The 288358-nt window shown below is 38.0% G+C and overlaps 1 protein-coding gene and 1 long non-coding RNA gene across 4 annotated transcripts; one reads left to right on the top strand and one right to left on the bottom strand.

The window, feature by feature from the left end:
* Nucleotides 1-342: 342 nt before the first annotated feature.
* On the bottom strand, nucleotides 343-193408 carry slc8a1b (solute carrier family 8 member 1b). Of its 3 annotated transcripts, none has more exons than XM_030155608.1 (11): nucleotides 192908-193408; nucleotides 175587-176502; nucleotides 174400-174567; nucleotides 171617-172407; nucleotides 60418-60527; nucleotides 40456-40601; nucleotides 30293-30392; nucleotides 14372-14557; nucleotides 13801-13890; nucleotides 7638-7741; nucleotides 343-6674 (listed from the first exon to the last, which is right to left on the bottom strand). In XM_030155608.1, exons 2-11 carry the CDS (start codon nucleotides 176460-176462, stop codon nucleotides 6402-6404), a joined length of 2844 nt encoding a protein of 947 aa, XP_030011468.1. In that variant the 5' UTR covers nucleotides 176463-176502; nucleotides 192908-193408; the 3' UTR covers nucleotides 343-6401. The 3 variants fall into 3 exon arrangements, with proteins under 3 accessions (XP_030011468.1, XP_030011467.1, XP_030011469.1); XM_030155607.1 differs by having other exon boundaries at nucleotides 175587-176498; nucleotides 192900-193407; XM_030155609.1 differs by having other exon boundaries at nucleotides 174400-174564; nucleotides 175587-176498; nucleotides 192900-193403.
* Nucleotides 193409-211736: 18328 nt separating this feature from the next.
* LOC115434478 (uncharacterized) lies at nucleotides 211737-226637 on the top strand. The gene is made up of 3 exons (XR_003937542.1): nucleotides 211737-211907; nucleotides 212067-212074; nucleotides 226627-226637. It is a non-coding gene; the product is annotated as an uncharacterized LOC115434478 (long non-coding RNA).
* The last annotated feature ends 61721 nt before the right edge of the window (nucleotides 226638-288358 follow it).

The raw sequence follows: 288358 nt of genomic DNA on the forward strand, positions 1-288358 counted from the left end.
AATGAAAAGCTTTGCTGCAGCCAGTGCTTCTAAGACTGACACAATGACAGACCCAGTCTGATGACTGTTAATGAGATGTCAGCCATTCACACAAATGTCATTTTCATCAGCGACAGTCTGAACATATAAAAGACAACCAATGTTTGTTGGTACTAGAGACTGAGAGAGAACACGACACACACAGCAGTTGGCTGTGTTTCCCATTTACATGCACTCAGTGAAACTGTACAGCTTAATGAAAATTTGCATAATAACTAGGCTTTTATAATGAAAGCTTGTCATTATGGATGTATAACACATACACTACACTAGAAAGGCAGAAGACTCGTGGGGTCTCTGAAACAGGGTATCCCAAACTTTATTTTATTTGTTTTTATCAGAAGTACCATGTACCATGGAGAGCAGTCACAGTTAGTGGCAACACACATACAACAACTTTCCTCCTATCAGTTGGTGATAAACAAAAAAGAAAAGAAAAAAAAAGAAAAATTAACACAGGCACACACGCACACACACAAAAAGACATCAGTTAAAAGAAAAAAATTAGAAAATTATCTTCATTATTACCAACATTATAATCATTTGTTATTGTGTCAATTAAAAAAGTCACACACACACCAAATAAAGTTGACAAACAATATATGTCCAAATACACCCTGTGAGAGTCGAGAGAAACAAAGGAAAGATGAATGTGCAGAAGAGGGAAGGATGTGACAGGGCATCCAGAGGTGAAAAAAAGACAAGATGGAGCAAAGAGATTAAAAAAGAGAAAAAAAAAACACTGAGGGATTTGGCAAGGAAGAAAAATGACAGATGCTCAGGTTCTGAATCAGGCAGATGGTGACTCATTTAGAGACAAATAATCATTTGAGAGATGTGTAGCCTACACAGAAGAATATCAACACACGGGAATGTGAACATGTATGGATAAGATGCAGATGTAAAGATAAATACCGTTAAATCGGCGCGATACACAGCCAGATGCACTTCAGACAGACAGACAGAAAGAATGACACCATCTGAGTCAGATTCCAACGGATGAAGGATGCACAACAAATCAATGCAGGAGGGAAGAGAAATGGAAAAAAAAAAACAACCACAGGCAGAGAAAAAGGATGATGGAGAAGAAAAGAGAAAGGCCAAGATAGAGAAACAAGCTTTAAGCAAACTACAACTTCTCCAAAAAGGCAATATATGTCATTCTTGAGTGTAGTGAGTGCTTTTGTTTCCTTTAAATAAATATGTTGGATTAATTCTCTATGGTTAGCGTGATGGCCATATAGTCCATCACACTTATAACACTGTACACTATATACACAATATTTTCATTCTTTCTTTAATGACAAAATAACCTTTAGATGTACATACAGTATTCCTCGCCCTCTGTCAGAGAATACAGCCACGGTATTAGAAGTAGCAAGCAGTGTCTTTTTTTGTACAAATAACCCATGCAAATCCCATATAGAATATTTATTTAAGATACATAGCTCCTTAGGATCTCATCTCTCATTCAATAACAGCAGATATTGCCTTTTTAAAAAAAAAAAAAAAAAAAAAAAGAAAGAAAGAAAGAAAACAAAATCTTCAGTTAATTAATCAGTAATGTGCAAGTTACTCCGGAACAAAAGACACTGTCTTTGTTTAAATTAAAAACATAATGTAGTTAAGCTCTACATACATAAAAATGTAACTAAAAGATAAACAGAAAACCTGAATCTGTACAACATTCAAACCATTTTTCATCAACACTAGGGAAATGGGATACAATTCTCTATAACTATATACAGACATGTTATCATTCATGCACAGTGTCAACAAGTAGCACATTGACATTCCAAAATATGGAAAACATGGCATAGGGAGACAGAGGGAAAAAAGGGACTGGAGAGGAGGGAGGGAAAGACCGGGAACAAAACGATTACTGCCTATTTTGGTTACTTTGGCAGCAGAGAAAGAGAAAGAGAGAGAGCGAGAGAGAGAAAGAAATATAGAGGAAGAGAGGGAGAGACATAGAGGGACAGATAGACACCATAACAATACACATGCTGGGCAGGAGAAGTCCATTTGAGTCTCACTGACCCAGAAATCAACGTATGGCTGTAACTTCATGTTTTTTTTTCTTTCATTTTTAATCCTGTTGCTCCTCGTCTTCCTTCTCCTCCTTCCTTTATTTATCATCATCCTTTTACATTGTACTTGTTTAATGTTATGTTAAGGGTACTGAATAACTCTGGTACTGCCCGTTTTCCAGCAGTACTTTAATTGCTGCAGCAGTGTCTCAGTGTCCGTCCTTTTGTTTGTTTGTTTGTTTGTCTGTTTGGTGTTGTGTTCATGTACTTCCCAGTCTCTTACACAGTCAGGAGGCGAATGAGGCAACAAATGCACGTCATTGACCTTTTACATCAGAAGCAACCTCATTAATGGTTCACAACTGATTTAACCCCACTGTTTTTTTTTTTTGTTTTTTTTTGTTTTTTTTTACTTTTTACATCAGGTACGACATTATTTTGTTTACATCTGTGTAAAAAAAATCTGTTGTTTACATCAGAAGCAACTTGCGAAACATCGTAGCTGTTCCACATCAACGACAGGACCAGTGCAGTGCTTTTCCTTCATTTAAAACCCTGGCCACTTTTCAGTCTGCACCAAAACTAATAAAAAAAGTTGTATTCTACAGCTCATTTTCTACTCCTTTGTTGCTCTGTGTGTTATATTTACAGCGCTGCCCTGGTAAAACCTTGACTCTCCGTATGTCAGGAGTCCAAACCAGGGCAGGAAGTTAAATTCTGTAAATATTCTGTCCTTTTACCAGGACGAGATGCTTAAGAGAAGAAAGCGGCAAACCAAATCAAGCATACCTGGTAGCTACAACTAACATTTCAGGCTATGTTAACTTCCCACCGTGGTCCAGCTCCAGAAGGACAATCGCACTCTGTTGTAATCTGTAATTTATTAAACATAACACTAACTCGAATCAAGGTACACTGAGGGAAGTGATGCAGATAAGCCGGTGGAGCAAAAGAGCATACTTCCCTTCAAATTAAAATGTTAGCTTCAGGAAATGTGTAGCAAACTTGATGCAAACAACTACATTATTGCAAGCTTTTCACCCATCAGTTAGGCAGCAGTACAGGCACATTTTCAGTAAATTCAACATTACTGAGGAGTAATAACCTGGTGAACTTACTCAAAAAGTGACATAACTGCTTTGACAATGTAGTTTCTTTTTTTTTTTGTTGCACAAGCTAGCATAACTTTTTTTTTTTTTTTTTTTTTTACAGTGTATAAACCTTCAGCGCCATGCCAGTGAAGAGACAAAAGCATACAAATGTAAATAGAAAGATCCTTACTACATTTAAAACATCAAGTTTTTTTGTCTCTCTTTAGAGTGTCGATGAAATATGAACAATATTTGGTGTTTTAAGAAAGAACGGTTGTTTAGAAAACCCTTTATAGGTTGGACTGCAAATAGTTTCTGATAGAAAGATTTCCCTTTGGCAAAACAGGGGTAAACTGCCACTCCAAGGCCTTCATATGAGAACAGCTACTCTAACAGAGAGCCGCAGCCTATATTGTGCAGAGTTTGGCAAAAACAAGCAACGCAACAACTTAAGGTTCCATTAAATCACTCTGAAGTTATTCTCCATTTTGGGTGTATTACTTGGAAAATTAGAAATAGATTTTATGTTACAAACTCCAGGATATTTGTTTTGTTACTCTCATGATACTATGGATTTGCCAAACTCGTCCAATCCAGGGCTCTCTTCTCTCTCGTAGGGGTTGAGACACGATTGTTGCCAAGTTTTAAATGGATTACATCTAGCCCAGACTACTTACTTTACAGATGATGTTTAAATACTACTTATTATATTATACATCAAGTAGAAAACACAACATCAGCAGGAAAACTCTGGCCAATTGAGCTGCATACAGTATAGTGCCATTTTACAAACTATGGACTTTTCCAATGCCTACATTTACAGTAAGTTTTATAGAAGTCGTGACCTGGCTAAACAATAATAGTTAGTAGTTAACAGTCTGAAGTGTAAACGTCTTTGACACTCAACATAGGCTTAAAGACTTTTATTTTACACATCTTCCAGGAGAGGCTAGATTGATTTGTTTAATTTCATCATCCTATTGGTTTGGTTGCATTGTTTCTTGTATGTTCTTGACTATTAACTGTCTAATAAGGTCTGGATTTGACTGCTAAGTGTACAATAATTTCACTTTAGTTTTCATTATCGTTATGCTCCGAAACATAAGGATTAATACATATTTACTTACTAACCCAGCACTTCACAAAACCGCCATCAGGAGAAGTCACGTTTCAGTGCCATCAGTTGTCTTTTAAGCCACTACTCATCATCAGATCTACTTCTAAGTCTGTAAATATCTCCTGTCATCTGATGGTTCCATGTTAAGACTGAAACCTGGTTATTGACATCAGGGACCAGGATCCATGACTGACTTTTAAGCACATCAAATAGAAGTGACTAACACACATTGAATTCTTATTGTCAATTTGAGGACTATAACACTTGTGCCTAAATAAATAAGTAATGTGAAGTCAAAATTTCACTGCGTTCTTTGGGTTAAAGCCTTCACAGTCCAGTCATTTAGTGCTTCAAGGTTAATTGAAGAAGTATTTCAGAAACACAATGATGAGTGGAGGTGGCCTGGGAAAGGACATTGCATGGATTAGTTTGGCTGGCCACAATGGATAAGGCTCACTGGACCAAATACTAAATGGATCACTTCATTTAATATTTTTAGGATGTCATAAATTGGAGAAATTGTTCATTAAGTCATGTAAATATTACTTCATAAAATCTTTTGTCTTTATTTGTTAGAGCCAAGACAAATCCATCTATTTAGTTGGTGTAGGGTTCATTTTAGGAATAAAAGCTCCTTATACAGTGCCCTATAGTCCAATCTGTGTGAAGAAATATAACTCAGAGGTCAGGGGATTAGTGGTTGTTTCTTACAAAGCCCTTGAGGATTTTGATTGGTCCACTGACCAGCCAGGGGGAGGTCCTTAAGACACAAAAATAGAAGGAAAGAAGCTGCTGAGTGAACCAATGGAAAGTGGCATTGACGTCAGATACACATTGTCAGAAGCAGACAGCCTATGAGATTTCACAGACGGCGGTAACTACTGTTTTCAAAGTCTATTGCAAAGTTATGATTGACACATGATGGTGGCAATCCCACTGGTGGAAAACCAGGTAACAGAATTCCACAGTTTACAAAAAAAAAAAAAAAACCCCACAAAAGATTCATCTAGATATTTATGCAGTGATAATAGTTTCTCTAACAGTTTTTAACGGTAAAGTGGCCAGTTTGTCTGGTCAGACATGGCCTTATTAAAGGTAAATGCACACAAACCTCTTTCTTGATTGAAATTAGACCTTAAATCATTTACATCTACAGAATAAAGCAAAAGAGGGCCCGTTCCGGAGCGCATGGCATAACCAAGACATTCAGAAGAAGCTGCAATGTATGTCCAGCTCTTTGTATTTACATTTTCATTTCTTTCATTGGTTCGCTTCGTTGAGCATGCCCTCCAACAAAAGTCTTACTCAGCATTTCTACAGGCTGGGAGAGCTTGAGTCGAAGAGACTTTGAATACAAAAGCATATTCTGTCTCACGCAGCAACAGCATAACGAGATGCATTTTTCACAGTACTTGACCATCTTCCACAACACACAAGCACATAAACACACAGTCACACGCCGGCATACACACAGTTTGTTGTCATTAAACAGTTGTGGTGAATATCTGATTTCTTCTTTCACTTTTTCTGTATTGTCTGGCTTCTACAGTTATTCTGTCTTTCTGTGTTAAGTTACTGAAACTGGATGCAGGAGTAGCACTGCTATGGTATGAGGAGGATGGACAGGAGTGTTGTCTTCAATGGTACGTTATTCCTTTTTCACCTACGGATGACTTCATTAATATTAAACCAGCCATGACACATTGAATCATGTATATTTGTGAGTGAGTGTGCATTTCTATTTTTCTAATTTGACATTTGGTTCTGTGTTTTAAAGATGGTTTTAAAACAAAGATTGACTGATTTAGATTCATAGATTGACAAATTATTCCAGCTGTTCTTGTTTATTCGTTTTTCCTTCTTCAGAGCCATTTCTTCAGCTCTTATGATGCTTGTTGAAGTCTTTTAATGTATCTACTCTTCCCTCCATCCTATTTTTGCTTAATTGCGTCCTTCACTCCTTCATCTGTACATTATCCATTCATCCATCATTCAATCTACTTCATAAAGAGAGGGAGTGATAGATCAAAGAGGCAGCCTTCATTTCCAAATCCTTCCGCTCATCCACCTCTTCTTGATTTCTTCTGCTTCCTGATGTCCCACCCTTTCCTTTCATCAGATCCCTTAGAAGCCCTGGATATGGCAGTAAGCCTCCAGTGAAGAGAAGAGGATGTAGAGGAGCCACAGGCTGATAAACAGCATGGTGGTCAGGACCTTCGCAGTCCGGGGCCCACCCAGCTCACCACCGATCTCCGGCCGCCGTCGGTACATCAGCGTGGCGACGCATATAAAGGCAAAGATGGTAAAGAGCGTGACAGAGAAGGCCAGTGTACCGGGATTCACCCTGAACTCCTCTCCTTTGCTGTTGTGGTAGATTGCAGCGATGGACCATGCAACCTGTCAAACATCACCAGAATGGAAAAGGAGATCAAAATATGTAACAGAGTAATAGTTGTAAACAAAAAGGCAATGGTTACTGCCACAGTACTGTGGCACAAAATATTGACCAATCAAATGTTAGCATTTGTACTAGAGCCAATCAGGGATACTGTTACATGAACTCATTCACCTCTTGTTTTTTTTTTTTTTTACTCATTATCCTCTTGTTGCCACAGTACTGTGGTGATATATGACGTATACTTCAGTGCATTCTTTTGTGTATTTTGCTACCACAGTACTGTGGCAATTGATGGAAGAAATGACAAATTGGTGTAAGTATATAGTATAGAATAGGAATTATTGTTCTAAATCCTCTATATGTTGTTTTATGGTGTTCTTTGCTCTGGAGGCTGGAGAAGGTGGGCGGAGCTACATGTTAGATGCAGTTGTGTGCTGTGTGACTTCAGTTCTGTGTCAGTTCAGTGTACTGAGTGCCGTGCTCCAAATTCTGCACTCTGAACATTGTCCCAGTGGCTGATTTATATTAATGTTGGATTTACTTACCCCCCCATCTGAAAATGTTTAGAAAAAAAAAGAAATGATATTCCAACTGGGAATTGAACCCCAGTCTTCCACATTGCAGTCTGATGTATTACTGAGTGAGCTAAATGTTGCTGTGTCTCAAGTTAACCTATTCGCTATATGATTGTCTTGATACTTTTTCAGGATGTAAGTTACCAGTCTAGACATGATATAAGTTGGGTGCTGATTGGCTCTGTGGTAACAGACAAACTGATATTTTGCACCACAGTACTGTATCAGTAGCCACTGAAATAAAAATGCACATACAGACTATGATTATAATTATGACAGTGTACTCCTACTAACACTGCTGCTGTTATTACTGCAGTATCCAAAACACAACTGCACTGACTCCAGCAACCAATGAATCAATCCATTTTTAAATGAGCATGGACTCACCCCGATGCCCAGGAACACATTGACAGCATTGGAGCCTGTCACATTACCGATGGAGGCGTCTGCATACTGATCCTGGATAGCAGCTACCTTGCTGGCAAAGGTATCTGGATAGAGACAGAGTGGGAGATAGATCAAGTTTGTGCACAGTCAGCATTTTCTTTGACAGATGCTTCTTAGTGGATGTTTATTAATTGTGAATTGGAGCACTGCATGGATATGCATTATAAACCTATCATTTTAAGGGAATCCTCTCAACCCTCACAGTGGATTCTGGTGATTCTAATAATTGTTTCTAGCCTCTCATAAAAACCATTCTGTTATCTAACAGCTGCAGTGTTGACTAAGTAATTAAAGTTGTTGGCTGTTAAATGATTAGGTTTGGGCATGGGACCAGTGGTGCAGAGAAAAATATAAGAAAACTAGGGAAGGATTTACACTTGAACCCTTGACCTCACCTGTGTTTTTTAAGGCCAGACTGACAGAGGATGTTGCTCTTGATGAATGCACATTTCTTACAATTATTAAAACATAACACTGTGCAAATCCTGTTTTCCCCATTTAGACAGGGAACCTTAAATTAGAAACCACAATCTTTAATCCTGTTACTGTGTTTTGTCACTGGCAGCCAGCTTGGCCCAGATTTGGTCCAAGATCAATTATTTCCAAGGCTCAGTCTCAGTTTGCAGGGGCAAACAAATCTTGGCCTGACAATTAATCAGTGTTGTGTCGCTAAGTTGCTTAGTCCCAAAAATGTCCTCTGGTTTCATGTCTGCCAAACTACGGTAGCTCCAAAGAGACACTATTTCCTGTACTGAAAGGAGCCATGAGACCCTGCCAATCTTAACAATAGGCTCTTCAATGAGAGTATAGGGGACTGAACAAACAGCCAACTGGTCAGTTACCACCTTTTTTCCTCTGTTTAATTTTCTAGCCACATTCTGTTCATTAGTGATTCATGTAGTCTTGCCAGATAAAAACAAAGAAAGGAAGCAGGGAAGTGAAGGAGAGATGCTTCACTTCCCTGTGTGAAGTGCCAGCCAATCTGGCAGAGGAATATAGGAGGATGATGGGAGGAGTGGAAGAGGCTTGAGAGAAAGAAGGAAAGAGAGCAGGGAAAAGGCAATGGGCCAAAGAGGGAGTATGGTAAAGATAAATCTTGTCATACACCTTAAAGCTTCAAGGACAGACCTGCTGGGCTGAAATGTTGGTGTGCCCGGAGTCTGTTCATCTGAGTCCATGTCCTCCCTGTGTGTTTGTGTTTTTGAATGTACAGTATATGTGCATGTACGCTCTTGTGTGTTTTGATGAATGATGCCACCTGGGTCCAATCTGATGCCACGTCTCCACCAGCTGGCAAAGCCCTATGCATGTGTGTGTGTGTGTGTATCAATTGGTTTTTAAGCGCTTGACAGAGTGGGTGAGCATGTGGGTGCTTGTATGTTCAGTAGCTGCACATAGATGTGTGTGTGTGTGTGTGTGTGTGAACAGGTTCCACTTAGCAGCTCTTTCTGTGTGAGTATGCCTCCCAGGAGAGTTTTCTGCCCTTTTCCTCTCCCCCTCCGTCAATCAACCCTCCCCTCTCTCCTCTTTGTGCCTCATCTCTCCTCTATGTGCCTCCACCTCTACTTCCCCTCTCGCCTGCTCCCTTTCTCCTCGCCTCTTAAAATCGAAGGATTCACTGAAGAGCGCTGATGTGCTCATGGTAATCCTTCTTCACATGGAAACTGGTGGCAGAGACAGAGCACATCCTTTGAGGACCTGAATATCCACAGCAGTGCTGCTGTTCCAATACCCATGCTACCATACCATTTAATATGCCAGAAAAGGATTCTATATGTTCCAATACACACTATATCAAAAGCAGTATTTTAAAAATGATCCTTGACAAGTTGAATTTTGCGGTATGAAGGGCAGCATGCTTTTCTGCTTACCCACAATCCTCTGTACAGCACAAGATATAACACATTGCCTGAGCTGCAGAGTATGTGGCTGCATTCCAAATCACATAGTTTGTCTTTTAACTTAATGTTTTGAGCTACAGACTAGAATGGATGCAAGAGTGAGAGGGTCATAGGTGAAGGTGCTATGAAAATGTCCCAACTGTGCACACTACACGCCTTAACTGCACTACAAGTAAAAAGAAAAAAGTATGTAATTTAGAATGCAGCCTCAGTATCAGTCACATCATTCCCTTTTTCAGCATTTTCTACAGGAACAGCCTCAAAAAACAGGTTTTATATTCCATCAGTTGTGTTCTAAACTGAAACACATCTGTTCGGATTTTTCGTGTTCGTTGATTGGAAGCTCCAAAGACAAGTTCAGGACGCACTTGGTCTCAGTTCAAGAATTTATTGAGCACTTGAGGAATATAATAGCCAGCGCCCTAAATTCTGGGTCCGATTGACAATTCTCTTCTTGGGCGACTACCCCCCGACCAGTGGGTTGGACTTGGCAACATCATCTGACTCTGTCTTCTAATTGGACCTCACCTACTGACGTGACTTACCAACCGTCAGTTCACGTCTTGTTACTGGAATGTGCTACATAAAGTGTCATGACTGTTGTTTCAGACGTGTATCTACTGGAGTCCAAGTTCCCAGCCCCTGTAGCCACAATATCTTCTCCTGTGAGCAGAACTGACCCTGAATTTATCAGTAGTGGCGTCCATGAGTTTACTGTGAGGCGAGTTCATCAGCAGAGAAGCACATGAGGTTACTGCGAGACACTGTAATTATTCTTCAGTATCTATTAGTTATGATATTTTGTACAGATAGTCATAGAACCCACATGTATCTTGGTTAGTTCATATACCAACTAACTTCATCCCGTAGTGCTACTGTTGTCTTGATATTTGTGGTGTGGGAAATTAAAAGCCTTTTATCTTTTATTGTATGGATGCCTACAGACATTATAGATATTGATGTTATATTTCATGATTAAATAGCTGCAAAATAATTATATTCATATCGCATTAGCCTCAGCTGCACTTTATGGTTAGTGTTAATTAATTATATAGTGTTAATTAAATTAAGGCAACCGTGGTCAATATTATCCATTAAACTTCAGCGTATTAGCATTTTCAGTGAGCATGGGAATAAGTCACTGCATAGTCTCACACAGCCACTCCCATGTCTGTGGGGTCTGTTCTCAACATAGAATTATAGTTCTTTTTTTTTTTGACCTGTCTTGTCCAGTATCATAACAGCAGAACGGTAGTCTGGCTGCCATGTTGTGCTGAACAAATTTGCTTTGCCAAGGGGAACTTCATAAAGTATATAAGGCTCCCCTTGATATTCCACTGTCCTTATTTTGGGTTTTGTTGAACCACATCTTGATGCTGGACCTGACAGGAAGAAACAGGGGGAGAGAGAAGAAAGGGGGAAGAGAGAAGGAGCGAGAGAAGGGGAGGAGGGGGGGTAGTTCTTTTTTTTTGACCTGAACCTGGTGTTAGGTTATAAGTATGAACAAATCTGCTAGAATGTTTTACTCTCTACCAATTTCCAAACTATAATCTTAGCGTTTGTCTGCTAAACACTATTTTTTTTTTCCAGTTTAATTTTTATCTCTTCTCATGAAAAGACTGTTACAATGTGATTTATTCATCATCATTAAAGTGTAACTGGGACTCAGTATGTAATCACTGAACTTGATCAAAGGTGATTATTGATATAGATAAATAGGAATAAAAAGAAGAATGTGTATGAAAACACAATTATTCCAACTTTATGGACAATAGTGTATTTATTATCTTTCTGAAGTATAAGCTTTACTTAAACTGATGTTATGTCTTACTACTGAATTTCCACCAAATTTATTTATTTTTTTTGTACTTTATTTTTTATTGTTTTAGTATAAGGTACAAAACAAACATAGAAATGGTCACAGGTACATTCAGACATTTAAATATTTACTGTTTACTGCTCACAGATTAAATGAAAAAGTCCCATTTTTTCCAATACTTTACACCCTTGTGTTGTTGTAGGTGGAGACTGTAGGTCATCATTTCCATTAAATGGATATGACAATTTTTATCACCAAGGAGACTTAAGGGAGGGTCCTTTTTTAGACAATATTTGGTGATGCCTTTTTTTGCCAGCAGCAAGCAGTATTCTAAATAGATATACGTCACTTTTACATAATTCCTCTGGGGGAATGCTAAAAAAAAACACCAATTTTTTTTTTTTTTTGTCGACTTTATTTATCTGTTTTAACAGCTCCAGTCATGTAGTCTTCTTCCAAAGCTTTGCTGTCGGTGTGTTTGTGCATATGTTTGCGTGTGCATGTGTGTGGTATCCAGGCTAACTGTGATAAATGGCGTTAATCATCATGGAACCACAGCACAGGGTGGCTTTTATTAACTGTAATAGCTGCACAGAACTGGAGGCCTTTTCTTTTGTGTAAGTGAGCGCGGGCCACAGGAGGCTGTGTTAATAAGGCCGAGACCATCAACAAGGCTGAGACTCTTTGTTTCCATTCTGCACCTCTATGCTCTGTGTGCATAAGCCTCCAAAAGTGTTGTGATTGGGTTTGTGTTCAAATATTACATTTCTATATGTGTCCATATGTTTGTGTATGTGTGTAATAAATACTGCGTCATATATCATTTTTATCCCAGAGCTCCCTAAGACCACCAAAGCCTGACATGACAAATAGACCTATGCTAATAACACACGGTGGGCAGAGTGCAGGTATGTGTGTATGCGAGATGGATAGTCAGTGTGCACACATGGGAATGTACAACATGTGTGCAAGTGCATGAATCTGTTTGTGCAGAGTGATGCATGTGTCTACTGGGCCTTGATAATACATCGACATAATAAGGTGCTATATGTCTGCAAGTGTGCTCTTTGTGTGTTTGTATTTAAGGAGGGAGGTGGAAGACGGGGGCCAAGGTTAAAACATATTTAGCCGATCGTCACTGGTCATTCTTCACACTTAGAGAATGATCCATGATGCTGTCACGGACCTTTTCTACGCTCTCTAACAGGCTCTTACATCTAAAAATACACCAGAGATCAGGGGTCAGTAAAGGTAAAATAAGAGATAAAAAAACAGTTGTTTATAGATGTTAAATCAACGTGTTCTTGTGATTCATGTATTGGTCATGATATAAATCTGGAAATATTGTCTTAATCAAAGTGGCATCATATTTCACCACATGTCATGAATATAAGGGATGATCTGGTGTTATTTTAGCCACTATACCCTTATGTATCCATATACAGAGACAGAAATGATATGAATACACACTTATCAATCCATTTCACTGTTAGTAACTAAATAGCAAGTTTGTTTTCCTTCTTTGCCACATTTCTGAATTTGTGGAATGTAGATATGATGTTAACATAACCATATAACATGGAACCTAAAAGGAGTAGCAACCATAGTAGATTGATTATGTTCATTTTGTCGTTTTTCTTACATTAGATTAGCAATACTTTTTTTCGACAAAGTTAGTCAGGATGAGTGTTTTACCTTGCTGACATGTTTCAACTATGTCAGATGACACTCTGAGGAAGACTGCAGATGTAGTTGAAACATGTCAGCGAGGTAAAACACTCACCCCTACTAACTGTCGAAAAAAAAAGAATTACTAATCTAGTAGCAACCATGTATTATACGTGTTTGTACATCTCAACACACATTACCAGCTAACACTTATGAATGGAAAGTCGTATGGATTTGCTCAGTTGTGTGTAAGGTTTCTGTAGACCCAAGTTTCTATCTCTCAGTCCATTCTTCTTTCTTTTGCCTGTTAACGCTGCTTTTGTTTCATCCTAAGAGAGCGGAATGTTTTATGTCAATTTATATAATTTATGAAACAGTAGTCTGAGGGGTGAGGGACTTGGTCTCTTATTCTGCAGGCTGCACAGAAAAAAACCCAACAAATACAGGTTTAAGTGATAAAAACAGAGGAAAGGAAGTGAAAATGTCAAAGTACTCTGTAAAGTACTTCACTGATGAACACATAATGGGACGAGTATTATACTCATAAAGTTAAATGTCAAATCCGAAGACTAAAAGGTCTGTGATTAATGTTGGCAGAATGTCCAATAATAACACATTTTAGATGATTAAGACAAAAGGCAGTTAGGAATGATTATGGGAGGTTATTTATTTGAATATAGACAGATGTATGGGATGTGCTTAAACACACACTTACCTGGAACAGAGGTTCCCAATGCAACAAATACCACTGCTGTGACTGAGTCTTTCAGGCCAACTGTGCAACCAAAATGGGAGGCCAGGTCCCCTGTAATTAGGAAAAAAAACAAAACATCTTCACTGTATTAAAAATTACAGGACAGGAAGCCAATATTTTAGTGCTTAAATAAGATGGCGGCACCCGTGCTGGCTGCGGCTGCTTTGGCTCAGAATAGTTTCACCAAACAGACAGATACTGCGGCATCAAAACCTGTAGATTACAGTATTTTAGGCTACTTTTATATTTTACGAGGTGTGTTTTTATTTATTTTTTTATAAACTGACACTGTGGTGAGCCAAGCACCGATATTTCGTTTAATAAGGAACTGATGGTGCATTTATTGAATGATAATAAAGTAAGTCTGATGTCTGAAGTCTGAGGAGAAATGTTCTTTTAGATGTGACAGAGGCTGTAGTTAGCGCCAGTCAATTTCACTAAAATCAAAATATAACATTTAATCTATGCTAAACGCCACATTTTTTTTGCATCTAATTGCATATTTCTTGTGCCTCTGCTGCCGTGGTCATACCTATGATGGCGGTGAGCAGTCCGATCATGCAGATGGAAACAACAAAGCAGGCCCAGCCGTTCCAGTACTCAGTGGGTGGGACGAAGGCGAACAGAACCTTCCAGAAGACAGTGAGGAAGTGCATGACGTAGTCGAAACATGACGGGAGCTTTTCCTCTCCGCACTCCTCGTCATCATCATCCTCACCTGGTTAAAGAAGGGAAAAAATAGGTTTAAAGACAAGACAGTCGCTCTCTTATTTTGATTATTAGTTGATTTATTTCTGATACTTGCAACAAAGGTCCATTTAACAAACACTAATTGTTTACATGCATAAAATGAGAGCATTATGACCTTATTCATGTTATGCTGTTTGCAGGAACCTTTGATGTCATACAACTAAGTGTCCTTGTGTTAATGAATAAACCAGTTTACTATATATTCCTGTCGGGAATGGATAGCATTGAAGTGGAACAACACTTGGTGATTCTAGGTTAATTAGATTGAAAGGTTAAGAATTATTGATCTGAGGAGTAAGTAGTGCTCAAGTCAAATCCAATCAAATCTCTCGGCTCTTTATGGAACCACACTGCAGCTACGAAATGTCATGATTACATCTGCCATACACCAGCATCCATCTGACAGACTTGTGTGACTGACTCTGTACACATAAAATGTCATCTTGTAAACTGGCTGATAACAGAAATGACGGCAATCTGCAAAAATCTGTAATTACATAGTGAATGCCTGGAATCATAGTGCAGCTGTTGCCATGGGAACTATACAGTGCATTTTATTGTAAATCTACAAAAATAATTTTAAGCTGCAAACACGCTGAATCTTGACTGAAACAAGATGTATAAGCAAACATAAAGATGTGACTGGAGAATATTTTACTCTTTAACTGTCCCAAACATTAAGTCAGTCCAACACAACACACACTGGTCAGTAACAACTGGACAAACAATCCAACAAATGCATCAGAGCCAAAAACAAGCACAGATATCATACAATGGCTTATTTGTAGAGCAATTTCTGTTAAAAGTGAAGATGTCTTTAATCTAAGGCAGGAGTGTCAAACATACGGCCCGCAGATCAAAACTGGCCCAACAAAGTGTCCAATCTGGCTCATGGGATGAATTTGTAAAATGCAAAAATGACACTGAAGATATTAACAGTCAATAACTCTAGTCCAGAGGCCACATGAAGCCCTATTTTGGTCTCAAGCAGATCAGATCAGTAAACTACTATCATAATAACCTATAAGTAATGACAAATACAAATAGTTTCTCTTTGTTTTAGTGTAAAAAAGTAAAATTAGATGAAAATGTTTACATTATCCCGTCACACAAAATGTGAATAACCTAAATAACTATGAACAACCTGAAATGTCTTAAGAGAAATAAGTGTAATTTTACCAATATTCTGCCTGTAACTAAATGTTTCGTGCATTTATAAATCCAGTGCGATCTATAAGTTGTAATGCACTTGTGTAAATGATAAACCGAAGCATAATATCATTGAAATTATTATTTTAAAAGATACTTTGTAGATGTAAACATTTATAATTCATAATGTAATTGTACTTTTTTTCATTGTTATCATTTTCATTATCATCTGATTTGGCCCACTTGAGATCATACTGGACTGAATGTGACCCAAGGCAATATTTAGGTAAAGCCTTTAAACAACAGATCCTGTATGATGCTTTGCCAACAATATTTGATGTAGGTTTGTGTTTGTGAATCTGTGAAACACAAAGATTAGTCTAATCACTGCCTCAGGACTGGTACAGGAGTTAAAGGTGTACACGTGTTCTGTTACTTTTGTGAAATCTGATAAACATGGGCGATTACACATGCACGCACGCATGCACGCACACACACACACACACACACACACACACACACACACACACACACACACTAGTCTATCCTGGCTGACGTTTGTTCTGCATCATGTGAATGAGTGAAACAAATTCATAAGCTGGACTCCCTGCTGTTTCCTTGAAATGCACTAACAGGATAAATAGCAGCAGAAGTCATGCTCTCTTATTGATTTTACCTGCTTCACTTACTCACTTGATACTTTTAACTTTCGACAAGATGGCGAATTGTAATGTTTAAAACACCAGAGAAACAGCCTGCAGCCTCAGAGGACCCCGATAAGACACAGGAGGAGCCGTCATTGATCATATTTAGACTTTTGCTTACATGTAATATTCATATATTTCAGATAATTTAAGTCCATAAGGATCCGGTTTCAAGGGTTTAGAATTTTGCTTGTTGTGCATTTCTGGAAAAAAGTATATAAAAACAAACCAGTAATTTCTAAATCTACTTTGACTTATTCCAGTAGGATGACAGCATATTTAATATTTGATCTGGCTAACATTATTTCATTTATTAAATACACATACATTATGTATTATATATGCTTTGCAAATACTGGTTACATCCATTCCTGTCATTCAGACCTTCAGAGCATTCCGGCAAAAGCTATTTCGGACTAGTAATGAGGTAAAAACCATGAATAATGATGTGATCTGAAACAGCTGATGTCAGCAGGTGACTTAAATCACAATTTGGTACAAAAGCAGCATCCGAAAGGCCTAGTGCCTCAGAAGGACAGATGGACCAATGATTGCCAATTTACTTTGCGAGAGAAAATCATTGAACGGTTTAAAAACAGTGTTCCTAAGAGGAAGATGGAAGTTAGATATTTTACCCTCAATGGTGCAAAGTATAATTAAAAGTTTCACAGAATCTAGAGGAATTTTCAGTGTGTAAACAGCAAGGTATGCAAACCTGAACAGATAAACTGTGATTTCAGATCAGTCAGAGGTAAAACCATATGGGCCCAGGATTACTTTGGAAAACCTTATAATATGTAGTTACATTTACAAATTCCAGCAGAAACAAGTGCCATCAGGCTTCGACTCTTTGTCTCTGTGATGGAGCATGTTTTTTTAAGAACAGTGTCAAACTATCTCAACCTAATTCCATAATGGCAGCGGATTCATTATAAATGGGTAATCAAGGGAGATATGCTTTAAAAAAAAAACCTTCTGTCAGCTTAAGCCCATGACCACTTATGACAATAATGGTCAGATGTTTTCCCAAAAGACAGCTCAGCTGTTGAGCCTTGACCTGGAGTAATAAAGTAGATGGCCTGATATCTAAATCATTTAATATTAGTCACGAATCAAGATCAAGGTTTAATTAAGTAACAGCCCATTTAGATCGCTGAGATACAGACTAATGTGGTCTAATAGGGCTAAAGGGGGCAGATTTGGGAAAAAAATAAAAATTAAAAAATTAAAAATATGGGAAGTTACATATGGGCTTTCATTTGGTGCCATGACCTTTGACCTTGCGTGACCTTGAAAGGTCAAATGAATGTCTTTTAATGTCATTAAATATGCCGTTGGACTATAGGACCCTTGGCCCAATTTTTATTTTTCACATCTCTTTTTTTGCATCCATCCCTGTCTCTGTCTATATATATATATATATATATATATATATATATATATATATATATATATATACATACATATATATTATTCCTGCTTTTCCCCTGTCTTTTTTCTTCGTTTCCCTTTTTCCATGTTCACATGCATGTTGCACAGATAAAGTGGTTATCCAAAAGTAATTCCTGCACCCTCCTTCTCTATCCGTCTCAGTCTTTTCATCCTTGGTCACATTTTGCTGATATGGCTTTTATGTAATTGAATATTCTCCATCACTTCCTCTTCTCCATCCCTCTAAATCTCTTTTTATACCTTCTGTCACACCCTAAATGCCATTGTCAATCTCTTTGCTTCATTTTATGCAAGAATGTGATCAGTGAGCGAATGTCTTCCTGCTGGCCACATAATAAATGAAGACATAATATAATGTCATGATCAGTTTAAAATCACAGTTTTGAAGAAATACAGAGACAGAAATACACAACACAAAAAGAGTGAACTTTCAAACTTTATATAGTTTAAAAGCATTATGGATGCAGCTGTGAGAGCCTCAGACCACACATTAGATATAAATGACATATGGTCACGCCACCTGGTCTTGCCAGCCAGTTCTTTCATTTTGGATAACAGTCACAGAAACACTCTCGTGTATCTTGGGCTGCAGAATCCCAGCATCCCCAACGCTCTGTTTGCTGGGGGACTTGACACACATTACAATTCCAACTAAACACAATAACCCATTACTAATTTCTCTGACCATCGCCAAGAAAATCATTTTTCAAAACTGGAAATCAAAACACTCCTGCCATATCACCCACTGGACAAATTTACTCTCAGAACACATATCAATAGAAAAAATAACAGCCTACAAAACAAACAGTATATCAGCCTTTGAGGAAACATGGAACCCCTTCACAAATTATCTAAAGTCCACCCAGAACTCGTACCAAAGCAGTAACCAAAACCACAGCCATGTACAGGACCACATATCAGACCACATCCAACCCATAACAAACATTTTTTAATTGACATCATCCACATTAACTTCATTCTCTCTCTCTACCTCCATATACAGACAAACCAGGATCCCTGCTCCCCTTCATTCCCACCTACTCTTCTTTCTCCCCCTTTCTCTCCCCTCCCCTCTTTCTCTCTTCAACCAAGCCCCACCACCCCCTTGCCTTTTTCCTTTTTTTTGGATTAGAAAGTAATATTTTTATTGTTATCATTATCATCATGTTAACATTATTATTATCATATTGCTATTTACATTTCTGATCTTTTTCATTGTAATATGACGTTGTTTGTCAATACTCTGTCATTGTTGTTGTTTTTTGTTTGTTTATTTGTTTGAGTTTCCTTTTGTTTATGTGTTGTTGTTTTTCTGTCCACATTGTCTTGTTAACAAAAAAAAAAAAAAAAAAAAAAGATATAAATGACATATAAGGTTATGATGTATTTGCATCATTTGCCTGATTTATAAATGGAAATGCTCATCAGAAAACAGTTAAGGTTTGTGATGAAGCCACATAAATCTGACCGACATGGCAGGTTATTTGTCATCCATTGGATGTTCTAAGATTCCACCAGGCATAAAAACTATGTTTTACTTTAGACTGAAAACACATCCAACTGTATTAGGAGATATGACTATTCAGCTCAGTGCAGCATCACCTAGCAACCAAATGAACTTAAGGGATGAGTCCGTACAGCAGTGTGGATGTAATTACAACAAGCAGTTACTGAGATATGATTTCACTTCCTGTGTGAATTCTCCATATGCTGTGATTGGCTGATCAATCTACTTTTTGTGGGAATTCTGCAGCAAATTTGGTTAAAAAATGCACACACATCTAGAAAGTCAATCGCTGGTGTTTGGAGTTATGAAGGATACCAAGCAAATTTTTACAGCAATAACAGTTCTAATCCTGCCATCCCATAATTCAGGATACACCTGAAAGTCTTTATTTTTGACTAATCAAATATTTTATTTCCCTACAGTACCTCAAATATTTAACATTTGTTACAAGATAACTGCATAATGTCTTCTTTCGTGGACTGAAAACAGATGACATTCATCGTTTAAATGCCTCGGAATATTCCTCAACTGTGGTATGGCCGTTCTGTGTGTGTGTGTGTGTGTGTATATATCTGTCTGTCAGAACTCATGCTGACATACTCATGTTTATATTCATGTTCTGCTGGTCCTGTCAGCCTGTCCATCTCAAACACACACACACACCCACAGACGCTAACACACACACATCAGACGGGTAGACAGGCACTAGAGTCATCAGAGATCTCACGTAGACTGCTGACACTTAAACCGGCTGAATCTTTTCCCACCATATAACAGAGGAAAAATAATCATCAATAAATCTTTAAGACACTTGGATGGAGCAACTGTTTTGACAAAACGTGCACTCGAACTTGCAAGAAAATGATCTAAAATCGACTAGTTAAATTCCATTGATAGTTTGCCACCTGTCTGCCCCAAGGTTATAATAGTCTTAGATTTTTCATTATTGTTTAGTTTAATTTAGTTTTGGCTTTTTTTCCTCTAATTTAGTTAGTTTTAATTTGTTTTTAGAGCAGCTTTGCTAGTTTTTATTAGTTTTCATTTTTTTCTAAATGCTTAGTTTTAGTTTTTTCATATCTTTTATCTTCCTCGCTGTCATAATCAAAGAAATCCCATACAGGACTCTGCTGCTTTCTCCCAACTTAGTCTCCATGTTTCCAGGTAGAGTGGGGACCAGAAGCTGACTCTAAACAAGTGTCGAGAAGTGACGGACTGTGAAGTGTCGTATGGTGCTATAATTTCTTGAGGAAAATAAATTCATATCAATCCGACATCGACAAAGACGAAAATAAAGGGAATTTTATCCATAATTTTTATATGTTTTTGTTAGTTTTGTAAGCACACAACACAGTTTCAGTTAGTTATCATTTTTTCTTTTAATTGTAGTATTTATTTATTTCAGTAAATGTTTTTCTCAATTCAAGTTCTCGTCATTTCGTTAGTTTTCATTAACGATAATAACCTTGGTCTGCCCATTAATGACAGTCAACAAATTAACACAAATATCCTACTTTGTTAACGGTTACACAATGGTTTAAACTATTTATTTTGTCCAAGAATTGTTTGAAGTACCTGAATATAAAGTTGAGTAAAAAAGCTATTATAACCTTAACAAAGATCTCTGATGCTGTTTTTTTCTAGGTTTACCCAATAAACTGACAAGTGAGGAAAAGTGAGTCAGCTGTTAAAATAATATACACCTGCCACAAAGTCCCTCAGTAAAAATGACAAAAACTGATGATTTACGCTCATTCTGCATGGACCATTTCTTCTTCCCTTCTCCTCTATATATATTCAGGTGGTTTTTATCGACAAGAACTCCTCCAGTAAACTCAATTAATGTCAACAACAGCTTTCACACTGTGTGGCTCTTTATTTGTCTTTTCCTGCTGTTGTTCTCTCAGGGGAGGAAACACATGAACACACATGGACACATGTCCATAAATAACACACATACACACACACAGGATGAACAGCACAATGTGGACGTAGTAATTAGAGAGCAGTGGAGTGGTTAGACATCCATCTCTTTGCTTCTGTTAACATTCACGTTTCTTTGTCCTTCTCTGAGTCTCTCTTTACTCTCTACTCTTTCTTGATTTCTTTTCCATCGATCTTTTCTCCCTCCACTCTGTTTTACTTACTTGGTGCTTTCAATTTTAGCCAAATGGTGTAGGTAGTTCAACAATGATAAATACTTTTAATACTTTTAAACAAGAACATGTTGTGTGGCATCCCTTTTGTTTAAAAGATACTAAGACTTAGATCAGAATTCCTGAAACATCGTTTTTAGTAGTTAAACACATTTGTCAAATTTGTGTTGTTGTAACTAAACTTGTTGCTTAAAATACAGGGTCATTAAAAAAGAATGAGCCAATTTCTTGACGCATTGCTTCAATTCTCAAGCATCGTCATGGAATGAGTCAGTGACCATTTGAAAGAGGAGTTTTCTAAGTTTTGAATGGCTGCCTCGATGACCTTAAACATCGAATAACAACAGCGATCAATTTAGTGGATTTTGATATGCTGATACGCGACTGGGGGGAATTCTACAGTATTATCGCGTTGATGTTGCCCGTGCTGCAGGTGGTGGCCATATTGAACACTTGTAAGACAGGAAATTAAAGTTGACTGTGAGTAGAATACTTGTGACTTGGCTGGAGTTTTCGATTGCTTTTCCTTATTAAAATATTGCGTAATGAAATCGGTTCATTCTTTTTGAATAACCTTGTATTATAGGTAAATCTATCTGTATTTTGTCTCTGCAGCATTGAGAAGAAATAAAATGGGTGTGGATGATAAAAATATCACGGATTAACTCTTTCATGCATAATGGTCACTACAGTGGACAGCTATTCTACAGCTGTTCTCTTGTGTATACATGTGTTTTGTTGTTTTAGTTTGGTATCATCCAACACAACACCATCACATACACTGCAATTCATACCATTACTGTAACTTTGCTGTTCTTTATAAACCTGATCTACAGAAATATGTCTTAGTTTAAATCAAAAGCTAATTGTTATTAGACTGTAATTTAAAAGTTTTCGTAATAAAAAAGGTTTTTTTTGCATATTATCTCCATGAAGTGAGTAATAACTAGTATTAGAGTATGTTAAAATGTTAGAAAACATCAGATTAGCTGCATGAAAAATGGTTTTATTTCATAGTTTTCACTTTCTGATGATGGGTTTTAAATACATGTGTGTTTTTGCTTCAAAAATTAAATGCATGGTGTCCAGCTGAGTGGACATTTTTGTAAGTCCATGAAAAACAGGTTCATACAAAAAAAAAAAAAAAAAAAAAAAAAAATCAATGGCATTGTTTTTTCATGCCTAAAGAGGAAGAAAAGCACTCAGAAAAAACAATCTCGACTGAGGTTCTCATAATTCATGCATGAAAGGGTTAAAAAATGTTTGAATATTTGATTTGATCTATTTGATGTAGTTTGACCAAGAGGTGTCACACTTTCATGTGAGCAGGTCAATGTCAACAGCCTTAATGACTGATTAAACAGATTCTAAAGAGGAGCTCACAGACACAGCTTTGCCTCTCCGTCTGTTGACTCAGTCTGGGGTTGAGGCAAAGCTTATAACTCCCCTGAACCAATCAACCGGAGTAAACCCAGAAGTGAGAAAACACTTTCGGCATATGCGCTGACGGGGCAGCTCTTACTGGAATGAACAAGCCATGATGTTAGATCATCTGTGCAGCCTGGCAAATAAAGGCCAGTGTTTTCTGGTGCTGATTTCTCAGTTTTGTCATGTAAATGAACAGCAGTGACCAAGCAATCAAGATATGTAATAACATTCAAAAGAACATTAACATGTAAGTAACAAATTATCCTAGAGGATGGATTCAGGATTACCACTGAACAAGATCTTAGCAGGCTTCTTACATTTTTTTTTGTTCACTTAAACATATTCCAAAATGCACTCTTAATCTCCCTCTCCCTATTAGATTATCTACAGAGTTTTTTTTTTAGCCATGATGCAACAAACACAAAAACTCAAGCAAGAGAAAACATCCAAGCGCACACATACACAGAGACATTTCAGAGGGCTGTCATATTGCAGTTTTCTTGCTTGAAGATCCAGTAAATGTCACGTCATGGTCTCTGGCAGCTTTTTCTCAGCATGTGTGTGCACATACTGCATGTGCTGATTGCAAAACTGGTGTTATTATGTGCTGACCTGTGGGTTAAGCCTTGGCAAATTCTAAATGTCTTCAATGCTGTTGGTGAAAAGCCTGTGGTGGTCCAAATCTTCTGCTCATTTAACTGATAAACTGATAAGCAACAAAAGATTTGGGCTGTAGACGAGGCTGAAATAATTTATTGAGAGCCTTTTTAACATCGCAGTTATAATCTGACACTTGAGTGGAAGAAAGATGAACGAGAGAGACATAGAGAAATGCTTTGGTCAAGATGAAGGAAAATTTGAGGCCCTTTTAAAGCAATTTTAATCTAGATTTCAATCTAATACTGCGTGTTCAGGAAGAGATAAGGGTGAGTGAGCCAGGACGATTGGAAAAGAGAGTGTGAGAGACAGACAGAGAGAGACTGGGAGATGAGATTAGACGGAGTTCTCTTATCAGCGTGCATTAAATCCACAACCGTATCAGTGACAGCAGCTCTGGACTTGTTCAAACCCTTGAACAAGCAGGAGTCTTTAAGGGATGAGCTGCCAACTTTACACCATGTCTCCATTTAGGCTTAGTATACACTTGTGTTGTCTGTAAGAGTAAAGTATGTGTGTCAACTCCAATGATGCTCACAGAAAAACAGGTGTCCAGGTTTATTAGTGGTTTTTCCTTTAAAAGATTTGAATGTGTCTTTCTTTGTGCCCTTTCTATACCCTCTTGTTTCTCCCATATTTTCCTTCCTTTCCTTACTTTGATAGGTCTCTATCTAATATATTCTGAGATGAAGAAAGGAAGCAAAAAAGAGATTTCTCCCCTTATTCCTTCTAGTCTTTCTTAAAAGCTGTTGGCTATTGAACAAGCAACAAATTGATCCTGCAGGATCTTATCTTACTTCAACATTACCCCATCCAATTTTTCTTCCCTGCTTTTTCCTGCTCAGCCACAGGTGTTCTTACTGTATCTATGAGCCCACCCATCCATCTGTTCTTTTATCCATGTCTTTATCCATCTATAGCCATTTATCCATCTCCATCCACCTATTTAAGAGGGCGAATCGAGCAAAACCAAGACCAGGAGTTAACCTGGCCATAGCCTGGCCATTCCTGCTCATATCACCATCATGGGTTTTCTGTTGAATTGACAGAGTAATTAATCTTTGACCTTTGTCCAAGGAAGCAGATTGAGGGGAGTTTATTGGAGAGAAAAAGGCAGTGAAGTACATGAGGTGGAAAAAAGCACAAAGGAAGTGAGGAAATGAATGAAAAGTGAACCTCATCTATGCAACTTTTATTCATTAACCCATAAGGACCCAGTGTTACTTTTGTGGCACTTCCCCAATGAATTTTTCTCTATATTTACCTTTCCTTAAGTGATTTATCACCATTTATTGTAATACTATCTTCTTTATTTTGTGTTTTTCAGTCAAACTGTGGTATTTTCCGATATTTAATTTACTAATCATGTAGATGTTCATTAAAGCCAGAATAAAGTTGAGGGTTATTATATCAAAACCAGAGAAGACTAAAGAAAAAGTGACTTTTTCAGCAAATATATTATTAACTAAACATATATCAAGTGTCTCCATCCACTGTCATTGAACCAACTCCATGGGTTTTACTGGTGAATCAATGTTGTAGAAGATGACGGTGTTTCCACGTTCACTACGGAGCCTCTGAATGTCCAAATGGGTCATATTTGATGACCATAAAAAGATGAAAAACTGTATTTTACACCAGTCATTTACATTTATTGATAGAATTAGTGGATCAACAGGTATTAAACATTTGAGATCAGTAGATGGTTTTGGTCGACTGTAGATGTTTGGGTCTTTATGGGTAAATAAGTGATGTTCAGCTTAAACAGTTGTAATTATATTTTTTTCTGTTGAATTAGGCAAAATATAAAATCTATTCCCTCTCTCAGCACTGTCTATGGATGTCTAACATGTAATATTCTGCAAATGCAATGCGAAACCCCCCCCCCAAAAAAAAACACAAAACAGCAGAGAGCAAGCAAAACAGCAGCTCTTGGGATAAACATAACTGTTGTTTCGATGAAGCGTCTCGGTGGTGATTGTTTGGAAGCCTGTAAGTTCATCTGGTGTTCCTCTTACGTTGCCAAATTAACTGAGCCAAAAGAAGAAACGCTGGTTCAAATAAGCATTTAAATACACGCTGGGTGTAAATGATGCTTGGTTCAGCCTCCACAGTGGTGGTTATCGCAGATGTAATTGAGTTCAGGCTGATCTCAGCTGCCTGTCGGTCTTTATCTTTCTTTGCACATGCTGTCATTTTAGTTCTGTCAGTTCAAGGGTTTCTTTTTTATTCTATCAACATGTTCCATCTTTGTTTTTCTCTTTGAACCTGCACTAATGATCTCCTTGTTTAATCTCTCATAGTAACCTCTCATATGTTCCTCTACTTTCAGAACAATCCATCTCTCCAATCAGCTGGATTCGCCCATTATAATCAGCTTCAGGTTTACCCCCCCTTTCACTCGCTCTCTCTCCAGAAAGACAGAAAAGAGAGTGAGAGAGCACTCTGTCAGCCTCGACAAGCTAATCCCAGATAAGAGAATGAAGACAGGCCTTTTCATTAATGGCATCAGCTCGCCAACAAAGGCTGGCTGTCAGGCTGGCTAACTAAAGCACAAGCAAACACAGCACACACCCCCACATGCAGGATAAAGTTATTTGAAGCCACTAAAGTGATTGAGCAGGCTGGAGACAAACAATACACCGACAGAAATCCAGTTTCAGAACAGCAAATACTGCAGCAAATTGGGTGTTCCACCACAGTGATTATCTGCAGCATTTTTTGTATAAATAAGCAGCAAACAAACGTCAAACGGTTTGGTTCTTTATGAAAGTCATTTGCTCCTTTTTAATAGTTATTCAAACTACAAAACCAGCTCATGAAAGCTTAATGCTTTTGAAGTAAAAAACTATGTCTGGCAGCTTTTGTGCAGGTAAAAACTACACACACACATGCTTTTGAAGGTTTTGGGAACAATTAAAAGAAGAATCACATCACTACTGCTTACGCACCCTGCCTGCACAGACAGAGGAAAAGAAAATCCAGGTTTATGTTACAAAAGGGGCATCATAAAATGGTGGTTATTTGACTAAAAGTTAATGTCTATGAAGTTAACAGCAGATGTTTTCACAGCAGAAGTAATTACAGCATTTAAAGTATTGTTTCCTCTGTGCTGCAGTGATGTTGTTTTGCCTCCAGAGGGCAAGTTACCACTAGCAACCAGTGAGCTGTGGAGATTCTGCAGTGACAATAAAAAAAAGACAAAATGCCCTTATACTTTTCTCAGTTTTCTCGGCTTTAACATTCTCCCTATTTCTTATGCAATATAGACTGAAATCTCTTTTATTTCTATTGTCATGACATGGAAGGACAAGTGAGACTCCAAGACAAGGGAATGTGAAGAAAATACACATTTAATGTTCAAGTAATAACCAGTCACTAAAAAGTGAATATAATATAAGGAAAGTCATATTTCATATCTCTGTTTATTAAAAACAGCACAATGTGTTGAGATGCATGTAGAGAGTCATATGTCTCTCAAAATCAGGAGTAAGTTTGTCACTATCATACGGGATCAACCAAAGTTTATTAGGTGTGATTTGATGTTCTTATATTTTAGACACAGGTGAAGAAAAAATGAGCTTTAAGGGCACTCATTCCTCTGACTGAAAGATTTTATTCATGCAGTATCAGTTTCAGTGCATTCTACTGTAGGAGGCTGAACATGTTACATGCATAATCCCTGTCCTCTACCAGAGAGCTTGTGTTCTCTCTGCATGCTTTATTTCTTTGTATCTGCATTTGCATGAATTGTCTCTAAGCAGATTTCCTTATCTTTAGTTGTTTGCATGTTTGCTGCCTCTGTCTGTGTTCAAGGGATATCAGCATCAAAGCACAGAACAATCTTGTACCATGACATTAGTGTGAATTTCTCTGTCTCATACAATAGCAAACCATTTTTTAACATATGAGGTCCGAACTAGAGCCCTATAAAGAGAGTTACAACATGCTTTGATGTCGCTGCTCTAGTGATCACGTGGTTCATGTCAGCCTGAGGAAGAAAAAAAAAACCAAAAAAATGTCAGCCTGAGGAGTTCCAAATGAACTAAGCACTCTCATGTTATTCAATGCGACAGACAGCTGTGAACATGGTAAATCTCAAAATAAACCACACACAACCGTTGTGTCACTACCGTATGTACTGTTGTATATGTGATACTTTTGAGTAGTGGGGTTGACCACTGAAAGGACTGACTTTATTACTTTGAAAACTGAAATTTTGGGGGGAAGGGCTGATGTTAGCTTGGGTATGCTACTTAATGTGAGCGGTGCTAACTTTACAAGTTCATTCATTCTGAAATTGTACGGTACTTGCAAGGAGATGGATAATTTACCATTTTAAGTTTTACTATTACAGGACTGAGGTACAAGCAGAAAACAGTGGTTAGCTGTGAACACTGTGTGTCTGCCAAGCTCTGCTCTGATAACACACACAATAATGGCATTAACCAGCAGATAGCATAGTGGCTAACTTAGCATGTTAGCATTAGCATGGATGCTAAACTCATTAAAAGCTCAACATTAGCGAACTCAATACTCGACAGAATTCTTATAGGGTGAGTTGAATATTACAAATGCCAAGTCACAGAAGTTTTGCTTTCTTTAAATCATGAATAATTTTACTAAACTTTTATTGGCAGAGCTCAGCTCTACAGCAATTCTCCTCCTAATTAGCACATGACCTCAGCTGACAAACTTAACCGAACACCACCAGGTTCAGCAAAACAACTAAAGTAAAACCCACTGATTACAACATTTGTACTAACGTTACCTTATCTTAAAAATAGGAGCAATGGCCCTGTAGCTTACTAGCCTAATTAAAAGCTTTGGGAAATGTATCCAGATGCCATTTATTATCACCCAGTTATGTGTATTTATTATATTACAGAAATAGCCCTTGTTTTGGTCATATTCCAATCATATCTGTAAAAAATTCAAATTCCAACTTGATATCATTGATACTTACTGATTTATTGTATCAATCCACTTCCTATCTCTTATAATGGGAAAATTTTTCAAAGTCACAGCAAATCCAGAATCAGATCCAGATCAAAATAATTTCAATACCTTGTGTTGACATCATCATAAAGAAGCTGTATACCAAGTTTGAAGTCAATCAGAACTGTAGTTTCGGAGAAGATGATTGAAATTTTTTCCCCATAAGAGCCCATGTTAAATTTTCTGTAAGTTCCCGGATCCAGAAGAAGATCCTGATCAGCATGTGGCCATTATGTTTTGGTCATCTCCACATCAGGGCTGGACTGTAGAAATTTCAACTTGATATCATTTATATTTACTGAGTTATTGCATCAATCCACTTCCTATCTCTTATAATGGGGGAATTTTTCAAAGTGGCACCAAATCCAGAATCAGATCCGGATCCAAATAATTTCACTAACTTTTGTTGACATCATCATAAAGAAGCTGTATACCAAGTTTGAAGTCAATCAGAATTGTAGTTTTGGAGAAGAAGATGATTGAATGTTTTGTAACGGATGACAGACGACGACAGACGCCGCCGCCGGACGCCACATGATGACAATAGCTTATGGCCTCTCGGCCGGTAAGCTAAAAACTCTATAATTTGTGGTTATAGTAGTTAAATCTTGACAGCTGGACAGGTCAAGCTAGCAAACTATAGGACTACAGCTGAAAATCCAATGTAACAGTTGTTTAAGATATAAATTTATACAAACGCTAACACAAAGAAAACAGAATTTACAACATAAATGTCTGCTAATACAGGAAATACACTCGAAAATTTGAAAGACGATGAAATCTTATTACTCGGCACTGGAATTGCTAGATCGCCTGCAATAGAAATGAATGTGTTCTGATGGCGTTCCACTCAGTCTTGGAACTATCCAAATCTGGAAACCTGGAAGTAGGTCCATATTTCCACCATTTTTTACAGCGGGAGTCTACGGAAGTGTCGCTACTCCGATATATATTGAAGACGCTGGGCTGAACACTCCTGTCTCAGATATCTAATATGACTAAATCACAGCTCCAATTATGCACTGTAATTAGAAGCAGATTATGTTCTTCAAAATTCCATCAACTGACAAAATAATCCTACAATGTTGATACAAAAATACAGTGCAGCTTTGGTCTTACATTCTCAAGTTGTGGGTGTACAAAAAAAAGAGAATTATATGAGTGTGTTTCAGGGTCAGTTTAAACACACAGATGCCCCCACAAATGTTCCCAACATAATCTCCCATCTGGTGAGAGTTTATCTGTCCAAATGATCAAACTAGACCAGATCACTTCCCAGTAACCAATTAAAACTATAAGTACATGCATAAATTAACAACCAGCACACACACTTGACTTGACATGACATGAAACCCCACTACAGTTTATGCACAATCCGTTATTATTCAGCACAACCAGCACAGTTAAAACGACCTTTGTCTTCCTCACACATTTGCACTCTCATTTCATAACATAAGAGTTCAGATATTTTGTGGTTATACTGATCCTGTGCAATCCCCAGGATGCAACAGACTATAAAACTGCAGCTGTTCACACTAAACGGAATTCAAATCACACTAAACTACTGCAGATGACTCCAGTTTATTCATTGGCCTGAACTATTAAAATGACAAACAAACATGCAGCCGACCCACCCTGCTCTGCCATGACCTTACCTGCACTCACGGTGATGGCTTCTATGAACTGGTCTCTCCAGCTGTTGGTTCCGACCAAAAGAGCCAGGTTGGTTTTCTTTATCAGCTTGTCCACTGTGTTCTGTCATGGGAGAGAGGAATGACGGTGTTTAACGCATAAAGATCCAAACAACCACTGATGAACAAATCATCTACCAATATAAAATGTTTGATAACTTCTGATCCATTAAACCCATCAATCCATGTACATAATTGGTGTAAAATACAGTTTCTCATCTTTTCATGGTCATGAGATATGACGCATTTGAACGTGGAAGCACTGTCATCTTCTACAACACTGACTCACCCGTAAACCCATGGAGTTTGACAAATGACATTGAATGGACACACTTGGTTTATGTTCAGTTAAACATAAATTTCGTTGAAAAAGTCAGATTTTCTACATTTTTCTCTGCTTCTGATATTATGACAATTAACTTTAATTTGAGTTTTTATGAACATCTACAAGATCAGTAAATTAAATATGGGAAAATAACAGATTTTTATTGAAGAAACGCAAAGTACAGAGGATAAAATTATAATAAATTGTGATAAATTGCTTAAGAAAGGTTAAATAGTGACAAAAATTCATTTGGGAACAGCTGGAAAAGTAACACTGGATCTTTTTGGGTTAAATGGGAAACACCAGCCTGCCCGCTGACTGTTTGAAGTGCTACAGAACATCATAAAATCAGTCATTTCAGGATATTAGGGGGATCAAATGGGGCCATTAAGAAAATTAGCCATTTGTCGTTTGTTAGGGCGGAGAAAACTGCTGAATAGTTTAACAGCAGAAAACATGAAGAGGGTTCTGTTCTGTAGCGATCCGACTGACAGATTTTAGAGCTTTCACTTATTAGGACTAAGAATGTTCATTCGTTTCACACAGGGTGGATGTAAATCTATGCTACACTTTCAAGTATTCTCTGAATTTATACAGATGTGATGAGAGCTGACCTTGACTCCATTCAGTATTATTCTCTGTAAACACATTATCTGGTATTATACGCCATATTTATGCATCATTGAAAGTCACAGTGTTATGACAACCTTTCTCAGTAACATTATGGTAATGTGGCTGTTTTCTGAATAAAATAGCTTTTCAGTAGCAGAGCCCATTTATTGATCAAGTCGTGTGGTTGCATCCACACAAACTACATTTTCATGAGGATTTCTGGGGCTCAAAGTACAGCGTACTTTCTATTGCTGTCTCAAATAAAATTCAAAGTAAATATGTGATATCACCAACATACACAGATATATGGAAAAAATTATTAGACCATCAAAAGTCATCAAAAACATTGGTTAAGCAATCAAGTACTAACTCCTGTGCATATCATGTGACTAAAAAAGACAGAAAAGAAAACATGCAATGCCTAAAACCACTGTTTTTGTCAGTACAATGCCATAGCTATTGATGTTATTGTGGTTATTATCAATTAAACATAGAAAATGGCTAGATATCAGCTATGAAATTAAACTTTTACGAGCTATTTTTGTTGTTATCATTATATTTGTCCAAACAAATGTACTTTTAGTTGTACCAGGCATTAAAATGAACAAGAAATTGAAGAAAACAAGGGTGGTCTAATAATTTTTTCTGCGACTGTATGTGTAGCTGAAACACTTCCATATGAAGGTGACATCATGTACCAATCCTGGTTGTGATTCCTACAATACAAGACTAACACTGAGAATGTAACGGAAACAACAGGAGAAAATTAAGTGTCGAGGAGCTTATTGTGCGAGTCCCAGAAGCAGCAATCAACTTCCAAGATATAAATAAGGCAAAACTAATTTAAGAACACATCCCCGATTATCTATCTCCAGTTTAGATCATCAATGGCAATTTATCAGCAGCTAACTATGACCAACTTTGTCACGGACTGTGGAATTAAGTATAGCTGGGAAATTAGATGGAGGAAGTGAGTAAATAGAGGACAAGATGACTTAGTCAATTAGGTATTATAGGTTTGTAATTTCTAGACTCTACCAGTAAAGGATACAGCAGAATACAAATGACAAAATGGTTTCTAACACAAACAAAACACAGTGACTAGCTGAAAAGAAAAAGTCACAACTGGATTTATTAATGAAGCAAATAGGTATGAGTCTTTAGAGAGATAATTACTGCAGTGATTAATATGTTGGAATTTCTTTAACCCTTTAACGGATACAGTGAGTAGCTTTTTATTTCTAAAACAACCATCAGTTAGATGCAGAGTACAATGGATGGACTGTGTTTCAATGGGAACATGTCACATAGTCTGATGAGTCCAGACTAACCCTGTTCCAGAGTGATTACCCATCATGCCTAGTGTCTGCAGAACAAGTCTGTGGGGGCAATGTTATAATCTGGGGTTGCTTCAGTTGGTCAGGTCAATGTTCAGCAATGTCATATTCCCCCAAAATTGATGCAAATAACTGCTGCGACATTGCATAGACCAGTGTTTTTCAACCTTGGGGTCACAACCCCACGTGGGGTCGCCTGGAATTCAAATGGGGTTGCCTGACATTTCTAGTAACTGATGAAATTAATTTAAAAAATACTAATAACAAATATTTTTTAAGGATTCAGTATATATGTCATTATAAATAAAACACCACACACTTTTCCTAATAAAAATTAGGTTCAAATAGGATATAATATCTGAGAGGGAATATCTTGATTAACCTGATCATGTGACCGCATGCGTTACTTCAACCTGCCTGGACACAGTCACAGTCAGAAAACCAGACCAAACAGAGAATGGACAGTTTTCTTCACCTGTCTAGCCCTGCTAAGACCCAGAGAAAAATGTCTCTGTTTTGAATGTCTGGAGTCACCAGAAAATTGTGATGATAAAATGGGGTCATGAGCCAAAAAAGGTTGGGAACCACTGGCACAGACTTAGACGATGACACAGTGAATGGATGCTATCATCGAAGGCTAAATATTAGTGTGTGAGATATTTTTTTTGGCCACGCTGTGAACAATTGTGTCGAAAGATTTGCTTGTAATTGGGTTTCAGTTACTACCTACTAGCACAGATATGATAAAAGCCTGATAAAAGTAAAAGACAGCACATATTATTAATCCTAAGGATGAACTGATTCTTTACATAAATGCAGGAGAATACAGTAAAAAGGAAACACAAACTGTTAAAGGCTAAATGATCTAAAAAACACCAATTTCTACACATAAAAATGTAGAATAGTGACTACAGATGTAACAGAACATAAAAGAAATAACAGGTTGTTCTAATGTTAATGTAAAGAATTTGTCTTGAAGTTGATTCAGTTTCAGATTCTGTTGCTTCTCTTTAGAATAAATCTACTAACTAGAAGCACTCGGAGAGCGCAGACCTCCGCCAAGGCTGATCAGTGGCCCCCCCCGTGGGCCCCCCCACCCCCGATCACCACCAAAATTTAATCATTTCTTCCTTATCCCATTTCCAACAAACCCTGAAAATTTCATCCAAATCTGTCCATAACTTTTTGAGTTATGTTGCACACTAACGGACAGACAAACAAACAAACAAACAAACAGACAAACAAACAAACCCTGGCAAAAACATAACCTCCTTGGCGGAGGTAATTAAAAGATTTGCACAACCTTCTATAGATTTCTTTCTGTTCTTTCATTTTATTTCCCATTTTCTTCCCTCTTCCTTCCTCAGTTCTTGCTTTTAAACTTTTTTTTGTGTTTAAAAACATTAGACTCTGTCAGACTGCAAAAACCCACCCAGACACTCTTGTATGTGCAGACGTTCACATTACACACTAATTAGCAGCCCACTCTGGGTTGCTCTCTCCCTTTCTCTACACTTCAGAGGGAAACTGAGATGCTAATTGTGTTGAATGATGGTTAGGGGTGTAAACAGTACCCCGCTGCTGCTGTGGACACACATATACACACTTATACTCACAGGTTTAACTGTGTGAAAGGTGTTTACTTAGTTTGTCCTCAAATAGGTTTGTATAACACCCGTCACGTCTGTCTATATGTCTAACTGATCACTACATGTGCTCTTCCACTCTAATGATCAAAATTATTAAAGATAATGAGGTTTATTTACATGGTAGTTAGTGCTGCCACTAATGACTAATTTTCTAACCATTAAAATCTTTCGACAAATTTTTTGATTAGTCGACTAATCTAAATGTCTAATTAAAAAAAAAAAAGTGTTTGTTATTTTGTTGTGTCCATTTTATTTTGAATACAACTCAAGGGCCAAAACATAAAATGTCACCTGGACCATGACAAATGTAAACAATATAAATAACTTAAATATTACCAAGGGCTGGGGAAGGATGAGATGAAAAGGTGATCCGTGGACCGGGGGAGGGACGGGGGATGAACGGGTGCGCACAGATCTGCGGACTGGGGTGGGGTGAGCTGTAGAGCGGGGAATGCTTAACTTAAGACGCTTATAAGATGGGGGTCTCTCTCTTTCTCTGCGGTACCACAGGCACCAATGCAGCATAGTCAATAGTAGAACGAGTCGTTGACTAAAAAAATTGCCGTCGACTAATTTTCATGGTCAATAACGGTGACTAAGTTGACTACTTGCGGCAGCACTAGTGGTGGTGGTAATATTTTACAATTGTGGGAAATTCTTGATGTCTCCAACAGGCCGTGGAAACTTTTAAATTGCCCTCTCAGACCCTCTCTGCCCATTATTCTCCCTTTTCACTCGCCAAGGGCCTGCTCAAGGGTGCATTATGTACCTGGGTATTATTAATCCACTTGACGAGATGGCTTCCACTACAGGTACATTCCCTGGGCCCCTTAGTGATGACAGGTAGTGATGGAGACTAGAAACTGTTTCTTGTTGTTTCAGTGGACCCAAAGTATAGCCTGAGGAACGCCAAGTTCCACTGATGTTGCATTGTTTTGGCTCATTTTTGGCAATTTTCCCAAAAGCTTTGAGGTCTCAGGTATCACAGGACAAACCAATCACTGAACAGACTGACTGAGTATGATGAGCAAAAGCTTTAAACAGCATTTGGATAGGAGTGATTCTGTTTTGTGTCTATACAAGCAGTTATCTTTGTCATTCTGCTCTACACAGTTATTTTTACCTTCTTTGTTTTCCCTTTCTCTGCAGATTATTTTGGTGCCTCTGTACTAAGATGCACATATACATACAGAATGTGCGTATGTGTATCTACAGCGCACATGAATAAATGCATTTAAATTCTGCAATTTACACATCATAACCCAACAAAAGGGATGATATTTGTGACTTTTCTCCTTCTCATTTATACAGGCATTTGAAGGTCTCCTTTCTCTCCCTGCAGACTGGATTATAATCAGATAATTGAACAGGAGTGATCAAAACTAAATGCAGATATATAAATACACTGCTGCCCATAAAGTCAAGATAAAATATTTTTACCTCTTCTCCTGAAATTGACAGATTTATTCTTGATAGATAAAGTCTGACTCATTGTCCCTGGTCAAAGGTGATTCCTGATGTCTTTAAATAGGAATAAAAAGAGGAATGTGTCTGAAAACAAAAATATTCCAAATATATGGGCAACAGTGTATATATTTGTTACTGCCTGTTTCATGCCTGCATCATGGAACTAATGCAAATCTGGGTACGAAGCTGAGAAACTACTACTTGTGTGTGAGAGGCAGCCACATCAAATGCTCTTGAAGAGAAAGCTCTACTCAAAGACTCTCAGGATGCTTTCAAGCACTTTGTTTGGTAACTGCTGCATCTGATGCCAGGCTAAAGCAGGGCTCTGCATTTTGAATGTCCGGCGCAACACTGCGACTGTCACTACAGGTCACTTCAAATCAAACTGACAACATACACGGCAGGTTCTTGCTCTGTAACCACATGCGTTACCTGACAAAAACACTGTAAACCAGCCCAAATGAACCACAGTTCAAAGTTTATGTTTCTCTCTGAGACAGATTTGATTGGCTGACTTCCTCTCCGCTGATGAAGAGGTGTGTAATTTGGGAACTACAAATACAAATCAAATTAGCTCCTGAATCGTGCTTCTCAGCCAGGTTTCTGTGGTTGCCATGGTTACACAGTAAGCGGTAACAAGCTGGGAACAGTTTATCCATCAACTCAGAGAAGAACAGCAGGATGTTCACTGTAGCTCTTCTCTCAGCTGCTGCTGTTTACACAGTTAACATGCCTCTTCCATGTCTCATCATGCTTATTTGTCATGCAATCACTCATGAAATCAACATCTGTCACTTTGATTTCAGATAATAACACCAGCCCAAAACACACCCTTTTTAACCTTCAAAGACCTGAACAACTGCTGACAACCACAAGCATCAACTGATCTAAAATGTTCAACAACTTTTAAATAACTGATCTTATCAATACATTTAATTAATCTGGGAAAAATGCAGTTTATCAGCTTTTCAGCAACATCAGTTGTGTCTTTTTTGGTTATTCAGAGGCTTCATAGTGAACATGGAATCACAGTCATCTTTTCCAACTCTGATTCACAGAGAATGATCATATTTTATCAAATGACAGTTGTTGATGCTTGTTTTTATGTTTAGTTAATGACATATTTTGCTGGAAAAGACACTCAGTTTTCACTATTTTATCTCATAATTCTTGAATTACTTCAAATTTTTATGAAAATCTACACGGTCAGTGAATTAAGTATGGGAACATACCTGAATTTCACAGGAAAATGCACAATGGTGATGAATAAAGAAAATTACATTTGGAAATCACCACAAAAATAGGGCCAATCTAGGTTAAAGCTGCAGTGCTCCATAGCTTGTAAGCACCAAGTAGCAAAAAATCCATTATTACCTTTCAACACAGTGATTCAAGAGATCTGAAAGGACATCTGCATCTGCTCTTTGTCTACATAAAATCTTCCCCCATGATGCAGATTTGGCCTGATCATAAGAGTTTTCATACAAGCATATGGATGTTAACCATGTGCTTTGAACTGAGAGTAGAGGTCTGCAAAAGCAAGGTTTGTGTTTATAAATTCTTGTGTTTTTTCAGCCCCTGTAACTTTGACTGTATCTACTACATATAAAGACAGCCACACCATTTAGGATCTGAACTGTTTATAGTTTTATACTTTTGTTAACTGATTTTTACTGTGTATATAAAATTCACTTAGACATGAATCTCCCCCATATTTCTAAATTTTGAGTCTATTTCTATGTTATGGCAGACACTCACACTGTTGTTTTCCACTATCTGCCATTGGATCATACTTCAGACAACTATAGGATACAGTCACACACACACACACACACACACACACACACACACACACACACACACACACACACACACACACAATAAAGTACAAAACTACTTGTCAAAGTGTAGCGTCCTGTCAAGTGGTGAGCTGTTACTGGGTGTTATTAACTGTCTGTCTGTGTGGAGGGGGGGTGTAGGGGAACATGAGAGTGAAGAACATGCATTTGTCACTCACACATAGAAATATAAAAAGCTACATGTATTGTAATTTCATCTATACTTTTCTTAAGTGTCTGCGTGGGAGATGAAGAGCAAGGAAAGGAAGCACACACAAAGATTACAGTTAAAGCTTTTATATGTGAGGTTATTAACTGTGAAAGAGGAGATCTAGGTGTTATGTATTAGATCATACAGGGGTTTCAGCTTAATTAGAAAAACATATATTTATGCAACTTTGGCGATGGCACTATACATGAATATGATAAATATTTGGTAAAGGTGATGTTGATAGCTGCAAAACAATGTATAAGAAGGAATTGGGGGAAGATGAACGTACCATCAAAGGATCAATGGATAACTATGATCGAGGACATATTTCTAATGGAAAAACTAACACACAGATTGAGACTACAAGAACCGCAAATGAACAAAAAGTGGAAAAAATGGACATTATATAAGCAAAATAATTGATAAGACTGTGCTACCCAGACTTATTTATGTTGTTGTGTTTTCTTTTTGTTGTTGTTCTTTTAAAACTAATAAAATATAAGTTACAAAAAAAAAAAAAAAGAAAAAAAAGAAAAAACATATATTATATTGGGTATGCACTGGTGTTATATAGTCTGTTGTAGGACCTGGATGTGTGATGAAAGTTAATGAAGTATGTTTCTACTACAATGTTTTATAGATTTTATATTTAAAGCTACGTATGACTTTCGTCACCAATTTTTCATCAAACCTGTAAAACCCGAGTCATAGCCTAAGTCTTACGAATCCATAAGTCTTTCTGTGATTACACACCTGAATCTCTTCCCTCACGGTGAACAATTTCGAAGTGTCATCCACCATAAACACTGTATGTGTTTACAAACAGAGCTAGTAGGTCACTCAGGAATTTTCGGAAATTTGTCGCTAAAGTGTTCATGGTGGAGTACACTTTGAAATTGTTCACCGTAAGGGAAGAGATTCAGGTGTGCAATCATGGAAAGACTTATGGATTTGTGATACTTAGGCTATGACTCAGATTTTACAGATTTAATAAAAAATTTATGAAGTCATACGCAGCTTTAAGTTTTTCACGTCTATATACAGAATGCATTTACTTTTTTGATTATTTATCATAGTTAAATGTCATCATAGCAAAAGGTCACACACTAAACCCTTTAGGCGCCACTTTTTTTTGGGTTTTTTTTAAATATTCAATTTTGATAACACGATTTCAAAAAGCTGCCTGTTTCTGTTGGTGCTTAAATGTTAATATGGCAGGACATCAGAGCACAGGACATCAGAGCAGATGTACAAGGCAGTGTGACACTAGAGGAGTTTGAGTTTTTTGGTTTAATGTATTTAAAGTGGAAGTCAGTCACACTTGAAGTCTCAAGTCTGAACAAACATGAAAAGTTGAGCTATCTATTACAATCCTCAAAAGTAAACAATGGAGAGTAAACTTTGAATAGTTTACTGAAATCCTCATTCCTTCTATGTCTTTTATTTCAGTTGGAGGCTTTACTATAATTAACACACATTGCATTAGAAATCACCATCAATGTATCTGACCAGGATGACATGTCATATCTGTCACAAGTTTAAATCAAGTCTTTCCTCAATGTGCATTAAGTCTCAAGTCCTAAAAGTGAAGTCTGACATTGTCACTTCCCCCATCTCTGCTATGAAACAACCTTGAATCAAACCATAACTTATCCAGTAAAAGTCACATGCACTGTCCTTAGACACTTAACTATTACTATATATGGACTGCCACTGGCACTTCGCTGAAGACCTTCTTGTTTAGACAGGCTTTTAGTTAGGGGTGGGTTTTATGACCATCTGCTTTTATATTGTTATGCCTGTGTCTCTGTATGTTGCTCTATGTTTTTTTTTTATTTTTCAACTTCTGATTTTATTGTAAAGCCCTTTATGAAATGAAATCTTTCTGCAAAAAGGGCTATATAAATAAACTTTATTATTATTATTATTATTATTATTATTTGTTATGACCCTGGGTCATAATTTGGCCATTTATATGTATATGCATATGTGTTTTCTGTTTAGTGTGTGTGTTCTCCCCCCGTCCTGTAGGTGTGCTGTGCCCTTTTTGTGTCTGTCTTGTTTTTTGTGGGAAGCTGATTTACATTTACATTTATGCATTTGGCAGACGCTTTTTTCCAAAGCGACTTACAGGGGAAAAATTGATTGATTGGTGGAGCGTGATTGCCCGGCCCCTTTAAATGGCCCTAGATCCAGCTGTTCGCTCTCTCTCTTGCCTCCTGCCAGCTTCCAACCATGCTCCTGTGTGTGTGACTGTCAGTCTTTGTGTGTTCGTGTGTTTATTTGAGATTGTATATAGCTGTAAATAGTATTTTTGTAACTTTGATCCTTTTTCTGGTAGGGGAGGTCAGCTCTTTTATTTTCACCTTTTCTCCTGTTTTTAGTTAGGGAGTTTAGGTTAGTTTTCTGTATTTTATTATTTGAATTTATTTTGGATTAGGTAATTTAGTTTTGAACAGTGAAGAAGATATTTTGTTTGTTGTTTTAGCCGCGCCCTCCCCTAACCCTTCTTTAGTTGTAAAAAAAAAATCTTGTGAACTTTAGTTTTTGACTGACGTGTGTGCTTGGGAGCTGGGAGGGGACAAAAGTAGAGCATATCATGTTCGCCCCGGTAAACCCCTAGGCCGAGGCGTAACATATTATTATTATTATTATTATTATATGACATGCATGACTCCCATATCTCACCTTAAACTCATATGATTCCTCTATGATGACTTCCAGTTTGACGTGGTCTCCCAGCATGGGACGTCCCATCTCTGCGATGCGCCGCTCTTCCTCGTCTTTTCCTGTCAGAGCTTCCTCTTCCTCCTCCTCTTCCTTTTGCTTTTCCTCTGAAAACAGCACAACAGAACACAACATTATTACTGGAGAAAAAAAACAACCAGGTGCATGTGGTTGTAATCAACAACTGTTCCAGTGGGGGAGGAAAACTGGTTAGAATATTTAGATGTTTAAGTCATTTTCAATGTTAAATAAAATAACCTAACCAAAAAGAAATAGTGTGTGCTAGAATATAAACAGAAAGACAGGCTGGCAGCTGAAAATATAGATTCTATGTATCTGGACTGATGCAGTGAGAAAAAAAAAATCATTTATTTATTCATTCCAATCTAAACGATTGGAAAGGGGTAGGATGAAGAAAACTTATAATACCTGCCCCTTTCTTAAAACATCTGCAGTTTGCGTGACAGTCAATGAAAATAAACAAATCCAACATCCATAAGTAAAAGTATTTCATTACATATTTTTATAAAGCTTCTCTATTCTGTCCTTATACAACCTCTTAAACTGAAAAATACTTGTACAGCTCTTCTCTTCCATTGCCAAAGAATTGCTAAAATCGATCTGAGACAGATTCATGTTAGAAGGGCACATACATTTATGTTCTATTCAAATAAAACCACATCAGTTTGAAATAAAATAATTGTCTTGACAGGGTATATTCAGTGGTTACTAAATGATCATATATAGTCAGTGCCAATGCAGCCTTTGTCCCTTATCTTTCTCTAACACACTCCTCTGTCCTCCCTTTGCTTCTTTTCTTCTCTTTCTTTATGGTGTGTGTCAGTAATTGAGATTCACTGTTGGACCTGAAGTCACCGCTGGGATCAAAGAGGGAAAGAAAAGAGAAAAAGAGAGCCGATGATCAAATTTTCCACGTGGGAATTGTTATCCATGCTATTGCCTTCCATTAAAGCGCGGTAGATTGTGGGTCAGCACTTGCTCGATTGTCATTTGTTCCCCTCAGTTGACTTACAGCACGGAGCTTAGAGTTCACACACACTCATACGTCCATGCAAATTTCTGACAGGACCACTTTTGTCAAAGTTAGTTCCATCACCAGCGTCTAGCACAGTTTTGTCTGGCTGCGTGGTTTGTTTTTGGGTCCACACAGACATGACAACAGCGACTAAAGAGCCTGGGTTGGAATGAAAACCTACTCCTAAATGCTGCGATGCTTAATCAGGAGTTAAAGATCACTGATGTGACATTTACTGATTGGTCTGATAAGCTGCTGCGGCTACAGAAACGTTTGTTCAAAAAGGTCACATTTTGAGATAAACACAGTGTTTATAGTTTTATATAATCTGTAATTTACAGAACAGCAGCAAGAAGGTCGTGAGTTTCTGTGAGGACTTTTTTTTAGTTAGTTAGTTTGTAAGTTCTCCCGGTACTCCAGCTTCCTTACACTGTCCAAAATCATGCGCATTAATATTAACCTATTAGCCATGATAGATTAACTGGTCAATCTAATGCCGCGTTTCCACTACGTGGTACCGGCTCGACTCGACTCGACCTTTTTACGTTTCCATTACGAAAAAGGACCTGGAATCTGGTACCCGGTACTATTTTTTTGGTATCACCTCCGCCGAGGTTCCAAGACTGGGGAACAGATACTAAAACGTGACGTGTAAACACTGCAGACCACTGATTGGTCAGAGAGTTGTCTCTGTGACCCGCCGTTATACATAAAAAACAGATGCAGAAGTTGACAGTAAATACAGCAGTAGGTTAATCCACATGATGACAGACCGCAAAACTACACCATGGTCGGTCGAGGAGATTCAGATATAAAAATTCAGCATGAGCTTGACGAGACAACACGCAATGAGCGAGTTTATCAGCAACTCTGAGCAAACAACACAGAAGTAATGTACCCCACCGCTATGACGTCCAGGCACTGTAAAGTCGGTAGTATCCTGTAATGGAAACGGTCTCCAGGTATAGTACCTGGTACCCGAGTCGAGTCAAGCCGGTTCCGTTTAGTGGAAATGCAGCATAAATCACCTGCTGGTCTAAATGTGTATGTGTAATGCCTGTTTTACTTACTTACTTACTCATTCATTATTTATTTCTTTGTTCATTCATTCATTTCTTTGTTCATTCATTCATTTGTTCATTTGTTCATTCATTCACTTGTTCATTATTACCCTCCCCGGGAACCAGTTTTTTTTTTTTTTTTTTTGCTTAATTCAAGCAAAAAATCTGCCAATGGAAGAAGTGAAAATTATCTTGGTAAGATTTCTTGAAATATGATTTTCAAGATCTATTGTCTAAAAATAAGTTCTTATATCTCATTGAAAAGTTACTCTTTAGGCGATTATGTCTTATTTTAAGTGTGATGAGATATTTTGACTAGAAATGAGAAAAATACACTTGGTAAGATTTTGATTTTTTCCAGTGCAAGAAAGGTGCCTATAAAAAAAAAAGAAAAAATCAAATAAATAAAAATGTATTATGAATGTATTTTTTTCCTTTTTGCATTGCAGATTGAACCATTTGGCAGTACCCCCCCCACAGGCTGTAAAAATGTGCTCAACTTACCTAAAAGTTACTCAAAACTTTTTAAAACCGTCACGTAACGTATAATATGAGAAAAAAGTCTTCAGTTTCTCTTTTACTTTAGCATCGCTTCCACGCACACACACATCACATACATTCAGTAATGGTGATTTAATGAACCCAATTAACTCCCCACCCTCACATGGGATGAACATGACCTGGCAGTATCCTTGTTAGAGACTGTGCCTGGCTGCCTGTATGTGTGCGTGTTTGTGTAAATGGACCTGACAGAGGTTGAATGTTGGAGGGTAAAATGCTGCTTCTTGTCAAAAGTGCTTTCCGTACCATTTATCATCTTGATGTTTTTTTTCTCCTCTGGTGTCCTTCTCTCAGCTGAACTGAAGCAAATTGAAGTTAATGTGCCTCTTGTTGAAGTATTTAATTAAAATGAGGATTCAGCGCAAAGAGGTAGAGAAATGTTTTTTTCCAACTGAGCCGTGCATTTTCATTTCTGTGCATAATAACTGCACTTAAAGCCTTAAAGAAATGAAAACAAAGAGAACACAATCAACATTTACAAAATCCCTAAATGTCAGTTACATAAGCATCTCTAACCTCTTTTGCTTTTTTTTCTTAATCTTAGTTTTCTTTTGATCTACCTTATGTCATCTTCTCCTCTCGTCTCTGTTCACTTCTCTGAATTAAATCGCGTCTTTTCCTGTCTCTCCGAAATGTCTTGTCTTTTGATGTAAGGTGCAAAATTAACACTTTACGCAACACGACTTTAGCTGTCAAATTAAAACTGCCACCTTCAAATACATGAACATAACTGTCCAATTGGCACCCAAGGAAATGATGCGAATACCTATGGGTAAGAGATGATAAAAAGTTTCAGGTTTCTGTGTATTTCTGTGTCTGCATGAGATGTGGGTCGATATGTGCTGACAGGAGCTGTGTATGTGGCGCTTTTGCACCTTGTCATGCTTTGATAGAGTCCCTGATCCGAAGCAATGATTGAGGAAGACAGGGAAGAGGGGAAAGGGGACAGAGCAGCTGAGAGGAGGACAGGTGTAGGGGAAAACATTTTACATTTTATCTGTCATGGGGCTGGTTCATAGGAGGAGGAAGACGAATAAAGAGGGAGAGGAGAGGAGAGATTTTCACACCTTGTCATGCTTGACGTTTACAGGTTTCACCAGCGGAATAAAAAAAAGAAAAAAAAAAAAAAAAAACTAGGAGAAGTGAGTGAAGAGGGTAGGTATCATTATCTTGCAACAAATTTTAAGTGGAGGAGCATAAGACAAAATAGTATGTTGAATATTATAATATCTATGTCTAATGTAACATTCTAAACTCTATGTCCTGAACTTGATGATGATGATGATGAAATTCTTTAGTCAGTCATTACATAATACAACCACTGTCAACGCTACAAACATTACCAACAAGTAAGTGACTATATTTATGTGACTTATATTAATGCCTGTCCTACATAACAAATTAAGCTACCCCGCGTTCAATATAGGAAAAAGAGAAAACAAAAATACAAACAATCAACCAACCAAACAAAAACATAAAGAAGTGAAACTAAACCAGAAAACCAGAAAACATAACCAACCAAATTAATGGTAATTTAATGTAGAGTAGAAAATAAATTATTTACTAATTAATTATTCAATCTTAACAATTGTAACCTTCAAAAATTGCCCTACATACCATTTCTTTAAAAACCAAAAATTCAACTTCAATCAGCATCTTCTTTAAAAAGCATCTGAAAAGGACTCTAATTTACAAAAAATTGTACAGCTTCATATAATTTGATTTGCAGTTTTTACTTTTTACTTCTAATTATTATTTCAGTAATATTGTATTTTTATTCTTTATTTCTTTTTTTGTGTGTTGTTTATTTCCGGGGAGGTATTTATATAAGCCTTTTTTGGCTTCTATCCTCTCCTGCACAATCGTATTACTTACATGATAATTTCTTTGATTTATTTTTTATGTTGTTTGTGACGTGCAAGTAAATAAATACAAATACAAACATCTAAGCATTTACCCATAAATTATTGTACATATGGGTTATTAAAGATGGTAAATAAGTAGATAAACACAGAGAAACTACAAATAAAATGCTGAGAAGTGCAGCGAGGTTAGAATAGATTTAGGTCGTTAATGATTCTATGACATCATCACATAGGAAAGAACTCCAATTCCCAAAACATTGGGATGCTGCGTAAAATGTCAATAAAAACCCATAATTTATTCACAATACAACACAGAAACATATCGAATGTTTAAACTGAGTAAACATGCCAGAGAGCAATGTCTGTCGTTCTTGTCTGATATAGGATTCCATTTGCTTAACAGCGTCCTGGGTCTTATTTATTGTATTTTTTGTCAATTTTTTTTTTTCTTTTTTTTTGCACTTGGGGTTATAGGAAAGTAGCACTGATCCACTGATCTAAACAGATGGATTAGACATAGATGAAAATGGCTCAAATCCATAGGACAGATTCCAACAATAATAAATTCCAAGCTCTTTGTGTATTTATTTGTTACATTGTGTTTTCCAAAGGTACAAAGCAATGTTTCCCAATCCAAAATCTCTTGGGAAAAAGACTGATGCATAACTATCAATTCAAGTCCCTACTGTTATTAACCAAGGTTGATAAGTAAGAGTTTTTCTTAGTATTTCAGCTGTAGTTTCTCAGCATTTACCTACTTATTTATAGAATGACGTACAATAATTTACTATAGATTCACTGAGAAATACTTGATGAGCTCTTAAAGGAAAGATTACCAAAGCTTAAAGCTCACATTGTAGGAGGATTAGTGGATGATTGATGATATAGGGACGAGTGAATGTGAATAAAATGATTTGTTTATCAATGTTGTCTTCCATTTGCTTATTTACTCTATGAAATGACTAGTATAATAAAAGTTATGAGATAAAATAAACAAGGACATTAATTTCCAATCAGCATGAATCAATGCTAATGTGAATGCTACTTATATTTGTTCACTAATAGAGATATTACGTTATTTTACATTGTTTGGTGATTTGTGTTGATTAATGAGTCAATGATACTGTTTCAGACTATCTCATTAAAATATGTCACTAATGTTGTTTAACGTTACACCCAAAGCAGATGGCTAATTCAGTTTGCACATAAAGGACATAGGCTTTAAATGCACTGCACTAATTAACCAATAGATAAAGTGAGACAACACCTTAGTGGACCTTGACTGGCATAAGAGCATTATGTCTCCAATTTATTTGTGCTGTTTTAGCACATGCACAGCTTTAATTAACAGGGCTAATGATAATGTTATGTGTGTTATATAACATAGCACACGCTTACAAACAAACACACAGATGCAGAGAAAGAAAGACAGTAAAGCTGGACTAGGACATGGCTGTGAGACAAACTGTCACATACTATATTCACACGACAACATTTTGGTGCAGTTGCATGGTGAAATGTATATTCAGCTCTGAGTGCATGTTGTGTGTGTCCATGCGTGTTTGATTTTGTGAATGTGTATTGGGACATGGGGTCGTCACCCTCTGCAGGGCGTGTGTTTTCAGCTGTTTTCCCTCTCAGCAGCGTTTCTTTCCTCATGCTACACTTTTTCGTCCTCATGACTGACGGAAGCTCACGATCTGCCGCGAACTCTCGGCTGCCCCACTCTGTCCCAAGGCTCCTTTGGACCAAATCTAAACCCTGCAATATCACAGAGTCCTTTAAATGCTACTTCAGCCTCAAGAGAACATAGTTCTACTTTGAGAAAGAAGAAAATTCTCCTGCCCATGAATTTATTTTATAGAAAGCAATTCCACATTATTATTCACATTAATACCCAAACATTTGACCAGGACTAAAGCTGCGTCTCTAAAAGCAGGAGCTGAGGCTTTTACATATTTTCAAATGCAGGCAGAGAAGCTTCAAGGTCTAGATCAAATTCAGATAAAACAGACACCCATTAAATATGCAAACTATATTATAATAGTGTGACCTTCAGTATTAGGGGCTACTTTTTCTGTTACATAAGTGTTTACGGAGTGTATCAGGAGAGTACATGATTCACAAATAAATAACAGTTTAAAGGAGCTACCCATAGAATTTATTTATTTTTTTTAAATATTGAAAAGATTACCTAACAGTATCATTGAAGTTATGCCAAAGACACGAATGTATTGGGTTGTAAAGATATGCATTGAATTTATTTCCATAGATGGGCTGAGTTTTATGTGGCCACTAGGGGGAGTAAGGAGTCACCCTGTGTCTGCAATCCTGAATATGAACAACTTAGAATTAAGTTTTATAGTCAAAGAAAGTGACAAAAAATAGAAGCATTGCTGTTGTTTTCAAATGAATGAAGTTTGATGCTGAAACCACAGTGCTTCATCTACACGGCTGAATTTGATTATGAGGCTTATGAAAGTATAAAGTTATTATTATTTGACGTTTTTATCTTTGCTAAGTTCACCATTCACCATTGAGCCATGGTTTGGACTAAACTGACAGTTCTGACCTTGTTTGGATGATTGCAAACAGATCTTTACTGCAGCTACTGACAATACTTAAACTACAGAAAACAGGTGATTTGTGGTTTTAATGTGTTTGTTTCCTGTCAAAAAGCAGAGCTATGCTAACAGAGACATAATGTAAACTATCAGCTGATGCAACAGTGTTATTGTCACCGTATGTGAGTTTTTGTTTGATGATTACATGATACTACACAGTGGTGTAGTCCAGGGTATACGCCGGTATATGCATTGCATATACCCACTTCTAAATCCCCCCCAATGTGCACCATTCAGTAGTATCGGAGCCAAATTGCTCATTTTTCCTCCTCGGATGGTGAAGCCATGACCCGCCCTACTCTGCCTCTAATTGGCTGGTACTCGCTGCCTTCACTGATTAGATTGGTTAACTTTAGGCATGAGGACTGATGAACCAATCAGAGGTAGAGTAGGGCGGGTCATGCCGAGTAAAATATTGCTAAGTAGCACCTCTGGAACCTGATTGGACACCTCAGGGGCCAGTGCCACCCCAGTTGATTGACAGGTCACTGCACATCTCGTTGAAAGATGCTCGATTATTGGAAATGCGAACAAGAAAGGCAGAATAAATGTCTTGCAAGTGAGGGGCACGTATTGAGAGAAGCTACTTTCAGGGAATGCATAATTTTGCATATTTTTTTCTGGACTACTAAAAAAAAAAAAAAAAAAGGCATAAATTGATAGTATACCCACTTCTCTAGGGACCACTACACCACTGGATACAGATGTACATAAATAATGAGCTTCCTGCTATACTGTTATAAAACGATTTAATTGGGCTTATGAACATTATTTCAACACTGGAGCTGGTTCTGGATTGTGGGAAAAAAATGGTTGTTTGGGTAGTTACAATTTCTTTAAATAAATCAGAAAACAAGCAGGCTGCAGTGACAAATTTCAACTTCAGGGTTGAATTTGTTTTGGTGAAACAGGAAGGCAAGGTGTGGTATTAACTCAAATCCTGTCAAACAAAAGTGCAATGTCTAAATTTTCTATTTTATGTGTACAGACAAAGTAGAAGAAGAGTAGCAGAAAGTTAGCAAATACATCCATAACTTTATGTATAAAATACTGCTGAGGAAGTAACATTTAGCAATATGTGCTGTTCAGTGCCGCAACCTGTGAAAAGCCATGATACTCATCCCCTCTACTATCATTCTAATCAGTTACAACAAGAACATGTATCTCCATCCTCATGTCAAATTCTTTGCGATAAATAACCTAGTCATAAATCAAATGTCAGATGCTTGATTAGTCCATTAGCTACAGAGAAACAACCAAAAAACCCTCAGTCTTTTATCTTTGGCTCAAAGGCAGTTCACAAATAGAAGTAGAAGAGTAGTTTCACAGAATTTGATAAGAAAATCTCAGTTCTCTTCTCAAGTTATATTCACATCTTAAAGCACAATTATGCATAAATCAACAATAAAGAGTAAAGCTTTCCTTGTTTGTGTTATCAGCTGCTTTTACAGGCTGCTCAGAGCTTGTTTGGAATGTGTCAGATTGTGTGTATTACGAATAATCTAAACTGCTGTGCTGGAAGATTAATTTAGTAAGGCGAAGCCCTGACAAAGAAAATATGATCAATCAATAATCAGTCAATGACTTTTACTTGTCCCCAGTGGGTGTTGTTAGATATGCGACAGCGGGATGCATGTATATAGCACACATAAAACACAGGGCACGTAAATATGACATTAAAGGCTTAAAAAAAGACACTGTAAAAAACAAAAACACAAACTGACAAAAACATTATGCAAATAGTTGCCTTTTCTTCCTGGAGCTCTGGATGGAAATGTGTAGGAAAGAGTATAAAGGAGTGTTTTAATCATGTGGTTTCAGTCTGAGGAGAGCACAGATGGCAGAAACTGTAACTGTTGATTTAAAGCATTGGCGAAATCCTATCATCTTATATCACTATTTGCTTTATAGATCCTGCAGTTTCCTGTGCAGTGCAAGGTTGTTGTTTTTTTTTCCTGTGGACATTAACCGACTTATTGAGCACATTTTTATGTTCGACCATAAAAGATTGAAACCATCGAAAACAAGAGGAAGTGGGCACAGACTGAATAAAAGATCCGCAAAAGATAATCATCATAAGGGAACTTACAGTTTACAGAGAAAATACCTAATATCCCATCAGTATTAGGCTGAAAATGTACTTGTGTGCTGCCTCATGTGTCCTGCATTTGTTTGGAGTGTCGGTTTTGCACGTCCTCGGAAATGATATGAATAATAAGGGCAGTGTAGGGGCAATATGGGACTTATTACATTATTATACCATTATTATTGGAGCCAAGGGTGATGGCAAGCTGCTCTGCTCAACTGATTTATTGTGTGAGTTTCACTGTATCAGCAACATCCTGGCTGACTTTCAAACACACTGGTGGCATTCCTCATCATCAGTTTCTTGCACTGCTAAAATGAGAGAAACATGTTGGAGATTTCGGTGCTATCTACAGTAGCACTGCTGTTTCCATCCATACTAGAGACTAGGGTTAGGGTTAGGGTTAGTCTCGATTCACACATGTACGCAATCTCATTTCTAAACACGGATGATTTTTAAGCATTTTATTTCACAGGCTGCATTACAAACAAATGCCCACAAATGCAGAACCACCGCCGCCTCCTGCCTCAACCAATGGTAAAGCATCTTTACAACATGTAAACCTGCTGCTATTGAGTGAGGAAAGAGTGAATCACAGCGGAGGAACGTCTGCGGTAAAGACAGTGAAATGGATGAAAACCCTAGCGGTAGTGGCGAGTCACCCACCCAAACTCCTGCCCAATAAAGGTTTACATTCGGCGGTGTTACTCTCATGCCGCTTGTCTTTTCTGTCATCCAGATCCAAGTGTCTTTTCACTTTCACTTCTCTGACTTCTGCACTGTTCTTCTTCTCCTTTTCCTTTCTTTGCCGGTGAGGATAACTCGGCCTTTAACCAAGAATCAAAAGTCTCGCCCTCTCCAAAAATTTTATGCTTAAAAAATTCCATTGTGCTGGCTGGGAAGTTTCTTTGCACTACAAACTTTCACAGATCAGCTGACGTCGCTTAGCAACTGGGACCATAAGTGACCGGACTACTTGCGGAGCGATATGAAAGACACAAATCAGAGGTAAAAGATCCCATTTTTCTTGACAGTGGTGCAATAAACATTTTGTGAAAAAAAATCATGCCAGAGAATCGTGATCTTAATTCTAAGCAAAAAAATCACGATTGACATTTTTGCCAGAATCATGCAGCCCAACTAGAGACACTATAAGTTACACAACCTTGAAGTTTTGAAACTAAAACCGATGTCAGCAGGTCAAAACTCTCCATTTTCAGGAGGTTAAAATGCTTAAGTACAGGGGATGCTGGGTAAGTTGGATGTCTTAGAACAGAAACACATTTGTGAAGTAGGGGACATTTAATCCTACTGCAGTGGGCTACCGCTGAAGGCACCTAGGGATCAGCTCCAGATCTATGTCAGCACCTTGGTCAAAAGCACTGACAGGAAAATTATACAGACATGTTTCTGAAACCAGACGACCCAGAGGAAACCGGCATGGTACTGGTAAACATGCAAACTCCACACAGACGGTCCAACTGGGACTTGAACTTGGACCCTAGTTGCTGAACCAAGCCGAGTGTAAAAAGTGTGTTCTTGTGCACCTTGTAGTGGAATCCGACAGTAACACATGAAGGTGAATATATGAAACAAATCCATTTGTCTATGAGAAGATGTATTTAAATACAGTTGTGGAAAAAATTATTAGACCATAAAAAAATCATCAAAAACAATAGTTATGCAATCAAGTACTAACTCCTGTGTGTATCATGTGACTAAAACAGACAGAAAAGAAAACCTGGAATGCCTAAAAGCACTGTTTTTGTCAGTACAATGCTATAGCTATTGACATAAGAACTTAAAGAAGTGGTATTTTGCTTTTTTACATGCAATTATGCATTTTAAAACATTTCCCTGTGGTCTACATGAACTGTAAATGCTATGCTTGGGTCTGAATTGTTCATTAATTAAACTCAGCAGGTTCATCTTCAACCCTATTTTTGAGTAATAACTTGAGAAAGGTTGTTTTGAGCACTGGCCCTTTAAATACTCTGTCCCGTTCAGCCACTTGTGTTCGTTAATACAACCAACAACTGAACATTTTAGGTAATCAGCTCAAAGTTTGGACATATTTTTAGTATGGACTACAACTGCTGCTGCTGACAAACAATTATGGAGAAATGCTCATTAGAAGTCTTGACCTTATATGTGCAAATGTTGTGACGTAACTAGTTATAAAATGTAACAAATTAAGAAGGAATTAAAACAGGCTGTAGAAATCCACTCGATTTTTACCTGAATCAACATAAAGATAGCTTTGCAGCACCTGGAGGGTTCAAATTCAAACTTTTTGAACTATTAGGGTCCAAATACACAAATAAATGTACCACAGACTTATAAAAGTGGGTTTAGCAAAATATGACCCCTTTAAGTGATTTTGGTTATTATCAAGAAAAACATGGAAAATGGCTAGATATCAGCTCTGAAATTAAACTCTTATGAGCTATTTTTGTTGTTATCATTATATTTGTCCAAACAAATGTTCCTTTAGTTGTACCAGGCATTAAAATCGAAGAAAACAAGGGTGGTCTAATAATTTTTTCCACAACTATATATTGCCATAACCCTCAAACCCCCTCAGTTAATTGATGTGTCCAAGTTGCAACAAGTTATTTAAGCCTAACTGATGCCGGGAGTAGCTTCTCATTTCTTAAACAACTATTATTTTGCATTGGAGTACAAAGATTGGACAATGCCAGGATTCATCAGGTTCATTTGGCTGGTGAAATATTGGTTCAGGGAGCATGAGACATCATTTTCACACATGGATTGGCCAGACCACAGTCCAGACATGAGCCCCGTTGAGTGGATGTGATGGACTTCACACACTGGTCCCACTCTCCCATTATCAGTTGAAGATCTTGGCCAAAAATTTAACTCATACAGAGCCACTACTATTTCTGACCCAACTTCCAAATGATTCTTTGTTTTGTATTTGCCAGGCAATTTACATTTACATTTATGCGTTTGGCAGACACTTTTTTCCAAAACAACTTACTAGGGGAAGATTAACAATTAAGCTTTCCCCTCTCTCTCTCTTTATTATAATACTATCTTCTGCATTTGACATTTTTGGTGAAAATCAGGTATTTTCCTATATTCAATTTACTGATCATGTAGATGTCCATGCTGAGCAAATTCAAAGGTTATTATATTAAATCACAAAAAAAATGAAGAAAAATGACTTTTTCAACAAAGTATATCATTGAATGAACATAAAAACAAGCGTCAACATTCACTGTCATTGATCAAACTCCATGGGTTTTACTGGTGAATCAATGTTGTAGATGACGACTGTGCTTCTACGTTCACTATCGGAGCCTCTGAATGCCCAAATGGGTCATATCTGATGACCATGAAAAGATGACAAACTGCATTTTACACCAGTTATTTACATCTATTGATAGGATGAATGGATCGTTATTAAACATTTTAGGTAAATAGATGCTTTTGGTCGGCAGTGGATGTTTGGATCTTTAAGGGTTAATGCAACTATGGACAAAAATACACGAGGTGACATTGCATAAGTGTTGAATATCCTAATCAATACCATAGCAAATGTTTCCTGTAATCAAAACCAGATGCGTATATGGTGTGTGTGGGACTTTTTTTTTTTGCAAATGCACGTATTATATTACATTCATTTACTTTCAATAGATGAAATTCATCCATCATTGGTAGAACATAAATTATGCATCCAAATTTAGTTCTGTATTTTGATTTCAAGCTGTTTCCCCCCAAAAGTAAATGATAAAAGCAGATGGTTTGAGAAAAAAAAAAAAAAAAAAAAACACTAACTGTAATGACCATACTCAAGATTTTGCTCAAACATACAGGGTGGGGAAGCAAAATTTACAATGAACATTTGGTTGTTTTTTCTCAGCAGGCACTACGTCAATTGTTTTGAAACCAAACATATATTGATGTCATAATCATACCTAACACTATTATCCATACCTTTTCAGACACTTTTGCCCATATGAGTAATCAGGAAAGCAAACGTCAAAGAGTGTGTGATTTGCTGAATGCACCCGTCACACCAAAGGAGATTTCAAAAATAGTTGGAGTGTCCATAAAGACTGTTCATAATGGAAAGAAGAGAATGACTATGAGCAAAACTATTATGAGAACGTCTGGAAGATACAATTAAAGAAGAATGGGAGAAGTTGTCACCCGAATATTTGAGGAACACTTAGTTTCAGGAAGAGTGTGAAGGCAGTTATTGAGAAAGAAGGAGGACACATAGAATAAAAACATTTTCTATTATGTCAACTTTCTTGTGGCAAATAAATTCTCCTGACTTTCAATAAACTAATTGGTCATACACTGTCTTTCAATCCCTGCCTCAAAGTATTGTAAATTTTGCTTCCCCACCCTGTATATCCATAAGGACAAATACATGCATATGCAGATAAGTATGAACAAGCACAACTCATCTACACAAACAGCGTTATGGGGTACGGCAATAAAAAAATCTGTGCAAGGCTAATGTAGCACAGAGACAACCACCGCGTCGGTTCATAAAGTACCCTCATTAAGCACACACCCTCTGCAGCTCCAAAACTCCGTGTCTATGTGTGTGTGTCCCTGTCCCGGAGGTGTGTTTGATCTTCTGACTGTGATAATGTGATATCCAGCCCTTGTCTTTGATCCCCTCATCACTATAAACACTGCTGATGCCTGGTAAACACACACTGCCATTAACACGCTCATGATAGCACCATTCTGCTTGTGTGTGTGAGGGAAGAAGACCACTCATGGAGCTAGTTTCAATCACTGTTTTCAACACATTTTCGGTTGTATTAGGTTATGTATGATTCCTGCTTTATGAAAAATGTGAGGTGTGTGAGAGTAGTCGACTTGTATTAATATCTAAATCAGTTCTGTCTGTTTGATTTGACAGTGTTTATACCACATTTTAACCCATAAAGACCCACACATCCACTGGCTACAAAAAACATCTACTGATCTAAACTATTAAATATCTGTTGATCCACTAATCCTATCAATAAGTGTAAATAATTGGTGTAAAATGCAGTTTGTCATCATTTTATGGTCATCAGATGTGACCCATTTGGACGTTAAGAGGCTCTGTAGTCAACATGGAAACACTGTCATCTTCTACAACATTGATTCACCAGTAAAACCCATAGAGTTGATCAATGACAGAGGATGGAGCCACTTGTTTTTATGTTCAGTTATTGATATATTTACTGAAAAAAGTCACTTTTTCTTCAGTTTTCTCTGTTTCTGATATAATAACCCTCAATTTTAATCTGAGCTTTCATGAACATCTACATGATCAGTGAATTAAATATAGGGAAATACCTGATTTTCATTGAAAAAAAAAAGAAGCAAAATACAGAGGATAATATTATAATAAATGGTGATAAAACACTTAAAAAGGTTAACTAGAGAGAAAAAAAACATTTGGGAACTGCCATAAAAGCAGCACTTTATGGGTTAAAACCTCAGCATATTCCAAACTATTTCCATAAGCTTGTTTACTTGCATGTCTGTTTGGATTTAACATTGAATTCTATCGGAAAAATTGAGGTTCTATGAGTTTTATATTACATTACATTTAATAGAAGAGAAGGTGATGCTGCTCCGTTGTGGTAATGGGTTAACAGTGGGAAACAGAGTCACAGATGCAGCTCTGACTGATAACACATGCACACATTTGCATACACACACACACACACTGGGGAAAACACTTATTACAGAGCAGCTTTCGAAACGAACCCCACATCACTTCAAATCTCATTCAGATTCTCTCTTTGTAGCATTTTACCATAAATAAATCATTATCTCATTAAAGAAGTGGTATGAAGATGGTGGTGAAGGCTTGAGAGCATCTGTTAACCTCTACACTCTATCAACAAGCGTCTGCAAACACTGTCATTTATCAAACTACGTGTTTTTATTGTGAATTATTGTGATAGAATTAGAGGATGATGGTGTTTCCATGATCACTGTGACGCCTCTGAACATCCAAATGGCTCATATCTCATGCTGCTGAAAAGCTGAGAAGCTGCATTTTACCTGAATTATTTAAACACATTGATAGGATTCATGGATCCAAAGTTTCTAGAAATTATAAATCAATTTATTTTCTTTCTTGGTCAGCAGCTGTTTGAAGGTTACTTTAAGGTGAATTGCTGCTTTGCTTTATAGTAGAAGACGTAGCTTGTTAAATGATGGAAGACCTTAAATAAATAAAAACTATACTTTAACATGTTGATTCTATTGTAAGTTGAAAGGCATCTTCTGCAAAGCATGATGGTTCATTATCACACTGTCAGGATTACTAGGCTACTAAACATATGCAGCGTTATTGTTATTAGCATTACCTGTACTTGATATTATGAAAAAATGTAAAATATTCAGAGCATTCCACCCCCTATAGCCATATTAATTTAAATAAATTAATATAAACTCAAACTGATGTGCACTGATATAAATTATTATTATAAATATTAAATTTTTTAACCCATTATACTGTTATTGTGGCTGTCTCCTCTGCTGCTGCTGCTACAGCAATACTAACAAATTAGACTATTAGTATTATTACTATATATTATGTTGTTTTTATTATCATTATTATAATTATTTGCCCTCTCACTTTCTCCTTTCTCCCTCTCTCACTTTCATTCACTCTCCCCCTTTCCCTTTTCCCTATCACCCCTAAACAATCCATATTGTTTAGTTGCTCTTTACATTTATTATCCTTTTCATTGTAATATGATGATGTCATTGTTGTTGTTTGTCATTATCTGGCTTGATTTGTCTTTTGTTTATTTGTTGTTGTTCTTTTGTTTTTTTTCTTTCCACTATGTCTCGTAAACTGTATCACTAAAAAAAATTAAAAATTAAAAAAGTAAAATAAAATATTCAGAGCAGAATGCTATTTTTATAGGTAAACCCTTTTGTCATTCAGCGTTTACAGCATGTCCTTGCCTTTAAACTGCATAAAAACAGATAAATACCTGAATGTAGGTATGAAAAATGCCTCGGAATTCTAACTCTACAGTCATTCCTATTGTTTTCTCTGCTTTTGGTGGCAATAATACAGGCATTCTCAGCATCAGCTATGAACACAAATCAAAGCTGAGAGGATGAAGAGAAATAAACAATCAGGGAAGAGGAAGTGAAAGGAGAAAAAAGGAGGGGACAGGTGTGATTCCCACTGAGTTTTTTTTTGTGTAAATCTCTGAAGAGAAACAGAAAGAAGAAGAAAAAAAAAGACAGGAAAGAAGAACAGAAGAGCAGCAGAGTTCACTCCAGACTGGCTTGAACCTGGATCCCAAATCAACAGGCCTGTTAAAGCATGAGTGACCCTGTGTTTTGTTACTTTAGAAATATGATAAAACATGACGTGTAACTGATGTGTTGGTTTATTCCCCACGGTGCTCCTAGTCTGAAAGTGCTTGTTGCTCGGCCAACTATAAAGTGCTCCTGGCTACACTATTTGTATGAAGTAAATATTATTTAAGATATCTGAGCGCACTAAGACAAACATTACATCTGGTGTGTGATGTCCTCTAATCAGAAATGTCCTACAACTGGTTATTTAAAGCAACTGTTTGTCTTCTTACACATTCTTACATGATGTATGGTATGTCTGTGCTACTCTTTTCTGATACTGAACAGTGTGGGAAGTTCTGTTTTCCTTGACGTGTCTGTTTTTGTGGCTGTAGTCACGTTGGATGTAAACTGAGCAAAATAAAACCATAAGCATCCTGATTTCTTGGTCACGTAGCAGGTCTTGTGGTGCTCGTTGCATCTTCAGTTTGGCTGCATTTTTATAGCCCAGGCTGTGAGTGTACATACAAATATGAGCCATGGCTCCATTCCTTGTCATTTAGCCATAAAACAACCAACTGCCCATATCATTACTGTTGTCATCGATATGTTTTTCCATATGAATACGTTTGTTTTGGTAAAGTATTCCTCATTTACCTGGTTAGTATACTTCAATTAACAATGTAGAGGATGTCAAAATTATGTATTTTTATATTGCTCAATATATTTATTCTTGTTCATTGTGATATCCTGCGGTCTGTATCATGAAGCAAAATTAAGGGGTTGTATGGTAGCACTAGATTTTCTGTGTTTACTTCTTATCAGCGTCAATTATTATTGTACTTTATCCTGAAACTTGACAGATCCACACTTTCAGAGATGTGGGCCTTGGTGTGCAGATTAATTCAGACAAAATACAATCATCTAAACTATTTAACTTCACATGGGGATATAATCCTCAAAGATCTAAACAACCACTGGACACCAAAAACATCTACTGATCTAAAAAGTTTAAAAACTTTTAAGCCAACCCTTCTGGGGGAAGGTTCACTCAGCTCGCTGTGATGTGTTGGAATATGCAATCCCAAATTCTTGTCTTGTCCTTTAACACAGACATTTGGAAGAAACGGTGCATAAAGAAGACAGATATCTTGTCAAGATCCTCCTGGTGGCCGGGAAGAAGGCCATAACAAAGAACTGGCTTAAGACTGATGCTCCATCTAACAAACAATGTCTTTCAATCATAGCTGATAGACTTGTCATCAAACATCTTATATATAAACTGAATCTCTTTATAAAAAACTGGGGAAAATGGCTGACATTCAGGGAAAAATGTGTCTATTAAGGGACCTAAACATATTCTGACACAAATACAGGCTGTTCTTTTCATTTGTTTGTTTTCTGTTCTTTTGTTTCTTTTCCTGCTCCTCAACATGAGGAGATTGGATTGTACTGATAAAAATGAGAAATAAATAAAAATTGTAAAAAAAAAACAACAAAAAAACCCCCCAAAAAACCTTTAAGCCACTAATCCTATCAATACATTTTAATAATTCAGGGAAAGTGTATTTTCCCAGATTTCGAGCTGCATCTTTTATGATATTCATGTAGTGAACATGGAAACACTACCATCTTCTGCAACATCAATTCACCAATAACAAACATGTCAAGTGCATGTTTGATAAATGACACTGGGGACAATGGAAGCTTGTTTTTATAGTCAGTTAATACATTTTGCTGAAAAAGTCACTCTGAGCCAAGGCTAATATGTGTTCTTAAGACAGAGAGTAATTATTACACTAGAGCAATAATATAATACTTGACAGTAGTGATGTTCGATACCATGGGTTTCCTTTCCAATCCTATACCGAGTAAAAAATCAGGCTGGTGTCAGCGATACCGATCCAATACTTTGTACAAATACACGTAATGTCTGGAAAATCGAAAAAAAAAAAATAATAATAATAAAAATAGTGCATTTCAAATCATAACAAGAATACAGGACATGAGAATAATTATTGTTTAATTATTAAGAACTATTATTAAAAATGAAAACTTGCATGTTAATCATCTTCGTGGCTGTTTGTGGAGCTAAAATAGGTCCACACATGACTCCTTTTCCATTCTGCCATTTTTTTCTACAGACTGAGTCAGAGTTGACTGACTGAGCAGCATGACACACTTACCCAGGCGGAGGAAGAAGTAGTTCCCACCAATCGTGTATCATTTGGACAAGATCCCAATAGTTTAGTTACTTTCCACTGTGTTCCTGATATACATTACCTCAAATGACCAAAGTATCAAAAGTGTCAGTATTTTGAATCTGTGAATCGATTCTAGAGGGTAAAGATCTGGTCTCGGCGATATCAATATTTCAGTATCGATCCGCACATCACTACTTGACAGTGAGTCGACTGTATGGTTTTAATTTTGTTTTATTTGTTCTTTTCTTCCTTTCAGTCTGTTAAACAGTGTCAAAAAGCAACCTTAACACACACAAGAATGAATCTAAATGGAATAAACAACTCTAATTATGTGACTTCCGAATGATTTCTTATTTTATTTTCTTATTTATTCTAATATTACATGTATTTATATTGATTTATTTTCTATTAAATTTCATTATAATGATATATTATTATATTATATATTTTATTTTACTATGATATTATTCTCTACTTTTAGCATTTTTCAGTGAAAACAAGGTATTTTCTTACCAATTATCAAGATGTTCATAAAAGCTCAGTGTAAATTAAAACGTTATATTGAAACAGAGAAAACTGAAGGATAAGTGACTTTTTTTTTTTAAATCAAACCACATGTTTTTTAATGGTGAATTAATGTTGCAGAAGATGAAGACGTCTCTGTGTTTAGAGCCTCTGAATGTTATATAGTGAAAGGCTGAGAAACTGCACTTTACCTGAATTATTTACATGCATTGATAAGATTAGTGGTTCAGAAGTTATTAAACATAATAGATCAATAGATGCTTTTGGTCGCTAATAGATGTTTAGGTGTGGGCGGTTAATTCATATTCACATGGTAGAGTGTCTTTTACTCTTTCCTTCATTGGCTTTAGCTGCGGTACATGTGTTACTTTTCTCTTATTATACATTTCTTGTTATATGTGATCTTGACATGTTTGGGCTAAACTCTACTTTTATACTTATATCAGAGTCGGGAACCAGAGTCTGACAGCGCTACCTTCGACTCACTCTCTCAACATAATCGTGGGTATGTAGATATGTCGATGCAGATATTGTGGGTGTGTTTATTTTGCGTCATGGTACAGGTCCCTGTTGTTTAGTTTTGTGTTTGGCCTAATGAGTTGGATCCATTCAAAGCTGCTTAGAGTGCACTCTCAGCTGATTGGCTGTCACACCTGTCCGTTCCTTCCCGCTCCGTCTCCACTCGGGCGTGTCAAGCAGAACGTAGAATGAAGACTGCTTATTGTACTCCTCCCGGTCTAAGATCCTAATGGTTATGGTCTTCCTGTATGGGACACATACACACGTACACACACATACAAAGGGACGTGGTAAACATGCATGGCAAACAAACAACATGGCAATGTATGGACATGAAAAAAAAACACACACACACACGCGCACACACACTCATGCACTTGCTTAGTGGTGAGGTGGATGTGGTGAGATGAGGTGATCCACAACAGGCTGCATGTTCATGGTCATGTGACAGACAACAGGACGAGAAGCTACTAATAATAATAGAGAAGGAGGGAGATCATAAAGCAGAAAGATATGAGTGAAAATCTAAATCTCTGGTCCTGTGTGTCTGTTTTCATGAACATGCATCCTTTTCAGTGCAGTGGACACTCAGGGGTCAAAGCCTCAAAGTTCACAATGTCACATGACCGACCCCCTTCCTGACCTTTAGTGTCGTTACTCTCCACCAGTCGAGGCTCTCCAATCTCTATGTAAAAGGTTTTGTTCTTCTCGTACTCTTCATCGTCGATTACTCTCACCTTGATGGTTTTACTGAGGAGGAGGAGGAGGAAGGGTGGGAGGAGGAAAAGGAAAAAGAGAAGGAAGAAAAGTGAGGAAAGGACAGACTGGAAACTGGAATATCAGGAAGAAACAGAAGACCAGCAGTGTGTTTCCAACAAGTATTTTAGGCTGAGGACACTTTCACTTTGTAAACACAGGTAAAAGTACTAAATATGTGCAGTATTCTACCTGAAATATGGGCCAGTCAGGTACAATAACCATATTTCAGGCATTAAAGCACAAAACAAAAGTTTCATGCAGCAACAGATGATATTTTGGCTTGACAATTTGATGATTTTCTGCCTCATCTTACCATAAAATCTGATGTCAGATTTGTTTTGATGCTATCAAAGCAGCTCTTTTATGATTAAAGTGTTAAACTGGATCTCAGAGCTTGTGATTTTGATTAACACTGTGCTCCGGTTGTCAGGTTGGACAACACTAGCCTGATATCCACCTTTTGTAAAAGACTTTGTCACCGAGATCATTAAATTTAGCAGCCTGCAGCCACTGGCTAAATGCTGAAGTCTGAAAGTGTCTGAAGGGTTTATCTGCATGATTAGTCATTTTGGCAGGTGTTCAGTCATAAATCAAAATGACAAAGTTGGCTCTTACAGCAGAGACGTTTAATTGATGTTGAGCAGCTTTTTAGATTTTAAGGATCTATTTCAATTTTGCGTAAAGTTCCCATTGCATAGTATTTTATTATACTACGGTGTTTGGTGGAAATTCTTAAAATATAAATATAATATAAATGTATAAGATGTCCTTCAGCCTGTGATACCTGTGGGAAACTATGACAGTTCACTTTCACTCCAGCCAAATTTGCATAAAATGTTCAGCAAAGAAAAGCCCTCAAAGTGGATAACTTGACAAATGGACCATAAGCCGTGACAATTTTGACGGATTTAAAATGAACTGACACATAGTCTTAAAAGTTGCATTCATATATAGTTTAAAGACAAGGCATTGGAAGAGGAAGAAAATCAGCTAAAACCACACCAGCTTAAAAAGAGTGAGCATGAAAAGAAATATGAAGAAGAAGGAATGATTAAACCAAAACAGTGTTTGCTGCTGCTATTATGACCTCCGACACCACATTTCACTTAAACACACTATATACTAGGTGCTCTGTTATATGACTACAGCTACGAGACACCACACAACATCCAGAACACATGCTGCTGACCGGCAGAACAGAATCAGTGTAGAAAGCAATGCAATTCTTTTTCAAGTTCTTTACAATAAAACACACTCTACATTTGTATTTATTTATCTTCCTATCAGCTGCTACACTGGTCCAACAGAAAACAGACAACGCTTCACACTGATGCCGATGTAGACGCAGCTAAAATACACTGTACAAACTGTTAAAATTACAAATACAAAATAAGGAATGCATTTGTCAGTCTTTGAAAGTCTCTGAGGCTAATGCCAGGAAATAGACAGGTGCCAACATGCTAACACAACAGCAGATGCATCCAACGAACATCCGATAAAGTGTCCGAAATGTATCACAGAGTATCCACATGAAGAAGTATTACATACAGCACAAACAACAAACATTCTTTACCGAACCGTGTGCAGAATTAACATCATCTTGGAGTTGTTGGCTTTCTGATCATATTAATTTTGGCTCTTACCCATAATGCATTAGTGATGTCTGTTTCTGTCATGTGATGGACTCTATGCACAGCCTCATTACTTCCTGAACTTCAGGTGGCTCCTTTGTTTCCTGTCTTTCATTATTGGACACACTGATTAATCCAGGTGTGTCTGCTGCTTCTTGTTGTGACTACTGATTAATTAGGCACACCTGGATTAATCAGTGTGTCCAATAATGAAAGACAGGATATGTGCCCTTTTATAGCGATATTTGGGCTCCCTTTTGACACCTGTTTTAACCAAATAGAGTCTGATATAATAGCTTTTACATCCCTCCTTGCAAGACGACGTATCTTATTTTTGTGGAAGTCTCCTAAACCCCCGTCTATTTCATTTTGGCTTAGAGATGTTATGTTTTTTCTTAAATTAGAAAAGATTAGACTCTCACTACAAGGCTCCTCAACTAAATTCTTTAATAAATGGCAATCTTTTTTAGATTACTTTCAGTCTTTACAAACACTGCCTTCAGATTGATCTCTCACACCTCCACCCTACTCTATTTTATTATTGTTTAGGTATTGTTGTTTTTTTGTTGTAATTTGTTCTGTCTACCAATTATTGTCACATTTGATACATCTAGGTAATGTCTAAGATTTAAAAGTAAACACAAGTATCTACAAGCTATGACTTTTTTTTAAATTTTCTTCTATTTCCATTAGCTCAGTTAATATTCTTGTACACCACAGATTTGATACTGCTTATACTTATTTGATTTTCTACTGCTCAGAGACATTTGTGATGTTCTTATTTCTGCTGTTGCCCCTTCTTGGAGGGCCTTGGGGTTGGATTGGGAATGGGGAAAAATGATATAAAAAGGCAATGTATAATGAATGCATTGTAATTCTGCTCCTTTGTATGTTCTGTTACATTGCTCATAAAAAGATAAATAAAAAAAAAAAAAAGTAAGACAGGAAATAACAGACCCACCTGAAGTTCAGGAAGTAGAGAGTCCATTCAAACATATGATAAACTTAATAAATTGAAAACATTCATTTTAAGAAATACAGATAATGCTTTTAACTCATTTTTTACCACTTTAATTTTTATTTTTTTTTATGAAGGTACATGTGATTTTGTTTTTAATCAATTTTTGAATGACTTTACCCCCCCCCCCCCCCACCACCACCACACTCTCTTCCAGGTCTGTTCTGTTTCCCTGTCCAAACCCATTCTGAATCTTTTAATCTCATGAATTACATCAAAAGTCCAACGACTACAAACTGGAGCCATGTTCTCCTAATAAAGCCAATACTTTGTGTCTGTGAAGCTGGATTCTCACCACTACTTAAACACAAATGTCGCTCCCATTGTTAACCAGATGAACTGCAGTTAAGACCGGGTGTGGAGGGAGGTGGTGGCTGACGCTGTGTATTTATTGTGGCAGTTGGTCTTCGTCACACTTGGCAGGAAAGCTAATATCTGAGGTCGCAGAGCTATGGAGCAGGACACAGTTTGTATGGTCCTGAATGTGTGAGTGTTTATGCCCGCAGGCATATCTGTGTGTGTGTGTGTGTGTGTGTTTATCTTTGTTCCCAGTCTGCATCAAAACCCATATTCTGATCTAAATCCACTTCAGGCAATAACAAAGACAGCTGAGCGAATACTCATAATCTGGCCTATAGGGTGGGAGATGGGAACACACACAAAACAGGCTTATGTAATTTGTTATCTGTGATCACAGGCCTGTAACCTGTTTGGAATCATCTGCCAACGTTACACTGGATGTGTTATTTTTAGCAGCGTCACATCTGAAACCACTTACTTAATTGAGCTGTCATTCGACAAGTAAAGGTCACATGACTAGTAAAGATGGTACATGTCATTGTTTACAACACACATATCTGGAAATCTACAGACCTTTTATTTAATGTTCAGAAATGTGTATGTATATGTCACCAGTGCACTCTTTTTAAAGATAAACTGCTGTAGGAGTAATAATTTGAAGTGTCCTTTAGGGAACAAATGATGTAGGACATGTACCCAGTTTATAAATAATGTTTGATTACTTAATTTTTTTGCATTTTATGCCTTTATTTGACAGTGGCAGTGGAGAGAGCTGGGTATAGGGGAAAGACATGCAGCAAATGTCCCACTCGATGGTCCCACTTAGTGATCAAGCCACTCACATAAATTACCATAAAGATTGACCATTTCACTCTATATCGTTTACATATATATGCTAATATTATAATGTGATTTATGTCATGTTATTAATTTTTAGAAAGTAACTGTTTTAGAGTGGCCACTAGAGTCATTACCGTCAGCTCTTCCCTTAATGAATACAAAAATATATTTGTGCTAAATAAGAATTATCACGTTAATCTATCAGTTACACACATTGTCAGGTTAATAACATGCATGTGCAAACACAGGCACAAATGTGTCATTACACTACAGACATTAGCTCATTTATCACTGTCCTATAATAGCAGATGGAGAGCAGTTTTCACCTTCTGGGCAGCAGAAGCTCATGTCCAACAGGCTGTGAGTGCACACATGTAGCAGCTGGAGGGATGAGGGTGAACAACACTCCCCAGCCTCCAGGTGGAGCCCTTGAGCAAAACACTTAACCTGTTGACTGATGAAGTGGTGGTGGTATCAGTCATGTAGGTATCAACAGCATAAGTACTGGTTGTAATTACAGCCAATACTTAAGCTTCCTCAAGTGTTTTTGTATCATTATATTTACTTAGCCATCATTCAGTTCATTTTCTTTTTTTAACTAATGATTCATGTTTACCATATCTGCCATGTGTTCAGGATGAAAAATAAATAAATATATATTCAATTTCCAGTTCTGTCCAAAATGGTAATGACTCATTCATCAGATTGTGTTTTTTCTTATTCTCATTCCCAAACCTTTGGGAACGGTGACTCTTCTGCTGAAGCTGGCAAACATCACATATGACCAGCTTACTGGAAACACACTAATACACACACAAACACACACACTTCCTCACGCAGTCAAATAATGACTGACTGAGCCTGGACGTGCTGTATGTAGTTATCTATAACAAACTTCATGTGTCATCTCTGTCTGTAACACTTTGCCTCATTTTTCAAACACACACTCATATACATCTCTGACAAACTCTGACAAACATGCTGGCTGTACAACGCTATCCCGTTGTCATAGCAACACACTGTTTGGCTAACCAACAGGGGTGGAGAAGATTGTTTCCAGACCAGTGATGGGTGTGTGTGTGTTTCTGTGCAGACCAGTGTGTGTGTGTGTTTGACAGATGAGGAGGTCACATAGAGTGTACACTTTGCACATATCATGTTTGTGCATCTAAACAGCAGTCAATATTTGTGGCTCATCACATGTCAGTCTTTTCTACATATATAAGTAAATATATATAAACAAGTGACTGTGTGTGACAGACATTGGACATAAACTAAAATGTAAAATATATCAAGAATGATGTATTTGCTCCACATCACATGGTATTTTTGATTTTAGGTCCCATTTGTTCTTGACAATCACAGGGTTGTTTTCAGTTCAGGGCTGCTCTAGCCTGATGTTCAGCCCAGATTATTTGGTAATTTGACAGGGTTTACTGATTGAACTTTGAATACACTGATTGTGGCTGCCTCAGAAATTTTCATTTATTCATTTGTTCAATTTTCAGAACTGCTAAATCCTCAAGGGGGTCGTGGGAGTGCTGCTGTTGCCAGTCCCACCTACCAACGGGTGAAGGTGGGGTACACCCTGGACATGTGACCAGTTCACAACAGGTCTGGCATATACAGACACACAACCATCCACTCTCACATTCACACCTATGGGTGATTTAGATTGAATAGTAGGGGCGTAGCAGTACAGAAAAAGTTTGGTTCAGTGTGTTTTCGGTACAGGGGTCTTCGGTTCGAGACATTTTCGAGACATTTTTGGTACAGTGAAGGAGACCAGTACTGGGGAAGTATGGGGGGGGTGCGCTCTGTAACTACCGAAAACTGAAAGTGAAACTTAACACACTTCGAATGTCCAACCTGGCTTCTGTGCCTCTGTTATACTCACTGTCGTCATGTCTACCCCCTCCCCTTATCGGCACCTCAGCCTCAAAATAAAGTGTTTTGTTTTTTTTGCAGTGGTGCTGTAAATAGGGAAAACCCTCCACACGGAATCTGTTTGTGGCCACCCTGCTCATACTGTGTGTGTTCCGCTTCATGGTTCGTGTGGAAACTTAAGGCACATGTTTACGTTCTTCACATAGGCTACATGTATTTGTTCGGTATACCTCTGTATTCTATCGAAGGCCCAACAAGTGCACCTTTACACCCCTATTGAACAGTTAACCTGTTCAGTGCATGTCTTTGCAATAATTTTTGGGATATTCATCACTGATTTAAGAGCTGACCACAGCAGCCAATGAGAGTCAGCACTGGTGTTACCAATCAATAGTAAACATTCTAGAGCTTCAGGCTGAGACCCACATCCTGCTGCTTTTGACAGATATTAAGCCGGGCCGTTGCACTTTCCCCACAGTTTCTTGTTTCTCCTCTTTTAGTCTTGTTTTCACTGTAAACCACTGCTGCAAGTGTTTATTTACTTCTGCATCACTATGAGATCATGTGACAAGAGATCACAGTGGTGTGATGAGAGAAAAGATTATCTGTGAAGATTCTCCAAAGGTGTGTGTGATACAGTTGGGATTTTAAACTCCTCTAGTGTGTGCCAGGTTTAATGACACTAAATACAGTTTTGGGACTTTTTAACTTTGCAGCACTGACATATATATACTGTATGCCAGTTCGATGTGTTAAGTATTACTCCAGTTACACATATGCATAAATGCCTTCAGTGTTATATAACCCACATATGAAATAATTCTACTACTGACCCCAAACCAAGTCCCAGAATCTTGATAGTCCTCTTAAGAAGTGGCTTAATGTCCTAAAAAAATGTCCTAATTTTCAAGGTTTGAAACTGAAAACGGTCCTCACAAGAATAGAAAGACGAGCACACACACACAGAGACAGAAGTGGCATCACACTTGCATGGCAGCGTTCACAGATTTATCACACTAACATGCTTTCACACCCACACAAACACACACAAAAAGACATTTTATCTGCAGGAATTGAGAAAGGAAAGACACAGACACACTCTGGGGAACAAAATGTGTGTACATGATGTTTCCAGAGAGATATCCTCCAGTTGACTTTGCTAAAAAGCATAAAAAATAAGTGAACATCTGAGCAGCTGTGGCAGATCTCCACTTCATCTTATCTGTATCACACACACACACACCGCACATCTTTCTCTCCATGTTTCATCATTTGTTTCTCTCTTTGGTCTCCCATAAACAAGATTCCTGCAGCACTTTTAACACTTGGCCTTGGTGAGGGTTTATAAAACATCTTAACAAAACTCAAATAGGAAAAAAGTTGGTATAAGCAACAAAGCAACGTACCCCAGATCCCAGTCAACATTTGTCTATTTCTGTGATCTTTATCATTCCTCTTCACTGATGAGGTTTGCTCACATAGTAAAAAAGTCAGTAAAACATTTTAGAAATTAAATTGAGCCAAGGCACATTTACATATGAAGCTACAAGGCAGCGAAGTATAAAACATATGTGGCTGCATCTGGATGTTTGTTCTTCAGACTGAGAAAACACACTAAATATAGCTGAAAAGTGACAGTTGGTAGTTTACAGCTAAACCCCCCTGCAGGGAATAAATGTGCAATTGCTTAGCAGGAAAGAGTCCACTGTGAATGGCACTTCAAAATTATACAAGTAACATAATACAAAACTTCTGACAGAGAGGAGAGAATTACTGTAATAGTATATCACTGAATAACATATAAATATTTTCCCTAAATCTTTAACCTCCTAAGACCCAGGTATGGGTTTTCTGTCCACATTTGTGGACAAGAGTTTCACAACTTTATACAAAAAAAAAAAAAAAAAGAAAAGAAAACTATCCAACACAAAGGACATTCCATAAAATTTTTAAAAACTGCATCTGAAAAAACTGTTGCATCATGATGTTTCCAATATAGGCACTTATTTAATAAAAACCAAAAAAGCTTGTACTTTGCTGACATTTCCTGGGTCTCAGGAGGTTAAATAACTGAAATATGTTGTCAACACAGGTAAGATACTCACATGGCTTATTTTTTATCCTTGAACAATACCTATTTTTGCAGCAAAACATGATCAAATATTGAGGAAAATATTGTTTTTGACTGGAGCTGGGCCAGTGTAAAAAAAAGAAAAATGATCTTAAACTAGCTCATCAAACCAGATTTTACTAGTAGGCGTTGTGCTTCCACTCAGCAGATGCTCCCAAGTGGAACGTGATGAAACACCCATGAATGAGTGTGGAGACTCCAGTCTACTTGGTGGCAGCAATGAACATCTAAGCTTGTTTGACAACTCTCAATGAACAATAAATAAAAAGAAAAAGCAGGGAGTGAAGTGTACTGCCTTGTCTATGTTTTTAGCTCACTTTGGTCAGTTTTATACCCAAACACTTTAGACACAACTGACTGAGTAAATAAACTGTACATGGTTTGCACTTTTGCCTGTAAAGTTGGAATAGTTTTGTTTTAGACACATTACTCTTTTTATTCCTCTTTACATACATCAATAATCACCTTTGACCAGGTACAATAATTCCATACTGAACCCCAGTTACACTTTATCAAAAATAAATCACACTGTCACAATTATTTCATGAGAAGAGGTAAAAATATTTTATTCCAACTGACAGTGTATTATGTGAATTAAACTGTCTTGTTGCATTTTACTAATGCAAGCTGGGTTCAGCCCCATGATGATGTAGGCCACTTTTAAATTTTCCAGACCTGATCACAATAACAGATGCTGAGATGATTCAGCTGGTTTGTGTAAACTGGGTTAAGCTCATACACTAGACTGGACTGATGTGAAATGACCCAATTGTATTTAACACTATGCATCTAAGTAGCAATTTGGCCATAAAATTGGAACGAAGCCCCTCAGTCTTTTTTTTTTTTTTTGGCATGGTGAAATGATCCAAAACGGCAATTAGTGCCATACTTTGACCTTTACACTTTGTCTATTTTCTATGTAAATGTTTGTTTATTTGCACATGAGGTTGGGGACAATGAAGCCGGCAGTGTGTTGAGAGCTTTTCTGCTGTATGGCACATACTTGACACTAACAAAGCACTTTCCACTGCCTCAGCCACCACACACACACACACACACACACACACACACACACACACACACACACACACACACACACACACACACAGGAAGTTGTAAAGCACAACAGGCAACAGCACTGGTCACTCCCTGCTTCTCAGCAACCTGCCTTAGCGACGTATTTGGATCGGAAAATTTTTGTTTGGGAACTACCGCTTTATTTTAAGTTTGGAGTAAAAAAAAAAAAAACAAACGCCCTGTCAGCCGTGTGGTGTTTATGTAAATGGAGGGGGATGGAGTAAGTTAGTACTGAACTTATAATGACAGTGACATGAAAGTGATGGAGGCAGGACTGTAAGTGCATCTCTAGATAAATACACAGTCGCAGAAAAAATTATTAGACCATCAAATCAAAAGTCATCAAAAACAATGTTTATGCAATCAAGTACTAACTTCTGTGTGTATCGTGACTAAAACAGACAGAAAAGAAAACACGGAATGCCTAAAAGCACTGTTTTTGTCACTACAATGCCATAGCTATTGATGTAAGAACTTCAATGATTTTGGTTATTATTAAGAAATAATTGAAAATGGATAGATATCAGCTCTGAAATTAAAATCTTAAGAGCTATTTTTTGTTATTATCATTATTTTTGTCCAAACTAATGTACCTTTAGTTGTACCAGGCATTAAAATGAACAAGAAATTGAAGAAAACAAGGATGGTCTAATAATTTTTTCTACGACTGTATCTCTATTTATTCATGTTAGCTGTGAAGAAAAATCCTTAAGATACTTGAAAAAAGTAGATTTTTTTTGTGTGCTGTCATAAGCGTTACCTTATTTCTATGGATGCGATGTGATGTGAGGATTTAAAAAAAAAACAACAACATATATTTGATGAGGTGGGTGTGTGTTTGTGTGTCCATTACTGGCCTTTTAGACTGTGAACTGTTTCGCTTGTGTGGAACAGATTGCTAGTGGGTGGACTTCGGTCTCAGACTAAACAAAAGGAGTGTGTGTGTGTGTGTGTTCATATGTGTGTGTTCATATATGTGTGTGTGTGTGTGGATTGATGGAGTAGTGGGAGTACGAATGCCGGGTTCTAACTCATACATTTGTGTGCACATTCACATTGAATTAAGATGTGTTCTGTCAGCTTCTGTCAATGTTTAAGGTGCCGAGACTAGTGTGTTGGCATGTTTATTTGCCTATTCAGTGAGTGTGATAGCGGGAACCGAATGCGATTGTGTGTCTATTAGCAAGAGTTAATAAACGCCTGTGACAGACCTTAATACAGGGAGCGGTGTGAGTGTTGTGTGGGTGGGTATGGGCTGTTTACATGCAGTGGTTTTATAAGACAAAGCTGATAATGATGTTGGCCACAGTGTGAAACCACAACAATAGCCCAGCAGCGCTCAGCCAGGCCTCCCCTAATAAGCTCCAGTCTGCTCACTAATACACATAATCCTGACTTTATGGAGGATAATGAAAGTACAAAAGGTTACACACACACACACACGTGCACACACTGATGATAGGACTGCTGTGGATGCAAGTTTACCAGTTATAGTTAAGCATCTTTGTTTCGTTTGAGGTGTCAATTTGCACTGTTATACAGTATATGGACAAAAAAGTATTGAGGTACAACAAATTCAGATGTTTCATTGCATAACAAATAAATATATTATATTCTGTGTTGCAATATATATTACAATAAATCACACTTACATTTTTATTTAGCATTTAGAAATAATTTTGCATACAATATCATCTAAACCTTTCCTTTTTTTTTTTATTTCAGTCAATACTGATTTTGTTTTACTACTACATTTGTGAAATTCGTGCCACATTCGGACACCATATAATAATTTTAATCTACAAGTAATCATCTAGTTTCTTCAAATGTCATTCAACATGAAAAATCCGCCTTAGTGATTTATCACGGTAATTATCAGCAACAACTGGCATGAACATATTTATCAGAATATTTCAGATCGATGGGAAGTCCTGCAAGTTGTAAATCCGAATCCCATTAATTTGTCCATATAATAGCATATACCGGTAATATACTGTGTGTAACCTTAATTTTTGGATTAATAGTGTAGGTGTGAATACCAACAGACCTTATTGTGTACCTGTGGTGGTATCAGATGCATGCTGATCATCCAGAACTTTTTTTTTTTTTTGTGGTGGGGTATTCTCATATAGTCAGACATTTCTACACATTGTTAGCATTATGCCTGTGTTGTGGACAGGTTTGACCCCCTCCATTATTAATCTGGACCAGAGGTAAAAGATATACGGGTGCAGAATGCTGTGACAGTGCATTTGCAAAATAGTGTTGGGAGAAAAGTTGTTTGTGCATGAGGAAGCATGTTATGGCATTAAAATGACTGAAACCAGGATAACGAAAACAACACACAAATGTACTGCATGTGTGTATTTGTAGAAACTTGCCATTGTCGGGCTGTAGCTGCTGCTCGGAGGTAACTGATAATCGTGAAAGGATGGGTATTATATTGTGTTTCCAGTGACTAGTGGAGGGGTACAACCTGCCTGCATAGATCCATCTTAGAAACAATCAGAGTTTGACTCAATAATCTTCAGCCATGAAGTCGCTAAGAAACTGCAGTCAAATCCTTTTAGCTTATTTTCTTAGCTTTTGGCAGCACTTAATCAATCTGATATTAAAAAGAGCCATAAAAATAATGTTTATGGTAACAGTCATTTTTATTGGACAGCAGTATGCAAAACTGTTGACAAAGCCATAAACAGCAGCCACTCTGCATTTATGCCTCAACTGTGTACAACTGTGTGTGTGTGTGTGTGTGTGTGTGTGTGTCAGCCCTCCCTCTGTGTCATTTTAGACTGTTGTTGTTTCATCACAGGAGTCTCCCTATCTTCTCCCTCTTTGCCTCTCTCTCTGTCTATATTGCCTCATTCTTATCTCTAGTAAATTTTGTTAACCTAATAAGGAGTTAGGAAAATCCTGGGGACTCCCTCACACACACACACGCACGCACGCACACACACACACACACGCGCACACACACGTGCACACACACACACACACACACACACACACACACATACACAGAGGGAGGCTAAAATATGTGCTTTCAATCAGATTTACAAGCTCCCTAAAGACATTTCCTGTAAGAGTGTGTGATTGTGTTTGTGTGTGAGTGTATGTGCTCACCATATTACACCATAATAACCTCAACTTTCCAGGAATTTATAAAAGCTACTGGGGTTTCTCAGTGGCATCCTTTTTTGGTAACCTAACTTTTGGGGAGCAGTCCTTTTTTCACTGTACATGAGAAAGAATACAGAAACAAGATAGTGTCCGTTTTGGTCTAAAATGAGTCTTTTTGCTGCACACACTAATAGTGTGTTAGTTATTCCAGTCAGAGCTTAATGAGAGTGCTGGTCTCAGCAGTTCAGAAATAGTGGTCAAACTCAAACCTGCACATACACACCAGTAAACTGTAAGGTATAATTGCAATTAGTGCAAGGAAAGAGTCAGAGAGCAATGAAGAAGTGACACATGGAGAGCCCATTTAAAAAGTGCCCATAACATGTGCCACATTATGTTTAAGAACCCACATGTACATAATAGAGGGTGATAGAGATAGTGAGAGAGAATGGCATGAGACGATAGGAATGCTAATGAGCTGAGGCTGCCAAACCAGCTGCAGCGCTCCATCATTTCCAGGCCATTTATGAGCTCTGCGTTGGGATCAGCACTGATGCAGAGTGAAGCACAGTCAAGTGGGCTGAAGAGCCTCTGGAGCCACATGCAAAAAACCCTGAAAGTGCAAACACCTCCTTTTAAAAACTGCTCCCTGATATGTTCTGGACTACCTAAATTAAGTCAGATAAAACTCAATATGCCTCTGAAAGCTGTGCTCAGTGCCGTAATCCTGACACCCAGACGTTTATAAGAAAAAAGAAAAACTGACATACTTATAAAACAAGGTGGTTTGGGCTGATATGTGTACTCTTCTAGTTTTGACTGATCACTAAACATCACTTCATCTATTCCTTCATTGCATGTCAACACATTGATGCAAAGTCATAGTTTAGGGAGCTGTGTGGCACTGCATATTTTAAGAGCATTTTCTTCGAGTGTCAAACATAAGCATGACAGATCACTGCACTGCACGTACGTGATAAACAACATTTTTCTGTTCTGATATTTACAGTCTCCAGGCTAGAGAAACAATCTTTGTGGCAAAACAAAAATGAAATAAAAAAAAAAAATCCCAGGTGATTAGAAATCTTTTATGTAGATGTTGAGCCCCACAGTTTAAGAAGTTATACCTTCCTTGGAGAGCAACATTAGGTATGTATATTTTTTTGTTATTCGTGCTTTTTTTGTCTAAAGCCTCGACTTACTCAGTCTGTCAAAATAAGCATCAGTCAAACGTCTTTTCATTCTTCTTTCTCCATCTCTCAAACTCACAAAAAATGTCAAAGTGAAATATAAGGAAAGGTTTTTGGGCTGGTTTCCATCAGGAAAGACCACCAAGTTGAAGTTTCACAGTTTTTTATATAAACACCTTTAGGGCGGTCGTCATTCCTCAGCGAAAACAGCCAACAGTGGTGTCAGAATGTAGGATACACTATTCACTGGAGATCACTTTAAAGTGAAGGTGCTCATCCAGACAATGTGCAGAATTTAACTTTGAGCTTAGCCTCAAGTAAAAAAAAATTATAAGGTAAGATAAGATAAGATAAGATAAGATAAGATAAGATGCTTTTTTAGCCTAATAATGGAGAAATTTGTATAAAAAGTATAAAACACTACAAATATGTCAATAATTTAAAAAAAAAAAAAAAAAAAGTTAGCACGAAAAACATTAATAACAAGTGGTGCCAGGCAAAACAAACCCCGCCCCTCACACATATTGTAGCTTATTTTGGCATCAATCCAGCTGATGTCATCATGTCTATGCGTGTGCTGATGTCAGCATATCAATTGCCTCTATATATGTGCCAAGTTTGAAGTAAATTGAAACAAAATTGATGTTTTATAGACATTTGAAATTTTGCCCATTATAAGTAAATGGGAGAAAAAAAAGATTTAAAAAAATTCATAAAAAATTTTACTTTGACCTACTTTTCCCAAAATGTAACCACATCTATTCTGGGTCACTGGCAATCTATAAACCCAATTTGGTATGAATTCAACAAATAGTTTTGCTGCTACAGACATTTGAAATTTCTCCCATTATAAGTAAATGGGAGAAAACATTTTTTTAAAAATTCAAAAAAATTTTTTAACTTTGACCTACTGCTCCCAAAATGTTATCAGATCTATTCTGTGTCACTGGCAATCTATAAACCCAGTTTGGTATACATTCAGCCAATAGTTTTGCTGCTAGAGTGTTACAAACGAAAGGAAGAAAGAAAGAAAGAAATGAAAGAAAGAAAGAAAGAAAGAAAGAAAGAAAGAAAGAAAGAAAGAAAGAAAGAAAGAAAGAAAGAAAGAAAGAAACAAACAAACAAACAAACAAACAAAACCAAAAACCATACCCCTTGCCTCCTCTTTGGGGGGGGGGGGGTAAGAATTAATTATAGAAAAGTATATGTAAAGGAGCAAAGTATGAACTGGATTTCCAAGTCTTAGACAATGCTAAGGGCTAAATTACCCCAAATTAAAAAAGTTAAATAAGCTAATATAATCACAAATCTGAATCTGCACTGATGCATAAAATAAGCCTCCCACTGACAGTCATTTCTTTTCAAATCAAGTTGATGATTTCTATTTCACTCCAACTGATAGCGGTACCCTTGAAATACACTGAAATGTAATTTGTCTGGTGCATTACCCCTCTCTAGAACTACTAACTCTGCTTTGAAGAACAATTAGAAAATAATATTTATGCTGATGGCCATGATGATCCTCATACGAGTGAGAGAGGATATGAAGAACTCAGCTGTCATGATCAGATCTTAATGCAAATACTGGAGAGGTGTTATATTTAGCACATTACCCATAACATAAAAATACATGTAAATAGCCTATGTTTCCTGGTAAATATTCAATACATGGAATTAGGGACATATTACGGTTATTGTGACCAAAATGATCACGATTATCATTATTATTGTTGTAATGTTGAAATTGTGCTCAAAATGTTCAAAAAGTACTTATACACACACTGAAATAATTTAACCAAGTTGTATTTTGAAAAACAAACAAACAAAAAAACCCCAAATAAAATAATTGGCACAATGTACTTTCTGTTGGCAGAAACATTCAAATATTAACCCTTAGTGGTCTGAGCCTATATTGGCCGTTTTTCAGTAGTTCTGATTTTGCCTTTATGTATTATATAAAGAAATGTTTACTGTACCCATGTTTGGTATCTTTTTTTTCAGTAAAACTTCATCTATATAATCTGCCTATTATTTTTTCACTCTAACCTACTATATCAACATAAAAGGACAAAAACACCAAAAAATATATAAAATCCGATTTGAAAAATGTATATAATTTATTGCATAAAAAACACAAAGATGCTTTATGAACCTTTTTAAAGACTTTAAAAGTGAATATTGGTTCCAAATATAAGGTATATACTATTAAAATTGTAATAAATTAAAACTATACTCAAATATTTGACATAAAAGCATATCTTTACACAGGCGTTTTTCCCTAAAAGTGCGGTAATCAAACACGGTTATCATGGTAATTAGAATTTAAACGGTAATACTAACCATCTGCAAATTTACTGCGGTTTATCATTATACCGGTAATCGTTACATCCCTTCATGGAATGAAAGCTGAAGAGTTACCACACAGACTATTAAGGAAAGACAGGGTTAAACTAATTCCATACTAATCGTCGTTCCCATGTATTGATCCACATCTACTCCCTTAGAAATACGAGACATTTTAAGACACCATCTTATTTCAGAACACTTCAATCTCCATTTCTCTTTAGCTATGAGTGTGTGTGTGTTTGTGCCATTCCAGTATCTTCATATGAGTGTTGGTAGGAGTTGATGTTTTTCCCATCACCTTCAATTTTCTCCCACTCTTTCTTTGATTACATGCTCAATCAGTCTCTTTGAGCCGCTGCGCAGATGTGTGTGTGTGTAGAGGGAAGGAAAGGGGTTTATAGTGTGTAAAGTGTAAAAAGGCCATGTGGTAAACCTGGGCTAGAAACTCTAACAGATTACTTTGATATAGATCATGACAAGTGGACTAACTGCATCCTGTAAAATGGAAAACCCTGTCAGATTGACTAAATACTTTACTGATTTCTGAAGCCAACTTAGAGATAAGTAAAGTAATAACCTTTAAGTTCAGGTTATTTGTTTCTAGTTTAAATTGATCTTTGGTACTTTTTCCGCACTTTGGAGAATCAATGAAACTGCTGACAAAGTGATTTGGTTCATTTGATACTTCTAAGATGTTATAATTAACAATGGAAGCTATTATCAACCTCTGTACAGTGTTGTTGTGGCGTGAATAGTCTTTAAAGGGGCACATAGCTCCTCAAACTGCTCACTGGGGCTGAAATACACCAAAGAAACATCACACCATCAATCATCAGTGCATATTGCAGTGGTTCCCAACCTTTTTTGGCACATGACCCAAATTTAACATCACAAATTTCTGGCGACCCCAGACATTCAAAACAGAGACAGTGTTTTGCTAAAATTAATAAGTCAGTTCAGAAGCCCCTATGAATAACAAACATCTTAAGAACGTGACGTCGCCCGGTACGGCGCAGCCGGGGCCCCACCCTGGAGCCAGGCCCGGGGTTGGGGCTCGCATGCGAGCGCCTGGTGGTCGGGCCTATGCCCACGGGGTCCGGCCGGGCCCAGCCCGAAAGAGCGACGTGGGCCCACCCTCCGACGGACTCACCACCCATCGAGGGAATCATAGGGGCCGGGTGCAGTGTGGATTGGGTGACAGTCGAAGGCAGGGAGCCCGACAACCCGATCCCCGGACACGGAGTCTAGCTCTTGGGACATGGAATGTCACTTCGCTGGGGGGGAAGGAGCCAGAGCTTGTGAGGGAGGTTGAGAGATACCGTCTAGATATAGTCGGGCTCACCTCCACACATAGCTTGGGCTCTGGAACCCAACCCCTCGAAAGGGGCTGGACTCTCCACTTATCTGGCGTTGCCCGCGGTGAGAGGCGGCGGGCTGGTGTGGGCTTACTCATAGCCCCTCAGCTCAGCCGCCATGTGTTGGAGTTCACCCCGGTGAACGAGAGGGTCGTGTCCCTACGCCTTCGGGTCGGGGACAGGTGCCTCACTGTTGTTTCGGCCTACGGGCTGAACAGCAGTGCAGAGTACCCGGCCTTCTTGGAGTCTCTGGGAGGGGTGCTGGATGGTGCTCCGACTGGGGACTCCATTGTTCTCCTGGGCGACTTCAATGCCCACGTGGGCAACGACAGTGAGACCTGGAGGGGGGTGATGGGGAGGAACGGCCTCCCTGATCTGAACCCGAGTGGTGTTCTGTTACTGGACTTCTGTGCTAGTCACAGTTTGTCCATAACAAACACCATGTTCCAACACAGGGATGTCCATAAGTGCACTTGGCACCAGGACACCCTAGGCCGGAGGTCGATGATCGACTTCATTGTTGTATCATCAGACCTCCGGCCGCGTGTTTTGGACACTCGGGTGAAGAGAGGGGCAGAGCTGTCAACCGATCACCACCTGGGGGTGAGTTGGATCCGCTGGCGAAGGAGGAAGCCGGACCGACTCGGCAGGCCCAAACGTGTTGTGAGGGTCTGTTGGGAACGTCTGGCGGAACCCGATGTCAGTGTGGTCTTCAACTCCCACCTCCGGGAGAGCTTCTCCCAGATCCCGGGGGAGGCTGGGGACATTGAGTCCGAGTGGACCATGTTCTCCACCTCAAGCTGTCAAAGCGGCTGCTCGGAGCTGTGGTCGCAAGGTCTCCGGTGCCTGTCGTGGCGGCAATCCCCGAACCTGGTGGTGGACCCCGGAAGTAAGGGATGCCGTCAAGCTGAAGAAGGAGTCTTATCGGGCCTTGTTGGCCCGTGGGACTCCCGAGGCAGCTGATGGGTACCGGAAGGCCAAGCGTGCTGCAGCCCAGGCGGTTGTGGAGGCAAAAACTCGGGTCTGGGTGGAGTTTGGGGAGGCCATGGAGGAGGACTATCGGTCGGCCTCGAGGAAATTCTGGCAAACCATCCGGCGCCTCAGGAGGGGAAAGCAGTGCGCCACCAACACTGTTTACAGTGGAAGTGGGGAGCTGCTGACCTCGACTGGTGATGTTGTCGGGCGGTGGAAGGAATACTTCGAGGATCTCCTCAATCCCACTGCCACGTCTTCCATAGAAGAAGCAGAGGCTGAGGTCTCAGAGGTGGACTCGTCCATCACCCAAGCTGAAGTCACCGAGGTGGTTGGACAGCTCCTCGGTGGCAGGGCACCGGGGGTGGATGAGATTCGCCCTGAGTACCTTAAGTCTCTGGATGTGCAGGGACTGTCTTGGTTGACACGTCTCTGTAACATCGCGTGGCGGTCGGGGACAGTACCTCTGGATTGGCAGACCGGGGTGGTGGTTCCCCTTTTTAAGAAAGGGGACCAGAGGATATGCTCCAACTATAGGGGGATCACACTCCTCAACCTCCCGGGGAAAGTCTATTCCAGGGTACTGGAGAGGAGGATCCGACCGATAGTCGAACCTCGGATCCAGGAGGAACAATGCGGTTTTCGTCCTGGTCGTGGAACGCTGGACCAGCTCTATACTCTCCATCGGGTGCTCGAGGGTTCATGGGAGTTCGCCCAACCAGTCCACATGTGTTTTGTGGATCTGGAGAAGGCGTTCGACCGTGTCCCTCGTGGTATCTTGTGGGAGGTGCTTCGGGAGTATGGGGTCCGGGGCCCTTTGCTAAGGGCAGTCCGGTCCTTGTATGACCGAAGCAGGAGCCTGGTTCGCATTGCCGGCAGTAAGTCAGACCTGTTCCAGGTGCATGTTGGACTCCGGCAGGGCTGCCCTTTGTCACCGGTTCTGTTCATAATTTTTATGGACAGAATTTCTAGGTGCAGCCAAGGGCCGGAGGGGGTCCGGTTTGGGGACCACAGGATTTCATCTCTGCTTTTTGCAGATGATGTTGTCCTGTTGGCCTCATCGAACCTGGACCTTCAGCGTGCCCTGGGCCGGTTTGCAGCCGAGTGTGAAACGAGCGGGATGAGGATCAGCACCTCCAAATCCGAGGCCATGGTTCTCGACCGGAAAAAGGTGGTTTGCCCTCTCCGGGTCGGTGGGGAGTCTTTGCCCCAAGTGGAGGAGTTTAAGTATCTCGGGGTCTTGTTCACGAGTGAGGGAAGGATGGAGCGTGAGATTGACAGACGGATCGGTGCAGCGTCTGCAGTGATGCAGTCGCTGTACCGGTCGGTTGTGGTAAAGAAGGAGCTGAGCCGAGAGGCGAAGCTCTCAATTTACCGGTCAATCTACGTTCCTACCCTCACCTATGGTCATGAGCTTTGGGTCATGACCGAAAGGACAAGATCCCGGATACAAGCGGTCGAAATGAGTTTCCTCCGCAGGGTGGCTGGGCGCACCCTTAGGGATAGGAGCTCAGTCACCAGGGAGGAGCTCGGAGTAGAGCCGCTGCTCCTCCGCGTCGAGAGGGGCCAGCTGAGGTGGCTCGGGCATCTGTTTCGGATGCCTCCTGGACGCCTCCCTGGGGAGGTGTTCCGGGCATGTCCCACCGGGGGGAGACCTCGGGGAAGACCAAGGACACGTTGGAGAGACTATGTCTCTCGGCTGGCCTGGGAACGCCTTGGGATCCCTCCGGAAGAGCTGGAGGAGGTGTCTGGGGAGAGGGAAGTCTGGGCATCCCTGCTTAGACTGTTACCCCCGCGACCCGGCCCCGGATAAGCGGAAGAGAATGGATGGATGGATAATAAGTTTGTGATCATGTAATAGTTTGCTATGCTATGTTGCAAACAAACATTCATTTTAGATGACATTTAGGCCACATAATGTACTGTATATAATGCACCTTTTTGGTGTCTGCTTCTCAGTTTCTCTTGGAGATGTCTTATCGGGGCCAGGCGGGCAAAGAAATCTGTCCATTCTCTGTTCGGTCCGGTTTTGAGACTGCGACTGTGTCCGAGAAGGTTGAAGCGTAGTAACACACACAGTCACACGATCGGATCAAGATATGCCCTGTCAGATATTATCTCCTGCATTTTAATTGAACTGGATTTTTATTGGGAAAAGTGTGTGATGTTTCAATTATAATTAAATATATACTGAATCATTAAAAAATATTTTTTATTAGTTTTTTTTTTTTTTTTTAATCAATTACTAGAAATTTCAGGTGACCTCATTTGAATTCCAGGCGACCCCACGGTTGAAAAATACTGGCATATTGTGTCAATTTGCCACATTTGGGTTTTACCTCCTGGAGCATACTGTTTACTTAATATGAATAATTAGATTAAAGGGGAACTATGGAGGATTTGCACAGGTTTTTGTGCTTAGTGGTGATGGGTCATGATTTTGGAAGATTCAACAGTAGTTATACCATATACCAAAACTGTTAGCAAAGTTTATGCTAGGTGTGCATGCATGGTTTGTCGATAAGTCAAAGCAGAAAGCATGATTTTTGGAGAACTGACTGATTTAGTGGAACTAATGTTTATGGATGTGAACAAGCAAGAACTGGAGCAGATGTCAGCAAAGAAACAAAGTGGTTTTACTACTGACATCTGTTCAATGACCTCAGTTTTATCATTATTACTATTATTATTATTATTATTATTATTATTATTATTATTATTATATTATTATTATTATTATTATTATTATTATTATTATTATATTATTATTATTTAGGTGGTGGCTTAGTTAATTATTTGTCTTCTGAAAGTAATTAAAATGTCCATTCTCAGTTGCGACTAGGGATGTAATGATTACAGGTATAATGATAAACTGCAGTAAATTTGCAGACGGTTAGTATTACCGTTTAAATTCTAATTATCATGATGACCGTGTTTGATTACCGCATTTTTCCAGAGAAAACACCAACATAAAGATCTGCTTTTATGTCAAATATGTGAGTATAGTTTCAATTTATTACAATTTTAATTGTATATACCTAATATTTGGAACCAGTATTCACTTTTAAAGTCTTTGAAAAGGTTTGTTGAGCATCTTTGTGTTATTTATGCAATAAAGTATATACATTTTTCAAATCGGATTTTATATATTTTTTTATGTTTTTTGTCCTTTTGTGTTGATATAGTAGCTTAAAGCGAAAAAAAAAATAATAGGCAGTTGATATAAATGAAGTTTTGCTGAAAAAAAAGATCCCAAACATGGGTATAGTAAACATTTGTTTATATAGTATATAAAGGCAAAATCAAAAGTACTGAAAAACAGACAAAATAGGCTCAGAAGGTACATTGTAGCTATTATTTTATGTTTTTTGTTGTTGGTGGTGGGTTTTGTTTTTTTTTTCAAAATAAAACTTGGTTAAATTATTTCAGTGTGTGTATAAGTACTTTTTGAACATTTTGAGCACAATTTCAACAATACCTCGGTAATAATGATAACTATGATAATTTTGGTCACAATAACCGTGATATGAAATTTTCATATCATTAGATCCCTAGTTGTGACTATCATTTTCTCTCTTCAATTCAGTTTTCCTTGTTTTTACTGGCGCCTGGTATCGGGTCCATCAGGCATATCAGGGGCAGCTGTTGGTGTCTGTGTGTGTTTGTCATGTGGTGAAAATATGATGTAAATGTGACCCATGACTGGATTCACTGTAAAACCACAACTAAGGTAATTAAGGCTTGTTAATGTTCTAGGTTAATGTAATAGTAAGGTACATTAATTTTTCACTCTTGCTTTCTTTTTTTTATACAAGCAAATCCATTTTCAGGACTGCATATTTAATGTGAAACAGAGGAACATCCCAGGTAACAAACTTTAGCCTTGTTTAGTGCTTTCACTGTCAAACAGGCTGCAGACAGTCAGTCGCTGTCCAGTGTTTATGTGTGTTACACCTCCAGTTGTCCAGTCTACTTCCGTTGTAGAATATGGACTTACATGTTATTACTGACTTCTTTTCTGTGTTGTTAAACAGCTCAATCATTTCCAGATTGTGATTTATTTTTCTTTTGCTTAAAACCCCCATAGCCACTGCTTTATGTTGGGATCTGTTTTATGCTGTGATCCAGTTGATTGCTAACATAAGTAACTCCACTAGTTTCCACAACTATGCCTAAAACATCCATAATACACTGATTTCTATGTGGAGTTTTTGAGTTGAACGCCCACTCTCACATTCGAGGCTTCTCTTCATCTCCTTTACAGCTGCAACACTAGATACTGTTAGCTCAGAAATGCAGACACCTAATGTCAACAGACATCTGGCCGCCAGCACAACGCAGACTCCAACACAAACTTCATGTTAGCAAACACCAGTGAATCTTACATAGAGAACATTTCAATCATGTCTCCTTACTTTGAAACAGTAAAGAGCATGAAATGTATCAGCATTCAGCAATATAGAGGAGTAATTCTTCCTATGTCTGTGTATCTGATTACATTTCCTGTACGAACTACAGCGCACTACATCCCTGTGTAACCTGCGGCAGAGGGCTTCCCTCAAGTAGCAGGAAACAGCAGTTCCAACCAGTCACCGGTGTTGTGTCCAACCGCACAAAAGACAGTGGGGGAAAAGCAAATGGCAGCACTATTCACAAGGCTGGAAGCCATACAATAAACCTCACTGTCCTTCTGTTGGCTGCTTTTTGCCATTTTCCTTTACAAACTTGTAAGGGGGGAAAACTTTTTTTAATGCCCTTTCTCCCTCTCTTTCCTCCCGCTGACATTTTCTCTCAATCTACAGATTGAGTTGCCCACTCCAGCCCACTCTCTTTATTCTCTCCCTCTTCTTCGTGCTCCTGGTCCTCCTCTTCCTACCCTCATTGGCTGATTGAGTTTAACAGTGGCACACTATTCCAGTTGGCAACGCCGCCGTCTTTTTCTGCCACTCACACACACACACACACACACACACACACACACACACACACGCACAAACAAATCTCTTTCATTTCCCCTCCAATTTTCAAATGAATTTTACTGGCATGAAATGAAGACGTCTATTCACCTCCCTCTCTTTTTCTGTTTGCAGAACAGAACTTCAGAAAGCATGATTCAGTGACAATGACTCTTTTCTTTCTCCCCTGTTGCACTTTTTTTTTTCTCTATGTTTTTGTCTGTCTGTTAATTCGAATGGCTGACTTGGCGCACCTCTGCATAACAATGGCAAACATTTTAATTCTAATCGACCTGAGTGTGTACACCTCACTAAATAAATAGGTTTCTTTGTGTTTTCTTGCCTTTTAATTCACTGTTTTCCACTATCCCTCTATCTTTCCCTCCCCCAAATTGACACCTTGTTGTTCCATCTGCTTTTAATTCCCCTACCTTCACCATTTTTCCTCTTTCTCGTCTCCACATCTTTTTATTAAAACCAACACAAAGGACAGAAGATCATGCATCTGGTCCATGAAACAGCCATACAAAGAGAAACACTTTGGCATTCATCAAAAAATGTACAGTACATCAAGTATAGTGGAATATATATAGTGGGAATGAGAAGAGAAAGGGGTTGAATTGTTACCACGGTAACAACTGACCAGCATGTTATCGTTTCCAGGGTGGTTCTATGGCTCTGCTTCTGGTTACTCTTAATTGGGTTAAACACCAGACAGTGAGATGTTAGATAGCAGCATGTCCACTAAAGGAAAATACCTTCTATTGGCTGCCATGGTACAAATCACTGCAGTTATGTTCTTATACTAAAGGCTAAATATCTGTTATAAAGATAGTAAATTGAGGCAGCCAAATAACCTAAATGGAAAGTGATCAGTGGTTGTTTTATCCCCATATAAAAGAGACATTCTTTCAGATTCTAGCCTGTTTTGTAAGCATTAGTTGGACCAAAGTGCTGACTTTATACATATATTAACCTAAAAAGACCTACATCTACTTTTGTGGTGACTTCCAAATGAATTAATTCTCCATATTTAACCTTTCATAAGCAATCTGTCATCATTAATTATAATACTATCCATTGCATTTTACATTTTTCAGTGAAAATAAGGTGTTTCCCTATATATAATTTACTGATCATGTAGATGTTCATAAAAGCTTAGACTAAATTCAAAGATTATTGTATCAAGTGACTTTTTCAGCAGAATATATCATTAACTGAACATAAAAACAAGCATCTGCTGCTGTCACTGAATAGCTGAGAAAGTGCATTTTACATGAATTAAGTAAATGTATTGATAGAACGAGTGAATCAAAACATTTTAGATGTTCTTGGTCGCTAACGGTTGTTTAGGTCTTTGAGGGTTAATATGATGATAACAGGACAACTCACTGTGCAGAAACGTACATTATGGGTAATTCTTCTTCTATCTTCAACATAATAGTAAAAAAGAATAGTAGAAAAGAACCTTTGACTATGACTTTATATGGTCAATGCATTCAGACAAATGGCTTTTTGACCCCATTCCTTATAAGGTGGTGTGTGCACAGATGAATGTATACAGCATGACAGCTGCAGGTTTAGGGCACAGAGTGGACAGTCACACAAGATAAACAGCAGTTTTTCTCTCCTGATCCATCCGCCTCCATCTTTTTCTTTTCCTTTTCATTTCACACAAACACATAGGAGTATTTAGTTGGCAGCTAGAGCTAGTGTTAGTGGAGGATTTGTATAAGGAAATGTACGGTGCATGTTGAAGTTAAAGTCTTTGTTTTGTCATTTTTTTTAAGGAAGAAAATTTTGTGTATCTGTACAATATATAAATCTATAAATAGAAAGAAATTAACCCTTAAAGACCTAGAACTATTTTTTGCGGCAACTTCCAAATGACTATTCTCCACATTTAACGTAATTTATCATGATTTATTATAATCTTCTGCAGTTTGTATTTTTGAGTGAAAATCAAGTATTTTCCTACACTTAATTTACTAAAAATATACAGTATATGTTCATAAAAGCTCAGGGTAAATTCTAAGGTTATTATATTAAAACACAGAAAACAGAAGAGGAGGTGACTTTTTTTTTTGTAATTTTTTCAACATTTACCATTACTTCAGTGTTGCAGACAGTCACAGTGTTTCCACGCTCAGCACAAAGCCTCTAAATGTACAAAAAAGACACATGTGATGCCATTGAAAAACTGAGAATCTCCATTTTACCTGAATTATTAAACTTTATTGATAGAGTTAATAGTTCAAAAGTTATCATACATTTTAGATCAGAAGATGCTTTTGGTTTGGCTGTTTAGGTCTTATTTATACAATCATAGTGTAGTGGTTTTATTCCTATTAAAAACTATAAAAAAAAAAATATTTATAGTAAATAATCACAATTAAGGACTGAGACCTCTGTTGCCCCTCTTTGATAGTAAAAAGCACATAATGACATAGAAAATAGAAAAAAAATGCTCTGTATTTTAATGTCATCTTAAAGTACAGTACATCTTTTGCGTCACTGTCCACTGTCTCATTCCACTAACGTCAGTCTAATCTTAGTCTGGAGAACAGATAGTTCTGAGGTCAGGGATCTGCTGGGTCTGACAGAAATGTTGCCTGAATGTTTTCGGCTCTTTGATGCTGTCAGACGAGGTGAGATATATCGTTTCCGTTGCAGAAGCATAGCTGACCGACCACAGTTGGCACACTTTGACAAACACACACACGCACACACACACACAAATACACACCAACACATCCACAAAAGAAATGCAAACACATTCAACAGTAGGCCCTCACCTATTTGTAAGTAACGTTACTCCAACGGTTTGATATAAATATTTTTCTATGTATTATGCTCTTTTTATTATATAGAAAAAAGGAATGACATCTGACACAAAGGCCATGTCACACACTTGGCAGAACAGAAAAATAAATGCACGCATATGTTGCTACGTTTTCCATACATAGAAACTGAAAACTGATCCTAATACACCGCGACGCACACACAGACACACACCTCAGGATACAATCAAGCCTGTGACATTGTTAAAGGAAGGACAACATTTTGACAAGTCCAAAAGGTCAAGAGTGTGAAACATAGGGAGGAAACTATGAGGCTGAGTAAGACAAAATGATAAAACTATTTGATATAATGCATCGATACATAAAGGAAACATTGTAATTTGCAGTGACTTTGAGGTAAATCTACAAAGACAACACAGACGCTCAACTGACAAAAGAGTCAAAGAGACCACAGACTCAATAAACATGAAGGAAAAACTATAACAGAGACAAATATAGAAATGACTGAGGTGAACAGACGTCTGCTAAAACAGTCCCTGAGGGAACCACCTGACTGGCTGAGAGGTCAGGAGGAGGTCAACCAATCGCAGACAGGCTTTCTGACAAACGTATATTTAGCTTTGTCGTTCCTACATGTTCTTGTGGAAGAAACAAACTGTTTTGTTAGACAATAGGAAACATATGAACAGAGCTTCAATGAACACTTCTGAGATCAGATTTAGAAATGTACCTTTTTAAGATAAATACAAGCAGTTGGTTTTTTTTTAACACTGTGATTTCAAATATGTGGTTAACCCTTTCATGCATGAATTATGAGAACCTTAGTCAAGATTTTTTCTTGAGTGTTTTTTTCCTCCTCAGGCATGAAAAAAACTATGCGATCGACATTTAGATTTTTTTTTCATGGAGTTACAAAAATGTACACTCAGCAACACCATGGATTTAATTTTTGAAGCAAAGAAACATGTATTTAAAACCCAATATCAGAAAGTGAAATAAAAACAATGGAATAAAACCATTTTTAATGCTGCTAATCTGATGTTTTCTCATATTTTAACATATTCTAATGCTAGTTATTACTCACTTCATGGAGATAATATACTGGAGTGCCGTAAGGGGTGGGGGGGTGGGGGGGGGGGGGTGAACATGACAAATTCATGGGGCCCAGCGTTCCCAGTGGATATGGGTTAGAGGTTGTGAAAATTTCATGTAAGCTCCAAAGTAAAAGAGAGGTACAGAAGGTGGGAGACGGACGTCCAAAGTTAAGTTTCACTTTCGGTTTCACGCCAGTTATGGTGGAATGCACCCCCATGTATATACCTGCAACCTCTACACCATGTACAAAACCACCCGCTCCAACAACAAATTTACGGATACTTTATTTTATGTAGGGCCCACAACGTTCACCTTTCATGGGGCCCACATTTGCTAGCCGCACCCCAGATAATACATATTTATAAAAAACCTTTTGGTTAAAAAAACCCTGTTAATTCCAGTCTAATAACAATTAACAACTGATTTACACTGAAACGTGTTATTGCATGTTACTGGTTTATCAAGAACAGCAAAGTTACAGTAATTGTATGAACTGCAGTGTATGGGATGATGCATTATTGTCTACTGTGTTGGCTGATATGGAACTAAGACAACAAAATATATGAATATACAAGAGAAAAGCTTTGAACAACTGTCCACTGTATTGACCACTATGCATGAAAGGGTTAAACAGCGAGTAAAATCTCAAAATGCCATTAAAATCCTCATGTGAGATGAGCAAAGGGTTAAAACATAGTGGTGTAGTCGTATTATGCCAATGATCAGGCTTAGCATCCATGAATCAGTATGTGGGAATGTGATTAATGCATGCTGCCAAAGCTGGCGTGCAGAATACCGAAAGCTTATCCATCACTGATCAGGAGGGAGGAATCTAAGAGTGAGGGAGAAGGAGGAAGATGAGATCAGGCATTCAGCAGTTTACAAGGTCTGAAGTAATCACCCCCTTTAGCATTTGAGTTGAGAAATTTGAGAGAAACTTAGATGGGGAGGAGTTAGATAAGAATGGTTGATAGCGAAGGATGTCAGTGTCAAGTGGAAAATCAGCTGTGGTAAAAACACACACAACAGCAGTTTGTTCTGAGGTTTATCTGTTGAGCCTGCGTCCAGTTCTGAATTTATTTTTATATTTCTGACAGGGAGCCATGCTCAGTGGGTTTGGCATTTAAGAAATCGAAGCATGTCATCAGTCAGAAGTATCGCAGGTTGAAAGAGTTTGCTGTAGAGCATATGCCTAATCTCCAGTTCTACAGGCATGAGGTCCATTTCAGTCCTACAGGAAACACTTGGCATCGGCAGAGGAGACAAAATGGGACAGAGATTTATCTTTTTTTGTATGTCTGCAGACACTAACTGTGGGTGAGAGTGCTATGTTTATGTGGTTCAAGCTATTGGAACATATGTATTTAACCCATAAAGACCCAAACACCCTCTGGTGACAAAAATCTATCCACTGATCTAAACTGTTCAACACCTGTCGATCCACTAATCCTATCAATCCATGTCAATAATTGGTGTAAAATGCAGTTTGTCATCTTTTCATGGTCATCAGATATGACCCATTTAGACGTTCAGAGGCTCTGTAGTGAACGTGGAAACACTGTCATCTTCTACAACATTGATTCACTAGTAAAACCCATGGAGTTGTATCATTTATGTCTAGTTATTGATATCTTTGCAGAAAAAGTCACTTTTTTCAGTTTTCTCTGTTTCTGATATAATAATTTTAATTATTCAATTTTAGTTTTTACGATCATCTACATGATCAGTGAATTAAATATAGGAAAATACATGATTTACACTGAAAAAATGCAAATAAGGAGGATAATATTACAGTCCATGGTGATGAATCACTTAAGAAAGGTTAAATATAGAGAAAAATGCATTTGAGAACTGCCACAAACAAAGCACTGGGTCTTTATGAGTTAAAACCAATTGCTGGTGTTAAATGTGAGACAGCAACAGATCTAGACATTCTGAAATCTGACTGAAATGGTAATCACAGAGTGGATTTAACCCTAGAAAGACCTAGAACTATTTTTTTGTCTGCATTTAACTTTTCCTAAATTAATTACTACTGTTTATTACAAAATTATCCTTTGCGTTTTACATTTTTCATTGGGTATTTTCCTATTTTTAATTTAGTGATTATGTTGATGTACATAAAAGCTCAGTTAATTCAGAGGTTTTTATATTGAAACAGAAATAATGAGGAAAAAGTGACTATTTCTGCTACATACTGTATATCATTAACAGAACATAAAAGAAGCGTTTATAATCACTGTCATTTGTCAAACTTCATGGGTTTTATTAATAAATCAATGTTGCAGAAACTTACTCGCATAACTGAAAAGCTGACAAACTTCATTTTTCCTGAATTATTTAAATGTATTGATAAGATTAATGCTTCTAAAGCTATTAAACCTTTTAGATCAGTAGGTGCTTCTGTTCACTGGTGTCTGTTTGGGGTTTTTAGGGTTAAATAACCATCCCATTCTACTGCACAACATCAAATCCATATAGTAGTTCTGAATTCTGACTGGACCGGTAATCACAGAGTGGATTTAATGTTTGGCTGTCACATCTTACATCTTACCTGAAACAGAAGAACGAACTGAAAAGCAATCACAGTGGTAACAGTAATGCAGATTACAATCACCTCTGATACAGAGCTTTCAATTCTCTGCTTTTGCCTCTGGCTGAAGAAAGTGACGGCAGGGAAATGACTGGGCCTATCATTATCATCAGATGGATGGATATTAGAGAGGAAAGCTCAGTATGTACAGCTTTTCCTCCTCTCTCTTTTGCAGCTCTCCTCTGCTCTGTCCATTTTTTCCCCTTTGAATGAATGAATGATTTTTTTTCTAACGAACTTGTCTAAAATTTAGAAGAAAAAAAAAATACAGTACAAAAAAATGAATAATTTTTTTCTCCGAATGAACATGTCTAAAATTGAGGGGGAAAAAAAAAAAAAAAAAAAAAAAAAAAATATATATATATATATATAAAAAACAAACAAAAAGGAATAATATAAGCATCATCAAATCACAATATGAACAAATTCGAAAAAGGAGTTGGCAGAAGTATGCACTTTTTAAAAAATTCCCACCCTTTTCTACTCACCATGGTTTATATATCTATCTATTTACTACATAAATATCCATATACTACATAATTAGTCATATTGATATATATACTACATAAATATCCATATTAATACACAAATACACTACATCCATACAAATATATCAAACATATATACTACATAAATATCCATATTAATACACAAATACACCACACCCATACAAATATATCAAACATATGTACTACATAAATATCCATATTAATACTGCTCATTTTTCCAACTTCTATAAAGCCACACTTTGCAAAAATAGTAAAATATTAATAATGATTCTCTAGCTCACAATCGTACCAAAAACTGCCCCTACGTTTTCAATAGGAATGAATATACTTGTTGCCCTTTTGCGCCCCATCTATTGTCAGTTTTGCTATTTTCCTGTTATTTGTTGTTAACATTATGAGCAGAATGCCAACCTCCCGTTTTCACACCGCAGTGGATGTCGTTGTCATGGAAACAATATATACAAATTTGGAGAAGGGCTGAAAATGTCACCGCATTATTCTGTAGGTAATTCAGAGCAAATCGCACTTCATTCAATCGAAACCAATCCAAAAAGGTTGACATGTTTTTGATTTAAACGTTTTACATGCTGAAGACACATAGTTGATGCCACTCATCTTCCGACACGATCATGAAAACACGACCAAGACTTGCACTCCCTAAGGCTACAGATGACCTCCACAGTTAATGTGCCATAAATAATAGAATACATGAGAAGCTTTTTGTGTCGACCCTGACAGAGTGCTGAAGCTGCTGAATAGAACACACTTTACAATTTAGTCTAAACTAAACGAAACAGTAGTTTATTGGATCAATATGATGCAAATTCAGAATTAAGGTGGATTTCCTTTTTGCCGGCTTTATCTTCCAGCATTAACAGTCCTCTAGGGTGTGAGGTGGGGTTCAGAGTTCATGGGGTCAGTAATGAAACATTGATTGAGTGTTTTCCAGACTCCGTCTCACCTGCTCATTAGTCACAGCACAAGGGTCAGTGTGTGTGTGAGTGGGAAAGCGGTTTTAAATACAAGCCCGTCTCCTCATGCATCACTGTGTATTAACTCTGCACACTCAGCACATGAACCATGACATAGTGGGTCGATAAATAAGCACATTTCAGCCGGAGGATTCAGCTTATTCTTCTTCACTTAAATGTCACTAGTAACAATCACCTCATTCCAGATAAGGCTAATGGAGGAGCTTTGGTATCGATCTGAAATAGACTCTTGTTCCATTGCCCAGAACCTACATCTACATTAATTTAGAAAAAAATGGCAATTTCGCACGTTTTTGGTCCAAAAGTCCATTAAAGGTATCTCAGAGGATATTACAAAAATAAACTGATGGTTAATGGAGCATTTTTTTTTTCAGGTTTGAGCTCATGTAGCCTACATATTTGGTCTGTTTGATCTAATTTAATTTAATCTAATCTATTTTTTTTATTATCCTTATTATTCTTATTATTTTAAGACTTTTATATCTTGTATTTTGGCACCAGAGACTGTGTCCAATTTCGTTGCAATATTCTCTTCTCTTCTCTTCTCTTCTCTTCTCTTCTCTTCTCTTCTCTTCTCTTCTCTTCTCTTCTATCCCGTTCTATTCTATTCTATTCTTTTCTATTCTTTTCTATTCTATTCTATTCTATTCTATTCTATTCTATTCTATTCTATTCTATTCTATTCTGTTCTATTCTGTTTGATTCTATTCTATTCTATTCTATTCTATTCTATTCTATTCTATTCTATTCTATTCTATTCTATTCAGTTGTCTTTGGTTTCTACTTTCTGGAAGGTAATCTATTCCAAGTTGCTTTTCATTTGCCTCTCATTGCATTTTCTTCCCTATTTAAAACCTTCTACACCTTTCTGTGTTGATGCTATGACTCATTTAAAGACCCCCAGTTAAAGCTGCAGTGCTTGAGCCAAATCCAATAATTACTGTTCTGCATATTCTGACTTAACTATCAGGGAGCAGGATTTCGACCCCCTTCTGTGGACGTATGGGCTGTAAACGGTCTACCCCGTGACGCTCACTTTGGTTAATTGCAGGTGTTTTCAGACAGGTAGGGGGTTAAATATATAACTGAGTGATATAATTACTAATCGCTGTTCATATTCGACTCTACTGCTCTTCTATATTTCTTGACATTGAGGTTTGACGTTTGCACGACATCGAACATCATCATGTCATCTATATTCATATCTTATCTTTTGATTTGGACCAATCACGGAGTTGCAGAAGGAAAGTGTGTATTTTCAAGCTCATTTTTTACCTCCTGCAGCTGTAAACTTTCAGTTTGTCAAAGTAGGTTTACCTGTTTTTTTTCCTTACACAGTCATTTCCTCAGGGTTTCTCAGTGACTGTTGTACTGTTGGGTTTCCAAATGTGTAGGACATTTTCACACCACAGCGCGGGAGAAACTTGTCAGCACACCTACCACACACTCTTGGTTGTCTCACTCAAACATCATTATTATGTGACACTGATGGTGGCATGTTGTGACAAAGTGCTCGCTTTCCAACTGATGTCATCAGACACCTGTCAATCACACTCCAACACCAACCTGGCATACAGGGTCACACTGTTTCCCACACACAGTAACGGTTAACGCCGGTTACCGGGGTGAACTGTCTCTCACAATAACAGGCATGGAAGTTAAGATTGATGTATAATGCAGTGCAAACCATGTGACACGCCAACTTCATACACATAATCCTATTACATGTGAAGTGACATGAGCACCTCATCGTTAGATCTAATCTCAGAATCTGACATGTGAATGTGAATGTGTACGTTAACTGTATTGAATAAAACCAATACACTGTAGCATATGATTCAAGGTTAGAAGAGTTTGAGATTGTCATTATAGTTTAGTTTTATTTAGTTTTGACTTTTTTTTCTCTAATTCAATTAGTTTTAATGAGTTTTTAGAGCAGGTTTGGTAGTTTTTATTAGTTTTTCTTTTTTTCTAAATGCTTAGTCTTAGTTTAGTCTTTTATCTTTGTTGCTGTCGTATTCAAATAAATCCCATACAGGACTCTGCTGCTTTCTCCCAACTTTAGTCTCCATGTTACCAGGTAGAGTGGGGACAAGAAGCTAAACTCTAAACGACAAGTGTCGAGAAGTGACAGTCCGTGAAGTGCCGTATGGTGCCGCTAGCTAAAATTGTTTGAGCAAAATAAATCAATTTCATATCAATCTGACATTAACAAAAACAAAAACAAAGGGAATTTTATCCATAATTTTTATACGTTTTAGTTAGTTTTGTAAGCACACAACACAGTTTCGTCATTTTGTTGGTTTTCATTAATGATAATAACCTTGTTATGATTAAACCTGTGGGTATTTCCAACTCTGACCATCAGTAAATACTGTACATGAAGAATGTATAGTCAAGGGTTGTCAAACTCACTGTAGTTCAGGACCACATTCAGCCCAATATAATCTCAAATGGGCCGCATGTGTGAAAAAAAAATAACATAATAACCTGTAAATAATGTCATCTTAAAATAGAAAAAGCAATAGTTTTGTAAATCTTTACTTTGTATTGTAAACTGGATCTGCTTTTTCAATAAAAATATTAATATTTAAAATTAAACAAAGGGGAAAATTGTTTTGATTTTACTGCTCTAACCCACTTGAAATTGAATTGGTCTGCATTCAGCTCCTAAACTACACTCCTGATTATTAATATCTCAGTGTAATTTTCACATTTCACAAATTCATCCTACGGGCCAGATTGGATCCTTTGGTGGGCCAGTTTTGGCCCACGGGCCACATGTTTGACACCCCTGGTATAGTGGTTTTCATACATCTGTGAATATTTTACAATCTAAGCAATTCGTTGTTCAGCTGACACTTATGTTTAAGTTGGAAAAAGTATAGCACATTAGACTGAGCTGGAGTTTATTTGGTTTTACATACAACTAAACCTAAGCCGTGCTTTGCATCCACTCTAGTCTGTAACTGTCTCATCTGTGATGGATTACAGAGACAGGAGATGGAACTCTTATGAGAATGTGTAGGATGTTTATATGCTGTAATTATATAAGTTTTTTTTTTTTTTTTTGTTTATATATTTGTTACTGTGTAAGAAGGAGGGACAGGGAAAACAACAAATAGAGATTGAATCTCTTTGACCTTGCTTAGTAGGTAAACAACTCGTGACTTGGCAACTTCTCTGAGTAACAGCACACACACACACACACACACACACACACACACGCACGCACGCACAGATACACTAACAAACCTCCTACTGTCGTTCTTGTTTATTGCCTGTTGTGCCTAGAAACACCCATGCTGAAAGATGACAGAACTTAAATCATGTCCATACTAAGGAGGATAAATCTGCTACCTCTGTGTAGATGAGCAAACAATGATCGCCTACAGTTGAATTTTGATGCTGCTTTAAATAAGTTTTTCTTTCACACTGAAGCACAAGCAGCTAAACTGCTTCCTTTTCCTTTTCTTTCTTTTGGGAAACAAAAAAACCTTTGCATCACAGCCTCATTGGGAGTGGGCGTGGGACAGATTTCTTCCACTTAAGTGTGTCTCAGTTGTTAAAACCTTCATTCTGTTGCCTCCATTGATCATTTTTCTTGTACGTTGTGTCAATTTCGAACCAACTTGGTTGTTTTTATTATTTTTCTTTCATTTCCGCTGTCATGCAACTGAATGAGTACAAATTATGACTTGATTGTTTCTCATTAATTCTATCTCCAGTACATCTGAGTTGCCGATTGTTGATTAGAGCCTTTGTTAAGTTAATGAAGATACTCCTCTGATCAATCTGACAACATCAGTGACAACACTGATGTTCACAATGAGTTTACCTTTTACAGTCACATAGGCAGTGTGCAAAAGCTTCACTCTCCATGTCCACTTGGCTTCTCAGTCAAAACCATGAATTTGAAGGTAATATTAGTGATCATATCATTAGTCACTTTCCCATTAGATATATGCACAAAACTTTACCGATATTTACTAAATGTCGAAAAAACATAAGTGTGTAGTATCAGTTTTTCCATTATATCACAAATGTGATGATTTGTTTATTTATTATCGCGAGATGACATGAATAGTCATTCCATCCTTTTTTTAACATCAATCAACAGCCTTTTTTTTTTTTTTAAATTCAGGTGACTCTAGTTGCGTAAAAAGATCGTTCCATTGCTGTTTTGCATGATAAACCAATTGCACTATGCCCGAAAAACCACCTCTTGCCAGTGGAAAAACTTTTCATTGAAAAAAAAAAAGTTTTGGCCCATTTTTATGCGGAAGTTATGAGTGAGGGTCAATAGAAAAGTGTCTACTGTTTTCAATCAGGTTGGACACAGAAATGACAAAATATTTTCAGTCAGTTAAATGCAGCACTGAAATTATTTCAACTGGAAGCAAAAATCCACTGGAACTAAGCCAATAGGGATGTCTAGTTGCTAAAACGTTAGTTCCGTGTCCAATCGCGGAATATTCAAAACGTTGTAAAATGGTGCAGTGCCATGTCCCATGTTGCAAAAACAGAAATGATGTAAATAAAACAATCTCTTATTACCTGCCTTCCTCCAGACGAAAGGAGAAGAGAAGATGGCTGAAGTTAATACAATAAGTTGGATCTCAAATGATGAACAGTACAGCTTAGTGTAGGCTAGCGTCTATAGCTAACGTTAGCTAATTAAAGGCTAATGCTACCCGGGTACAGTAACATTAGCTTTATTGCTAACACCTTTCTGTTCATTAGCTACTCGCTCTCACCTCAACCTCGTAGCTCCTCTTTTTCACTGATGCCTGAACTTTCCCTGTCAGACTTCCACCTGGCATTAAACTAACTCTTACAACTCGATTTGCGTTATAAGAGTTAAAAGCTCTTTTAACCGACTTCGGAAGTCAGCAAAGTATGATGTCACTGTGAAAAAGGTGACCTGGGCTGCAGCCACTGCTGTTTACGTTAGCAGCAGGGGTTTGGACACAGAAGTGATGTGTGACATCACACTAACCATCCCTATACTCTCTATAGTTAACCCTTTAACAACGACAGTCTCTCCAGAACTGCATTTTACAATTTACACCTTCCAAATTACTGTAATTCCTGAACCGTTTGCACTATCCACACAATTCAAATGACATCAGAAAACTGAGATTCTGAGCTTTCCAACAAGGTATAATACTTTACGGCAGTAGTTTATTACAAGTAGAAAGGAACTGTTCAGTATCAGTGACTTCCACACAGGCTAAAAATAAAAACTATGAAGTCATAATATGCAAACTGAATATTCAAAACCAAAAAGCATGTTTGAGCAGATGTAAAATCGCTGAAAGCTTATTTTTGCAATCTCAGAAAGTTTGGTTAAGGACGTTTACAGTTGTTTCTGATAATAAATATGTTAAAAACTTACAGTCCGTTCTTTTCTTTTTAAATTAAAACACATTGTTATAAGCATTTATTATTCACCATAATGATAATTAATGGCCAGTTATTGAAAGTTTGTCCTGAAAACAAAGGCGCAAAAGAATTGGCCAAAAATAAAAGACATTTTCTGACACTTTTATTGCAAAGAAAACATGAAGACACTTAGGCAGCCTATTATATTGGCAATCTTAAAAGGGTTAAACACTACAATTTTTCTACAATGACTTTCCACTTCTCTAAATCAGTTTTAGTCGACTGAGATTTATCTGTTGATTTGCAGGCACTGGCTGTGCACAGCTGTGAACTCAATTTGCCTGTATTTGTACATGATTTGTGTGTATTACTACTATTACAGCAGTGAATCTGTAACTGCATGTACAAAATGAGTCGAGCTCAATAGCGTCACCTGTACACTGTGACGTACGTATATGAAACTTTAGTAACACACTACCTCATGGATGTGTGTACACTATGTGTGCATTTGTGAGGTTGCGCAATCATCTGAGAAATTGTTTCCTCTTTGGTCTGTTTCATTAGCGACTCCATTATTATCACCCCATCTGCTCCCAGAGTACCACTCTTCTCTCCCATTTTTTTCCCTATTCATTCCCCAAATTAAAAAAAGCATTCCTAAACACAGCCGGGAGGATTTCACAGTGACACGCAAATTAAAACTAACTCACTGCCCATACCAAGTTGATGTAAATATAGCAAAAACCAAGCTCTCCTTAATACTTTTAAGTTGTCCGCCTGAGGTCTCATTAAAGTGGATCTGCCCTCTTTAGTCTTTCGGAGACTAGATGAGCTAAGACGAAGCAGCTAAATTGTAGTTTATTGTCAAAATCAACCACTAACAAATGAGGGTTTTAGTTTAACATTGAAGATAGTGTAGCTGTCCCTCCTCTACTGAAACGCACACAAATCCCAGTGTGTTTGGATCAAATACGTTACCTGTTTAAACCACTGTCATCAGGATAGGGATCATTCACCACTGGAGTCACATTAGTTTAATATCATCTGATGATGGTGGACATTACGACTGTCTGCCAGCCGAACAGAAATGAGCTGTTAACAGGGTGTAAATTGCAGGGGAGCCAGGGGGAGCTTAGCTTGTCTTAATGAGACACAAGCTCCTCTGAAAACATGTTTTTTAGAGGAGTTTACTTACTATTAACTATTATTAATGATTTGTTTTTACTAAGAATTTATATTTTTCTAGCATGCAAAACATTAGGTCATTATCCTGTGTATTTTATGTATGAGTCATGGATAAAAAACCTATGTCGAGTGCTTTGTAAACATTTTTTTTTGTTTCAGATCACTCTTTCTTTCCTTCATCATCTTCCCTTTTATCAAAATATTGTCACTTCTAGCTTCAAAATGCCAACTGGTGATGGCCACACAACACTGCAAACTACTGGCTTCAAAATGTTGTTCTTCCTTTGTCCGTTTAGTATTTGTAACTGGCTGTAAATTTGTGTTACCTCCTGTAGATCTTAGTGTCACTAATTAAGTGATTTAAAGGAGTGACATTTTGCTTTTTTTTTAAATGGAATTATGCATTTCAAAACATTTCCCTGTGGTCTACATAAACTATAAATGCTATGCTTGGGTCTGAATTCTTCATTAATTCAACTCCACAGACCCATCCTCAACTCTATTTTTGACTAATGACACGAGAAAGGTCGTTTTGAGCGCTGGCCCTTTAAATGCAAATGAGCCACTTCACACCCCACCCCCACCAGGTTGTTGACTGCACTCTGTCCCGTTTAGCCACTTGTTTCTGTTAATACAACTAACAAGTGAATATTCTGCTGCTGATAAAAAATTATGTCGGAAGTCTTGACCTTATATGTACAAACGTCGTAACTACTTACAGACGTAAGAAATTAAGAAAGAATTAAAATGGGTTGTAGAAATCTACTCAATTTTTGCCAGAATGAATATAAAGGTAGCTTTGCAGCACCTGGAGGGTTCAAATTCAAATTTTCTGAACTATTAGGGTCCAAACACACAAATAAATGTACCAAAGACTTATAAAAGTGGGTTTAACAAAATATGACCTCTTTAAAGTAGTAAATCATGGTGCAGTTGAGTGATGAAGATAAACATTTTTTTTCCCTTTAGGTGACTATCACGCCAATGTGTGCTCAGTGTTAGCTTGCTAATTTGAGTTTTTGTTAATGTTCGTGTCAATTTGTTAAAGGCCAAGAGAATATGTTAAATATGATATAACTTCATTGTTCGGATATATGAAATATAGGCATTTAAGAATTTGTCTTTATACGAGTGTTGCAGTTATCATAATAAATGAAATGAAAGCATCTTGATATTTTAGTTTATGTTGCTTTATTTCTTTTATAGTTAGAAATAACCTTGCTTGGTTATCTTCAAATAAACCATCACTAAATATAGAATAAGTTGCACTCATGGTTACTGGTGGGAGTTATAGTAATCCAGCTCTAACTATCCATGTAACCAGATAATATTTGTGAGATCTTAATGAACAGATGCTTCAGAAGACAAACTTAACATTCGCAGACCAAAGTGAAACAGCAGAGAGTCAGATGGAGAGATGGAAGACATACTGGTGGCCTATAGTGTGTAGGCTGGTAAGAACAGGTGGATTCCCAGTGGGAAGAAAACTCAGCATTCATCTCATTTCAGAGACCAGTCAGACACCGAGGGGGCTTGAAAATTCGCATTGCAATGATGATGCTAATTGGCTGGAAAATTACATTTGGAGCAAAGTGTCAAACCTGCTGTGCAGAAGACGTGTGGATGTGTGAAAAATAAACGTGTGTGGTCTGTAGGTGCATGTATGAACGCAAGTATGAAGTATATGAAGACTGCGTTTATGAACATGAGTGTGAAGAGTAGGTGTTTGGTGCTTTTCTTTGTGTAAATATATGCGATTACAGAAACATTCTCACCTTTTCTACATATGGACATTGGCATTTGTCTGATCCTGTCATCTACAATAGCTTAAAATAAACAAAAACACATAAACAATCTGTAACACATTTTCGTGTTTCTTTGGTGTTAATATTTTTGAAGTACAACATCACCAGTAAGAAACATGCTAAGCTCTCAGCTCTAACATTACAGACACACAAACAGCATTGTTTTGCAGGCACTAAGGCACTGATGGCATCAAACATCTCAGAATAGAACTGATGAGGTTTCAGAGGTGAAATATGAGGAGGTTTTGGAGCAGCATAATGGAACTGTTTGGATCTAATACAACAAGGATAAAGGTTCTAAATATCTGATCCCCACTGTAAGAAAACAAACAAATAACAAGAGAATTAAGTATAAATATTTAATTAGCTGGTGAGGTAATTCCTAGCATTTATGGTTTTTATGTGCTTAGGTTTCATACATTAGATTACATGTAGTATGATAGCTCCCAGTTGTGTGTAATATTCAACATGTTATGACCAAACCCTTTAATGTTACACTAAATTCTTGACTATTCCATGAAAATATCTATCATTGTATTAGAAATCATTAAAATTTCAGATCTATGTCTGTTAAATTGAGGCATTATAGATGAAAAGCCAGATTAGTCCATTTTCATCTTAATACTAACAAAAAATTTATGTTATATCTCTACCAGTGCGCTAATGAAAAAGAAACTGAATACATATGGTTAATTCATGATAGCTGCAGGGTTAAAAACGACATTCTCTTTCAAGAATCAATGTTGTATTATGTGACAATGGCTGCTGAGGCTTTACTGGTGAAGGATCAATGACCTAGAGTCTGGACTTACTGGATCATACAAGACCTATGGGATTTACCCCCCCCACCCTCCACACACACACGCAAAGACTTTGTTTCTAAGGACCTATTGGATTTCTACACTCTTTCAATGCGTCTGTCATTCAGAGCCAAGATGGCCGCCTGCCTCTCCCTCAGGACTATGGCAATCGCAGGATATTACACACTGGCACACAGGAACACACACATACACACAGTGACTACAGGCTGCAGGGTTTTGCAAATACAGCAATGCTTACAAGAGAGAAATTACATTTTTAGCTTAGCTTTTACCTCGGTATTGCAGTATTTTGAAATATGTATATTTGTGATAACAAAAATTCAACTGAGGTCCAAAATAAACCATGGTTAGACTACAGTATGGGATTCATCTAATGTTAATGTTTGTCTTGTTTGAACAGTAAAATTAGGATAACTTCCTAGTGTAAAATGGGGGCGGCAATTTCTCTATGACCCCAGCTGGATGTGACCTTAAATAAATAGCAGCTAATATTTACACCGTGGCATGACTGATAGCCTATGCTTTCTGTGACATTTACAGGGTTAGGTTATGGGTTGCCTTGGGCAAGGTACGCCTGACAGAGACATTCAGACAAATCAGCAATAAAAGCTTTTTTTCCACACTGATCTGTGGATTATAGAGGACAGACTTGAACTGCATTTACAGTATGTCACAGGATGACTTTGCCTGCTTTGAATACCATACTTCAATCAGTAAGGTTAAAAGTGTTTTTACAGCGGACATACTTTACTGTTCTTATGTCAGCGTTGTCCCTGAACACGCAGATCTCCATGACATGCATGTCTACCAAGGTTAAAACCGTTTTGGATTTTTCATTATAGTTTAATTTTATTTAGTTTTGACTTCTTTTTTCTCTAATTCAGTTAGTTTTAATTCGTTTTTAGAGCAGGTTTTGCTAGTTTTTATTAGTTTTTGTTTTTTTTCTGAATGCTTAGTTTTAGTTTTAGTTTTTTTCATATCTTTTCCATCACATTCAAATAAATCCCAGACAGGACTCTGCTTGGCATGTTTCCAGGTAGAGTGGGGACCAGAAGACGACTCTAAACCATAAGTGACCACAAGTGATGGACCGTTAAAATATCATATGGTGCCACTAGCTAAAATTGCTAGAGTGAAATAAATCGATTTCATATCAATCCGACGTTGACAAAGATGAAAACGAAGGGAATTTTATCCATAATTTTTATCCGTTTTAGTTAGTTTTGTAAGCACACAATACAGTTTCAGTGAGTTATCATTTTCTTAGAATTCTAGTTTTTATTTCTTTCAGTTAACGAAAATGTTTTTACAATTCTAGTTTTCGTCATTTCGTTAGTTTTCGTTAACGATAACCTTGATGCCTACAGATTGGATAATACTTCTACTGCTGTGGATGATGGTTTAATGATGCATACATCAAACAATATGAAGTTAATTTCATCTGTGTTCTGTCTATTCTGTTTGTTTGTTCAAGCTCTGCAAAGGTTGCCTGTTAAAAACTCTCCTCTACCAATTACCATAAAGACTTCTGACATACAGAGGCTCTCATTAAATCAGAATCAAAGCCTGAGATGCAAACAGTTTTGCCGTTTATCTTATAATAAAGAGGACAAAACTGACCCTGCCCTATTTTGATGCTATTTATTAAAGCAGCCACATATAATGAGCAAAAGGTCCTGGTGGAAAGTCTGCATCGTCACCAAAAATGAAACTTTCACACTGCTACAGGTCACAGTTTCTGCATATTTTTACGCAATGCAAAATATTCAGTTTAAACAGTGAATGAGCAAGAGACAAAATAATCTTCCCATATCAGACAAAATCTGATCAAACAAAGCATGTGTTGATTTGAGTGTCTCTAATAGGGAGTTCGGATCAACGTAGGATTATGAGTTTTACCTTCACATCAAAATGAAGAAACGTGGACTTGTCTGAATATTGAAGCCAAATCAAACACCTTTGTAACCTCAACCATCTCACCTCAGTGACCAGAACACATGCCTGCGCCCAGCTTCTTGATCCACAGTTCAGTCCAAAACAAACAGCGATGACATAAACTGTAAGACACGCAGATGGAGACGAGAGACGACAGACTGTGACAGAGACAAAGAGACGAGTGGACAGAGAGAGAGAAATACAGAGCTACAGCATGATTACTGTGTTGGATGAAGGGAAGAATGGTTTATACACTGCAAAAATCTAAATCTTACCAAGTGTATTTTTCTCATTTCAAGTCAAAATATCTCATCACACTTAAAATCAGACATAATCACCTAAAGAGTAACTTTTCAGTGAGATATAAGAACTTTTTTTTACACTACAGATCTTGAAAATCTTATTTCAAGAAATCTTACCAAGATAATTTTCACTTGTTCCATTGGCAGATTTGTTTTGCTTGAATTAAGCAAAAAAAATTCTTGAATTACACAAAAAAAATCTTGAATTTAGCAAAAAAATCTTGAATTTAGCAAAAAAAAATCTTGAATTAATTTGTTTTGCTTGAATTAAGCAAGAAAAATTCTTGAATTACACAAGAAAAAAAAAATCTTGAATTGAGCAAAAAAATCTTGAATTAAGCAAAAAAAAATCTGCCAATGGAACAAGTGAATTTCTTGAAATAAGATTTTCAAGATCTATTGTGTAAAAAAAAAGTTCTTATATCTCACTGAAAAGTTACTCTTTAGGTGATTATGTCTGATTTTAAGTGTGATGAGATATTTTGACTAGAAATGAGAAAAATACACCTGGTAAGATTTGGATTTTTGCAGTATATATTGTCTAACTGGCTTCCTGATCGACATCTTGCTTGGTTGATGGCTGATTAGACTAAGATAACATGACATTCAATATAAACAGCAGTGAATGTGTTAGTTCTTGAGTCAACTTAAACCCTTCGTATTATCTGTGAACCTCTGGTAATTTATGATAATTGTACGTGATCTTAATCTGATATGAATCTGCCATGTCTATAATTTCTATTTAAATAAAAATTCCATTACAAATGGCCTACCCCATTTCAACAAATATAAAGATCCTGTGATAATATTACTGCCCTGCATTTCATTAATTTCCAAACTGCTTAATCCTTGGGAGGGTTGCGGGAACGCTGGAGCCTTTCCCAGCTACCATCAGGCGAAGGCGGGGCACATCCTGGACTTGTTGCCAGTTCATATCTGACATGTTGAGATAAACAATCATTGATTCTCACATTCACACCTATGGGTGATTTAGACTGACCACGGAGTGCCCAGAGAATGGGAGTAACATGCAAACCCCCCCCAGAAAGACCCCTATGTTCATACCCAGGACCTGCTGGGAAGGGATAATGCTAACCTCTGCAACAATGTACTGCAAAACCGTGGATTTATTCAGCCTATTTCCAGATTTAGGACTATAAAGACTGGCTACTGATGATAAATAAACATTTTAGATGGACACTCAGAAGGAACGTACCTCAAGATAACATGGATATTCAAAAATTCAGAGGAAAAGCAAACCTAAATCCTTCAGAAAACATGAGGAGATAGATGACATGCATGACAGCTCTAGCAGTTTTTCAGTTATCTGTAAGTGTTAAAGAAACACACACGAAACACAGATGTGTGTGTGTGTGTGTGTGTGTGTGTGTGTGTGTGGGTAAATCCCTAGATCAGCAAAAGTTAACAGGTTATACAAATCCTGTGCAAATTGGTCTTCAGTGGAACTCCTCTGAAATGTTTCAGTTTAGTAACACTAAATCTTCTTCACAAGATAAAAGAAAAACATTTAGAGTAAATGTCATCTCTCTAAACATTTTGCCAGAGAACACAGAAGAGAAAGACAAGGGGGAGAAAGTGAAATAGTTTATCACTGTTTCTGCTCCAGATCATTTTTCATTCCTCTTGTTATCTTACCCCTCTTCTCTGTCTTGTTTTTCCTCATTTTGAATTTTATAGAAAAAAAACAATGGTGTCTCATCTCCAAACACTTTTAAAGGTGCTAATGCTATGATGTAACAACATATAGAACATATACATATATTTCAGAACTGACATATTCCATATCTATAGAGAAGAACAAGACTCAAATAGACAGTTTTAAGCTGAAAAGTTACTGGGGATTTAACGTGTGTGTGTGTGTGTGTGTGTGTGTGTTTGAGACCTGGATCTGATTTAGATAATGAGACAGAGGAAAGGGAAGGACGGGAGAAAGAAAAACGGATTGGGAGAAGGAAAAAGAAGAATTACATCTAAATGTTCTGAGATAAAACAAGGTCAGAGAAAGAAAAAAAGAGGCGTAATGTTGAAGAAGATAAAGCAGAGTGGAGATTCAAAGGTGCACTGGTTTATTTGTGTGAGGTATTCCTTCTTCTCAGATTAGGTCATAGTATAAGACAAATGTTTGTTTTATTATTAATAGTAGATTTAGACTAGTGTAAGAATTAACGGCAGCTCAAAACAGAGATCATTATTGTTCACTCTCCTCCTCTGCATCCTCAAAAATTATTTCAGATTCAGTTTCAGCTTCAAAAAATCGACTACAGGCTGCACAATACTTAATTTAGGTATTGTTCATGTGCAATAAAAATAAGGATATGCGATGTCAGATAAAAACTAGCATAGTTCTTATTTTCCAACGAATCTACAAGAATTGTTTGTGTGTTCTTTTCCTCTTTGACTTGCTTTATATAGAACGTTTGTTGGTTGTTCTTGTTTAGTGACTGACATGCAGACTCTGCTATACAGCGAAACACAAATAACAATGTTTTCCATTTCTTTCCTAAAGAGCCAAAGCCAACACTGACCTTTGTACTAGAAGGAGAAACAGTAGGAAAAGGAGGACATGGTTGCGAGAAGACAATAGATAAGCGGCAATTACTCCAACAAAAGACAGGGTAATGTCCAAAAACAGGTAGTTATTGCAATTGCTCCTACAACAGGATGCACAATGAGTAACAACCATAATCATTTCATTTGACATCACAAGATTTTATATGACAAGCCAGATCTGAACGCAACCCAGAGACGGTAATTTCTAAACTTTAATCCTTAAAGACCCAGTGTTATTTTTGTGGCAGTTCCCAAATGATTTTTCCTCTCTATTTAACCTTTCTTTAAGTGATTTATCACCATTTATCATAATATTTTACTATGTATTTGCTTTCGTTCAGTGAAAATCAGGTATTTTCTTCTATTTAATTTACCGATCATGTAGATGTCCATAAAAACTCAGATTAAAATTGAGGGTTATCATATACAAAACAGAGAAGTGATTTTTTTCCATAAAAATGTGTAATTAACTGAACATAAAACAAGTGTCTCCATCCACTGTCATTGAACAAACTCCATGGGTTTTACTAGTGAATCAATGTTGTAGAAGATAATGGTGTTTCCACGTTCACTATGGAGCCTCTGAACGTCCAAATGAGTCATATCTGATGACGATGAAAAGATGAGAATTTGCATTTTACACCAATTATTTGCATGGATCAATAGGATTAGTGCAGTGGTTCCCAATTTTAACATCACAAATTTCTGGCGACCCCAGACATTCAAAACGGAGACATTTTCTTTGCTAAAATTAATTTGTTTTTGATCATGTAATAGTTTGCTATACTACGTTGCAAATAAATGTTAATTTTAGATGACATTTAGTCTATATAATGTATATTATTATGGACGGAGGCAGAAAAGCCAGGTGTAGATTACTGCACAAAGTGAGGATTTTATTTTCCTTGGTCAGGATATGAACAGTCAGTCCAGCTTGGATTGACAAGGCTGACAATTAATACTGAACAAACAAGAACTCAAACTATGAATTATGAAAGAGCTGCAGCATCTGAAACCGACCACAATAACATTTGAAAGATAAGGTAAGGTACTACAGTGCTTCAGTTTCAGACTCACAGTTCGTCATGTCTTTTATGGATTGGGATTGTCTCTGTCAACTCACCACATATTTTTTATTAGTACGTTTTTGTTTTGGTTTTTTTTATCAATTACTAGAAATTTCAGGTGACCCCATTTGAATTCCAGGCAACCCCGTGTGGTTGAAAAACACTGGATTAGTGGATCAAAACTTATTAAACATTTTATATCAGTTTTTTTTATCTGCTTTTGGATGCTGGTGGCTGTTTGGGTCTTTATGGGTTAAACTAAATTTTATTAATAATAATAATGGATTGAATTTCTGTAGCGCTTTTCAAGGCACCCAAAGCGCTTTACATTATTGATCCATTATTCTTTCGTTCTCACACTCCCCCTCTGGTGGTGGTAAACTACATTTGTAGCCACAGCTGCATTGGGGCAGACTGATGGAAGTGTGGCTGCCAATTCACACCAAACGGCCCCTCCAGCCACCACTGAACATTCATACAATGTCTTGAAATGTCTTGCCCAAGGACACAACAGACTGACAAGGACAGAGCGAGATTCGAACCGCCAACCCTTCAGTTACTGGCTCTACCTTCTGAGCCATGGCCACCCCATTTTCTTTTCTATACAGGTCAGTTCCCTAGAAAAGCATAATCACTCCCGCAGGATTATTTCTGTCCAAATAGAGTCCTCCAGTAGTTCCATATACTAAAACTGCATATTCAGAACGGGGTGCTTTTGGTTGCAATACAATAGCATTTTTTAAAAGCACTAGTAGAGACAGAAACAGCAAGCAAACAGCGATAAGAAGTCATTAGGGACAAGCTGATTCGCAGAGTCATGAAAAATTTAAGCGACTCCAGCCAGTAGAAATAACAATCTCTGTTAGTTTTGGTGCCATAGAAACACAAGAGTAAACTGTATTAACGCCGCTGTGGCTGCTGGATCACACTACTCCAGCGCCGTTGCAGCGTTAGACCCTCTCAATGCTTAACGGACTACAGCAGCATGCAGATTAGGGGCCTTTTTACTGCTGGGATTGGTTCATGTAGATGATGTAGAGTAAAATCTACGCTCATTCAGTCAGAGAGTTTTTAATTCAACCACCCGCCTCAAGTGCAGTAACAGGAATGTAATCAAAGAAAACCTCCTGTGCAAACTGATTTTCTTTTTTATGAGGCTTCAACAGTGTGTTTTGGACTGTTTGTATGTATGAGTTTATACAGTGTGTATGTTTCTCATATTGGCCCCATGCATAATTCTCATAGTATCTGTTTAGTGTCACTGTGATTACCCTAAATGTATTCTACTGGTGTGTGCATATGAGTATGTGCTTGCGTAGGAATCCATTCATTACTTCTGGGTCTTACTCTCATATTACATTAAAAAAAGCTGGTCCTATCATCTATTTTTTGCCGTTTTATCACTTTTCTTGTGAGCTTCCTGAAGCAAAATTTTAACCTCAATCTGTCGCTGCAGATCCAGCACAGGTTTTCCATGGAGAGCAGCTTTAGAGGCGGCATCAGTAAAGTTTCCCTCTGCATGCAGCTAAAGCACAGCTTCCAAAATACATGCTTTAGCACACAAGCTGTTGGATGCCATACTCAACATCTCCTCTACACAACTTTTTGTGTTTACACATCATTGAAGAGGCAGAGTGTGGGAAAATAATTAGAGTTTATGGTTTAGATTACTCTTAGCATGGCAGATACATGAAAGGAATTATGTTTTAGCTATAGTGTTAATTTCCGTAGTAGTTTCCGACAGCATTTTTCTAGTGTTTCTACTAATATGACACTGTATCTTTTGTTTTTTTGACAGAAGTGTTTCGACTCTGCAAGCATCAAATCACTTTATTCTATTTATTTTTTCAAATTACACATTTTTTGGTTTGTTTACAGTGAAACACCAATATTCACTTTGCACAAACTGTACTGTACTTGTTCATTAAACTGTTTTTAACACTGCACATTTTCAAAGGAAGCAATTTGTCATAAAGAACGACCATAGTTTTTACTGCCACTAGACGAAAATGACAAAAACAAAGAGCAACAACAGTGGACAGAGCACTTCCACTGGAAAATTCACCACCAAGAAAATCCTGGTGTGTTTGTGTGTGTGTGTGTGTATGTGCATATGTGCATAAATCCGTACACATTTTCCATCTATAAATGACTGTGCTGTGTGTGTATGTGTGTCCTTTCACACTTTTTGTCCAGAAACTCATAAAACAAAGGTTAAAAATAGTACTCTGTCCATGTGTGTGCGTGTGTGTGTGTGTGCGTGTGTGTGTGTGTGTGTGTGTGTGTGTGGGGACACAGTAAGCTACAGTAACAATCAACATCTGTCATGTTAAAGCTCACTTAGCCTAAACATGGAAACTTTTCTCTCCCCTGTGTGTCTGTGTGTGTGTGTGTGTGTGTGTGTGCATGCGACCAGGCCATATGGAAACTGTTACAAGCAGTTACAAGCAGTGTCACGAGCACATACACACACTAAGGAATACAGGAAGGTGAAGGAGTTTCACATGTGGTTTATTTTTATTTAATCTAGTGAGGGATTCCCCGTTTAACCGTCGCTCTCTCTCTTCTCCTACAACGTCTTTCTACCCCTGAGACTCCAGTCCCCTACATCTCATCCCCGCTCTGCTTTTTATTTCACTGATTACATCTCTCTGCCTACCTACCTAGCAACCAAGTGGAACAGAGGGAAGAAAGAGAGTGCCGCAGTGAAGTGATGCAGCAGCCAGTACATGCAGAGTGTGTTCATGTTAAAAATGCCCATAAGGATGTGTAACTATGTATTAGTGTGTGCATGTGGGGTGATATAATATTTATGCTCTCTGATGGAGCGTTGCACCAGTTTTGCATCAAAGCAGAACACAGTGGACAAACAGCCAAATACAAGCTTCTTAAGCCGCACAACACAAGACTGAAGGGACAAGCTCTAACTGTTTTTGTACATTTATGTGTCTGTTATTTATGCCAATTATAGCTGTAGATGTTATTTGGCAGCCGGTTTACAACTGACTTATTAATTGAAACCCTATTTAATCTCTGGGATAAACACATTAGTCACCATTCATAAACACCAACATACTGATTGGCTGGGCGAGGTTTGAATCATTTTAGCCAAAGAGAATAAACACAAAGACAACTGCTTTTAGGCTAATATATCGATGTGCAACTGTGCAGTGATGTTGCAATAGATCAAAAATTAAGGTTCACTTCTTCTCAATATAAGGTGTTTCACACTATGGACAAAGCGATTAGACTATAATGGAGAAAAAGGAGCTCTGTTGCTGCACAATTTTGTTGCAGTCGAAACAATATATCATCCAGCTTCCAGCTCTTGGTGATATAAACTATGTTCTTTAATTGATATGACATTGCAGAACTACTTTTCTGGCATTTTGCACAGCTCCCAAAAAGCAGATTTCATCTTTTTCCTCTAATTTTTTGTCTCCAATCTTTGCTGCTGCTAAAAGTATAAAGTGAAACACATTTGTTTTTGTTCCAGAGCAGAGCAGCAGTCCTACACCTCCACCACGTTGGACTCTGAAAGCGGTTGTCAAAAAAAGAGAAAGAGTTTTGCCTCTTTGCTTTGCTATAATCTTTGTTGGTACTGCTCTTGCACGGTTTCCATGGCAACAGCACTTGTCCTTCATTTCTTATCACACCAAAGGGCGAATTTTTATACCTGTGTTCCTCAAATAATATTCTATCAATGAATCGTTTCACATCAGTAATGGGCTTAGCCAGCTGGAAAAATTTATGAATTTTCACAAAGACAAGAATGTAAAAATTAGATGGTTTTGGCTGCCAATATCTGAAACTGTCTTGTGAAACTTTAAAACCGCTAATTCCACTGTCTCTCATTCCTTTGGGCCTCATTCAATGTCTGTGGAAATAAACATGGAAAGTAAAAGCAAAGAGCCAGAGTAACCTCAGTCTGTGATTTCGCACTTATTCACTAGAACGATGTGCTCCACTTGCACTGACGGTGTGTCTGTGTTACTGTACGCATCAGAACTGGTCTGTGATTTCACTACAGCGACTTGCTCCATTTACTGTGACTCTGTGTTTGGGTATGTGCGCACACACTTATCTGTGTGTGAGTGTCGACTAGCGTAGCAAGTTGTTCTGCAGTGAGAGCCTGAAGTCATGGAAAATATGCAGCTAGTTTACACTGCTTTTCTAAACAATGAGAAACTGACAGAAAGTGGGTGAGACGTGTGTGTGTGTGTGTGTGTGTGTGTGTGTGTCTGCCTGTGTGTGTGTGTGTCAGAAAGTGATATAGCAGGTTTTTGTGTGTCTGTGTGAAAGAGGTGAAGTAAAAAGAGAAAAAATCAGTGAGTCAGAGGAAGAGAAAGGAAAAAAAGGCAAGTGATGAGGAGGAAAACATCTTTTATCTGCTCTGTCTGCCCTTCCTTGGCTGGAAAATCATATTTCCGTTTCTGTGTGTGTGCATGAGTATGCATGAATGTGTTGCCTATGTTAGTCAGCAGAAACCTTCAGAAAGAGCACAGGTCATGTTTTAACATTTCTACATGTGCAACAGCTCATGTAAGACTCTTCGGAGCAAAACATCTTTGCGGTTCACCACAGTTCACACCGTAAAGGTCATTTTCAACAAATCTAGAGTGTGATGGAGAGTGATTCAGTGTTAGTTTGAGTACGCAACATCTGCGACCGCTGAGAACTTTCACAAACATGCACACGAAAGCAGATTGGTGCAAAAATGTAAAGAGGAACACAAACTAGAAACACACAAACGACCAGACCAGTGCAATACAAGCACAGAAAAAGGTAAGTAGCCTACACAAAGCCTGATGGCAAGAGCTACACACAAGCCAACCCAAGCTTCATCTCAAACTGGAAATAAAAATTAAATAAATACACTCTTCCTTCCTCCTCTTCTATCTGAAGGACCCATCTGGTGCCGTCCAAGCCTGCTGCCTGTCTGCATGAACAGTCCTCACTGACAGCAGCTGCCAATCATCCTGGCAGGCCATTGGCCAATTAGGACAGGGTTGCCATAGTTACCGGCACACGCTCACGCTCACACTTCTCACCTCCAACAGTTTCCGCCTACTCACGGCATGGAGAGAAAGATGGAAGGGATGATGGCAAAATGTGGAGAGAAAGAAAAGGAGAAAGGGAAAAACTGCTCCGCATTGATCTGCTGGTGAAAGAGCTAAGAGATAGCACTTAAGTGGACGGAGATTTAATTCCTGCGTCAAATAATATTAAGTGCATGCACAGGTAAAGAGAGCCCACAACAGCTCTGAGTGCTGTCATTACAAGTATTTAAAAGCAGAAAGAAAATGTGAGCTGATAGAGCTTGTGGAAGTTCACATTTAATACCACCGTTACTGCATTTATTAGCAGATTTGATTCCAACTAAGAACAAGATTGTGTGAATCTGAAAGTCGACTTATTTTTCTTGGATCTGTTTAGAAGATCAAATGCTATCGCTGTCAATGTGGCCAAGTTTGGGCAAGCTTTAGTCCTGAAGGGTTCCATGCGTCTCAGTGTTTTGAGAGTCAAAACCATGCCAAATCCCACTGAGAGAAGTAAGGCGTGTATACTGGTCAAGCCAATAAAAGTTAGATTTTTTTTCCCTAGTTGGTTTATCTAAGACCACAAATGTTAAATGTTTAAAAAGAGGTTGGTATTTTGTTTTTCAGAGGACAAACTTAGGCTTCTTACAACCTTACAATTTCATGAATTCTGGAAAAGAAGCTGATCATTCAGTGGATAGTGATGGCTTTGGCCATTTTATGTCAACATTATAAAGATAAAAAAAGACTTAGAGCATCAATTATAATTATACACATTTACAAAACAACATTTAATATCCCAAAGTAAATAATCAAGCCACCATCAGTAAAATGACATGTTATTTGCTGATAGATGATGGAAATGGACTGTATTACACACAGCCTGGCCAGAGAAAATCCCACATTCTAATATAATAATAATTCATTGGACCACTTTCAGCTGTGTTTCACTACGCTTATGCAATGTCACAACATTTATTGTTTTTAATTCAGTTTGTTTGTTTCTTTGATTGTTTCTTTGTTAACACTCTAGCAGTAAAAGTATTGGTTGACTTCATACCAAATTGGGTTTATAGATTGCCAGTGATCCAGAATAAATCTGATTACATTTTGGGAAAAGTAGGTCAAAGTTAACATTTTTTATGAATTTTTAAAATCTTTTTTTTTCCCCCCATTTACTTATAATGAGCGAATTTCAAATGTCTGTAGCAGCAAAACTGTTGGGGTGAATTCATGCCAGATTTCGTGTACAGATTGCTAGTGACCCAGAATAGATGTCATTACATTTTGGGGAAAAGTACATCAAAGTTTAAATTTTTTATGAATTTTTAAGTCTTTTTTTTTTTTTCCATTTACTCCTAACAGGCCAAATTTCACAAGTCTATAGCAGCAAAACTATTGGCTGAATTCATACCAAATTGATTTTATAGATTGCCAGTGACCCAGAATGGATCTCATTACATTTTTGGAACAGCAGGTCAAAGTTCAAATTTTTTGATGAATTTTTTAAAACTTCCCATTTACTTATATTGGGCAAAATACGTGCGAGGGGCAGGGTTTGTTGTGCCTGGCACCACCTGTAGCAGTTGTGTTTTTGGACCTATAATGTTGCTGAACCTAGACCTGACCAACTGAAACAACCCCAGATCATAACACTGCCCCCACAGGCTTGTACTGTAGGCACTAGGCATGATGGGTAATCACTTCATTTCCCATCTCTTCTCACCCTGATACATCCATCAGTCTGGAACAGGGTTAATGCAGACTCATCAGACCACCTGAACTTTTACCATTGAAACACAGTGTAATCTTTATGCTCTCTACAAACTGATGGTTATTTAAGAAAGAGAAAACACTCAATACTTCAGTTTAGGTATGGTAATTATCCAATGGAAGGTAGAGACATTTTTGGCCAGGATGTGTATATTTTCATAACTTGTTGATGTTGCAGAGAATTGTAAAAGTAATACATCCAACCTTATAAATATAACTGCAGACGTAGTGAGTCCATTACATTCCATACACACACACTCTGGTGCTAATGCGCCCTTAATCCAGGAGTAGCTGTGTTTGACTGCACATGCGAGAGACATGCACAGACACTAGCATAAAAACACAGCCTCGAGGAATAATCAATAAACTGCTTCTTAAAGTCCTCATCTTCTCAAAGAGAGGGAGAGATTAAGAAACAGATAAATTATACTGAGGAGAAAGACCTCATCTGACTTGTCATTCGCATTCCTCGCTTATCCAGTGGTTGTTCTGTGTGGAGGAGGGGAATGAAGTAGAGACTTTCACAATGTGAGAGATCACAGGAGATAAGGTGAGAGCCGTCATGGAAAGAGGACGGTATTGGTGGGTGGCTTTAGAGCAATTCGCAGCACAGACTTGATATTTTGAATCCCCTGCTCCAGGTACTGGTGTGTCAAAATGTCTCCGACTAATGAGTCTGAAATTGCTCCTAATGTACTTATGTGTAGGAAAAATGTCACATATTGTAAAGCACTTTGGATTCCATTAAGGTAGAAAAGTGCAGAATAAATTCAATACATTTAGCTTATTGTTATTGTGAAAAGAGAAGCGAGTATAGATGGAACAGGAAAGCAACAACAACGAGACTCATAACGGCTGCAACGGGTGGAAGCAGGCAATGGAATTGAGTACGAGAAAGCACAGAAGATCTAATTGAGTTATTTTAAGAATAGATGGAAAGAGGGGGTAAAGAGAAAAGGACCAGTTAGTAAAAGCAATGATGAGGGGGTGGGGGATGAGTAGAAGAGAAGAAAATCCAATCCAAGTTGACTGTAAACCAGATAAAAAAATAAAAGAGCAGATGGGTATAGTGCGGGGAACAATAAAATAAATACAAGATATAATAAAAGTGAGTTATTTACTGGTAAGAAGCAATATGGAAAGGATAAAGTACAGGAGAAAAGGATGGAGGATTGACAGAACGTTTGGGAAAACACGTAACGTTAAGTGGGAAAGACAACCAAAGAGGTTATTGGAAGCCTTAAGGGGAAAAAAATGGGGGCAATAGGTGAGATACAGGAAATTAAAAAGGGGGGTGGGGGGGACAAAGAAGAGATTATGCTTGAGGAATCCTTAATCGGGAGGAAAGAAAAGATAGAAGGAGGGTGGGAAAAGAGAGAGGGCACACGAAGATCAATAGTGATTAAGATGGGAGGGAGCAAATAACCTGAGATGTGCATCAGCAGAGGATGCGATCCTAAACAACGTGGTGGTGGGGAGGGGGGAGGGGGGATGTGCATTATTCCTCAGGCAGTTTAGAGTTAGAGCCGTCAGCTGTAGTGAAAACCTCCCATTCTTCTTGTGTTTGTTTTGACTGACAAGCAATTTTAGATGCATTTTAAATGTGGTCGGGAACCTGTAATTATTCCACCTTAGTGCCACTTTACATGTGTGTATCCGCTTCCCCAAATCTGACTTTTTGTTGCTCCAGTAAATGCCAAAATGTCAATGTAAAAACCTCATGCATAAAAAACACGTGTTGAGATGCATCTTGAGTAACATTGCTACGTCTATATTCAACTCTAACATATGAGTCACACTGGTTACAAAAAACATGACAGAAGAGATGAATATGAGCTCCAGTCCAGACTGCAGACGGTTTGTCCTCTCAGTAATAGAATAGAATAGAATAGAATAGAATAGAATAGAATAGAATAGAATAGAATAGAATAGAATAGAATAGAATGGCCTTTATTGTTATTATACTGAATATACAAGATTGGAGAGCTTCTCCTTTTTCAGTGCAAACATGTAACTATATGGGTGCCTCTATGAAACCGGTCCCTAAAAACAGGACATGGGGGCTAAAAATTCAAACCAGATGTAGACTAATGTAATGAAGCAAGTTTGGAAGCACTTTGGGTCTATTTTTAAAAATGAATACTTACTGAGATAAAAGAGAAACTATTTTTCAGATAAAACACATTTTTATATTGTTTTACATTATGTTTAATACAAAAATCTGTATGTAACATGGTAAAAAGGACAGGAAAATTACGTGCTACTATTTTTTTTTAAATATCTCTTTATTCTCTCACAGGTACATTTTGGGAATCGAACTAATTATGCAAGGCAGGGTGTTTCACATAAATGACCACTGTTGCAAAATCATTCGCGATTTATACATGTTTAACCGGGCAGGTTCTGCATGTGACGTAAGTGGACACGATGGGTTGCACGCGAAACCTGGAATGAGACTGCCAATTCATGAAAAACCCACATGTCTGGATTAGAAAAACCACTAGGATCCTCAAATTTAACACAGTGTCTTTATTTATAGCACTATATATGACCATTTCAGGCTATGTGGTCCAGATAGAATGCACTGACACCTAGGTAGATTTTCCTGTCCTAATTTTGGTCTTATTTTTGGCTCCAATATGTGATTAAAAATTAATTAATTGTGGGATGGCTCAGAGAAAGAGTATATATTTTTTGCATTTATCTGAGGTCATTATAAGGTACGTCCTGGGGAGAAAAAATATGTCTAAATTTGTCTTTTATTATTGGGTCTAAAAAAGCTGGCAAAGTGTCAGGTACCAAAATGAACCCAGTTTCATAGAAGCACCCAGATATAAAATATAAGGTGGAAAATGTGTCCAAGATAAAGTCCTACAAGACAATGCAGTTAGCTTTATATACAAATATAAAGATAAAAAGATAAAATTGAGAATACTAGGAAAGCACTCAGAGAGTGCAGACCTCCGCCAAGGCAGATCAACCCCCCCCCCCACCCCCAGTCACCACCAAAATTTAATCATTTGTTCCTTGTGCCAATATCAACATTTCCTGAAAATTTCATGAAAATCCGTCCATAACTTTTTCAGTTATCTTGCTAGAAGACAAACAAACAAACAAACAAACAAACAAACAAACAAACAAACAAACAAACAAACAAACCCCAATGAAAACATAACCTCAGCTGTTCCTTGGCAGAGGTAATAATTATAATGCACAGGGTAAGTAGTAAGTAAGTAAATAGTAAGTAGTCCTCAGTGTATGTCATGAGTACAAACCTCCACTCTCAACACTGGACAATTGAACCCATACACACAAAATAAATCACTGTAATAACGAGGGGAGCTGCAGCTGTTTTGCACTTTAATTTCCCCCTGGTGTGTTACTGCTGTATGACCGATCGGCCCTTTGTCTTCCTGTCACTCCCAACACCTCACTGTATTTTAGATGGAGGGCAGATACATGCAATATTCACCAGGAGGGAACTGGGATTAACATCTATATTCTAGAGAAGGAGGCAGACAGAGGAAGCCCAGGAGAGAAGATGAGTAAGAGACAGAGAGAGTGGAAAAGGGAAATGATAAATGATTTGATTCTTCAGACGATTCCATACCCTTGAACATACCATCTGTATGTGTGTTGCATACATCTGAAAAACATCCTCTAAAGCATCCATTATACTGACTGGTGAATCCACAGATCCCCATCCACCGTTTGACCAAAGAACCAAAGCACATTTTGAAGATGGATGTGTCTCAAAGTGCGGCAAAGTCACAGATAAAAAGTGCTGATTTTCCATTTTCACACAAAAGCAGGTGTAATCATCCAAATAACAGGCATCTGAACAGCACTTTGAGAGGAAGAAAAAGAGTTGTACAAGATCAAATTTTATAACATGAATCTTCCCATTAAGAATTCTAATTGAATGGATGTTAATCAAACGCCCGCCTCATGTTTCCATCATGCTGGTTTAAAATAGAAGCTGTTACACACCAATCACGGATCTAATTGGACATGCTGTGATTCAGGGTGTTCACACAAAGTCTCTCACACACACTTAGACTCATCTACTGAGAGTAACAAAAAAAATATCCAGCAATCAAAAAGTTGTAACCATTCATCTAAGTGTTCTGCTTTCCAAAAGTAGCTTTTAACCCCATTTAACACACACACACACACACACACACACACACAGTCCTGCTCCATCTGTCTCTCTTATACACACACAACCTCACACCAGACTGCTAAGCTAGTTTGTGGCTAATTGGTTCTCTATCGATTGCTCTGATTGGTCACTAAATTAAAGCATTGAGTTTCCAGTGATTAGAGCAGCTGCGTGGCCATTCGTCACACTCCCAACACACACTCGACACATATATGCGACTGTAACTTTCATTTCTGTCCAATCATTTGCTTCTATTTTCTCTTACTTTGAATCAGCGTCTTTCAAGTCATTAAGCCTTTAGAGTGTTTACATGACCATAAAAATGATATAACCGAGAATAAAGAGAAAATTGTATAAATTAGATCTGATGTGTTTGGTTTACATGTTTCAGCTCCTTTCCAGATTTATTTCAGAGTATGTACATACATAGTGATGATAGAGTTCCTGTTACTTCCCGTTCCATGTTATCACCTCTGATTTATTTATTTATATTTTTTAAACATTTCCAAAAAAATGCTGCAAACTCCTTGATTTACAAGGGACTGATATCACTACAGCGCCTCTGGAACCTCTGTGTTTACTGATTTGACAAATTACCCATATGGCAGATTCACAAAGGAATAAGATAGCATACATCCTATTCATTTCTTACAAATGATCACAGATCAACAGATAGTACAAGTCCTGTGTGAATTGGGATTTAATCCTATTAACTTGTGCACCCATAATGACTTGGAAATTCACCCTCCACATCTGTTGTTCATACATTTAAATGGGATTAGCAAAGTCTTACTTAAATCTATTGACATTATTTGGTGGTTCTGGTGTCAAAGGCAGGTTCCACTTACAGAGAACTGTTGAAAGACAGATCAATGTTCCTTACTGTAGCTGTCATCATATCATCCATCTCATCATCTTTTCAGATGTTGCTGTTCTGAAGGATTTATCTTTGCTCTTTAGAGAATATCCATGCTATAATATCAAATGAGCCTCCTGAATTTCCATCTAAAACACTTTTAAAAAACTTTAAAGGTGCCCGGGAATACGTATTTCATTACTTTTGTGGTAATGTCTGAAGTTCTACCATGGACTCTATAACATTTTTGTGGAAAAAATGCTTACCAAGTTTAAAGCCATTCTAACGTGGTATAGAAAGCCTGCAGGAAGACTCAGCTCAGTTTGTGCCTCTTCTCATGAGTATTCAACATGCTAATCCGCTTAACTCTGATTGGCTAACAACTAGCCAATGAGAGCCTTTTCAGTAGAGTGAAACGATAGTACTGCTCCAGCCTTCAACAGCAACCTCTGCTGTGAAGCCTCTGCTGAACCTGCCAAAGTTGATGGAGTCACTCTTCAAAATGTGAAGAACAGAGAGTTCATTTCCAGTTATACTATTTGTGGCACTGCTCCAAAATAAACTGAAGTCATTTGATCCTCAGCTCTGGGTTCTTGGGCAACATGTGCATTGTTGAAGTTCTGTTCAAGCATAGCACACAAGAACGCTGACGTTCAGCCATCCTTGCTTTATACGAATACTGTCACTGAGCTAGATGAATTCTGTGGGCGTGGTCTCACCTGGGCGAGTTCATGGATAGTAAAGAGCTCAGGCAACACCACGTCACACTGACCAGCTTTTCTAATTGGCCTGATTTCTCTGCTTATTTCTTTTCAGTGGCAACAGCAGACAGAGGAGGTAGCGGTTCATTTTCACATTCACTACCTTACATCTATGGACCTAACATATTTTAAAAAATACAAGTAAAAACAGTTTTGTGTGGCAGGGCACCTTTGACTTATCATCAGGAGTGTAGTCTCAATCATTGTCAACCGGGAAACAGGCTGAATGAATGTACAGAGGAAACAACAAACGTAGCATACACCACCAAATTACATAATTTGCAAAGAACTAAAGGTATGGACCTCTGTGTTTGCTGAAACAAGGTACTTTTACAAAGGTATTTTTACTTAATAAACTACAGACATAGCTGGCACACATGGCAGTACGATCATAGACAACCTCTGTAATCACGATAAATTACCAGTGGTTCACAGGTAAAACTGTTCCAGTGAAATAGCCTAAAGAATTAGAAAGAAATTACTGTTAATGACAAGTGATATTAGATAGCAAATAAGTGTCTGCAGATAAAGAATTAGCAGCAAGATGAAGTCATCAAAGTGAGTGCCACTCAAATCTCAAGCAATGGAAAATGGTGTTGAAAAAATGATAGAAATATGATTTTTTGAGTAGATTATCACAATTAAAATTGTGGCCAGGCAATTATGTGGTAATTGCGACAGGCCTCGTGACACATATATTATATTTTGACTTGTGATGTCCTTCTGGAACCAGCAATAAGATGCATAGTAGACAAATTTACTGGCACTACATACACTGTGAGGAATGTAAAGCAGTTTTACCCATGATTCATCCAAGCTGTCCAGGAAAGGCCTAGTGGGATGTTTGTGACATCATCACCAAATCACTCAAAGTCACTGGTTCAATGCAAATGCACATACTCATGGAAAGAACTCACACCTCACACACATTGCTATAAACTCCCCTCATCTTCAATTCCCTCCCCACATTAACATATCCTCACACTTAGACACTTACACACCGTTGTGGAGATGAAATATGAATTTGCAGCAGCAGATGAATAAAAGATGACAGTGGAGGCGGTGTGGAGGGACCTGCGCTGTCACATGTTACTAAAACCTTAAAACTCTAACCTTAGCTGGGATTTCCTCTCTCTGTGTGTTTATGTGGAAGTGTCAGAGTGCAGCCAGGCTGGGCAGCGTTACCATTTCCTCTGAGGACGCTCAGACTATCTTTAGTCTCCAACCCTCCACTCAGGTCTAGTTGACAGGTAGCAACCCTGGATGTGGTGCTGATCAGAAGCCTCTCAAAACGCCTGAGGGACATGTGTAGGAAGAGCTTTTTTTCCATAACTCTAAGGCTCTGAATGCAATTATGTCTGCAGACGCTTTTCCACAGTCTTAGCTAATTTGTAACAGTAGTTTTGATTACTATTATTATTTATTTATTTTTTTTAATAAGGACCCTTGATGACAACATATTGTTTCAAATTACTGTTTTGTAACATTAGAAGTTTTTCAATTCTACTTCAGCTGAAACACAGATGTAGAAACAAAATGAATCATTCTGAGACGCTACATCCCTTTTTAGATACAGGCCAACCTGGTTTCCCTTTAAGTCATCTATGGAAAAGGCTAAATTATTTAGCCACTGCAGCTGTTTAGCAGAATCAAATATAGCACAGAATATTCTAGCATTGTCAGATCAGTCTGTAATCCTGAAAAGCACGATGCAAACCTCAGTGGCTCGGTTACGTCAGGAGAAAAATACCATGTTTATTCTCAGGGTGATTTTGGATGTAAGAGAAGATTAAGAGAGAAGTAACATCTGGCAGACAGGGAGAGAAAAGGAAGGAATGCAAGATAATGCAAAGATTTCATCACAGAGAAACAGGCAAGACAATTGCCAATAGAACAAATCACTGACAACTGTTCAATATGAAAACAGCCTCAGGCTACTGAAAAACAAATGGTGCAAGTTTATGTCGATTTTGGTCTTAATATGGTGCCAGTATTTTTTCTAGCATAAATATCATTTTATTGGCATAAGGAAACACAAATAATGTGACAAAACAAGAGGTCAGGAGTAACAGTGTGAGAAAAAAAAGAGTCTGGAAGGGAATCAGTTTGACAGTTTTGTGTGATGATTCAGTCTGATGATCCCATCTGGTCCTGCACCAGAAGCTCCAGGCTGATGGAGTCCTGATGATCAACCACAGGCATGAGCGCTCTATGCACCTCTATGTTCATTTTCTATTCATTCCATTAATAGCCAAATGAATGTGAGGTTAAACATATTCTGGATGGAACAGATTCATATCTAAACACTAGCTCCTGGTGTTTACCCAGTGTGTGTTTACAATGTGTGTGTGCACATGGATGGGACTGACGCACAAACACACATGCACTAACATCTGCCAAAACATCTGCCTTTCAACAAGACGAGAGACAAAGAGGTTGCAACACTGACCTTGAATTTATAATAGAAAAGAGAAAAGATAAGAAAATCAGTGAAGATATTGAAAGTTATTTCCTTGTGTCATTCTATGTCCTTATATTGTCTAAGTCTATGTCTTTGTATTGTCCATGTCTATATCTATGTCTTTAGATTGTCTAAGTTTATGTCTTTATATTGTCTACATGTCTTTAGATTGTCTATGTCTTTGTATTGTCTATGTCTATATATATATGTCTTTATTTTGTCTATATGCATGTCTTTATATCGTCTAAGTCTATGTCTTTATATTGTCTATGTCTATATCAATGTCTTTATATAGTCTATATCTATGTCTTTAGATTATCTAAGTCTATATGTCTTTATATTATCTATGTCTTTCTACTGTCTATATTTATGTCTTTATATTGTCTTTGTCTAAGTAAACTGTATGTCTATGTCTTCATATTATCTATATCTTTTTTTTTTTATTAGTGATAGTTAACAAGACATTGTGGACAGAAAAACAACAACAACAACACATAAGCAAAGGGAAAATCAAACAAATAAATAAACCAAAAACAATAATAACAACAACAGCAAAGTGATGACAAACAACAACAATGACAACATCATATTACAATGAAAAAGATAATAAATGTAAAGAGCAACTAAACAATATAGCTTGAATAGGGGTGATTAGGGAAAAGAGGAAGAGGGGAGTGTGAATGAAAGTGAGAAAGAGAGAGGAGGGAGTGAAGGGGAAAATAATAATTGTTGTAATAACACAAAAATATATAATAATAATACCAGTAGATTCATTTGCTAGTATTATTGTGGTGTATTGTGTATGTCTTTCTATAGTCATCATTGTACCCTGCCTTGGCCCATTGGTGGCTGTGATAGAATCCACCATGAGGATTAAGCAGATCAGAAAATGAATGAATGAATGATTCAGAAACATTGACATAAACTGGCAGGAGAAAAAAAAACGTACTCTTTTTCTTTATATTTTAAAGAAACCTTTCAGCTATCCCATTTTCATTGTAAAAAGCTCTTACCCATCTTAAAATCTTAATGCATTAGCTTCGCAAAATATATAAGACAGAAAGTGAGTTGCAGACAGTTAAATAAATGGGAAAACTTTGAGAATGGTATAGGTATATCAGTCGCAACACAACATTTCTGTAATAAAGTAGCTTGTTACTTTAAACATGCTCCATCCTGGTTTGTATGTGTATGATAGAACAGGCAGAGGAGGAGCAAAGATCAGATGGGGGCTTTTTTTGGGTACAGGGCTGTGACAAGCAGCAGTCACAGGAGAGAAAAGTCAGACAAATTAATGGTGAGAGTAGCTAAAGCACAGCTGGAGCCCTGCTACAGGCTCTGGATATGTGTGCATGTGTCTAACAAGTGTGACGGGTCAGCCCCTTCTTAAAATCGGCAGAATTGGCAGAGATTCGCAGATGCACAACTGTGTGTATACAAACACACACCCTGTCTGATCCTTTCTGTTCAGCTCATCTAATCTCAAGGATGTTTTTGTCAAATGTGACTCCTGTTTCCATCATAGCATAAGAAATAACAGCACAAACAACCCAAAATAGACCAAAAATGTCATTATTTAAAGCGTGTTAAACTATTTTGTTTAATTGTTGGTCAACTTTTAATTTCTAGGGAGATGGAATGATAGGTAAGAAAAATGTTTAAGAGGACAAAAGTCAGTGTTTTAATGTTTCTGAGGAGTTAAAAGTTGGCAGGAAGCTGCATCACAGCCCAGACAAATGTGCTCTTCTGTATCGAGTAGGGTTGTGTGGTTAATCGATTTTAAATCAAAATCGGATTTTTTAAGTACGACGATTTTTAAAAAAGGGAAATCTTCAAATCGATTTTATCTCTCTTGTCCCTCTGGGCCACGCGCCAGTGGGCTACGCAGGCTCCTCCTCCTCCTATCTGCGAGAGCGGTCTTTCATAGAAGTCTGTGTAATGACTATGGACCTTAAATCTGTGATGGGCCTGCAGTGGTGATACCAATGTAAGCTGTGGTCCACACACGGATCCCCCAATTCAAACATAACTGCATGGGGATCACTCATCTTACAGTGTCCTGCATGAATCTGTACCGTATCGTCTACTTTCGGTCCGGTCGTGGGGTCAGCAGCCTCAGCAGATTAGCCCAGACAGTCCTCTCCACAGCCACATCCACCAGCTCCAGGGATACAGCCCAGAGATATAATCCCTCCAGCGTGTCCTGGGTCGGTCAATTCCACGCATGGATCCCCCAGTTTAAGTATAACCACATGGGGATCACTGACATTACGTGGTTCATGGACGCGTGCATGACTGATGCCTGTCACTGACTTACATTGCTATAACTTCTGTGGGCCCGTCATGGAATTTTCAGGGATTCCATGATATCATGACAGATTTGAGGTGTGGAGCAGTGCCTTGCATTGCGGGTGCACACGAAAATGACGTTCTGACTTCTGTTGTTCTTTGTAGTTTTACTCAAAAATCTAAATTGAAAATCGAGTTTTTAGAAGAAAAAAAATCTGGATTTTATTTTTGGCCAAAATCGTGCAGCCCTAGTATCAAGTAGTTATTTACGTGCAACACACACATGCACGCATCACGTCTGCATGTCTTTCAAGCTATTCTATTAAACAAACGGCTTTGCTTGATTTGTGGTCTGTTAACTTTTCCTTCGAGGAAAAGACATACAGTGTCTATATAAACACTATATACAAACACACAGACGGCAGCTGCTCCACTGAGTAGACGTGTTAAAGTACAAACTCACATATCACACATAGATGCACTTACACAGCAGGGATAAACAGGTCAATCAGTGCTTGTGCGTCAGCCTGATCGTCTGACCAACTGTAGCTGAATGGGAGGTGATCTTAGCCTTCTCTCTGCAAAAGAACCACACCGAGCTATTAAGACTTTTAGTGTTCCTGTATAGTGCAAAAAGGGGTTTCCAGTCCTTATTTATAGCTTCTTTGTGCAGCAGTCCTCATTAAATCCTGTTAAGGCCTAGTTTTTGCAGGAACAAACAGGACCAGCAAAATGGGCAAATGCTTATTTACTGGCATGATATCACAGGAAAACCACCCAACAGAGTGTGTTAATGGCTTATACTGTCACTAGGTTTCCAAATACAGCTAGCCAGTGCTAACTTATTGTTACTTAATCTGCTGCTTTTGTGTCCTTCATCTCTTTCCGTGTCGCCATGAGGAAAAAAAAAACAAAAAAAACAACAACTCTTTTTTCCTTTGTCAGTACTGTTATTTACTCACACATGGTTGTTCTCTACTATTGCATGCCAGTTTGGAGAAAGTGTCCTCTGATAAGTGAGTAGGGAGGGATCATAATGGCAGAGAGGAAAAACAGCACACTAATCACTCTATTGCTGTGGGGATTACCAGTGGGTAAGACACACAAACACACACACACACACACACACACACACACTGCACCCTGCTCATCTCCACCTGCCATAGTCAAGGGTGAGCTGATATCCTGCAGAAATGTGTGCACGTGTTCCAAATGTGTTTGTCTCTGCATATTTTGTGTGTGATTTATGAATCTGAGCAAACTTCATATTTTATGCATGCATGCGTGTGTGTATTCGATAAGGGCCCGGCTGCATTGTTGTAATCCTGCTAAGTCTCCCTGTTAATGTGGCTTTGATACCAGAAAAAGTTTTTGCTCAGAAAGCGGGAGATGAAGGAGAGGATAGAAAGCAGGGGGAAAGCAGTGAAGAGGGTAAGGTAAAGACTTGCAGAAATGTCAGAGAGATTAGGCGAACCGTGTAAAAGAGGTCTTTGGGCTGCTGAGTCAACAAAAACCTACGAAGTATGGTAACTTTTAGGGTGCAGGAGAGCTGCAGGAGAGGGGAGCACAAGGTAGAGAGGAGGGCAGAATCAAAAAGAGGATGGAGAGAGGTGAGGGAGAAGGAATTAAGCCGCTATGGACAGATGAAAGATGTATAAGAAGATGGAAAAAAGGAGGGCTGGAGAGAATAAAAGAAGCAATTTTTCTGTTTACCTCAGATAAGCATTAGAGAAACCTACATTTTAATGGCTGTGGCTGCTTACAACTACTTTCCAAGTCATCTGACTAACACTTGAAATTCGATTTTAAAGGTGAATTACAAAGCAAATTAAAATTTTTCATGGTAATGTAAGTAAGGTCTTATGATTTTTCTCTCCTCACATCTTTCTTTCTATTTGGGTAAACAGTTGCTATTTATAAGGAAAAAGTGGTACACGCTAATTTAGCCCATAAGGACCCAGTGTGACTTTTGCATCCATGCCCAAATGAAATTTTCCCTATTCCCTTTCTCTATTTACATGTTCCTAACCGATTTGACGCCATTTATTATAATATTATCCTCTGTATTTTGCATTTTTTCCAGTGAAAATCATGCTCTTTCCTGTATTTAATTCACTGATCATGCAGATGTTCATAAAAGCTCAGATTAAAGTTGAAGTTATTTTATCAAAAACAGAGAAAACTGAAGAAAAAGTGTCTTTTTCAGTCAAATCTCTCATTAACTGAACATAAACCCAGTGTCTCCATCCACTGTCATTGATCCAACTCCGTGGGTTTTACTGGTGAATCAATGTTATAGAAGATGACAGTGTTTCCATGGTAACTACAGAGCCTCTGAATGTTCAAATGGGTCATATCTGATGACCATGAAAAGATGAATAACTGTATTTTACACCAATTATTTACACAGATTGATAGGATTAGTGGATTGACAGTTTAGATCAGTAGATGCTTGGATGTTCGGGTCTTTATGGGTTAAGATCCTAGATGGAGGACAAAGCCACAAGTGTGGCCTTTTAAAGAGCTGCTGCTGCTATAGTTGGAGTTGATTTTGTTATTTATTTGTTTTCATTCATTCTCCTCTTTAGCAGAATAATAAGAACAGTATGTAAAGTTAATCCACTGAAAGCATGCATTTTCACAGGTTCAATATTTTGGTTTCAATTATTTAGATTTCACATTTCATTTGGCTTTTTAGAGAAATCCTGCACCAAACTCCACCCAGCGTGTACCAGGTACCTCTATACATCACAGTCTAAGTGATCTCTATGTTCTAAAAAGCTCCTCATCCTTCTTAGCCTTAGACATCCACTTAAAACAAAGTACAGCTGCAGCAGGTAGTATATTATGTAAGCTTGTGGTACGAGATGATTAGCAATGATAATGTTAGAGTGGAATAGAGAGACGGCAATAGCCTGAGGAGAGGAGAATGATGAAAAGCTGGATATGCAAGAGGAAATACGGTTTGGTGAATCTCTAAGGCCAAAACAATAGACACAAAACCTCAGTCAGTGACTATAAACTCATTTTGCTGCACCGAGTAAACAGCACCGAATTAAGTCAAATCAGCTCAAACAAACATTCTAACAGGGGCCATAATAATAAAACAAACAGTACATAGGTAGAGCAGGATGGAATAGTTTGGGCTATGCAGCTATTAAAATGTGAGTCCAAAAATACCTCCTTTTATAATGCACACGAGCCCATTCTGTGGATTCACCCAAGGGTTACTATGAAAGATTGAGGTCATTTTCACACCTGAGTGTTGGAACCAAGGTCTGAAGCAAGGCTTGTGGGTTTTTTTTTTATATTGCATATATTTAGTCAACTGAGTTTTCCCTTCATACTGCACTTCTGGTAGTGATCCAATAAATCCTATCTTCATTATATTACTTATTACATACTGTGTAAAAGTCTCAGGCCAATATTAGGTTTATTGTTTTAGTAAAGTTATAATGACCACATATATGCATTTCTTAGTCTGCGGATAAGATACAATCTGTATATATGGGAAGTATGTACAGCACTAAAAACAAACATTTCAGGAAAAACTGCCTCTCTAAACTACTATGGTAGTATTTAGTGTGACCTCCCTTTGCGCTTAATATCTTTAACCCTTTTGTTCAGACAATATGAGATTTATACCATTCATGTTGTGATGATTTATACCACATTTCATTCAATACATCTCAGATCATGGGGTCAGAGGTCACACTGGATAATAACTTTAACCTTTAGAACTCATTTAGTTCATTTTTTTGGGTGTATTTTAAGACTATGCATATACTCTGTGCATTTTCTTGTTGTATCTGAAGAAAAGAGATTGATAATTGATAATTGAATTGTTGATTTTAATAACTGTGATAATTTTGTAATTGATTGATTGATTGATTGATTGATAAATAAATAATATGTATGATTGTTTCAATCCTGCAAAAATAACTTACCTCGAGTAGCATAAGACTTTTACACAGGACTGTACATGTGATAAATCTCACTTTATATATGATTCTGTGTCTGATGCTTCATTTTTGCCTCTTCCATTAGGTTTTTTTCTTTTGTTTCTGGGGACAATGCTCTTGTGTAACCTTTCTTCCAAAAGTCTGGATGATCTAAACAGTGATTTCACACTATACATGAACTGAACCGTGGTCCAGTTTGATCCCAAGGAGATCCCACGAGGACTAAACGCTGGCTGTCTGCACTGTGGTCTCGGGGTGGGGGGGACTTCACATCAAAAACTTAACAGTTTTTATTAAACAGGCCAAATAAATAGAACATCAACACTCAAAAAGACACACAAAAAGAACTCAACAAAGAAATGGAAACACTAACAGTGTGCATATATTCCTATCAAAGCCATCATGCTTTCTAATCTGCAAAAATGTGAAGATAAGTGTTTGTGTGTCTGTGTGTGCATGTACACACTGGCTTTTGTTAATTAGGTCACACGCTGCACTCTTTATTAAAACTGGAATAATTATTTGGCCTCTCCTTTCACTCTTCTGTATCTCGGTGAAGATGGAAGAACTCAAACAGGATGTTCTGCTGTTCAAACACGTTCACTCTCATTAAGATCTATCATTGCTGTTTATTAATGTGTGTGCACGTGCACGTATTTGCAGATGAGCACATGGAAGTGTGTTTATGTGCTTGCACAGTAGCAGCCTGGTAAACACCTGCTGTATCCAGTGAATTTGCATATTAGAGGTCAAATCTATAATACACCAAGGAGCCTGGAGGGTGTATGTGTACATGTGTGTATGTGTGTACTTGTCATTCTAACCCCTCCTGTGATACTCGCTGTGCTGGTAAGATTTAAGCCTGCAGGAAACTGTGTGTGCGTTAGCGTCTGTGAATGCACTAGTACAATGGTTTGTGCCTTATTGATGATACTCATATTGCATCAGACATACCACACACAGTCACTTATGTACACAAATGCAAATTCATTCATGTCCACATGACCATAGTCTCTCCCTGAGGAACTCCTACCAGCTGTTGTGGAAAACAAGTGACAAAAGTGTTTTTCAGTGGTAAGCCTATAGTTTTCCTGAACTGACAAAGCTGATTGTTGTTGTAGAACTGTGGATCCTTAAAACAACTAACTGATATTTAGTTGTTAAAATTTCTATAATGTCTGTGAATGTATTAAAATAAATGTGCATGTATGTATTTTTACTTTTCTCATATATTTTCCAGTTTTAATCTGTTCCTTTAACATGTTTAACTGTCTGTCATCATCTGAAGCTCTTTCCATTTAACCCATGAAGACCCAGTGGCACTTTTGGTCAGTTCCCAAATGATTTTTTTTCCTATTTTTAACCTTTCTTAAGTGATTTACCACCATTTACTCAAATATTAGGCACAGTATTTTGCATTTTAAGTGAAAAATCTGGTATTTTCCTATAATTAATGTACTAATTATGTTGACGTTCATTAAAGCTGAGATTAAAGTTCAGGGTTATTATATTAAAAGCAGAGAAAACTGAAGAAAAAGATACATTATTGTGTAAAATATATCATTAACTGATCATAATATAAGCGTCTTCAATCACTGTCATTTATCAAATTACATGGATTTTATTGGTGAATCACTGTAGAAGATGATGGTGTTTCCATGTTCACTGTGGAGCCTCTGAACAACCAAATGGGTCATATCTGATGACAAACTGCATATTACACCAATTATTTACATGGATTCACAAGATTAGTGGATGAACAGGTATTTAACATTTTATCTCAGTGAATAATTTTGGTCACCGATGGATGTTTGGGTCTTTATGGGTTAAAAGCTCAATGAAAAAACTAAGATATTATTTTCATTATTACAATTATTTCACATATCAACTGCTCCTTTCACCACTACTATCATCCTCCCCTCTCCTCCTTTATCTAAACTACACTCACAAATCCAGACACACACCCTCACAACCTGACACCCCTCCACACACTCACGTACACACACATTTACATGCACTCAGACATCGCCGTAGGTAGATGCTATTAATATGAGGCTGAACCAGGACAGTGGAAGTGGGGAACGGAAGCAGGCCGGCATCCACTGGGAAACAGATCGCTGTCCCCGTTTTAACCAGAATACTGCTGGGAATATCAGCAGGAATGACCTGTGGGAATAATGAATGGGAAGACCGCATAGCCTCTGTGAAAATCTGTGATTGAGATATGTCTGACGGCTTATTTCTACATTTACACTTCAGTCACTGAACCGAAACTTTGATCTTGAATATCTTCTGAAGGGATACAACTTCAGCTTCAACCATAATTATGTAATGGAAGAAAATGATCTAGAGATGCACAGTAAACACAGGCCTATAATTAGATATAGGGGATGGACAAAAGAAGGAAGATAAGTACATTTCAGACAAAGGAATGAAGGGAGAGAAGGCTGGACTTTGTTATCCCATACCTGTTACCCTGATCTTTCGGTCTCCCTCCATGTGGGTGGGTGTGTGTGTGTTGTGACAGATGTCCTACCATGCTGCGTCACAGCGGAGGATGAGCTTAAAGTTCATTAGGAACGGCCTCTTGACATTTAGTCTCAGATACAAGACACTTCAAAAACACTGAGGACTGCTGGTACAACAATAAATACATACTGGGGAGCTGCGGTCGTCACTTCTGATTGGATAAAACCTGTTACGCTTTGAACCCAACCTCAAAATACCAAGTTAATGCAAAACCTTACCAAATGATTTCTTAAAAAAAAAAAAAAAAATCTAACGTTAAACAATATTGTTGGTATGACCTGTGACCATATAGCCAGAAAATCTGCTTCACACATTACCCATGTTTCCCTTCATGTATATAAAGGACTGATGTAGGGACAGACTATATTATAAAGTTATGTACCTATGAATTAAATGATCGGATGGACACACAAATAGACAGACCTAGGGACAGAGGTGCTATGTGTAATTAGCATTACCCTATGAACTCCACTGTTTTAAATATGAGCCGGAGTGTAATTCAGTCCTTATTCACCTGAGATGCCAGACAAGACCTTTTGACTATGCATTATAATGAGGTAAAACTCCCTTTACTCTTAAAGCTTGTGCAAACATGAGTGGTGTCATCTGACAACCTGGGACCTGAACTCATTAAAATGCACAAAGAGGTTTCAAAACAATAGACCCTTTGCTAGCTTAGTGAGGAGAAAGCCTTCTCGTTCTCCCAACAGAGTTGTCTATGCAACTGAATGTGCTTTCAGTGGAGCCCCGCTGCCATGTACTTTGTCTAAAAGCAAAACTCAATCTAATGGTCCACTAGTGGCTACGAGACACTGCCCTTGAGCAAACTGTGATGCTTTAATTATTTTGGCTGGTAGGTATGTGGTCATCTGGTTAATTCCAATAAGTCTTTTAACTCTTAACCCTCAAAGATCTTAACAGCCAATAGTGACCGAAACCATCTACTGAATTAAAATATTCAATAACTGATCAACCACTATTAATTCATTTTAATACATGGTAAAATGCAGTTTCTCAGCTGGTCAGCAACATCAAATATGACCCATTTGGACGTTCAGAGGCTCCACAGTGAGACTCCACATTAAAAAACCATCATGTTCTACAACACTGACAGACCAATAACACCCATGCGGTGTGACAAACGACAGTGGTTCTAGATGCTGAAAAAGTTGCTTTTTCCTCAGTTTTCACTGTTCTGATGGAATAACCTTTGGATTTTCAATGAGATTGTATCAACATGGACATGATCGGTGAATTAAATATGAGAAGATACCCGACTTTCACTGAAAAATGCAAAATGCGAAGGACAGTATTAAAATAAATGGTGACGAATCATTTATTAAAGGTTATATATTGAGAACAATTCATTTGGAAGACACCACAGATGTGGTTCTGGGTTTTTAAGGGTTACAGTAATTCTGAAAACCTGTCTGTACCAATCTAATGGCAATCATCATATCCGATCATAACTGAGACTAAACTGAGGACTGAACTGAGACAGAGTTTATCCTAATAAACTACAGCCCAGCACAGCGAATTAATAACATATCAAATGTCAACAAAAAATCCATTTTCAAACCCATTTTATCACACAGCTGAATTAACGTGACTCTTCTGTGCTATGCAGCATTTCTTATCATTTTGTTGTATAACCGTACTGCAGTCTTCTTCGGTCAGTTTCTTCCCAGTTGTCTTCAGATATTTGGTGCTTTGAACAGCAGCCCACTGTGCACAGCTGCGCTGCTTCTGACAGTCAGTGGAGGTGAGTGCAGAAGAGAGCTGCAGTCCATCATTGATTTCCACTTTAGTCCACTTCAAATGTCCAGGAGAGATGTTGAAGTAAACGAGGCGTCTGAGACCAGTACGAATGCAGAGACACTACCGGGATAAATTGGATGAAAATCATGCAACTGACAGCGGAAGTTTTTCTCATCACATGTCTTGGCATAAATGTTGAAGACATTTTCTGGCTCTGAAAGATGTGTGTGTGGTCCTAAGGCGAGGTATGTTTTCTCGGTTCACTTCTTGTGCCAGTGACTTAAGTCTGGAAATAAACCCAGATAGAATATGTACTACAGAATATGTGCTAAGACTAGAGTATGTGCTAGGCGATAGTGCTAAGTTCCAACCATTAGCCTAAAGGTGATGATATTCATCTCACCAAGGAGGGTGTGTTTTCACCCATGTCTGTCTGGTTGTTACACACAACAACTGCACTGACACTCATACAACAAGGTAAGGGTATAGGTCAAAGAGAAACCCATTTCATTTTGGATCAAGTCCAGCTTTTCTCCTTTGGTATTAGTTCCGTTATCAGTCAGCTTTGGTAAAAGGGTTTTAAAATGCAGTGTTACATTATAACCAGGGGCCTGAAGATTAGTCATTGAGACTTCAGCGTCCTTCTTTGGTCGAGTGAATTATATTTGATGTCTCACCCTGCGTGCATTAAGGGGATCAGGAAGAAGATGAGGACAATGTTTTTGGAAATAAAGAAGATGGATGGCGATGGGGTATTTTAAACAATCTCTGTGGCTAAATATGTAATCTAATGGTGTGGACTTGCAAAGCCAACTGTCATTTGTGTTTCATTTGAATACATTATCTGCTATTAGAGGGAACAGGGAAGAAAGGAGGCATGGAAAGAGAAAGCATGTGTGAGTGTGTGTATACATGTGTAGACAGTGAGTAATGTGGAGCAGTGTGCTGGGCCTGCTGCCGTCTCCGATAACCAATGATGGAGGAGCGACCTGATCAATAATAGCTCACACACAAGCCAAGAACCCTGCTCACTTTTTCACTCCTGCCCTCCATTTTGACATGCACCCTTACACACACAGCGAGAAATATGCACGCAGACAAGCAGACGCAAATACACAGAAACAAGTGTACACATACACACTGACCCCTGCAGCTTCTTTTTTTTGAATCCCTGGGAATGGAAACATTCCTGTAAGAGAGTCCCCAGAGAGAGAAACGAAGAGAGAGAGAGAGAGAGAGAGAGAGAGAGAGAAGGGAAAAGGGAGCAATTCAGGACCCTAACATAATTCACTTTCAGTACCAGCCACTGGACTTTCATTTTAGATGAAAATTTATTATTTCCCCTTATTCCAGTCATTACCACTTTTAAAAAGTGAGCTCATCCAGGCTAGAAGGAGATCAGCTCTGCATACTAAAACTGAAAAACATGGGCTCGCAAGCACAGAGAAACGTTAAATGGAAATCAACAGCACTGCACCAAGGCCTTCTTGTGTATCCATGGCATGCTAAAGCAATAATCGTAAGTCTCACTAATTAATTACCTGCATGTGCATGGCTATGTGTGTGTGTGTGTGTGTGTGTGTGTGTGTGTGTGTGTGTGTGTGTGTGTGTGTGTGCCTGCATGTAGTTTATGAGCGTCTTTTGTCAGTAAAGGTATTGAGGGAGTGAAAGGTGTAGCTCTCTTCTGTTTAGGAAGGAATAAATCTACTCCAGCTTCTACTGCAACACAATGAGAATGATTGAATGTGCTGATCAGTGAGAGGATGGAGCAAAAGGCGGCAAGAAAGAGATAAAGGACAGAGCTGTTGAAGAAGGCCGAAAGAGAAGGAAAGAATGGTGAGTTTGCAGAAGCAGGAGCTATAAACATGCAGAGAAAAACTGTTTTCTGTGCGCTAGATGTCACAGCATTGAACCTCCTACGACTACAAGTTAAAGAATAAATGGACGAATTAGAACTTAAGTTACATAAACATTAAGTCCCAGTGTAACAAGCCATCAGCTGGTCCAAAATGAGTTCAAGTCAGTGGTGGCTGCTCATCCTTCAGAGAGGGGAAGCTCATTGTCGGCTTACATCAAAAAAAAAAAAGTCTAGTTATTTAAACATAAATTCGGCCATCCGTTCCTTCTCAAGAAAATGGTCAGTGACCTTATCGTACCAAGTAAACAAGAAAACACTGAAATTATGTTAAATTGAAACAAGGAAGTACAACGAGTGTGTTTTATTTACAGTGCAAGAAATGAACAAGTAATTTCGTAGTGGTTTCTCTCTTGATTTCACAGCAGAATGTGCAACGGTATTAAACTGAACTGTGTCAGTGAAGGAGTAGATCTCAAAATAGCTGTCAATCAAACGGGACTCAGCCTTTCAACTGATCCTCCAAACAGCTCCGCCCACAGCTCCATTCACCCCCAGAGACGCCGAGCGTCCGGGGGCAGGACAACATCGTGGCATTTATCCAATTACCGTCCAGTTTTGAGGCAATGAAAAAAACTGTTCCACTCAGTCCCATTGCAGTGCATGGACGCTGAGCGTCTACGGGCAAATGCACTGAGCAGAGATCGAGTGAGAAAACAGCGCAACAAGAATGTATGAGAAGTGAACAACATCGAGTCTGTTAATTTGTGATAAAGCTGATTCTGAACGAACTCGTCTTTGAGATGAACGTGTTCTAACATATTTGTAGTCAATGAAATGTCAACACAACCGTACATATTTAACCATTTAAATTTCGTAATTTTAGGGGAAGCTGAGCTTCCCTTGCAGTCTATGAGAAATCGCCTCTGGTTCAAGTGTAAGCTGTCTAAGGCTATGTTCTAACTGCAGGCAAACATGGCCCAAATCCGATTTTTTTGCCCATATGTGACCTGTATCCAATCTGTTAAAGACAGTTTGAACAGCACAAATCAAATTTTTTCAAATCCAACCAAGACCACTTTGATATGTGGTCCTAAATCTGAAACGTATCTGACATTTTGTAATACGACTTCAATCTGAACATCCAGATCGCATTTATCCGATATTTACATCATTGAAATGCAACAAACATTACAATTCTGCATCCCAGGAGCAGAAGCAGCGGGAAAAACATATTTACAGTGAGTCCTTGTGTGGTCACGTATAACATCAGGACCTGTTTTGTGCATGCAGGTCACTTCAGGATCACATTCAGTTCTTAGTCTAAACTGATAGAGGTCGCATTTAATGTGTAATATGAACGAGCACACAAAAAAAATCAGATTTCACCAAAAAATTACAACCTGCTGCCTGAACGTAGTCTATGAAGAGTTTGAGCGTGAACAGTCATCACCTGCCTCTTTCTGTCTCGCTTACATCACCTCGTTCCCCGGGGGTCAGAGGTTTCCATTGATCCATCATAAATTCTCACATCCTAGGAAAGGAGGAGGAAATAATAAACGCCAAACAGTGAGTTAAGCGCACAGCTTAGCAAAGGTAAATACTGTATGTAAATAGTGTAACACATGGACACAAAATGACTCATGCCACTTCGAGTTTCCAGAGATGCACCAGGAGCCAAGTGCAACACAGCAGACTGGGAGAAATGATTTCAGACCATAGTAATCACAGCTTTAATTACATATTCTGCACACCCCCCCTCCCTCTCTCTTTCTTCCCCTGCCTCCCTTCCCTCCCTCTTTTAGATCCGTCTCTTCTTGGCTTCACTTTATGGCCAGACGTTTGTCACTTTGCCATCCTCCTTATGGCTTCCTCTCTCCCTCTCTCCGTGTGAAGCAATGGAAACTGGATTTTTCAGCTCGGTCTTTCTTTCCACTTCATTTTCATTTGTTCACCCCCCTTTTCCCCTATTCCACCATCTTTGTTAACCTCCTCAGTAATTCAGGCGTATCTAAAAAGCAGAATGTATGTTTTCATCTGCATGCACGAAGGAAACTGCATGAAAAATAACAAAGAATAGCCGCAAATGACATAACAGGGCCAATGTACGGCATACAGTACTTTGTGTTTTGTACATAGGCTTGTGTGTATGTGCATTTATGCGTTCGCCTATCACAAGTTATAAATCTCCACTCAATTATTAAACGCTGTAGAGCTTGATCACAGCCTTAGCACATGCAGACACTGATGAATCATGGATGTGAGGGAGGTCCAAATGCAGAATACATTACCAGTTTATATTAAGAGTGCATTTTAGCAATATTAAATGTTTACATAATGAACATTAGGGCTCACTGAGTATTTCAGGATTGAATTTACATATGTATAAATGTGCATAGTTAGAGTTAGGGTTGGGCGATAAATTGAATTAATTCGATTAATTCGCCTTTTAAAAATAGACGATTTGAAAAAATGCAAAATCGAGGTGAGCTAAAATAAATAACTATACAGATTCGTCTCCTCCCTTTCATGACTTGAGCACTGGCGTTTGGTTCCGCCTCTTACGCCTTTCCGCCAAAACAATCACGCTCCCGCCATGGTGGACACAACACAAGCCGAAGAGTTGGTAGCTAGAAAAGGGACTCATGTTACGTCGATTATATGGAAATGGTTCGGATTTGACAAGACCGACACAGAGCAAACTACAGTCGTGTGCAAGGTTTGCAGAAGTAAGGTGAAAACGAAGAGTAGCAGCACAACTAACCTCTTTCAGCACCTCCGGCAGAGACACCCTAAAGAATGGGAAGAGTGCTCGCAGCTGCGGGAGTGCGGCGTAGCTAGCACTAGCCATGGCAAACACGCCGCAAAGAAACAACAAACTTTAGCCGCATCATTTTCTTGTGCCATGCCACATGATAAGTCAGGGGCACGATGGATTAAAATCGATTAAAATCGTAATTGTCCAAGATGACCAAAAAAATCGAGATTTTATTTTTTGGCCATATCGCCCAGCCCTAGTTAGAATAAACATAAAAAGGTACATATAAAACCGGATTTTGTTTTGACTCATGGAAAAAGATGCAGATACAGTTTAACAGTCGCTTTATAGGGAAATGCAATATTCTGTACACTGCATTTTCTTGAATAAAGGAGAAATAGACTGAGATATATTTTATAAAATGAATGGACACTCGGGCCTGAAGTAACAAGACTGCGTGAAGGACGGCAGTTTGAACACAGTCTGCGATCTTTGGAAAACAGAGACAAGCAGAGGAGGCTGGCGGTGCACTGTGTGTGTGGGCTGGTCATGAAAAGGTTGGTTTTACTGTACATTGGAAGCGAGAGAGGCAGGAAAAGAGTGTGTAATGGAGGATTTTTAATAGGCTTTGAAATGACACAAAGGGACACACACACACAGTTTTCACAGTGCTCTGTTAAGCATTTGCTATAGATGTGTAAGATACCGAGAAGGACTTAATACACATCTACCACCGGGGAACATAAACACTTCCTAATATTGTTGATCAGACTTGCCAAACAGCAGGAGATGGAAGTGGCTATGCAGACAGACACACACAGAGGGATCTGTGTCCAAACAGCAGGACATGGCTAGTGTCTGCCTGTCTCTGTTTGTTCTCTGTGTGACATACAACAGACAGAAGGCCAAGTGTCGGCCGGTCTGTGTGTGCATGTGTGTCTGTCCATCTATGTAATGTGTCTGTCTGTCTGTCTATCTATATTTCTATATTGCTGTCATACTGTTCAGACTGCCGGTATATCTGTATAATGAAAAACAGTGATACATGACAGTAATTATACGTAATGTGTTAAAAACATACCGTGCATCAGGAATGTGCGGGGTAGGAGATGTTAGACTAAGATAGAAATTATTTTCCATTTCCACTTCCATCACTGGAAACTATCAGCAGACCTTCTGGAAGACTTTCTATCCTTACCCATTCTCTCCTCCTCCTCCTCCTCCTCCTCCTCCATTCACTTTTCATTGGTTGTCTTAATATTTTCTTGATGCAGGGGTTTGCATCGATTGCAATTTACTCCAACTGGTTGCTCTGTGGTTCTGGGTATTCTGTGTGATTTTTTTTTATTACCTTCGCCATGGAGGTTATGTTTTTGCTGCCGTCTGTCTGTCTGTCTGTCCATGTGCAAGATAACTCAAAAAGTTATGGACAGATTTGGATGAAAATTTCAGGAAATGTTGATACTGGCACAAGGAACAAATGATAAAATTTTGGTGGTGATCGGGGGGGGGGGGGGTTGTTTTTTTGTCTGTTAACAGGATAACTCAAGGGGGGGAGGACTGATCTGCCTGGCGGAGGTCTGCGCTCTCTGAGTGCTTTTCTAGTTTTCTTATGAAATTATGTAGTTTTCTTCAGCCAGAGATCAAAAAAATATTAACACATGTAAGACTCCCACAGATAATCTATCTGTGGTAGACATCAGTCCAACTGAAAAACTATTTATTACCTCCGCTGGGACAAGAAACAAATGATTAAATTTCAGTGGTGATCTGGGGGGGGGGGGGTGTTTGTGTTTTAGCAAGGTAACTCAAAAAAGTTATGGATGGATGTGGAGGAAATTTTCAGGAAATGTTGATACTAGCACAAGGAACAAATTATTAAATTTTGGTGATGATCGGGGGGGGGGTTGTTTTTTTTTTTTTCTGTTAGCAGGATAACTCAAGGGGGGGAGGACTGTTCTGCCTTGGCAGAGGTCTGCGCTCTCTGATTGCTTTTGTAGTTATCAATGATTTCAGGTCTATTTCCTACAAACCTCTGTTCTCCTTCTGTCCACATTGTTTTTTTCCTGTCAGCCTTGTTATGCATAGCAGGGGGTGATAGCAGGGGTCCACGTTAACTACTTTTTGAAGTTACTGCAGTGTGTTGGCACCTTCTTCTTGCAAGTTAACACCGTTCAAGTGGGCTCTTCTTTTATTTCTCTGACTTGCTCAGTATCCCAAAGCCACCAGTCACTTGCTGAGCCTTTAATCTTGTGACAGTACAGTGTGAATTCATCTGTAATCATGTTTAATTGGAGGAAAAGCTGCAGGCTCAACCAGTTACACCTTCATAAACTACTAATTTCAGGCAGGGGGACATGACGTGACATGCTGTAAAAGTTAATGGTGCAAAAATCACTGAAATGTGTCCTGTGCATTCCTGAAATACCACATTACATCATATGCATCTGCAGTTGTCCATTATGTCTTTAAATTACACGGTAGTGAAAAACATATAGAGTTTGTACACAGCAGTAGGGGAAAGATGTAAGAAATCAACAAGCAAACTAACAAACAAGACAGCCCCATGTGGATTTGGTGGATTTGTCAGCTAACTAAATATATTTGTGACATTTGTTTCTTTGAAAACGATGCGCACAGTCAAATTAAGAATTGTCAAGAAAACAGTAAGAGAATGTTCAAAGAGATCACATGAAAAGAGCTGAGCCTGATGAAAGACTAAGTATCCCTGAGAGAAAGTTAAAACGGGGGTGAAACTGTGATAGAGGAGGACATGTAAGAGAGAAAACGAGAAGGAAGAAGAGCCTGAAGCTTTTCTTTCTCTCCTGCTTTCTCGTCCTCTGCAGCATCATGGGAGTCAGTGTGCTACATTAGAAACAAGATCAGCTGATAGCCTACATCCACCACCGGCCTCTCTGTGTTACAATGGTGCTGTTCAGCATTTCACCACAGCAGTCCTGCATGTTTATAGATATGTCCAATAGATACGCCTTTACTAACAGAAAGCATGAATATAATGTCTAAAATATCAGATCGTGACCATATTTTTTGGGCTAGGATGGAAAAACTGAATAGATTGGGATGTGTGATGACGTACCTTTTCTCCATAAGTTTTATATCCCCCTGAGACCCAGGAAAGTAAAAGTGTTGGCTTTTTTCATTAAATAATTGTCTTGATTTAAAACAGCATAATGCAACAGTTTTTTTCAGATTGATTTTTTTTTTTATATAATTTTTTGTATTTAATTAATATTTTGTGGACGGTCCTTTACAGCTGACAGTGTTTTTAATGACTTTTGTCCCCTACAGAGGACAAAAATGCACTGCTAGGTCTCAAAAGGTTATGACAAGTAGACAACTAACCTGACATTATTTTAATTTTTCTATTATTATTTTTTGGGACTACACTCCTAAAGCCACAAGTTCATATTGTGGCAGTGACTATGCAACCTCTTTGGTCTGAGAAGTGACCGTATTCAGACAAAGAGTGGATCTGCATTAGTGCAAAGGCTTATGGGGGAGCTAATGCTGAATGTCAGCTTACTGACACGGCCACAACTTCATAAAGCATTAGTCTAACAATGCAATTTAACTGTCTTTTGTATTTGAACTTATTAAGCACAAGTACAGTTGAACTGTCTGTCAGAAAAAAGGGGGGAAAAAATCCAATAAGCAGAAGCTCATGTCAGTGTTGGTGAGTAAGCTGTCAATTACAGCAGAACATTTTTTGGAGATTCCAAAAAGAACAAAATGAATCCAAAAGAAAATATCAACCTAGTATAGATACTTTAGAGACATTTATTTTAAGTCTAAATTCAGCCCTTTAAGCACTTTATGATACTTCTTAGGGGTGCACAATATTGGAAAAAACTGGCACTGTGATTTTTTTTAATGAAAAAATACTCAAATTTTGGTGGTGATCGGGGGGGGGTGATGATCTGCTTTGGCGGAGGTCTGCGCTCTCCGAGTGCTTTTCTAGAAAAGAGAGCGCAGACCTCCGCCAAGGTAGATAAGTGGGCCCCCGTGCCCCCCCCACAACCAATCACCACCAAAATTTAATCATTTGTTCCTTGTGCCAGTATCAACATTTCCTGAAATTTTCATCCAAATTCGTCCATAACTTTTTGAGTTATCTTGCACATGGACAGACAGACAGACAAACATCGGGGGGGGGGACTGATCTGCCTTGGCTGTGGTTTGCACCCTCCGAGTGCTTCTAGTTATGGTATGCGTCGACATTCAGGTGTAGGTTTAGAAAGTATTTGGATTGCTTGGATTGCTATAAAAGCGTAAAAAAAATATGACCGTAGAAATCTCCTCATGGTCCCACTAACTCTTGGTTTCTGCCTCTGTATATGGGAAATAAACAAAGGTCAATCCACACAAGACAAAATCCAACCCAGCCATCCAGTCACAGCAGGTGTTCATGCTCATGTGGTGACACTTGCAATGATGTGAAAAGCCAGTTAGCTTCCATAAATGCAGGGGGCGCTGAAGGGAGGGGTGTGTTTGTTTGGCTGTTATCAACTGTTGCTCTCAGGAACGGTTCACTCCACCCTTAAAGCTCGATGTTAGCGTCATGTTGATGTGGCGTTTAGAGGCAGGTTGGAGTAAGAGTCAAGGGGATGAATGCGATTCCCATGCAGACGCAAACCATGTGTGTGCGACCACGGCGCCCAGCGTGGTGGTGATTCTCACAGCCGCTGCGTGATCGTAATAGATCTTTACACACACACAGGGGGCCTCTCTTCCTTGACAGTCTGTTCATCCAATCAAGGTTCACCAGGGACAGGCTTGTCACCACGGAGACGGGCAGCAGGGCCACCAGGGCATTGTGGGATAGCTTAGTCCACCAGCATATAGACAACCTGTCACTGTTGATAGATGAGAGAGTAGATTTATTTGCCTTTCTCTCGCTCTCTTTTACTCTACTCCCCCTTTCAATATTGTTTAGTATGTTTTATCAAATCCACCTCTGGCTGTTGCTCAATTTGTCTGCTTTGCACTTTCTTTCAATAAAACAAGTATATACAGTCGTGGAAAAAATTATTAGACCACCCCTTGTTTTCTTCAATTTCTTTTTCATTTTAATGCCTGGTACAACTGAAGGTACATTTGTTTGGATAAAAATAGCTCATAAGAGTTTAATTTCAGAGCTGATTTCTAACCATTTTCCATGTTTTTTTTTAAAACCAAAATTACTTTAGTTCTTACATCAGTAGCTATGGCATTGTACTGCCAAAAACTGTGCTTTTACGCATTCCATGTTTTCTTTTCTGTCTGTTTTAGTCACATGATACACACAGGAGTTGGTACTTGACTCCATAACCATTGTTTCTGATGACTTTTGATGGTCTAATTTTTTTTTTTTTTTCCGTGACTGTATATATGATTTCAAAGGAAATATATCAGACCACAGAAATTGTTTATTTTCATGTAAATGTTGGCTATAATCCCATTGAAATCCAACATCAGAGTTTTGTTAATATTTCATAATAATTCATTCAAAATATACTCTTCAGCTTCAACTCATTATGTCATAGGTATGGAGGGTTTTACAACTCCAACTACAGTAAAGGATTTTTGCAATTGACCTCCTTCAATGCCCCTATATTAATGGTTTTCACCCTGACAAGAGGAGCAAGAAAGACTAGACCGTCCTGGGTTTTTGGGAATAAAGAGTCTGATCACAAAGAATCCAATCCTCCATTCTTCATTATCAGTAACCTCACTATGACCGTACAGTACAAGTGCAGGGAAACCTCATTCCTTTTCATTAGTGTAACTACCATCAGCTTACCTTCAGGGCTCTGGTCCGTACTCATCACCGCTCATTAATACCCTGCAATTAGCCTTAACAAACTTACAAACGCCCCCACAATCCGCTGCATACAGGAAGCTGCAGCCGAGAAAAAAACAAGTGATGGAAGGAAACATCACTTGAATAGAGATCTTTTATAAACTGTAGATGAATACGCACAGTGGAAATTTCACCACAGGGTTGGATTTACAGGAAAATACTCCCTAAAATAACAATTTCTGTATTATTATCTGTCCAGTAGGGGAAGTAGTCCAGAAATTTCAAAATGAACAGATGAGTAAAGCACATTTGGGTCCAAAGATATAGTTTCTAGTAATTTTATTCTCCAGTGTCTATGTTTTCAGCATGTACAGAAACAGATTTATGCTTAGAAGTACTTGCTTTGGTTCTTACTCCAGGGGAATTAGGGTTTAGCCTTATGAGAGAAAGTACAGCTATTAGTGCCATGTCTTGTTAGTTTGGGGTAGATGGGGTAGACGCTGCTCTCCAATTATGTGGTAAGTGAAAATCTCAGGCTATAAATCAGCAGAAAAAAAAAGTTTATATCAAAACCCTAAATAATTTTTCCATGATGTAGAGTCCTCTGTAACTGTTTTACAAGACATGCCTCTTGAGATGTTTGTGTTGCATCACAATACTCTCTGCTTGGTTTATTTGGTGTTTGGTGATCACAAGAAAGATGGGATTAAATGAGATAATTTACACTGGAAATAAGTGATCATTATCCCTCCCCAGTGGCTGTGTTTTTGTTAATAAATCAGGAAGGGATAAAAACAATGGATTCATTATTAAAATGGATATTTAGTGCTTCACAACCATGATATTGTAGGACCTAGTCCCAGTGCCAGGGTTGGACACCCAGATGTAGGACCTCACACATTAAAATGAACTCAAATGATAAAACGTCAACTTCATTTACTTTGTTTATGACACACTGTATCATATGGCAGCGCGGTGATACATGAGGAGAAGGGGCTAGTATCTATATGCATACACACAATCCCTTCGCTGAATCTGTACCACCACATTCCAGGTCAGGAAAAGCTGCAAGGGAATTCCCAGCTGGAATTCCCAAATTATACCCTGTTCTTGGGATCGCGGGAGAATTCGGCAGGGTCTGATCTCACGGGAACCTAAACTGATATAAGTAATTATGTATAGTTTTTGTTTGTTTGTTTGTTTTTTATCAGTTGCATACCATAAACACATGCACATATGCATCATACACAACACATATAACAGAATGAACAAGGCAGAAATATTTCTATGTTAATGACTGCAGACAATCAGCAAATAAATGCCTCAGTCACAAGTCAGTTTAGGTGCCAGAAGAAGCAGATGACTTCCATTACTTAAAGGAGTGATATTTTGCTTTTTTAAATGGAATTATGCATTTTAAAACATTTCCCTGTGGTCTACATAACGTGTAAATGCTATGTTTGAGTCTGAATTCTTCAATAATTCAACTCCACAGGTCCATCTTCAACCCTATTTCTGAGTAATGACACCAGAAAGGTAATTTTGAGCGCTGGCCCTTTAAATGCAAATGAGCCACTTCACGCCCCACCCCCTCCAGGTAGTTGGCTGTGTTGCTCTGTCCCATTCAACCAACAACTGAACATTTTAGGTAATCAGCTCGAAGTTTGGACATATTTTTAGTATGGACTACAACCGCTGCTGCTGACAAACAATTATGGCGTACTCGGAAAAATGTTCATCAGAAGTCTTGACCTTATATGTGCAAATGCCATGATGTAACTAGATATAAATCGTAACAAATTAAGCAGGAATTAAAACAGGTTTCAGAAATCCACTCGATTTTTGCCAGAATTAATATAAAGATAGTTTTGCGGCACCTGGAGGGTTCAAATTCAAACTTTTTTTAACTATTAGGGTCCAAATACACAAATAAATGTACCAAAGACTAATAAAAGTGGGTTTAGCAAAATATGACCCCTTTAAGTTAAATGACCGTTTACCACAGTTCATCTTTGAAACTGTTGTCCCATTAGCCGTGCGTGCTTCTGATCTTAACAGACAAGTCCTTGTTCATTACATTTGTTCACATGTAAATGAACACATGTCAATCAACCTTTGTTCACATGTAAATGTAGGAACTAATAAAAAACAGACACCAAATTCAAATTTTTTGCAGGTATTTTGTCATTGCTTCTAATCTGGAGATGAGTTTCATTCCTCAAATTTACATAACTGGCGGCATTGTACTCATGGTGCCATTATACAATAGCATGAGAGGCTAAAATCGCCCAGCATACCTCACAACATTTGAATACGGACATAAAATTGTGCCTAGTAGATAGTCAGCTAATGTTTCTATTCATTTGGCGAGTTTGGCGGCGATCGGGCCTGTGAAGGCTGAGGACAATGCGTACAAATGCCCTCCTGTGCTGCAACATTGATCGGACGGACACCGAACGGACACCGGACGGACACAGAATGTGCATAATATAGTAGGATACCCTGTAACTGTTTTTCTGAAAAACTATTTAATCCATCCATTTTTAAAAGAAAGTCTGTCCATATGACCTTTGTTTTACAGAATATCTCTGTACACACTAGCATACATCTTCAGATAATATTGGATACTGTAGATGCAGAGGCTTTTGTCTGTCATGAAGCAGCAATAAGTTATGTCTTAAAATTAAATTAACTTTAAAGTGTTGGTTTTGGTTGTTGAGGTGTATTCTTTATAGATCTTACCACAATATCAATATATGTGCTAAACTCCTAAATGTGTACATGTTCCAGTGCAGGGAATACACTCATAGGTGTATAAACCTGTATGACCTACTGTACAGGGTGGGGAAGCAAAATTTACAATGAACATTTAGTTGTTTTTTCTCAGCAGGCACTACGTCAGTTGTTTTGAAACCAAACATATATTGATGTCATAATCATACCTAACACTATTATCCATACCTTTTCAGACACTTTTGCCCATATGAGTAATCAGGAAAGCAAATGTCAAAGAGTGTGTGATTTGCTGAATGCACTCGTCACACCAAAGGAGATTTCAAAAATAGTTGGAGTGTCCATAAAGACTGTTTATAATGGAAAGAAGAGAATGACTATGAGCAAAACTATTATGAGAAAGTCTGGAAGATACAATTGAAGAAGAATGGGAGAAGTTGTCACCCGAATATTTGAGGAACACTTAGTTTCAGGAAGCGTGTGAAGGCAGTTATTGAGAAAGAAGGAGGACACATAGAATAAAAACATTTTCTATTATGTCAACTTTCTTGTGGCAAATAAATTCTCATGACTTTCAATAAACTAATTGGTCATACACTGTCTTTCAATCCCTGCCTCAAAATATTGTAAATTTTGCTTCCCCACTCTGTATATGTGATTATTCTGATGAACAAGAAGCATAAACCTCAGAGAAAAATGTTTGATTTGCAAAATATCTGTATTACTCTGGGCAGGGCTATAATATTGTACATTCCTCTTGGCTATTTAAAGGCCATTTCACCTAGAATGACAGTGATGGATGCTGCATGAGATGACATGACCTCTGTAATCACCTGAATCCAGCTGATGTGGTCAGTGATAAGGTGGAGGGTGAATACAGGTCTGTTAGTGGAACCACTGAATTTGACTGTCATACATGTGGTTGACACAAGGCCAAGCTGGAACTGTGCGTAACTGTAATACACAGGAAATAAAATCAAAACAGCTTTTGCTCAGTCCATAAACATGTGTTTTGACTCATACTTTTAGTGTCTGTGCAATGTGGAAAGTAAAAGAAACAAAGAAAAATATGGAATAAAAGACATGTCCATAGCCCAAAACATAGATCCTTAATCAATGGTGGTGCCAGCTCTTTGAGTGCATGTTAGGTTAGTGTTATAGATGGTAGGGGATTGATCCAACTGCTCCCCTGAAACTCATACTGCTATAGGGAGAACAAATATAAGCGACAGATCAAGGTCAAGTCAGGAAGCCAAAACGAGCTAGAAAATGTCACTACAGGGTTTTGTACATTTGGCTGTTAGAAGAACAGCTTCAGGGTAACAGCAATGACAGAAAAACACTGTCAGTGCCACATCATGACTCACAGATGTGACACAATGTTGTGGCCAAAAGGTCCTTGAGTGCCATGATGACTATTATGGTTTCCCTGTATGTGTGTATGTGTGTGTCTCTTTGTTTGCATTTATGTTAAGTGTAGTTAAGGGCACTTGGTGAAATGTTTATGTTACGTTAGTTACAAGATGATTGTTTGTTGGGTTAGGTCATTCTTCTGGGCATGAAAGGGACACAACGTTTAAGACACTTGGCTGATAGCAGCTTTATGTATAAATGTACTTTTGTCTACATTTTCTGTTATGTCAGTTGGAGTAGGAACTGCAGGGTGGAAGAGAGCAGCACAGACGTCCAGTGTCTTATCACAGTGTTTCCCTTCTGTTGATTCAGGGCTCAGACTTTTTGGCAGAAATCCATAGATGTTTTTAGTTCCTCTGGCCCTACAGCACCCCATAACACATAGATTATCACAAAATAAGGACACTCCATGGCCTGATTGTGGGAGCTTTTTATCTGGTAAGAAACTGCATCATAACTAAAAGCTTGCTCTGCAGTTCATCAGCCAGACAGTGAGACAACATGGGAAGTTCAGCCACTGACATGAGAAGGCTTTTCCACCATCAAAGAATACACGTCTTTAAAAGCCCCATGTCATAACTCATGTACATTTCAGTTGTTTTGCCCGTCATCTCAGAGCTGAGGTTGTTGTTCTAAAGCAGACAATGTAGACTCTTCTCAGGGGTGGAACTAGTGCATCAACAGCACACCAACTGAAGACAGGGGCTTTAAATCTGAAAATCTAACAAGAAAACACAGCCCTGAAGAAATCATAGATTTTGTTTTCCGTGCAGCTTTAAAAATCTCCAAGCTGTCTCCTCCTCGTCATCTAAATCCCTGCTCCAAGTGGATTTAATAGGTGAAATCAATCAAAGATCAGAGACTGGATTCTCCTGATCAGCCTGTTTCCCTGAAAGAGCATGTGGATGTAATATATTTTCAGCTTTGAACACTACAGAGAGACTGGGAGAGAAAAGAGATGAAAAAGAGAGGCAGATGAATCGGTATCAGATCTCTGTAAGCCAGGGATTCTACACCGAGACTCACACTGGAGCTCGTACAGATTAGCTTACACTGCAGCTGCTGCAGCAAGAAAGTGTGTGTGTGTGTAATAGTGTTCCTCACTGCCCAACACTGCGCCTATAGAGAGCATGATACAAGTTATGTATCCTTTCTCTCCAGTAAGCAATGTACTGTAACTTTGAATGGGCAGTGGTTGTGTATGTGTGTGTGTGTGTGTGTGTGTGTGACTGCTATTAGATATATGTATATCTTATCTAAGCTCCAGGCAAGACTCACCCTCCTGCATCAAATCCATTGCAGTGATTCAGGCCTCTGAGCACCACAAATCAGTTTAACTTCCACTTGGTTATCACTGCTCTCAGCTTACTTCACAGTTTACCCCCAGACATCCTGCAGTACCTCACCCTGAGCTTTGTTTTGTCCACAGGGATCACTACCTACAGCCAGATTCATCTATACTTCACAGCGGTACCATACAGTGAACGTAGAGCATCGTGTTTTACTGACTAAAATGCAACAGAGGTTCAGGCGTTAATGCAGGGGTGTCGAACTCATTTGAGTTCAGGGGCCACATTCAGCCCAATACGATCTGAAGTGGGCCGTCCCAGTAACATTACAGAGAAAAAAGTAAAATGACATTATGAAAGTGTTTACATCTACAAAGTTTCCTTAAAAATCTGAATAACATGAACAACCTGAAATGTCTTAAAAAAAATAAGTGTAATTTTAACAATATTATACCTCAGTTTAACATTTACACATGAACATTACAGCTTATATTATAATTACAAATACACTAAACATTTAGAAACGAGCAGAATGTTGTTAAAATGGCACCTACTTCTCTAAAGACATTTCAGGTTATTTCTATTTTTTGTAAAAGGATAGCTTGTAGATGTAAACATTTTCATGTAATTTTACTTTTTTACCCTAAAAAAAGAGAACATGTACGGGTTTCATTATTTATAGGTTAATATGATACTATTTTACTGGTCAGACCCACTTTAGATTGAATTGGTTTGTATGTGGAGGCTGAAATAACCCATAAAGACCCAGTGCTACTTTTGTGACAGTTCCCCAATCAATTTTTCTCTCTATTTAATGATTCTCAATTGATTTATCATAATTTATGACAATATTCTCCTCTGTATTTTGAATTTTTTTGTGGTGACAATGAAGTATTTTCCTATGTTTAATTTACTGATCATGTAGATGTTCATAAAAATTCATATTAAAGTTGTATCAAAAACAGAGAAAACTGAATTAAAAGTGACTTTTTCTGTTAAGTCTATCATTAACTGAACATAATCCAAGTGTCTTCATCCACCGTCATTTACCAAACTCCATGGGTTTTATTGGTGAATCAATATTGTTGAAGATGTCTGTGTTTCAATGTTCACAACAGAGCCTCTGAACGCCCAAATGGGTCATATCTGATGACCATGAAAAGATGACAAACTGCATTTTACACCAATTATTTACATGTATTGATAGGATTAGTGGATCAACAGGTATTAAACATTTTAGATCAGTGGATGGTTTTGGTCACCAATGGATGTTCGGGATTTTATGGGTTAAAACTATTGTGACCCCATTGATTTTCAATATCTGCAGTGTAATTTTTGCATTTCACAAATTCACCCTGGGCTGGATTGGACCCTTTGGTGGGCTGGTTTGACACCTGCGCAATAATGCCATCAACACCACTGCTATTTTATGCATATTAGCATAATTACAAGTGTTGTGTAGCATTTACATTATTATTTCTATTACTCCCAGTTCAGTGATACATGTGTATACATATACAGTGACATCTATCCAATTCCAAGAGGTTGACTTTTTCCACTTGCCTGCAGCTCCTTAACGCTGAGATGTATTTCTACGCTGCTCTCATTAAAGGCGGACTCACACTAAGCATGGTTGCCTTGTACAGTTCCACTCCCGGTTGGCTTGTAGTCACATTGTGCCTAAAGCTCCAGGCCTGACTACACTTACATCAGCACCTTGTGGCTTGGTTGGAATCATTTTGGGCCCGGTGACATTTTGTGTAGATTTTGGTAATGATGAGATGAGTACCATCCCTGAGTCCATCTGCTCCGAGACCGCCTCATCAAAACATGGTGTGGAAATATTCAGCAATAACACTAACTGGACATTGGGGTATGGATGATGGCCCCATGTGGATGCACCCTAAGAGAATTTTCACAGTTTCCAGAGTTAGACAGGAAGAGAAAATTAGGTTTGAGAAATCTGTGAAATGAAGTGTAGTGGAAAAATAAAGATATTTCCCTCAGCTTTGTGTTTTCAAGGACAAACAGAACATGCTTGCCTTGCAGGATAACATCCATGTTTATACACGTCGGGATGCCCAAAGCAATCCCGGTCCTCTCCCGCTGGACTCTGGAGACGCTACATGGGAGATTAATTACAAAAAGGGCACCTCACGAATACTTGATGACAGCTCAACCGCCCACATTGTCCCGGCTCATTCCTAAGTTTTGACCTGGCAACCTTCCAAAGACATTTATCTTAACCTCTCGTCCACTGGCAAAACATCTTAACAGGGCTATCCTTTACATTTGTTCCCAGGAGTTCTCATACTCAGCTAAGGAATTAAGCCAGCAAGCATCTTGTTACAACTTTTATTTTTTTATGTATGTGTTTGAAGACTCTGGTTTTCTTGCTGCTGTGAATCATGATGTTTGGTTTCTCACATCATAAAGACTTTTTTCCAGTTAGCTTCAACACCCAAACAAAAATTTTGATAATGTGTTGACTCTACTTCCTTCAAATAAACACTAAATACTAATGAAGCCATTTCTTGTTCTTACATACTGTTACAAAAACAAACAACCGTGACGTCTTCCCAGCACTTTGTAGCTTCTTTTATCACCGACCACATCTGTACAAGCATTCGTCCAAACTTTCTAAACATAGTCTCATCCTTTTTTGGAAAAGCTCTAGTTGCTAACAGGCCAAAACTATGCTGGCTATGTTAAAATGCTGTAAACAGAAAATGGCTACTAAGTACATAGGTCCCAAAATATCCCTTCACTTAAACACACAATAGTTACTAAAGTTCTCCCAACATCAGTAAATCTAAATTACCATATCAAATTTGGGCCGGAAGGTGTAAGCTGCTCTTCTGTTCCAAATATAGAAAGTAGTGATGTCTTTAAAACAAGAAGAAACTTGTTACATGTTTTCCAATAGCACTGGAATTTCATGGAAGGAACAACATGATTACTCTGCTGTCTAATTTACTGAAGAAACTATTGTGATACAATTGGATTTAGAGCAGGGATGTCAAACTCATTTTATTTCAGGGGCCACATACAGCCTAATATGATATAAAGTGGGCCGGACCAGTAAAATAACATAAATAATAGAGTAAGAACTTATAAATAGTGTCAATTCCAAAGTTTTCTCTATGTTTTTAAGTGAGAAAAGTAAAATCACATAATGAAAATGTTTACATCTACGAACTGTACTTGAACATAACATGAAATACCTGAAAATTTGTAAGAAAAATAAGTGAAATTTTAAAAATTTTATGCTTTAGTTTATGTATTTACACATGTACATCACAACGTACACGTCACAGCGGATCTACAAATACACAAAAGTTTTGGTAACAGGTAGAATATTGGTACAGTTACACTGACTTCTCTTAAGACATTTCAGGTTATTCACATTTTTTGTAAAAAGGCTAGTTTGTAAATGTAAACATTTCTGTGTAATTTTACTGTTCTTACACTTAAACAAAGACAAAAAGGTGTGGTTTTCATTATTTATAGGTTATTATGGTAGTATTTTACTGGTCTGACCCACTTTAGATTGAATTGACCTAAAGTGATTTTAACATCCTTGATTGTTAATATCTTCGGTGTAATTTTTGCTTTTCAAAGGCATTTGGTGATCTGGTTTTGGCCCCTGGGCCGCATGTTTGACACCTGTGATTTAGAGCAATGTGTTTGTGTAGACGCTAAAGGAATGGACGTAACTGATGTGGGAGGTGTGAGGACAAAGAGAGAAAACTGTTTAGAGACTGGAGTTTAGGTTTGATTTATCTCTGTGGCATATCTGAAGTCTGATTTTATTTCTTCTTCTCTTTTCAGTGGTAGTCCTTCACCTTTTACTTCTTCCTCTTGTTTCATTTTTGTCCACACCTTTTCCTTTATTGGTCTGTTTTGCTTTATTTCCACTGATTTTGCAGTCTGTTTCTTTAGGAAGAGAGCGCAGCACAATGAGTGGCAGGGAAAAAAAAAAAAAGCGAGAGAGCGAGAGCGCTTGAAAGAGAGGCTCAGCAAAGCGTGAAATGGTCTGAGCTTTTACTACAACTGGCAGCGTTTGACCGCATACTGCACCAGCCATTGCCGCGGTAACCCGCAGCAACTCTCCACCAATAGGACGGTATGTCGAGAAAAAGAAAAAAGAACAAATGACGGCGGTGTGTTCTGCATGCAGAACAAGTGTTAATGTGAAAAGTGAAACCACAGAAGCACAGCGGTTGTAGAAGATTCTGTTTTACTGACTCGCTATTGAACACAAATGTGATTCTATTGACTGTTCTCTGTAAACACACAAGCATTCGCAGACTGTACAGTAACTAAACTGCCATTCAATTAGGACACTGGCTAAATAAACAAGCTTGTACCATATGTGTGACCATAAACTGACTTGTCTCAGTGTCTGTTAGTTATGCCGTCTCCACAGAAAAACAAATAAGCTGCTGGTAGAATCACAAATCATTATTGTGACTAATTATTTGGTTCTACAGTGAAAAGGTCAATGTTTACTTTAGTTCATCTGTAACTGACTATTGTCCAGGCAGGATAATGCACAAGCACTGCTCTTGAACACATGCCCAGTTGGCTGTTAGATATCCTACATACAAACAAAACACACAGGTATTTAAGTATGAATTCTGCCATCATTTGCACATATGGTGTTTGCCATTTTAACAGAGGATTTTACAAGTTAAGAAAGTCAGAGTTTGTGGTAAAACTATGAAAATATCTATATACAAAGACTACACGTCCAAAAGTCACACCATTGTAACTGTCTGTACACTGCAGTGATTTTCACCTTTTTTAATACTTTCACCTCGTGTGTTGTTTTGAGGTAAAATGCACTTAAGCAGCAGATTCTTGGCTTGATGAGACATGCAGTCCACTGAACTGTGAAATACAAAATGAGAACTTTCCTTACTTCACTTTTGCCACAATTCACAACTTTTAAAATGATCTTTACTTTGTTATCCCAGTCGCTGAAGTTCACCCATCCAAATAAACAGATGGTTCTTTGCATTAGCTTTAGTACATAGAACACATTAGAAGCAGTGGACTGTCTCTACATCTTCATCACCACCGTAGACAGGAGCACCAACTGGAGAATTAACCTATATGTGCCTGTTTTTATGGTGGGGAAACCAGAGAACCCAGTGGAAAACCATGTGATGTGGAGAGAAGAATTAAACTCAACTATGATCAGATGTGAGAACGGTGAAACAATGGTTTCAAATTATCTTGCCACTGACCATACTTCTTCTGAAGTTAAATCCCATGAGGTATATTGGAAGGGGCGGGACTTCGGTTCTCTATTGCACCCTGACTGTACCTCCGCCAAGGCCCCAATGATGTGCAACTAATGATGATTTTAATAATTGATTAATCTGTAGATTATTTTGATAAATAACACTGGTCAACAACAAATTTATTGTTTAAGTTTTTTGAGCTGATTTAGGATAATTTCGGTGTGCTGAATCCAAAAATCACATTAATTTTGCTCAATCAGGTCAACTTTCTGAACTATGCTACATATTGGCTTTTTAACATTTTTGCTTACATTTATAGGCATTTTCACATCATATTATACAAAATTCTTTCATATTTCTTGCAATAAACGAGTTCTGAAGATTTTATTTTTGCCAATTTATGATTAATGTTTTTTTTTTTAATATTACAGGTGAATGAAATGGCTTCGACTAGAAGATCTTGCAAAAATAAGCCTGACGTATTCTGCTACATCTGTGGTGAATACACCATTGTACCAAACAGGAATCAAGTCACAAGTTTCATAAAGTGTGCTTACCAATCTTATTTTGGTATTAATTATTATATTTTGTGAGAAGATCAAATTTTTCAAAATCAAATTAGCAAAAAAACCTGACCTGATTGAGAAAAACAGATGTCATTTTTGGATTTAGCGGTGCAAAATGGTCCCAATTCAGTTGAAAAAACCTAGACAACTTGCAAAAAACATTTTTTTTAACCCAGTGTAATCGATTCATCAGATAAACACAAAAGACTCAATTTTCAAAGATCAATATTTAACCCAAAGCAATATAAGATGCAGACAAGTCACTAATAATTACATCCCTGCAATGGCTACAGGTTTAGTTAGCGAGCACTAGCCCACTACCTAGACTTGTTATGGCTAGAGACTAATAATAATGATAATAATGGATTAGATTTATATAGCACTTTTCTATGAACACATACTCAAAGCGCGTACAGAGGATCCATTATTCATTCACTCTCACATTCTCCCTCTGGTGGTGGTAAACTACATTTGTAGCCACAAATGCCCTGGGGCAGACTGACGGAAGCGTGGCTGCCAATCTGCGCCGACCACCACTGAACATTCATACACATTCATACACCAGTCTGAGTAGCAGCACTGGAGGCAAGGAGGGTGAAGTGTCCAAGGACACAACAGCACATGGACAGAGTGAGAATCGAACCGCCAACCCTTCGGTCATTGGACGACCCCCTCTACCATCTGAGCCATGGCCGCCCTAGCAAGCTACAATCTTCAGTCAGCTCCAGTTATAGGCTATCAAACTGGAGTTGTATGTAGTTCCAGTCAACGATAGGTAACGTTAGTCTGGTGGCCTGATAAACGGAGACGAACAAAAATGTTATAATTACAACAATAGTGTCTACTAACTAGGTAGCGGGCTAAAGTAATCACGACACATAGGCTATCTTAAGCTAGGTTTACATTATGTTCCCGTAGCCACAACAGCCCTGATTGCCCGAAACATACTGCGGATTTTGGACATTTTTTCCTCCATATTCAAGTTTGGTTACATAAATGGTGCACTACATTTCAGCCAAATGGGACTACCCGGCATCCGAAGCCTCAGCCATACTCCCCTGTGTTTTCCTGTTACACTACTACGCACGCCTCAATACTAACGTCCTCAAGACCCCATGAATTGCAAGCTGAATTCTTTGCCAACTCTTTTAAGAATCAATTTGGATCGATTTAATTGCTTTGTTACTGCAACACTAAATTCAGTCAAACCCCTTTCCTTGCAATGTTATAAAAAGTGATACGAAACCCAGCTACTTCCTGTTTTAAAGACTCCGAACTGCAACAGGTGATAACCCTACCCTTCCACTGAGTTTAATGAAAACCACTGCAGTAGTTTTTATCTAATCCCACTAACGCTCAGACGAACTTGCCTCAATGATCACATCACCCTCTTGGCAGCGGTATTATATTAATGACTCCAGCTCATTCAAAGTCTTAAGGATCTGCATCAGGTTTCAGGTTGTACGACATTAGCAGGTACATTAAAACACTTAGTTTAACACATGCTAAAGAAATAATCTGTGGCGTAAGCAATAATGATACATCTGTTCACTTGACCTGCCAATGCGGTACGTACACACACAGACACACTTCGACTCAGACAAACGTGTATTTGGCAGTGTTCTCCTCTGCGGTGCCTGGTGCCTCTGTGACTAACATGGAGGATAAATAACCCAGTGAGATTCAGTTCCAATATCACAGGCCCTGCTCGCCAAAAAATTAACATCAGCATAATAGTATTAGCCTGCTCATAGTCATCCATTAAAACTACTTAGGGCAGACAGGCAGACAGGCCAGGGGAATACACCAGAGCTCTTATTAAAGTGCTTCCCCTTATAGACAAGAATCAAACCAGAAATAAGCCATAGATGTGGAGATGCCACAGGTTTGAGTCTGGCTATAGTTATGACGTTACTCTTTTTTTTTTTTTTTTTTTTTTGCACTCATACAAAAGGCAGGATGACACACACATAGGAAAACAATGTCTGACCTGGTTAACGGTATACAATAATAGAAAAGGAAGACCAAGGAATGGTACAAAGTGTCAAAAAAATGAAGCCATTCCACCATGAAAATGACACAAAATTAGAAAATTACAAAGAATTATTAATGTTCAGAAATTCAGCCATAAATACCAGAGCTTTAACACTGCCAGTGAAGTCAACACTGATTCCAGTCCCGTAATGCATAACCCACAAAGCATATTTTTGCCCCTCACAGTAAGGCTCCACTTTTAACGGAAGGAATAATCCTTTAAGCCTAACAACCCTCTTATAGAAGATAAAACCTTATCATTTGGTTTATCACAATAAAAAGCTCATCTGTAACATGTAACGTGTCCTAGTGTGAATAAAAGAAGCCCTATCAATCGTTTGCAGTTTATTTGAAAACCTGCCAGATATTTATACCCACTGCTTTGTTCTAGCAGTCCTACCTTCCTAACTGAAAGCCAGATGAGCAAGATCCACAGCTCCCAGCTACAAAGTCAGATGTTAAAGAAAAAAAAAAAAAAAAAAAAAAAAAAAAAAACTCAGTGCAGCTGGTTTAAACCGCCCATACTTGTTTCTTCTGTCTCGTCCAAGCTGTGCGGGGATTGTAAACTGACCCATTACTGGAAAATGGGTGCGGTTACATAATGGGATAATCTGTGAGTGTCATGTTAACCAGATGAGTGGACAAATTAGTAAAGGTAAACCAATGCAGGTATTATGGGTAATAGTGTTAAATTTCACTTGAACTGCATCCTTTTGACTCCGGTACAACAAAGTATTTCCTGACTTTCTACATTCCATTTAGCATCCATTTACTCATTTCAAAATGTTGCAGTAATAATATTCCCGAGCAGTTTCTCTTCACATCGATAAACAAAAACACTGAAAATAGAACTGGTAACACAGGTAAACATCAGGCAACGTTCACTGAAAATATACCCTCCCATCAGTTCTGTCTAACTTTAGTTATTTCTCACTTTCATGTTATTTTTGAGACTGGTTTGTCTTTGTCTCTGCATCCCATTTATAGTTTTGTTCTGTATCTGTCTTGCTGTAACTCCAGCCCAGTGGTTGCTAAGGCGATAGCATTTTGTGGAGGCAGCTAGTTAAGGCTCATTTGTCAAGATGCTGACCTGCCTTCTCTTCTCTTCTCTTCTCCTCTTCTCTTCTCTTTTTTCTTCTCTTCTCTTTTCTTCTCTTCTCTGCTTTTCTCCTCTCCTCTTAATATACAATTCTTAATATTAATATACTAAATATTTTCTGATTGAGTGATATAAAAGTAAAGTGAACCTGGATGATTATGAGTAGGTAAAAACGAGTACCTTATTCAGGTTCATACAGTGTCATGTGTCTTCTCTGTTTATTTGTTTTTGCTGTATAAATTAGGGATATGCATTAATATATCGGCTGGACATCAGTATTAATCAATGTCCAGCAGATTCACTGGTGGCAGTGTAAAATATTTATCTACTGCATTACATTATTTATTTTTTTTTTTTTCCATAAATGTCTTTGAATCTGTGTTCATTCAAAGATAATGCCATGATAAGCTGAAAGACGAACTATTTTTACATTTATAAACTAGATTTTTCTTTGTCGGTTGGGGATAAATAAAAACAACAACAAAATACTGAAACAGAAAGTGACACTAGTATTGGCATCAGCTATCAGCCAAAATGTAATTTTAGATATCGGTATCCAATCAGTGCATCCGTTGTATAAATGACCTTTTTCTGTTTTTTAGTTGCGTTCATGAGTTGTCTAGTGATGAGACACCAAACATAACCTATCATTCACTGTGTCTTCTCAGTGTGTTTCTGTTAAAAACAATATCACTGCAAGAAGTAAATATGTTTGGTGTAATTAGAATATATAAGTTGAATTTCTTTTTCTATAAGTCTAATAAGTTTTAACCAATCATCTGTAATGATTGTAAAACCTTGTGGTTGTGTTTCAGGAGAACAGAACCTGCATCGCTGTTCATATGATCTCAGTCACACACAATGATAGCCCACGTGGATCTGCACAGCAAAACACACACAGTAACAGGTGTGAATCTCCAGCCCACCGAGGTGTTATTTCCATGAAATATGAGAACACAACCTTCAGACCTCGGAAGGCAGAGTCTGTGTATGGATGACATAAATCTGATAACACAGTTACATATGGACACTCACCTCCTGTTAGGCAACAAATTGCAGACTGTCATATATTATATTTCAGGGTTAAGACCTGTTTTAAGGTTAAGATTAGGTAAGGTTTAGGTTAAGGCTACAGATGAGCTGTAATGGTTATTATTATTATTGTTAACCTGCCCACCCCGAAAGGCAGGCAAGGGGTATTGTTGTTGGTTCGGTTTCTTTGTTTGTTAACACTCTAGCAGCAAAACTATTGGTTGAATTCATACCAAATTGGGATTATAGATTGCCACTGACCCAAAACAGATGTCATTACATTTTGGGAAAAGTAGGTCAAAGTTCAAATATTTTATGAATTTTCTTACTCTTTTTTTTTTTCCTCCCATTTACTTAAAATGTGCAAAAAATCATCAATTTTGTGTCAATTTACTTCAACCTTGGCACATATATAGAGGCAGTTGATATGCTGACATCACCACATGCATAGACATGTATAGCTGGATCGAAGCCAAAATAAGCTACAATATGTGCAAATTGGTGGGGTTAGTTGTGTCTGGCACTGCTTGTTATTATTATTGTAGATAATATTTATTTAGTGCTTTTCTATATATGCAAACTAAAAGTGCAAAGGTTAAGGTAAGTTAATGTCTACTAAATGACAGAACCACAACTGTGTGTGTGGTAGAAAAGCTTCTTTTCTTCTGCCACAACAGGCAGATATTATTTTACAGCTTGCTGCAATTTTTGAGTGCCACAGAAGAATTTCTTAAAACAAATGCAAATCACTATGCAGGCACAGCCAACACACACATTTACACAGTTTTAATCATCTGTCCATTTTAACAGAAAAATGTGGCATTCCCACAACACTTGTTATCTTCTTCTGCTAATGAATTCAGTGTTTCTTTTTTTCCTTTTTACTAATGATACTGCTGTCAGAGAAGGATAGAGTTGTTGTTCTGTGTAAGTGTGTGTGTGTGTGTGTGTGTGTATGTGATGTATAAACCTCATCAAGCCTCATTAAAGCTATAGTTATACCCACTGCTATGAGCACGTAAATGAGTACCTCAGTGTACATGTCTGTATTTACACTCCAATCAAACTAATGACTGTATTTTCTATGGTGTGTTTTCTACATTTTCAATATTAGCTTTGAGCTAATACAAAAATATCGAATACACTTGTCATAAATGGTACAAATGTGAAACTGATCCTTCTTCTTCAGTCTTTTAAAAGTAGAAATAACAGGCCAGTTAACAGTAATCTGTTTATATCAGTTATAAGGTGCTAATCCTCTTCATTGTCATTTTAGATTTTAATTATTTAAATGTTTTCCTATCATCCCAGTATTCATGAGTCATGATGCACTGTATATTTAATGAAGTACTTCTGTCTGCAAACTGGAGTCTACTGCTTAAAGACTAGACTTGAGGGATAGAAGCGTCACCCCTTTTATTTTTATTTCAGGAAGATTTTAACAACTTTTGCATAATTTCCCGATTAGATTTTTAGAAAAGTTGATCTAGCTAAGTTTACTTAGTTATTTGTGATGTTTAGACCTAAATGGATCCTTGAGGGAATTTGTTGGAATTTGGATTTCTGTTTTAATAAAATGCTGTTTGCACTAACTTTATCTGTCAGAACTTTGCTTTTCCTCAAAACTCAACTTGGTAAACCGTGAACTTTTCTACGGTTCTATTTGTATGTTTCCAACAAATACCTGAAGGCTCAAAAAGTGTATTTCAGAATCTAAAACAGAAAAAAAAAAAGTGTACCATCGCATATATGCAACGTAGTCATCCCACATTCCTATATCGTTTAAGCATGCATCTCAAAAGGCCAATCTGTGCTGGTTATTGGAGTGTGAAGTCCCAGTCTGCTTTATGTGTGTGTGTGTGTGTGTGTGTGTGTGTGTGTGTGTGTGTGTGCGTGCGTGTGTGTGCATTTGTGTGTAGGAGGAAGCCTAATTTGATTCTCGACTGTACCATGTTTCTCCACTGGCTCCCTGTTTATGGAAATTGCATAATTGGCTCTGTGTTTGTGTGTGTTTGTGTGTGTGTGTGTGTGTGTGTGTGTGTGTGTGTGTTTGTGGCTGTGGATGCATGTGCAAATCCTCGTATCTACTACCTCACGGGGTCGGAAAAGTATAACTCAAAACAAAAACTAATCAGTTGCAAGTTTACTTTCCAGCTTTTGGCCATTTTTTGTGCAGTGTACACCGATCTGCCATAATATAATGACTCATGATGGAAGTGTTAATAACATTGATTATTTCCCTCCAACAGTACCTGTCAGTGGGCTGGGTATATCAGGCAGCAAGTGAACATTTAGTCCTTGAAGCTCATGTTTTGGAAGCAGCAAAATTAGTAAAACAAAGACAAACGATCCATACTGTCATGGTGATGACTGAGTCAGAGCATCTCCACAACTACAGGTCTTGTTGGGTGTTCCTGGTCTGCAGTGGTTAGTATTGACTACAAATGGACTAAAGAACATCCCAATCTCAGACCATTTGCTGATCTGTGGGAGGTGTTGGACAAGTAAATCTGATCCATGTAGACCCCACCCCTCTACTTCCAGGACTTCATGGATCAGCTGTTAATGACTTGGTCCAGATACCAGAGCACACCTTCAGAGGTCTGGTGGAGTCTAGGCCTCGGGTCAGAGCTGTTTTTGTGGAAAAAGGGAACCTACACAATATTAAACAGGTGGTAATAATGTTCTGCTCCCATAGATGCTCGATTGGTTGTTGTTCTTTACACCCCATTTGGTAGGTACTGGGTTCCTACAGGTTTCTACAAGTTAAATTGAAGACTTTTTAAGACCTTATGAAGACTACTTAGAACAGAATGTAATGCCCATTTCAAAGCCTATTTCATGGCCAGAATTTAGGAAAATGTATTTATTTACTCCAGTGCCTTCATTCCCACGCTTCCAAGTCATTTGTCACTTGTCAATTAAATGCACATTGGAAATTTAAGACTTTTAAGACTTTTGAAGACCCCGCGAGAACCCTATAGGCTGGGGGGCTGATGGGGGGGGGGGGGGGTAAACATGACTAATTCATGGGGCCCAGCATTTGTGGGGGGCCCAAAGAGCAGAGGAGGGGGTCCAGTGGATACAGGGTAGAAGTTGTGAAAATTTTGTGTAAGATATCCCTGGTATAAGAGAGGCAAGGGCCCACAACATTTAGCTTTCATGGGGCCCACAATTGGTAGCGACACCCCTGCCTTTAGGTAGTAAGTACTGTACAATGGAAACAAGAAAAGCACTCGGAGAGCGCAGACCTCCGCCAAGACAGATGTGGCCCCCCCCGATCACCACCAAAATTTAATCATTTCTTCCTTGTGCCAGTATCAACATTTCCTGAAAATTTCATGAAAATCTGTCCATAACTTTTTGAGTTATCTTGCTAACAAACAAACAAACACACACACAAAGCAAAGTGATCACAACACCTCCTGGCAGAGGTAATAAACACCAAGATCTGGAGATGCTCTGACCCAGTGATTCATCACAATTTCTCCCTTGTCACAGTTGCTCAGATCCCAACTCTTGCCCATTTTGTTGTTTCTACCATGTTAACTTTGAGGTCTACTTGTTCACTTGCTGCCTAATACATCCTATCCACTGACAGGTTGCACTGTAATAAGATAATCAAAATGAACACTGTTTTGTCTGTCAGTGGTCATAATGTTATGGCTGATGGTTGTATCTTTGTGTATGTACCTGTGTAAGTATATTTGTAAGCATCGTTTCTGTTGATATGTGTGCAACAACCTGCCCTCTTGCTCTTTACTCTCTCCACCTTGATGATTTGTTGGAGGGTGCTCCGATATGGTTTTATTGATAACTAATGGACCATAACAGTTTGGGTTCATTCACTATTCAACTTAGCTGTCTTATGTTCCTTCTAAAAATACTGTTCCATTGTAACAGAGATAGAAAAAGTTAAATTGCTGGCCTATTTTGTATTAAGTGGTCTAGTAATTCCATCAGGACCATCCAAAATAAAACTGGATCCACTGGGGTCCTGGAAGGTGCTCTGAATACATCTTCTCACCATTTGACAGGTAGTAGATGTGTATTGGAAGTGCCATCCAACTAGAAAGTACGGTGTAAAATATGAACAGCATAATGTTTCTTTAATCATAATATCCAACTTTGACTTCATTTTTATTGGAAGTAAAAAATGGTGCCAGTGGATGTGAAGTAATTCCACCTGTTCCCAGCGCAGCTTCTCTTGCCTCAATTATTTTCTTGAAATAAATTCCATTATTGTCAAATGAGAAAAGAGCCCAGCAGAGCGGATCACTGCACTTATATAAAAAAAAAGACTTGATTTTCGACTTGCAAATCCAACCCACAGTTTTCACGTTTCATTTCTATGCACTAGACAGACTACAGGGCGACCCAAATGTTTGGAAACAAACTTTGGTACAACATTGTACTTAATCTGTGATGAATGGGTCCAATTGAATTATTTCCTTTGCTTCGTTATGTCATAGTTGACTAGGCCTGAGGTTTAACTTGAATGTAATTCATTCTGTCCAGAGAAAATGACCAGACAACATGGGAATAGGCATGCTGTGGTTGAACTGCACTGTGCAGGTCAACACCAATGTGAAATTTACCGTTCTCTCAACCGAAGGGTATCACACAGTTTTATCTCAAAAGTCATCAGGAAGTACCAGGAGACTGGATCTACAGATGACAGGCCAAAGTCAAGCAGACCACGCTCCGTTCGCACCAGACGGCTGATTCAAAATGTCCGCCTCCGAATTCGTCGGAATCCAACTCGATCAGGGAGAAAGATGGCTCATGACATGAACGTGAGCAGATCCACCATGCAACATGTCTTAGCAGTCGACCTGGGTCTCAAAGCTCTCCATCAGTCGCAAGTCCAGATGCTTTCAGCCGTTGATAAAGCCAATAGGGTCACTAAGTGCAAAAGGTTACGTGGACGTTTCACGGAGGACGATGTGAAGAAGACGATTTTTTCAGATGAGAAAATGTTCACAGTGGAGCCAAAACTGAACTGCCAAAATAGCTGTGTGTATGCTACAAGCCGTGCAGATGCAGATGCTGCAAGTTTGAAAGTCAGAAGAGCTGAATTTCCTGCAAAAATCATGGTTTGGGGGGCTACCTGCAGTTCTGGTGCGTTGCAACTGAAATTCGTTGAGCCAGGGACCAAGGTAAACAAGGAGTACTACATATATGAAGTTCTAGAGTCGGTCTTGCTTCCTGAAGCCCGCAGACTGTATCCAGATGGTGATTGGATCTTTCAGCAAGATGGAGCGCCAGCCCACACCGCGAACGTCACTCAGACCTGGTTGAGAGAGCACTGTCCTCAGTTCATCACCAAACAAGAATGGCCTGCTAGGAGCCCGGATTTAAATCCATTGGACTACAGCATCTGGGGACTGTTAGAGGCAAGGGTCAACTCTCATCCTCATCACTCGCTGGCCAGTTTGAAGCAGGCGATTAAGCGTGAATGGAAACGTATTCCCAAGGACACCATTGAAAAAACTGTCGCTGACTGGAGGTCACGTTTGCGCTGCTGCATCCAACACAAAGGGGACCACTTTGAAAAGTGAATATGCCTTGTAGTACTAAGGGGCAAGCAATCGTATCATAGTTATCGATTTTTCAAAATATAATACCATTACTGAAATATATGTGTTTTTGTTTGTTTCCAAACATTTGGGTCGCCCTGTAAATGGGTATTTGAGAAGGATAGCTGTTATTGCACGACAGAGAAGAAGAAGTGTGAGCATCCTTTTATTCGTCTATGTAAACAGCTGGAAGCAAAGAGCACCTGCTGATCTACAATATTTAATAACTTTACAACCACTAATCCTTTCAATTAATTTTAATAATTGAGGATACATTCAGTTTCTCACCTTTCACTGTCATCAGATTTGACCCATTTGGAAATTCAGAGGCATCGCAGTGAACATGAAGAAACCATTATCTTCTGCAACATTGATTCCCCAATAAAACATGTGGTTTGACAAATGACAATGGTTTTAGCTTAATTTTACAGTCAATTAATGATAAAAGTCAGTTTTTCTTCAGTTTTCTGTGTTTTGATAACATAATCTTTGAATTTCCTTTGAGCTTTTATGAACATCTACATGGCCAGTCAGTTAAATATAGGAAAATGTTTGATTTTTACTGATAAATGCAAAATGCAGAGGTTAATATTATAGTCAGTGTTGATAAATCATTTAGGAAAAGTTAAATGGAGAGAAAAATTATTTGGAAGTCACCCAATTATTAAACTACAGACAAGCAGTACATGTGTTAGCAGTAATAGCATTACTAATATTTGTGGCAGCAACAGGAAGACTAGTTGCAAAGGCTTAAAGGAGTGATATTTTGCTTTTTTAAATAGAATTATGCATTTTAAGACATTTCTCGGTCTACATAAACTGTTAATGCTATGCTTGGGTCTGAATTCTGCATTAATTCAACTCCACAGGTCCATCTTCAACCCTATTTCTGAGTAATGACACCAGAAAGGTTGTTTTGAGCACTGGTCCTTTAAATGCAAATGAGCCACTTCATGCCCCACCCCCTCCAGGTTGTTGGCTGTGCTGCTCTGTCCCATTCAACCAACAACTGAACATTTTAGGTAATCGGCTCGAAGTGTGGACATATTTTCAGTATGGACTACAACCGCTGCTGCTGACAAACAATTATGGCATACTCGGAGGAATGTTCATCAGAAGTCTTGACCTTATATGTGGAAATGTCGTAACGTAACTAGTTATAGACGTAACAAATTAAGCAGGGATTAAAACAGGTTGTAGAAATCCACTCAATTTTTGCTAAAATGAATATAAAGATAGCTTTGCAGCACCTGGAGGGTTCAAATTCCAACTTTTTGAACTATTAAGGTCCCCAAATACACAAATAAATGTACCAAAGACTAATAAAAGGGGGTTTAGCAAAATATGACCCCTTTAAATTACAGTCATTTGCCTCAGTAAAAAAAAAAAAAAACAGCTGTAAGTAAAGGGCAGTGCACTGGAACTTCACTGTATGCATTTCCATCAGATCAAAAATGAAAAACATCTGTTTTGCAGGTCTGGAGAAACCTCTCATGTGTGCTGAGCAGGGTTACCTTCACCTCCTCAATCCTTCCTACAGTCATTACATATTCTCTATGATTTTAATGTAATTTTATGTGTTTCTATGCCTTTGTAAAGCACTTTGAATAGCCTTGTGTAAATAAATTTGCCTTGCCTTTCATGTGTATTTCTACAGTGTGGTCTGATGAAGCATGTATGTACATTTAGACAAGACTCTATAAACTGAATTGAGCTTTTATTTTTTTTGACATACTGCGCTGACGATGACAATGCAGATAATTTGACAACCCCGTGGCTTACAAAGCTGTCTCTACGTTTTCCTTATTCACCCTCCCAAGTGCACAACACACCTTTCTATCTATCACAGAACACACTAGAGAAGCCCTCAAGTACTACTCTGCAGACAAATTGCACAGGTCTTGTGAGGATGGAGAGAAAATGAAAGGTAAGTGGAATAAGAGCAGAAAAGGTAAGGGAGGCAAAGTCTAAGAAGAACTTTATGAGGTCTAAAACTTTTCCCTCTCTCCCTCCCATACTCCATCTCTGTCTCATCACTGCCTCCATTCACACTCGTTTATCTCCACTACTGTACCCCCCCCACACTTCTCGCCCTCCCTCTTTCCATCCCTCTTTATCGGAGAAACATAATCAGGGTACAGTTAGCCTGGAGGCAATCCTATTTAGATCAGCTATTTTGTAATTCCTTTTTTCTGCAGCAAAAACGTCCTCTGCTTTTCCCCATAGGGACGTACGCACACCTCGTTTGCTAAATTATGACATACAGAGTGTGTTTCTAAGGCAGTGTACAAACCTATCTCCTGACAAGCCCTTTATTTTAGTTGAGGCTATGAATCCTGTGTGGTAGGTGGATATTCTGTACTGTTAGCAGTTCTAATTAAAACCTGTGTATGTTTGTTTTTCTAATCCCTGTGTTTATATTCCGCAGCAGCCATCTTTATTGTACCACAGTGAATGCGTCATATGTATGGTTTTTATTCCAAACTCAACACCAGGGGGATGTCACGTACCAGAAGACAATAATGGCGACCAAAACAACCACCATATCAATGCTATGTATCTACGAACAGTTTCACTTACTGAATAAAGTATGAATCTCATGGTTTACAGACGTCTTTATTATGTTATCATCAAGTTTTCTTCGAGTCAACCAAAATAACACTTTGTCTTATAATACTGACATGTTGCATCAGCTGATAGTTTTCATTATAGCTATGTTAGCCACAGTAAAACCACAAATCAGCTCTGTTTTCTGTACGGTTTGTGTTGCCAGTAGCTACACTAAAGATCTGTTTAGAAACGGCCAATCAAGGTCAGAACTGTCACAGGTTAGTCTGAACCGTGGATCAACAAATGGCAAACTTAGCAAAGATAAAAACATCACATAATAACTTTATACCTTCATAAACCTCACAATCAAACTCATCCATGGAGAAAAGTGCTGTGATTTCAACATCAAACTCCATTCTTTTCATTCAGACCAGTGTCCAGTGGTGAAAACAACAACAGTGCTACAAGCTTTCATCACTTTATCACTTTCTTTGACTCTTGAACTTGTTTCGTAGCAGTTTTCATCGCGTCTCTTCACTTTCTGACGTTGTGATCAAAGACCTGGTAGTATAATGCCGCGTTTCCACTACATGGTACCGGCACGACTCAATTCGACCCGGCCTTTTTGCATTTCCATTATGTAAAAGAACCTGGAATCTGGGACCTGGTACTAGTTTTTTGGTATCTACTCCGCCGAGGTTCAAAAATGGGGGAAGAGATACTAAAACGTGATGTGTAAACACTGCAGACCACTGATTGGTCAGAGAGTCTGTACGCTATTGCATTATCAATATGCGACCCACCATTTTAAAAAAACAGATGTGGAAGTTTACAGTAAAATATACTGGTAGGCAGATCCACATGATGGCAGCCCACAAAACTACACCGTGGTCGGTCGAGGAGATTCAGACATTTCTGTCCTTGGTGGCTGACGAAAAAATTCAGCTTTTGACGGGGCAACACACAATGAGCGATTTTTTCAGCAACTCTGAGCAGGTGTCACAGAAGTTGCGTGCCATGTTGCTATGACGTCCAGGTACTCTAAAGTCGGTAGTATCCTGTAAAGGAAATGGTCTCCAGGAACAGTACCTGGTACCCAAGTTGAGCCGAGTCAAGCCAGAAACGCGGCATTAGTTTTCCTCACCATGGGAGACCGGCAGAGTGACTCACTACTGCCTCTAGTGGTCAAATAAATTCATTGGACTGTTGATGTGAACATACTCAGTTCATCTGTGTACAATCCAGAACACTGGTGTCTTTGGTATAACTTCAGACTTCTTCATTCTAAACCCTCTACTGACACGTTTAGGTCATTTTTAATATGTGAAAGAAGAAATATGACACGTTCCTCATATCGGCATGTCAAACTATGGCCATAAGAGCACAAAGAACAGCCTGTTAATTTCATTTGTACACACTGTATGATTACAAAGCATTAAATAGCCAATTAATCTCACTAAGCAAATGGGCGAACCGATGAACCAAGATATTTTAACAGTCATGCTCCCCCATTAAGATGTGAGACTTAAAAGGCCTCTACTATTAACCCAGGTTTTGTAGCTACTGAAATAGGTAAAACCCTGATTCCAAGTCCAAGGCTCTGGGTTCCAGTCAGTCTACTCAAGTCCTTTCCTTAACAAAAACACACATACCGAACATGTGTCAAACAGTAAACACACAGTAACCATGATAGCCGGAAGGACTGTCCATCATTTGATTTGGACAAAGTGTTATTAAAACCCACTTAGCACTGGCTGCGAGGGCTATAAGCTACGGAAAGTATGCCGTCTGCCCCAGGCTGAAAAAGCCAGCCCTGCAGACATCTGCTTCAAATCTGACCAAAAACAGCAGAGTGAGACACACAAGTGAGTTTTAGGTTACTGTTACTAAGACAGCATACATCATGACAGCACACTATGTTTCATGTCATTACAAGCAGCCTCACAAATAATATGAACATTTTTAAACAAGCACTGTAAGCAAACCTTTGGTATCCAAGGTGAGCTACTGCAACTAACAACCAATGCCTGCCAGCTAAAGGCAAACATCTGTGTCTCCTCCCTACTAAACATCTAAATCAGCTCACTTTTATTTCAAGAGCTCAGCATTACATCCAGAACTCCTAAACGTCCCATGATAACCCTCAAAAAGATGACACCACAAGGATAAAATGGAGGAAATGCAAAACCAAATTGATGCAACACTGGGATTACATTCTGACAAACGCTGATCCATTGAAAAGTTGTTGACTTTTCGATGTCTGCCTCCATAAAATAGTACCCAGGCCTGGATGGAGCATATATATTTGATTAACCCTTTCATGCATGAATTATGAGAACCTTAATCAAGATTTTTTTTCCTGAGTGTTTTTATTCCTCTTTAGGCATGAAAAAAAAAACCAATGTGATTGATTTTTTTTTTTTTAATCAACCTGTTTTTCATGGAGTTACAAAAATATCCACTCAGCTACACCATGAATTTTATTCTTGAAGCAAAGAAACATGTATTTGAAACCCAATATTATAAAGTGATATGAAAACAGTGAAATGAAACCATGTTTGATGCAGCTAATCTGATGTTTTCTCACATTTTAACATATTCTAATACTCACTATTACTCACTTCATGGAGATAATATGCAAAAAAATAAATATTAACAATTGATTTCCACTCAAGAACCAATCAAGAACAGCAAAGTTACAATAATGGTATGAATTGCAGTTTATGAGATGACGCATAAGTGTCCACTGTGTTGGGTGATATGGAACTAAAACAACAAAACCCATGAATATACAAGAGAACAGCTGGAGAAGAACTGTCCACTGTAGTGACCACTATGCATGAAAGGGTTAAAACAATTAAAACAACATCTGCTGAAAGTTGTGAAGTTTATTGAATTCTCACTAAAGTTGCAAACCCACCAGTCTTCCAGGCCATCAGGAGAAGGCTTTACTGCAAACAATAATTTGTGGCGTCATTGCAAACACACCCACCAGGCTGTCTTTTTCATGGCTATTAAACAGAGTGAGACCAAAAGCCCACCTGATTGTTTTACAATAAACATCTACTCTGCACACAAACCACTGCTCCACCTTCTTGAGTGTGTTGTGGATATTAGCAATTGTTCTTGTTATTGTGAGAATATCAAGGAGGGTGTGATTCCATTTTGCATGTGTGCGAATAAAAATAGCTTTCTAACAGTTGTCTGGTAACAACAAATGACCCTGCTATTTCACAAAGCCAGTACTTCAACGTAAGCATCCACTTGGGTCTACTTAGTAACAACACAAAATGCATATTGATTGTATGTGGAAGGACAATAAATCCTATGAAACCATTCCCCTCTGTGACCTGCAGCACTGAGGAATCTGAAATGAAAAATAATCATTTTCAAAAATATAAACTTCTCCTAAATAATCTATCATTTACATCTGAATAAACATCTCAAACCTTAAAAATATGTCATTTGTCTTTGATTGGATACACTGATAGGTCTAAGTATGGATGGATCTGAGAAATAAAAGCCCATTTGCAGAGTATTCATAATGAGTTACAGTAATATATTACACATTAACTCATTGGCATTTAACTTTATTTGGCATCATTTAGACCAAATTTGTATCAGCGTCACAACATCTGAGTCAACCTTTGAGTCAATGCCTCATATAATCACTTGCCTTGATGATGATGAAAATGTCAAAAGAAAATAATCATCACTGCTATGTTCATGTTTTTTGCACAAATACTTTTTACAGATGATGTTTTATTCCTAATAAATGTTTTTTTTAGTCTCTTATAAAGCTCAAAAAATGTACTTTACAAATTTTTATCAGCTTCACAAAACACATTTCCCATATTTTGTTCAACCTGCCTAGGAATTGTTCTTTAAGGCTAATGAAAACAGCCTAACAAATTAGTTGTGTAAATGCTGACTATGACTTAAAGTAGCAGATTTTTACAATCAATATATGTGATCATTGATGGTTTTCATATCCTCTATTTTTCTAATCATAATATTTTCCTCATGAGTTTGGATGAACTAATTGGGAAATTCTGATAATGTTTAAAATGACGAAGTTGAAGTTATTTTCTGGTTGTTTATTTAGATGCTTTTGTTATTTGTCCCCCTTTTTGTGCTAATGGAACAAATAAATCTTCATTATTAAAAAAAAAAAAGATCTTTACAATCTTGTAGCCCTTCAGCACACTACCTTTGAGTTAGCACAATAGCTGAACAAACTATTATATCATATTTTATTATCATTATTATTAGTGTTCTGGCTTGATACTGGCTTGTCATCCATTTTTCTGTTCATCATGATGGATGGAAACTACACCAGATTACTTTGAGCAAAGTCACCACTGTGGTAAAAGTCCACCTGATATGTGGCCAAATAGCAATCACAGCCATCACCATGAGTCACCATCAGATAATAAAGGCCTCTGCATTTGGCTGAGAAGTGCTTTGAACTTTTGCTGTGGAATCTCACAGTGGGTATCCTTAAATGGAGTTTAAAGTTTGCGTCAAACAGAAAAGACAACAGGAACATTCTCTCACTGGCTACATGACTCGTTGCTGTGGGGATGTACTCGCAGTATAAACCCATGTAAAAGGGCATCCTGCTTTTACGTTGCCAAATTAATTAAAATTGTGGTGCACTCCATAACACGACCCCACTCATTTCATTTCCATGTCCACAGTTTCCACTGACTGCAAGCTAGAAGTCAACCAAGAAAAAAACCAACTTAGCCTAAACTGCACAGACTCCAGAGAAACAAATAAGGTAAATCAAACCCACAGAAGACTTTAGCAGCACAACAGAATACAAAAGATGAACAAATAAACTGATGAAGATAAAGAAGAGAATGATTTAGTCAAAAAGGCAAATAGAAGACAGCTGAAAAAGTACAGGAGGGTGGATAAGATTGTTGGTTTTGTTGAATTCTCACAACAAGCAGTTAGCCTCCCTGCTCATCGTGACCACCACATCACACTCACACACACGCAACATCTCACATTTTCAGCAAGTATTATTCTGACATTACACTCAAAAACAACTATGAAAACATGCTCACAATAACAACGATGCTGATCTGTATGAAGACAAATGCTAACTCCGTTTAAAAGTGATAAAGGTTACTCACAAGATCTCGTCGTTCTGAAATTCCAGGATGCCATGAGTATCTTCAAAGTCTTCTCCACCGCCTCGTGCTGTTCCCTCCAATGTCTTGTATGGCAGCATGACGATGCCGCGAGCTCCAGATGTTCTCAGCACCTTCACCTCCATGGTGCCAACGCTCTCACTTACATGGCATACTGGCTCCTCGAATGTAAAGATACCGGCGTGGTCGTCATCAAAGATGGTGACGGTTGCTGTGGAGGGTAAGCCGAGACACGCCACTGAGTCCACATGATTCGCTGACTCGCCTTCCTCTGGCTCCTCCCCTTCATTTGACAGCACCTTGACATTGGAAAGGTGAATCAAGAAGTTTTCGTCCTCCTCGAAGATGTCATCGTCAATGATCCCCACGCGGATCTCCTTCATGGTCTCACCGGGCTTGAACATAACCACGCCTTCTGTGAACTCGTAGTCTGAGCCTGCGTTGGCGGTGCCGTCTTCCGTCCGGTACTCCACTGACACAGTCTTACCCAGGTCTCCACCACGTCTCATGACATTCACTGCAACTGTGCCACAGTTTTCTAGACACTGGTAGGAGCCGGGCTCAAAAAAGATCTTGGAGACTGGGTCATTGTCACCAGCATCTGAACGGACCTCGTGCATGCTGACAGCCTTTCGTGCCTGATCAGCCGCGTGTTTCTTCAAGATGTTTCCAGCTCCTGTCATCAGCCGGGTGGCCTGGCATCGATAGAAAGCACGGCTTTTCTGCTGCTGGCTCAGGACCTGGTAGTTGGCAAGTTCAATAAGTTGTTCCACCTAGTAAGGGAAAACATGAAGACACGCAAAAAAAAAGTCAAAAAAGTGCTCTCTAGGATGACTAGCGAAAGTGGCACTTGTCTTGACATCATGCTCCAACTAAAGCACCAAAAATAAAGTGTCTCCCAAAGAACAATGACATGCTGTCTGGACAAAGTTATATGGAACTCATCTAGGTAAAAAATTTATAACAGTGATGTGTCAGGCTGCTGCATTCAACATTAGAAACAGTGATATGACAGTGAGTCATACTGCGACGTCTCCATCAGTGAGAATTCATTCCATTGTGTCTCTTACAAAGAACATGCAACAGCTTATTCTGAATTTATTCAAACAGTCTAATGGTAATTTGGAAAATCACAATTCTTCAACAATCATCAGGGCTCAGACATAATGAAGGAAACCATTCTATTCCTCAATTGCACAATTTTGTTCTTTCAACAATTTTTTATCTGTCCAACCAAGACAAGGCAGGTTTAATTGTGTCGCACATCTCAACAAGGAAAGTGCTTTAAAAAATATAAAAGCATTTAAACAGTAAAAACACACACACAAAAAACATGAAACAACTTAAAAAGCATTTAACAAGTTAAGCGAAGTGACAAAGAGAGTGAAAGAATGTGGACAGCCTGAATAAAAATTCGCCTTTTTTTTCGCATTTTTAACTGAGATGTTTTCCAAAATATCTCAAAATGTCACAAACTCCTCCAAGACAACAGTTTTTAGAGTAAAAAAAAATCATCATTAATATTGAAAGGCTAAAGGATTTCAGATTTCTCACCTTCTCTGCTACTAAAATAGCCAGAAAAAAAGTGTTACCAGCACATTTTCTTGTTATACAAAATTAAAAGGGTTAAAATGTAGTTAGACAAAAAGAAAACTGATACTTTGAAGTTCTGAAATCTAACACGAATGTCCCTCTGGTCAGATCTGATGTATTCCAAAGAATATTTTAGTTGCTTAAATTGCATTTTATATTCCTGCATTACATTCAGTACAAAATGACAAACACTTTATGTAACGATGACGACAGAATTTAACACTCTACTTTGGCAGGCTCCATGATTCATGTATGATGAATTAATATTTCAGTGGCTTGTCTCATACCTGTCCATTAGTCTTCGAAGCATTAGATTTTGTCCAAACATAATGATATCATGATATGATCTCAGAGTGAGGCCATCATAATAAATAGCTGAAACATGTCTACATATTAGGCTGAAGTAGTGTCTTTCTCATTCATACACGTTATTTTACTCTACACTTGAAGGACAATCCTGTCTTTTGGCATGTAGGACATCTTTTAACTTCACGGTTAAATGTACTAAATAACTCTCAAAGATCTAAACAGCTAAAAAACACCTCCTGATATAACATGTTTAATAATGTTTCAATCACTAATCCTATCAATATGTTGAAATAACTCAGGCAAAATGCAGTTTCTCAGCTTTTCAGTGGCATTAGATGGGTCATATTTGGACATTCAGAGGTTCTGTAATGAACATGGAAACACCGTCATGTTCTGCAACATTAATTCCTAAATAACACCCATGTAGTTTGATAAATACCAGTGTTAGCAAACGTTTTAGTTGGTGATATATATTTTGCTAAAAAAAAAATCGCAAATCAATTATGATAACCTTTGACTTTACACTACCTCTTATGAACAGCTACATGGTCTATACATGAATATTGAAAATGAAATGCAGAAAATAATATCAAGATAATTGGTGAAAAATCGCTTAGGTTAAATGTAGAGAAAAAATCATTTGGAAGCTGCCACAAATATATTTCTAGGTCTTTAGGGGTGAAGTAAAACTGTAAAGGTAACAGTGGACAGTATGAAACCAATAACTCTGAATTTGAGTTTTGTGTGAACTGTGAGTGTAGCATAAGTACAATAATAATAAAGGTGAGTATACCCTGTACCAACAGCCCTAGTGACAGTTCACATTTGTACTCTACATGAGGTCCCTCTGCCTTGTGACTGACCTCTTTGTCAGGATGTTTCTGTTTGAGCTCCTTCAAGATCTTGGCCATGTCCCTCCTGGTCTCCTCCTCATCCAGATCCTTCTCATCCAGCTCCAAACCCAGCGGACCGTCCAGGAAGTCAATACCATGAGAGTTCAGCATCTTTCCATCCATCTCAATGTCCACCTCATATGGGAACAACAATTGGCACAAAAATGTAATAAGTACCATTGACTGAATGACTCTGACATCCTCAAATGGTATCATGATGGAGGTACATTTAGAAAAGGGTGTGTGCAATAAATGGCTTTACACTGTATACGACTAGTATGTTGTTCTCTGAAGAACATTATGTTTTTTCTTCATCAAAGAATTAAAAAATGCAGAAGTAATTTTTAAAATTAGCTAGAAAATCTCCATTGCCTAACACCCCCAGGTTTGTTTGCAGTAATATGGTTTCAAGCTCAAGTGAACCTCTGCAGAATCCCTTCTATTAATACAGAATGTTTCAAATAGACATTACATTTCTTACTGTAACAATCACCTTATCTGCTTGGTTTTTGTCTCCACATTTCTATATGCAAACTATTCAATTAATTTCTTGTGGCTGACTGTGCTCTAATCTAAATGATTCTTTAGAAGCAGCTAATTACAAAATTCGAACTCATGAAATGCTTCTGAGAGTATTGGATTAAAATGAGACATGTTCCAGAAAAAGTGCAATGGTCTTTTATAATCTTTGATGGCAACAATAAAAAAAACCCTCGCAATGTCTCCATGATGTCGTCACCATCATGGAATTAATGTTCAGACGTAAATGAGCTGAATAAATTAAACACTTAATGTAATATAACATCACCTTTGTGTTCCTGTTTTTATCAGAAATATTTACCCATATAAGATTTAATTTCGTTAAAGTGTCCTATAAATATAAAGTGTCAATAAATATATACAAAATTTGGGAGCAAGAATAAGGACTTCACATAAATACATACATACATACATACATACATACATAAATATTTCTGTAAAGTCCTTATCCTTGCTACCAAATTTTTCAATAACACTCTTGTGCTCCTCTACAGCAGCAACAGTGAGTAACATCAGCCACTGCTAACTTAAAAAAGAGGTGACCTGCCCCATCATAAGTCCTAGTAGAAATAATGCGCATGTAGTATGAGTAGTCGTGTCAATTCATCTAAATATACCTTGGAGGGTAGTGGTCGATCCCCCTCAGTCTCGATGATCATGCCACGCTGTTTGCCGGTCCGGTAGCGCTTGTACACATACTTGTAGAACAGCAGACGGCGGTCGGCCACCCAGGCAAACACCACACAGATGGGGAAGAAAAAGAATGTGAGAAGCCCCTCCCACACTTGCACAACACCAGGCGAGATCACAGACAGGATCAGGTAGAGCCAAATGTAGGCGAAGATACTCCAGGTGGCGGTGACGAAGAAGACGCGGAGGTGCTTGACTTTCCTCGTCTCGCCATCAGGCACGACATACACGCAAAGCCCGATGATGACGAACATGTTGAATGCTGCCGAACCAACGATGGTGGAGGGCCCCAGCGTTCCAGCGTGGAACCCGTGACCCACAATCTCTATGACAGACAGCAGGATCTCAGGAGCTGAGGAGCCTAGAGCCATGAGTGTGAGGTTAGAGACGGTCTCATTCCAAATCCGGACGGTGGTGGTGGTGGTTTCTCCATTGGGTTTCTTAATGGTGATCTCTTTTTCCTGTGATGTTATGACTTCTATTGACGCCATAAAACGGTCGGCGATGATTGACACCCCCAAGAACATGTAGACCAGAGCCACAAAGTAAACCGTTGCCCGGGCAACCTTGTCACCAAATGATGGATTTTGGGGTTCCCATATAGGAAGGATGACCCCCTTTGAGCACTCCTCAGCCTTGCTACATTCGGTGTTATTGGTGGAAACAGCCGAAACTGAACCGTCCGAGCTTGGCTCAGGGGGGGCACCAGCCAGAGAAGGATGAAGCTTGAGGAGGAGAATCACGGTGACAACTGCTAGCCTCGAAGCAGGGGACAGAAGGGAGGACTGAGCCAAGCGGCCCATGGTGACTTTCAGTCCGGGACAATATTAATGTTGAACCTTTGAAGACAGAAGAGGAGAATGTATTTAAGTATTTTATCTGATTCATTACAAGATCAGATAATAAGACTTTTTTACATAATACTTCATAAGATTGAATCTAATTATCTAGAGTAGGACAGTTTCGCTTGAGGTTATAGCAAGTCTACAAGCAGCTTTTAATACACTGGACTTTCTTTCTTACAGTGAGTTGCAGAAATTGAAACCCTGGTGCTAAAAAGTACTGAAGTCACAAAAAAAAGTTTCTTCAAAATATTTATAGGGTGGACAAATAAAACATGTTTATATGCTGAACTTGAACTGTCCAAAAATGTGACTGCAGTACTTTTAGCACTAGGGTCTTCAATTAGCATGATACCCAATCAAAGTTAAAGACAAGTTAAAGTCTTGACCTTTCCCAAGCTGTCCAGACTTATGAGTAAAGGAGCTGATCAAAAAGCAACTTTCCAAAAAACTGGAAAAATAAACAGCCCAGTTCACTTTGAGGCATGAGAAAGTATGACCACCAGAAAAATAAAAGCACATGCTTTAGGTAAGTTGTTTTCTTAACAGTTTAGTGGGAACATGTTCAAATGTCCATGAAATCTTAGATATGTTTCCATGTCACTGCTTCTGAAAACCACAATACCCAGCACTTTCTTGTTGCTTCCACATCCAGCTGTACTCATATCTAACTCCTGTCAGCAAAGACACATTTGTAAATTGGATATTTAAGAAACCAGTTTACCATATGAGAAGTGACAATAAGAATAAATAAATATGTACAAATTGGTGGACACAATCAGAACATGTCAGACTCGTGTCAGGTATAGAAATGCAGTACTAGAATGAAACATGAAATACAAAAAACGTATTACGCTAAGACAACAAATCAATGATGCACTTCAAATATAACTGCAATCACACCAGACACAAACAAAACTGACACAAAAAAACAGCTGAGAATACATTTTAATAAAATAAACAAAGCAATGACATTGCGTCCTGTATATGCTAGACTAATTTTATGCCGCTGGGTAAATGCCCATGGGGAAATATCCATATAACAGAATAATTCAAAGTTTGAGTGAAGATGCAAAGAGAACTTGTATTCTTTCTGTAATTAAACCCACTGTTATATGTGGGTGTTCTGATTATGTGTATTAGTGTTGATAAATGCAGAATAGGTGCTCACAGTGGGTGAATTCCTGTTTTAACCACTAACACACACACATTTACACACATCCTCCCCTGTGGTTTAAGGGATAAAGAAAATACAGTACATGTCTAATGCAGTCACACACACAACAGTGGAGCGAGCCAACAGATTTTCATTATGTGTACCCATGTACTCTCTGTGGATTTAAACCTACCACCAACACAGAATGAAAGACACCCATGTATTTGATAAAGTGTGGTATGGTGTGCATTAGCAGGCAAAGTTGAAAGACACATAAAGTTTGTTGAGTTACATAATTCAAAACTGCAATCTTTATTTGAAGTCATAGTGAATGTAAGTAGGACAGTGGTATTTGCATATATCAGCTCAAGTAAAGTAGGAAAGTAGTAGAACTGTGTTATAAATCTGTCACTGGGGATTGCAAAATTCTTGACCAACACTGATACCAACGTTACTTTACTCATATTTATCTTGTGTTTGTTTCCACCTCAACAAGGAAATTTGCATTTTCACACCACCCCCCGAAGGGGAGGCAAGGGGTATTGTTTTTGGTTCGGTTTGTGTGTTTCTTTGTTTGTTAACTCGGGATGCACTGATTCTGATACGAGTATCGGGTATCGGCTCCGATACTCAGTGTGTGTACTTGTACTCGTAAAAGTAATCCGATACAACTGCACCGATATCACTTACAGCTGTGTGACATTCCCAGTTCAGTGCAGCAGGTACGAGGAGAAGGAATAATGTGTGTGGAGTGTGAAGAGTGAGGAGATTTAACCAAATAAATGACAGTGATAAAAGTAACGCTGACTGCAAGTAACGTTACAGACACAGACAGATACAGATGGTGTGTTCTGTCCGTCCTCTGCGTACATTCCATCCATTTTCCAGGTGATACAGGATGAGTACCCAGACGGGGAGGGGTACAGAGCGGTGCAGACCACTGCCAGTGGAAGTGAAAACCAAACTTCTGACTCATTTCTCTTTCTCTACCTGCTGAAGCTTCACTTTTAGACCTTACCAGTGAAAACGCTGCGATATTAATATCACATTAGTGTTGCCTCTGTCATCTCCATGTTTTTTATTACTGACTTTCTTCTTCTTCTCATAAAACTTTCCTCTTCTTCGTGGTATTTGTCCAGTATGGTTAATTCAGAGCGGCGCCCCCTGGTGGATTAATTGACAAACGCTCATTCCAACACATTAAATGTCAGTAGCAGCACTTTGTTCTAGTCAGACTAATGACAACGACAATAAAGCACATTTACAAAGGGAACTAACAACTGGAATGGGATTATTAAGGACTCGTATCAGTACTCAGTATCGGCAAGTAATAAAATGTAAGTACTCGTACTCAGTCTGGAAAAAAGTGGTATCGATGCATCCCTATTGTTAACACTCTAGCAGCAAAACTATTTGTTGAATTCATACCAAACTGGGTTTATAGATTGCCAGTGACCCAGGATAGATCTGATTACATTTTGGAAACAGTAGGTCAAAGGTAAAATCTTTTATGAATTTTTTATTAAATCTTTTTTTTCCCCATTTATTTATAATGGGCGAAATTTCAAATGTCTGTAGCAGCAAAACTGCTGGCCAAATTCATACCAAACTGGGTTTATAGTTTGCTAGTGACCCAGAATAGATGTGGTTACATTTTGGAAAAAGTAGTTCCAAGTTCAAATTTCTTATGAATTTTTAAATCCTTTCTTTTTGTCCCATTTACATATAATGGGCCAAATTTCAAATGTCTATAAAGCACCCATTTTGTTTCAATATTCTTCAAACTTGGCACATATATAGAGGCAATTGATATGCTGACATCAGCTGGATCGATGCCAAAATAAGCTTCAATACATGCGAGGATGCGAGGGTTTGTTGTGCCTGGCACCACTTGTTTTCTAAGTTTCTAAGTTTCAGACCTTGACATTACCTTTGAATGAACAGATTGAAAGATACAAATTTATGAAAACGTTTTAATGCAGCATGACAAATATTAAAAATCTCCCACTGCCAGCGGTGAAAAGACGTCTTATATCCCAATACAATACTGGCCGATATCAGCAAATATCTTCACCTGAAATACTGGTGCATGCCTTTTGGTGAATACGACATTATCTCCATTCAATGTTATTTGGCTTTCAGCTGAATCACATTGTGTAGAAAAGATGAATTCATTTACTTACACTGGTGGACAAGTTAAATGCCTCCACAATAAAAGTAGAGAAACTTACCAAGTTTGAGTCACTAATAAAGACAAATTGAGTCTGAAATGCTGGTTGGCTAGATACAGTCTTTGGTTAAAATGTGAAATTCTAAAAATTAACTAGAAAAGCACTCGGAGAGCGCAGACCTCCGCCAAGGCAGATCAGTCCCCCCCCCCCAATCACCACCAAAATTTAATCATTTGTTCCTTGAGCCAGTATCAACATTTCCTGAAATTTTCATCCAAATCCGTCCATAACTTTTTGAGTTATCTTGCACACAGACAGACAGACAGACAGACAGACAGACAAACGCCGGCAAAATGATAACCTTCTTGGCAGAGGTAGTAAGAGAATGGGTTTTACTCAAAAGGAACGTTTGTCTCAGAGCTATCAGATCTACTTCAAAACACTGTCTGCATATTTCAATTAGTGATGTCCCGATCTAGATTTTTTTTGCTTCCGATCGGATCCAGTTTTTTTTTATGATTAGTTTTGCCGATACCGGTCCGATACTTTTTTACTATGAAATTTGGATTTAAGTTTGGAGTAATTATTTATAGGTTATTATGTTATTATTTTACACATTATTATACACGTTTGACTCTTAATAATTTTAGTACAATTTTGCACTTTCCAAATTCATACTGTGGGACATATTAGAACCTTTGGCAGGTGGTTTTGGCAATTTGAATACATTCACTTTTCAGGTACTTTCTGGTGGAAGATTATAAATCTATTGTAGGAATTTATATAAAAAATTCTATATAATGACACTTTATCATATACATTGAAAACATCAGCTAACCGGCACTTTTGTCAGTTGTTTTCCAATTCATTTAAACTCTGAGGTAGATCATTTCGGAAAAAATAAATAAATAAATAAATAAACTGTAGACTATTATTATTTAAGGCACTAATTTGCATTAGAGATTGTTAAACTTTTTACAATCAAACAATATTACAGCACATTACAGATTTTCCTCATATGTGCTGTTACAGTACGGTGTGTTTCATTGTTGTTGTTCATTTGTCTAGGCTGCATTTACATGCAATTAGTGGCAATAATTGAAACAGTTTCCTCTCAGTTTCAAACATTAAAAAACTGCTCATACACAGCGTTAGAAATGATGACAGCAAAACAGAAACACAATAAGAGTGGTGTGACCTCATCCATACACTTGCAATAATTGTGTTTATCAGGGATCAATTACAAGAGCCAAAAACTAAAACAAAGATCTGCTGAGAACATTCGTCAAATAAGCTACTTTTACATTCATGCACGCCAGCATCCATTTCCCAATAATTAACTCTACACATTCGTACATGCAGGGACAGCAGAGTTTCCCAGATATCAATAGTTAGATCTAGCACTGCTTTTCTTCGTGCCACTATTTTTCATAACACAAAACTCATTTTGCAGATGAAGCAGTAAATCTGGTACCAATATGAATCACATTTTCTCCCATATTACAGGCAGCAAGTGTTAAAAGCCTCGGGGTTCTGACACTATTTCAAGCCAAATGAACAACACAGATTCCATTTCCTCTAGGGATGTAATCAATGTGTAAATGTCCACTGAAGACATTACATACTGTGTAATGTATTACCTGAGTGCCATACCGACCTGGCCATGTCCCATAACCCTTTTACTATCCTTTTCTCCATTTTGACAGAGTCACCCATTACACAAATCTGACAGGAAGCAGCTCCTTAATGCGTAAGTAGTTAACAAATGACGTAGTGAATGTAAATATTAAACTAGACTCAGCTCTACTCTTATACTGTGTTCCCCTGTACTTGCCGAGCACAGCTGTGAGTTTGAAATCCTTTTACTCAGACATTTCAAGAATCAATTTCAAACTAAATTACACATCTGTATAATTAAATGTCATTTCAGTAAAGTCATAACCAAACATTTTGCTCCTAGCTAATGTGATCCAGAAACTACTTGCCTTCTCTAGCCCGCATGTGTGGTCACATAGGCTTTGTGTGGCATTTCTAAGCGATCAATAATTCAGTGTGCTTTGGGATTTGGTTGTTTTCACTTAAGGATGTCATTTTTCTCACAGGCTGATGGCTAAAGAGCATACTTCCAATATTAGTTCTTAATGCATTTCAGCGGGTTTTCAATACAAGCAGATTCTTAATGTGACATCAGGTGTCCAAAAATGTTGAAAACTGGACTGTTGTAACAGTACAATAATTATAATTACACAAATAATAATTGGTAAATATTCTTGGTTACTTTAGGTACAACGAATTAGGGATGCAACAGTACAGGTGATCCACAGTTCAGTACATATTGCAGTTCTTGAGTCACAGTTCATGGTACAGTGCGGTTCAGACGCAGAGGCCAGCTGGAATCCGGCTGTGTGCCGAAACATAACTGGGAGCTGATGGAGAGCCTTAAGGCTCATTTATGCTCACTTTACATACGTAAATAGGTTCGTCCATTTCTAACTTTGTCATGTGTCACTGCCTTCATACTTCCATGCATTGGAATGAGCGTTTCTCAATCAATCCACCAGAGGGCGCCACTCTTAATTAACATACTGGCCGAATTCCACGAAGAAGAGTAAAGTCAGAGGTTTTACTAATGTGGATACTAATGTTAATATTGAGAAGGGCAGGTGTCATAAATATGTTGGTAGTTTTTCACTAACTCACACAGTCGCTCTTTGAAAACTTCCGCTATTTATGGGAATTATTTTGTTCAAATCTCAACACTGCCACCCCGGTTCCCGGTGGTACTGCTCCGTATTCTCCATCTGGATATGGATCTGCGAGCTCTAGGAAATTGGACAGAATTACATACATAATGTACACAGGGGATGGACAGAACACTCCATCCATATCCGCCTGCGTCTTTAACATAAAGCATAAATGAGCCCTTACCCGGAACTGGATCCGAGTTCCGTTTAAGTCAAACGGGCTGACAGTAGAATTCCGTAAGTCAGTTGTCTTGCAAAGCTCTAATATAAATCTGAGTTGTCCGGAAATGTCATTTGAAAATGACAAATGAGCCGTACCGCAATACATGCTCGTATTGAACCGCTAGGGGCATACCGATTGGTACGACAATATGACGTGTACCATTGCACCCCTACAATGAACCAAGAAATTTGGGGGCTGGTATAACCATATAAGAGGGAAAACTCAAACATATGCATTGTCATTTCCAAAAGTTTGCAGTCTGACTCAGACAGAGCAAAACGGTTATGAAAGGGTTATGAAAGAATACTACATATGCCAGTTTTTGGTCTCCAGACCTTCAGCTATAGTTAATATTGTCAACAGTGAATAGCAGTTTTGGTTAAATGTAACCCATATTTTGCTGTATTACCTTGTTCCTTGTTATTATGCATTCAAATAGAGCTAAGCACTAAAGAAACAATTACTGTGATATATTTTATATTGCAATAGTTATATTTATCGCAAATACATTTTCATCTTTATGGCTGTATTTTGCCTATGTTATCAGTTAAAATCCAAATTGTTTCAATCTTTAGTCATCTTAATTATTTTTACTAACACATATTTTGATGTTGAAAAAAAATATCATTACAATTACTTTTTAAAGTTCTGTCTCTAATCTTGTGAAGTCTCTAATGTTCACATCATGAAGAAGAGATTAAAACAACACAAAGCTACAGGGTTTCTTCAGCCTTCACACACGACCAAAGATCTGCCTTTAACCTTAACCTGAGGGTCAGGTGATAGATCACATTCATTCTATTAATCAAGATTTTGGATTCGCAATCATAAATCGCAAAATCGACATTATTCCTCAAGAGACATTTCCTAGTCAACAAAAATTCTAAATGCATCCTGTTTGCTACTTATAATATATTAAATATGAATGTGTTTCTCCAGTTATATACGTCATATAGTTTTAGTACAGAAAGAGTGTTTTCATGTTTTATCTCAAGCCCATGTGACCAAAAATCTTCTGCAATGCTGAAAAAAACAAATTGAGACTTAATTTTTTGGCCACATTTCCCAGCTGTTAAAGAAGAAATTATTAAAGAATAATGATGGTAATAAATTTTGGCCGATGTGTATTTGAGTTCATCATGTTTTGTGATAAAGCAACATGAAGCGTAGCAAAGCCTCGACTCAAGTGGAAAGCGTTGCTGGGTTGAAGGCATCTCTCTTATCTTAACACAGAAGGGGTGATTGACAAAACGTTTGAATCGTTGCTCAAATTCAAATCTAGCTCAAGGGAAAAAATCAATAGTTCCTGCCATTGCCATTGTATAATTTCAGGAAAGCAACTCTTAGACAATGACCACACCTCATGTAATCCAATTTCCCATGCCACGTGTATGGGTGTGTCTTGACCCTTTTTTCATCCGTCCGTTCTGTATCTCACAGCCCTTCCCCCTACACTTATTTTACACTCCTTCCACCGTTGTCATTATAGCAACAACAGGCCAAGGAGTCAACACTCTATAAGACGTGCCTTCTCTCTGAGTATTACTCCTTACTAGGGATGCTCAACACCTGGCATCCATCTTCTATCCATGCATTCAACCTCCTTCATCTCTGCATCTCAATTCCCCCCAGGCCCCTCTAATCCTGTACCCTTGACCCCTCTCACCCACCCTCCATCCCTCTTATTCCATCCACGTTCACATCCCTGTGAACCTGCCATTTGATAAGCTCCTTCTCATCTGTTATGGTTTGGTTTTGTTGCAATGTTAAGTAACAATGGGAGTAAAAGGGTGGTCACAGTATCGATTTATAAGCACCTTATCTACAGGGGGAATGCCTCAATTCACCTGAAGAAATGTGCAAAAAGACCCATTCTCTTGAAACACATTGTTTCATTTGACAAAACTAGATGCAATCTGCAGAAAGCATTAGTGCAAACCACTGTATTTCCTTCCATCTATGCAGACACAAATTCTGATTAAACACCTTCTATATATCTTTACACTTCATCAGGAAATTATACCCTGGGTGACTTAAGATAATTACCCATTTTGTCTCTACTAATGTCAAGCCATATCCTATGGGACTGACTGGTGGTTTGATATAGACGGAAATAAGGAAAGAAAAATGATTTCAACACTATACTCAAGGCTATGTTTATGTGTGTACTGTGAAATGCAGACACAGAAGCGGCTGCTATTTCGGATTTTGTAATTGAAATATCTGGTTTCAAAAACTCCCTCCATGACTTTTTCCTGCTGTTATGACCCCAAAACTTGGCTCATCTTCAAAAGGAACACAGCATCAGACAGGCAACATACTGCACACACACAAATACACCAGTACATCCAACTCCCCAGAGGGAAAAACAAGAGCCCAGTACGGTTATGAAGCAAACTAAACCCATGTGCTCCAGTCAGGCAGCTGTTCCATATCTGCCCCAATACTGTCACTCCTCTAGAGCTTTAAAGGCACCCAAAGGTGTCAGAAAAGCATCTGATTGGACCGACAGACAACAGAGGAAACAGAGACAAAATAACTGCATAGGACATGGAATCACTCTCTCTAAACCGCTAACATTACATCATGCTGGAAAATTATTATCATTACATGTGATATGGTGGTAAAATCATTTCAAGGCGGGTAAATGCTGACCATGAGCATTGCAATGACAAGAGCCGCAGGACTTAAACATGTGTTGCGGGGGAAAATGAAGAAATACCTCAGCACTCTGCTCCGATGAGCAGGACGCCCAAGATGCATTTTCCTCTCTACAGGGCAGGAGGCAGTGATAAAAAATTTAAAGCAGTGAGTAAAGCGCAGACAAAGAAATGTGGAGAAGTAAGTAGGGTGGTTAACTGGTGCAGTGTAAAGAAAGAGATACGAAAGGCAGAGGAGACAGGAAAGACAACAGGATGGGAAGAGTGAGGGAGGAAGATGACAGTTAACCGTAACTCTACCTTCACCTATTCTGACAGAGAACATGGAATATGTGTGTTTATGTGAATATACACTGCTGCATACAATAAAGCAAATAGCTAAGACCTTTCCATTGGATAATTACTGCAGTGATTTATATGTTTCAGTTGCAACAAATTATTTAACCCTAACTGATGCAGTGAGTCACTTCTCATTTCTTATACAACCATGCCAGAAGACATATTCCATGGTCATGGACAAGATGTTACTCTGGTCCAGAAGGGTCTAATTATCGGCCTGTATCAACTAAAGACACAACTGAGTTTAAAACTGTCCAATATATTATAGAAACCTGGAAGGATAATTGTGAACCATCATCACTGAGGAACAAGTGGTCTGAAAAAAATCTTCAAAGATCATTTGTTTTGTGAAACCAAACCATAAACAAGTGGTGCCAGGCACAACAAACCCCGCCCCTTGCATGCATTGTAGCTTATTTTGGAATCAATCCAGCTGATGTCATCATGTCTATTCGTGTAGCAACGTCAGCATATCAATTGCCTCTATATATGTGGCAAGTTTGAAGTAAATTGAAACACAGTTGATGTTTTTATAGACATTTGAAATTTCACACATTATAAGTAAATGGGAGAAGAAAAAAGATTTTAAAAATTCATAAAAAATTTGAGCTTTGATCTAATTTTCCCAAAATGTGACCACATCTATTCTGGGTCACTGACAATCTATAAACCCAGTTTGGTATGAATTCAACCAATAGCTTCGCTGCTAGAACAAAGAAACAAACAAAGAAACAAACCGAACCAAAAACAAAACCCCCTGCCTCCCCTTCAGGTAGTTATAAGTCCACATTACAACTCATGGCTATAGTTCTTTTATTTTTTTTTATTTTTTTTTTGCATTTTTATATACACAACATGAGAAGAATACAAGGGATTCAGACTAAACAGTTGTGTAGCCTTAAAAAAAACCATATCAGTGAGACTAATCGGAGGAAAAAAGGTTTCTTATGTGGTAGAGCATAAAGACTGGACTGTGTTTGAATGGAAAAAAATCACATGGTCTGATGAGTCTAAATCGACCCTGTTCCGGAGTGATGGGAGTGTCAGGGTGAGACTAGAGGTAGATGACATCACTACCCATCATGCCTAGTGCCTACAGTACAAGCCTGTGGTGGCAGTGTTATGATCTGGGGGTGATTCAGGTGGTCTAGATCTAAATCCGGTTGGGAATATCTGGGGTGTGATGAATAAGATTTAATGCAGCGGTTCAAATCCCCCATCTTCAGTACATGCTCTTGGCCAAAACTTTATTCCACTATGGACAGAAACAAATATTATGACATTGCATTAGCTGATCCAAACAATGTCATTGTAAATGTGTGCTGTAATCAAAACTAGAGACGATTCAGAAAATGTCAGAGTGACTTTATCTTTGGCCAGGCTGTGTGTGTACATACTGCATGTGTACATCTGTGAACAACAAAACCCATAAAAGACACTTATACACACTAACCTCCACGATTCAAGACTGAATGTCTACATTAACATCATTAAACGGGCTCAGCTTTGTCTGAATCAACCTTGCAGCCACTTGTACAACCAACATGTCCGGTACTATTATTCTATCTAAGAAATGACCACTTGAGGCATGCACTTCAATACTTTGAGCTATCTTCTACTATCACTGTGTCCAGCTGTCTGTCTGTTTGTCTGTCTGTCTGTCTGTCTGTCTGTTTGAGTGATGGCAAAGGGTACAAAAAAGTGTATGTTAAAGGAGTGATATTTAGCTTTTTTTAAATGGAATTATGCATTTTAAAACATTTCCCTGTGGTCTACATAAACTGTAAATACTACGCTTGGGTCTGAATGTTTCATTAATTCAACTCCACAGGTCCATCTTCAACCCTATTTCTGAGTAACGACACCAGAAAGGTCGTTTTGAGCACTGGCCCTTTAAATGCAAATGAGCCCACCCCCTCCAGGTCGTTGACTGAGCTACTTGAGTTCATTAATACAACCAACAACTGAACATTTAAGGTAATCGGCTCAAAGTTTGGACATATTTTCAGTTTTTACTACAACCGCTGCTGCTGACAAACAATTGCGTTGTACTCAGAGAAATGTTCGTCGGAAGTCTTGACCTTATATGTGCAAATGTTGTGATGTAACTACTTATGAAACATGACAAATTAAGAAGGAATTGAAACAGGTTGTAGAAATCCATTTGGTTTTTGTCGGAATGAACATAAAGATAGCTTTGCAGCACCTGGAGGGTTCAAATTCAAACTTTTCTGAACTATTAGGGTCCACAAATACATAAATAAATATACCAAAAATTAATAAAAGTGGCTTTAGCAAAAATATGACCCCTTTAAAGCAGTAAGAGCTACATGTTTTAGTGCTTAATCATGCTAAATATAGAAAGGCTGACAACTCACATAACAGGTTATGAGTTATTTTTGATATGATACAGATAAAGATAAAGCAAGACAATGCCCCGCACCCTGTCCTAGCTACATTTTTCAGCTCTCATAACCTACTTCTTCCTGAGAATATGAAAAATGTACCAATGTACCAAAACATAAAACGTCCTTATTATTATTATGGTGCCATCCAGAAATAACACCAGTCTTAAGCAGTGAAATGTTAGCTTCATGGTAGTCTGACCTTATTTCCTTTAATCTGGGGCAATGTGAATGAAATGGACATGCTTGAATTCTCATATAATGCTCTTTACCATTATCATATACATTGCAAGTCTACTCTAAACATGTAACCGTGTTTGAATTCATCTATATTTTATCACTGACCCTGTAGTTATAGAGGAGTGGGGGGTTCGTTTTTCTGTGCACAATCTTATATGTGTATGTATACTGCATGCTTTACTGTAGATCACCCCAGATATAACAGATTACATACAGCAATGCATATGTTGTGCGGAGATAGGTATGGCTATATGAGACTAATTCATATGCGCATTATAATTGGTAAATGTATTTTTCTTTGCTCATGTTAGTATGCTGTTGGCTGCAATAGCCTAAAAAAAAATCAATAAATTACGAAGCGATAGTGGAAAACAGAAGCCTCCCTCTCATTCCAAACAAATTCCAACTATTTTTCTGATTAAGTTTAAGTTTATTTTATGGGTGAAGACACAGATAACACAAGTTGTTTTAATAAGAAACAAACACATTCACAAATTTATGTTGTAGCTGCCGTATGTTCCATTGCTATGAACATAATCCACTTACTGTCTACTGGATGCTTGTGTCAAACCCTCTGTCTATAACGCTTTTACTCAAATTCACACGAATTTACGCTACTGCAGCATGTAGTACGCAGCACCTTCAACCTAGCTGACCTTACGTGACAACATGACAGCAGTAGGGGTTTTCTTTCACACTGCAGTGCTAAACATGGCTGTCACATTAGAGCAGCTGTTCTCCACAGGGGAAAAGAAGAATCAACAACGAGAGTCAAGGCCAATCTGAACAACAGAAATCATTTTTAGACATCAGTATTAAACCCGACGTCACTTCATTTGTGTTTTAACATGCTAAAACACCTACGTATTAACCTGGTGCCTTATATTTGACAGTGGGTCATACATCAATGCATAATACGTATAATTGTAATGGACCTATGATGGATGGGGAGTTCAGAGTGACCCCAGCAATCTGAATATTGATTTATTATAGATTAACTTTTTTTCCATGTGACATGAATGACTACCTTTTTACCTTAATAGATATTGAACTATATGCCGATAGGTTGTGTTGTATCATCTATCTGTATGTGAGCCTTAGGGCATTTGAAGAAAAAAAAAAGAGTGGGCAGGATGAATAAAATGATACAATGCATTGAAATACTTGCCCTTAAATATTTTACAAGAAAAGTTGGAGATGCAAATTTTTAACACTTGCAGTCTTTCAGTACCAGTGTATTCTCTTCCATTAGTCTGTGCCATATCCAATAGAAGACACACCATTGAAACTGTACATTAATATTATATACTGTAAGCTCCTCACTGTTCTGATAGTATAATTCCCCTTTTCCCAAATTTACCATTGAGATCCAAAATGGGTTATGGAGCTGTATTAAATGGATCGCCAATTGTAAAATGTACAACAATAATATGATATGTGAATTCATTTTCCTAACTACAACAGAGGAAGAGTGTCTTCTGAATGAGTTTATAAAGGTTGATCTCACAAAAATCACGTGAAATGCAGAGGTGAGGTCTTGGTTGATGATGAAAACAACATAAAAATTGTGCTGCAATAGATGCAACAAAAAGGAAATGATGTAAACAATGCAATAAAATGGAAATGATAAAAAAGAAAACACATGACATGACAAAAACAACATAAAAGATGCAACAAAAATGATCTAAAAAAAAAAAAAAAAAAAAAAAAAGAATGATGTAAATGAAACCAAATGCAAAAAACCTGCACTTCAACAATACTTTGATGATGAAAGTGTCGGTAAGTAGATTTTAAGACAATTCAGGACATTGACGCACTGAGGAGCTGTACAGTACATGGAGAATAACAGGTTCACTATGGCTGATGTGATGTGACATCGGGTCTTCACAACTTCACTGGTTGACACCTCAATTCACAGTGTGAAAGCTCAGAAAACTGACCTTGTTCCAGAAAAATAAAACTTTTTTTTGTTTTTGTTTTTTTTATAATTGCATATTATATGTTAAAGTACTGATGACATATACAACATTTCAGAAACAAATAATGCGTGAACTAATCAAGACTGTCCCCTGTGGATATCTTATACTATTCATTCATTCATTTTCTGAACCCGCTTTATCCTCACTAGGGTCACGGGGGTCGCTTGGAGCCTATCCCAGCTACATAGGGGCGAAGGCGGGGTACACCCTGAACAAGTCGCCAGTTCATCGCAGGGCTGAACATATAGAGACAAACAATCACTCTCACATTCACACCTATGGACAATTTAGATTAACCAATTAACCTATTAGTGCATGTCTTTGGATGGTGGGAGGAAGCCGGAGTACCCGGAGAGAACCCACGCAGACACGGGGAGAACATGCAAACTCCACACAGAAAGGTCCCACCCCCCGTCGACTGGTGTTGGAATCGAACCCAGGACCTTCTTGCTGTGAGGCACGAGTGCTAACCACTGCACCACCGTGTCGCCTATCTTATACTATGTTAAATATAGTTTAATCTTATACTATGTTAAACTATATAAAATCTAAGTGGTTTATTTTCCATTTCTTCCATTTTTGCTAAATTCCAGTTAATAGAAGCGTACCGTATTTTCTACTTGCCATGAGCGTACCCTGGTTACTGTAAACCAACAGGAAGCGGCGCTCTATTGGAGGACTAAAGCACATGAATATCAGTGAGTGTCATCATAAAATATCAATGAAAATATCCGTAGTTGGACAAGAACAGAGTCCATTCTAACAAAAATAAATTTATTTTTACATGTTTAGACTGTTTTGATTTTTGTTTTTTTGTTTTTTTTACTGAGACCTGAATCCAATAGCTCCAGGATGTAATAAAAAATCATTGAATCCTCTATCATTATTGGTACAGATGCTTTTAATGCCATGGACAAGTCAGGCCTGTTTCACCTCATAGACAACATGTGAAACATTTCTTTTTCCATAAACCTGAACCTCCTCCCCCTTTGGCCATGGTGAAACCTAACCCACCACAAACCATATACAGTCCATATACTGTAGGGTACTTGAACCGCAGCCTCTTCTTTAGCCTCTTAGAACAAACCCAGCAGTTGTTTTAATGTAGCAGTCACTTCTGGAAAACAGTGGCTGTGTGTGTCTGTGCATGTGTTTGTGTGTCTGTAGTAAATCCCACCCTTTCAACCATGCCTTTGGGCTGCAAATAAAGCACTCAAAGCAGCAGCATCATACTGATAAAAAAGCAACACTGTTAGAGTCTGCAGCATACAACCAATTATATTACTGCACAATGTGAAGCAGCACTTCTGTGGGGTTTTTAGGTGGTATAAATAAATACTATCCATAGCTGATGAACCACAGTCTATGCCTGTAAAGCCCCGAGTGAAGTCAACTGGAAAAGAATTGCCTCCAATGGCTTTATGGTACCTGCCTGCTGTGCCGTGCGCTGGAGACAAAATGACGCGTTTGTGGTGGCACATCAGGAGAATAAAACACCCGTGGAAGTCCTTTTATATCAAATATGTGCCTGGCATACAGAATAAAAAAGCCTGATGTGTGTAGTCCTGTAAGTGATCGATCAACACTAGTGGAAAAGAAACATTAGATTTAAATATTAAGACTTAAAATCAACTGCTCATGTGTGTTTTCTTTGGAGGGGGAACCTACTTATGCTCCAAACCAACTAAGTCCGCCCCTGAATCCTATTTCTGATCAACCTGATCTGCGCTGATGTGCACATTTAGACTCCATCAGCCCAAATAGCATCTGGCGAACGCACCGGTTTGGCGCAAATGATATGCAATAGGGACCTGCAGAACTGCGTAAATCTGTCTCCCTGCGCTCTTTTACGCGTCAAATCATCCCCGTTAGTATTTCCATGTCTAAGGGGAAATTTAGCCTGGACCGCGCATGATTCCCCCCCCTCTCCTTCAACTTCCAGTGAAAACCTATAAAAAGGTACCAGCATGGTTATCTGGACGTGCTCTGCATCCGTAATTATTATTCCTCTAGTAATCTGGGAGACAGGCGGATGGCCACGGGAGAAAATAAGGGTAGGGAGTCAGTAAAGAAGGAAGGGGGGGGGGGGGGGGGGCATCCTCTGGAGCAAAAAGAAGCAAGAGTCCGGAGTCTATGCTGCTTACTTATTACAGTTAAAACAAATATTGCATAAAAAAAAAAAATCCAAAAACGCCTTTCTTTCATGCACTGTGATGCGCACAGCAGCAGCAGCAGCAGCCCCTCAGTGGATGGAAAGCAGTATGTGAAGCATGCTGGTGGGGTGGAGGGGGGGGATGAGGTGAGGACAGACATCAGATGCATCCAAACCCCTCGGACTCATGCTGCTTTTCCAGTCAGGGCTCCACATGGTGACACTGTCCCCTTTTTTCCATTCCCATCACAATCAAACCCATCCTACAACCCCTTCACGCACCACTATCCCTTATGGAAACACATGGAAAAACTGGATTCATGTCTTACCTTTTTTTTTTTTTTTTTTTTTTTTGGTGTTGTTGTTGCGGACAGTCTCCTCAAAATCCGGACAGGACCAGTCAGTAGTAAAAGCAGCACAGGCTCTATCTACTAGTTACTGTAGTATAAGGAGTGTAGTAGGAGTGGTAGTAGTAGTAGTGGAGGTAAAAGCCAGCAGAGGGGAATGGCAAATGCAGACGCAGGGACCTCTTATACGCCGGCCGAAGCGGCGGATCCACCGACCGAGACGCACAAAAGGAGGGGAGAGTCCGGATTCCCATGCACTGGCAGTTTTTGATTTGTTGCTCTTGTTTGCTGCTGGTGAATCAGACTACTCCTAGTTTCCATTCAGCGCGACCCGTGCGACCTGTATGATCGAATGACCGGAGCGGCTTCATCAGCAAACCCGCATTTGTTGGGACGAGGCGCGCAGCTGAACGGACTTCTTCCTCATTCTTCCCTCCCCGTTTCCCCTCTCACTCCCTGCAAGCGAGAAAGTGTGTGGAAGAGAGCGAGAGTAGACGAGAGAGAGAGAGAGAGAGAGAGAGAGAGAGAGAGAGAGAGAGAGAGAGAGAGAGAGAGAGAGTGTGTGTGTGTGTGTGTGTGTGTGTGTGTGTGTGTGTGTGTGTGAGCAGATCTCCTCATTCTCCAGTTTCCTCACACGCCGACTCAGGATCAGCTCGTCCTCCTCCTCCTCCTCCTCCTCCTCCTCTACTTCTCTCCTTTTCTTTCAGCTCTATGTGTCTACTTCTCTGTCGTTGTGCCCCCCCACCCCTCTTTTTTTAAACCTGGGGTGTCAAACTCATTTTGGTTCAGGGGCCACACTGTAAAAAATGACTATGGAATTAACACCAAAAAGTTGTAAAATTGCAACATAAAAAACCTGTAAGTGACAATACAATGCAGAGGTTTTTTTTGAAAAGATTTTTGTGTAACGATTAAATGAAATATAGCTGTAGTTCTTACAGGAAGAGTATGTGAACAAAACCAGATTTGTATGTAGAAATGATGCATTTCTATGTATATTTATATAAACTGCAAGACCATAATGTTGGAATAACAGCGTATTTGCTTTTTTTTTTTTTTTTTTAATAAAAAAATTCCAAAAAAAAAAAAAAAAAAAGTAAACATTTAACAATATAACATTTTAAACTTGTAAATTAATGGGTTGGTAACAGAGGCGATTTCTCATAGACTGCAAGGGAAGCTCAGCTTCCCCTAAAATTATGAAAATTAAATGGTTAAATATGTACGGTTGTGTTGACATTTTATTGACTACAAATGTGTTAGAACACGTACATTTCAACGATGAGTTCGTTCAGAATCAGCTTTATCACAAATCAACAGACTCGATGTTGTTCACTTCTCATCCATTCCCGTTGCGCTGTTTTCTCATACGATCTCTGCTCACTGCATTTGTCCGTAGACGCCGGGCGTCTATGGGCTTCAATGGGACTGAGTGGAACAGTTTTTTTCATTGCCTCAAAACTGGACAGTAATTGGATAAATGCCACGATGTTGTCCCGCCCCCGGATGCGCGGCGTCTCTGGGGGTGAATGGAGCTGTGGGCGGAGCTCAGCTGGGCTGGACGCGGGATTCCACGTGCTGATTGGAGGATCAGTCGAAAGGCTGAATCCCGTTTGATTGACAGCTGTTTTGAGATCTACTCCCTCACTGACACAGTTCAGTTTAATACAATCACGCATTCTGCTGTGAAATTGAGAGAGAAACCACTACGAAATTACTTGTTCATTTCTTGCACTGTAAATAAAACACACTCATTGTACTTCCTTGTTTCAATTTAACATAATTTCAATGTTTTCTTGTTTACTTGGTACGATAAAGTCACTGACCATTTTCTTAAAAGGGGACGGAGGGCCGAATTTATGTTTAAATAACTTGACTTTTTTTTTTTTTTTTTTTTTTTTTTTTTATGTAAGCAGACAATGAGAAGATGAGCAACCACCACTGGTTGGTAGAGTGGGTAGAGTGGCTCGTCCAATAACCAAAGGGTTGGTGGTTCAAATCCTGGCTCCAACTGTCCATGTGTCAAAGTGTCCATGGAAGACACTGAACCCTAAATTGCTCCCAGTTGGACCTGGTGGCTTTGGAAAGCACTTTGGACACCATGAAGGTGTAGAAAATATGCTAAATAAGTGCAGTCCAGTTAAATCTACATGTTTAAAATGTTAAATCTACATGTTACTCTGTAAATCTGTTTACAGTTGGATGTGTTTTTTACAGTATTGTTCTGGTAACCACAGCTGCCAGTTTTTTTCCGTAAAAACAAGAGTGTTTTTTACAGTGCATATTTAGCCCAATATGATCTCAAGCGGGCCAGACCAGTAAAATAATGACTTAATAACCTAGAAATCATGACAAATCCAAGTTTTTCTTTTTGTTTTGGTACAAAAAAACCTCCAATTAAATTATGAAAATATTTACATTTTTCAAAAAAGATGTGAATAACCTGAAAAAACAGAAATTTCATTTGAAAAATTAGTGCAGTTTTAACAATATTATGCCTCGACTTATTATTTGTACATGTACATTTACACACAGTGTTACATAAACATTTGGTAACAGGCAGAATATTGTAAAAATTTTGGAGTTTGGAACTAAAATTTGGTAAAAATAAGTTCTTATATCTCACTTTTACAAGTTGATTATGTCTTATTTTAAGTGTGATGAGATATTTTGACCAGAAAAGAGAAAAATACACTTGGTAAGATTTTGATTTGTGCAGTGTACCTTTACCCTCCTAACACTGTGACTTCATTTTGCACTGCCTATGTCCTGAAAAAAATATGACTTAGGCAATTATGCTATGAGGCTAACGAAATGCACAAAACATTTAGTAACAGGAATAATATTGTTAAAATTTTATAGTTTTGAAAAGGGAGTTGTCATTAATTTAAGGGTATTATGCTATTATTTGACTTGTTTGACCCACTTTAGACCAAATTGGTCTGTATGTGACCCCTGAACTAAACTGATTTCAACACTCTTGATTGTTAATAGCCACTTTTACACAGAGATCCAGGAAAAAAGGTGAGATGGTGATCCTACCTTTTTGCCACAAGTGACCGATTTCCACAGCCGAGCCAAAGGAGTATCAGAGGTGAGACAGGCTGGACTTTTACACAGCGGACCTGCGTTCAGGAATCAAAGGGGGGGTGACACAGTGCAGCATATAGTGTGATGTATAACTTAAAGCGTCGGAAATAAACCCCGAGAACAGCGTCGTTGCTAACCTCTCCAGAGTTGGCCCGTCTTTCACTGTTCCACAAATGTTAGCACGGATAGAGTCCTCCGCCTGAGGTGGCAACAGCTCACGGAACTCAGCTTCTAACCAGTTTGACATCTTTCTGGTCGCGTTAATATGTTTGTTTAGTGTACACGACCCATGCTTATTTTCAAATCCCCCCTAGCGCAGGACTCGCACATGCAATACGTCATCAAAATGTCACACCTTGGTTGCAGAACGAGAGGTGTTCCTTTTACATAGCGTTCCATAATCATGATTCCATCTTTATCACAGCTCTGTTTCTACCTACACAGGCGTCACAGAGCCGCGATAAAGGTGGGACCAAATGATCCCACCATTTCAATTACACAGATGTCATTCCGGAATAAAGGTGAAATATTCCCAGAACAGAAGTGCTGTATAAAAGGGGCTATAGTCTTCAGTGTAATTTAACACTTTGCAAATTCCTCCTACAGGCCAGATCAGAACCTTTGATGGGCCAGTTTTGGCCTGCAGGCGTATGTTTGACACCCCTGTCATATACCCTCATTTCACCCCCTCTACAACTGGCTGTCACTTTTCTTTCCATCTCTGCATGTCTTTTTTTGATGCACTTGTGCCATCCATTTTTTCAGCATGCAACTCTCATTCTGAAATAAAAAAAAAAAAAAAAATGAAATTACACCAGCATGTGATTACAGTAGTGGAAGAACTTTTTTGACAACCTAAAAATTTTACAAAATCTCCAGTTTTTTTGTGTGTGTTTCAAAAGATGTGGCTGCATTAGACAGACAAAAATAAATGCTTTTTTAAAATTATTTATTTATTATTTTAAAAAATGACAAAACTAAATTCCTGACAGTTTCAGCATGTTATGCCCTGGATGTGATTCACTACCTTGCTGAAACATTAAATTTCAACATGATATCATGAATTGTGTAAATATACACATCATACATGCCACTTTTAATTGGCATGTCATCTGTACGCATTATAAGCTTTTCATGTGTATGTTCATGCCACGTCAAATACCATGTGATTAGTAGTTAGGGTTAGGGGTTACGGATATGTAAACCAGAGATCTTGGCGTAAATTGACATGTGATCAAATGGTGCTGAATAACACGCAAAAGGATGAAAATGCATACGTATAGCACGCCAAATGCCATAAGAACTGGTGTGACATACAACGTGATTTCATGAGATCAGTCTGTTAGTTTTGAACTTGACAGAACAGTGCATGTGCAGTTCAATGATTTAAGAGTGATTCTTAATCCATTATATCATAAATGTATGGGGTGTCCAAAAATGTTCTTCCACCACTGTATTGAGCTCAACCCCATTGTAATGACCTATGAGCTGTCCATTATCTATACTGACTTACTGTGTGAGGATCTAAGGTCAGAGCTGGGTAATGGTAGGTTTTCCAAGTCAAGACTTGTTAAATACATCCATACAAAACAATGTTCCAAGGGCATAGGTGGTTGTAAAGCTAAAAGAGGATCTCACCCAACCTGCCCTGAATAGTCTGTATCACACAGCATATCATGTCTATGTCAATACTGCATTAATATGGAATTAAAAGGGTCATCTGAAAGGCCTGAAGAAACAAAATGATGATGAAATACAGTGAAACAGCCCTAACATCAAACTACCCAGACATGAGTATTATAGAACCCTGCTTACTTTACAGTGTATAAACATTTAAAATGACAGTATGTTATTATGTATCCAATAATGCAAAAAATGGTAACTGACAAAATAAGAGGGTACACAAAGACAGATGAAAGACAGAAAAACAGAACAATGAGTAAATCACATAGTGGAAATGGTGTTTGAATAATACGATGTCAATCTACCGAGCTATTAAAGCTGAGAATGTCATTTAAAAAAGTGATTCCAAGGAATTATGAGTCTGCAAAGTGACAAAGACTGCACTTATTATTGTGCAACTACAAACTTTCTAAAACCATATCAGTGACATTTCACTGGAGTCAGATATTTCCTGCAGGAGTTGGTGGAGACCAAAAACTGAGATAACAAGTGGTGCCAGGCACAACAAACCCCGCCCCTCGCATTGTAGCTATTGTAGCTTATTTTGGCATCGATCTAGCTGATGTCATCATGTCTATGTGTGTGCTGATGTCAGCATAGACATAGACAGCATAGACAAATTTTGCTCATTATAAGTAAATGGAGGGGAAAAAAAATTAAAAATTCATAAAAAAATTGAACTTTGACCTACTTTTCCCAAAATGTAATCAGATGTATTCTGGGTCACTGGCAATCTATAAACCCAATTTGGCATGAATTCAACCAATAGTTTTGCTGCTAAAGTGTTAACAAATAAACAAACAAACTGAACCAAAAGCAATATACCTAGCCTCTTCTTCAGGGGGCAGGGTAAAAAGAAAATGAATTCAAATTTAAAAAAAAAAAGTTTAGAAAATAATTATTATAATTATGCTTGTTTATTCCAGTTGTATCCAGAGGAGAAGATTCTGCAGTTCAATTTTAGGTTTTATTTGACTTGGTGTGCATGTTTGTTATGAGAGAGAATTTAAAAAATAAAAAATTTGCAGAGATGATGTACACAGCAACTGCTGCAGAGGTGAAATGCAGCACTACCCAGAGTATTGGTTCAAAGTATCTTACAAAATCACTAAAGCAACAGCTTTTGCCAACTCTGAAGCAGTGGGTACCTCTAACAAACTGATGTAGGTTTTCAGTAAAAAAGGTCACACAGTTAGGTTTCTGGCAGCAGGGATGGGAACCTGAAGGGAGACACTGAGATTCTCACAGTAAATAAAAGCCTGAAGCCACAAATTCAGAAGTCAAAGTGATCAGACTGAGCAAACAAACCTCAAACAACTAGTTGTGATAGGAGGATGACAAACATGACCACAACATAACAATGCAAAGCTGGCTCAGAGTTATTCTCTATGGGCACAGTGGGTTGAAAATGAATCAGAAGAAATGATATGAGACTAGGGCGGATGATCTCATGAGTAGGACCGTCAATGAAGTCATGCAGAGGGCAGAGTGTGAAAAAAAACAGAGTGAACTGGTGTGACACAGCGGAGGCGGACGGGGAGGTCTGCAGGTGCTGACATGACTGAACCTCACTGTGTAAGGACAGCTGACGGTCTGCGGACTAACTTGACCTGGAGAACGTTTGCATGGCAAATCCAGGTGCATAGCAACAACTTAAACATTTGGGAAAAACCCAGTGATAGGAGATTTAAGGTGGTAGACCGTGGGTGGGCAACACATCCATTCTCACAGGTTTGTAATGGCATGTGAATAGGGATAGTAGTCTAGTGTATTCCTGTACAAAGAATGGATTGGCTTTTAATTTGGGTTATTAACTAACAAGAAGAATATTTTGATAATAATAAATTGTTTTGTAATAGTGTAGTATTGAAGTGTCAGAGGTGAGCCTGTCATCTAAATATACCTGTTTTTCTCTCATTTAGTGCACTGTGTAATGGAATTTTAGTTTCTTTGTCTCATCTCCCTCCCCACCACCCCCTACTGCTGCTTTTCAATGGAACCTACCGAGGTGTCTTATTGCATATGTAAATACAAAGCAACAAAAAGTGACTGCATGTTCCTGACCCGGTGTACAACCCCGGGCCCGCCACTGAACCAAAAGGACCCTTTTGTAGACCCCTGTAGGTGTCACCTGAGAGATGGTATCCACCTTATGAAGGTGGATTTTGCCAGAAGCTCAGGGTCTTTCTTCACAATCACCGCTCGTGTGCAGACTGACCTTTCTTTGCAAAGAACTAAAACCCTTGTCAGCTGGCAGAAGTCTCTATGTCATTATTCACCAGCAGCAGAGAAAAATTTCCACAACTGTTACCTTTAAAGTTGTAATAATTTTGTTTCCAGACACATTCTTCTTTTTATTCCTATTTATACACGTCAGAATTACCTGTGATCAGATACAGTGATCGCATACTGAGTCCCAGTTACACTTTATCTATCAAGAATAAACCATATTGTTACAATCATTTCATGAGAACAGGTACAATATTTTACTCCACCTTTATGGGCAACAGTGTATTTAACATCATGTATATGCTTTTGTCAAGACCAGCTCATGGAGCCTTGATAAAACAAACAAACAAACAAACAAACAAACACAGGAGGATGTTGACAAACATTTATAATTTATTAGGTTAAATGGTGCAATACTCAAGATATAATAATAAAATGAATCCTATATGGGTCTTTCCATGAAACTGGGTTTGTTTTGGTACCTGGGACTTTACCAGCTTTTTAGACCCAATAATAAAAGAGAAATCTAGACATATTTCCCTCCAGGATGTACCTAATGATGACCTCAGATAAATGAAAAAAAAAAAAACATACTCTTGCTCTGAGCCATCCCAAAATTAATTAATTTTCAATAAAATATTGGGGCCAAAAATAAGACCAAAACTGGGACATGAAAAGCTGCCTAGGTGTCAGTGCATTTTATCTGGAAAACATGGCTTGAAATGGTCTTATATCCCACTATAAATAAAGACACTGTGTTAAATCTGATGACCCTAGTGTTTTTTCTAATCCAGACATGCAGGTTTTTCCTTTTTCATTTCGAGGTTTCCTGTGTAACCCATTGTGTCCACTCACATTACATGCAGAACCTGCCCATTTAAACACATATAAATCACAAGTAATTTTGCAACAGTGGTCATTTTTGTGAAACACTCTGCCTTGCATATTTACTTCAATTCCAAAAATGTACCTGTGAGAGGATAAAAAGATATTAAAAAAAAATAGTAGCGTGTAATTTTTGTGTCCTTTTTACTGTGTTACATGCAGATTTTTGTATGCACGTGTCAAATAAAAACGTGTTGAATTTTTAGCCCCTTTGTCCTGCTTTTAGGTACCAGTTTCATAGAAGCACCCAGATATAATCAGTAGTGTGGTGTGTGCATGGATGAGTGAACATGATGGATGCGTAACTAAACAAAAAGTGAACAAACAAAAGAGAAGGTGGTGCTGGTGCAGCGAGGCTGAGAGCAAGAGACTGGGTTCTGTCGCTGCTGGGATTTAAATGCTGTGGACACACCCACACCCACAGCCAGGTAGCGCGGGAGAAACCAAACCGTTTCACTGGTTGCCTGTGAAGAGGAGGCTTTGCTTCAAACTGCTTCAAAATGGCTGGTTTACCTTTTTCAGATAGTTGTAAAATGACCAAGAATGATCATTTTTGCTTAAAGTTGAACTGACTTGCTATGTAAAAAATGAAGCCCCCCCACCAAAAAAAAAAAAAAAAAAAAAAAAAAAAAAAAAGCTTTTGGTAAATAATGTTGACTCTGGGCACTTAAACAGAGGTAAGAGCATTTCCTCAGAACTTGAAGAAATGAAATTAGAATTAGCTGTTCAACAAGACATTGCAGCATATAATTCACTAACCAGTTGTCTGAGTTCCACAGGGACAAATGATGGTTGTTCTGACTTGTAAGGAAGAGAAATATATTTATATACACAGAAAGAAATTATCTGGTAAAAAATGACCAATATATAGGCCTGGAACAATTTAAAAGCTCTGCAGAAGTTGAGAGAAGAGAAGGAGTACTGATTTACAGTAGAAAATTGAAATGGAAGCAGTCTGGTGGGAAAAGATGAAATGATGTAATGGTCAGACTCCAATGAAGAATGGATTCGGTTGGAGAAAAAAAAAAAAGAATAAATAAAAGGGGTGTTTGAAATAAAAAGCTCCTGAAGCAGTGGCAGGACTTTAAGAAGCTGTGAAAATGCAGGCTCCGACAAAAAAAACCTGTTTAGGCTCAGATGGTGTTACAGGGTCACAGTCAGACAGATTCAGAGGCAGGTTTGGACAGAAAAGAAGACAAAGAGATGTGTGTTCAGGCTGACGGACAGAAACAAAAGAAGCTGGGTGGGGGGGGCAGTATATGTGAAAAGTGGCTGCTAGAGAATGGAGAAACAAATAAATATGATCTGAAGGGGAATTTACAGGCTTACAAACCAAAAGATCTGTCCCAAACATAGGTACTTTTATTGTTCCCAGTCTCCATTGTCTTTGTGTGTGTGTGTTTGTTACTGTGTGAAATGTTATATGAAATGATCAAGCTGCATATTAATGAAATGATGTCTTTACTCTCCAGATAATAAGGCATATTTAAATATAAAGAGGCTGAAATAGAGAGTGAGAGTCGTCAGATGTGGAGACGACATGAGGAGGTAATAGCTCCAGTACATCCATTCATAATTCAGAGGGCTGCACCCCAGGGCGTCTCCACAGAGCACAGCCTTTCTCACAGCTGTCAATCAAGAAATCCAGCTAAGCAAGAGCTCTCTGGATGACATCGGCAAAATATACTTGACAAACAAACTGAGAGTGAGTGGGAACACCAACACGCTGTATATTCCGTGAACCTTTTGTGTGAACAGTGAAAAATAGTGGACCTAAAAGTGAGATAATTAGAGGTTAAAGGTTAACTCACTTTATTATCCCTGTAGGGAAATTCAGCCTCTGCATTTTACACATCTTAATACACAGAGCACCTAGCAATTAGCATTAGGACTTAGCACATTAAGAGCAGTGAGCTGCTATTGAAAGCCATGAGGGATTAACTCCAGATCTTCATCAGTACCTTGGTTAAGGGCTCTGACAGGAGATTTAACCTATGTAGACCTGGTCTTGATGACATGGTTCTAGACACTGAACCTTCCATGAGCCACATGTTAGCATTCATACTTTTATAAGATGTTGTTGGAATTATACAGTTGAAGAACATATTAAGACCTAAGCATTGAAATATGTTATAACTAGGGATGCACCAATACCACTTTTTTCCAAACTGAAAAAATGTACAAATGTACTTATGTACAAGTACTTTCATTTGAGTACTTGCCAATACTAAGTACTAATATGAGTACTTAATAATCCCATTCCAGTTCTTAGTTCCTTTTGTAAATGTACTTTATTGTCGTTGTCATTAGTCTGACTGTAACACAGTGCTTATACTGACATTTAATGAACTGGAATGAGTGTTTCTCAATCAACCCACCAGGGGGCACCGCTCTTAATTAACCATACTGGACAAATACCACGAAGAAGAGTAAAGTTTTTTGAAAAGAAGAAAGTCAGTAGAAATAAACATGGAGACGACAGAGGTAATACTAATGTGGATACTAATGTTGACATTAATGAGGGTAGTTGTCATAAATATGTAATTTTTTACTAACTCCCACAGCCGCTCTTTGAACAGATCCTCTACCTCCACGGTTCCCGGTGGTATTTTCCGTCTGGGTACGCATCCACGAGCACCTGAAAAACAGATGGAATGTACGCAGAGGATGGACAGAACGCTCCGTCCGTATCCGTCTGTGTCTTTAATGTTACTTGCAGTCAGCGTTACTTTTGTCACTGTCATTTATTTAGTTAAATCTCCACACTGCTGACATTACTCCTCCTGCTGCACTATGTCATGTTGCTGTAAGTGGTATCGGTGCGATTGTATCCGAGTACTTTTATGAGTACAAGTACAAGTACACACGCTGAGTACTGGACCAGATACTGGTATCGGTATTGGTGCGTACCTAGTTATAACCATGATTTTTATGTTTTGTAATCGGAATGTATTTTGATATAGCTATGATTTCTGTGTTTTGCTGATTTGCTCTGAGTTGTGTGACATACTGACACTGGAAGGTTACAGGCTTCACAGAGTGTCACAGGTGGGTTAGCTTGGTTTTTAAGAGGGTAGAGTGTGGGATTACAATGGATAAGGGAAGAGTACGATGTTACATTGTTAGACTAGGGCAGTGTTTTTCAACCTTGGAGTAGGGACCCCACGTGTGCTCGCCTGGAATTCAAATGGGTTGCCTGAAATTTCTAGTAATTGATAAAAATAAAAACTTACTAATAAAAAATGTATGATGAGTTGAGAGAGACAATCCCAATACATAAAAGACATGACAAACTGTGAAGCTGAAACTGAAGTACTGTGGTACTGTTTATGTTTCAAATGTTCATTGTGGTCAGTTTACGATACTGCAGCTCTTTCATAATTCATAATTTGAGTCATTGTTTGTTCAGTATTAATTGTCAGCCTTGTAAATACAAGCTTCAAGGTTGTAGAAGATGATGGTGTTTCCACGTTCCCTACGGAGCCTCTGAACATCCAAATGGGTCATATCTGATGACCATGAAAAGATGACAAACTTCATTTTACACCAATTATTTACATGAAATGATAGGATTAATGGATCAGCAGGTATTAAACAGTTTAGATCAGTAGATGCTTTTGGTCACTGGTGGCGGTTTGGGTCTTTATGGGTTACGTGATTGTTGCTTGGATTGTGTTTTGTTGTCTGACAGTTGGTTTTGTTGAGCTTTTAGCTGATGTTCTGATTATATGGATATATAGAATGACTGTATTACTACATTTCACATAACATTACCATGGTAACACAGACAGAACTGCAGAAACTGGACTTAAACTACACACTTGGTCAGCAGGTGACATGAGGCCATGTCAACTCCTCTGCAACTCAGACAGTCCCACTTTCATTGGTAGTGTTGTTTTTTTTTTTTTTTTTTTGTCATATGATTGATAATTCTTCACTGGGTTGCCAGTTTGTCTAGTGTGAAACAGATGCTGGAAACAGATGCAGATGATTAAACTGTTCCAGTCAAGTTTAGCCGGTTACACCTCTGTTTAGTCCCTTCCACCTCTGTGTGATTGTGTCACATAACACAGGTATTTGCCTGTTTAACCCAAGCACATGCGCAAAAAACTGTCATGTTAGAGGTAATACACGGCTTCAGTGGGATAAATTCAATTATTCCATGGGTGAATGGATCCGTCACGAGGCTTTTACCTGACTTCAGTTCTCATAAGTGACTTCTATGTATCTGCTTTGAATAAAATGTATTTTCAGTTTTCTGTTGCAAAAAAACAGTAAACTGCAGGTGGAGTTTTGTCAAATCTTAACAGAGGCTTATAACATTTCCACACATTCAATATCAGCTGATTGACACATGAAAAATTTGGCTCTGCACTCACTGTTTTCATATTGCTTTCTTGTTTAGCAACAGCTACAGTGATGTGACTGTAAGCTTTTATGATGATTTTAGCAACTGTAGACCCTATGAAGGAAGGTAATGAGTATCCAAATAAATAAACAAATACGCTGCAGTTGCAACAAATCATGAATATTTCCAAAATGGTGCACATAATGCTCTGGCACCTCAAATGTAAAATCACAACATTATATTACCCTCTAACATAAATCTGTTAGAGCAAAAGCCAAGTGAGATTTGACTCAAATGTTTTAGTGCAACCTCTCTTATAATTAATATGTGTGTGCACACGACTGTGAATTGAGGCAGAGAAGTGTGGTGCCTCTCCACAGGGATGCATTTTATTAGAGCGTCACAATGATTATGATAATGGTATAGACTGCTGCTTTGAAATAGGACCATTTACATTTTTAGTCTAATTTGAATGTGGCAGTGTAAAATATGGGAAAGACCTTCTGCTAAAGATGGCAATTTATCATGCAATACAATGAGTTTATACACACTCTAGTGCACACACACACACACACACACACACACACACACACACACGCGCGCGCACACACACACACACACACACACACACACACATATACACCTAGGAGTCAAATGCTAAACACTCCAGATGAAGATTCATATATGCACATCCTGTATAAATGCATATATCTACTTTAAGCACAAAATCTCTCAAAATATGCACTTCCTAAAAAAACACCAGCCCAGTCACGCCTGCAGATTCAAACACACACTAAACCTCACAATGATGCGTAAAAAGGCCAGAGGGAAAAGCTTCTGCAGTGTTAAGACTTTGTTGTCCCGGAGCTTGTTGCAGCTCGGATTAAACATCTGTGCTATAATAGTTTCAGACACCAGCGACCGAGGTAGGAAGCCACTAATGGGCTAAAAATTCAGGTAAAGTAGACAACGACTACATGACATGTTACATAAAGGATTTAAAAGTGGACAGTTAAAGCTACACTACCATCACAGCACAGAAACAGTTTTGGCTCACACATTTAAACTAATCTGTTATATTCATGCTTCAAACTGTTATTTACATACTGTGCATTTCTATTCGTATAAGATAAGACTTTATTGATCCCACCATGGGGAAATTTAACAGTTTACAGCAGCACTATGCAACACACCAGTGGAAAAGAAAGGCAGGTTGAAATAAACGTTCTTCAAAGTATAAAAATATAAGTATAAAATTTAAAGATATTTACATATTTACATAGTGATTGCACACATACATGATGTGATATGGGGGTGGTGGAGGGTCTCTGTGCATGCTTTGTGTGATTGGTAAGGTTGGCTTGCATTTAAAATAAAGCGGTTTCTGCAGCATTAAAACACTACAACCCTCCTCAGAAAAGGAGCCTTTACCCATGTGCAGGTGGTCAGCCCATATTGCATTGGATTCCTCCTCTTTTGCATTGTGCTGTGTAGCTGAAAAAAGAAATTAAAATTTAAACGTGAGATAAACCTTTTGTTAAACCCTGTTTGGACAATGTATTGATCCCTGTGAATGAGTGTTATATTGAGTGAACTGAACATGTCCTCTGGCCTGTTTTACATACAAATGAACACATGTTGATTGCCTGTAAAAATTTTAAGGGTTTATCAATGAATCAATGAAGTAAATGTGGCCGACTTTATGGATCCAATTTGCATAATCTATTCTGAACAGGTAAAGATGACTTTATCAGATGACTGTTTTATTCTTAGGAAAAAGGTTGTGGAAAAGTGAATTCCAGATTATATGGATAAAAATAAATTCCAAACATCAGAAACAGTAATCTGTGTACAGTGTTGTGGGCAGGATCAATGTCTCAACAAATGAGGGTTTCACTGTCAGAGCATGTAAATGATGAGTCTGAATTTTCACATTCACATAGAAATAATATACATCACTGCAGACATACATACGTTATTGTATTTCACACAAAACACAAAATTGGTTACGGTCTATTCTTCTGCCTTCTCTTACTTGCATTTCAGAAAACATATCCTTACACACATACACAGTTGGAGCAAAGTGGAGGTGAGTAATCTTGCCAAGGGGACAATAACAAAAGCAATGCTGACTCACTCAGCATAGTGTCTTTTTCTCAACCTCTCTTTCTTTCTCACTCTCTTCCTTGGTCTGTTTCTCTCTTTAAGCTGAGACAGTGTGAGAGGAAATGGTTGTCTAAGACAGAGCAGGCAATGTGTTGCTCAACTTTGACCTTCTTTACACCTCTCTTCCACAGGATGATTTTGTCACAGAAATGTGTGCAGTGACATCAAAACAGATTTTGCTAAATGAAGCGACAATGTTATACACGAGACACGTCAGCACTTCCCAGCTAAAACAAAAATGGAATTTGTCAAAAACAGCTCCTCCAAACTGACTCGTGTTCTGGTATGATCCACAGGAGCATTTGATGAAATAGGTAACACTTGCTGGTATCACAAGAAACACACAGAGCCACTGATAAAAACAGAGTTGCAACACTTCTGTTTTTGTTACTTTGTAAAAAATGGCGGACGAAATATGGACCTACTTCGGGGTTCTGGAGGGGCCGATAGTTCCTACACTGAGTGTAACACCGCTGCCATTTCTATTGCAGCTGATCTGGCAATTCCAGTGCCAAGTTAAAAAGATATGGTCATCTTTCAAATTATCAAGTGTATTTCCTGTATTAGCAGACATTTATGTTGTAAATTCTGTTTTCTTTGGTTTGTGTTAGCGTTTGTACAAATTTATATCTTAAACAAGTGTTATGTTGGATTTTCAGCTGTAGTCCTATAGTTTGCTAGCTTGAATTGTCCAGCTGTTGAGATTTAACCACTATAACCACAAATTATGGATTTTTTAAGATAAGGTAACGGTAGTGCAAATGTCGTTATCAGTGGGTTTTATTTTAGTTGTTTTTCTGACCCTGGTGGTGTTTGGTTAAGTTTGTCAGCTGAGGTAATGTGCTAAATAGGAGGAGAGTTACTCTAGAGCTGAGCTCTGATAAATAAAAGTTCATTAAAGTTATTATTCATGAGTTAAAGGAGGGCAAACTTCTGTAACTTGTCGTTTGTAAGATCTGACTCATCCTATAAGAATTCCATTGAGTTTTGAGTTTGGTAATGTTCAGTTTTTAATGAGTGTAGCTGTCATGCTAACGCTAACATGCTAAGTTAGCTGCTGTGCTATCCGCTGGTTAATGCCATTATTGTGTGTGTTATCAGAGCAGTGCTTGGCAGACACACAGTGTTCACAGCTAACCACTGTTTTCTGCTTGTACCTCAGTCCTATAATAGTAAAACTTAAAAATGGTGAATTGTCTATTGCCGTACGAGTACAGTACAATTGCAGAATGAATGAACTTGTACAATTAGCACCACTCAAGTAGCATACCCAAGCTAACATCAGCCTTTCCCCCCAAAATTTCAGTTTTCAAAGTAATAAAGTCAGTCCTTTCAGTGGTCAACCCCACTACTCAAACGTTTAACACACACAACAAAACATACAGTAGTGACACAACGGTTGTGTGTGGTTTATTTTGAGATTTACCATGTTCACATCTGTTTGTCCTGTTGAATAACATGAGAGCGCTCAGTTAATTTGGAACTGTTCAAGCTGACATGAACCACGTGATCATCGGAGTGGCGACATCAAAGTGTGTCGTAACTTTCTTTATAGGGTCTGGAAACACCCAAACAGGTAATGTTAAAATGTAAAACATCCCTTGTGTTTATGTTGTAAACATGCTATCATAATAGAATTGCAGATATCAGTGAGCTGTCATTGGAACATTTGCAGTACCATAACCATTATGAACCTGAATCATAGGAGCAGTCTAATTAAATCTGGCATTTACATGATAAGAGCTGTACTTTGAATTATTCAGCTCCCAATGTGATTAAGTAAACACTGAACTATCAACTCAGAGTGTCTTTGTCGTCCAAAGTACACAGAGCTGCATGTCATATCAGAGTGGTTCCATCTGAGAAAATACATGAGATAATTTCACTTTAATCTTTGATGACATTGAACTAATAGGCTTTGATAAACAAATAACTAAGCATGCAGGTTAAGTTGTGTGTGTGGTGGTGGAGTGTGTAGCACAGCCACTTCACAGGTCAGGTTCATGTTTGATTCCCAGTCTGACCAGGGCCTTTCTGTGTTGGGCCTGTTCTTTCCTCTCCTCTTTCCTCTTCCTCTGTCATCAAAAACAGGTTCTAGACATGGGTCCATTCCCGTCAGTGCAGTTGACCATGAAACTAATGAAAATCACGAGTTGGTCTCTGAGCACCTTCAGTGGCAGCTGAGTGCTAATGCTAATGCTAGGTCTAGTGTGTTATAGAATAGAATAGAATAGAATAGAATAGCCTTTATTGTTATTGTGTGAACAATGAAATTAGGAGTGCAGTCAGTGCAACAATATTACTGAAAAAAAAATTTTTTTCAGAAAACAAGAATAGTGCAAATGTCAAATTAACAAAAACTAAGAGTAAGATAAGAAAATGAAATAGAACATTTTATAAAAGTAAAATAGGAGTAGAGCTAAAAGTAGAATAAAAAAAATAGACATAAAATATGAATACAAAGAATTATAATTTCACTCTTAATTCATCCAGTTAGCTGAAAAATAGCTTTTATGATAAAAAAGGACATGTTTAGTCATATTTAGTCATTAGACTTTACAAATAATCAGTGGTCTATCAACGATATATATACTGTATACATATATGTGTATACACAAGGGTATACTACTGCCATACATGGAGGTTTCAGAAATGGATGATATGGATGATCTTGCTGCACTAGTTTGTGCACATGTTGTATTTACATGAGTTTAGATGACACTGACCATTTGTTTAATTTCACTCTTTATGCAACATTTAAACTAAAAAAGAAAAAAAAAAAAGTGAACTAAAAAATTATCTATGGGAATTCATGAGAAAAATGAGGAAGTTGTTTGAAGTTTGCCCTTGTTTAGTGGTTATGTTCTGCAGGGCAGCGATGATCAGTCTGCCGAACCGGATTAGTCTGAAATGTCAGGAGAGAAAAATTGTAACAGAGGTGAAATGAAAGAGGGGAAGTATCAGACATCAGCTGTGAGAAGAGACCAGCCTGCAGTCTGCTGTGTCCTTAAATACTCACAAAGGCTGCATCCAAACACCTCTGACAGAGATGATCATTTCTGTCTCTTACATACAAAACAGAAACCAGAGTAAACACTGCACAGAACTGCACAAACCACTTTACTGTCATTGATTCAAGCAGATGGTGAGTTTTTTATTCTACATTTTAAATCATTTACTATAATCTAGAGTAGATTTGAGACAGAGAGCTGGTTGTTAAATGCTGTAGTCAGAGGAGCATTTAGACTCATGGCCCAGTAACCAGGTTACATCAGAGCATGTAAGCATGAGGGCATGTTGATGTAGACAACATGCACCTTGACCTTTGGATAATTAAATGTTTAATGGTTCTGACAAGGGACAGGAATACAGTCGTATAATTATACAATTATACTAATAAGAGACCTGAGAATTTTTCCATAAATATACGACTTCCTCAGAAAAAAAGAAAATATGTTTTCTGGATATTGTTGCACAGGGCAAGAGGAAAACAGATAACAGTAGTAGTTTCAACATTTAGCCGGGTTTAAAGAGAAATAAGGTTTCTGCAGTAGGAATAAAGATGGCTTCAGTTTATTTTTTAGTAATATTACCACAAATCTTTTGATAAGGCCAAAACCATTAACGTGTTAGAAAGTCTGTTATCACTGCACCACAAAGTCAATTTATTCATGTGACAGCCTTGTATCAAAAAGACCACAATAAACCACCTATTAGATTTTTATCACGTGAAGTTGGACTAAAACCAGGAAAGAACAAGCACATCTTTCTGTCTCTCTCTCACCTGCAGCCACTCCTCTGTTATTGGGGACAGTTTAAAATAAGGGAACTATTTTTGGGGGGGTGAACTAAAAAAAAATAGCCCTGGGCTCCTCTACTTTCTCCTCTCTTCTCCTTTCCTACAGCCCAGCGTTTCAGTTGGAACAATGCTGTGCAAAATAAAATAGTATTCAGCGAAGCAGGACAACACGGGACATTGTATAAGTGGAGCAAATTAAATTACAATACAACAACTGAAAGAACTAGAAATGCCAGTGTTTGTCTTAATTATTTTGTAGATGTAAACTGGCCTAGCCTTGGTTTGCCTGTAAATCTTTTCTTAATTTTGTAAATATGTTGTGGCGTACTGTTACATAAATAGGATAGGACAGGATAGGATAGGAAATCACAGGTCATCTATGTCACTAGTGGCTTTTCCATCGGACATCTGTGCAAAATTTGACCTATAATTACTAAATGTTGAAAAAACAGAAGTGCATAATGTCAGTTTTTCCATTAAATCACAATGGAACAGTTTTTCCATTAAATCACAGATTTGTTTATTTATTATCGTGAGATGACACGAGAAGTCATTCCATAAACATGGCGACGAACACAAATATCGTGTTGATTTACAGATATATTTATTATTATTATATATTACCCCTCTATTCTGTGCTAAATTTAAAAAAGATTTGGTTTCCTGATGTGTCCTCACATACTGCGCCATGTTTCTTTTAAAACTCTTCTTCGCTTGTTGGAACATTCGTCAACATCCCCTTGTTTTTGTTCATGTGACTCTGGTTGTGGAAAAAGGTCTTTCCATTGCAGTTTTGCCCGAAAAGTGTTTTGATGAAAAGTTTTGCCGAAACTGTCGTTTTTCCGTTAAGCAAATTTTAATGCACACATTACATTAGCACAGTTTGAGGGTCAATGAAAAAGCAATTACTAAAGGGGAACAGTACAAGAAGTTAAAGAACAATCTACAGATTTTGCAGTGATCACTTGAGCCTGGTTTTGTATGTGGCGTCTGCAGCATAGACTGGAGGTTGCAGTATAAACTACTGTTCCAGGTTCCTCCTTTGTGAATGTGTTAAAGATTGTGAAGGAGAGAGTCGTGGAAGAAGTTGTGGTGTAAAATGTCACTTATTCTTCAGTTTTCTCTGTTTTGATTTAATAACCCTCAACTTTAATCTGAGCTTTTATGAACATCTATGATTACAAAATTAAAATATAGGAAAATACCTGATGTTCAGTGAAAAAATGCAAAATACAGAGGATAATGTCATAATAAATGGTGATAAATCTCTTAAAAAAGGTTAAATATAGAGAAACATTTATTTGGGAACGGACATAAAAGTACCACTGGCTCTTTATGGGTTAAAAGCAGAACACTGCAGGGCCCACTATAAAAAGTATACATTAATGAACAAGGCGACTTCACTGTGAAGTCCTCTGCTCTGTAATGAGGTGGTGTAACCCTGTCCTACTGCAGTGCAGACTTTCTGTTTACTGTTATCACCACTTTTACGAATGAAATCCTGTAAAAAGAAATGACTGGGGGGGGGTTGATATTTTTAATAGACATGGGGCAATAAATGACCCTGGTTCTCTGAGCATATGTATCTGTCCTCTCACAGTATTTAATGTAAAACCATAAACAAATGCTGTGGTGACTAGAATGAAAGTAAAAAACTATTTGTTGTTGACATTAAATCCAGATGTGAGTTAAAACCTACAGTAGCATTTCTGGGGGCTTTACATAGTAGCCAAAGATTTCATACTGTAATGTATGAAGGAGTTGGTGTTCGGTGAAGTCATCAGTGAATATGGTTAGTTTTTGGGTGGAAGTGTCAATCAGTTACATGAGACTGAACAAATATACTAAGGTTAACTGAACAGTTGAATTTTATTGATGAGCTAATTTTACCTTTTAACCTTTCTTGAAGTGATTTATCATCATTTACCATACTATTATACTCTGTATTTTGTGTAATTTCAGTGAAAATCAGATATTTTCCTATATTTAATTCACTGATCATGTAGATGTTCATAAAAGCTCAGATTATAGTTGAGGGTTATTATATCAAAAACAGAGAAAACGGAAGACAAAGTGACTTTTTCATCAAAATATATCACTAACTGAACATAAAACAAGTGTCTTCATCCACTGTCATTTATCAAACGCCATGGGTTTTACTGGTGAATCAACGTTGTAGAAGATGACGGTGTTTCCATGTTCACTGGAGCCTCTGAACATCCAAATGGGTCATATCTGATGACCATGAAAAGATGACAAACTGTATTTTACACCAATAATTTACGTGGATTGATAGGATTAGTGCAGTGGTTCCCAACCTTTTTTGGCTCCTGACCCCATTTTAACGTCACAAATTTCTGGCGACCCCAGACATTCAAAACGGAGACTTTTTTTTTTTTGCTAATATTAATTTGTTTTTGGTCATGTAACAGTTTGCTATACTATGTTGCAAATAAACATTAATTTTAGATGACATTTAGTCTATATAGAGTATATTATTATGGACGGAGGCAGAAAAGCCAGGTGTAGATTACTGCACAAAGTGAGAATTTTATTTTCCTTGGTCAGGATATGTACTGTCAGTCCAGCTTGGATTTACAAGGCTGACAATTAATACTGAACAAACAATAACTCAAACTATGAATTATGAAAGAGCTGCAGCATCTGAAACCGACCACAATGAACATTTGAAAGATAAACAGTACCACAGTGCTTCAGTTTCAGCTTCACAGTTCGTCATGTCTTTTATGGATTGGGATTGTCTCTGTCAACTCACCACATATTTTTTATTAGTAATTTTTTTTTTTCTTTGTCAGTTACTAGAAATTTCAGGTGACCCCATTTGAATTCCAGGTGACCCCACATGGGGTCTCGACCCCAAGGTTGAAAAACATTGGATAAGTGGATCAACAGGTGTTAAACAATTCATATCAGTAGATGCTTTTCTGGTGGCTATTTGGGTCTTCATGGGTTTAACCCTTTCATGCATGAATTTTGAGAACCTTAATCAAGATTATTTTTATGAGTGTTTCTATTCCTCTTTAGGCATGACAGAAAAAACATGATTGAATTTTTTTTTTTTTTTAATGAACCAATTTTTCATGGAGTTGCAAAAATGTCCACTCAGCTGGACACCATGCATTTAATTTATGAAGCAAAGAAACATGTATTTACTGATATACTGTGTGAAAACTATGAAATAAAAACATTTTTAATGCTGCTAATCTTATTTTTTCTCATATATTAACTTGCTCTAATACTAGTTATTACTCATTTCATGGACAAAATATGCAAAAACCCCCAAAACTTTTTGCTTAAAAAATAAACTGTTGATTACAGTCTAATAACAATTAGCACTTGATTTACACTAAAACATGTTAGTGCAGATCAGGTTTATCAAGAGCAGCAAAGATACAGTAATTGTATGAACTGCAGTGTTTGGGAGGATGCATAAGTGTCTACTATGTTGGCTGATATGGAAGTAAAACAACAAAATACATGAATAAACAATAGAACAGCTGTAGAATAACTGTCCACTGTAATGACCACTGTGCATGAAAGGGTTAAGATACCTAACAGTTTGGACTGAATTGTCAAATTGGCACATTTTCTAAACCCCTTCAAGGTAAACTGCACTGTTAATATATATTTCTGTGTTGCTGAGCTAAACTCCTCAGCTGAAACTATTCATCATTATATTGTACCAACACCCACAGATTGCTAAAAGAGATTATTTTGACGGAGGAAACAAACAAAATACATAATGGGGGAATAGAAAACCTGCAGTTGTTTCTGTGAATAGGAAAGAAAGTCAACAGCACAAGACCAGAGCAAAGGGAGAAGTGCAACGATGTGAAAGGAACACGACAGAAGTGAACAGAGAAGAAGATCCGATCAGTGGGAACGAGAAGAGAGGGGAGCTCAGACGAGGGAGAAGATTGATGCAGTGCAGGTGCAGCAGCCCAGTTAACAATAGAGCTGATACATGGGCTGGAAGAAATGAAACATGCCACCAGCTTTTTATAACTCAAATTCAATAGATGTATTTACTCTTATTAAAGGGAACAGCACATTGAAAGACAGGATGACAGAGATGTGTATGATGTACAAGATATAAAGTAATGACATAACAGATTATAGGAGGAAGAGGCTGGAAATAGAGTTAATGTATAGTTTCTGAGCCTTAAAAAGAGGGAAGAAAAACAGCAAGGAGGAAAGTAGGGTAGCTTTATGTAAAGAAAAGAGAGAAAAAAAAAAACACTGGAAAAAGTTAACAATAAGGTGAGGAAAGATAGGACGAGACATAATAACAGGGTGTGAAAATATATGAAGGATGGAAGGAATGAATAAATGTGCAGGAAAATATGATCAGATGTACAATGATGAAGGAAATAAAAAAGTGAAGCATGAGCCAGGAGGAGGAAATGTCTGTATTGACTGAGGTGTTTTTAAATGAGTTCATGAACTAAGAGTTTGCTGTTGCAGAATATTCTACAAGCATCCATCTCTACTCCTTCGTTTCACTGATCATTCATTTCCTTCCTCTTTATCGAATCCTTCCATTTTATCTGCACTATTTTCACCTCTCTTCATCCTCTCTCCTCTTTGTTTCTTCATGCCGCCTTATTTTCATCAACCTTTCCTCTTATTTTCTTGAATATTGTTTTCATGCACCTATGTTTTCTTATGTCCTCATCCCCTTCCTTCCTTCCTTCTCTCCTCTAGCTTCCATTTCTCACTTCTCCTTTCCACTCCTACCTTTTCCTCTGCTCTTATCTCACCAAACATTCACTCATTCCCCTCCACTGCTCTCCTCTTTTCCCATACCATTTTTATATTTACTATCCAACCTTATCGCTTTATTTCAACCTATTCCACGCTTCCTTTTTATTTTCTTTCCCTCTCTCTGTCTCCCCTTAAGATCCGAAGCTTTGTTCATTACCTGCACTACAAACAAGGTTGACATTTACACAAGTGCTAATCACACTGGACATGTCTCTGTGATGTTTCCGGTCAAACACACACACACACACACACACACACACACACACACACACACACACATAGAGGCTGGGGTTAATTTCTGGCATCTTGTGCTCTTTGTGCGGAGGGAGTGAAGACTAAGTGCATGTGGAAGGTTCCTTATCACTTGTGTGCATGAAAAACCTGTGGCATTCTCTGCAGTAACTGCTATCCAAGCTAAACAATCACACACACATCATGTCATTTGATGTGTGTTTTCAAACTATAAATATATAAAATGCTAGCTGCAATACTGGCTGCAAACATCGAAATCAGGATCAAGCAAAAGATGATATCCCTGTTTGTGCGGCTGTAATATAGAACTATTCTGCCCATAATTAACCCATAAAGACCCAGTACTACTTTTGTGGCAGTTCCCAAAGGAAATTTTCTCTATTTCTACCTTTCTTAACTGATTTATCACCAATTCTTTCCATAATATTATCCTCTGTATTTTGCTTTTGTTTTTTAATGTAAATCATGTATTATATGATATATTTAGATTCTTCTATATTTAATTCACAGATCATGTACAGGGTGGGGAAGTAAAATTTCCAATGAACATTTAGTTGTTTTTTCTCAGCAGGCACTACGTCAGTTGTTTTGAAACCAAACATATATTGATGTCATAATCATACCTAACACTATTATCCATACCTTTTCAGAAACTTTTGCCCATATGAGTAATCAGGAAAGCAAACGTCAAAGAGTGTGTGATTTGCTGAATACACTCGTCACACCAAAGGAGATTTCAAAAATAGTTGGAGTGTCCATAAAGACTGTTTATAATGGAAAGAAGAGAATGACTATGAGCAAAACTATTACGAGAAAGTCTGGAAGATACTATTAAAGAAGAATGGGAAAAGTTGTCACCCGAATATTTGAGGAACACTTGCGCAAGTTTCAGGAAGCGTGTGAAGGCAGTTATTAAGAAAGAAGGAGGACACATAGAATAAAAACATTTTCTATTATGTCAATTTTCTTGTGGCAAATAAATTCTCATGACTTTCAATAAACTAATTGGTCATACACTGTCTTTCAATCCCTGCCTCAAATGTTGTAAATTTTGCTTCCCCACCCTGTAGATGAGCATAAAACCTCAGAGTAAATTCAAAGTTAATTATATCAAAAAAGAGAAAAATGAAGAAAAAGTGACTTTTTCAGCAAAGATATTGCTAACTGAATCTAAAACAAGTATGTCCATCCACAAACCTACCTTGAAGTGATGTATCACCATTTATCATATTATTCACTGTATTTTGGGTTTGTTCAGTGAAAATCAGGTATTTTCCTATATTTAATTCACTGATCATGTAGATATTCATAAAAGCTCAGATTATAGTTGAGGGTTATTATATCAAAAACAGAGAAAACCGAAGAAAAAGTGACTTTTTCATCAAAATATATCATTAACTGAACATAAACCCAGTGTCTCCATCCACTGTCATTGATCCAACTCCATGGGTTTTACTGGTGAATCAATGTTGTAGAAGATGACAGTATTTCCACGGTAACTACGGAGCATCTGAACATCCAAATGAGTCATATCTGATGACCATGTAAAGATGACAAACTGTATTTTACATTAATTATTTACTTGTATTAATAGGATTAGTGGATCAATAGGTATTAAATAGTTCATATCTGTAGACGGTTTGTGTCACCAGTGGCTGTTTGGGTCTCTATGGGTTAAAATATGAAAGAATAGAAGGATGTTGAATTGTGTAATTAGATTACATGAAATGGATTATCTCTGACTGTATTCAGAGTAACAAGTAATTTTATTTATCATCGTATCTTTAACAGTACTGCAGCTATTTCATCAGAATGCAGTGACACGACGTGAATGTAACACTAAACATAATACACATAAATCTTTAATACTGCCAACCTCTTACAAGTCATAATTTTTAAAGTTTGTTAAAAAACCCAGTATAACCAATATAAAAAATAATGTTTTAGGCCATTATTTTAAGAGGATGATTATATATTACTATGGATAAAAATGACTTCCACCTGAGTCTCATCATATTTTCATTGCTAGTGGTGAAAACTACAACTCCCATAATCCCATATGACCACATGAAATCATCAAACTACATCTTTTTAATTATCTAATTATTATTTTAGAACATTACTTCTTACTTCCAGGTCACTGATATAGAGTCAGGTACAATGTGTCTTTCATTTCTCAGCCCTTTATATGTGGAAGGCAAATAAAGTCATGATTTAAGTTAATACACAAGTGAGAAGAAAGTGAAGGGAAGCTCTGACACACAGTCAGTATGTCCACATAACCAGAAGAACATCAGCTAAATGCTCAACAAAACCAGTTGTCAGAGAACAGAACACAACCAAACAGGCACTTACATGAGCAAATACCAAAAACAGCAGCCTGCATATGCCATGAATAACTTCATAAAACAACAAACCACTGTGACAAACTCCACAGAGGTAGGTTAACACTACACAGATCCAACACTATAAGTCTTATTTCTCTACTGCTAAAATTAACTGAAGGAAAAACAAAGAAGAGCAAACAGAAATTGTTGCATTATGAAGTGATGATTATGAAATGTGTCCTACCTTTACTGTTTTCCAGTCATAATTTAATATAAATTGCAGCTTCTGGACTCAGCTAATCCACTGTTTTGTGTTACATTAAAATGATTCCCACTAGAAACAAATGTCCCAGGGTTTAACAGGTTTAAAACCACGATCTACTGCAGGTAAAACACGGACTACAGAACACTGACTGCACTAATAAATGTATTTGATTTGAATGGATGAACTGAGCCCCATCTGAAGCCTGATTTGTGCCCCATTTAAGGAAGAAATTACAGAAAAGTGCAAACAGGCTCCACTTTAAATAACTGCACCATTTACAGCACCATGACATCAGAGTTAAAAAACAGATTTGGATTGAGAAGCTGCCAGTGACAGAAACGCCTTGTGTTTACTTAGAACCAACACACTTTGCTTACACTCTTGAAATATATTTTACTTTAGATATTGAAGATTTAGCATGGATTGTTTAAGTATTAAGTAGTTATTGTTTTAACATAGGATTCTTTTGTTTAATCTGTTTTTTTCTTCAGTAATGTTAATAGTGAGTTCTTTGTGACCAGGATTTATGTAGTACTCTGTTGTAGTTTAGTATGTTATCTGTAGGTTAAGCTTGTTAAGATAGGAAACATCTCTCTGTGTGATAGGTTGTAGTAACATTATATGCCTTTACATAGGATTGCAGCGATTCAGTTTATTACAAGATTAAGATGTAAAAACAGTAAAACAGCTAAAATGTTTGCAATAAATATTAATTCATATTAATTCACATAAGTCTTAAAACAATAGGAATATAGTTAAAATCTTCATGTTACAATAATATCTTTGCCATTTCAGATAAGGTAATCTGATCCACTTAGCATGCCTGAAACGATCTGGGGTTGATTAGTTGTGTCTTTATTCACCTCTAGAGGGATTGCGCTCTTTCTCCTCATTGCATTAAAGTGCACACTGAGGAAAACAACGGTAAATCACTCGTGTGATTCTATCTCCCCTGTTTTCAGGTAATTGCGGTCAACTGTGATTATATTGTGAAATGTACTTTGTTGAAGCATAAAACCATTTGTTTGTTATAGTTTTTGCAATGCTAAGATAAGTTTTATTGTTGTTAACTGTAACTGAACGTTATCATACAATGTGTCGTGAGTGCACGCCGCCATCTTATGTCCGTACACATTTGTGGCGCTAATATATAAGGCTAAAGCTACACAAGTTTTGATGTTGTATTACGTAACCATAATTTTATTTGTTATATGTCACTATTGTGATTGCATTAAAGTGCACACTGAGGAAAACAACGGTAAATCACTCGTGTGATTCTATCTCCCCTGTTTTCAGGGGTACAACATCTGCACAAGAGTTAAGTAAGTTCTGTTCTTCTTCTAGATACACATCTGAACACACACATTCACACACATAGTGTTGTCAAATATAGGTGACTATGGTAAACTTATTGTTGGCGTAAGTTTACTTAGAGTTAAGGCCCCCCATCTGTTTGATCTTTTTACATAACGCTAAGTTTAAAGACCAACCCATGTGTACGGGCGAGCCTGCCCATAGAGTCAGTAAATGTACACTTCATCTAATGTTCGGGGCTCATTGTTTTTGAGTCCTCAGCGCTGAGTGTCCACCTTATTTGTGATCTGAATAAATTTTGTCAACTTTGAGACCGATTTGAATCCAGACTCATCCCTGGAGCTTCCAAAAATAGAACATGTTAACACTCTTAAGCAGGTTCTATTTAGACCAGTGTTTCTTAACAGGGGTGGTGCCACCCCTCACCAAGGGGTGTTGGGACATTGTTGGAGTAGGAGAAAGCTGAGAAGGGGGTGCTGAGACCGAAATGGGGGCGTTCGTCTGTATAAGTATCAATATCAAGCTGCATTTTATGTCAATGGCAAATTTCCGTGACGCCCCCCCGTCTTCAATGGTCAAGTCCAACACCCCCCGGTTGCGAGGGGGGCACTGCCTAGTTACAAGATACTTGCATAGGTCGTGTACCCGTCATGACCAGTGGGGGTGTCTGATCAAGCTTATATATGTTGCCAATATATAGAAGCTCGATCAGACCCCCCTCCCAACAATTAGTTGCAGAGTGCTATAACAACCACCCCCTGACAACTTATTCATTACCTACACCCCCTGCGTGCATTTCTTTTTTTGTTAAGAGGGTCATGATAACGTAAAGGGCCGTTTTGCTCAAAAGTGCTTCAGAAACACTGATTTAGACCTTTAATTCTGTATGTGAAATTGAAAAACCTGAAGTATTCAGCTTTAAACTGTTATGACGACTATTCTATTATTAACTGTTTTTTGGAAATGCATTATGTAACTTCATAACTTTATATTATTCTTTTTATTTCCAACTCAGATCATCTTTCTAAGTTATAGGTCGAGGACTTGACCTTGACATAGAGTCTACTGAAGGACCAGCTTCCAGCACAACACAAAACTCACCATGATATGAGTTCATGACTTTTGGACAGATATGTGAATAGTTTTCTAAAGCATCTAAATTATATTATGATGTTGTTTTATTTGCTCCAACACAAGTGCTGACATAACACTTGTCACTGTCTTTTCCTGTCATTGTCCTCATCAGTTATCAGCTGATACAACCCAGGCTTGACACTGCACAACGCCCGCCAACCCACTGAATGCGTGTGGATTTCAGCTATGCTGTGTAATACAGTCATTCCCACAGGCCACGTTGGGGGGGTTGAATTACATCATCAATTATGAAACTGAAATAATAAACTAATTGTGATCTAACACTATAACACTAAGACTCCCATGCCCACTACCTGCACACAGTGTAGCACAGTAGTCATGCACATTTAAAAGGACAGTAAAGTGAGTTCAACTACATTTTAGCACATCCTAGTCAACATTATTCATATAAAACCAAAAAATTGTGGCTAGTGAAAATGGTGATCGGCAATTTTGATCCAACTATTTATTTATAGTGACTCCAAGTCTACAAAAACTTAGAAAGAGAACTTGAGCCATAATGAGTAAACATTTTGGATAATAACCACAGTGCATCACAGTGCCTTTAGCTGACTAGCTGAATCATTATTCTTCAGCAAAAAATCTCTATGATCTTTAGTCTTTCCAGATATTGATCATGCCAGGCACTTATGCTTTAGTAACTGCTCTTTGCCAGTTTAAAAAAGGGACCACATCTCTCACTGCGATGTACATTAATTGATTATAGACCAGCATAGTACTCTGACTGGGCAAATCTTACTGAACAGCAATGCATACGGCAATTGTAGCGAGAGATCATTTTTATTTGGCAGTTTGACAGGTGAGATGGTGAAAGGCTCTCAGAGCAATAATTTCTTGAAGTGTATCGTGAAAATGATTAAAAATGGAAATATGTGCATTTGCAATAAGAGTGTGGCACTGCATCATAAGTGAGACAGAAGACAGAAGTTTAGACACAAGGTAGCAGGATGTAGTGTTTACAAGACTGCAGTCAAAATAATGCTATAACTAATATCAATCTATTTATTTTTGCACAGGTATAAATGGAATTTTTATCCTGTTATCATTGGCTGGATTTCCATTACCCTCAGAAATGCGCAAAATGTAAATTGTGCAATAGAAAACTGGTAATAAAAACACAGAAACGTCTAAAAAACAAGACTGATCTCATTAAATCGCGTTGTATGTCATGCCAGTTCTTATGGCATTTGGCGTGCTGTACGTATACATTTTCATCCTTTCGCGTGTTATTCAACGCCATTTGACTGAGTGTCAGTTTACACCAAGATCTCTGGTTTACACATTCGTAACCCCTAACCCTAACCCTCAGTGCCTGGTATTTGACGGGGCGTGAACATACACTGGGAAAGCTTGTATTGTATACAGATGACACGCCAATTAAAAGTGGTGTGTGTATTTACGCAATTTCCTGATATCACGTTGCAAAAACCTCTCAAAGATTGCAAAAAAGTTTTTACGCTCTCATGAGGCAGTTTTTGAGGGGTTTCGATATAGAAGTATTGCGCAAAACTGTAATGGAAACACATTTTACGCATTTTCAATAGTTACAGGCATGACAAATCTGGTGCCATGAGAGGTTCAATAACACAACAGGTCATTAAATGTTACCAGGGTCATTCGGAAAATCTGATTCCAGAAGTCGTTGGTGAGTCCTGTAAAATTCTCTCCCAGAAATCCATTATGTGTGGACGCTGCCATAAATAAGGACTTTGCCTTAGGATGATCAAGTGCGCCTGCAGAGTGAAATTTTGAGGTACGTACCCCCCCACACACACAAGTACTTTGTCAAAATTGTTGAGATATAGCTTTTACTTTGCGGAAAACTGTAATGAAAACCCAGCTAATGATTGATCAGTATAACTTATGGTAAACAAGAAAAATGCAAAGATGAGACTTGAAATACTATTTATGTGTTTAAATAAAACCCAATCCCAGGACACACTGGCATGACTTTAATCATTCAGAGACTGTGGTGTAATACAGTGTTATGTAAGGAAGTGAGGTTAGAGTTAACTTCTGCTAGGCGAACTGTTCATGCTGCCATCACTAAACATCCAAAATAATCAATTTAATGGTGATAAATGTAGTTTGACTATTATTCCTCCTAGGGGTATGTTTGTATCATTTCTAAATATAGGCTGCACTCAGAGGAGGAGGCCATGTGAGTTAAGCAGCAGACTCGACTTGGGGTGACTGAACTAGCTTACAGGCTGTGTTCACATCATAGCAGGTCAATTATTTTCATGTGTGTGATTGGATTTGATATAATTGTCTAAATACATGAAGAGCTACTCCAAGTTCTTACAATTTATTTCTTGATGTTGTTGTGTTTCTCAAGAGAGGCCCTAATTTCACAGGGTACACTGACTTTATTCTATCCAATGTGACACAAAGAAAATAATTTGATAAACAGCAGAAGACGCTCTGGGACACAAGCCCCAGAATTCCAAGTGTCCCAGAGCAGGAAAGTCATTTAAGATTAGTTTTGCTTGAGGAGAGGGTAAAACAAAGGTATTTTAAACTAGTTTTTCTAATTGAACACTTGAAAATATCATATATGCCATTTTTGCTTCAGGAGAACAGGGGAGATTAAAATATACCAGACAGCAGTCTACTGAAGACGTGAAGAGTAGATGTTTTTTTTATTCAGATTGTGCCTTATTCACACTCATACCAACCACAGACGATTCAGCTCTTGGCCAATGAGCAGCAACTGAAAACAAGTGGTGCCAGGCACAACAAACCCCGCCCCTCACACGTATTGTAGCGTATTTTGGCATCAATCCAGCTGATGCTATCATGTCTATGCGTTTGCTGATGTCAGCATATCAATTACCTCTATATATGTGGCAAGTTTGCAGTAAATTGAAACAAAGTCGATGTTTTTATAGACATTTGAAATTTTGGCCATTATAAGTAAATGGGAGAACGAAAAAGAAAAAAAAAAAAAATTAAAAATCTGAACGTTGATGTACTTTTCCCAAAATGTAACCACATCTATTCTGAGTCACTGGCAATCTATAAACCCAATTTGGTATGAATTCAACCTATAGTTTTTCTGCTACAGACATCTGAAATTTTGCCCTTTATAAATAAATGGGGAAAAAAGATTTTAAAAAACTAATACAAAAATTTTAACTTTTACCTACTTTTCCCCAAAATGTAATGACATCTATTCTGGGTCACTGGCAATCTACAAACCCAATTTGGTATGAATTCAACCAATAGATTTGGTGCTAGAAAACAAACAAACAAACGGAACCAAAAACAGTACCCCTTGCCTCCCCTTCAGGGGGCGGGGTAATAAATAGGACAGTTTCTTCTGAGGAAAATGTAACAGACAGAAAAGAGCTTCATAGTCTGTTGTTTAGCAGGACCTTTCCATTTGGCCAGAGGTTAACTGAACAGAGTTCCATGCAGAATTTTTAGTCTGGATTAAATAAAAGTTCCTTGTGTATAAATATAACACTTGCAACACAAGAAACAATGTGTTGATCGACCAGTGATGACCAGCTGAATGAGTATCCGACTGTGTTTTAGGACTTGTTTTAATATGTAAAAGTATGTATCTGAGCCTGCCAGTTTTTTATAGATAACTAAAGCAGAAAACAGAGAAAAACACTGTGTGTGGTTGAAAATCAGTGATGATGCATTTGAAAACATTCAATTTCTTTGTCTAAAATATGGTTTGCAAAGTCTCATAGCAACAGCCAGTCCGTGACCGGCACTTTCTGAAGCTGCTGATGAGCTCTGTTACATAATAAGAGGTATTGCATACATGGGTCCTTACCTCTCAAGTATGTGCTTTTGTGTTTCTCTAAATGCATTTATTCACAAGCAATGGGCTGAGAAGCCTCTATGTTTGGTACATATGGTTCCCATTACAGATGCAACACGAGTCCATTTGTGGATTAAAGGACAATGAAATGTGACAATATTAACACATCTTCACTAATGACATCGTGTTCATGATTCTTAGCTGAAAAGGTCAACAGCTTCAATGCTTCCAAAGCCTAATTTAGTCCATTCAGTTATCATGTTCTGCTTTTGTTCACCATATTAATGAATAGGACAGAGAGGATGTACAAGGGGCTTCAGAAAGTTTGTGAAAAACATGAAATCATGGAAAAAACAGTTAAATTACGATGTTTATTTTTCAACATATGCTCTATCTATGTCAATACACTTCTGCAAATGTTGATACCAGCCTTTAAGTCCATATGTGTAAAACTAAGGGCCATACGATCATGCTATATACTTTTTCCATGAACTTTTTGAAGTCCCATCATGTTCTAAATAATAATAACAATAAAAGTGGCCTCTGTGTGTGTGCGTACATGTATGTGTGTCTGGGGATTCACACAAAGTCCAGAAAAAGCTGACTGCTGCAGTTTGGCATATTTATGTTTTTTTGGTCAAGGAACAGACTAGCAAAAACGGCAAGTTGATAGGACCAGTGTTTTGGGAGATATTAGTAATTTTGGAATACAGTGGCCTTACAATCATGTTGCTATGGCCAGAACACTTTGGTGGTGACTGCTGCACAAATGTGGTACAGCATGCTTGAATACACAACAGCATAAAAACTACCACAGCTAGAACCCATGGATCCCCCTTGGGTCTAGTATTCATTAACACTTAAACACTTAAAGTTTAGTGGGTGATATTAAACAGTAAAGATAAACTAATTTGACTCAGACACTGATTTTAACAATGAATACATAACACATGGATTCTCAAATCAATGTAAATGTACGATGACACAACTTAGCGCCAAATTTGGAGCTAGCGCTTAGAATTAGCTCATCTCTGATCCCTTGGGCTTTGAGTGATCAGAACTCCCAGTACCTCCCCTTTTGTCCAAATATGGTCACCACTGGCTCCAAATTGGGAAATTAATCAATAAAAACAAATGCATGGATCCCTAAATCTATCTAAATGTACCGTCACCAAGGTTATGAATCAGTTAACTGAAGCTTTAATGCTAATTTTGCACTGGATCTCCATTTCTGGGTCATGCACATTGACCTGTTACCTTTTATGAAAGTTAGGTAAGCTCTGCAGGTGCTGTGTACACTGCATCATAAGACCTTTGGATTTTATAAGAAGGAAAGTTGCACAAAACCTGGATATTTGTAAGCTGTGTAGAAAAGCGATTAAGTGCTGTGGTAACACAACAAACGCTCACTGATGGGAAGCCGGAGTGAGACTTCTGACAACAAGGACTCTGTGGATGCTACAGCAGCGCAAGCACAAACACACACAAGGCAAACACACAGATATTAGATTTTTTCCAGGCAGTATTTAGCAAACAGATAATCATGACATTTATAGCCTGTTTTATGAGTAAAGACTAAAGACTTTCCAGTGTAGTTGAAAGTGAAGGTTTCATAACATCATAAATACTTTAGCAATAAACCAAGTGGACAGCAGTTTTCAGACAAATGCCTGCTGAACATATACTTCAAAGAAATTAACTAACTTAAACACCCTGTAATCCTCCCATATGGCGTCCGCTAATAACACAAATTGCTCCCTCTTTCGAAAGTAATACACACACAATTATTCTTATTTGCAAATGATTTTCCATTAATGAAAACATTATGAATACTATGTTTCATTTCTAAATCTTTGGACCATTAAATAGAAACTAATTAAAGTTCATTATCAAAGCTACCTCTAAACACACCCTCCTGCCTGTGTAAGCCCTCTCACTCTGCACTCCAGTTCATTCTCATTTTCCACTCTCTTCCTCCCTCTCTTTTCTCTCTTTTCTCTGTCCTCTCCTTGGGGTCTGCTGAAACTGCAGCTGATTTTTCTCAGAACCACTGCCATCTTCAACTTTTCATTTCATGCTCAATAAACAATTTATTCTCCTTATATCCAGTGCTGTGGATCTTTATAACGAATATCCATATGTAATCCAGACTATACATAGACATCCATTAGATCAGTCATTCACACAATTATGGAGTTGTCAAATATGAGCAGAGTCTGCATCCAGGCCTTGACCTTGTTGGTTCTCGCGAGGAGTCACCAGGCTCAGCACAACAGGGAGCTGGGGAGCAGCCGTTCTTACATCTCCCTGCTCAGAGCCTTAGGCTGCTGGAGTGGAGGAGTGCTTTTGATATGCTATGTGAACCAGCGCAGCAGCTTTGGCAGCGTGTGACAGTGTAGCTTTCAGGTGAGTGGTGTGGATGTAAGCATGCAGCCAGGGAGTCAGCAGAGCACTGACAGCCTAATTACACTGCCATGATTAAAAGCGTGCATTGGATATGTTTTGCAGTGAAGGGAGCAGGCAGTGTAAGTGTAGTTTCATACTTGCTCTGGCTGCCTGAGCTAGCACACAGGCTTTGCTTCATTTGTCACAGAATTTGCTTTATCTTTTCAGAAGGGATGTGTTGTTGTGAGATTAATGAGAGGCCATGTATCACGATTTTGCGCCTTGTATAATGCATCTTGAAGAAAGTTTTGGGTTAAACACAAAGTGTACAAGACTAACACTTAGTTTATACTAAAATGCACCCTTGCATGAATGATTAATACCAGGGAACCAGGCTGGTTCTGTTCAGTGCATTTGACTGCATCTGTATCTGCCTATTACATCCATTTACACATAAAGCACTGGGCCATAATATACTGTCATTTACAGTGAGAGAAGCACTCAGAGGTGGTGTGTGGCTCATTGTAGAAGACTGTTATGAATCATATTAACTGTTTATGGGGATTTTACATGAGCTTGAACATGGCTGTCTCAATCAGAATTGAGGCTGTGCTGTTGCTGTCCTCAGACACACGTTTAGGTTTGACCTGAGAATTAAACACCAGATGGTGCAAGGATAAGCACATCACAAAAGCATATTTGTCCGCAGTGCCGTCCCCATTTTAACAGCTACTTAACCTTTTTAAAGCTGCAGTACCTTTGAACACAACAGCAGAACCGCAGAGCACACTAAATAATTGAATAAATTGGCTGAAAATGTCACACAAGGGTTTTAACAATGCAACATGACCTACACACATGAACACACTCAGTGAGCAGCTGGTTTTGACCAACTCAACAGAATGCCTGATACATTTCTTTATGTAAACACTTGACTTGTGATAAATCTGTGTGTGGTGAGCACTTAGGCATTCTCCTTTTAAGGAGTGACTATGATGAACTGAGGTGACTGAAGAACTAACTTCTCCACTGTTTTGTTCAAGCAGCCACTTGGCTTACAGTCTGTGTCACTTACAGTACAATATGGAAATGTTTGAAATGAAAGCAGCGTAAACTCTTTCTCTTTCCAGGGAGAGAGAGTTTCCATTCTCATTTAAACTCTAAAAATGTGCAACCTACTAAGTGTGGAGAGTCCCATGGGTGTGCCCCCACAGATGGAAGTAACCTTGAACAGTACACTTAAAGCTGCATAAGGAAACACCGCACCTCATGGAGCTGTTAGTAATGCATATAGGAAGAACATGCACAGGTCCTTTGTAATTCTGTGATTTCATTCCCAGTGGAATGGAAAAAAAAACTCTCATTGTGTTATTACTGCACTTACATATAGTTTTATGTTTTTTCCACCAGTTTAAGAGTAAAAGAGCTTGACATGTCAAAAGTTTGTGCATATGTTCATATCTGGACCAAGGGTTAAAGGTCTCCAAAATGAAGCCATCACAGAAGTATCATAAAGTTTTAATACAGCTGACAAGGGGTGGCTCCAAAAAGCCCAAATAGCAAACTGCCACTGAATTATACTGGGCCTATATTTATTTGTTTTCTGTTAGTCATTCCAGTCTTATTCATTTTATTTGCACCCATTATAAAGTGATCTGGTGGTCTATCTTTAAATTTCCTGTCCATTAATAAGCTCTCAGGTTGAATAGAATACTTGCTGCATTGAGCTTTGATTGACAGGTCTGTATGATGAGTTTCTGTTTACTTCATAAAACATATTTTTTCCTGGAAGACAGCTCAGCTGTTGTTATTCCACTAAGACACTGGTAAAATGACTTTGCATTTAATGAAGTTTATTGTTTACCGAGTCAGTAAGCTAGCATTTAGTATTAGCTCAACCCCTGACACCTTGAGGGATCAGGAGTCCTAGTACGGTCATCTGACCGCTGATTATATACAGTCTGTGACTGGAACTAAATGACAGAGGTTTAATTTAAGATGGGCTCCTCTTTGTTGCTATACGACTAGGTTAGTCTAATCATGTCCCATGCACCTGGGGACTACACCTTTCCAACCAAAGGGTTTAAAATGTAAGATTACATGCTCATTTACATTACTATTACATATTAGATTACATTTACATCACTTGCATAATATTTGCTCACATTTGCCATTTCTGTCTCGCAGCAGTGTTGCTGTTGTAGAAGAGCAGAAGAGAGGCACTGATGAAGTGAGAGTGAACTTTTGGAGTCTTCTCCAGAGAAATCTGTGTGTTGTAGTTGTTGTCATGGATGTAGACAACAGAGACAGTTGTAGCTTAGAAATGGAGCGTGCTAACATCAACAAATATCTGGTTCTTCTAAACAAATTCCAAAACAAAGTTGAGTTTTGCTAATGAACATGTGGGACCATTAGATATTGTACCTTTAATAATCATCCCACTATTGAGCTAATGCAGTAGTGGTGCCAGGCATGTCGTCTGTGTAACTGACATCACTTTGGCTTGTATTTCGTGACTGCCAAGAAGTCTGTGTGTGGGGAGTAATTATACAGTAAATACAACTATGGGGTTAAAAACCATACGAACTAGAAATATGCCCATCTGTTTGGTTCCTTAAGTTAACCCTTTAAATCCCTCTGCTTCTGTCGTGTACACCTCTTCATTTCCTCCTTGCTCTCATTCACTTCTTTTTATGCATCATCCTGCCTCCACACCTTCACCCCCACCCCCTTTCTGTTTTGCAGTATTTTAGTGGAACTGTCCCACTTTTAAAGCCAGAGAAGAGAGAAAAAAGACAGAGCAGCACAAAAAAGTTAAACTACTTTTTATACCTATTGGGAGAAAAACATGCAGGAACACAAAAGCAAGAGTGAGAGAGGGAGAGAGAGAGAGAGAGAGAGAGAGAGAGAGAGAGAGAGAGAGAGAGAGAGAGTAAGCAACATGATGGAGTAAAGGCCATCTATTCACTTTTAAATCATAACTTCTTGATTCAATAAGTTTGTTATGAGAATTTCTTCCAAGTTCACCCCTTTTCTCTTATTAACAGTAAAATCGACAGTTTGCAGCTGTGCTTCCAAGATAAAGACCAGGCAGTAAAGAAAAGCCGATGTGTGTGCATAGGTGTGTGTGTGTGTGTGTGTGCATCTGTGTGTGTGTGTGTAGGTGTGTGTAGGTGTGTGTGTGTGTGTGTGTCTGGGAGAGAAGAGCTCATATGGATGGGTTCAGATAGCAAGAGGGAACATTCAGGACTTATTTTTCACTCCTTACTGCTATGTTTTATTTTTATATTATTTTATCAAATCCAACCAGGATGCCACCCTTCTGCCAGTGCATATACGCTCTTGGTTTTCATTTTTATCTGGTATTTTTTCAATCTTCTGCATTTGTTTTATCAAGTACAGGCTATGGACCTTATATTATCTGCTTAATTTCTCCCACATTCATTTTCCTTCAATCCTTTTCTAACTTACACACACTACAAAGACATACACAAACTCTCTGTCTGCTCAGACCAGTGGTACTTAGTGTGCAGCTTCTGTGATGTTGCTGATGAGGCAGAAAGATGCCAACTGCTGCATGAATTTCATGTTGTTACATCCACAGGCAATAAAAAAACACCAGAATGTGAGTGAGCAGGAGGTAGAGGGAGTGTCTTTCTAGGATTTTGCAAGTGAATAAAAAACAGAGGATGAGAGAAGAAGGAAATTTAGGTTGAAATAGAGGAAAAATCAAGAATGAGGCTAAGGAAGATATTGAGATTTGGAGGTCAAATGAACAAAGAAATACAGAGACAGGAGGAGAAACTGGTGAGGACACTTGGATTATGACATAATGATCAGTGGTGGCTGATCCATAAGAGCAACCGGAGCACTGTTGAATTATTTTTATGTTTGATAGAAAAATTCTGAGATACCATCGAAAAATCAAGACAGAGTTACAGGATTCTGGAATCGGAAGACTTTTCTTGCAGCAAGGAGTCAAGTACATACAACAAGATGCAGTAGATGACTGACTAACACCAGGAAGTATAAGTTCTTATAGGAAAATACAGGTAACACAATCATTGGTCCAAGTGTCCAAACATAATGATGTTGATCAAGTTCACCATTAGCTTTGGTGTCCAAAACACAGAGACGCATGGGTTCAGTGACTGCAGTTGACCTGCCCTATGGTCCGATCAGGGGTGACGCTAATAACTGTGGGCCCCATGAAAGCTAAATGTTGTGGGCCCTTTCATAAAATTCAGTATCTTGTCGATCTGTTGGAGCGGGGGGGTACGTGTGATCCACACATAACGTCACTTGTGTTAGCGTGAAAATAAAACTCAAACTTAACATGCTTTGAACATCTGATTCCCAACTTCTATGTCTCTGTTATACGGCGGATCTTACAGGACATTTTCACAACTTCTAGCCTGTATCCACTGGTCCTCTGCTCTATAGGCTCCCCACAAATGCTGGTTTGTCATGGGGCCCATGACATATTGTCTCTTATCAGCACCCCAGGGTCCAGTATCCCCAAGGGCAACAGGCTGCTCTGGGCTCAAACTGGCACTAACATGCAGATAGAGAAGAAATGGTAGACATACAGTATCCTGGGTGTCAATCTTACAGAATGTCACTACGACCCATCCATGACTCATGCTCTGGACACCTGGTATTAACAGAGAATGGTCTAATATTATTTCTCTAACAATGTTCTTCTCATGCATAGAATAAAAAGCAGATGATAAAACTTACAAACATCAGGAAACAACAGTAAGTTCCATTTACACCTTTATATTTCCAACCCCTCCATCTGCCGCCTCTGACAATATGTCATTTTACAGGTAAAGGTCTGGCATCAGTGAGGCTGGTACAGTATGGGTGAATGGATCTGTCATGGGACTTTCACCTGAGACATTCTTGCAGATCAGAATAGACTAACATGCTGATTTAGTCCACAGTGTATTAACAGACTGATGCATAAAAATGTGGCTCTGCATACTCTGTTGTTTAGCTTGAGCAGCTATTGACAGTATTCCTATATCATGTACATAAATACTCACAGATTTATGATGTGACCACATGTTTTAAATGTGTTTTTTAAATGTTTCTTTTCATCAGAAATTTGTTATTGGAAAAAAATGTGCAATCTAATTGAAATCTGCAATGTGAGAGTATACATTTGGGGTGTGTATCTGATGGGTGCTGCTGTACAGTCGCTTATAAAGCAGTTGTAGGATTACAGCAGTACACAGATACAATGTAATGCCTCTCTCTTCTTGTTAAAATATACCAGCCAGCTTTTTGATATGAGTCACAGCAATGGGTGTGAAGTGAAATGTGTCCGCTGTAATAAAACAGCCAGCATTGGCTTAAATTGCATCTTGAGGCTTCCAAGAAGACTACTGTTGGATTTTAACCCTTAGCTGTCTGAACCGCATATCGCTGGCAACGAAATTAACATGGTTTGAGGAATGAAAGCACTTGAATAACCATGTTTCTTCTACTGTGTTCCACCTCATATGATGGAAAAAGTCCACATCACTGTTGCATCATTGAGCTCAGTCTATACTATGACCAGTGCTTACACTACATTAGACTCCTATGAATATGATTTTCCAAAAGAAAACACTCACACAATCTGCATCTATGTGTGCACAGTCAAGTGTACACACAGATGCATAGAGAAAAGGCACAGCGGTACATGCATGTGCATCTCATATGGTCTCAAACTGCATATGTGGTCACAGATTTTCACCGTTAAAGGAGCATCACATCAGGGAGTGAGCTGCACATTAGAAAATGAGATTGTTCATGAGCCTGGAGCATAAAATACCCTTTTATGCCAGTTTTAAAAAGGCCATAAAATCACTATTGTACCAAATGAGCATTTCTGCCTTGGTCATAAGTGCTTTTAGTGTATCTGCACAAGAACACGGACTGCTGCTATATACGTCTGAATGCATTCTGGATAATGGCTTGCACATGTTTGTTTGCATATGTGTCAGATTTGTATTGTGTTCCTGAATACTGTATGTGTGCCTCTTGCAATTGGCACTCACTTCCATGTTCAAGGGCTGCCTCCTACCTTACTTCACCTACACTGTTTTCACATAATTGCTGCTGTGTTCCGTCCACACAAACAACAGAATGGGATTATGGCCCTCACTAAAAGCCCTCTCAAGGCATTTACTTTGCTCAGAAAAATGGAAAATAGAGGTGGTTATAGGTGCAGTCAGACACTTAAATCAAAGTGACTATTTATATCAAATGGCATTCAGTAAATCTTGGTGAAAAAGGCGTTGCTTTTGCAGAAGAGCTCAAAAATGTGGCTACTCACAAACACTTTCTTATGAGAACTAATTATCTCCTGACACGTAAATCAATATTAAACTTCAGTTAAATCAATAATATCAACATTATCATACAAATATGAGGGGTTTGAGTGATGGTGAGAACAAACAGTGTTGAGTGGTGTGACGTTGTTAGCCAGCTGTTAGCATTTTCAGCCAAAAATGTTGAGGCAGCTGATTGCAATCAACCTATACAAACACAACCAACTGCCTAAACCAACAGTCCACTCCATTTAGTATAACTCTGAACATGCTGAGATATGATGGAATGAGGATTCTAAATATTTGCTAAATGGCTCAAAACATGCTGTAAAAGTTATTTGTTGACTAAACTTGACTGGGGTTATCTTGTTGCTTTGACTCGGTTACATTAGAGCAAAAACAGTCAAATTAAGGATTTATTTAATTTATTTTGCACATACATAACATTGATCGAAGACATAATAAAACACTAAAGGTGCAGGAAGAGGCAAAAAGCCTAAAATGGCTTGTTTTAAAGCCTCCACTGTATAAATGCATAAACATTTTAAAAGTTATGATTTCCATAGTCCATACACATTCAGAATTCATTAAAAAAAGACAGAAAATATAAAAAAATATATATATAAATCAATGCGACATCACAATTGATTTCCTTAAATATTTCTTAAAGGATATTTCTGTTGTGCTATTTCGAAGAACATGTGAAAATTGGCTCCACAGTTTACACCCTCTATACCTTATACAAAACTGAGCTCTTGATGTGACACATTTAGGCAAATGAAAATGTATATTTTGATGAGTATTGTATCTATGAACTGCAGCATTGGTTGCAAAAGACAAAATGAAATGTTACGGCAAGGTATTTTGATTATACTGAATTTTATACATCATTTGGTGGATACCCCTAAGGATAAGGGTTCAATGAATTTAACTGAACTCAATCAAAGCAACAGTGATTTGTCTGAGTTGACAATAGGTCTGCACTTACATTTTTACAGTGTACATTTATAAATAGATATAAAGGTTTACTGATCTACTCATTCATAGATGGTATATTATCTATCAAAGTAAAGGTTGGATTATGATAATATGTCCTCACACAATAAGAATAAATACAATGTATTTATATTGACTATGATTTTGTATACATCAACAAACAAAAGTAAAAGGTTATAAACAATTTGTCAAATATATATTTATGGCTGTATATACAGGAGAAATAAAGCTATGTAATTAACACATTAATTGCAAAAGTAATTTGTAACACACAGGATTTGATTTAATGGTATAAGCAGTAACAGTGAAATGTAACTAAAACAAAAATGTAAAGATAATTTGGTGTCATTTAAACTGTCATCACTAAAATCTTATTATATTTCATCCTTACCTTTCTCAGAATGTTATTTGGTGTTTTATTTTAAAAGCAAAACCAGATATTTTAACTGTGGTAACTACTAGACAAAGAAAGAAAGAGTATGTGAATATTATTTTTCATGGTCTCATCATGTAAATGGAGAATATTATGTTGTTCCCACACCCACTACAACACTTTAAGATGTTACAACAAAATGAACTTCCCAGTTGAAATATTGTCTAAATCCCTGATTAGACACAACACAAGCAAAACACATTTTTGGAAAGAACAATACCCAAACCCACAGCTCATAGTTATATAACAAACACTTGTGTTCCTGAATTGTAATGTATGAGTGGGATTAAACACTCTGGAAACCAATATGGGAAAACAGAATATTTTCTCTATAAACACATACACACAGCCTTCACACACTGTGGATGAGCAAAAGTTTGGCCCAGAGGCAGAGAAAGAGCTGTACCTGTGTGTTGTTGTGATGGTTTGAGGTGTGTATCTGTGTGTGTGTGTGTGTGTGCGTGTGTGTGTGTGTGTGTATGTGTGTGTGTGTAATAGTTTACCAATGGGGAAATGTATAGATTTGATCAAACACCTGCAATGATCTAATGAGCTGCAGCATTAACACAACTGCATCCAGGTCTGAGATCTCACCATTTTAACCCTTTGTAGGGCACTGATAGAAATACTCTGAAATTCAAAAGTTACAAAAGTTACCATATTTGGTTCCGTACCCATATGTGGCAGAAAAAACAATCCAAGAAGTATTTAGAAAAAATACTAGAAAAGCACTCGGAGAGTGCAGACCTTCACCAAGGCAGATCAGTACCCCCTCCCCGTTCACCACCAAAATGTAATAATTGGTTGCTTGTGCCAGTATCAACATTTCATGAAATTTTCATCCAAATTTGTACATAATTTTTTGAGTTATCTTGCACACGGACAGACAGACAGACAGACAGACAGACAGACAGACGCCAGCAAATACATAACCTCCTTGGTAGAGGTAACAAGAAAAACACACGGAAGGTGAGAGGAACATGTGTTTTAGAACATTAGAACATCACTTTTAGAACATTAGACCATTAGTGCTGATCCAGACACCTGTCCACATTCACATTATCCCTTTGAACATCAGTACTTACATTAGTACCATTACTTCATGGTACCTGTTCATGCAGAGGTGGGCCTTACAGACCCTGTAGACCACAATGGACCTGAGATTGTTGACTCACTGTCCTCACTGTAACTGTTGCTGTCACTGTCTTGTAATGTATGTGAAAATTTCCAAAAATAGTCACTTGCCCAATAAAAGGTTAACACAACTGCCTCACAGACTGAGATCTCACCATTTTAACCCTTTATAAGGCACTCCTACAAATACTCTGAAATTCAAAATTTCAACCTTAGTGTGTTATTGGAGGATATGACAAGAAATTTTTCAAAAAAAAATTATTATGTAGAAAATTAAGGTCAATGAAGTTACTATATTTGGTTCCTTACCCATAAGTGGCAGAAAAAAAAATTTCAAGAAGTATATATAAAAAATACAAGAAAAACACATAAAAGGTGAAAGGAACATGTATTTTAGAACATTAGAACATCACTTTTAGAACATTAGACCAACATAAGTGCTGATCCAGACCCCTGTCCACATCCACATTCTCCCTTTGAACATCATTCCTTACATTAGTACCATTACTTCATGGTACCTAACAAAGCAGGTACACTCGCTGTTCATGCAGAGGTGGACCTTACAGACCCTGCAGACCACATTGGACCTGAGATTGTTGACTCACTGTCCTCACAGTAACTTTTACTGCCACTGTCTTGGAATGTATGTGGAAATTACCAAAAACAGTCACTTGCCCGATAAAGCGTTAATAGATAAGGTCAACATTTAAAAAACTATTCAGATAACAAAAAAAACAAAAAAAAACCAAACATTGTATATACTAAATGGGAGTGCTTTACTTTCATGCAATCATACAGTACAATCAGTACTGAAGTAGATCTGAACACTTAATTCGAAGTCCTACAGTTTTTTTTTTAACCATTTATGTGCACAACTGAGGTAAATTCTGTGACATAAAATTAAACAAGATTGTTGTGTAAAAGACAACTGTTAAATTTCAATGAGCAGTTAAACAACACAAAAGTCTACGTCACACCTCAGCAGCAGTCTGTGTTTTACACTGTTTTGAGGACTTGGTGCAGATTTGAATGGGTCATTACAATGACCATGTTATTGAAGTGTCAGCTAATTTGTAGAATTAACGATCTTCACTGATGGATTCTCTTCCCTCATGAATGCCGATGGGGATCTGCGGAAACAACTTGTCTGTCTGTCACCACCTGAGGTCACAACCTTTTGCTTGACAGGTCTATACAGGGAAGTAGGTCAGGAAAAAGGTCGTGGTGAGAAATAAATTATTCATTTAGCTATTTGTGAACAAGAGAACAGGGGCCGTGGTTCTACAGATAAACCATAATAGTGTGCATTTTTGGGATTTTATGCTCTGATTCTTGTCAATAAAATTCTCATCCAACTCATCAAAGACATGTTGGTAGTAGCTGAAAGAGAATAGACAACCTGAAGGAAAAGACAAGAAATCTATTGTTTTTCTGCATATTTTTGTCATAAATGTCTTACTATTGTTGAATGTTTGCATTGCATTCTGGCCTTTCAAGGTTAAGGCATGTAGTTCTAACTGTGATTGTCAAGTACTGCTGAGGTTTTCATTTACATAAGAATTTATGGTACAGAGAGCCAATATCTGTCATTTCCATATAGACATATCTTCTCACTCTAATTATTATATCAAGCTTATGAACCAGCCATCTGGAAAGACTTGGGTGAATGTACAATAGCTCCTGAACCCTTGAGCATAGCACTAAAAGCCTGCAGTGCTAGTGCAAGGAAAGGTAGTCCTACAGAGCGAACAGATGTCTGTAACCTTGTCATCCTTTGGAGCTGCCCCCCTGGGGAGTTGTGGCAAATGAGAATGAATTTTTAGCCAAGTTCTCTTCTCCAGGTAGAAGAGTTTGATAATGTACTTCAGACAAATAACTACAATCTGTCTCCAGAGATAAAGAAACTGGAATTAAGGAGATTCAGACCAAGCACGTTGCAGGAGAGATAAGTGCAGAACAGAGGAGAGGATTGAATGATGAGGATTTTACTTTGCTGGCTGCTTTAGTAACTACTTACTATACTCTAGACAAACAGAGGGAACATACTCAAATCAAAGCTTGAATGGAATACTTTCCCACTGCACTCACTAGTAACTTGTTCGTTCAGTGCTCAGCTCTTCTCTTATGAATCATAACATGGATGTGGTCTATAATGTAAAGGGCTTGAAAACAGCAGCCAAAACCGCTGATACCAAACTTCTTTTAGTTTCAAGTTGAGGGTGGGAGAAAGGGGGGCAAAGGAATGGGGAGGAAGTATTAGTGATTTGCCTTGGCTGCTGTTCTGCGAGATACTTAACATGAGGGGAGCAAATCCCCTTTCATAAATAAAGGCTCAGCTAACTGCTACTGTTGGCTCGGACCTCCTCAATACTGCACTGAGCTGGCAGCCTGGCGGAGCACTTAAGGAGCTCATCACCCACAAGCCTGTGGCTTACACTGCCAGTGGTTTTCAGTCTGGGGTCAGGAAGAACAACCATGACTTAGCATGAAAGGAAAAGGTAGGAAAAAGCCCCTTTGTAACACCTCTTTCTCTTTTATTAATATGTCATCATGGCGTGAAAACTGCCCACAAGTCGACAGCAACATTCATTCATTCACTCATTCATTCATTTAAATTCTTGGAAAACACATAGAGAGAAATAGAGTAGAAATAGAGGAAAACCAAGACATTACAATAACAACTGCAAAAATCACTGCTAAGGTACGAAAAAGAAGAAAAACTTGTTAGAAATAGTTAAAATAGTTAAAAATTAAAATGGGGCATGGTGACTTAAAGTAGATCTTCTATCTCTAACAAACTGTATCTTTGACCAATTTCCGATTATATAAATATGTTTGAAGGATATTAAATAATAACTAAAGGTTGAGGAAGACATCATGGATAAACTCTGCTGTGAAATAAAGAATGTTATTGTCAGAGTGAAGATGGAAGTTACAGTTTATTAGTGAAGAGTTGTAATTATTTATGTAAATGTGAATAAAATAAATAAAATATAAACAAAGGGCTGAATATTCCCATATTTGACATTCTGTACCAAATAGTATGTGTAAGATAGTTCTGAAACCAGAGACACCTGCATTTATAGAAATGAAGTGCAGAGGATGATCAACTGTGTCGGAGGCCGTTAACAAAAAAGGTGTTTAAACAATGCCACACTTCGTGATGTGATGTAATATTTGCAAACTATTAATGCAATTCATTTAAAAATTATTTTTTTATTAAATCCAAAATGTATTTATCCATTTATGCAACCAGCCTTTATCAAGTGGCAAGAGAACTGTTTAATAATAGAATTAAAAAAAATATTTTTTATACATAAAATACTACTCTCTTTACATAATTCCATAATTTCCTGAATCCACATTAGGAAAAAAAAAAAAAAAAACAGAATCTGAGAGCACATACATTTAGTTTAACTGTTAATATCCACTGTTATACATTTCCTATGTGAAAAACATCAGATTGGCCAAAATCTTTCACCATAGATACAGATAGATTTTCTATAATCTGAAATCAGTTATGCAAAAAATGATTTTATTTTGGTATCTACTTTGTCAGCTTTTTAGACCCAGTAATAAAAGAGAAATTTAGACATATTTCCCCTAGGATGTACGTAATGATGATCTCAGATAAATGCAGATAAGCCCTTTGAGATAACCTTGTTGTGATATTGGGCTATACAAGTAAAGTTGAATTGAATTGAATTGAAAAAAAGTTATACTCTTGCTCTGAGCCATCCCAAAATGTATGAATTTTTAATAAAATATTGGGGCCAAAAATAGGACCAAGATTGAGACATGAAAAGCTACCTAGGTGTCAGTGCATTTTATCTGTAAAACATGGCTTGAAATGCTCATACATACCACTATAAATAAAGACACTGTGTTAAATTTGAGGATCCCAGTGGTTTTTCTAATCCAGACATGGATTTTCATGAATCGGCAGTCTCATTCCAGATTTTGTATGTAACCCATCGTGTCCACTTGTGTTACATGCAGAACCTGCCCATTTAAACACATATAAATCACAAATAATTTTGCAGCAGCGGTCATTTTTGTGAAACACTCCGCCCTGCATAATAGTTAATAATAGTTCAATTCCCAAAATGTACCTGTGAGAGAATGAATAGATATTTTAAAAAAAATAGTAGCGCATAATTTTCGTGCCTTTTTGACTGTGTTACATACAGATTTTTGTATTAAATATAATGTAAATAATATAAAAATGTGTTTTATCTGAAAAATAGTTTCTCTTTTATCTCAGTAAATATTTATTTTAAAAATAGACCCTGTGCTTCCAAACTTGCTTCATAACATTAGTCTACATCTGGTTTAACTTTATAGCCCCCATGTCCTGTTTTTAGGGACCAGTTTCATAGAAGCACCCATATGTGTTTTACATTTTATACATTTTCATGGACAAAAAATAGTGTATGTAGTTTATAGATGACAGAAGTTTGGACAGGTGGTGGTGACACTTTCCTCACTGTATAAAGTTGAACTCATCTCATTTATTTATTGCCTCAATTAGGAATAAACTCTAACTATGCAACTATTAACACAGTGTGAGATCCTTTAACTTTACTGCTGTGTAAAACTCATTGCAAAACAGTTTTTAGAGGCAGATGTAAGCTGACGTGAGCAGGTGTGATGCAATTACAGGCAAAAGCACAGACTTCAAAAGTATTTCACCTTGTGTCAAAGAGAATATGACTGTAACCTTATGTTTACAGTGCACATCATGTTACCACAACATCTATGATTCACTTCCGACGTTTTCCATATAAAGGCAAAATGTCTAAAACAAATAACCGAAAATACTACTGGCAGAGAATGTAGAGCATTACTACCCCCATTGTGGGAAAAAATGTTGGAAGAAAAACAGAGAGAGGAAGTGAGCTGAAGAGGGAAGATGATTAAGGCTGAAGGAGAAGGATAAAGACCTGAACAAGTGGGATCAACATATAAACAGGACCTTTAATGACGCTGTGAGTCAGATTCTGTAAAAGTATCTAACTATACTTTCAATATAAAAAGAAGAAACCAATAGTTGAAGAGTTTTTCCTCCCTCGAACCGGGTGTATAAGGACAGAGTGTTGTATAATGCATAGATTGTAAAGCCCTTTGAGGCGAATCTCTGATTTGTGAGATTGGGCTACATAAATAAAAGTGAACTGAATTGAATAGCCATTCATTTCAGCTACTGCTCTGTCGGATACTTAACTTTGAAAAGCCCTAATCCCTTTTTATAAATAAAACTCCAGCCCAGCATACTAACCATCTCTCTGCCACAGTAGCTTAAATACTCAATGCTGCAGCTAGAAGAGAGCATGTGATTGTATAGTTCTCTGCGTTACACTTTTTAAAGTTGTTTTTTAATGTTTAAATTCAAGTGATTGAATTTGACTTTTACTTATTTAGGTAAAATGAACTTTATGTGTCTGTGACGTCATATAGTGCAGCTTGTACATACAGTCTCTGGGTGGAGGTTATGGAGCAGCTTAACAGGGGGTGTTTAATGGGGTGTTTAATGTTATGCTTAATGTAACACTTAAGTAACAGTTGTTGAACTGTGTCGGTTCTCGGTTTTCCAACTGGAGAAAATTTACTGGGCACAAGCACTCACTGCCCACATGGTGTAAGTTTGGGTTTTTTTGAAGTACTCTTGAGTCAGTGTATTCAGTACCTTCAGTAGATTGTAGTCAACACAATCTGATTTTAGAATAGAACATGGGAGAACCAGCCTGGAAACACAGTAATGTACTGCTGTAAACAGGCTAGTCACAAATACTTACATTTCCAAGAACTAACACCGCTAACACTAGACTAGTACTGCTTTACCAATGATGGTATCAGCTCAACTCAACTTTTTTTGAGGTACTAACTCTAGTATCAACATTACTGAGGTCCCTAGTGAGACAGTGAACTTAAATCTGACATAAAATCATCCAGATCACACACTAGTAGATCTAGTATTGTTGCTGTGCCAATACGTATGTGTGTCATCAGATCAAATTTTCAAATAGGCTTTATTTTAACCCATAAAGACCAGTGCTACTTTTGTGGCAGTTCCAAAAAATGTTTTTCCACTGTATTTAACTTTTCTTAAGGGAGTGATATTTTGCTTTTTTAAATGAATTATGCATTTTAAAACATTAAAACAGGTTGTAGAAACCCACTCAGTTTTTGCCAAATTGAATATAAAGACAGTCTGGCAGCACCTGGAGGGTTCAAATTCAAACTTTTGGAACTATTAGTGTCCAAATATTTCTTTTCCTTTTTCTTTTTTTTAAATTTCATTTATTTATTTGTATCAGACATGTAAATAGTTACAGTCCATAGAGTATAATAAATGTAAAATAAATAATTAAATAAATAAATAAATAAAAAGGGTTATAAATATAAAAACTACACGCATGCACACCCCCTATCTTCAATAACAAGTATGAAGATGCTGGTGCCAGTATTTAACAAGTGTAGAATCAGCATAAAAGTCAGAGTTAACAATTGTAAAAATCACAACATTTCTAGAATGACTTAAAACACAGTATAAAATTCAAAATTGCTTTCCATAACATCTCATAATAAGAGTGAACATTATTAAAACAGAACATACCACTAGCACTACAGCTACGATAAAAACCATGTATAATACGGAATGCACTGTTAAAAGCAACTCTGACTGAGTGAGCAGGACAACGTTTAAAATTAATCCATAAGTAACAGAGAGAAATATTCGAGCAAAAAGATATGAACAATTTATTCTTAACAGTAGTGGAACAAAAATAAAACCTGCGAGAGATAAAATTACTCCTGCCATAAAGACTCCTAACCTTAGTTTGAATGTCATTATCATCACTAAGATTATCAGATACAATATGTCCAAGGTACTTGTAGGTTTTGACATATTCTAATGGAAGGTTATTCAACTCAAGTTTAGTTTTTACATTGTACCAATTTGTGTCAAACAACATAATCTTTGACTTATCAGAGTTAAATAAAATATCAAGAGACTGACTATACTGGGAGCCAGTGTTGCGCAACTGCTGGACGCCCTTGGCAGATGGAGCAATTAAGACAATATCATCTGCATACATTAGATGATTAAAAACAATTCCCGAACAACAACAACCAACTGGAACATTATTGAGTTCAATACTCAACAATTTGGTATAAAAATTAAACAGGAGCAGGGACAGTTTCCCACCCTGTCGGACACCATTTGTGACAGAGAAACCCTCAGATTGTTCTGAGCCCCAACAAACACAGTAAACCTGACTAGAGTACCAATATCCTATGACTCTGACAATATACATTGGAACTCCACCGCAGACCATTTTTGACAATAATTTCAAATGACTGAGTCAGTCAAACGCTTTGGAAGTGTTGAGATAAGCTACAAACATCTGAGACCCATGTTTGATATAGGACCGAATCAACTCCTTCAATGCAAAAACACACAGGTCAGTACCATGTTTGGATTTAAAGCCAAACTGGTTGAACATTGTATATAAGTAGGGTTCAATCCTGTGAAGAATTATACCCTCCAACACCTTGGTTGTAATATTAGACAAGCCAATGGGCCGATAGTTGTTTTTGTCACTAATACACTTGTTTTTATCTTTAAGAATGGGAACAATCACAGTTTTTGTCAGAGAATTCGGGATATATCCATGCACAGGAACAGCCGAGAAAAGAATGGCCAAGACAACTGATAGATTAACACTGGTGAACTTGAGATGCTCAGCAGTGAGCTGGTCACACCCAGCGGCCTTCCCAGATGGAAGTCCTTTTAGTGTGTCAGCCACCTCATTAGCTGAGACTATCATACCTTGGTCAAAGATATCACAGGACAGATTACTCATGAAAGAAGAACAATCACTACCACTGACACAGTTAAATATGGACTGATAATGTTCCCTCCATATATCAGGGATTTCATCTCCAACAGAAGAACCAACCTGGTTAGGTAGACTAACTCTACTGTTCATCTTATTTCAACAACATCTTTCCAGAATTCACCATCATTCTTCATTAATAAATTGTTTGCCAGTTTATCAACCACAATAGATTCTCTATTATTTTTACACTGACGAAATGCATATTTGAACCTTGAGCAAGAAGATCGCATCAAGTCAAATATCGGACCATTTCTTGGCTTACCTACATCTTTCCATATTAAATATGCATCTCGGGCCTCATCATGAAATGACTGAACTTCGTCTTTCCATCCAGGGACATTATGACTAGAATTCCTCCTGACCCCACGAAGGTCACAAGTACATGATAACAATACATTCACAACATCAATATAAAAACGATTAATATCAGCCCTATGGGATAGATCTGAACACTGAGGGTCTCTACACTGTAAGCCATCACCAATACAGTATCTATACCAGCCAGTAATGAACCTGTACTACACCTACAATTTTCCAGGTCATTTGTGGACACCTTATTCCAGTTCACCTTCTGGAAAATTTCATTTGACACAGAACTGGACACAGAGGAAACAAAATCAATTCTGTGCCTAAATGAAACTGGGAAGTGATCTGACAATATAATGTCATGTAAAACCGAGATATCATGTACACAAGATAATGCGTCATCAGTGCACATGATACAGGGTGGGGAAGTGAAATTTACAATATTTTGAGGCAGGGATTGAAGACAGTGTATGATCAATTAGTTTATTGAAAGTCATGAGAATTTATTTGCCACAAGAAAATTGACATAATAGAAAATGTTTTTATTCTATGTGTCCTCCTTCTTTCTCAATAACTGCCTTCACACGCTTCCTGAAACTTGCGCAAGTGTTCCTCAAATATTCGGGTGACAACTTCTCCCATTCTTCTTTAATAGTATCTTCCAGACTTTCTCGTAATAGTTTTGCTCATAGTCATTCTCTTCTTTACATTATAAACAGTCTTTATGGACACTCCAACTATTTTTGAAATCTCCTTTGGTGTGACGAGTGCATTCAGCAAATCACACACTCTTTGACGTTTGCTTTCCTGATTACTCAAATGGGCAAAAGTTTCTGAAAAGGTATGGATAATAGTGTTAGGTATGATTATGACATCAATATATGTTTGGTTTCAAAACAATTGACGTAGTGCCTGCTGAGAAAAAACAACTAAATGTTCATTGTAAATTTTGCTTCCCCACCCTGTATGATCCAGCCAGGAAGTAGTGCTCCAAGCAGGACTAAGATACATATAACTGTCAGGTGGGAGATCCTTCTGATCAGCTAAGGTAAAACCATAACCACCACAGAATCTAAAAAGAATTTCACCGAACAGGGACTGACGGGATATATCCGCATTGAAATCACCAACCGCTGATATGCAAGTGTTATCAATTTCCTGTAGCTGGCAGAATAACTTGCCAAGACAATCATTATATTTATCCAGGTTATCACTAGACTGATATGGGAGATAAACATTGAACAAATGGAAAACCTTTCCAGATTGGGCTATTTTCAGACTATATAGCCAATCGAGTTTAAAATCAAGGGGAGAGATGACCACATCCAGGGACTTTCTCCACAAAAATACACAAAAAATGTACCAAAGACTAATAAAAGTCGATTTAGCAAAATATGACCCCTTTAAAGTGATTTATCACCATTTACTATAATATTATCCTCTGTATTTTGCATTTTTTGGTGAAAATCAGGTATTTTCCAGTATGTAATTTACTGATCATGTAGATGTTCATAAAAGCTCAGATTAAAGTTGAGGATTATTATATCAAAAACAGAGAAAACTGAAGAAGAAGTAACTTTTTCAATAAAATATATCATTAAATGAACATACACCCAGTGTGTCCATCCACTGTCATTGATCCAACTCCATGGGTTTTACTGGTGAATCAGTGTTGTAGAAGATGACGGTGTTTCCACGGTAACTATGGAGCCTCTGAACATCCAAATGGGTCATATCTGATGACCATGAAAAGATGACAAACTGGATTTTACACCAATTATTTCACCGTATTGATAGGATTAGTAGATCAACAGGTATTAAACATTTATATCAGTAGATGCTTTTGGTTGCCAGTGGCTGTTTGGGTCTTTATGGGTTAATGAATTGACCATAGATACTTTGCTCCGTATATCTGGAACAAACTACCAGAAAATATCAGGTCTGCTGAGAGTCTGAGTTCTTTTAAGTCAAGGTTAAAGACTCACCTGTTCTCTGCTGCCTTTGAGTAAAAGGCTTTTTACTTTTTAAATTTTATATTCTCTTTCAAAACTCTGCACTGCAACTCTTACTATAATCTGTGTGTATTTTTATATTTTGGGGTTTTATGTGATGCTTTCTTACTTGGTGTTTTTAATCACCTTTTACATGTTTCTTTTATAATGTTTTAAATGTGTTTCTTTTTCCCTTGTCGTTGTATTTCAATGTCCTGTGTGAAGTACCTTGAATTGTCTTGTTGCTGAAATGTGCTATACAAATAAACTTTCCTTACCTTTTCATTCATTCAATTGGCAGATTTTTTTGCTTGAGTTAAGTTAAAAAAAAAAAAAAAAAAAAAAAAAATGGAATTAAGCAAAAAAAAAAAAATCTGCCAGACGAACAAGTGAAAATTATCTTGGTAAGATTTCTTGAAATAAGATTTTCACGATCTATTGTCTAAAAATAACTTTTTATATCTCCCTTACAAGTTACTCTTTAGGTGATTATGTCTTATTTTAAGTGTGATGAGATATTTTGACGAGACATGAGAAAAATATACTTGGTAAGATTTTGATTTTTGCAGATGAACTGGAATTGTTTCACTGATATTAGGGACATTAGCTAAACCTGCATGTCCATAAACTGAGCAAATGGTCGTCTCTGGGGGCGTCCCATCCATGACCAATGACATCCTTATCACATCGACAACCCCAGTCACAGCCAAAACAGTCTGTATGGGGTAAACAGCACTTTGTTCCCAACAGGCCTCTACCCATAAAACATCCTCAGCAGTGAAGGAAAGGAAGCAGATGTCAGTGAAGTGCAGTTTAGATTAAGGTGATGAGACTGAGCAGAATATTTTATAGACATTAGGGAAGGTTTCTCCACGCCTGCCGCAGTCGCAGTGGCTGTGTCAGGTATGTTAAAAGGAGTTATTCAGCTTGGTCTTGCAAGGATCCAGTCCCCATACTGATGTGGATTCTGTTCCATCTCCCTTGGGGGACGTCGGTTATATGCATAAGTGTTTTATGATTTGACTTAGTATGTGATGGAACGCAGGACAACAAAGACAAAAAGGCTGAAAGGATGAAGAAAAGCATGAACTGGCATTCGTCCAAATCCCCCAATTCAGACAAACCTCAGACACAGGCTGTGAATAAAAAGTGAAATAAGGGGCTTAGGTAAACAGAGTAATAAAAAAAATGAAATGAAAATAGAAAGTTGTTACTGTTCCTCTGCGTATTTCTCTGGACTAGATCTGACATGAGACTAGATATGAACCGTCATCCACAAAGATCAGATTGAATAGTTGTTCAGCAGTGAGTGTGTAGACCTGCAGTGTGGGTGCAGCCTTTGTGTTCGTCTTTAATTCACATCAGATACTGTTATTAGTGCTGGCTTCAGCCGAAAAAGTGCACTGGGGGATTTAGACAGGAGAGCTTACACAAATAATTCTACTGTCTATGTGTCAGAACAGGCCTCGTTCATATGATGACGATTCTTGAGCTAATAATTACATATATGAGATAAGCATTTTCATAAACCCCTTAGGCTAAGTTGTTTCTACACTGATGTTCTTTTCTTTATGTTTTGTTCATGTGTGTTTGTGAATGTTTGTGCATATTATGTGCATGACTGGTAATATGTGTGTATGTGTCTGTTTGTGTATCATCTGTGTGTTTGACATAAAGCCTTGTTTCTTCTTTGTTACTGATGCTGTAAGCAAATACATGTTTGATTTATTCACCACGCTGCTCTAGACTAGCTGTATAACATTTATCAATGGCAGTGTTTTGTGTGTGTTTGGACTCTGTGAGTGCGTGTATGTGCATGCACACGACTAAATCTTAAAACATCAATAGCTGTTTTGACAGGCCTTGTCTAAAAGTAGCCTTTCATTAATTATTTATTATGCCTTTAGACATTTAGTGCAGAGGAAGAGAACTCAAAAGGTTGCTTACTGTTAGGAGTTTTTACTTACATGCTAATAAAGAAAAGACAATGCAAAACATCCTGCTGAGGTTTGCTGTTGTTAATCTGTATTTTTCATTATAGACATATGCTTTTGTACTGATATAATGGTATGGATTTAATTTTTTTTCTGCTTTGGTTTCCAATATAGCCCCAAACCCTACACATAAGGAAATCGGACGTAAACCTGCCTTAAAAAATGCCTTAAGCTGAACATAAATGTGGATTTGTCAGCCTTATGATACTTATATTTGATGGATTGAAATATTGACAGTGTGCCATCATGCCTCCAACCATTGTTTTAGAAGTTGTACCTACTCAAATATACATTCACACCTTCACTGGAGATTCTCTAGGCTCAACTCCTCCTATCAGACCTGCAGCACATCAGCCTACCACCACAGCTCCACATCCTCTACACCCTCCAGGGCTTCAAGGCTGGTCAGAATCATTTAGCTCCCCAGTGGATGGCTGTGAGCACTGAGTGGGGCAGCAAACTCTGGAGAAACTGTCCAAGTCAGCAGTTTCAATCTGAGGAAGTGGGAAGAGGACGGCGAAGGCAGAGAAAGAGAGAGAAAAAAGCCATAATGGGATATATATCAGTGGGGTCTGCACGCATGTGTGGGAGTGGGGTTGCCTTTGGGACAGGCTGTCGACCGTCAGTTGTCGGTGTCTGACAGGCTCTTGGCCCTCGGGGGCCACTGTCACCAGGCCTCAGCACCTCAGGGTGACTGTGTGGGACAGAGGACAAAGGGGAGCGAGCGGAGAAACTGAAAAGACGAAAGGAAGAGAAAAGGCAATGCTTGCACCCTGTCACTGACCCTAATCACCTCTCACTGTGTATTTGTGTGTGATAACTGGACAGCAGCCGGTCAACAGGCCTGGCTCACACCGGGGCACACTGTCACTAACTCCAGTACTACGAGCTCTGCCTGTAAACATCTGTGTGTGCACTTGGACTTTTATCCTTTTATTCTTAGCATATGTAACTGGTAGGACAAACGGTGTCACATTTATGACTCTCTAGACCAGGGGTGTCACACTCATTTTCTTCCCCGGGCCATGTTCAGCCCGATTTAATCTGAAGTGGGCCGGACCAGTAAAATAATAACATGATAGCCAAGACATAATGACAACTCCAAATTATTTTAGTGCAAAAAATAACGTTCAGTTATGCCAATATTTACATTTACAAACTATCTGAACAAAAAGGATATGAATAACCTGAAAAAAATGGAATTTGCTAAGTAATATAAGTACAATTCTATCAATATTATGCCTCGACTTATCATTTATACATATGCACAAAACATTAAGTGACAGGCAGAAAATTGTTAAAATTGCACTTAATTTTCTTCATTTCTTCATTACCTCCGCCAAGGAGGTTATATTTTTGCCAGGGTTTGTTTGTTTGTTTGTTTGTCTGTCTGTTTGTTTGTTTGTCTGTCCGTTAGTGTGCAACATAACTCAAAAAGTTATGGACAGATTTGGATGAAATTTTCAGGGTTTGTTGGAAATGGGATAAGGAAGAAATAATTAAATTTTGGTGGTGACCGGGGGTGGGGGGGCCCACAGGGGGGGGCCACTGATCGTTAATGTGCAACATAACTCAAAAAGTTATGGACAGATTTGGATGAAATTTTCAGGGTTTGTTGGAAATGGGATAGGGAAGAAATGATTAAATTTTGGTGGTGATCGGGGGTGGGGGGGCCCACGGGGGGGGGCCACTGATCAGCCTTGGCGGAGGTCTGCGCTCTCCGAGTGCTTCTAGTTAGTTTATAGAGCAGGTTTGCTAGTTTTAATAAGTTTTCATTTTTTTTTCTAAATGCTTAGTTTTAGTTTACTTCTAGTATTAAGTTTTTTTAATAACTTTTCTCTTCCTCGCCGTCGTATTAAAATAAATCCCAGACAGGACTCTGCTGCTTTCTCCCAAATTTAGTCTCCATGTTTCCAGGTAGAGTGGGGACCAGAAGACAACTCTAAACCACAAGTGACGACAAGTGACGGACTGTTAAATATCATATGGTGCAGCTAGCTAAAATTGCTCAAGTGAAATAAATCGATTTCATATCAATCCAACATTGACAAAGATGAAACAAAGGGAATTTTATCCATAATTTTTATATATTTTAGTTAGTTTTGTAAGCACAAAATACAGTTTCAGTTAGTTATTGTTTTTTCTTTTAATTATAGTTTTTATTCAATTCAGTTAATGAAAATGTTTTTTCCATTCTAGTTTTCGTCATTTCGTTAGTGTTCGTTAACGATAATAACCTTGCTCTAGACCAGTGTTTCCCAACCAGTGTGCTGCAGCACATAACTGTGCTGTGAGAAATCATCAGGTGTGCTGTGGAAAATTACCTAATTTCACCTGATTGGTTCTGGAAACGTGATATAGATACATACGACTACATGCACCAGTGATCCACTCTACAACAGTCTCTTGTTTCCCATTGGAAAATAAAAGTGAATCGGCCTTGACATGGTGTATTCTGTCGATAAAGACCCCCTCAGCAGTGATACGCGGATTAACGAGTTACCCGTGAACCCCAGGTATCAGGTTGGAGAGGGGGAGATTTGTCTTCCAATACCATTATACAACGGACCTCAATCTGGGGGTCCGTCTGAAGGGTAACTGATGCACCCCTCTCAGCTTTCTTGTCCAAAAAGACTCATCCGTGCACCTCCAATGTGCCCCCCACGAAAAAAAAAAGAGAGACTCAGAGCCGTTCAGGAAGGTTCGTGTGTGTCTTTCTTCAGTTCCTGTAAGAATATCATCTTTGTGTTCAACTAAACAGGCCCAGGTTTCCCACTGAGTAAGTAAATTGAGGCTAGATTTGCATTATATTTCAATAAATATACTTTTTCTGACATTTTTGTTTGGTGGTGCGCCTTGGGGTTTTTCAAATGTAAAATATGTGCCGTGGCTCAAAAAGGTTGGGAAACACTGATCTAGACAATATTCCATTGAACCGGCAAGTAATCAGTCCATCAGACACTCATTCACTCTGCCTTAGTCCAAGTCAAATCATCATGTCACAAAGACCTTATGTCACCATTTACATATCAGTATCACTTATGAAACTGGTGTAGACATATTTTTCTCCATTTTCGAACAAATATGTACATAATATTAATAGTAATAGGCAAGGCAGGTTTTTCAAGACTTAATCTTCACAGATAGGTTGATCTTGGTGTTTTTTGTTCATGTCTCTTCGGTGAATTTTAGCGTGAAAGATGACTTCAATTTCCTCTCCTTCTGGCCTCTCTCTGATTTCACAAGGTCACGATGCACATTTGTATCTCAGTGTGAACGTGGCCTCCTGCTGTGTATCTGTGGTGAGTCATGTACAGAGCTCAAGTATCTATGGACTTGGAATTATTACACACTGAATGGTATTGGGTTGTTTTAATATCTAACCTGCTGGGTTAGACCTTTGGATCCAGATTAAGTAGATTTCACTGAATGATGGATTGAAAACAGGCTGCAAGTTGGTTTGGAGAACAAAAAGTGAAGTTCATTTATTTCAGGTTGCATTTTTATTCAGACAACGGTAAGAATTTAAAGAGGTCATATTTTGCCAAACCCACTTTTATTAGTCTTCGGTACATTTATTTGTGTATTTGGACCCTAATAGTTCATAAAGTTAGAATTTGAACCCTCCAGGTGATGCAAAACTATCTTTATATTCATTTCGGCAAAAATCAAGTGGATTTCTACAACCTGTTTTAATTCCTTCTTAATTTATTATGTTTTATAGCTAGTTACATCACAATGACATTTGCACATATAAGGTCAAGACTTGCGATGAACATTTCTCCGAGTACGACATAATTTTGTTTGTCAGCATCAGCGGTTGTAGTAAAAACTGAAAATATGTCCAGACTTCGAGCCGATTACCTAAAATGTTCACTCGTTGGTTGTATTAACGAACACAAATGGCTGAATGGGACAGAACAGCACAGTCAACAACCTGGAGGGGGTGGGGTCATTTTCATTTAAAGGGCCAGCGCTCAAAACTACCTTTCTGGTGTCACTACTCAGAAATAAGGTTGAAGATGGACCTGTGGAGTTGAATTAATGAAGAATTCAGACCCAAACCTAGCATTTACACTTTATGTAGACCACAGGGAAATGTTTTAAAATGCATAATTCCATTTAAAAAAGCAAAATATCACTCCTTTAACAGGAAGCGGTAAGATGGTAAAACTGCAAACATAACATTGTTAAAAATAGCCTACATTATATTCTGTGTTGATATAAAGAGATTTTTTTTTAATTCAACAAGTTAACCATGTTAGTGATCTTTACCTCATTAACTGTAAGGGTTTTTGTCAAATAGCTTTTGTGAGTAATTATACAAAATACATTTTTTATGGTTACTTCTGTTAAGTTAGCTATCTAGCTTGTTCTGTTTCACTTCCACAATGCGAACATTTAACAAAAAAAAAAAAAAAAAAAACATCATCCCAAGTTAAATTGACAACACTCATTCTGTACATTCTCAGTTAGATTGAAGCAAATCTAACATACAGTCGTGGAAAAAATTATTAGACCATCATAAGTCATCAGAAAAAATTATTTTGCAATCAAGTACTAACTCCTGTGTGTATCATGTGACTAAAACAAACAGAAAAGAAAACATGGAATGCCTAAAAGCACTGTTTTTGACAGTACCATAGATGCCATAGATATTGATGGAAGAACTGAAGTGATTTTGGTTATTATCAAGAAAACATGGAAAATGGCTAGATATCAGCTCTGAAATGAAACTCTTATGAGCTATTTTTGTTGTTATCATTATATTTGTCCAAACAAATGTACCTTTGGTTGTACCAGGCATTAAAATGAACAAGAAATTAAAGAAAACAAGGGTGGTCTAATAATTTTTCCTGTGACTGTACATTAAAGTTGTCCCTTTTCTATCAGGTGATTTTTAATTGCTGGATCATTCCATCCTTGGCTCTTTCATACCTTTGTTGGTTTGTGCTTGTTGTTGTTTACCATGTTGGTATGTAATTATTGTTGAAATACATTGTATTATAAGTTGCAGACTATCATTTAGATAGTTACTAAGTGTAACATACATCAGTTTTCCTAATCTGTTTACTATTGGTTATTTACATTAATAGGACTTTAAACAGACGTTACTATATCATTAAAGAAACAAAAGTAATGTGTTATGTTGTATAAATGTGAGACAGGGGTGGGATTTAATAAGTCTTCTTCTTCCCATTCCTTTTTAAGCAATATATATTGAATTTATTTTGTTATTATTAGTGTGCATGGCAATGGCTACTTTGTCTTGATCACTTTTATTTATCAATATACACTACAAACAAAAAGTTAAGGATATTTTTTTTTTGTCATTTTTACCATTTGTAAATAAAACTCTGTTTGGTCATTAAAAAATGTGTTTCAATTCAATTCACACACAAAAAAGTAAAAAGTGCTGTGCAAAAATCCCAACTGAAAAAAGAAATAGCCCCAAAATTTAAAATATCCTTAACTTTTTGTTTGTAGTGTATTTACTCTGCCATTAGTTCCTTGTACACAAAATTTTTTTTAATTTTTTCTTCTGCTCAAAACAAATAAATAAATGAAAGAATGAATGAAATTTGTGTCTTTTAGATGCTGCCCTGAGCCCAAATATTTGCAAATCCAGAACAGTTTTATTTGATCTCACAAGTCTGTTCTAGTTTCACGAACAAAAAGATAAGAATTAGTAAGTGATAAAAACATACGGCAATCTGCACAATAGTATCCAAGGACAGCACATGCACTTGCCTATCAGCTTGTTAGTCTGTAGTCACTTACATGAATGTGAATCGTCATGAACAATCTGATCTGTGATGGCGGAACACTGATAGATAAGCCTGATTACTCAACACATCTTCAAAATGACACATCTCACCTCGTACAGATACATAATCTGAGGACATACAATCCTCTTCATCTCCTCTGATTTCGGAGCGTGACAGTCCCTCTCCAGTGGCCTCTCTCCTCTTTTTATCTTATTGACCATTTTTCCCGGCAGTTGCTGCTTCTGATCTCCCTCTGTCTCTGTTTGTGAGGGATATGAGTGTTTGTCATCAACAGCTTGGCTCAGAGGTCACTCACACAAATAGTCTGCTGCTGTTGGAGTAAACACACACCGTCTGGCCACAACGACACAGGTCAGGATGTATTCAACAATATAACATGACAATAAAACAATCCCAGAACCCATTATGTGAAATGCGAGTGGGGCTATTTTCTGTGTTTATCAGTAAAGGGAGCTGACAGCTGATGCTTCACTTAAAACACACAGACACACATAAAGCTCAAAACACAAGTGTAGCGCAATGTAGCAGAAAATCTGAAATAAATCCAGGGAAACAGAACATTTTAGGATGAAACGGTCACATTTACACTAGAATATCCAATTTACTGTACCATCAACTTCAGTATGCCATCTAATAAAAAAATACATTTATTTTGTTAGAAGAAATACAGTATAAAAACATAAGAACTACATGTTACTGAATTGATTTAAATGGAATTATTACTCCTGTAAAGTAACCTGACCTCTGTTAGTCATTTCTATTTATACCTCACAAAACAGGGCTTTTAAAAGCTTGCCTATTAGATGTGGTTTTTCATATAATAATAAAAGTAGCTGAGCTGTTTTTTCAAAGGGACGATAGACATAAGTATTTTGGCAAAAACCTGAAGCAGTAGTGTCAAACATGGCACATCGCTGATGTTTTCTATCTAATATGGCTTTTGTATTTGTCTATTTGAAGAAGGTGCAGTCTCATTATTGGTCCACACATGTAGAATCATGTATTATTTAATAAATCTGGTTCCATTACACTTAAATTTTCACAATTTCTGCAATTCTATTTCTAATTCTGCAAATCAAAACAGATGGATGGAAAACAGACTGTGACAGCTTCATGCACAACAGGTTTGTGTTCATTTAAAGCCATAAAATCACTAAACAAAACCATTAAATGCAATATACATCATTCCCATGTCTTAGAAAAGAACTGAAAATAGTACAAATAATAATTTGATGAAAAAGTAAATGTTTCTGTAAAAGTAAAACTAATAATTTGTTGATTCTGCCTTGTAACTTGTTACCTCTGCCAGGAGGTATTGTGATGACTTTGCTTTGTTGGTTTGTTTGTTTGTTAGCAAGATAACTCAAAAAGTTATGGATGGATTTGGATGAAAATTTCAGGAAATGTTGATACTGGCACAAGGAACAAATGATACAATTTTGGTGGTGATCGGGGGGGACACTGATCTGCCTTGGCAGAGGTCTGCGCTCTCCGAGTGCTTTTCTTGTTGACATTTTTGATCTACTAAATCACCAGAAAATGTTTTTAATCTGAAACCAACAAAGCAAGTTACTGAGAAGAGAATATACAGGGTGTCCCATAAGTCTCCATACATAGGAGACATAATACAGTCCATACATATATGGTTCTAACATGTATTTCTTTATATTTCTTCTTTATAGTTCTTCAGCAGTGGAGGACACGCACTGAAATGTGTTCCTGACAAAATGGCAGTCATATAGAGCATATTATATAAATAAAAATGATTTATGTCAAGAAACGTTTATTTTTCCTATGTATGGAGACTTATGGGACACCCTGTAGAGTGTCCTGGCAATATGAAAGTTACCCAAGTATATTTATCTTAAATAGAGAAATAAAAGAGATTAAATGTATGTTCTCATTTGTACTAAGGGTCAACCAGATTGTGAGAAAAATATGCACACGTCCTTCATCATATCTGTAATATGATCCATCTCTCTACAGCACAGATACTGTATCACTGTACACAGGATGTGCCAGTGCCATCCATGATAATCACTGTTCCAGTCATAAGATCATAAAGAGTATTTTGTCGGTTTTCCAGGATATCTCACTCTATGTCAGTGATGTCCCAGCATGCTACGAAGAAATTGTGTTGTAAACGAATCTTTAGAGTTTGAGGAAGTTGCTAAAGTCAACTACTGTCTATTCTCATGAAGAAGTAATACCCAGCTGAATATAGACCTAAAAAAAAAAGATTTGTTGACTGGTTTAACCCATAAAAACCCAGTGTTACTTTTCAGGCAGTTCCCAAATGAATTTTTCTCTCTATTTAACGTTTTATAAGTGATTTATCACCATTTATTATAATATTATCCTCTGTATTTTGCATTTCTTCAATAAAAATCAGGTAGTTTCCCAGATTGAGTTGACTGATCATGTACATGTTCATAAAAGCTCATATTAAAGTTAATTGTCATAATATCAGAAACAGAGAAAAATGAAGAAAATGTGACTTTTTCAACACAATTTAACATTAACTGAACATAAACCCAGTGTTTCTATCCACTGTCATTTATTAAACTCCATGGGTTTTACTGGCAAATCAATGTTGTAGAAGATGACAGTTTTTCCATGTTGACTACAGAGCCTCTGAACGTCCTAATGGGTCATATCTGATGACCATGAGAAGATGACAAACTGTATTTTACACCCATTATTTACATGGACTGATAGGTTTAGTTATTAAACATTTTATATTGGTAGATGACTTTGGTGGTTGTTTGGGTTTTTATGGGTTAAGTCCAACGTAAAATCATAGGTAAAGGACGTCGCAGTAAGCATTTGAGTTCTGTTATACTCATCTTTATACTCATTCATTATATGTCATCATATACCGTGCAACTTTCTCCTCTCTGCCCCCATGACCACACACTGAACCCCAATAACATGAACAATGCAGGTCAGTATTTTGATGCAGTGACCTTAATTTGACCTTGAAAATAAAGGTTGGGTGTCAAACTTGACCATCATTTTCAGGGTCAGTGCGTTAAATTTGGCCTTCGGCAACAGCGTCAATGGGATTACTCGTCACCTAATCATCTGATCTCATTCATGCTCACGTTGGTGCCCAAAGAACTCATCAAAGAGCTTCCCAAGTTGCACCTAAATACCAAACATTAAGTCGATCATTGGATTTGATGAAGAGTAATCTCATTGACGTTGATGCCGAGGGCCAAATTTGGCACATTGACCCTGATTTGACCTCCATAATGTTCGTTTTGAAAGTCAACCTCTGAGTCTACCCTTTTTAGCAAGACCAGTTTATCCCTGTCATTAGACTAAGGTAGTTCTAGGTTTGACATAGTTCCTTTTTCACTTGCAGACATCATCACAAACACAAAAATAACATTTAAACATTTTTAGTTTCCACATGCTAGCATTTATCTTTGCAAATACACACCTGGTCCTGAAACAGAAAACTCCTTTAACCCATAAAGACCCAAACATCCACTGGTGACCAAAATCATGTACTGATATAAAATGTTTAATAACTGTTGATCCATTGTGGTCAGTTTCAGATGCTGCAGCTCTTTCATAATTCATAGTTTGAGTTATTGTTTGTTCAGTATTAATTGTCAGCCTTGTAAATCCAAGCTGGACTGACTGTACATATCCTGACCAAGGAAAATAAAATTCTCACTTTGTGCAGTAATCTACACCTGGCTTTTCTGCCTCCGTCCATAATAATATACATTATATAGCCTAAATGTCATCTAAAATTAACATTTATTTGCAACATAGTATAGCAAACTATTACATGATTAAAAACAAATTAATATTAGCAAAAAAAATGTCTCTGTTTTGAATGTCTGGGGTCGTCAGAAATTTGTGATGTTAAAATGGGGTCAGGAGCCAAAACAGGTTGGGAACCACTGGCCTAATCCTCTCAATCCATGTAAATAATTGGTATAAAATGCAGTTCGTCATCTTTTCATGGTCATCAGATATGACCCATTTGGACGTTCAGAGGCTTCGCAGTGAACATGGAAACATCGTCTTCTTTTACAACATTGATTCACCAGTAAAACCAATGGAGTCTGATACATAACAGCATCCATAGACACTCGTTTTATGTTCAGTTGATATGTTTTGCTGGAAAAGTCCATTTTCTTCAGTTTTCCAGTTTAATCTGAGCTTTCATGAACATCAACATTATCAGTAAATTAAATATTGGAAAGTACCAGATTTTTGATGGAAAACTGCAAAATACAGAGGATTATTTCATAATAAATGTTGACAAATCCCTTAAGAAATGTTAAATATGAAGAGAAAAATCATTTGGGAATTACCACGAAAGTAGCACTGGGTCTTTATGGGTTAAGTCAAACTCCTTCATAAACAACAGCAGACGTACGGGGTAGGGAAGCAAAATTTACAATGAACATGTAGTTGTTTTTTCTCAGCAGGCACTACGTCAATTGTTTTGAAACCAAACATATACTGATGTCATAATCATACCTAACACTATTATCCATACCTTTTCAGAAACTTTTGCCCATATGAGTAATCAGGAAAGCAAATGTCAAAGAGTGTGTGATTTGCTGAATGCACTCGTCACACCAAAGGAGATTTCAAAAATAGTTGGAGTGTCCATAAAGACTGTTTATAATGTAAAGAAGAGAATGACTATGAGCAAAACTATTACGAGAAAGTCTGGAAGATACTATTAAAGAAGAATGGGAGAAGTTGTCACCCGAATATTTGAGGAACACTTGCGCAAGTTTCAGGAAGTGTGTGAAGGCAGTTATTGAGAAAGAAGGAGGACACATAGAATAAAAACATTTTCTATTATGTCAATTTTCTTGTGGCAAATAAATTCTCATGACTTTCAATAAACTAACTGGTCATACACTGTCTTTCAATCCCTGCCTCAAAATATTGTAAATTTTGCTTCCCCACCCTGTACAGTTCCTTAGTATCCCAGCAGGACTGCACTGTAAATACAGTGGAGATATGCATCCTGATGTTCGTGAACAAATGAAGATGACACACATGGATGCTCACAGATGTGGTGGATGTGTAAAACTGTAAAAGGGCCACAGAAGTAGGCAAACAAAAAGATTTATACTAATGAAGCCCAATTTATATGCATAAATAATGAAGTATATAGGGAGAAGGATGGGGGGCAGTGATTCAGCAGCTGTTGTGCGTCAGTTATGGGAGGTATTGTTCTTCTTGGCTGGAGATCATAAATCCCAACAGGCTCCTCTGTCTCTCGGTTCTGCCTGTTTACAGATTCCTTTCTCTTCTCACCTACACTTCTCATGGTTCTGTCGCTCTGTCGGTCGGTCTGGTTCCCACTGGATTTAGAGTTGGTTAAGATCAAACAAAGCGTTGATCTCTCCATTTCTCCTCCACCATGCTCTGCTACTGCATCCCTCAGTTTCATTTCAGTCCCAGTGGAAATGATCAGAAAGCAAATAAATGATCAGTCTTTATCCTTCTCATTCTTCCCCATTCTCTTCTCTGAGACCGACTTAAAGAATATGGCACAAACACAACTACAGTGTATATTAATAGTATCTCTACATACAGTAACCTGTGTTTGCACAAATACTTACTGTGATAAAGACCAAACTTTACAAAACGCGTATTTGTTGATGACTTTATAAGAGAAAAGCTACTGTTGCTAATTCTATTTTTCCAAAAACATCTTCACAGTCTGTGTAACTTACCTTGAAGTCGATGCTTGCATGAGTGGGTGATGACCTCAGAGTTGTTCAACGATAACTAAAATAAAATGAGGATCCATTTTTAAGCATCAGTTTGACCCAAACATCTCATTAGTGTTGGAGCAGGCTCCGAAAAAGAAACTAATTGGTTTAGATGGGTGACAAATACAGTAAACCTGTTCTAGGGAAGTAACTTCTCAAAGTATTTAATAAACTAACATCACTGACCTCGGGAGACTAAGTCCTCTAAAGGGCCACAAGATAAATTACTGTTAGTGGTTCACATTTTTAATGAGTTCTTTCTGGTGTATTGCTCGGTAACATTACCTCATGTGGATGTGCAAAATAATTTGGACTGTTTTTTAGACATGGACCCAGTGCCTGTGTGCATAAGCTTTTCCTCACAGACCCCACTATGCTGTGGAGTACCCCAAGGGTCTATTCTTGGGCCTATTCTTTTTTCTTTGTATCTCTTACTATTAGGGCAATTTTAAAACAATCATGGTGTGTTGTACCATTTTTATGTGAACAACTCACAAATTTACCTCCCTTTAAAGAAAAACAACTCCCTGACATCCCCACGAAGCTGCTTGCATGACATCAAGACTTGGTTGGCAATGAACTTTTTAAATCTGAATGAGACAGAGATTGTTGTTTTAAAACCCAACTCCTCTTTTGTGTCTCATTCTGATTTGGGTTCTCTTCAGCAGTTCATTAAACCTACTGCCACCAGCCTTGGCGTCATAGTCAATGGTGATTTTAAGTTTAACAAGCAGATAAATGACGTGGTTAAATCCAGTTTTAATCATCTTCGGCTTTTATTTTGTCTTGAACTGGTTTTATCTTTCAGGATTTGGATCGAGTAATTCATGCTGTTATCTCTAGATGTCTTGACTACTGTAATGTGCTGTACACTGGTATTAGCCAAGCAAAAACTTGCTCGCTTAAAGTTAGTCCAAAATTCTGCTGCATGTCTTTTAACCAGCAAATGACACAGAGAGCACATCACGCCAATTTTATCCTCTTTGCACTGGCTCCCAGTTCATTTTAGAATTGAAATTAAAATTTTGTGGTTTGATTTTAAGGCTTTGCATGGACTGTCGCCAGCATACACCTCAGACCTCATTCTACCTTACACCCCTGCACGATTGCTGTGGTCTGAGCGTGAACTCCAGCCCGTTGTCCCAAAGACGAGGCTTAAAAGTCAGGGCAACCGGGCCTTTTCAGTTGTCGGCCGTAAACTTTGGAATACTCTCCTGCCTCACATTAAAACAGCCCCTTCTGTTGGTTCCTTTAAATCTCATTTCAAAATGCAGTTTTACTCACTGGCTTTTAACCATGAGAATTGTGTGGTCCTCTGACTGTCTTTTATTATATATATATATATATATATATATATATATATATATATATATATATATATATATATAGTTGATTGTATGCTTATGAACATGTTTTTTTTTTTTAATTAGTGCTAATTTGTACTCTGTGCAGCCCTTTGGAGACTTGGTGTTGGTAAAACGTGCGATACAAATAAAAGCAGATTAGATTGGATAAGCTGCATTGCATATATTTGAAATGAAAATGAAAATGCATTGACACATACTGAAATGAAATACCTTGAACTGAAATCAGCAGAAATATTTGTAATATTGGATGAAAAAGACCATTTGAACCTCCTGACATCCTGTATTCATCACTGAATCACAACCACAGCTGAATGTACACAGTAGATAAGGGAATAAATGGAGGACCTGATAAACGTTGGTATTTAAATGCACAAATGCATGTCACACCCTTGTCCAACCACCATAATACCACACACAAATCCATTCATAATGTGATTGGTTTGATGTGTGTGTTTGTGTCTGTGAGAGTAGAGCAGTTCATGCATGTGGTTGACATGCTACATTTGCTGCCATGTCTACATGCACATGCTTGTGTGCGTGAGTCACACACGATTCTCCGTGTAGCGTATAGCCATTCATAATTCAGCTGGCATGTTGTGGCATTTCTGTCGCTGCTCCTTCAACACAGGAAGGAGCTTTGAGTGCGGTGCAAAGCTGCTTCAGTGCACATGGAAAAGACTCACTGATGATGATGGATTATTTTTTCACTAAAACTGTAGTCATGCATCCCCTGAGTTTTGAAGTAATTGTTTGACCAAGGCTGACCTTCCACCTATTAATGAATTTTGTTATTAATCTTCCTTTGCATCGCTTTGCAGTTTGACCATTACACCATTTCCGCTGCTTGATTAGCTTTTTTAATCTTTACCGGATTAAGATGTCAGCCACTTAATTCACTGGGCAGCGCTGCTTGATGACAAAGCCCTCAATGTCATTAAATTACAAGAAGGATGAAATCAGATGAGACAGGCTGGTGAGACCATTTGGTATTAAGTTATGTAGAGAACAGCAATTACTCTTCATGATCTGACTGTCAGTCTGCAGCGAGGCATAGAATAAGACAGACAGAGAAAAGGCCTGCTGACACACTGTCATCAAGAGTCAAACCAAAGGAAATGTTATCAAGACTCTGAGACCTTCATGTCAAACATGAACATTTCACTGTCTCTACAACACGGACCTACTCTGTTTGTGTTCATCCAGTTTTGTGTGAACCCTTTTATCTCTACAACTTAACTATAGTAAGTTTGTTTAGAAAAGTCCTTCAGTCACTTAGAATCACACATGCCCTTCATTGTCATCACAGTGTAAAATTTGTTTTGTTGTAAAGCCTCTGTGCTATTGAAGGAATAACTTGCTGCTTAACACATAAAGACCCAAACAGCCAAAAGCATCTGCTGATCTAAACTATTAAACAACTTCTGATCCACTAATCCTATCAATACATGTAAATAATTGGTGTAAAATGCAGTTTGTCATCTTTTCATGGTCATCAGATATGACCCACTCGGATGTTCAGAGGCTCCATAGTGAATGTGGAAATACAGTCATCTTCTACAACATTAATTCACCTGTAAAACCCATGGAGTTTGATAAATGACAGTGGATGGACACACTTGTTTTTATCTTCAGTTAATGATATCTTCATTGAAAAAGTCACTTTTTCTTCAGTTGTCTCAGTTTTCGATATAATAACCCTCAACTTTAATCTGAGCTTTCATGAACATCTATATGATCAGTAAATGAAACAGAGGAAAATACTTGATTTTTGGTGGAAAAATGCAAAATACAGAGGACAATATTATAATAAATGATGAAAAATCACTTAGAAAAGGTCAAATACAGAGAAAAAAATCATTTAGGATCTGACATTAAAGTAGTAGTGTCATGACAGAGAGAATGAACGGGGTCAGTTGCATGGTGCTGAAGAAGTGAGGTGATTTATTAAACAGAAAATAAACACGAACACGATTAACAAAAGAAACCTGGATGAAAAAAGTCAGAGTCTGTGGTGGGCTGTGGACTAGTGGTGGCAGCAGAAGAATGTTCCAGCACCACACCTGAGCAGAGGAGCTGCTTAAATAGGCTCCTAATGAGATCTGACTCAGGTGCAGTGCTAGCAGGTGAAAACAGTCAGTTTGAGGGAGGGGTCTGAGGCAACACTTGCACCATGACAAGCACTGGGTATTTATGGGTTAAGATGAAGCTAAAAAAAAAAAAAAAAAAGAAACAGCATATGGACAGAAATCAGCAACAACTGACCGGGAGTTTTTATCTTTGTGCATTAACTTTCTATCAAGCTCACAAAAAAACTGATTAAATTAAGTAGGTAAGTAACTTTAGGAGACAGTGAAATATAATTGACAGAAAACTTTAAATGGTAATTCATGAGAAAAAAGACCTTCAACTGATAAAAACCTCCCTATAAATGGAAACCTTGCAATTTCAATATTATTTTTAATATTATAATTACTGCAACTTTATGATTTGCATAGTGTCATAATAATGATTTTTCTGAAGGTCAGGTCTCACCAGGTCAGGGTTTATGTCCAGATGCACTGCAAATTTTAACCAACATCTCTGAAAATCAACAAAAGAAAATATATTTTTCATCCATATCTGTTCTTCATCACAGTGACATGGTCATGGTTTAGAGCTCTGCCAGCTGGATATGTTTCATACAATAACATATAACCTGAGTTTTCCATTGAGGCCCTAAAAATATCCTATTGAGACCCAGGAAAGTACAAGGGTCTGCTTTTTTTCACATGATAAAAATGGACTGAAAACAGCATGACAACATTTTTTTCAGATACATGTTTTAAAGCTGTAAAACTCTTGTCTCTTAAAGAGGACAGATCTGGGACTCATGGGGATATAGCCTAAGTGTTTTTTGTGAAACAACCTGGAGCTGGTTGTGTTTGTCAAAGTCTTTTTCTATCATGTATGTCTGTAGCTGTTCAGTTCTGTCTAATTGCTGTTTCTTGTACTAATTCAATGAATCTTGCATTTTTATTTCAGCTAAAATTTACTTAGGGGGTCAAATGAGTGGCCATTTTTGTCACAAAAAAAAAAAAAGTTGTAAGAAATGTGTAGAACTGTTAAAATAATGCTAATACATTTGTGCACAGACTACTGATATTATTTGACAGTGGAAGCTATATTTTCAGAAATATTGGATTTTGAATAGCACGTGTATGTGAAAACTTTTGCTGGTGGATGGATGTGACATTACCCATGATGATCTGGTCAGTACCAGTACTTTATTAGTAATAAACTTATACACTTACTATTGCTAATTCTCCTCTTATTCATAAATGTTAGTATTGTGGATCTAAAACAATAACAGCTGACACAAAAACACAAAATGTGGCAGTGGACGCATGTGTCATGGTTGTTACAGATCCCATCATACTGATGCTCGGCAGCCATGTCACCGTTTCCACAAATGATCCCTGTGCAAAACTAGTATCAGAATTATTTATTGTATAGTTTATCGTCATACTAAAGAGTAAATAACAATATAGAATTGTTATTTCTTTATAAAAATGCTTATTATTAGAAAACTGTTGATTTAAAAATTGACGTGTGACATTCTTAATGTATGTATTGGCGTAACATAAGCAGGATGGATCAGCACCATACTCCATATTGAACCTGTAAAAATAAAACGTGATATGTAGTGTATAATCTTGTAAGAAAAATTGGGGAATCTAAAGGAATAGAATATTTGTTTTTCAGGTAAATTCAGTTAAAATATAGCTTGGAAATTTGTGACATGAAAATATAGCACTAATTGTGATGAAATTGGACGTTTTTGACCTGAAAACATAGTTCATATGACCATCAACACGTTGCAACAGAACTGAAATCCTGTAAATTTGCATAACTTGCATTTACCAACACAAAGTTCCTCTGGGGATTCACTTAGATTGATTTCTTATGCACAAAGACATAAATAAGACCTCTAAGCAAATTTTAGCCGATTTATATATTTATTTTTTAAAATCTGTCCACATATTCACATAATTATTCACTAAATGCATTCTACCTGTTCTACCTCTCCCAAGTGTACACTTTTTTTTGCAAATAAAAACAGCTGGAAGGAAATTAAACTACTGTCGCCAAAATTACGCAATATTTGTCACAGACCGGCTTTGATGATAGCTGCATTTTTTGACAAGACTGACATGTTTACTGAAGTTATTTCTTCCTCTTCCATCACTAGAGGACACTGAGAAAGACAGATGGTAGGTAGGCAGGCAGGCAAACTTGGCAGGTAGACTACAAATGAGTCTGCCTGCCAGTCGCCAGTCGCCAGCCAGCCAAGCAAATGGATAGACAGCAAAACAATCAGCCACGCAGGGACAGCCTGACAGTCCTCAAGTCCGTCATATATGCAGATGGAAAGAACGCAACGTAGTTTTTACTCCAACCTGACAGGTGTAAATGAAACCATATAGAGATAACCTGTCACTATTAAGTCCTGACGTATAATGTATGTAGGCTCATGCAAGACGACTTCAAAAAGCAACGAGAGTAAAGTGCTGAAACCACAAAGACGGAAACATTCCACACCAAGTGAAAGCAAACAACCTTAGAAATCTCAAGAAACTGAACTAAATTTATTCTAATTTGAAGTCCAACACACTCAGAGGGAAAAAAAAAAACCCTCTACTAAAAGCTGTGGAATGAAATGGATGCTTTTTGATGCTGTGAAAAGCTTTTACCGAAGGGCCACAGGCAGATGTTTGATGTGAATGTGTTCTGTTGAATAGAGCTGCAAATGTCAAATGTAGTGTAAACATATCTTTTACACAAACCCTCCATATCACTGTTGTTGTTGTTGTTTGGAGTGTACAGCCAGTTTTCACGCCACTGCATGATCTTCCATTCTTGTTCCATCATTCTCTCTTTTCACTGCTTTTCAAAATTGCCTCAAAAAAATAACAGATGAAATTTTGTTGTCTCTTCGTGTTTTTCTTGCTTTCCCTCTTATGCTGTTTTCAAGCCCATTTTTTTTGGTAGTTTCACTTTATTTCCCATTCATCCTCAGATACTTTTCTGCAATTGACATATCCTATATAATTTAATGCATACTGTACACTTAGCCACTTAAACTTCTTATGTCTGAAACACATTAACAACTGTAGTAATGATCTGATGGACAGCTCTTTCCTGTTTGCTAGCTTACATCCAGGTGGTGATTTTTTATACACTTTTTTTTTTTTTTTAATTTATTTATTCTTTTTTTTTTTTTTTTACCCCAGATCTGATTTACATTTTGGGAAGAGTAGGTCAAAGTAAAACATTTTTATGAATTTTTAAAATCCTTTTTTTTTTTTTTTTTCCTATTTCCTTATAATGGGTGGAATTTCACATGTCTGTAGCAGCAAAACTATTGGTTGAATTCATACCAAATTAGGTTTATAGATTGCCAGTGACCCAGAATAGATGTCATTACATTTTGGGAAATGTAGGTATGAGTGCCAATTTTTTATGGATTTTTAAAATCTTTTTCCCTCATTTACTTATATTATTTATAATGGGCGAAATTTCTAATTCTATAAAAAAAATATCAATTTTATTCACTGCAAAAATCAAAATCTAACCAAGTGTATTTTTCCTCATTTCTAGTCAAAATATCTCATCACAGTTAAAATAAGACATAATCACCCAAAGCGGAGGTGCCCAATCCTGGTCCTCGAGAGCTACTATCCTGCATGTTTTAGATGTTTCCCTCGTCCAACACACCTGAGGGTTGTTATCGGGCTTCTGTAGAGCTTGATGATAGGCTTATCATTTGAATCAGGTGTGTTGGAAGAGGGATGCATCTAAGACATGCAGGATAGTAGCTCTTGAGGACAAGGATTGGACACCCCTGACCTAAAGAGTAACTTTTCTGACATAGGAGACATAAGAACTTATTTTTAGTCAATAGATCTTGAAAATCTTATTTCAAGAAATCTTACCAAGATAATGTTCACTTGTTCCATTGGCAGATTTTTTTTTTGCTTGAATTAAGCAAAAAAAAAAAAAAAAAAAAAAAAAAAATCTGCCAAATCAGATATTTTGACTAGAAATGTGAAAAATACACTTGGTAAGATTTTGATTTTTGCAGTGTTTCAATTTACTTCAAACTTGGCACATATATATAGGAGCAACTGATATGCTGACATCAACACATGCGTAAACACGATGACATCAGTTAGATTGATGCCAAAATAAGCAACAAAAGGGGCGGGGTTTGTTGTGCCTGGCACCACTTGTTTTTTATTAAATCAATTGATAAGTTGAGAGAAGGTTGAAATGTTTGAACAAGCGCTGCCCAAAACAATGGTTTTGCATTGTCTTTGAGAGTGAAGATCAGTTTTACAGCAAAGCAGTGAACTGTGTTTCTTCTGCCAGACAACAATGAGGAACCATGTTTTGGGTTATGTGGAGGATGGCCATTTCCCTGCAGCGACAGTTGGTGCAAAATGCTCTGTACTGGATCAGAAGCAGAAAGAGGTGAGTAGAGAACGAGTTAGTAAAGTACTGTTACTGCTCTGAAAATACACCTGTGTAATGTAAAATGGCAATAACATCCAATAAAAGTAAAAATTGCACTCTGATGAAAACTCATTTTGCAGTCATTTTAAAGTGTTGAATCCTGTAAAGTACAGTCTTTATCTGGTGTAAAGTCAAATAATCATAGCATTATAGAAGCTACAATTATAATCTAAGTTCTAAGCTCTAAAGATCAGCTGAAAACATGAATATACATCTGTCTGCAGCATTCTTCTCTTGGTCCAAATGAAAAGACTGTGTATAGATAGAGATAAACCTGATGGAAAAGAGAAGACTTGTTCCCCTGAGCCTCCTGAGACCCAGAAGGTAAACATTTTTGCTTTTTTACATTCAATAAATGCATTGATCCGAAGCAGCAGATCATTTTTTATGAAAAGTTCTTTGTCGTTGATAGCAGTTTTGTTTTGTTTTTCTTTTTGGTTTTTTTTTTTCTGTCCACCACAGAGGATAAAAATACATTTCTGGGTCTCAGGAGGATTGAGCAGTAGAGTCACATTTAAGGAACCCCCAGCAGTGATGGTAATAACAGCCATTACTTTTGATTTTAACCTCCCTACCTGACTGAAAATACCTGTGATTAGCAAAGATTTGTGTCACAGGATGGATTTTCTACAAAGTGTAAAAAAAAAAAAAAATCCATAAAAAACAGGTAGAATTGTTTCTTCTCTAAAGTATGTTGTAAAGGAACTGTGGTATTCTTGCCCATCGACACCAAAAACCCATCAAACACTGAAGTTTAAGAAAAATCAAACACTGCAACGTTAAAGGTGCGGGAGACTTTTGTGACCAAGTTTTCATCAAATCTGTAAAACCTCAGTCATAGCCTAAGTAACACGAATCTGTAAGTCTTTCTGTGATTACTCACCTGAATCTCTCGCATTATGGTGAACAATTTCGAAGTGCCATCCACCATAAACAAGCCATGTGTTTACAAACAGAGTCGGGAGGTAACTCGGGTATCTTCGGAATTTAGTCACGACGTGCATTGTGGGAAACGCCGGGTCGCGCTGCTGTCTGGCAGCAGCAGCTGCTAAAGACACGACGTGGAAACGGCAGGAGCTCCCTTCCCTCTATGCATATTCCTCCAGCCGTTTCCACGTTTCAGCTGTTTCCGTGTCGTGTTTCATCCATATATCGTTTCCCACAATGCAAGTTGTGACTAAATTCCGAAGATACCCGAGTTACCTCCCCACTCTGTTTGTAAACACATGGCTTGTTAATGGTGGATGGCACTAAGAAACTGTTCACCGTAATGCAAGAGATTCAGGTGAGTAATCACAGAAAGACTTACAGATTCATGATACTGAGGATATGACTGAGGTTTTGCAGATTTGATGAAAAATTGGTCACGAAAGTCTCCCACACCTTTAAGTAAAAGAAATGAGCAGGTTAACAATTAATAGACCAACTGAAAACATGTGCAAAAAAATATATTATATAAAAAAACTATTGGTATAGGCTGCATGGAGGCATCACATCTGGTTTTCTACTTCAGCCTGAGTTGAATGCGACTGGGATTTTTTTTAACTCCAGTTCAGTTTTGCGGCATTGGGCCATGGTTTTATGGCACAAAACAGGAACATGGAACATTAATCTCCATCCTACTTTGGGGGAGATAATGTTATTTGCTGGAGCGTACCTATTGTGGACTTTAAAAAAACAAAAAACAAAAACCCTGTCACACCAAAATGGGCTCTATGCACACAGTCCCACTGCTTCCTGAACTTCAAGCAGCTCCTTTATTTCCTGTCTTTCATTACTGGACACACTGATTAATCCAGGTGAGTCTACTACTTGTTGTTGTGACAACTTTGGTCAGACACACCTGGATAAATCGGTGTGTCCAATAATGAAACAAAGGAAATAAAGGAGCTGCCTGAAGTTCAGGAAGCAGTGGGACTGAGCATAGAGCCCACTGTGGTGAAGTGAGAAGCCTCAGATATATACCAAAAGCAAAAATACACACAGCATGCCTCGCCTCAATGTCATAAAGACTCACATCTTTTTATGCCAAAACTGTACATTTATTTACAAAAATTAAAACAGTCTGAGGGGTTGTTTTGTGTATCCTCAGCATCAGTGACGTGCAGTGGGGTTCATGGCTGGGGAGGCACTGACTCTTTCAGAGCCAGATCTACAAATATATGGTGGCCTGAGAAACTGGACTAGAGAGAGTGAGCAAAAGGAATGGCCGGGGTATATGGGCTCTGCATCAAGTCAGCATAGGTAGACTGGCAGGAACTCAACAGGAAACCTTCAAATAGAGCCATTTCAAACTAAAAATAAAAAAAAAGTTTATGGTCTTACCTTTATTTGTACATGAAATCCATGTGCCGATCCTGGTGAATTGAAGTGTATAAAAAAGAACGAAGAAGATTATAAGCGCATGAATCTGTGGACTCACAGGCGCCATCTATCATGAGGCAGGGGTACTGTTTGCCTCCCCTAGTGACTTTTTCACTGCGGTTTTATGATTAATCTGCGAGCCTAAACACATTACAGAAATACATTCCATACGTTATGCAGATTATAGAAGGATAGGGCATATAATCAGAGTGTTTGAAAGCATTTTAACTGTGATATACAGAGGGACAGCGACACAATATTTTCATCGGGTACCAGCAGAGTTCATGAGGGGAGGAGACAGTTCTCCTGGAGGCACAGCACAGCGCTGCCTCATGGCGCATCTCCTCCCTGTATTTGAATGGAGCATGCGGAAATTCTGCTATTCTAATTGACAAAAAAATAATAATAATAATAACAATATTGGATTCAAACAGAAAATGAGTTTATAGGACATACCAGCTGACAACTATCAACATTTATTATATTTTATAGTCAAGTTTTTTTTCTTTTCAAGATTGACAAGGGAGGCTCTGCCTCCCCTGCCTCCTCTGACTGCGCGTCACTGCTCAGCATACAGTAGAACTATTCTTATTTCAAGGTCCGAAATATTCTGAGAAGACACTCCCTTCAACACTGAGCCTGTTTACATGGACACGAAAATTCTGAACATTATTTCTGGAGTTAATGTGATATGCTTTATCAGATAACACCAGTAATCTGATTATAAGAAATCGGATTAACACACCTGGATTTCTCCTCAATATTCTGATGTCCTCATGTATGTACAGTATACCTGTAATCTGATTTATTTCATTCTTTTACGTCTGCACATGATTTTTTTTTTTTTTTTTAAACTTTATTTATAGAGCTTTTCAAAATTTACAGAACTTTTCAACATTTAACAAATATAACACTTATAATTTCAAGTAAAGTGTTCATAATACAAAGATTGACACTGGACATAATAAACAAACAACGCCCCCCCTAAAAAAAAACAAACAAACAAAAAAAGGGGGTACATCTGCACATGTTTAAAAAAAATGTAGAAAAGAGAAGAGATGTAGTCAAATGTGAGCGAGAGACGTAAATATTAAGTTTAAGTCAATGTATGTATGTACTCTGACAGAAATATGCTAATGGGCTGAAGTGTCTAAACTAAGGTTTTTCAATTATTGCATTCCTGAAGTGCATGTAAATACTTCAGATCGGATTATTACACCCAATTATCGGATTTTTATGGTCATGTAAACAGACGCACTGTGAGGCTGATATTGTGATGAGGAGTAAGACACAAGAAAATACAAAAAGTATAAAATCTGACTCCATGTAATCACTTTTTTGTATTTAAAGGCAATGGCTACTGCCACAGTACTGTAGCATAAAATATCAGTTTGTCTGCTGCCACAGAGCCAATCAAATGTTCGCATTTGTACTAGAGCCAGTCATGGATACTGTTCCATGAATTCATTATCCTCTTATTGCCACAGTACTGTGGTGATATATGACGTATACTTGAATGCATTCTTTTGTGCATTTTTCTACCACAGTACCGTGGCAATTGGTGGAAGAAATGACAAATTGGTGATAGTGTATAGTACAGAAAAGGAATTATTGTTCTAAATCCTATATATCATCGGTTTCCTGATAAAACCTGCTAAGTGACATTTTTGGTTGGGAATAAAAACCTGCTATCTCCCCTATTATAACTTAAAATTTCAGTCTCCTGTGAAAGTTGTTTACATTCCATCATAAGTACCAACATTAAAAGAACAGATATTTTTTGGTCATATTTCACAGTTTCCTGTTATATAAACAGTTTTTTGTTTCTCCTGTAAAATTTGCCAAAAGTCACACAGCAGGTTTTATCAGGAAGCCGACGATATGTTGTTTTATGGTGTTCTTTGCTCTGGAGGCTGGAGAAGGTGGGTGGAGCTACATGTTAGACGCAGTTGTGTGCTGTGTGACTTCAGTTCTGTGTCAGTTCAGTGTACTGAGTCCTGTGCTCCAAATTGTGCACTCTGAACGTTGTCCCAATGGCTGATTTAGAAAATCTTTAGGAAAAAAAAAAGAAAAGGAAACTCTACTTTGACTAGGAATTGGACCCACATCTTCCATATTGCAGTAATTTTGTTACCGAATGTGCTAAACGTAAACTGTTACTCAGGTTGACCTATTCGCTGTCTGATTGCCTTGGTACTTTTTCAGAATGTCAGTAACCAGTCTAGACATGATATAACGAGGGCACTGATTGCCTCTGTGGTAATAGACTTGAACTGATATTTCGTGCCACAGTACTGTGTCAGTAGCCACTTCAATATTTAAAGTGTGCTTTAGAACATATTTAAGTAGGACATTTTACATTGAAGACTGGATGTTTTTCCTATTTAGATGAAATGTTACATCCCAAACAACCACATATGTGTAAGCCACCTACTCTTTAAAGGTCTGAGCATTTTCAATAGCAATACCTTTAGTAGTGGTAGGCATAAAAAAATACTCTCCAACCACTTTGGATGACGTGACCATGTCTTGGTACCTGTTTACACATGAAGTGACAGATGCTGAAGAAAAGGTTCACATGTAACTAACTGGTTCATCCCAGTGTCTTCATTCACTACATAGCATCGTGGCCTAATCCAGTGAACCAAAGAACACTCTCCCAAGGTCAAGCTTGTGTTTTCCCCACTGAGGAACCAGAAGCAGGAAAATGAATGAATAGAAAATCATACATGGCTAATACAACAGCATAATAGGGAGATGTTGAAATAATGCAATTAAATTAAAGCACTCATGTGTAAAAGATTATCCACTTGGTTTGGCTGGAGGAGAAACAAGAGTGTAATCAACAGAGACATTACAGAGGGTAAATTAATGGTCTCTATTCTCTACACTTTATTTGGATTTTTTCATGATGATTTGGCTTTATTGGCTGGTATGCAGCAGACTGGATATAAGAAACAAAAGGGGTTACGAAGCAGATTTAAGCCCCCGCACAAAGGGGCAGGTTTGTATCTTGGCTTGTTCAACCCATAGGGACAAATCACATGAATGGTTTTGTGACCGTAGATGGCTGATATTCTTATCAAGGCTGACACAGATTCTTTTTTGCAGGGATGTTTTAGTTTTAATGTTGTCCCTAATGGTTGCTTTAAGCGCTGATTAAGAATTACAGCAACTTAAAAAAGCCAAATGCCCTTGAACGTGGTATGAAGTTCATCGAACACGCTATTAGACACAGTGGTGTTAAGATATTGATCAGCCATGTTTGACGACGAGGAATCATTAGATATCCCTCGACCCTAGCAATCCAAGAGGAAAATTCAATATAATACCTGTTCTTATCTAATCAACATATTTATCAGAGGGTTGATCCCTGAGATTTCAGAGGGCAGACTATGGGAACAATGGCTGAGGATCTGCAGGTGAATGGACCTATCGACCTCGTTTGAAAGCTGAAGCAAATGTCCACGAGCAGCTGAGCTTTGACTCACAAACCGTGCTCTAGTAGTGACAGGTTTGTGTTGTTAAAAGCTATTTGTATGCATTACCTCTGTGTGACACTTGGTTGCATCAGCGTTGTCCTAATCATGTTGATACTGATAGTGACCTTTACTAAATGAACATCTGACATGTATACAAAAACAGGGCTGAAAGTTTGCATCCTGAAAAAGTAATGATTCTGATTATCAAACCGAAAGATTAGGCTAACAGGACCTCTACAAGCATAGCGTGTTGGTTGTCACATGAGAATTTGTGTTGTCTCTACCTGTAATTGTCTGTGTTTTCAATGCTGGGTTGAATCCTGCTTCACCCTGGGATCAACTACATGACTTCGAGCATCACTAACAGCCAATTTCAGTTTGTGACCTGACTTTCATGTCACTAGAGAGAGCACGACATCTGCTGTGAGCTCGCCAACCCTGAACAATGTGGAGGTCAAATTACGAAAAATCAGGAAGTAGAGGATACAAGGAAGCTCTCTGATTGGGTGAGGGGATTGGTGACCTTGGCAACTACCCATTATGGAGAGCTCCCTTGGGGGGGAGATGAAGGCTTGGGGGGACTTGTGCAATCTGAGGTTTACTCCCCTGGAGGAAGAGAGAACTGAAGGGAAGGTTTCTCAGATCCTTTCAGGAATCTCCCACCTTCCATCCTGCTCCAGCTGTCACGGTAACAGTTACCATGGTGCTGTGTAGGCAGGATCACCTTGTCACCTCTTTTCTCTCACTCTCTCTTCCTGTATTTCCTCTCATTTTCTGTAAATGATCCTGTAAAGACACGTTTTTTTTTCAATTGCATTTCACTTTGACTTCATGATACAAACACAGACATAACAGCCGGATGTTCACATGAAACAAGAGTTGACAAGAGGAGATAATGGAGCAGGGTAAAGTGTAATTCAGGATCGCTGCTTACAGATAAACACAAAAGGATGGAGCAGAGAAGGGGGATGTTTTGGTTTGAAATAAACCAAAGATGGTTTTACGAACAAAGCGGTGTAAAAGCTTGGTAAACAGTATTTTATTCAATAACACGGGGTATAAATTTTTTATTGTTTTCCACATAAAAACAAAGGTGTTTCTTGACACCGTGGTTTTGTATCCATCTATCATCTAGAGTGTTTGTCAGAAGCTTCAATCAGTCAGGTCTTCAAATAAAAGTCACACCAAGCAAAAATCATGACATCGAGCGAGGATGTGTATATATGTGTGTCAGTATAAATAATACAGATAAATAAACCTGTCTTTTTGCAGTGAACAGTATCCACATGAGCTGCCCTGCATTTATTACATCCATAAGTCAGAACATACAAATATCTTCTAAAGATCTGACCACCACTGCACAGTATTGAACAATCCAGAGTGGATGTGCATCATTCACTCCAATCTGTCCTATCCAATATATCAATATAGTAGTACATATGTGGTATTTCATGTGCTGGTAAGTCTTCTCCAAACAAAGGGATTCGAAAGAATCCAAGGACAAGTCATTAACAAAGACTGTCAACATACAGTACAGTCCACAACACACGGTCTTCTTAAAAACACAGCCAAAATGATGGGTTTAGTGGTCCATCTGTTCCTTTTCTTTTTGTGGTTAAATATTACACAGAATGACCTGGTAACACAAAACAAGTATGATCCAGACTGGAAGATCTTTGTCACATTCATCCTCATAAACATGATAAAATAAGTAATGATCTAATACAGGGGTGTCAAACTCCGGTCCTTGAGGGCCAGTATCCTGAATGTTTTAGATATTTCAGCTCATCATCATGCTCTGCAGAAGTCTGATAATGATGTAATGGCTCCCAGGTGTGATGGAAGAGGGAAATATTGAAAACATGCAGGATACTGGCCCTTCAGGACCGGAGTTTGACACCTGTGATCTAATATCACATTGTCGAACACAGCACCTATAGCAAGGGTGTCCGATCCTGGTCCTCAAGAGCTGCTATCCTGCATGTTTTAGATGGTTCCCTCCTCCATCACACCTGACCTTCATTATCAGGCTTCTGCAGAGCTTGATGATAGGCTTATCATTTGAATCAGGTGTGTTGAAAGAGAGATACATCTAAAACATGCAGGATAGTAGCTCTCAAGGACCAGGATTGGACACCCCACCCTATAGTATTTATGGGGCGTTATTTAGAATGGATCAGTTACAAATTCTTGTAAGTTACAGTTTCTCCAGACTGATCTCATGAAATCACGTCGTATGTGATGCCAGTTTATTGCACTTGGTGTGCTATACGTACACATTTTCATCCTTTTGCGTGTTATTTAATGCCATTTGATGGCATGTCAATGCGTTAGCCACTAACCACGCAAATCCCTAACCCTAACCGCTAATCGTGCTAGCCGCTAATTGCGCTAATTGCTAACCCTAAACCTAACCCTAACTGCTATTCATGGTAGCTGCTAATCACACAAATGGTGTGCTATTTTACACGGTGTAAATATACATCCTGAAAGCTTATAATGCGTACAGATAACACACCAATTAAAAGTGGCATGTATTCTGTACACAATTCATGATATCACGTTGGTTTTTCCCACTCTTTCAGCACCAGCGCAATCAAAAAATGGACCAAATGTGTTGACAATTATGATAAAATTACTATTATTATGTTAATTAGGGTGTTGAAGCTTGATTATTTCTCATCATGCCATGAGAGCAAAAATGACCTTGGCAGCTTTTACTGTAATATAATTCAGAAGGACTGTACATATTAGTGCATCTGTTTACATGAGTATAATTCTGGATATTCATGGCATCAAAACAAAATCACCATATCAGAGTGCATGTTTACATCACCGAGATACAAACCTCAGCATTTAATGGTCATGTATTCAGCTGAGAGCACTTGCAAAATCTGAATATGGACTGCAGCTAGGCTTCAAACAGAATACCTGATGCAACAATCTGCACAGGTCTGCCATTAATATGTTTATGACTTGTGAAGGCTGTGGTGTAGATTCTCATCATACTCATTATTTGTATTCAGTGTGGAAATAATCTGTCACCAACTATCATGAATCATTTAAACCAGTCGATACAATGAACTCTCAAAGTTAGAAATGAATAGAGCAGCATTGAAAATGTCTTCTAAAGTTGGGAGAAAATGACTAATAAATAATAAATTAACTAATATATGTATCATTTCTTCAAAAATAAATTGAGTATGCTGTTGTAAGCAATAGCACGAAAAATACTGTAACAAAAACGCTGACTCCAAAAGAGAAAAAAAGACTTATGGTGCTAAATTTTGCATTAGAAAGTCATTTTACAGCATCGTAGTGGATCTCATGGTTTTGTTGTTTGAGAATGGAAGGACATGAACCATCTCTAGCAATTTTGTTGAGCTAAATTTAATGAGAATGAATGAAAAAGAAACAAATTTGATGACTAGCAAAGAATACACTATTTCCCCTTGCTCTTGAAATCAGTGATAATCTTTGTACATCTGAGCTTCATAGTTTTTACAGAACTTTTAGCAGGATTTGAAACCAGTGTTTGACAACACACACACTGTGTCACAGTTTGCTTCGCTGCCGTCTCCTCCTTCACCTTGCCACGCCTCGTCAGCAACATCAGCTTCACCTGGGACTCCCTGCTCCTGCCTCCTTCCTCACCGTCCCACACCTCATCAGCCTAATCCATTCCACCTGTCATTCACAGCTGTGCCTAATCAGCTGGCCAGTATTTACACTGCACCGATTCATTCAACCGTTGCCAGGCTGTCTTTAGGTCCTGCCAGACTTTCCAGCATTTGTCTTGTACCTTGTTCCTGTTTCTGACGCTACCTGATTTTGACTACCTCTCCTTGTCTCAGCCCTGGTAAGCCGTCCTGCCCTTAGTCTAAGTCTAAGTCTTAGTCTTCGTGTCCACAAGATCAGTTTTTGGATATCCTGGTTTTTGTCTGCTTGTGACCACCAAGGTTATTATCGTTAATGAAAACTAACGTAATGATGAAAAACATAACGTGTGCACACTTGAAAACCTTTGGCCTGACTTATCAGGTGCACTAGTGCCCCCAGTGGCCTGAATTATCAGTGCATGGCAAAGTTTTTGGACAGATGGATGGACGGACAGACGAATGACCAACTGATGAAAATACCCTACGGCCAGTGTGGCCATGGGTAAGTAGAATTAAAAAAAAAAAAAAACAACATTTTTGTTAACTGAAATAAAAGTTATTATTAAAAGAAAAATGACAACTAACTGAAACTGTACTATGTGCTTACAAAACTAACTAAAATGTATAAAAATTATGGATAAAATTCCCTTTGTTTTCGTCTTCACCGATGTCGGATTGATATGAAATTGATTTATTTTGCAGGAGCAATTTTAGCTGGCAGCACCATATGGCACTTCATGGTCCGTCACTTCTTGTCACTTGTCATTTAGAGTCAGCTTCTCATGCCCACTCTACCTGGCAATATGTTGTCTAAAGTTGGGAAAAAGCAACAGAGTCCTGTAGGGGATTTCTTTGAATACGATGGCAAGGAAGATAAAGGATATGAAAACCAAGCATTTTGAAAAAAATGAAAACTTATAAAAACTAGCAAACCTGCTCTAAAAACTCACTAAAACTAACTGAATTAGAGAAAAAAGTCAAAACTAAACTATAATGGAAAAATCCAAAACTATCATAACCTTGGTGATGACATGGCGGTTGCCGGCTCCAGTGTCATCATGCCCCAGCAATGCCTGTGTTATCTGTATCGCCTCAGAGAGGGATCCACCTGCCTTCCCTGCAGTTCCAACTCCTCGAACCTCTGCCGATCCCGAGCACCTGTTCTGTCCGGAATCATCGTCCTCACTCTACATCTGCAGGTGTTAAAGGGTGAGCCACAGACTGCTCCTCCGGCCAAGCGGCAACGCTTCGGTCTGCCATGAGAGAACCCCAGGTCCGAGTCTGGGCTATGCACCCGTTCTCCATTACTCACTGTGCCCAGCAAGCAATAGAGACTTCTATTATTACTCTTGCTGAAATCCTGTCTGTTTGTAAAAGAGCTTTTTCCCATTAAAGACTGTTCTGATCCTACCCCAAAGAACTGTGCGTTGCATTCGGGTCCTCCATTCTCCACCACCACTTACACATTTTTTCCCCACCCTGGGTTAAATAATGTCACAAAACTCCATTGACCATTAAAAATGTCACCAGAGAAATGTACTATATCCTTAGGTACAATGGAAATAATAGGTGTGGGGACACTTAGACCACTGTTTCCCAGTGGTCCGTGGTGGGTCGAATAGAACCTGTCTCTAAAGGTTCTGCCATTTTGTTGCTCCCACTTTGCTAATAAGTGAGTTCACAGTTCAGAGAATGATGAGGCCACTTGCACAGTGTTAAGGATCAGATGGAACAAGGTGCTGTTTGCCAATTGAATTTGTACAAATTACATTGAAATGAATAGATTTTGGCAGGCTAATACCCTGTGGAAATATGAGACCTTTGTTCAGAATATGAGCTATAATAATGTGGGTGTCATACACCAAGGGTGATGTTCAACTATAGTTGAGTCATTACATGTAAAATGAATACTGATCTCATTCGACAGTAACTTGACAGATGTGAATAAGAGCACGCTGTTATCTCAGACAGAAGTTCAGCAAATGAGTTCCAAAACTTCAGAAAATGAAACTATTTCTTGAACAGATTGTTCCTCAAATGTACAAACGGCTGCAGTTCTGGCGTCATGCATACTCCGGTCTGTGATCTGGCTTATTTGACCTGCTGTGGGTTGCACATGAAGGTTCAAAGTCAACTCTAGGATGCAGGAATTCAGAGTGTTCAGTGATGAATACAGAAAAATCGGTGACTGTTAATAGAAATTGAATTTGTCAAACAGTGAGGAACACAAAACTAGGCTAATATATACATTGTAAAATCCCATTAACTTGTGCTGATGAGTCAACATGTGCTGTGTATGTATGTGGGAGTTGTGGTTAGAAATGCTGGACTGGCCATCACAGAACAATGGGACATGAAATAATTCCTCACATTACAATCAGGAATCAATTACAAGCCCCATCAGTTACAAGTCTCTAATAAAAGCTGGTGTCGAGGTTGACACAAGCAAATAAAAATCAGGGCCGAGTACTTTCTAGCTGAGTACTTTCAACAATATAATGTGACTATTTCAACATTTTGCTGTTCTGTACTGTACTTCACTGTTCATCCCTTATCTGAAGTATTATTGTTAGTGTCAGGCACTGCAGGTGTGTGTCTCACTTTTTCACAGAAACTGTCATTTGTAGAAACTAGAAACTTACAAATGCAACAGGAAGACGATGCTCACATGATAAAAAAAAAACTTTTTAGGAAATGAATAGATTTTATTTATTTGTATGTGTAAAAGAATGATTGAGGATGTGTTATGTTTATAGAAAAGTGCATTGCAGTACTGTACACACTGCAAATGTGAGCGGACCAATTTGAACTAGAAAAGCACTCGGAGAGCACAGACCTCCACAAAGGCAGATCAGTTCCCCCCTGATCACCACCAAAATGTAATCATTTGTTCCTTGCGCCAGTATCAATATTTCCTGAAAATCTCATCATAATCCTTCCATAACTTTTTGAGTTACCTTGCTAACAGACAGACAGACAGACAGACAGACAGACGGACGCCGATGAAAACATAACCTCCTTGGCGGAGGTAATTAAGTTGTGCTAACTGAACCTATTACTACATATTAACCCTTTCAAGCATGAATTATGAGAACCTTAGTCAAGATATTTTTCCTGAGTGTTTTTATTCCTGTTTTGGCATGAAAAAACCCCCCAATGCAATCTTTTTTTTTTTTTTTTTGAGGAGTTACACAAATGTCCACTAAGCTGGACACCTTGCATTTAATTTTTGAAGCAAAGAAACATGTATTTAAAACCCACTATCAGAAAGTGATATGGAAAATTATGCAATAAAAACATTTCTAATGCTGCTAGTCAGATGTTTTCCCACATTTTAACGTCTAACATCTAATGCTAGTTATTATTCACTTCATGGAGATAATATGAAAAAAAAAAACCCTATTTTGTTTATTGATTTACACTCAAACATGTTAGTGCAGATCAGGTTTATCAAGAACATAAAGTTACAGTAATGGTCTGAATGTCAGTGTATGGGATGCGTCCACTGTGTTGGCTGATATGGAACTAAAACAACAAAACCCATGAATATACAAGAGAACAGCTGGAGAAGAACTGTCCACTGGAGTGACCACTGTGCATGAAAGGGTTAAACACAGAGGATTACAAACAAAGGCCTTCCTCTAACACAAGTCACAGTCAAATAAAGGCCTGACACTATCTACGGCTGAAGTGAATAAAGGCCTAGGCTACTGTTTAAGGAAACTGGTGACGTTACCAGGTGAAGAAAAGGACATGTAGACCACAGAGTAAGAGAAAAAAATGTACACCAATAAAGTACCAGGTTAAAAAAGGTGGAGTGAAAAATGGGGTATCATGGTTTTTGTATATTTTCAGTTACAGACAATGACCTCACCAAGCATTAGATGCACTTTATAGTGTGTCCAAGTGTATTTTTTACGGTGTATTGCCATGACATGACATTGAGAATATTTTATGCGTCATATAGCGCCCTTTATTTGTCCTCCCTCTCTCCACAATTGTCATGTTGGAAAAGTAAGCCAGAGGATTCTGTTAAATAAAAGACCAAATCATTTCAGCGCCCAGCATGTAGTGCATGATTTTCTACCTTAGCTACCTTGGACAAAAAAGTTACAGAAGCAATATTTCTGGTCAATGAAGACAAAGGAATATTTGTCACAGCCGAGGACAAATCTGGACCATGTACCATAATTCACACATATAAGTCTTTCAGTTGGCAGATCCTTGATACTGACATAGCATTCTGAAGGTAATTTATGGTTATAGCTACAGGCAGAGAATGCATCCACCTTGAAAGTAGTTTTTGTTTTAACCCAATTCATTCATTCTTTATGAAAGTTTTAAACATGCTGACCTTTAAATGGAATGATTAATTTAATAGGATTCAACTATAACACCTTGCATAAATGAATTTCATACACAAATATGAATGAATGGCAAGGTTGTCAAAGAATGCATTCATTCATAGCATGACTGATGTCATTCTGGTCAAGATTTATCTCCTTATTGATAGTTGAGTGTAAGGGTTACACTGATGGGGATCATTATCACATAAATTTGAGCTTTACTACAAACAACATAGAGGTGTTATATTATATACTGAACAACAAAAGAAACGCAAGTATGTTTCGGTATTGGTTTATATGGGAGTTTTATTATGAATATTGGTTTCATATGAGATATTTATATCCAGCTGTGAAATTCACAGTGGCAGTACATTGAATTGTGTCCATGAGCACTGAGTTGACAGTCACGGAGATGGGCCAAGCGAATATGGCGATCCTGATTATGGGTGGTCACACGTGGTCTTCCGGATCTTGGTCTGTCCCGAGTGGTCCCTGTGTCACGGAATCGTGTCCTCAGCCTACTGATGGTGGACTCGTGCACTTGCAGACGTCTGGCAACGTTGCGAGCTGTTAAACCAGCATCAAGCATACCAATGGCGCGTTCTCTCAGATTATTGTTAAGGCGAGGCATCGTGGTAATGCAGTAACTTTTGAATCTTACCATTTCTTTATATAGCCCCGGATAAACAAAGGGAACTGCCACTCCCATTTGTTGCTCCCACTACCATCACTCAAAACGTACCGCACCTCCGATACTTTGTACACGTGCTCAACACCACTCGTGGTCGTGTTTGCCTGCAAACACACGCTCCAATGGTTACAACTCACTTATTGTAATGTGTATCTCAGTTGACAACTCAACAGGACAGCTGAACTCTTGCCTAAATTAACGACCAAAACTTGCGTTTCTTTTGTTGTTCAGTATGTATTAAAGAGCATAAGATATCATTAGTGGCTTTTCCATTGGACATCTGTGCAAAACTTTACCAATATTTACTAAATGTCAAAAAACAGAAGTGCGTAATGTCGTTTTTTTCCATTACATCACAAATACGATGATTGGCTTATTTATTTCATATATGACAAGAAGTCATTCCATAAACATGTCGACAAACATAAATATCATATTGATATATTGATTTACAGATGTATTCATTATTATTATATATTACCCCTGTATCCTGTACTAAATTAAAAAATGATTCAGTTTCCTGGTGTGTCCACACATTTGTTTTAAAACTCTTCTTCTTCACTTGTAACATCTGTTTTTTTTGTTTTTTTTTATTCACATGACTCTAGCTGGGGGAAAAGCTCTTTTCATTGCAGTTTTGTATCATATATCAATTTCGCTACACCCGAAAAACCATCCCTTCCAGTGCAAAAACTCTTCAAACTGTCATTTTTCCATTAAACAAATTTTTATGTGCCAGTTATATTTGCGCAATGTAAGGGTCAATGGAAAAGTGACTGTTACACATGGATTGGCTACCACAGACAAGGCCTGAACTCCTTTGGGAAAATTTGGGTGATGATGGAGAGGACTTTATGTAGCAGTTCGAGGTCCAGAGGTCTAGGTTCATCGACATTATGTGTTGAACATAATGAGGTCTGCTGACTACCTGAATGACCAGGTGTTAATATCAGTGGGTTGTTTGATCCCTGATGACAGATAAATTCCAAAATGACAATATCAGGATCCATCAGGCTTAAACTGTGAAAGAGTGGTTCTGGGATCAAAAGTCATAATTTTCACATGTGGATCAGTCACCAAAGTCAAGACCTGAACCCCACTGAGAATCTTTGAGATCTGCTGGAGAAGTCTTTACACGGTGGCCCCATCATCAATCTAAGATCTTGCCCAAAAATTACTTCTGTTGGTCAGGTCTAGGTTTAGTAACTTTGTGTGTACAAAAAATTATGGAAATAAATGCTGTGACATTGTTGGATACATAAATTGCACCCCTAAAATACCAGGGTGAAACAAAAAAAGTGTCAGAAAAACAGATTTGACTAGAAATGTATTTTACTCTGTGTTCAATACAAAAATAGGAAAAATGCTGTCAAACTCTACAAGTGGACAAAGACAATACTAATCATGCACCCCCTAACTCAGCAACTGGTCCAACAAGACATCAGACTGTGTTTAAAAATGTCTTAAAAAATGACAAAATGAATAAAATTTTCTCATGATCATTTGGATGCCTGTCTGACCTCAGAAACACATTTTTGGTGCTAAATGGAGTGATGTCTGTCAAGGGACGATTTGAGTCTCTGGATGATGTGAGTCGCGCATGCGTAGAACCATTTATCTCTGTTGGCCATCTTTTACAACTTGCTACAGCAACCTCACTGGGACAAACAACTTGCTACGTCACCACGATTATGCTCCACCACTCAGTTTCCCCCAGATTTAGGTTAAAACATTTGTCAGCTGGATAGGTTCTCAAGCTAACGTTAGCAGCATGGTGCTAGGGGCTGCCGACCAAACCTCAGGCCACTGGTTAGCTCTTAAGCTGTGCGGCTAATGTTAGCAGCGTGGTGCTAGCAGCTGCAGACGGAGCCTCAGACCGCTGGTCCCACAACCGGCATGTCAATCTGACCCGTCCGCCTGGGTGGCCAGGGGATTCCCGTCTGCACGTCTCAGCTGTGAAAGAAACTGAAAGTAGGCATATAAATTGGCTCTCGAAGTCACTTCTGATCGCTAAAAAGATATTCCTTAAAGATAAAGTTAAGTCTCTGTACTTTTACTCAATTTTAGTCAAACTGCAGTGATTTGTCCTAGTGAGGTTGCCGTAGCGAGTCATAAAAGATGGCCAACAGAGATAAATGCTTCCAGGCAATCGTGACTCACATTGTCCGGAGACTCAGATTGTCCCTTGACAGTGTCTATTAGCCAGTTCAAAGGGGCAATTTGAGCTGTGTAGCTACCCACACCCTCCAATCCATTGCAACAGTAGCAACCTCCCAGTTCTACCTCTAATACGCCAATACTACTGCATTGGATTGGCCTTTCTACCGCTCCACCTGGAGGCTACAGGGGAAGATTCATCAGTCCTGAGTATATGTAAAATATATCTGCAGGGACCAAAGATCCTGGAGCTTAGACACCACACTCTAAATGTATCCTGAACTTTATCTGACTGAACTGCTAGTAATTAAGAGCACTACATGAACAGATAATGATGGAAGGTCAGTGGAAGCATCTCATTTTCACTCTCATTTAATCCGGCCCATGTTTCATTGATCAACATGGAAAGAGTGAGGCCAATTTATTTGACTCCACTTTTGGGGAGCTGTCATTAAGTCCAGCTTTATATACAGTCTACATGACAAGCTCATTAAAGTTTAAAGGCGATCAAGAAAAAGGGCCAGAAACCTTTTTTCCCTTCTCTTTTTAAACATTGTGAGATCAGGCGATTATATAACACCACTGTGGGATCTTGATGGATGTATTGCTATTCTGACCTTCTGATTATGAAATGCTTTTATCTTAAATAAAAAAGAGATATCTCATCTTCACTGACTGAGACTTAGATGCATTAAAACCACGTGATGAAAAACAGCAGGATACCTCATCATGTGTCCTCAGGAACATGTTTATATAAAAAAAAGCTTTTGGCAATTAAGACAATAAGCTTCTGTTGGCAGATTAACGTGAAAAAAAAAAAAGAAAAAAAACATGGTTCCTCAGTCCTCTTCCCTCCCCTTACTCGGCTATAATCCTTCATTCCCTGTGCATCCATTTGGGTCATGGCTCAACACTCCACGTATCTATTTCATAAGACGGTTTAAGGCAAAAAAAAAAGTACACAGGCTCTCTTCTTCATCTGTACAATTATATAAAATGGGCTGGACCTTAAACTGGAAGGGAAAAAAGGTTGGACCAGAAGCAACAGGAAAGAGGAAATGTGAGTGTATTAGGAAACGGAGAAGGAAGAACTGATTAAAAAGGGAAAACTGGGTACAAAGAGTGACACCAGTGAGGGAACTGAAAGCTCTCGTCCCCACCCTTTGTGATGGCGAATAAGATGCAGTTGCTGAGGGTCAGAGTAGAGGATAACTTGGTAATAAGTACGCTACTAGAGCGAATGAGAAAGGACAGAAAAAAAGATAGACATATAGCAGGGGTATTAACTGAGATGAAATGAAATCTTTCATTCTGAAAGCAAGGTCTAAGATACCACCAAAGAGAGGAATAATATTTGAATATGAATTTTAGAGCAGAAAATGGCAGAGATGGAGTAAGTATAATATGGGGTTAAGTGTGTGGTTGCTTGACTAATGCATAGATAAGGAAATAGACGGGTGACTGGACAAATTGATGAATGGATGAGATGAATAATACACTCACCCATGCAAAATGATAAACTGACAAATGAAGAGATATTCAATGTAAAGATGGGTACAGAATCAGAAAGCGTGATGTACAGTGGAATGGATGGATTACTGTGTAATAGTTTTTTTTCTTCTATCAACTAGTCCAATAGAAAGCAAACAACATCATGATATGAAGGTTGATTTTTTTTTTAATAACATAAACACTAAAAAAGGTCAGTCTCCAGTGTTGAATAATCCAAAAACACAAAGGAGGGACAGAGTGTTCTATTTTTAAGGGCGCTTGGAGGGAGAGATCAGTGTAAAGGCCAAGGCTCAGCTGTGCTGCAGGTTAGTTGTTTCCTCGCTACAGGATTAATATACTGGATGGTGAGTTTGTCCAGCGATCACCATGGATGCGGTTGGGAGTGTGTCCTAACCTCTTCTATCTTACAAAGCCTGATTGTACCTTGGGAGGATGGTAGCACATGAAGCAGATCCGGGATAGAATTGATTAAACAAATCAACATAACAAATGCACATAATTGAATAGTGTCAGTGTATCAGTGTTTGCCCTGATTACCTGAACCCAAAGGAAACAGCAGAATGAATAGAGGGTGGAGTGTTTGTAGCAGTGCCTCAAGTAGACCGTGGGGCGGAGGCACACTCATCCACACCCACCTCCACTCTCACATCACAATAGGCCCTTTTCCACTGCAGGAACTTTTGCAGGAACCTTTAGCATTAGCAGGAACTTTGAAAAACCCTGGTGCATTTCCACCTACAGAACATTACCCCGCCCCCAAACTTTCCCTGAAGAACTTCCTGGTAGGGAGGTAGTACTTTTCAGATTACCTGGAATTCTTGAGGGGCGGGGCTGTGTACTGGAGAACGCTGATTGGTGGACTACACTTGCAGCGTTCTGCATTCTGTTCACCCACCATTAAGCCACTATTGGGCAGCAAACTTTGTTTTGTTTATGTCATTTCCACCAGCTTCATCTTTTGATAATTTGGAAAATGGACCAAAAGAGAAGCTACAACAAGTGGATGGACGACAAGGCCCAGGCTCTTTTGAGTGTATGTGCGGAGGAGGAAATTCAGAGGGACTTTGAATCAACAACATAAAACGATTGGGTGTATGTAAAATTAGCCAACAAGGTGGCGGAGCTAAATGTAAGACACATGCCTAAAGAAATATGAGTAGAGCTGAAGACACTTAAGCTTATAAGATGTCAATTTTTATTTTCAAAACAAGGTCATGGTTACTATATTGAACGACCTGCGGTCTTCAATCTTAAAGTGGGTACATAGATCATCCATATGTGCAAAGCATTCTCTTATACAGTGCAAACTAGTCCATCGCGTCTACTATACAAAATGTTGTTTATCTAAAATGTATAATAACACATCTCCAGAATGTGACAGATGTCATCAATCCCCAGGTAATCTTATTCACACATTCTGGTTATGTCCACAGCTGGTTGACTTTTGGGCCAAAGTTTTTACCATCATCTCTAATGTAATTGGTAGGAAAATTAATCCAAAGCCCTTGACTGTCCTATTTGGGATTTTTGTCGGGACATCTTCCCTCTCCACCTCTCAAAGTAATTCTCTTGCATTTATGACCATTTTTGCGAGAAGGGTAATTGTCCTGAAATGGAAGTCACCACAGCCCCCTTCCTTTATTCACTGGCTCTGAGATGTCCTGTATTTTCTCAAATTGGAAAAAATTAGAAAGACACTTTATGCCTCCGCTGATAAATTTTCACAAATGTGAAATCCTTTGTTTCAACTAGTCAGAAAAATAAATTTCCCCTTTGTTCCAGAGTGACCTTTATGGTAATTTTTCCACCTGGTCCTCTTCTTTGTTTTTTCTATTCGGTAATGCACCTTGTGTAACATACAACACATCGATATTCTAAATGTGAACCTTTCAAGACCTTTTTTTGTTTGTTTGTTTGTTTGTTTAAGTTTTTTTTTTGGCTTTTTTTTTTGTTTTTTTTTGTTAATGGAGAAGCTTGGTGTACTTGTTCTTGTTCTTGGGTTTGTTTGCATGTAAAAAAAAATGGGGATTGTGCAACAATTTATTTTCAATAGAGTGTTTGTATTGCCCAGTTTCTATAAAACTTCAAATAAACAAAGGTTTGAAAAAAAAAAAAAAAGAAAAAAGGTCATGGTTACAAAGAGACAAACAAATATTTACAGTAAATTTCACAAAAATCCTTATCCAAAGTACTCAAGATGTTACACCACTCACGGTCAATCTCCTCA

The sequence above is a fragment of the Sphaeramia orbicularis genome, chromosome 15 (assembly GCF_902148855.1).
Source record: "Sphaeramia orbicularis chromosome 15, fSphaOr1.1, whole genome shotgun sequence".
Lineage (NCBI taxonomy): Eukaryota > Metazoa > Chordata > Actinopteri > Kurtiformes > Apogonidae > Sphaeramia > Sphaeramia orbicularis.

Coding starts and splice junctions, on each gene's coding strand:
- slc8a1b (XM_030155608.1), bottom strand. CDS start 176,462: ATGGGCCGCTTGGCTCAGTCCTCCCTTCTGTCCCCTGCTTCGAGGCTA. Junction 60,528..171,616: donor TTTCAGAACGACGAGATCTT/GTGAGTAACCTT, acceptor TGTCCCATACAG/GAAGACCATAACCATTAGGA. Junction 6,675..7,637: donor ATGTGTTCCTGGGCATCGGG/GTGAGTCCATGC, acceptor GATGTTTGACAG/GTTGCATGGTCCATCGCTGC.